The 271,275-nt window shown below is 54.7% G+C and overlaps 12 protein-coding genes across 15 annotated transcripts; 3 read left to right on the forward strand and 9 right to left on the reverse strand.

Annotated features, from left to right (window-relative positions):
- Window positions 1–871: 871 nt before the first annotated feature.
- Window positions 872–9,243, reverse strand: MICAL1 (microtubule associated monooxygenase, calponin and LIM domain containing 1). The gene is made up of 25 exons (XM_054395969.1): window positions 8,983–9,243; window positions 7,968–8,175; window positions 7,747–7,854; window positions 7,504–7,602; window positions 7,269–7,424; window positions 6,962–7,062; window positions 6,458–6,715; window positions 5,553–5,668; window positions 5,349–5,475; window positions 5,046–5,118; window positions 4,419–4,569; window positions 4,152–4,341; window positions 3,932–4,036; window positions 3,795–3,845; window positions 3,618–3,695; window positions 3,120–3,288; window positions 2,948–3,030; window positions 2,509–2,673; window positions 2,121–2,403; window positions 1,949–2,001; window positions 1,682–1,822; window positions 1,465–1,558; window positions 1,292–1,391; window positions 1,117–1,190; window positions 872–1,002 (listed from the first exon to the last, which is right to left on the reverse strand). The coding sequence occupies exons 1-25, from the start codon at window positions 9,241–9,243 to the stop codon at window positions 872–874; spliced, it is 3,375 nt and encodes a 1,124-aa protein (XP_054251944.1).
- Window positions 9,244–27,991: 18,748 nt separating this feature from the next.
- Window positions 27,992–31,733, reverse strand: FANCE (FA complementation group E). Its single transcript, XM_054395940.1, has 11 exons — window positions 31,519–31,733; window positions 30,630–31,260; window positions 30,503–30,547; window positions 30,162–30,221; window positions 29,930–30,073; window positions 29,726–29,849; window positions 29,099–29,174; window positions 28,912–28,978; window positions 28,693–28,813; window positions 28,472–28,566; window positions 27,992–28,298 (listed from the first exon to the last, which is right to left on the reverse strand). The coding sequence occupies exons 1-11, from the start codon at window positions 31,731–31,733 to the stop codon at window positions 28,242–28,244; spliced, it is 1,635 nt and encodes a 544-aa protein (XP_054251915.1). The 3' UTR covers window positions 27,992–28,241.
- Window positions 31,734–33,578: 1,845 nt separating this feature from the next.
- On the reverse strand, window positions 33,579–36,613 carry LOC128978053 (probable E3 ubiquitin-protein ligase makorin-1). Its single transcript, XM_054395800.1, has 8 exons — window positions 36,471–36,613; window positions 35,399–35,518; window positions 34,987–35,291; window positions 34,683–34,774; window positions 34,352–34,572; window positions 33,970–34,080; window positions 33,764–33,893; window positions 33,579–33,671 (listed from the first exon to the last, which is right to left on the reverse strand). Exons 1-8 carry the CDS (start codon window positions 36,611–36,613, stop codon window positions 33,579–33,581), a joined length of 1,215 nt encoding a protein of 404 aa, XP_054251775.1.
- Window positions 36,614–38,634: 2,021 nt separating this feature from the next.
- PPARD (peroxisome proliferator activated receptor delta) lies at window positions 38,635–43,134 on the reverse strand. Of its 2 annotated transcripts, XM_054395735.1 has the most exons (6): window positions 42,923–43,134; window positions 42,083–42,234; window positions 41,216–41,354; window positions 40,380–40,582; window positions 39,594–40,044; window positions 38,635–39,112 (listed from the first exon to the last, which is right to left on the reverse strand). In XM_054395735.1, exons 1-6 carry the CDS (start codon window positions 43,050–43,052, stop codon window positions 38,865–38,867), a joined length of 1,323 nt encoding a protein of 440 aa, XP_054251710.1. In that variant the 5' UTR covers window positions 43,053–43,134; the 3' UTR covers window positions 38,635–38,864. The 2 variants fall into 2 exon arrangements, with proteins under 2 accessions (XP_054251710.1, XP_054251711.1); XM_054395736.1 differs by lacking the exons at window positions 41,216–41,354; window positions 42,083–42,234.
- Window positions 43,135–60,029: 16,895 nt separating this feature from the next.
- Window positions 60,030–73,123, reverse strand: DEF6 (DEF6 guanine nucleotide exchange factor). The gene is made up of 11 exons (XM_054395872.1): window positions 73,028–73,123; window positions 67,244–67,384; window positions 65,227–65,412; window positions 63,108–63,335; window positions 62,842–62,988; window positions 62,588–62,696; window positions 62,209–62,507; window positions 61,536–61,702; window positions 61,153–61,351; window positions 60,596–60,686; window positions 60,030–60,238 (listed from the first exon to the last, which is right to left on the reverse strand). Exons 1-11 carry the CDS (start codon window positions 73,121–73,123, stop codon window positions 60,030–60,032), a joined length of 1,872 nt encoding a protein of 623 aa, XP_054251847.1.
- Window positions 73,124–78,652: 5,529 nt separating this feature from the next.
- RPL10A (ribosomal protein L10a) lies at window positions 78,653–81,957 on the forward strand. Its single transcript, XM_054395811.1, has 6 exons — window positions 78,653–78,676; window positions 78,898–78,972; window positions 79,076–79,156; window positions 79,481–79,629; window positions 80,204–80,376; window positions 81,762–81,957. The coding sequence occupies exons 1-6, from the start codon at window positions 78,672–78,674 to the stop codon at window positions 81,930–81,932; spliced, it is 654 nt and encodes a 217-aa protein (XP_054251786.1). The 5' UTR covers window positions 78,653–78,671; the 3' UTR covers window positions 81,933–81,957.
- A 3,757-nt stretch (window positions 81,958–85,714) lies between these two features.
- SCUBE3 (signal peptide, CUB domain and EGF like domain containing 3) lies at window positions 85,715–119,083 on the reverse strand. Its single transcript, XM_054395819.1, has 22 exons — window positions 118,999–119,083; window positions 109,076–109,198; window positions 108,826–108,951; window positions 105,786–105,920; window positions 103,231–103,356; window positions 102,764–102,880; window positions 94,549–94,665; window positions 93,029–93,151; window positions 91,670–91,786; window positions 90,544–90,666; window positions 89,900–90,016; window positions 89,515–89,607; window positions 89,324–89,440; window positions 89,087–89,248; window positions 88,507–88,710; window positions 88,252–88,413; window positions 87,517–87,684; window positions 87,268–87,429; window positions 86,857–87,054; window positions 86,276–86,428; window positions 86,020–86,099; window positions 85,715–85,864 (listed from the first exon to the last, which is right to left on the reverse strand). Exons 1-22 carry the CDS (start codon window positions 119,081–119,083, stop codon window positions 85,715–85,717), a joined length of 2,958 nt encoding a protein of 985 aa, XP_054251794.1.
- Window positions 119,084–134,641: 15,558 nt separating this feature from the next.
- ANKS1A (ankyrin repeat and sterile alpha motif domain containing 1A) lies at window positions 134,642–198,938 on the reverse strand. Its single transcript, XM_054395803.1, has 25 exons — window positions 198,733–198,938; window positions 186,688–186,768; window positions 185,499–185,655; window positions 180,008–180,304; window positions 179,286–179,361; window positions 178,901–179,002; window positions 177,636–177,731; window positions 177,347–177,543; window positions 175,851–175,935; window positions 173,403–173,515; window positions 172,317–172,434; window positions 165,825–166,393; window positions 158,005–158,071; window positions 154,376–154,482; window positions 145,478–145,576; window positions 144,973–145,125; window positions 144,697–144,804; window positions 143,125–143,289; window positions 142,629–142,754; window positions 142,443–142,514; window positions 141,413–141,499; window positions 141,071–141,208; window positions 140,245–140,415; window positions 138,421–138,518; window positions 134,642–135,854 (listed from the first exon to the last, which is right to left on the reverse strand). Exons 1-25 carry the CDS (start codon window positions 198,936–198,938, stop codon window positions 135,818–135,820), a joined length of 3,525 nt encoding a protein of 1,174 aa, XP_054251778.1. The 3' UTR covers window positions 134,642–135,817.
- A 1,318-nt stretch (window positions 198,939–200,256) lies between these two features.
- Window positions 200,257–202,507, forward strand: TAF11 (TATA-box binding protein associated factor 11). Its single transcript, XM_054395869.1, has 5 exons — window positions 200,257–200,469; window positions 200,557–200,696; window positions 200,954–201,041; window positions 201,433–201,529; window positions 202,109–202,507. Exons 1-5 carry the CDS (start codon window positions 200,257–200,259, stop codon window positions 202,237–202,239), a joined length of 669 nt encoding a protein of 222 aa, XP_054251844.1. The 3' UTR covers window positions 202,240–202,507.
- Window positions 202,508–203,295: 788 nt separating this feature from the next.
- BLTP3A (bridge-like lipid transfer protein family member 3A) lies at window positions 203,296–225,808 on the reverse strand. Of its 2 annotated transcripts, none has more exons than XM_054395998.1 (21): window positions 225,765–225,808; window positions 218,828–218,990; window positions 217,318–217,356; window positions 216,815–216,906; window positions 216,433–216,622; window positions 215,750–215,890; window positions 215,031–215,201; window positions 214,703–214,874; window positions 213,550–213,636; window positions 212,816–212,980; window positions 212,156–212,298; window positions 211,305–211,446; window positions 210,705–210,901; window positions 208,491–210,025; window positions 207,854–208,047; window positions 207,046–207,197; window positions 206,796–206,943; window positions 205,522–205,793; window positions 204,938–205,046; window positions 204,320–204,417; window positions 203,296–203,863 (listed from the first exon to the last, which is right to left on the reverse strand). In XM_054395998.1, exons 1-21 carry the CDS (start codon window positions 225,806–225,808, stop codon window positions 203,738–203,740), a joined length of 4,380 nt encoding a protein of 1,459 aa, XP_054251973.1. In that variant the 3' UTR covers window positions 203,296–203,737. The 2 variants fall into 2 exon arrangements, with proteins under 2 accessions (XP_054251973.1, XP_054251974.1); XM_054395999.1 differs by having other exon boundaries at window positions 205,522–205,783; window positions 206,792–206,943.
- Window positions 225,809–227,103: 1,295 nt separating this feature from the next.
- SNRPC (small nuclear ribonucleoprotein polypeptide C) lies at window positions 227,104–231,711 on the reverse strand. The gene is made up of 6 exons (XM_054395806.1): window positions 230,900–231,711; window positions 230,500–230,542; window positions 230,079–230,187; window positions 228,461–228,550; window positions 227,958–228,062; window positions 227,104–227,474 (listed from the first exon to the last, which is right to left on the reverse strand). The coding sequence occupies exons 1-6, from the start codon at window positions 230,944–230,946 to the stop codon at window positions 227,350–227,352; spliced, it is 519 nt and encodes a 172-aa protein (XP_054251781.1). The 5' UTR covers window positions 230,947–231,711; the 3' UTR covers window positions 227,104–227,349.
- A 520-nt stretch (window positions 231,712–232,231) lies between these two features.
- ILRUN (inflammation and lipid regulator with UBA-like and NBR1-like domains) lies at window positions 232,232–258,192 on the forward strand. Of its 2 annotated transcripts, XM_054395981.1 has the most exons (5): window positions 232,232–232,426; window positions 245,463–245,617; window positions 248,931–249,128; window positions 251,806–252,134; window positions 258,114–258,192. In XM_054395981.1, the coding sequence occupies exons 1-5, from the start codon at window positions 232,269–232,271 to the stop codon at window positions 258,147–258,149; spliced, it is 876 nt and encodes a 291-aa protein (XP_054251956.1). In that variant the 5' UTR covers window positions 232,232–232,268; the 3' UTR covers window positions 258,150–258,192. The 2 variants fall into 2 exon arrangements, with proteins under 2 accessions (XP_054251956.1, XP_054251957.1); XM_054395982.1 differs by lacking the exon at window positions 248,931–249,128.
- Window positions 258,193–271,275: the final 13,083 nt, after the last annotated feature.

The following is a 271,275-nucleotide window of genomic DNA, read 5'->3' on the forward strand; positions in this document are numbered from 1 at the left end:
TACAACTCCAGCATCCCTTGTCCTTGGTGTCACACAGAGCCAGACCTGGACACAATAGCCTGCTGGACAAAAAGCCCCTTTCCTGCTCTTGGGACTTCACAGAATTTTCTGACTCTGGTTTCCTGCAGTGGCCAGGGACAGCATAGTTGTGGCACTCAAAAGCAGCAATGCAAAGTGATGTCATCAGCCCTGGCTGGGATAGATGTCCACGGTTGGGCTAGGGGTCGTGAGTTAGGATGATGGGTGGGATGTCCTGGGGTGGCTTGCAGGGGCCACTCCTGATGCTCTGTATTTGGCATCTCCACTGTGACCTGCACAGTGGTGGCTGTGGTCACATCCTTGCTGCTGTGAGCAAAGCCCTTTGATGCATGGGGCTGGACAGGTAATGATGGAGCCACTGCTCCTGCTGGAGCCTGTCCTGAAGCATCCATCCATGCAGCTCAAGCATGAGGGGCTCTGATGGACAAAGCCTTCAAAGAGGTGATGGCTGAGGGATTTCCAGGGCTGGGGGAGACCCTGTAGGACTTCCTCCTGCAGCAAACCCTGGGCAGAGCTGCCACAACCCCATGTTTTGTAGCCCCCTGCAAATCTTGTTTTCAAGCAAGCACAAGGAAAAGGCAATCCAGCCAGTCCTGGGGGACAGTCTCTCTGCACCCCAAAGCTGGGGTGGTTCCAAGGTGTCTCTCCACAGGGGTCCCCACCAGCAGGTCCAGACCCTCCCTGGCAGGCTTTGGCAAGCTGGGGCCTGGATTCACCACAGCAGCTGCCTGCAGATGGCTCAGGCATCCCCACCTTCAGAGGCAGCTCAGGGTGATGCCAGGGCAGGGGAAATGGTTTGTGCCCCTGCAGGGAGGTTCTGGGGCCATGTGGCTCAGGCCTGCAGCTCGCTGAGCCGCTTCTCTTCCTGCCTGAGGATGAGGGCGTCACGCTTCCTCACCACCTCCAGCAGCTGTGCCAGGGTCTCCTGAGCAGCCATGCGATCCTCGGATGTCTTCAGGGATTCTGCGGAAGCAGGGGGCTGGAGTGGGGCTGCATGGCCCACAAGCTCTCATCCTGCTCCCCCACTGGTGTGCAGAGGGACCCACACAGGCAGATGCACACCCACACAGCACTCACCCTCCTTGCTCTCATAATACCGGAGCTTCTGGTCAAGCTGCCACTGCTCCTCCTCCAACTTCAGCTCCTGCACCCTGCAGGGAGGGAAAGGGGGTGCTGGGTGCTGGGCTTGGGGTGACTGGGGTGAGTTGAGTCCCGACACTGACCAGGGAGCATCCCCGCCCAAGCGTCTTACACAATCATAAGGTCCGACTCCTCAGACAGCAGGTTGTTCTTCTTCTGGACCAGGTACAGCAGTTGGTTCATCCACTGTGTCTTCTGCTTTTCCGGGGTGCCTGTGGGGCAGCAGGGGCATGAGTGGGGTGCAGATCACCTGGTCATGGGAGTCGTGGTCCACCATGGCCTTACCTCCCTCATCCCGGAGTAACTTCTCTAGCTTGATGCCCTGTTGCTCCAGCTCCCGAAATGTCACCTCGATCTCTTCCAGCCGCCTTTGGATGGCCTGTGAGGGAAGGGCAGTGCTTGTCCGTGTGCTGGCACCTCCTGGCACCTGGCCACCAGCAGCAGATGGAGGGGACAGGGGTTGGCCCTGGGCTGGGGACCCAACTCTCCCCTATGGAGCTACCTGGGCTTGGCGGAAGCGCTTGGTCTGGGCATCCCGGGCCCGGCAGGTGAGGGTGCACTCCGGCATGGTTGGCTTCCCCTCTGGCCCAAGGTTCAGAAACTGAGGCACAGACACAAGGTCAATCCCTGTGCCAGGCACCTCCTGCCCGGGCAGCCACAGCAGAGCCAGACCCAATGCCTCTCTGAGAGGAGGTGCTGGCAAGAGCCCCAGGCACTGCCCAAGGTGGGGCCACCACCGCTCAGGGAAAGCGCTCACCGACTGTGTCACGGTGCCAAGGACTGTGTCCTCCTCCTCTTCCTCACTGTCACTCTCCTCCAAAGCTGCCCCAGAGAAGAGCCATTATGGGTCAGTGCCTCATAAGCAAAACATCGGGCACAGCAGGATAGCAGAAGTACACAGAGCCCTGCCCAATCAGAGACTCCAGCTTGTAGCCACCTACCTCCTTCCACGGCTATGTCCTCCTCCTCCCCCCAGGCATCTTGTCCCCTGCACAGGACAGGGACAGCCTCAGGCAGTGCTTGGAGCCGCAGACGAGCTGGCTTCAGTGGTGGCTCAGGCTCTGCTTCACTGGTGAGGTTCAGTGTGGACAGCTTGAATTTCTCCAGTGGTGTGAGGACTATCTTCCTCCTGCCTCCACTCTCCTCAGGCTCCTCCACCACCCCTTGGGGCTCCAATCTGAGATCCTCCTTCTCCCTTGTGTCTCCCCTGGGCTGTGCCAGCAGCTCCTGCTTCTCCATGACATCAGCATCCTGCTCTTCCTTGGCACCAGCATCTTCTTGCTCCTCCCTATCACCTGCATCCTCCTGCTCCACCATGTCAACAGTAACTTCTTGCTCCTTCATGTCACCAGCATCCTCTGCATCTTCTGCTGTTCCAGGCTCTCTCCCCAGCTGTGGGTCTGCTGTCATGGGCTGCACGGGACTGGGTATCCCCTCCTTGGGGGACACACATGGGCTCCCAGCATCCAAGGGCAGGTCAGTGGCAGTGGCATCCTAAGGTAGAGTCAGCAGCAGAGGGTGATGCAGCACAGGGCCATGCCTGACCATCCCCCTCCATAAGGAAATTTTTTACACTGAGGGTGGTGAGACCCTGTCCCAGGGTCAGGTTGTTTGGGGCTCTGAGCAGCCTGCTCTAGTTGCAGATGTGCTTGCTGATCACAGAGGGTCAGACTGGATGAGCTTGAAAGGTCTCTTCCCAGACAAACCATTCCACAATTCCATGATGATGCCTTTCCTGCACCACCTATGGGGATTTACAGTGACTTACCCCACTGGGCAGCACCAGGGGCTCATCGTGGGGCAGGTCCATGCTGGGTGGAGTGGGGTAGTGAAGCGAGCAGTAAAAATGACCTGGAGGTGGAGAGGGGTGTCCAAAGCCATGTAACTGCAAGGCAGAGAAGCCCTGCCCCTGAGCAGCCCCCTCTCCAACGCCCGCTCACCGTGCTGCTCGTCGAAGCTGTAGTCGCCCACACGCAGGGTGGCTCTGCAGCACTGGCACTGGAAGCAGCCGCGGTGGAAGAAGTGTCCCTCGGCACTGGCTCGCTCCAGGATGTAGACGTGGAGGCCGCAGAAGCAGCAGGCGTCACTGCTGTGCCTGTGGGCTGGCGGCTGCAGTGGGGACAGGGCAGGTTGGAGTGACACCAGGGTGCTGGCACCCACACTGCCCCGGGGCTCTACTGGCAGCCCAGGGCGTTCAGAGGGTGCTTTGCAGAGGTGGGTTTGGGTGCTTGGGTTTGTTGGCACCGGCGAGGGAGCGGCAAGTCCTGGCTCCGGAAAACCAGTTGGGTCAGGAAGCAGGCAGGGAGGAGCTGGCAACCTGTGGGTGTTCTCTTGCACAGCCCTGTTCCCAGCCCTTGACTCGGTCTCACCGGTCCCCAGTGCCCCCCCCCACCAGCCAGGAGCTGGGTCCCCCACTCCAGGGCAACACAAAGACCGACCTGCCCTGGGTGCATCATGGTGGGTTGCAGCAGCTTGTGGGCAGCATCTGGAGTGTCTCCATCCAGCCCCACATCCACCTAACAAGCAAGCCAAGAGCAGGGTCAGCCCCCTGCTCTCTCCCTGGTTCAGCTGCACCCCAACAGAGCATCCCTTGAAGTGCCCAGGGCAGGACCCACCTTGGTGTCCCTGCAGATCCTCTTGGTCTCACCATCCTTCTGGGCATTGTCCTGTGAATGCAAAGAGGGTATTTAGGATAGGGAGGGGACTACAGTTCTGGCTTACAGTCATAAGTGTCTGGGTGGGGGTCCTTCACCTGTGTACGTTTGTGTGTCAGGTTCCGGCTCTTCTGGAGCTTGCTGAGGAAGAGGATGGCCCCTCGTGTGCCACGGGGAGTCAGTGGCTTCTGACTGACCTCCTCCTCCTCTGCACAGAGGGCACACAGCCATGTTGGTGGGACCTGCCCTAACAAGCAGGGAGCATCCAGCCAGCCCCAGTGGGGCACAGGATAGGATAAGCACCCCCCAAAATCTCACACCTGAAGAGGTCTTGAAAGCTTCATAAAACTGGCTGAGGTAGGTGATGAGCCCCAGGCGGTTGGGCTCTGCCATGGCAGCCATCTCTGTGCTGGAGAGGACAGGCTGGATGCCCAGCTCCTGCTCTGCCTTGTCCAGCATCATCTGGTGGATCTGGATGGGATCCCGGGGGTCTATAGAGTCAAAGTCCCTGAGAGGGGACAGGTGCTGTCAGGGTGGGATCTGCAGGGTAGGGGGTCCCAGAGTGGAGGGGTCCCAGGCACTCACACCAGGTTGGGGTGGAAGTGATGGATGAGGGCACAGAGGGCCAAGCCACTGGTCCAGGAGGTGGTGAAGTTGGTGACAGCCACACCACGGTACCCGGCTGTGCTGGCCTGGCACCAGCTCAGCAGCTCTTCATAGGCATCTCCAGAGACCACTGGGGAAGCAACATGTGTCCCCATCCCAAAGAGGCAGGGGATACCCCCTCACCCCACTGCCCCCCACCTCCATTATCAGTATTATAGTGGGGAAGGGTCCCCAGGGAGTGATGCAAGAGCCCACCATGCAACCACCTCCCACCACAGGCTCAATAAACATTGCTAAAGCATCTGTCATGACTTTACAGCTGAGCACCACTGCAGGCCAGAAGGGGGACAAACCCCACCCCTGCAAAGGCAGCTGGGGGCAGGGGGCTGTGTCCCCATAGAGCCATGGGCAGAGGGAACAGAAACCAATGGTGCCACTGGGACGGAAACACAACTGCTGCTGGGAGGAGTGTGGCGGCCAGCTGGACACCAGCCAGGGCTCAAGAAAAATAGGATGGGGAGGAAAATCAGGGCAGGAGCTGCTGCGGCCAGGAGGAATTGGGGGTTCTGGTGCTGGGGGGACCAGCACAGGGCTGGCTGCTCCTACCAGTGGTGAGCTGGTTGTCACTTTTCCTCTTGTGGTCCACCTCCACCATGCCCACAAGGTAGAGGTCCCGGACCTGCCAATGGGGACATGCCAGTGGCAGGTCACCACCTTCACAGAGCCAGTAGCACCACACAGGGACTCTCAGAAACCCTTCAAGACCTCCCCAGATCCAAAATCCACAACAATGTCCAGGGGACCAACAGTTTCAGCCTCACACCCTCTGGGGTCAGGGGACTGTGTAAATTGATCTCAGCCTGACTGCCAGGGAGGCTGGGCTGGGCGGCTGCCCCATGGTCTGGGTACCTGGCTGGCTTTGATGGCCTGCAGGTTGATGTTGGGGTAGCGTGTGGCCGGGTCAATGCTGTACTGGCTGATGTTCTTGTTGGTGTTGTCTGGGGAGGTCTGCGAGAGGTGCTGATAGATGCTCTCCCTGGAAGGACAGGACTGGGCTCAGTGTCACCAACCTTGCCCAGTCCAGGACTGGCCCAGTGGAATGGGGACACCTACCTCTCAGCCAGCACCTCCAGGGGGGGTGTCCCAGCTGCCCAGCGCCGCACCATCCACGCCGCATCGAAGGCAGCAAGGAAGCCCCTGGCCACACCAGTGCCCAGTGGCCAGAAGGGCTGTGAGGGGAAAAGCAGAGAGAAGTGGAGTTAGAGTCGTGTGGATGGCTGGGAGGAAACTAGGAGCTGCTGGGCTTGGCTGGGGATGAAAGCAGGGAGCGGCAGCAGGCTGCACAGGGAGAGGAGAGGATGGGTGGCTGTGTGCTGCCTGGCTGGTACGGCTGTGTCTGGGGAGGAGCTGGGCTGCTGCCCTACCCTGAACCCACCCCCGATCTCCAGTGAGGCCACCGGCAGGGACCTGTCCTCAGCTATGAGGCCAGGCTGAGAGAGTTGGGGTTGTTCAGCCTGGAGAAAAGAAGACTCGAGGGAGACCTGAGTATGGTAAGAAAGCTGGGGACAGACTTTTGAGCAGGGCCAGTTGTGACAGGACAAGGGGTGAGGGTTTGAACTAAAAGAGGCAGATTCAGGCTGGAGAGAAGGCAGAAATGTTTTATGCTGAGGGTTGTAAGACCCTGTCCCAGGTGGCCCAGGGAAATGGGAGATGCCCCAATCCCTGGTACCATTCCAGGTCAGGTTTTTAGGGCTCTAAACTGTAGTTCCAGATGTCCCTGGTGACTGCAGGGGATTGGACTAGATGACCTTTGAAGGTCCCTTCCCACCCAAGCTGGTTTCTGACTCTGATTCTATAACCTCCCCAAAACATGCCACTGCTGGGCCTTGGGGAGTCTATGCCCAGGGATGGGGTGCACCAGACAGTTGGAGTGAGAAGCTCTATAGTAGGCAACCAACACACCTTGCAAAGAGAGGGGAAACTGAGGCCCACAGAGATGCTGCAAGGGGGACCCTCACCTCCACCAAGCAGTCGCCCACCAGCCCAAGGAGCAGACGGGCTCCGTTGTGCTCCCGCACCAGTGCCGCATTCTCCGAGCGCATCATGCAGGTGAAGTCAAACATGTCGACGTCTGGCAGCGCCCGGTGGTTGAGGGCAAACTCCAGCATGGGCAGGCAGTAGTTGGTGGCGAAGTTGGCAGCTTCTTTGGCATAGCTGAGGAGGGCATCATGGTTGACGTTCTCAGGGGCAAGAAGGCTCTCAATGTCCACTTTATCCTGCAGGGATCGGGGAAAGCTGGCTGGGATGCAGGAGCTGGTGGTTGCCCCTCAGCCTAGAGGTAGTCGGCTCTGGGGTGAAGCCACCCCACTGGCCTTGGGGCTGAGTCTCCCTGAAAGATTTTTCCCCTGAACAGGCCACAGCTGCTGAAGCCTCACTATCCCAGGGGTGCATGGTCATGCACGCATGATTTGCATCCCATCCTGTTGCCAAAGGATCCCAGAGCTGGATCCTGCCCTCCTCACCTGGAGGATGACGCCCTTCTTAAGGAGGCTCTGCTTCTTGGCCGTCATGACGAAGTAGTGAGTGTCATCCTTGTAGTAGACGATGTTTTCCAGGTCAATGCCTGGTGAGGGGGAAGGGCCTGAGCTGAGTCAGGGCCACAGGGAGCCCACACACTGTGCTCAGCCCTGAGATGTCCCCTACAGTGGGGTACCATGCAGGGACATGTATCCCATCACACAGGGCATGTGGGGGGGTCACACAGCAGTGCCTTCAGTTGCACCAGGTGGGGACAGGGAGTATCAGCACCCCCAGGCCAGGCCCACTGACCTGTTCTGTTGTAGAGGTTTTGGAAGAAGCTCTGGTTGTAGATTCTGGCCACGCCACTGATCTCAGCCACCTCCACCTCAGCCCGGCTGTGGTGGTTGATGAAGTTGGTGGTGATGCCAATGGCCAGCTTGCCCCTCGTCTCCTTCCTCTTGAACCCTGTGGGATGGGACAGATGTGAGCCCCCACCAACCCTCCCAATACCAGTCCCAGGGGTGCAGGAACCTGCTGCTGTCACCTTCAGGGACAAATTTGCCACCGCCAGCTGAGATGAGGACATCGAACTCATAGTGGCTGAGGGAAGAGGAGCTGGGCTGCAGCACAGCCCTCCAGCCGCCTGCGGGGACAGGGACACTCACCAGCATGCTGGGGCTCAGCTGCGACCTGCTTCAGGATGGGGAGAGCAGAGCAGCCACCGGCAGGGACCTGTCCTTGTCCCTGGGGATGCCACTCCCCCGTGTTGGTACCTTACCTTGTCCACCCACCGTGCCTGAGGGGGGCACGAGGCCACTGAACCTCACATTGATGTGCACCTCCACGCCCAGCAGCAGAGCCACTTTCAATAGGATCAGCTGGAGCTGCCGGATACCTGTGGGGGTAGAGGGGAGCACTCAGGACTGCACCCTGCAGTCCCTAGGCTCCCCACAGTGGGGGCACCTTAGGGGTTCAGAGCTTGCTCCCTCCTGCCCCCAGAAAGCTCACTGATGTGGTCCAGTGTGCCAGTGCAGAAGCGTCCATAGAACTTCTTGGCGCCCAGTGCCCGCAGGTCGTGGATGGTGAAGGGCCAGAGGTGCAGGACATTGTTGCGGGAGAAGGAGCTGCGCTTCTCCAGCAGCACCACGCGGGCACCCAACAGTGCCAGCTCGATGGCCACCCGCAGCCCGCAGGGACCAGCCCCCACCACCAGGCACTGCAAAGGGAATGGGAGGCATGAAGAGGATGGGTGGCATGAAGGGGACAGGCACCTGAGAGCAAACGTTGAGGTAAATCCCCGTGGAGCTCAGCACCACCGTGGGCAGTGGGAGCTCCCCTGGGTCAGGATCTGGCCCTTACCACTCTTCCCCATTTCCCCAGGGTTCAAGCTCTGCTTCTCCTTGTGAAGTGGAGCCCTGTGGGGTGTTGCCCCCTCCCTGGCTGCCTGAACCTTGCCTCTGCACAGGGCCATGGCAGCAATTAAAGCGCTCGGTCAGATAAGCTGCACATCTGCTGCCTGCCACAGCCCAGAAACGGGGAGGCTTCACCAGCAACAGGCTCAAAACCAGGATTTGGGTTTGATCTCCTGCACAGGGGTTGGGGGACAGGGGGGGCACCAGTAGTGGGGACAAAAGCTCTGGGATACGGGGACAGAAATAGCGTCCCTCAGCCCCATGGGGACATCCTAACTTCCTCTCAGTGGGGACAAGTTAAGCCAACATGCTCCTGTCCCTCAGAAAGGGCACAGCAGTTCCCTCTGCCCCTTCACAGCCCACCACGGGATGTCCCCAGCAAAGAGTAGCCAGAAGGATGAAAGACACCACTGGTGAGGGACACCAAGGCGGCATCACACCATGAGGAGGGGATTGGCAGTAATTAACACCTTGTCCCATTAAACCCCATCAGCTTCCCACCTGGCATATCCTGCATCCTCCTGGGGTGGGGACCAAGGGATACTCTCACTCCAAGAACAAGGACACAGGGCACAGAAGGACCCAAACCCCACACTTCGTGCCCATGGTACCTTGGTGTTGGCACAGGCTGTGCCCTGGTCATAGTCCTTGTGATCAGCTTTCTTATCCAGCTTGCTCCACAGGGCCTTGGCATTCCAGTAGTTGAGGGCAGCCTTGAGGCCGTGGTAGAGCTGCAGCCCACTGCCCTGCAGCCCCAGCTGCTGGCATAGCTTCGTAAAGCAGCCCAGCACCTCCTGGCACTCCCCAGCATGCAGGAACCTCTCAAAGGTGGCATGGGCCGGGTTGCCTGGCTCGTCAGCTGGCACATTCATCCTGCTTCACCCAGCAGCCTGGAAAAGGACCATAGAGATAAGCAGGGAGGGGGACCCTTCTGGACCCCACCCTCAAACCCACCAATACCAGACCTGGTGTCTTGGTGCAAGGTTTCCCAGCCAGGGGCCTCGCTGGGTGGGGGTGCTGCCAAAATGGGGACCCTTCCCAGCAGCAGCAGCTGGTGGAGCCTTCCTGGGGTGCTGCACCCAGCAAGCCACGGTGTCACCCTGCTGCAGTGACGTCAGGGGAGGGGACGGGGAAGGCTGCGGTAGCAGCAAGCAGCTTCTTCTATAGCTTGTGTACCTGCAGAAGTGAGAGCAGAGCGAGGTGACACTTCCTTCTTCTTCACCCTCAGCCTCACTGTGGGAGGGATGGGGCAAGGGGGCCCAGCTGCAGGGACAAACCACAGTTGCCCCAGAAACCAGTAGGATCTGCCCCTGGGGCAGGAGGGACCAGAACTGGACCCATCCCACCAGCCTGGCTTTTGCAGTTGGACCTGAGAGACTTTCCCCAGCACCACTTCTGCCTCTACCACCCCCAGCATGGGCGGAAGCAGATTGGCACAGAGGAAGCCCATCTGGGGAAACCAAACAAAGCCAAACCATTGTACAAACAGCCCCACTGTGCCAAGGAACACACAGCAGGAGGGGAGCAGCACACCCCCCCCCCAAACCCTGCTAACCCCTGACATTTCCCAGAGGATCAGCACTCCTTGCATCTGTCCCCCCAGCACTGTCCCTGCCACCCTCTATCTTGCCAGCTAAGCACAAAGCTTTGCCCTTTCCAGCCATTGTCACCAAAGCCCGAGACTGGGAAAGCCTCCCCCAGCCCAGCAAAGCAGGTGGTGGAGATGTGGCACTGCCAGGGAGGAACTGGTGGTAAAAGAGTCAGGAAACTGGAGCGCTGCTACCTTTGAACCATTACTCTTTGCCCTCTCACTGCTTGGCATTACCAGTGGGCATGTGATGGCACCCTGAAGGTGTCAGCCAGCTCCAGCCCAGCAGCAGGACACCAGAGGGGGAAGGATGCCATGTCTGAGCCAAGCTGCTCTCAGTGGGGTGTGGGAAAGGAGCTGTTTAAACCTGGGATTAAATTTGGGCTGAAAAGGCTAAATTCTAGCAGGGTTTCAAGTTCAGTCTTGCTCCAGCAGTTTCCTAATGCCGCAGGCACTTTGCAAGGTCAGCTGGAGCCATGGAGGATGCAAAAGCATTCCTGTAGGTCACCTTTCCTCCCTAGCACCACAGCCAGGAAATGCCATCATTTTAACTTCTTCTTTCCTGGGCAGACACAAGGATTAAAATATCCATCTGGGGACCAGAGCAGGAGCTGGCACTCACTGGTCCCCAAGGCAGCAGCATGGAAACAGAGGACACAAGCATTGCATTCATGGCAGGGCTGCAAGGCCTGGGGACAGATTTCTGCCCTTGGCCCAAATGGTATACCAGCCTTCTAGCTCTGTCAGCAGAACAGGATGAGCCTGGAGAAACTGAGGCAGAGCTGCAAACTTCATCCAAGTGTGCAGGCATGTCATCGGCCACCCACCCTTCTCTACCATAGGCTGGTCAGGCTCCAGTGTCCCATGCTGCCTGGGCACAAGGGGTTTTCCCCCAGGAGCTCATGTTACTGCACCACTGCCTTCCAGGCTACCACATAGCAGCCCCATGGGAATGGGGTGAAGGCAGCTGCCTGGCTTGGGAGCACCACTCCAGCATCACCAGCACCTGGCTCTGAAAAAAACCCAAAACATCTCAAGGCCTCAATTCCCACCAGACACAATGCCAGGAGGAGCATGGTGCCTGGGAAAGCTTTGGCAGGGCAGCTCTGAGGGGGCAGAACAACAAGCCTTGTGTTTCACCAAGTCTCTTATGGAAGTGCTACTCATGCCAGCACGCTGCGTCCACTCTGGTACTCTTAAATCACCCCCAGCAACTGCACACAAAGACAGAACCCCCCAGGATACTCAGCTCCTGAAAGTTTGGTGCAGATAAACAACTTTCGGCCCCCATAGGCCAGTGCCAGCACAGGAGGCTGCCTCCAACTCTGCTCTCCCCATGAATGCCTTTTGCCCTTCTTCCCTTAAAACTGCTCCTGGAAGTCAGAGGGAAGAGGTGGGGGGGGGGGTGTTGTAGCAAGCTCTGACTCAGCTCATGATGGTTCTGATTGGGGTGGCTGCAGACATGCAGCCTATGGGGATATTACCAGGGACTGGTACATGTAGAGCATCCCTGGAGCAAGGATATCCCATCGCTCTTTGCAGGTCAGGGTCTCCCCCCTATCCCTGAATGGAGAGGAGCAACCCCTTGGGAGATGGTGAGGGGAACCACCCTGGTGGTGCTGGGCTGCTGGTGAGCTCACTGTCTTCCAGGCACGTGGCAATGGAGTGGGAAAGGACACAGAGCTAATGAAAACTGGGAGGATTTCCAGCAGCAGCAGATCCCCTTTCAGATGAGCATCTTTCCTCATCTCTGCACTGGCTCCCAGCATGGACTAGGCTGCTCCGGGTTTGGTTCCAGCTTGGAGCCCCCTGGGCCGGGCTGCTGAGACAGACTGGATCCCAAAAAATTCCTCCAGCAAATTCTGGGATGGCCCCAAGGCTGTTGGGGAGGATAGAGGTTTTCTTGTGGCCACTCAAAAGCTTGGCCAAAGACCCTGCTTTCAACCTTGGGCTGAGTGGAACTGGTGCTGGGGCTGCAATTGCTCTCGCCACCATTGCTGTGCTCAGAAGAAGCATCTCAGGTGCGGGACTACATGGGGATATTGCCCTGGCTGATGCCATGGAAACCTGCCTTAATTTGGCTGGGTTTTGATCCTTGGAAGGAGGGGAAGAACCCCTGTTAGTTCTTCTGGTTTGAGCTGGGAATGGGGGTGCATGGGCACAACCCAGCTGAGATTCCTTAGCAAGTGGCCAGCATGGACCTGTGGCGAACAGGGGTAAGAAGAGGGAAATGGCAAGGGCAGAGACCGGCAGCTGCAGGGCTGTGGCGGTGGAAGTGATTCTGGTTCAAGAATGCATAACCCCCTGCCATGGAAACCACATGGCAAAATCCCCCCTTGGAGACACAGGATGCTGCAGCTGCTGCCAGCAGAAGTGGGCACCTGGGGAAACTCTGGAGTTACCCTTTGCAGGGGATCCACAGACCACAGCTCACCCATGTCCCAGGGAGCCCTGGGCTGAGACAAAACTTAGGAAAGGGAGCAAATCTGCCTCCCCTATTCTGGCTGTTCAGCTTTGCCCCCTTGCCCAGCACCAGCCCCATGGTGAGAGGTGCCTCTGGCAGCAGAATTTTGAGGGCTAGTCTGCTTCCAGCCAGGCTTCACACCCCACATCCCCTTCCTCCTCCTGCTTCTCTCTGTGGTCTGAGACACATCTTGGGGTATGGTGCTGAGCCCCAAGTCCAGTTACTCAAATGTACTGAGAACTTCATTCACCCGAGGCACAGGGGCTGCGGAATGTGTCCCCTACTCTCAGCCCCAGGATGGGGGCACAGACCCAAACCACCATCTAGGGCTCACTCCCTGGAGGGGGTCCATGGAGCATCTGTCCCCATGAACCGGGTGGAGTAGTCAGGATGGGGGAAAAGCACTTAGCAATGTTTTTCCTACCCTCTCACTCGGCACTGGGAGCACTGGTGGTACTGGGAATGGAGTCCAGGAGGAGTGGGTGTTGCTCTTTTTTGCCTTTGGCCAAGGGGGAGCACAGCCAGGAGGCTGGAGGGGAAAAACAGCAAGGACGGAATGGGGGGACCCCGCTGCCTGCCAGGAGAGGCTCAGGGGAGGGAGCTGCCACCCTGCCACCGAGCATCCCTGCTCGGCAACCCGGGGACACGCAGGACACAGCAGGGCTGAACGCACACACCTCCCCTCTCTTCCCCAGCAGCCCGACATTACCCCTCAGATTTGGCAACACTCCCACCTCCATTCCCACCTTGCACAGCCCGGAGCGGACTGGCCAGAGAGATGCTATCCCCTCCCGTGCCCACATCCTAGTGAGGGATGGGGACATGGGGATGGGGGGGGAGAGCAGCAGAGTCCTCAACCCCCTACCTCCCCAGGGATGCTCTGCCTGTGCCCACCCCCCCACTCACTTCCAGAGCCTTTCGGAGGGAGAAACTGAGGCAGAGCCCGGGGAGTAGGGAGGGGCCCAAGGCTGCTCGAAGGGCGAGGATGGGCAGGAAACGCGCTTCGGCTTCGCAAGCAGCTGCGGACTGGCGCTTCCCTCCCTCCCCGCCCCTCTGTCCCCTCCCATCCCATCCCATCCCCCAAGGCCAGGAGAATCCAGGCGTCCTGGCTGCTGGAAGGCGGTGGAGTAGAGGGTGGTTGTTCCTGCTTTCTGCCGCTGCAAATGGTGCTGCAATTGTGTTGTTTTTTTTTTTTTTTTCCTAATGGAGGCTGAACGCCCCCCCCCCCCGCCCCCAACTCCCCGCCCCACCCTGACCTGTAACAGCCCTGGCCTGCCCTCCACGCCGGGAGGTTGCACGGCGCGACCCCAGGTGAGTTGCTTTGAATTTTGGGGTGAGAAACTAGCCTTTATGTAAAGCAAACTAAAAAGATTTCGGATGATGAAACCAAATCACTTCGCTTTCCGCCCCGGCTCTGGCCACTTCTTTTCCCCCAGCCAGAAATAGGGGCCAGAAGGGAGCTGTAGGCATGAAGGGACCTGCTCGATGCCAGCCCTGATCCCTGACCTCTGTCCCAGACCACCACAGCTCTCCTGGAAACTTTTGGGATGCTGCTTCCAGGCGGGAATGACCCCAGTGGGGTGAAGATACCTTGGGGCAGAGGATGGAGCCGCAGGAGTTACCGCAGATCGCTCCTGGCCGGGTTTTCTATTGGTGATGTCCTCGGGATGCTGGTGGTCGCTGACCACATGCTGGGGTGGGCGTCACGGCGAAGGGGCTCGAGGGCCGGTAACACACGGGGACAATCTGTTACGGAGCTGGGGCCGCGGTGACTCAGGGACACAAGGGGCGGGGGTTCAGTCGGCGGCCGCACGTGAGTCACCCCTGGCCGCAGTGAGCGGGGCTGGGCAGCCCAGCACCTCCCATCGCTCCTTCCCACAGCCCCCTCAGGCCTCTTCCTGGGTGTCCTGGTGCAGAACGCCCTACCAAGAACCCAGCACCACAGCTCAGTCGGGGTGTTTTGAGTCCACCAGCCTCATGCAAAGCTGCCAGGTACGGGCACGGGGGAGCCCTCCCGCATTTTGGGGCTGCGAGAGGCTGGGGCGGACGCGGAAACGGGACGGGCGCGGCAGACCAGGCGATTTTCCCAGACGCCGGAGCGGACGGATATAGCTCCCTCTGTGAGCCCTCCGAGGTACCGTGGGGAAGTCTGAGCGCTGACCCGCACCTTCCAGCCCCAGCTTCGTGCCCGGAGCAGCAGCAAAGGAGCCTTAGATCTTCAATTACAGCAGGAGCCAAAGAGGTGCCATGGTGGAGGGCACCTGGCCAGCACAGTGGGATACAGCTTTGATGCAAACCTACTGGCCATGGGTAGCCTGGTCTCTGACCCCAGCCAAGAGTACAGGCAAACTCCCAGCATCAGTGAGGGCTCCTGCAGCTCCCTGAGCCCCTCGGACCAGATAGGAAGTGCCAACCAAACCTTAGGTCTGAGCACAGCATGTGTCCCTCTGCTTAATTATGCTGGTTTTCCTCCAATTTTATTATTCTAGCGTTTTGGTGTTTCACAGTGGGGCAGGAGCAGTGAGGGAGAGGGGACACCTCCCAGCCACCTCCCGCTCCCCACTCTGGCTAAGCTTTGGGTGGTACTACAGGCTGCAGCCGCTGCAGCTCCAGGATGCGGATGATGAGAAGGAAGGTGATGCTCAGGAGAAGCAGCCAGAAGAAAACCCAATAGTGCTGTGGGACGAACAACCATGGCCGGCAGAGCTCCACTGGAGACCCCTTGGACCTGGAGAGAAGGTGACCAGGGACACTTGTCCTCCAGGCAGGGAGAGCAAATCCCATCTCCACCCCAGATGGGGATGAAGAAGGAGTTTGACTCCATCCCAAACTTCACTGGCTCTTTTGCAAACCCAAATGAAACAGGCCTGAGGAGGGCTCAGGTGACTGCAATGCACTGGGGAAATTGAGGCACAGCAGGGCAGAGCCGGGGCAGCCAAGCAACATCCCTGCATCCATCAACAAATCCCCCAGGACATTTCCCATGTGCTGGCCAATATGGGACCACAGAGAGTCCACCAGCTGTGGGGGGGGATGCTGGGCACACACAGGGTGGTGCTCACATCAACTCAAGCTGCTCTGGCTCCTTGACCTCTGCACTTGAACCTCTGATGTCTGCCTCTGCTGCCAGCTCCTCAGTCACAGTGCTGCCCTGGCCCTGCGGCTCCAGCTCGCTCCTGTGGAGGGCAAGGATTAGGTGCTGTGTTCCATGGGCCAGCAGCAGCTGGTGCCATGGCCTTTGCCACCCAGCATGGTTACCTCTGGGTGCTGTGCTGGTACTGGGCCCTCTCCAGCTCACCAGCTGGGGCTGCTTGGCTCTCTGGGCTGGCACCTGGCTGGGCACCGAAGGTGGAAGCATGAGTGGGGACTCAGACCCCCAGTAGCACAGAGCTTGGTGACATGTCTGACAGTGGGGCACAGCTCCTGTCAAGCCCCCCTGCCCATGTCCTTACCAAGAGCTGCTTGGGGATGACAGCAATGCTGACTCTGCGGCGGGCAGACCCCTGCAATGGAGGAGCTCAGGGTAAGCACCATGCCAGCTGCCTCCCTCTGTTTCCCGTCCCTTCTGATCTCATTGCCTCCCCAGCATGGCAAGGGACACGAAGGAGAAGGGACACTGCCAGCCTCCCACCAGCCCTGGAGCTAAGGAGGAAAGCTGGAGAGCTGGTGAGATGAGGGGGGGTCAAAGCCAAGAGGTTTGCACTTGTCCTTACTGTTTCAAGCTGTGCTGGTAGGGCTCCCTAACCCCCTCCCCGAGCACTCCCCTACCTCTTGAGCTGTTGGGGAATCAGTGCTGAATTCAAGCTGGTGCTAGAGAACAGCCAAGCCTGCAGCTCTGGTGCTATGACCCTGCAATGCAGAGGGACCTGCCTGAGAACTCCTGGACAAGCAACCCCTAGCCCTGGGCACCCTGTCTCCCCACAGCCCTCTGAGGCTATCCCTACATTTTGCCTCCTCCCTGGCATTTCTAGAAGATCTTGCCTGCAGCAAGCAGCTGGCAGGAGTGGCATTGCCCAGGGACTTGCAGGAGTGTGGGGACCACTGGGTGAGGAAGAGCAGCAGGGCATAGGGAGAAGGGTACTCCAGGGCCACTGAACTGAGACCAGTTACCTGCTGGAAAGTTCGTATCAGAGGGTGAGGCCTCAGCCGTGGCTCCACGTCATCTGGAGGCAAAATGAAGCTGCTTTATGTCACGCCCCAAATTCAGAGGGGTCTGATGCACAGACAGTTGCAAACCTCCCTCCCATTGAAAGCTGTCCTGCCCATGTGCTCCGTGCTTGGTACAAGTTACCAGGGTGCCCCAGGGGGCCAGGGGGACCTCATTTGCATGCACAGCAATGTGGTGTGTAAGGATCGGCATCCAGGGACAGTGTCCTTTGTGTGCCCCTTGCCCCCCTGCCCCACATTCCCAGCTGGGCTGTGGGACAATGGCTCTGCAGCCTCCAGCAGCTGCTCCCACACTGCATCTGCTGTTACACTGGCCCCACACATTTGTCATCATCAGCCCCAGCTGTCCCAGCTGTCACCCACCCCCAACCCTGAGCTCACACAATCCACCAGCTCCATGGCTCCGTACACTGACCCTCTGGGGGATGCTGGGAATGAATCTCAACCCTGGTGCAGAGTCCACCTCACCCTGGGTCTCTGCCAGCTGCCGGTTGCGGGAGTTCTGCTGGATCAGGCGCTTCATCTCCTCCAGCTCTGTGTGCTCACGCATGTGGTGTCGTTTCAGGTTCTCCACGTGCTGGAGTATCACCTCTGTTGCTCGGCTCATCCGGGCCTCCTGCAGCCAGGCAGGATGGGAGATCAGGCCCCACACCTCCCAGTCCCAAAGGAGCTAGCCCCCTACCAGCCCCTCACTACGTATCTCACAGTTCCTCCAGCCGGGGGGTGCAAATGCATGCCCTGCCTGCAAGAGCAGGCAGATCCCTTGCAGCCTGGTACATGCAAACATGAGGTCAATACCAGCACTGGATCCCCAAGCCCAGCTGCAGCACCCTCCAGCCCTCCCAGCCCTGGTGGGGGTCTCCCAAGAGAGGCACAGACCTGATGTACAGCCCCCAGCTTCTCTGCAGCACTGGTTGCCCGGTCAACAGCAGCTGCCAGCACAGTCAGGCTGTGCTGTAGCTGCTCCAGCATCTCCTTGCAGCCCGTGTCAGTGCAGAATGGGCCCAATCTCTGTGGAAGGAGAGGATGGAGCTGTGAGAGGTGGGATTTTGAGTTGCCAGCAGATGCCATCACACTGCCCTGGTGCCCACCTACCTCCAGGGCAGCACAACACTGGCCCAGCTCCTCCTGGATATTTTCCTCTGCTGTGTCCCGTGCCCGTTTCTCCACCTGCACCCTTTGCTGCAGGGTGAACATGTCACAGCGAAAAGCCAGAGCAAGGTGGGCAAAGGCTGCCTGCAGGGTGGGAGGGCAAGAGGTGGGACACAGGGCAAAGGGGAAGCCACCAGGGCCATGCATTGCTGTCTCCAAGGCACAGACAGACCAGCAAGCAGGGCAGTGCTAAGGATAATTAGGACTTGCACTTATTACGTTGCTGCATGCTGGGTATGGACCCCATGAGCTGCCAGCCTGACCAAGACACAGCTGATAACGCATGGAAATCCCAAGTCCTTCTGGCAAGAGCAGGAACCAGGCAGATGCCAGCGCTCACTGCAGGTCCCAGCTGACAACGGAGCCTGACTCAGTGCTGGCACTTGCAGGAAAATGATTTTTATTAGTGCAGCTTCCACCACCTCCCCAGCTAAGCGACCCTCTGGGCAGTTCGTAGGACACGGATATGTAGCTGCCTCTAAATGCCAATGACGTCACCAGGAAAGGGATTTGTAGGGCAGCTGCCAAGGGACTGCAGTGCCTGGAGGGTGGCCAGGAGCAGAGCACAGCCTTGGGACTGTGAGCCATCAAAGTGCCTGACTGTCCCCCTTCCCCAGCCCACCTGTGGTCCCTAGCAATCCTCACCTCCACATCCTGCTCTGTCAAAGCTGCCCTGCAGAAAGAGAAGTGCCCTCAGGGGTGGAGGCACCATGGGGATCACACACTGAAATGCTCCCTGGGGTTGCCAGCCACCAACAGAAGTGGGGACCCAAAATGCCCCTTGCCTAGAGAGCAGGTCTTGTGCAGTGAAAAAAAGAGGAAAGTCCAATCCCTGGACCACATGTACCCCTTGTCCCATAGGCCCAGGGTACAAGGTCTTACCTGTGCAAGCCTAGTCTCTCCAGCACTGAGAGCTCACTGGGGAAACTCAGCAGTGGCTCCTCCAGGGTTTCTACATCTGCAGGGAGGCAGCAAAGCCATGGGAGGGACTACACGTGAAAGCTTTTCCTCAGCATTTTCTCCTCCCTCTGCTCTTGACCCAGCAGGGAGCAGATGCCCACAGTGTGGGACTGTCCCAATCCTTCCCGCACTGTCAGGGGGCTTTCAAGTCCTCCCAGGCCAGTCCCCGGTCTGCATATCCCCTCCAAAGGAGCCCACCAAAGCCATTAGGCCATGCTGTTTCCACGCTCATCCCCAACTACTTCAAGCTTTCTCCTAAAAGGACTCAGCTAAGGTGTGGGCTGGGAACTCACCCACCTGCCTCGGCCCCATCATTGTCCCCAGTATGCACAGCCAACTCCTGCTTGTCCATGCCTGGTGCCTGAGGGGCACAAGGACACTGTCAAATCAACCCCCTCCTTTGTGCTGGACACATCCCAAAAAGAGCAGAATCAAGCAGCTGGGGGTCCAGCCAAGCCCAAGGGGCCAGGGAGAGAAGAGGCCCCCAATCCATCACCCTCCCCTTGCTCTCACCTCTTCCATGCACTCCACACTCTGATCACTCCTGGCCAGAGCCCCATCCGGCTGCCCCTGGGGACTGCTCATCCTCCCTGGAGACAGAAAGGGTGGTGGGAGCTGGGCAGCAGCGTGTTCCCTGCAGCGTGACAGTACTTCAAGGGACACATCTAAAAGCACCACTGGCATTTCTGCAGGCTCCCAAGAGGCATAGGCTCGCAACTGCTCCGCAAAATACCCCTTCAGGGTTAAGGGGGCTGCAGCTAGCCTGGGCCAGGGCGGGTGGAGGAGAGGGGATGGGTTGGGGTGACAGGCCTGGAAGGGGAATGGGGTTACAGGGAGGTGCTGCCAGGCTGTGGGACAGCCTCCTGCTGGACGCATGCAATGGTGCTCACAGAGGGAGGGTGCAAAACCCACCCCTTTGCCCCATTCCCAGCCTGGGCTGCCCTTACCTTTGTCTGGGGACATGGAGAGTCTGGGCAGTTCTGCCTGCTGCTCTCTGCAGAGAGAAGCCTGGGTAAGGCTCAAAGAAACTCCAGCAGCAGAGGCAGCATTCCAATCCCTCTGCCATCCCTTGACAGGATGCTGCTCTGGACCTGGGTCCTTTCTGAGCATTCTCTGCAGCCTTCTCTGTCCTCATGCCTGTCTGTCCCTGCTGTCCTTGGCACGGGCACAGCAGCCCCCTCCACTCCCATGGCTGTCACAGAGCTGCCACTGAGCAGCCCACTGAGGCCATCTCCAGCCAGCAATGAGTCACCAGCCCACAGCCAGGCTTCCCCTGAGCACATTAGGGTTTTTTTGGCGCTGGCTGCCAAGTCGACCTCACTGCGAGCCAGCCTCATCGCAGGCGCCACAACAAACCTGGCTGCCAGCAGAGCCCAGGCACCATCTCACACCACCACAGGGACTCCAGGCCTTGGCCCATGCTCTTGCCCCCTAAAAGTGCATCAGGATGGCCTTGCCACCCCAAAATCTTGTCCTGGGTGCAAAGAAGTCTGGCAGATCTGGAGCAGCCCTGGAGCAGTCTTGCTTGCTGGGGCTGGGTGTGCTGGAGCACGCTGGGGATGGCAAGTCAGGTGAGACAGAGGCACAAGGAGCTGCTGTGCTAACAGCCATCTGCAGCCTCACGCAGGAGATCAGCACCCACCCAGGAAAGGGTTTGAACTCCAAACTTTGTTCCTGGCTCTGGCACTACAACAGGTTCTTCCCTCTCCTCCCTGCAAGGCTGGGGATCACTCCCTGAGAGCAGTGGCCACAGGAGAAGGGGCTGCTGTGCCAAAATGCTACTCAGTGCCCTGGAGTTGGGTGACGTTCCCATCAGCATCCCCCTTTGCCTGGCACCGTCATCTCCATCCTTGTTGGCGCCCTGAGAACACAGTGGGAGCCTTTCATGTGCATACCTCCGAGGCAAGGGGCTGGGTTGGCAGCTTGCCCTCTGTCGCTGCCGCTGCCGGCATCCCTGGGTCTCCTCTTCCCCTTCTCCCAGCGACGTCCCTGTGACTGGCTTCATTTGCAGAGCGTAGAAGGCTCCAGGACCAGCACACCTAGCATGAGAGGCACACATTAGCTGAGCACAGATGGGAGAATGCCTCTAAATGTTATATTTTTTAAGCATTTTTCTCACCCAGCAGGAGGTCCTAGCTCCTCTACTTAGCGGGGCGGAATCTGAGAAAAGAGGTGGGGAGCCCTGCCACGGTCCAGGGGGATGCTGCTGGGATTCGGGTGGGCACAGAGCAAGGCAAGTGAGGAGCTGAACAAAAGCCCCATTTTTGTGCAACCCTGAGGGCGGACCTGCCTGCTGGCTATCCCCCAGCCCTGTTTCCCTCCCACGGGGAAAGCCTCACCTGGGGCTCCTGATGTGGTCAGAGGTGTTTGCCCCCACCCCCAGGTGTGAGCACCCAGTGCAGAGCAGGAACAGCTGGCAGTACCCCAAGCAGTGCACAGTCTGATTCCTGAGCCAGGCCTGCTTCCAGATAGACAAATACAAGAGATTCCTGAGTCCAAGAAAGCTTGGACATCTCATTTAAGCTGTTTTGAAATTTTTAAAACTCAGAGAAAACTAGCAGAAAGTCCACGGAGTCCCTCTCCCAGCCCATGAGAAAGTGGCTCTGCAGCAGGGAGAGTCACCTTGGAAGGTGTGCCCATGGGCTTGCAGATATGGGCAGAGGAGATTTTTATTAATTCTTTTTTTTAGCTGGGATTCAGAATGCAAAAGAATTTGAAGGGGACAAAGAGCAGGGACTGGGTGAAGCCCCACATGCCTGTGCAAAGCCTTGACCAAGCTCAGTTGCCCCACTACCAAGTGAGGCCATCGCCCATCTTGCCCCCATGCCAAGTAGGGCCATCACCCATCTCTCAGAGCCTGCTCAGTACTGATGGAGGTGACAAAGCCAGCAGCACTTGGCATCTGTCAGAGCAAGTCCATTTCATGCCTATACCCTGGAAATTGTCCCTGACACCTCCACCCAGGGCCTGGAAGCCCACCGAGGACCAGTCAAACTCATTCATTTTCCTGAGGGCTGGTCCCTGCTGCAGGGCTCCATGGCAGCCCCCAGGGGAGCTGCAGCTCAGGCAGCCTTGCAGCTGCTCCTTGTCTCTTTTACAGGTGGCAGGCACACACACATGCAGCTCATTTGCCCAGCATGGCACCCAGAGCCCCCCAGAAGCCAGCCCCAGCACTGTGCCTTGCTTCAGTGGCTTCACCAAACACTCCCCAGGGTCGTTACCTGCCTGAACGTGTCTCAAGCAGCTGAAGGCAGATGTGGGGGCACCTGGCTCAGACCTGGCACTCAACGCTCTGGGGTCCCCAGCGGACCCAGGAGGAGGTCAAGGAAGGCTGGCAGATGGTGGGTCAAGGGGTGCAGGGCCCTGCACAGTGCAAGCTGCTGGCGGCAGATTTTGCCTGGAGGGGAAAGCGATGGCATCTGAGGCAGAAGGATCTGCCAGGGAAGAGCTGGAGGCGAGAAGGCCTTTAAAGGACATGCATGAGAGCAGCTAGGAGCTCCCTGTGTTGGGGCCAGGGAGAGCTGAGCGGTTTTACAGGTAGCCAAGAGGCCTCTGCTTTTGGTGTGGAGTCAGATCCTGCACACACACTTTGGAGGTGACCCTGAGCTGGGAGAGCCCAAGCCTGCTGCCTCTGTGCCCAGTGTCTGCAGAGTGGAGCAGAGATGAGTCTCAGCATCTCCCCAGCTGGAGACTCAGGGCAGGGTGGTGGCACTCAGCATCTCCAGAGATGGGGGATTCCCTCATGACTTCATGGGGGACACAGCACCAAGTCAAACCAGAATGGCTGATGAGGAGCTCCTGTAGCATCACATTTGATGATCTGGAGAGACCCCTCATCTCTCCTACCCTCTTAGCATCCCCACTTTTCCCCCGAGCCACCACCTCCACTGCCCGACACCTTTGCTTAAATCGGTCACATCCTCCAAAGCTGCTTTCTTCCCCTAATGAGCTTACATGGAGTCAGACTCAATGTTCAGCACTACAGAGGGCCAGGCTGCAGGCAGGAGCTGCTGTTAGTCCTCCCATGCCTGGGGATCCTGATGTATCATGAGGAACAAGGCAAGCCTTCGGGATCTGCAAACTGCATAATCCCTGAGAGGTCAGCCAGCAAAAGGCACCTCCCAGTCCTACAACAGGGGTGGCCCAGCCTCATGTCCATCTACTGAGAGGGCACGATGTGGCCCCAGGGTCAGGAAGCAGCCAGGGAGGGCTGAGAGACCCCATTTGCAGCTTTGAAGCAGGAGCTGTGCCACAGTGGAATGAGGCACGTCCATACAGAGGCAGCCAAGCCTGGGTGCTGTGCAGCAGTGACAACCCTGAGCTGCAGAGCTTTCCACTTGCTCCTTCCCCCAGAGGTTTCCCAGCTGGTTGGTGTCTCGAAATGCAGATGAATTCTGGTGTGAAGTCAGGTTTGCATTAACATCACCAGTCCTGTCACCACTCTTTCTAGATACCTTCATTTGGAAAAGGAAGACCCAGGCAGATGAGAAGGACGTTCCTTTGGGTTGAGAGCAGATGGAGCCCAGCACCCCATCATCTCAATGCTGTTGCCTTCCTTGAGGACCTCCCCATGCCTGCAGGCTCTGCTTGGGCACGTGGGTCTAACAGAAATACTTTATTGTCAAGAGCTTTTTCTAGCCAATCACAAGGTCTCTCCCCAACAGAGCCTGCAGCCAAGACTCCTGTAGCAGGGCAAGGAATTAAAAGCATCCTCAGAGAATGATGCTAGGCAGACAGAGCTTACAAAACCAAGAGGATGTTGGATAGGCACCTTTGCATCTACCAGTGCCTTGTGATCAACACAGCCCGATCCCGCTCTCCCCATCCCCACAAAGACCCTGCTTCCTCCCCAAGAGCCACAGCCTGGCACTGGGCAGGCAGCAGATCAGTTTCCATAGCCTCTGCTCATGTGTCCTGGCAGCCCCACAGCTGCAGCAAGTTGCTCCAGGGGTGATACAGACCGAAAGACACCATTGTGTGGGTTCCCCACACCAGAACAGAGCTTTGCTCAAAATCTCCTCAATTCCCTCCCACACACAGGTGCTGAGGGGGTCAGTAAGAGGCTATGCCCCTCTTTGCAAACTCTCCCAATCAGGGGTTTTTCTGTGTCCTTATTTTTAACCTAGGAACACCCCGATTGCAATACAGGTGTTGTAGTACCTCAGATAAACAAAAGCAGCCCAGCTCCCCAGGCACAGACCTGTTCAGTGAGGATGAGCAAGATCCTGCTGGAAAATCTCCAACCCTGAGAGGTGAGCAGCAGCAGGGGGCTGCAGGCTCTGGTTTTGTCCCTTGTATCTCCTTCCAGCAAGGCCCAAACAGCCATGTGGCAGCCTACTGCCACGGTGTCTTCCAGGGCTCCTCCTGAAGCTGAGATGAACTTGCAGCTCAGATCACAGGGCCTGAGGTGACCTGGATTATCCACTTCTCAGAGGAAAGCTGCTCAGTCTGACACTGGTTGCTCCTGCTGATGTGGCAAACGTGATTTATTAGGTCTGTGCAGGGGGCCCAACCAGACAGCAACACCCTGGTCCTCCAGCAAATTAATCTTCACATGGCCCTGGTCTCCCCAGCTGGCAGGAAGCTGGCAGCCACAAGTCTAACCAAGGGAGAACACCCTTCTCTTATCATGATTAAAAGGCTGGCAAAAAAAACCCCAAACAAACAAACAAACAAGAGACAAGAAGGAGGGGCCTTGCTGCTTTTGATTCAGTTCTAAATTCTGGATTGAAGAAAGAAGGCTGCTGAGCCTCCTCCTGGGCAGTTCAGCTTCACATCTCAGTGTCACAGCCACCAGACTCCAATGCAGAACTGCATCAGTGTGCTGGGGATTATATGCAGGCGACTAACTGGTTGTCACTGCAGCACAGTTACCTCCAGTGAGAAGCAGGATGATTTCATCAGCTCCCAGCACGGCTGCAGCAGCGGACACACCAACTACCTGGACATGCCTGCAGCTCTGGTTTGGAGAGGCAGCCTCTCAGTGGGTGGGTATGAACCATTTCCAGGAAAGCAGCTGAGTTTCAGCCCTTTCCAACAAGGTGTTGCATGGACCAAGGTTGTCTGATTCCTATGCGGCTCTGACATCTGGTGTTTAACATTTGTGGAGCATTCGCACCCACCTGGGTGCAGAGACAGCATCTTGGCATGAAACTGGCTCAGAAATCACCACAGAAGGATGAAGAGGCAGCAGGGTGGGTAGATAACCCCTGCAAGTGCACGATATTAATTTCATTTAAAAACAGACCCCAAATCAGTCAAAAAGGGAGTTCCCCTCTATGCCGTGAAGGACATAAATCTCTACAAACAGAAGAGGAAGCACTGTCGAATAACCCAAGTAACCTGGCTAAAAGTGAGACACTGCCTTCTACACCCAGACTAGCACAGGGCTAAGACCAAGCTTCAGACCTTTCCCTTCACCAGTGCTGCTAATAAATCACGCCAAGGACAAACCCAGTCCTGCTTCTCCCTCCTCTCCTGGATAAGGCTCAGCTGATCTATATAACCTGACATGTTTTATGCTGCATCCAGCCCTTGGCACTGCTCAGGATGAATTTTAAATTTCTTGAGAAGGTCAAGAGGAGTCAAAAGGAAAGTTTTCCATGTGGGTGCTACCGAGCACCACTTAAACAAGCAGTGTTCCCTCAGCATGTCTGGTGTCTCCAGGATTTGCTTCCAGTTCTCCCGACTGGTATCTTGCACATACACCCCACAGGAATCCATGGTATGTGATAAGCTGCAGCCAAGAGCAAAAGCAAGGCTGGGAAGGCTCTTTCCACAAGCCAGCATAATGCTTCCCAGCACAACAGGAACCCCCAATGCAGTTTGCAAAGCCAATCCCCATTTGACTACTGCTTCTTGCAAGAACCATGAAGGCCGACCCCAAATGCAGCTCCCAGCATCTCCAGAGGAGCTGAAAGTGCAGGCTGCAGCTGAGAACAGCCTGTCAAAATGAAACTGTTGCCTCAGTCAGAAACCAGTGAGCAGTTACAAAACAAAGTAACCCATTAGGGAGCAAACGCAGGCCATAGCCAGGAGATTTCAGATTTATTGCTGCCCAGCCCACAGAGATGCCAGGGCTTCCCCATGGTGCTGTATACACAGCAGGCTTGTGCACCCAGTTCATCAAAGACACCAGGAAGCTGACAACCAGGTGAATTCTGGAGATGAATTTGCACCTTCGCCATCTTCATGTGACTGTTAGCCGCAGCACTGCGGACAATGACACAGAGGAGGTCACTGCTACCAAGTGTTGCAGGGAAAATGCTACCTAATAAAGCCAGAAAAGCAGGCTCAGACCTTGATGATCAGGGCCCAGTCTATTTATGTCATCTTTTGGGCAGCCTTACAATAGCTTCAATATACTCAGCCTCTAACTCACTGGTATGCAAATAAATCAACAATTTGGCTCCCTGAAGGCTTCGTCCCTCCAGCCAGTACAGAGTTTGAAGCCTCATCAGTCCATTGTCACCTAAAATAGCCTAAAATATTCTTATTATAAAAGACATCTTCACTCTCAGCGTTAAGAGCATCACTTAATGCTTCAGTTTCATTCCTCTGGCTGGATCCAAGCCTTAATGAGCAAACAAAGCAGCACCTTCACACCTAGATGTTTTAAAGCCTCTCCTCCCTTTGTAGATGGAAATGTTTATGAGTTTTAAATAGCTCCTGATGTATGCAGTACTTCAAAACCTCCACTAAAACTCCAGCACTACTTCCCTCAGTCCATCCATTCTCTCCCATCCTATTTTCCCAGTCCTCACCAGAAGGTGCCCAGGTAAGGTTTTCAGTGGGGTTTTTCAAGGATAGAGGACAGATAATTGGCAACAGTCACACTATAGAATAATTTTTAATTAGTGTACCACTGAACACCTTGCAATGGGAAATATCATCGCCACACTGAGAACCAGAAATGTGACATACACAGCAGGGCCTCTCGCAGGACTCAGCAAGAGTGAAGAGCAGGCACATGTAAAGCAGAAAATTCCAAGTCACCAGCTCTTGATCCAAATCCCTCTCCTGCATATTGAGAGCTGTAAATCCCAGCAGACCAGATAAATGGCCCAGTAATCACTGCCGCACCATCCAGACATCAGCCTCACACTGGAGAGAAAAGGCTGATGTACACAGAACATGCCAGCCATGTCCTGGCTCCTTCGAGCCACGACAAAAATCACAACAGCTAATTAAGCCTGGGGCAAAATTGGCATCGTCAAACAGCCTCAAATCAATGCCTGCCTTGATTCAGGGATGTATTAAGGGCATTAAGAACTAAGGTCCTGCTTGCCAGGTGCTCTGTGCACCACAACACTGGAAAACCACTTGAAATACAAAGGTTTTGAATCAGATGACTCTTTGCCTTGGCTACCAGGCTGCCCCTGTGAGTGAGGACAAAGGAAGGTCTACCAGCGTTGTGCAGACCTGGAGGCAGGCTGGCCCAGCCTGCTTCATGCAGGGCTGATGTTGGAAAAGCATCGTACTCCTCAGCCAAGAGGAGCAAGAGTGCAGGCACAGACAGGAAATGTGTGTCACTCCATTTTCAACCAGGAAGTAGTTTGAGGTTGGTTAAAACAAGCGGAGACACTTCCAAACCAGACTGATGAGGCTCATGAATGCTCAGACAAGTTCTTCAGCTTTGCAAGTCACCAAGAGATGCTGATGCAAGACAGCAGACATCACGTCACCCAGTGCACTCATCATGCCAAAGGGCAGCTGAAGCAGAGAAGGGCTTCTGCTTCTTCTGCAGCTCCTTGCTGCCTGGTTGGGCAACACAGGACCAGCTCGAGAGAAACCTTTTTATAAAGGATCATGCAGGGGCAACAGGCAGTGGCTCCTCCGAAGAGAAGCACCAGCTGGCCTCAGCCCAGAACCAGGGCAGCCAACCATTACATGCTCCTCAGCTCCTCGTGTGTCAGCTTACTCCAGTGCTAATGCAAAAATAACAGATTTTTATGTTTTCCTGAGTTACAAAGCAGCTACCTTTTGGGCACAAACCATCTCCAGAAGCTTTATGCAACCACCCCACTGCAGGCGATGCTCAGACTAGCCACCCCTCATGCCCATGGGCCTGGTACTGATGTGGGGCATTCCAGGGCTTTGAGGTGCCCACCCTGCTGGAGGCTGAGAGACGACAGCTGCTGCCAGGATCCATCCTACAGCCCAGCCTAGCATAGCTCCTCCTCTGGGAGCTGCCATCTTGGCAGAGGTGGGGTGGGAGCCATCATCTTGAGTTGTGGCAGGGCAGGAAGGCAAGAAAGGAAAGACACCATCTTGAGTATGGCAAGGATGACACTGAGACAGCCTAGAGAGAGCTCAGACAGAGATGCATTGAATATGTTCACTGTTTAACCAAGACAAGCCTCCTCTGGCCTTGGGGTGTGTGTGGGGCTGCGATGGTATCGCCCAGCGACAGTGACCTCAAAGCAGGCAGCTGAGTGCAAGAGCCCAGACAGAGCACAGGCACTCCGTGTGCCACTGCCCATGCTCAGGAGTCTCCATCATGCTTGTGATGTCCCCAGCTAAGGACTGGGTTGCAGCCATCACCACGTAATGAGCATTCTCTGCCCAAGAACACCATCACATTGTGGTTCCCTCACCTGGGAGGAGGAGAGACAAAGAGAGAAATCAAGAGAAAGGAAACCCACACCGACGACACTCTGCCAGCACCTGTTGGTTTCCCACCACCTAGGCCAGACAAGGAGCATCAAGCCTGCCATCCCCCATGAAAGACCTCCCAGCCCCATGCCAGAGAGTACAGCATCCATTTTACCTGGCTCCTTCCAGCACAGCCTGCAGTGATTTCTTGAGCACTGCATTGCTCCAGTCCAGAGCAGCAGTCAGACTGCTCCGGTGGGCTGGGGTGACCTGGGATGAAGAGGTGCAAGGAGCTCAGAGAGCTGCACTGCCAGGAGCCCACCTGAGACCCCCTGGGCCAGGTGATGAGTCAGCTGCAGCCTCAACAGTCCCAAAGCCTGGTCTTCCTCACCTGGCTTTGGTACACGGAGAGCACAGCTGTCACCAGTTTGGTGTAATTCAGCGATGTGGCAAAGGCTGGGGCTTGGCGGCACAGAGTCAGCACCAGGAGATCGAAGAGCTTGGGTGGCAGCACCTCCTGGAAGAGAGTCATGAGCAGGGAGGAGAGCTGGTTCTTGCTCCACCACTGCTGGAGCTGGCAAGGAAACACAGTGGGGACAAGGAGGATCCCCTCACCTGCCGCCCCAGCACAGCCTGCACGACTGGCAGGAGTTTCTCTGACAAAGGCACCTCCAGGACTTGGCTGCAAAGGACAATGAAGAGATGTGACACCCAGAGGGCCCCTCTGATGCTCCTGAGCAGCTGGACCCATCCAGGCAGGCACAAGAGCTGAGGCAGAACTGTGGCTCCTGTAATCCTTTACCTTAGCACCAGCTGCACACAGTCTTGCTCCAGGTACTCCTCCACAAGTTCACATACCACCTTGATCTGCTCAATGCCTGCAAGGGCAAAATAGGATGAGAGTCTCCAGAGGCTGCCAAATCCATGTGTCCAACCCTCCCTGGCACACCTTCACACAGAAGTGCATCCCAGTTGGGACACCCAGAAACAATATTGGGGTCTCTTCTACTGTTCAGAATAATCCATCTCCGTTTGCCCATCGGCACTGGGGTTTAATTAGCATCAGTCCCTAGGAAAAGGGGATGCTGCTAAGGCAGGGATTCATGCAGCCTGCAGAGCCACCCTGGAGCAGTTTTGTCCCCAGCATTAGGAGCTGTCTGAAACCCTCCAGCCCATGCAGGGGTGGAAGCTATCCCTTGGGATGACTGCTGCTGGAAAACAGCCCAGCCTCCCCCTGAGGTATCTGTAAACCCATCTCACATCCTAATTCCCAAGTGTTCACCTGCCCAGATAAAACCAGCACCATTCCTCCATGGTCCCTAACACATTTTGGGTGATAAATGCCTCCCACAAAACAGCTGTACTGTCCTTTCCTTCTGGTCCTTCTCCAGCTCCTCAAGCAGCTGTGCCTGATGTGAGCTCATTGTACCTTGCCCTGGCTTCCGCAGGACTGCAGCCATCAGGACCCTGCAGAAGGGCTGGGAATACTTGGAGCAAAACGAAGCAAGGGCAGCCATGAGGTGGCGAGAGGGTGGCTGGCTGAGGGACAGGACCTACAGACAGAGAAGACAGATGATGGGAATGGCAGTGAGGGCAGTGGGGTGCAGGAAACCTCTGCTGCCCTCACACTTACTCGCTTGAGGAAGAGCTGCTCTGCCAGGATGGCTGCATTGGTGTAGCTGAGGTCAGGACTGAGAGCCAGCAGCCAGCTGCAGAACTGCACCAGGAGGTGCTCTGGGCACGTGGAGAGCTGGAGGACGGCGCACAGCCCCTCGAGCTGGGGACAGCAGAGGGGACTGGGACATTAGGGACAGCAGGAGGCTCTCCATGGCACCGACAGTTGCAGCAAGGATGCTGAGGCTCACCTGGCCAGGAGAGCAGCTGGTCAAGGTGTGCAGCTCAGGGGGGATGCTCAGCTCCAAGTGCTAAAGGAAGTGTGGTCCTTGAGTAACAGATGAGACAACACAATCCAAACAGCATAGCTCCAGGCCTTTTCTCTTCCCCACCACCCACCCTGCTTCAGCCAGTGCTGACCCCACAGGTTACCCATCACAGAATCCCTGCAAGCTGGGGGAAGGTTTTACTACCTGAGCCCAGCAGTGGTCTTTTTATCCCACTCCAGTCATCCCTGGGAAACCCACCTCCTCTCCTTCCCTTCCAGAGGCCCTGGCAGAGCTCCAGGAGAGAGGCAGCAGCAACCACTTACATTGGACTCTCTCTGCAGCAGCATTTTCAGCCTCTGTCCATGCGTCTGAGGAAAACGGGATGAAGGAACAGAAATCAGAACATAAAAAGCTTACTGGCTCAGAGGAGAAACAAACCCTGCCCAGTACCTGGAGAAAGGACTGGACTTCCACTGCCAGCTCTGCCTGGGAAGTCTTCTTGGGCTCCCTGGCCACTTCCTGTTGGGAGCTTTCTGGAGCAGACTCATCCAGATTCTGAGCAGATCCGTCCCCTGAAATCTCCTCAGGAATCCCTTCTTCCACCCCTACCACATCTCCACCCTCCTGGGTTCCTGGGGGTTCAAAGGCTGCCTCCTGCACCAGTGACCTCTTCTCCTCTCTCTCATCCAACTCCAGGCTCTCCTCCAACACTTTCTTGCGCTTCCCACCTTGAGGCACAGAGCTAGGCCCCTTCCCAGCAGCACTGGTCTCCCTGCTGAAGCACCAGTTCAGTTTTCTTTGCCCCTCTGATTTGTTCTGGGCGATTTTTTGGCACAGGCACTTCAGCTGCTGCTGGCATGTGGAAGACAAGGGACCAGGAGGTGGGGAGTGCTCCCCTCCCCTTGGTCCCTGCCAGAGCAGATCCCTCAGCACTCGCACCCAGGGATCCAGATGGGAATCCTGCTCCACAGCCTGGAGCAGTTGGCTGAGGCATACTGCTGGCACCATAGCTTGAACCACAAGGAGAAGGGAGAAGAGGTTCCTCTGGCACAGGACAGGGAGCAGCAGCAGCCGTGGTTTGCTGGAGAAAGGGAGAAGCAACAGATCAGAGCAAACCCCCTGGTCCTTACTGCCCAGCCTGCCTCACAGAGCTGGCTCTGGTGGGAACTGGAAGTGAGAGGAGGCAGCAAACACCTTTGCCAGTTTCCAGACACAGGCTGGAAGACCAGCAGGTCCCTGATGTGATCCTTCACCCCCAGGCCACTGCAGGGGTGAGGCTGAGGCTGCATGGTGCCAAAGCTCCCCAAAGACAACGAGCTGTGGGAACGCAGCCACTCACACAGCCAAGGTCCCCTCCAATCCCTCCAGTGTGGGCTCCTTGGCACACAGGGCCTTGGTGAAGGTCTGCCAGGGAAATGCCTGTCCAGGTTCCTTGCCAGCCTGGACCCGCTGCAGCAATCGGAGGGCAGCCAGGGTCCCAAGGGAGCTGGAGACGAGTGCGTGAAGCAGGAGGCGACAGGGCTTGTCGAGGGTCTGCAGCCAGGGGGCTTGCATTGCTGCTGGGAGGCTTCACAGCCACCTGAAAGGAATTATAGAATTGTTTAGGTTGAAGAAGACCTTTTGGATCATCGAGTCCAACCTTTAACCCAGCACTGCCAGGTCACCACTAACCCATGGCCCTCAGCACCACATCTCCATGGCTTTGAAACTCCTCTAGGGACTCCACCACTGCCCTCAGCAGTCTGGTCCAGGACTTGACAGCCCTCAAGGGAAAGAAACTGTTCCTCCTGTCCAGCCTAAACCTCCCCTGACATAATGTGAGGCTGTTTCCTCTCGTCCCATTACTTGTTTCTTAGCAGAAGACACTGCAGTTTTGGGGGGGGTCTCCTTACCTGCATGCAGGAAGAATCTGTGGTTCTCTCATCATTGAGGACACAGACGAATTATCAAGGATCATGGTTGGGCCAGAGGACTAGGAGCTACTCTGAGCCTTCTAAACCCCCATTTTATTCACAGCTCCTCCATCACAGAATCCCAGCATGGTGAGGGTTGGAAGAGACTACTGAAGATTACCCAGTCCAAACCCCTGCTCCAGCAGGGCACCCACAGCAGCTTTGCCAGGATCACAATGGCCAAGGGGTGTTGGAAGCTCTCCAGAGAAGGACACTCCACAGCCTCTCTGGGCAGCCTGCTCCAGGGCTCTGCACCCTCACACCAAATAAGTTTTTCCTCCTGTTCAGGTGGAACCTCCTGGGTTCCAGTTTGTGGCCACTGCCCCTTGTCCTGTCGCTGGGCAGCACTGAGAAGAGTCTCGCCCCAGCCTCTTGCCCCCCACCCTTTAGCTATTGATCGGCATCGACAATGCAACTCCCTGCTGCTCTCCCGGGGGTGGCAAGAGAGAGAAGACCGAAGTGCTGCTGGCAGAGGTCCCCACACCCAACGGTGGCTCTCTCCTCCGGGAACAGACCGACTAGACACCCTCCGGAGCCCTAGTGCTGGCCGCACCGTGCCCCGGTTCCCGCCGTTCCCCCGGTTTCCAGCTCCCGGCAAACCACGTCGGGCAGACACTTACCGCGGAGAGATGGAGGCAAGCGCGGCCTCTGCCTGCCCCCGGAGGATCTGTCTTCCCGGACCAGCAGCACGCGCCACTTCCGGGCCCGCCCGGGAAAGCGCGCCACGTATGCAAATGAGCCCGTGTGCAAATATCCTCATGATGTAAATGAATCCCAAAGACAAACCCTCACAGGCCCCCGGAGATCGGGGTTGCATCCCTCCAGAAAAACCTGCAGGCAGCGTTACTTTCAGCAGCCCATTTTGGTTTATTTCATCCTTTCCAGGTCTGGTTAAAAGCAGGTTAAAACAGTGCCCTGTGGCCCCCTCCCCGGCGCCCTCTCCCGTCCGCCCCAGCCCCATGTGCATTAACACCTATGCCCCCCAGCATCCAGCTCACCCCTGTGCATTAAACACCCCAACCCTGCCCACCAGCACCCAGCCCACCCTTGTGCATTAAACACCCCAACCCTGCCCCCCAGCACCCAGCCCACCCTTGTGCGTTGAACCCCCCACACCTGCCCGTCAGAACCCAGCCACACCCCACCCCAGCGTCTCCCATGTGTGCACAATCATGGAGACCGTAGCTGTGCCCCACCGCCCTGAGCCCCGTGCAGCTCTGTCACCTCTCCCCAGTCTCCTGCTGAGGGTTCAGCCATCGACACGGGGAGCTGATAACCACCAGCCTATTGCCTCATCCCACCCAATCCCTGCAGCACCCTTTACGCCCGGAGCCACCCCAAACCCACACTGTGAGCAGTCGCCTCCCCCCGCCTGAAGAGATTTCCTTGGTGTCAGCCGCACCCAGGCCTAGGGGGCCACCCCATGGCGCAGTCGGAGAAGAGGGCATCAGAAGCCTGTCTCCGCCAGGCTGAAAGCCCATTCGAGCACGCAGAGCTCCTCGTCTTCCTCATCAGAGCTCTCCACGACAAAGGCGCTCTCCTGCAGCAAGGGGGAAGAATATGAGCCCCGTCCCTGTGTCGCACTGCACAGCTCTGCCGTGCCCCAGCCCCCCGGACGTGCCCCCCGCTTACGACGGGCACAGGAGGGCCCTGCCGCCTGTGCTGCGGCGGCCGGCCGGCGGGCAGCTCGTGCAGGTAGATGCAGTCCGACTTGAACGGGCAGCGGCCGCGGTTCTGCACGAAGAACTTGCACCGGATCTTCCTGCGGGATCCGAAGCCAAGCTGTGAGAGGAGCTCCGCAGCAGCACACAGCCCACCGCCCGGTGCCATCCACTCACCCCATCTGCGCCTTGAAGGTCTGTATGAGCTTCTCCTTATCGCGCACATCCGAGATCCAGTACTTGTGAGGGATGTAGTAGCTGGAAGTGATCCGGCATTCTGGGCAGGCCCTGGGTGAGGGGCGTGGGTGCAGGTGGATGTCCCGGAAAGGGTGGAGGAAGCATGGGTGGTCCTACCACCATGGCCTCATCCGGCTGCCCTGACCCCATCACAACTTCTCACAAAGAAATCATAGAATCGTTTGGGTTGGAAAAAACACTCTGGGCTGTCAGGTGGGGAAGATCACTCCAATCCCAAAGCCAGATCATCAGACCCAAGGAGGGATTTCAGGGTGCAAAGGGATTTTGGTGACCACCCTGCCATGTCCCCATCTCCACTCACTTGATGACTGCACTCTGGAAGTCGCGGCTCCGCCGCCACTTGCGGATACAGCCCACACAGTATGTGTGGCTGCAGTTTGGGAGGATCCCAAAGAGCCTCTCTTCTGGCAGTGGCTTCTCATACACCCGATCCATGCAGATGCCGCACACTAAGGCCTCGCTCTGAGCCCTCAGCGCTGCGATGGTGAGGGCTGCTGCTGCGGTGCCTGGCTCCAGGGGCACCTGCAAGCACAGCAGCACAGCCTTGCAGCTCCGGGCTGCACCACTGCCCCACTGCAGAAATGAAGCAGGGTGACAGGGCCTGCCTGGCAGCAGGAGACTTCCAAGCCCACCTCTGCAGAGTCAGTCCAAGTTGCTGCCTCCATCACAGCCTTTCCAGGGTCAGAGGAATTTGTATCCAGTTCTGACTGCTGCAGCTGGGAGCCTGCAGGCAGCGGAGCTGTTAGAGGATTGAAGCACATCCTGCCCCACCACCGGGGAGGCAGAAAGGCTGCTCGGAGAGCAGTGGCTTAGCAGCTAAGGTCCCCACACAAAAGAAAGCTGCTGGGAGAGCTTTCCACAGCCCCAGATGTGTGGGGAGAAGGGGCTTGGATCACAGGATGACCCTGCTGGTCCCCTGAACAGCCTAGCACCTACCTGAGGCACCCTGAGCTTGTGTGGTGGCAAATTCTTCACTGATGGCCCAATGGGTGATGTTATCAGGTGCTGGGGTGTTCTCCTTGCCTTTCTTTTCCTTCTTAACCTCCATGCTTGCAAACTTTAAGGCCAGGTGTGTCATACTGGGGCCAGGGTGGGCTGTGCCATGCTGGGCTCCCCCCTGGGCCCGAGCCACTGCCACAGGCACGTGGCTGCACTCCAAGCCCCAGCGGGCGGGGAGCACAGTGGGCATGGAGCCATAGTGGGTCCCCACAGACACAAGCTGCTCTTGGAGGTGGTCATAGCTGGAGAAGCCCAGGGACAGACAGACAGAGTCCCGTCAGCCTGGCATGCCACCTCCTGGCTTCCAGCCCATCCTTGTGGCATCAGCCCATCCCTTGCTGCTCCTTACCTGCACTGTTCTCCATGGCTGCAGAACCCCCTCTGGAAGTACCTGCAGACCTGGGATGACTTTCTGTCATGTGAGAAGCGGCAGCTCTGGCCCCAGTGACAAAATCCACGGGCAAAATTCCTGACAGCCATAAAAGCCACATGGCCAGGGTCAGCCCCTGCTCCATCTGTGCTCCACTAGCCACCCCAAATCCTCCCTGGGTACCAGCTTTGCCTTGGTGGGGCTCTAGTTTTGGATCCCCCAGGCTGGTGCCTGGGCTCAGTGGCCTCACCATGCGCTCTGCCTGCCCTATCCAGTCTCATGTCCTGGCTAATTCCAGAGCAAAGGAAACCTAGGGCTGGGCTGGCCAAGGGGGCTTGATCAGACACTGCACAAGCCTGGCCAGGCTTTTGCTGTGGCTGGGGGATCATGGAGAAAAGATGGCGGGGAGGAAAGGCTGAAACAGCCCTGGTCTCTCCTTAGGGGAAAAGGGCAGGAGCCCTCAGCTTGGGGCTGGCAAGGAGGGGGTGCCTGGCCAGGGACTCCTAGCTCTGGAGAGGGGGCAGCTAGATGGACAGACTGTCCCCTCCAGGCTCTCACCTTCCAGGGAAAATGAGTGGGTGTGGGATGGCTTCAAGGGCATCACAAATCACTTTCTCTCCCCATAGTGATGTGGCTCACAGCCCCATCTCCGGCCACTCTCCCCCAAAAGCTGCTCCCAGTTCCCCTCACCCCCCAGAGGCCTACCTGCACAGGGGCCTCACACAGCCCCCCCGGGCCCTTGAAGCCCCAGGTGCCACCAGCGAGCCTGATTCCATCTCCTCCTTGGCGAGTAAGTGGGCTGGGCCACCTCCTAGGGCTGTTTATGGCTGTGGCTGGTGCCCAGGTTTTGGCAGGGATGGGGTTAATCTCCATCCCAGTAGCTGTGTTTTGGATTTGAGATGAGAGTGCCCTGATAACAGCTGAGGTTTAGCAGTTGCCAAGCAGAGTTTACACTGAGTCAAGGACTTTTCAGCTTTTCATGCCCTGCCAGTGAGGAGGCTGAGGGGGCCACAAGCTGTGAGAGAACACAGCAGGGATGGCTGATCCAAACCGGACAAGAGCTATCCCCAGCAGTTCCCTGTGTCTCATGAACTGGGCCCAGTGCTCCAAAGGTGGCTTCACTAGGGCAGAGTAGAGGGAAAGAAGAATCACTTCATGCTCCTCAGGAGACCCTTGGTCTTCTTGCGGGCACATTGCTAGTTCATGGAGAACTTGTCTGCCAGGATCTTCTCCCCAGAGTTGCTTCCCAGCTGGTCCCCCCTCACCTGTACTGCTGCAGGAGGTTGTTCCTCCCCAGGGGCAGGACCCTGCACTTGTCCTGGCAGAACTTCATGAGGTTCCTTCTGCCCAACTCTTCAGCCTGGCCAGGTCTCACTGAACAGCAGCACAGCCTGACAGGGTCTCAGCCACTCCTCCCAGTTGTAGTTCCTCAAGCCCCTAGAGATCACAGCAACTCCCATCACCTTTGCTGGAAACCCCTCCAGGGACAGCCCCCCATGGTCCAAGAGCAATCCCATGGAGAAATGCTGGATGCAAGAAGATCCTTAAATATTTAGTTTGGATTTATTTAAGTCAAGTCAGTCTGTGGACACTGTTTATATTATTAAAAACACTTGGAGGTTTGTCCTTCTAGCAAAAATAGACATTTCAGTTTGAGGGTTGTTACACTGTTGAGGAGGGAAGAGCAAAAAGTTCCCCAGGTGCTGAGCACATGAATGCCACATGCTGGCCACGTCAGGGCTGCCAGCAGGGCCTTCGGGCTCCATCTGGCGCACATCCAGCACATGCAGCCCCTAGTGCCCCCAGAGAGCTTCAAAGTGCTTTAGAAATGGTAATTCATGAGACCCCTGCGAGGTAAGGAGGGGAAGGGGCTGGGGGGGGGGCAGTGAGCAGGGAAACTGAGGCATGGCAAGGAGCTGGAGGGTGGCAGCAGGGTGGGTTTGGGACCAGCCAGCCTTGTGACAGGAAGCGAATGCCCAGAGCAATCCCCTTGGGCTTTTAAAGAAATTATTGCACCAGGGAAATCTCCTGGAGAGGAGGGAGAGAAACCAAACCAAACCCATTTGCTCCCACCACCCCTCCTTGGGCATGTCAATATTTTAATAAGGCTGCTGCTTGATGGGGACCACGACTAAGTGCCACTTCTTAGGTCAGATACCATTGTCCCAAGAGGGCACCGAGCCCTTCCCACGTCCATCTGCTCTCCTGGAGTGCCCCTCCCCCAGCAAGCGTGCTAGGCATAGGTAGCACTGGGGCCTTTCACTGTAGCTGCGAGGGGACGTAAGGTAAAGTCCCAGAAAGGCTCTGGGTTTAGGTAGTCCCCAAAGCCTGGAGCTGTCCCTTATTCAGGGTGGTGACACCAGAGGACAGGGAAGCTTCTCTGAGCCATGTGCACTTGCCAGGACCTCCTGCTCAGTGAGCATCCCACCTTCTCCCTGCCCTTTCATAACCATTGGCACCTGTACTGTGCTTTGCAGCTGCAAAGCTCTTTGCAACCAGTGCACCACTAAACCCTTGTGCTTCCAATCCCAGGAGGTGACAACCCAGCTCCTTTTCCCAGAGGGGAAACTGAGACAGGGCAGTTGACAGGCAGGTCAAAGCCCTCTCAGCATCAGGAGCACCATGGCCTGGCCGTGCCTTTGTTCTTCTTGGTGTCCCTGCCACCCAAACCCTAACCTGAGCCTGCCCCCAGCCCTGCAGACTTTCTTTCTAGTGACTCACACCTGCACAGGACAGCCTGGGAGGGAAGCACACAGACAGGGAATTTTTTAGTCAACTCTTTTCCTTCCCACCTCCCCATCCCTCCCTCTCTCATACTGAGGCACTGAGGGGCAGTCTCCCTCTGAAACTGGGGGAGGCAGAGATCACACAATACCCTCTGGGAGACAGGAAGCAGGGGCTGAACCCAAGTGTCTGTGCTAGGACAGCCCTACCCATCTCTGTCTTGTCTTCGGGAAAGAGCGGAGCATCCTTTCACCACAAGTCCTGCACTGAGCAGCTCAGGACCCTGCATTTGGAGTGCAATAAGAGAAAGAAAATAAAGACAAGCTCTAAGTGCTGCTGCTGGCCCTGCCAGATGCCTCTGCTGTGCTCAGGTCTCCTAAGGACCAGAGCTTCCCCCACTGCCCCCAGGCTGTGACAGGAACCCTCCGTCCAGGTCACATGAACCCTTCCAGAGGCCCTAGGGAGCAGCTGAAGGGCTGTGGCCACAGTAACAGAAATAGTAGCTTATGGTTTGCCTTTGTGGAGGTGCCAGGGTGGGTAACGAAAGGCCTGACCCAGCAGCTGGTGGCTGCCTCACAGCATCTCAGCCCTGCGTACCATACATCAGGATCAGGGACAGAAGTTTCCAGAAGGAAATGGAAGACATAGGGGAAGGTTTTCTTTGTTTCTGTACAAAGTCTTGGTGGGAATCCATGGCTTTGTTCTCATAAATAACAGGTTCTTAGTACATGTCCTTGTAGATCTCCTGCAGAAGAGGGTGCAGAGATGTCTCTGTCTCTGTCTTCTTGATCTTCTGCACCAGCTGAGCGTGCTCTGTCACCAGCTGCCGCAGGTCAGCCATCTTCTGCAGCAGCTTGGGGAAGAGGTACTGGGCATCGGGGTGGTTAGACTGCAGGTGAAACTCCAGTGCCTGCAGGATGTTTTCTTGGATCTCCTCCACCTGCTTCACGTTCATCAGGCCAGGACGATCTGTGCAGGGGAAGCATGGTAGCTGTAGTGCTAGGGTACAGCCCTCCAAAGCACATGCTCCCCACTGGGGAACTGCAGCCCACCCACCATGACTTTGATCTCATCTAGGCAAGGGGAGACAACACAGCCCACAGCAGCATATAAGGAGGAGATGCCACTTGGAGAATCATGGAATCCCAGGCTGCTTTGGGTTGGAAGGGACATTAAGATCATTTAATTCCAATCCCCCTGCCATGGGCAGGGATACCTCCTACTAGACCAGGCTGCTCAAGGCCCTGTCCAACCTGGCGTTGAACACTTCCGCTTCTGCACTCCTTAGTAGAAGGTGCAAGCTGGTCAGGCATCACCACCACGGAGAAGCTTTGGTTTCACTTCTCTCACCCAAGACACCCATGGCTGACCTCAAGGCCAGCTGCAGCTCAGCCCACCCCAAACCACCCCAAGGAGGCCCCTTGCTGCCCAGACAAGCCTGCGCACTCACCTCCGCAGAGGATGATGGCAGCCACGAAGAGGGACAGGTCGCTGTCATCCAGCTCCAGCGCGTTGAACTTGACAGCGAATTCGAACTTGGGCTCCATGATCTCGCTGAAGGGCTTGCGCAGGCTGCGCAGGAACTCGCGGGTCACGAAGCCATTCCCATTGGCCACCAGCAGCCCGTCCTTGTTCATGATGGAGGCCAGCATGGCGAAGATGGCCTCGTGCACCCCGTACTTCAGCAGCGTCACCTGGTCGTTCAGGTACAGGCCTATGAAGCTGGGGATGCTCTTGGCGAACTCAGTGAGCTCCCGCACAGTCTCCACTGTGGTGCACTGGCAGCGGTAGAAGACATGCACCCCAATCTCCTTGTAGGGGGGAATGCCATTCACCAGCTGCTTCCACACCAGTCCCTTTTCTGCCTGCCACAAGGTGTCCATGTCGTGGATCACAAAAGGCTGCTTGAGAAAGAAGCAAGTGGTCAGGACCCTGCTGCAGGCACTTGAGACACCAGCTCTGCCAATGCCACTGGCATCTGCCAGCCCTGTGTGTTGTGTCCCTGTCCTGGGACTGGCAGTGCCAGGCAATCTGCACCTGCCCACCACAGCCCAAGTGTGCATAGCAATGGGAACGTTCCCAGCGAGGGGCAGGACGTAAGGGACCTGCACTTGGCTGCAGCTGGGAACTGCTGCATGTGGAACAGCTACAGGAGGAGACCTGCAGCACCTCCCAGAGAACAGCCCCCACACACTTGGGCATGGCCAACCCCACCTGCCCCAGGGAAGGAACTCACTGGGGTGCTGCTGGCCTTCCCAGTCAGGATGCCTCTCGCCTTCTTTTTGGTCATGTTGAAGTTTTTCAGGTAGGCATTGTAGATGTGCTTGGAGAAAGCTCTCAGGTCGGCCACCTGTGGGTTCTGGCAGCTGACCTCACTGGCCGTCAGCCCTGCCACCAGCTTCCTCTTCTCTGCCTCTGGCATGCGGCCGAAGCGGATTGCTGCCGGGGGAGCAAAAGTGGGGGTCAGGACCCTGGGGGTGACCCCAAGAGACACATCCAGGGAGGCAGCAGCCTGCTCTGCCACTACAGACAGAGGTCTGCAGGTGAACATCTCCAGCATGATATATCTCCAGGGCTGCAGACCCTCCTGCATCAACACCTTCATAAACCAGCCCCATTACTGTCACCCTCACCACCACAGCCCTTAGGCTTCAGGCCCTTTCCCAAACCCTGTTTCCCACATAAACACCTTGGTTTGGCCAGGAACATGATGGTTACACCTGAAGATTAATAATCCCAGCACAGAAGAGCAATCTGTGTATCCAGTTCCCTCTGGGTCAACCCATAAAGCACAGCCATGTGCCAGCAGACAGCTTGCACAGTGGGAACCACAGAAGGGTTTGGGTTGGGAGAGACCTCAAAGATCATCCAGTTCCAATCCCACTGCCATGGGCAGGGACACCTCCTATTAGACCAGCTTGCTCAAGGCCCCATCTGACTTGACCTGAATGAGCACCCCCTTTTCATACAGAAGGGGATGAAGAGATAAAGGCCCAAAGCACTGTTTGAAAGACAATCTCCTCCTGGCAGAGCTGTGGGATGAAACAAACCCGTGGCAGCAGTGCCACGCACCATTGTGTGACATGCCCAGTGAGAGGCACTTCTGGAAGCGGCAGTACTGGCACTTGTTCCTGTTCTTCTTCTGGATCTTGCAGCTCCTCTCACACTTCTCGTACTCCAGCTTCATGCGGATCGTCCGGCGGAAGAAGCCCTGTGGGCAGGTTGTACAGAAGGGTACACAGAGAAGGAGCAGCAGGGGGACAAGAGAACAGCAGAATTAGCACCCGAAGGTTGGGACCTGGCTGGTTTTTTGTCCCCAGGAGCCTCGTGGAGGGTCAGCTGAGTGAGGAGGGGGAGCTCTGAGTCCTTCTGTCTCAAGGAGAGGTGGTGGGATGGTAGAAAGGGTCTGCATGAGGGAACCCATGGTCCACTGGACTGGTGCCAGCCCCATGTGTGCCATACTGGAGGTGGCCAGCAGGGAGGGACAGAGGAAAAAGAATGTCTGGCAGGCCCCGGGCCACTATTGCAGCCCCACTAGCATCTGCTGTGGGAGAAAGGATTTCAGAGGCACGTCCAGACTGCAGCCAGTGATCTTGGTGGGAACAAAGGCAACTCACTGCTCATCTGCAGTACTGAGAACATCCTTAACAGCAAAGCTGGGGTTCCCGGATGGGCATAGGATTTGCCTGACAAAGTGAAAATGATGGGGCAAGACCTGGGCTGTGTGCAACGTTGGTGTCTCCCACAGGACAGCATTTCCATGCCTGCCTGTACTCCCCACACCCTCTGGACCAGTTGCAAATGAGGTTTTTTTTACAATCCCTTAATCCCACACCCCTGTTTTGCTGGAAATCTGCTTGTCTGAAGAGACAGCATGGTCCCTGGGGTCTGACCTCTGCCTGGCACTGCTGAGCCCAGTCCCACCCAGGCCATCCGTACCTTGCAGCCCTCACAGGCGTGGACACCGTAGTGGAACCCTGAGGCCTTGTCCCCACACACCCTGCACTCCACGTTCAGTGCTCCCAAGGCTGCCTCCTCGCAGCCCATCTGCAGCTGGTCTGACAGGGAGGGAGAGGAGCTCTGTGAGAGGTCTGCAGGCACACAGAGAAGGGTGTCCTTTGCTGTGGCAGCCACAAGCCTGACATCATGTTTAATTCCACCAGCTATGGGGCTGGCGAGGGACATCCAGCACTGAGGTTGCATCTGGACAGTTAACTTCCAAGATCAGGTACTGACTGCAAGCAGATGCCACGCACAGAGCCAAGAGTGCCCCAGGCAGCTGAGAGACTCCACCTCAATGCTGCTTTCTTCCCTTCAGCACTCATGTCTAGGCAAGGAAACCCAAACAGCAAATTTTATTCCTACTTGGCAGGCAACTGGCACAGGGCTGCCCAGCTGGTGCAGCCAGAGCTCTAGAAGAGCCTCTTCAGCAGAAACAAACCCTCTTCCCCGGCTCCTACAATCAGTTTGCACTGAGGACTTCAAGCAGTGACCAGGGACACAATGCCAGGCACCCCAGAGCCCCCTTGCTCTGGAGCACAATGGCACTGGCTTGTCCTTCAATTTACATCTCCCAACTCACTGCCAAGGGCTGGGCTGTGACCACAGAGGGAGGAACAAGCCTCTCCAGAACTTTGCTCTTGATGCATTATCTCACAAAGGGAAGAGATTAAAAGAAGCAAAACTCCTCTCCCAGGTAAGTCATCTGCCCTTGCAAGCTGAGCACACTGCTGCAGGCCTGGCTGTTCTCAGGACAGAGGAGCTCCCCTGGCCCCTCACCTGTGTAACTGCTCGATGGCAGTGAGCTGTCTGGTCCTCCACTTGGGTCTGAGGCTCCGCTTGTCGCTATCACTGCCTCTTCCTCCTCCTCTTCCTTGACCTCAGGTACTTCCTCCTGTAGTTGTTCCATAATTGATCACCCCTCAGTGCCAAGACTGCAGTCCCTGTCATAGCTCTGGCATCATCCACATCTAGCCGAGATGGACCCTACCAGGCTGTTCCTGCTAGCCTGTGGGACAGGAGAAATGAGCCAGGTCAGCTGGCAATGGGATCCACGCTGAGCACCTCAGCAGCAGAGCTGTAACCACACTGAGGGAACTGAGTTGTTTGGAAAAAAGGAAGCTGGGGGAAGACCTTCTGGCTCTCTACAACTTCCTGAAAGGAGGTTGGAGCCAGATGGGGGTTGGTCTCTTCTGCCAAAGAACAAGCGACAGAATGAGAGGAAACAGCCTCAAGTTGTGCCAGGCAAGACTCAGGTTGGACATGTGGAATAATTTCTTCCCCAAAAGGGTTGTCAGGGCGTGGCCCAGGCTGCCCAGGCAGTCCCCATCCCTGGAAGGGTTTCAAAGCCTTGTAGATGTGGTGCTGAGGGACATGGTTTTCTGGTGACCTGGCAGCTCTTGTTTAAGGGTTGGAGATGATGATCTTAAAAGTCTCTTCCAACCAAAATGATTCTGTGGTTCTAGTCCTGCTCAGCTTTCCTTCCTCATCCAGGGGCATGGAGCATTTACAGGTCATTTTGGTATAAACACTCTGTAGGACTCAAGGAAGCAAAACTCCACCAGAATCTTATTTAAAGCCCAGCAGACAAAGCTCAGACACCACTGAGGGCTCCCCAGCTTCCAAAGTCCCAAAGCAAAAACTGGTCCAGACAACATCCCCCAGAGTTGCTGGCATCCCAGGATGTCACTGGTAGCCAAGGCCAGGGTTTGACAGAACCAACATCACCAGAGAAGTTCGGGCAGAGGGGCAGAGCTCCTTTGAGGGCTCTGTCCCTCTGGGTGGGAGATGCTGGGGGAGCAGGGCATGGTGCAGTGGCTGAAAGCGCCCAAACTGTCCAAACCCTCTGCAAACCGATAGCTTCCTGCCGGTCCCCGTGCTCCTGCTGCTTCCCATCGCAGTGCTGCAGTTGCAGCCTTTGTGTTTATTTGCACTGGTTGTGTCATAACTGCTTCCAGCTCCCCTGCCAAGAGCCGCTGGGCCAGACGCATTGCTGCTGCTCTGCGCGCAGCTGCGGGGCCGAGCTCAGCCCCGGGGTCCGGCAGTGTCACTGCGGGACCGCACAGCCCAGCCCCGTCCTAATCCCAGGCTTCCTGTGCCAGGAACGGCTGCGGCTTCCCCCCGCGCTTCCGCCACTTGTTTGCGTGAGTCCATCCCAAACAGCCCATGAAAACCTCCAGCTGTGTGCCAGCACCACGGCAGAGTCCTTCTCACCTCCCTCCTCACCATGACAGATCTCACCTGAGCAACCAGCTCACACTGTAGCATCCCAGCACTCATTTAACTCCAGAGCTTGATTTCTAAAGCAACTCTTGCTGGAGTAATTAAGAATCTGAAGCCTGGTTTATGCAGAATTGCATCCACTTCCTTGAAGGAGGGATTTTTAAATGGAGAATATCCATCAGAAAAGCCACTGGCACCCAGCTTCCACCAGGAAAAGCTCCATTTCCAGGCACGTGTTCAACTGATGCAGCATCTTCCAGCCTGCATCAGAGTGAAGCGAACAAACATCTCACACAAGGATGACCCTAAGCCTAGGATCCCTAGCTAGGATGGTCTGTGACCCGCACCCAAGGCCACAGCACTGCACAGGGCTTGCTGGGGAGGGCAGGAGTGACCCAGGACTTCTGAGTTAGTTTTCCCTCCCACAGCAGTCCCTTCTGCCTGGCACTTCAAGCCTGAGCTGCAGCTAGCTACTTGGATTCCCAGGCAAGGCGTCAGCACCCAGCAGGGTCAGAGCTCCCTACAACAGCAAGCAAGAAGCCAAGGGAGGGGACAAAAGCTGCCAGCAGGAGGCTGAATGCAAACACATCACAGAGCCAGCACACAAGTCACCTCCTGGAGCTAGGCTTTGGGTTTTCCCTCCACGCTGGGAATTCAGACTCCAGGAAATGGCACTGCATCAAGGAGGGGTGCTGGAGGCAGGAGGAGGTAGAGGGGTGCTCAGACAAGAGCAGAGTTTTGCTCCCTTCCTGTGCCTCTGAGGAACACTAAGGGACCATTTGAAGGGATATGTTATCCTTGGCCTCCTCTCACACATCCTGCATGGTGGGACATGGCAGGATGGGCAGGAAACCTCTTCATGGGACCTGGAGGGTAGTGAGGTGGATCGTTCCGAACCTATATAGAGATGAGTGCACAAAGAGCAGGGACAGGCTTTTGCCTGGAACAGCAGCTAGTGGGGGGAAGCTTGTGGCAGGAGAAACCAGTCTACAGCATAAAATACATTCAGCAGCAGCTTAATGAGCTTCTCATTATCTCTCCTTTGTCTCTGGCATCCAGCACAGGCCAATTCCTTTAAACCCACTGCAGACAGAGGCCTCTCTTTCACCCCAGATGCCTTGTGGCACATTCCTGTTGGGATAACATGGGCACATTCCTTCTGCTGCACCCCTGGCACGCTGTCATCCACCCACTGGGTCCACTCAGGCCTGTGCACTCCCACGGTGGCAGCAAATTTGTGACATGCAGCTTGCTTCCCAAACCCCAGTCCCAGCACTGGGCTTGGAGTTGGTCAAGCCAGAGAAGCAGGAAAGCAGAGGACGAGATGCATGCAGGCTCCAGCTAAGGCTCTCCAGGTGCGTTCAGAAATTACAGGAAGGATTTGGATCCCACCCTTCAAGAGCAGCTGGAGAGCCCAAGAGAGAAAAGCTTTCAGCAGAAGGCTAATAATTGTTTTAATATCTCCCTGCAGGTCAAGAGTACAGGGGCTTGGACAGAGGGAAGCTGCGAGAGCTGTTTGCACACCTGCCTTCCCCTTGGCTGTTCCCCTGCTCTCCAAACAACAGAGACAGGCAGAGGAGGAGGACAAATAGGACTGATTTCAGCCACTGCCCTCAGTAGATAAAAGGCCATGGCAGCCACCACCTGGGTGAAAGGCAGGGTATCGGCTGGACCTGGCAGGACCCCCAAGAGAATGTGGACACCCAAGTCTTACCCAAGTCCTACCCTCCAAGCCTCCTCTGTTCCCTCATGAGCCCTGAGGTATCCTGGGAAGCTGCAACTCCCCAGAGGCTTGTCCAAGTGAAAGCATGGACCTACCCTGGCAATGTGGCCATGGGCAGGGTTTTCACAGCACTGGGGATTGCAGGGCTCACCTTAACCCCAGAACTTCTTCATCTATTTTGTACCTCCACAGCCAGCTGCCAGCAGGCAGAGGCTGATCTCCTCCCCTTGGTTCAAAGGCCTCATGTCATAGCCTGGCACACCAGCTTCAAGCTGCAGAAGGGCAGATTCCTGCCTGGCACAAGCCACCCCCTTTTTCCATCGGTGGCTGTCACAGGGCAGGGATGGAAAGAGAGGATGGAAACAAGCACGGGGACTGTGAATTCCTTCCTCAGCCTCTCCAGAGGATCTGGCTAAGCTGTTTCCCTTCCTCTTCCCACAGGATGGGAACAAGCAGGAGGGCAAGGATCTCCTGGCTTGCTCTGTCTTTGCATCACTCCCTGCTCCACGAAGCTTTGGCAAAACCCTGGCTGAGCCAGAAGCCTCCTCCTGAGAGCCTGCAGCTGGCCGCAGGTGGATTTGTTTGCTGGCTCTGGGCTTGGACAGATCCTGCTAGCTGCCCTGCTCCCACACTGGAAGCAGCATGGGCAACAGGTTGGCCTTTGCTAGAAGTAGAGACTGGCATCTACGCCAAGCAAACCATATGTCAGACAAGGCAGGAGAGTTATGGCACAACAGGAGGAGGTGAAAGCCCTAACAAACTGCAGTGAAAGTTAAAAAGCGACAAATCTTCAGTGCCGCAAGAAGGCAGCACTGTCAGCCACATGCAGAGGCAAGGTCTCTTGGAAGGGTGAGGTGAGAACTCAGCCTCTGTGTACAGAGTTTGGGAATGTGGATGTTTATAAACAAAACCTGAACATAAAAAAAAATGTTGCTTGTCACTTATTGGCTATCATTTGCAGACACCCCTTGGGTTATGTCACTGCTTCTGCTGATCAAGCACCAGTTTCTGTTCCTTCTCCTCCTACACATCAGCTACTACTAGGAAAAGCCAAGTAAGAGCTGAGCAGATGCTGCAATACAGGAAAGGTAACTAAGTGCACAAACCAGGAGGGACAAACATTGAAATCATGTTTGGTTTAGTTCCTGAAAGATCAACAACTGCCCTCATTAGCTAACGAGACTTACTACCCAAGTGCTTCCTCCCTTACTCAAAGTCCTGGCCATACAGGTCTTCCCACTACATGGGGGAAAAAAACTACTAGAGCCAGCAAGGAGGAGCCCTTCCCACAGCCCTGGCCAGCACTGACACTCAGGGGCATATTGTCACCTTGGAAGCACCTGCCCCAGCCCTGTGATCTTCCCTCCGGCACTGCTCTGCATGGGTTCTCTGCATTTCACCCAGGACAAGCCCAGCTGAGGAGGCAGCAGGGTGCTGCCAGAGCTGCTATTGCCCTGCTGCTGCTAATTACTCAGGAACATGTGACAGAGGGTACAGGAGATTCCCAGATTGTCTTGAGCAGCCATGCTTGCCAAAACGAATCACACATCTACCAGATGGTTTAACTCCCTCCCTTCCTGGACACTGAGGAGGGGAAAAATAACAGAAAGAATTTAAAAACGTTACAAAACTCGATGTTTTCTTCTCCTTTTTTACCACCACTGACACTGGCCCCCAGACCAGGGCATGGAGTTTTGCTCCCAAAGCACCTTCCTGTGTTCTTGCCTGGGCTGGGTCTCCAGAGAGCTATCACAGAACCAGAGGCACATCAGACTTAGGGCTGCTACCCTTTATCCAAACTCCTACTTTCAGCAAATCTTAGCAACCCCCACACCTCCATTTCCTTCATCATCAAAAAAAAATCCACTAAAAAATCCACCCCCAGGCCTCTTAGAATGCTTCCTTCCTGATCCACTCCTTGCTGCATGAGCTCAGAGCTGTGCTTTGGGAGCACAGAGGAACACCTCAGTGCCAGGCACCTTTGTTTGCTCCTGAGGGATGGATCCTGACACCTGTTTGCAATCACGCTCCCGAGCCTGGCTCCCTGTGCCTGCTCGTGACCTTCTTCTCCCATTGTACATTCCTGGAGCAAGTATTTCCAGGATTGCTTTCAACAAATAAACCTGGCAGATCATGGAATGATGGAATGGCTCAGGTTGGAAAGGACCTCAGAGACCATCCACTCCAACCTCCATGGGCAGGGACACCTCTCAACTAGACTTGGCTGCTCAAGGCTGCTCATCCAGTCTGGCCTTGAACACCCCCAGGTAGGAAGCATCCACAGCCTCCCTGGGCAGCCTATTCCAGAGTCTCATCTGTTCCTGAGGAACTTTTTCCTCAGCTCCAGTCTAACCCTGCTCTCCCTCGGCTTCAAACCATTCCCCCTTGTCCTGTCTCTAGACACTCTCATGAAAGGTCCCTCTGCAGCCTTCCCGGATGATCCCTTCAGGTGTTATGTGGTGCTGTCAACTACCACAACAAGCAGATATTGTGTTGTGCTGTCAGCTCAGGGCAGCCCAGAGCACCCAGGGACAGGAGGGGCACATGGCTCTGACATACTGGAACAGGGACCACAGCCAGGAAACAAGCGGTTACTAGAAAGGTGACACCACCAGGGCTTCTCAGAGCTGGAAGCTGTGGAGAAGTGGTGCTATGTGAGAAGATCATTAAGTCTGGTAAGGAGAGAGGATCACTCCCAGGGCACAGCAGAGGTAGTGGTGACGCGTGGCAATGGCAACAGGGCTGCTGAGAGAACACAGAGTGGCTTGCGCACAGCTGCTGGGATGGTTAAGTGTCCACAGGGACTCTGAATCCATGGGCTTGCTCCCACCTCCTGGTAGGGATTTGCCACCCAGCCCTGTATCTCCTATCGGTGCTCCTTCAGCTGCCTCCACTGCAGCTCCTTAAGTGCCAGTGCCAGCTTTCACATCTCTGTTTCACTGGAAGTGCCAGAGAGGCTGTCTGGGATACAATCCCCTTTCTCTTCCTGTCCCAGAGGAGGTTGGTGGCTCAGAGAAGCACTGAACCACTTTAAGCTGCTGCTTCCCAAACTCCTGAAGCCCTCCTGGTGCTTTACTGCAGGGTTGGCTGAGGGAACCCTCGTCCTCCTGAACCAGAGCAGGCCACGTGGAAGGATCTGGTTTTCAAGAACATCAGTAACTCTAGAACAGGGCTGGGGAGGGAGCAGTGCACAGGAACAGCAGACAGACTGTCCAAGGCAAACAGTGGGCACAGGGTGTTCAACCAGGAAAGCACCAACTGGAACAAGATGCCACCACACACAGGAGCACTGCTGGAAGCCAGCATGGCTGGTGCTCGGCATTGCTGCACTCAATGGGACTCAGCTTACCTTTCCTCAAAGCCTCAGTGTCACTGGGACACCAGCAAGTGTCACCCCTGCTTTGGATGTGGGGCCAGAAGCTCCTCAGAAAAGCAGGGAGGTGTAGGACAGCAGCAGAAGGCCAGATTGCAGGCCCATGCATGCAGCCTGCTGACAGGAGCCGAGCACCCAGAAGCCAGGAAATTTATTGCTAGGCTGCCACTGCTCCCAGGCCCCACAGAATGCACAGAATGCCCACAGAACCAGCAGCCAGCCTTTGCCTCTTGGCAGTGCCAGAGACTGAGATCCCACAGACTTAAATCCCATGGGCTAACCAGAAGAAACAATAAAGCCCACCAGGCTGTGAGCTTTATGGGCTCCCAGGAGTGCTGCTGGGTTTGTAGACCTTAGCAAAATATCCCGGGCAGCAGCCACACTGTGCTGATCCCGGGATGCAGCTCAGAAGCAGTGATTATGCCCAGGCACAAAAACAGATGATTCAGCAGGGCCTGGGAACCACCAGCATGGTCAGAACAAATCAGCATTGTCACTGCAACTCCATTCCAACCACCGAGCAGGAAAAAGAGGGAGTGTGAGTCTGGCTGCAGATGTCTCTGTATGGAAAACTCTAGAGAACATCAGGATAACCTCCTTATACAAAACTAATTCAACACCCTCTTCAACAGCCAGAAAGGACTGATGTCTCCTCACTGTTTTTGGCCACATGGACACAGCCAGAGCCAACTGCAGGGACAAAGTTTTCCCTGCATTTTCAGCAGGAGCAGTGCTCATGTCAGCACCATCCTGCCAAGATTCCTCTGCCAATCAGAGGACCCTGTGGTGCTCTGACTATTTGGATTTCCTCTGTCCCTAGAAAATAAAATGCTTGAGCAAAGCTTTAGCACCTTTCTTTAACCTCCTTGTGCCCCTGGCACCATCTCAGGAGCAGAGGTATGCAGATGGCAAGGACAACAGATGTAGGCAGAGAGTCGACCACCACATCCCAACACAGCTACCGGGAGCTCCACCAAACTCCATCCCCCAGCTTCCACTCATCAACAAGCTTTTTTCAGGGATCCTTCTGTTCCTGATCCCCACAACATGACACTCACCCTGTGGATACCCGAACTCATGGATTACAGTCAGGGTGGTGAGACACTGAAACAGGCTGCCCAGGGAGGTTCTGGATGCCCCCCCCCCCGGGAGGTGTTCAAGGCCAGGCTGGATGAGGCCTTTAGCAACCTGAGCTGATGAGAGGTGTCTTTGCCCATGGCATGGGATTGGAACTGGGCGATCTTTTAGGTCCTTTCGAACCCAACCCATTCTATGCATCTATGAATTATTTTCAGAGATGTGGGTCTCTGACCACCAGCCTTTATGAGGTTAAGAGCTTTCAACGTCCAGCAGCTCTAGCAGAGTCCAGGTAATCAACTTAAAGGTGAAAAGCAGATTTGGGCATTTTCAGGGATATTCCAAATTTGCATGAAGATGCAATCAACAGCTGCATTGAAAATAATGTCTCCATAAAGTGGGACAGGACAGGGATCTGAGCTCAGGTTCCCATCACCAAGGTGGCTGCACAACACTTTGTATTTTGAAGCCACCTCACCTGTCCTCCCCTCAGCCTAGCACAGCCTTCCCCAGCGAGGCACTCATCAGGCAGCCAGATGGTTCAAAGTCTCTGAAGAGACCATCAAAGAAACACTTCAGGTAGGAAAGTTCATCTGCCCTTTTCAAGCACCAAAGTGCTCCCTGTCTCCCTCCCACATCTCTCCTGGGGCTAAATGTGCACATTCTGGTTTTTTGCTATTCCAAGTTCCAGTTCCCAGTCCAAGGCAAACCAAAAAATGCAGCACAAGGGCAATGGTTCTGATGAGCACAGACATTCTGTGGCTGCTGCTACCCACAAGCCCCAAAGATGTACTCTGGTTTGACCCAGCACCACATTTCTGACTGGCGCTTTCAACCTGTCACCTCCACCCCAGCCAGGATTCCCCAGCAAGCCACAGCCTCCACGAGCCCCACATTTTCCAGGAGAACCTGTCCATGGGGATCCCTAGGGAAGCTCCCTCTGACACACACATCAGAGCCCTTTGCAAAGCCAGTCTGAAAGACTTGACCCAAATGATCTCTGATGTTCACAAGCTCCTGGCTAAGCCCTGGAGAAGACAGACATTTCCCAGATGCTGTAATCATAGCAGTGAATAACATTTCAAGAAGTCATCCTGAAACTATGATCTACTTCAAGTAAGCTCTACTCTGAACCCTTCTAGCAACCATGTGAACAATGAACTATCCCAGGTGAACATCATCCCCCAACATTTATTTTGGGAAAGATGCATTTCACCATTTCGTTGGCCAAAAGGCTTCCTATTGGCATCAATCCTTCCCACTCTAAACCCTGCTTTGGGAAAATAATTTCCTAGGCAATCTGCCAGCATGAGCACATTTCAGAGTAAATATTAAAAACCATTGGCTCTACAGAAGATTCTTATTTGTACCCACCATGAAATCACTTCTGCTTGTCTAGACCTCCCCAGACTCCAGAGTTAGGCTGTGCACAGCGACACTCCAGAAGAGCAGAGCAGGTTCTGCAGCACCTGACGAGAATGCAGCAACACAGCCTGACAAACCCATAGGCATCAGCAAGGGAATCAACCAAATCTCAAAATCAACCAAGATCTCCAGAAGTTCAGAGTCAGGGCCAGCCAGGCTGGGTGCTGGCAGCAAACTACCTTCCAGGCACGAGCATTCTAACATCATCTCATCCGATAAAAAAAAATCATTTGCCTGTTGGGTCCCTGCTGCAGGGAGGAACCCAAGGGGCTCTTGCTGGGCTAATTCCTCAGTCTAGGAACATTTGCAAATTTTCAGCTCATAATTCAATAGCTGCAGATAAAGTATTCCCCAAAAGGCACCGGGAGGTATTGCACAAGAACACACACTGGTCAACCCGCAACACACTGGAGAGAAACCCACCAGCAAAGCCTCATCTGGCTCATCACAAAACCCTCTCCACACACTCTGAGGATCCTTGGAAGTCCACATCCCAAATGCCAGAGCAGAGACAGCACAACACAATCATAGGATCATTTAAGCTGGAAAAGACCTTTAAGACTGAGTGCCCAGGAGATCCCCACACGTCTCACATCTGCAACCATAAAGATCATCTTCAGGGACTGAACAAAATTAAGACACAGTTGAAATTTAGAAAGAAATTTAAGCAAGTTTTAGCTCATGGATGAAAGTGAAGCTTGTGGAAAGCAATCCCAGAACCTCCTCCATGCCAGACTCACAAACAGACAGCAGGGAAGGGTTACCTCTGCAGGGCAGCTGTCCCCATCCGCGTGTCCCCCACGGCCGCGCAGTCACCATCTCAGCAGGGCCTACTGCAGACACCAGGATCTGCAAAAGAGCACAATGCCAGCTCCCAGGGCTGTGCTGAAGGCCAGATATTTATGCTGCTAGGAGAGCTGGGCTGGATCCAGCAGCACCTCTGAAATTTAAACACACACTCCCTCTGCTGCACACCAAAACCACAGGCTGGGGTGAGCCTCATTGCACGGCAGGGAGCAGCTGCTGCATGCGATCATAGCTGTCCCCCTTCCCTGTGCTCTGGCAGCTTCTGCCAACTGGGAGGTAGAGCAACCCCAGCAGACAGCACCAACCTCTCACCAGGCTCTGAGCATCAGGATGTCACCTTTGCCTCACGTGGGCCACAGCCAGCGGCTGAGCTTTTCTGACAATGCATGAAGCTGATGCCAGAGAAAGGTCTATGGTGGCTCTAAGGTGGCTTCTGGACTCAGCTCCCTCAATGCACCTCCAGGAGGCTTCCAGAAACTTACTGCAGCTTTAATGAAATTCCCTCTTGAGTGGCTGAAACTTAAGGACTTGACAGAGTTCATTCACTCCTCTTGGTTTTCCTGATAACTTTGAAAACAGCCCTCTATGAATTTCAGAGTCTGGCACTGGAGAAAAAAAAACCACAAACCCTGGCTTCTGAGGCTTTGAACGAGAGGACTCGGAGAAAATTTGCTCTATTTTTAGCCACAGCTATGCAGACTGACTGGACTCACACATCAGAGATGTTGTGAACATGATGCTACTTGAACCCAAGTTCCCCCCCTGACATTACCCAGGCTTAGCTGCTCCTCCAATCCCAGTGGAACATGTTTGTTAGGCATTGCTGCCTGCAGCATGGGATGACTCTGCCAGGCCGCTCTGGCAGTGATCCTGGCATTGCCAGCCCCACGCTGAGAGGGGCAAGGTCAGGGCAGAGGGAGAATCTCACCCTGTGCTGCACACCCCCAGGATCTAACACAGCACCAGGAGCTGGAGCTGCTCAGAAGAGGTTAAAAACAGAAAGAAAAACCCCTGCCCCAAAAGCCAAGGGTCCTGGTGCACCAGCATGGATGTGCCCAGAACACGCAGGGCAGAGCACAGGTGTGAGATCCACAGAGTCACCCCAGCCCCTTGCCCTGCACCATCACTTGCATCAGGATCACTCCTAGAGAGCAGGAGGCTTTGCAGAGGCACCAGGCCAGGCTGAGGCAGACTGCATGAAGTTCAACAAGGCCAAGAGCTGGGTCCTGCACTAGGGTCACAACAACCCCTTGCAACACTCCAGGCTTGGGGCAGAGTGGCTCGTGAGCTGCCCAGCAGAGGAAGACCTGGAGGTGTTGGCCAACAGGAAATGAAGATGATTTGGCAGCATGTTCAGGTGGCCAAAAAGGCCACCAGCATCCCGACCTGGATCACCAACGACGTGGCCAGCAGGAATAGAGCAGGGATCATGCCCCTGTACTGGGCACAATTCTGTGATTCTTGTGGTCAGTGATATAAAAATCACACCCCCTGAGGAAAGGTTTGCCCTCAGTTTACAGATGAGGGGAGCTGAGGAGCTGAGATGAGCCGGCGAGGAAAGCACCAGGGTCCTGCATCCAGGATATGAATGCAGGTTTCTCATCCCAAACTGAAGGGAGCTTTGCTAAACAGCCCAGACCAAGCTTTTATTTGGCCTTCCTGATGAGCAGCAATAACAAAGACTTTCTTCATCTCCACCAGCAATAAAGCCTGTCCCTGGTTCAGTAACCAAGGGTAAGGCTGACACTGTCAACGAGGGCACAAATCACACACAGATCACACCCTGAGCTCTCTCCTGTCGTAGACCAGGGCACTGCTGCTGCCAGAGATCTGAGCAGTAGAACTGAGTTACTGACTCACCCTGTGCTGCTCACAGCTCAGTGCCAGGACATGCCCCAAAGCCAGCACACACAACACTGCCACCAGCTCAGGGCAAGGAGGGAACCTGTCTGCACATCCCTCCTGAGAGCCTCCTCTTGCATCCCTGGCTGACACATGGCAAAGTCATGGAGAACTCTTCCACTTCAGCAGTGCCTGGGGCATGCCTGAACCAGGAGAAAGGGATTCCCTGTTAAAGGCAGAAAGGGAGTTTCTATGAAAAGAGAAGGCAGAAGGGCCAAGCAGAGGAGAAACAGGGCATGCCCTGTTTCAACCAGCAGCTCACTGATTCAGGAGATCAACATTGCTACCAACCAGCCTTGGGACTTCGGTTTACAAGGTAGCCGCTGCTATGTCCTCTTTCCACACTGAGATCCCTCTGCATCCCCACACTGCCCAGAGCCTTCAGCCATGTCCAAAGCCTCTCCACCTGCTCACTGAGGCCTTTCCAACATGTGAGGACTCAGCAGACCAATTCCTTCCCGCAAGCACAGTTGTCACTCATGTGCAAGAGCCTTCTGCAGCTGCAGAAGGGGAAGGTGGCCATGGCTCAGTTACACTGAGACACTGCGTGAAGCCACACAGATGTAATACAGTTGATGGCAGACTGGGAAAAGCACAGATGGGATGCTCACAGGGACTGTTTTCTCTCCTGCTCCACTGACAAGCCATGTCCTCAGCTGCTTTTCTTCTCTGTGTCCCAATTTTCTATCCAGGGACACTAAAACACCTACCTTGTACATGGGTTTTGAACCTTAATTCACTAGCTTTGGTAAATAGTTTGGAAATTCTTGGATCATAAACAAACAGGGCTGCTAAACACCACTTGAGCTGCAGTCAGCACACACACATTGCTGGAAGCATGGCAAGGCCAGGAGGCCTTCTGATTACATGAGAAAGGGAAGGTCAAACCTTCTCTAGGAAGGAAGATTTCAGTGTAACAACAGAATCCTCACCAGTTTTAACAACAGGGCTTGGAGCTAGCCAACAAGGAAGGAAAAAACACAACAGGTTGGTCAAACAAAACAAAGGAGGGAAGCAGGAGGTGAAAGAAAATTAGGTCTCTTGCTTCAAGGTCCTGCCACCTGCTTCTGCATGCTCCTTTACGTCCCACCTAGGACTTTTTACAAGTGCTTTTAAAGCTGATGAAGAGTCACACTGAAGCCAGCCTGCATGCAGGCACCACCTTCCTGCATGGCGAAGTGTGAGGCAAGTGCCTGGTACAGAACCCTTGAGTGCTTCAGAACTACTGTTGAATAAAGGCTCTTTATTAAATGAAGGTACTTTATAGATGGACAAAGCACTGCACAGACAGTAAACATCATGTATGTGGGATCTTATGGGAGCAGAACATGGAAACATGAGGGATGGGAAAAAGACTCAGATCCTTTTCTCCTCAAGCAACTGCTCACCTGATGCGCCCACTGACGAACCACCCTCTCACTTCTTCCAGCCCCAGACCCCAGCAGTACCCCTCCATCAGTACCCTAAAACCACAGGTTAATTAATTCCCCCTCTGCCACCCCATCCCTGGGAAAGAAGAAAGGCAGATTGTCCCCCTGCCCCATGCCCCCTTGTTTGGGTCATGTGCCATTCTCCGTTCTCCCTGATTTCCCAAGCAAGAAGAAGAGCCTGAACCCTAAAGTCACCGATGTGTCCCTGCTCTCCCAGCTCCAAATCACTGTCCCTCCCTGCTTCCTTGATGCTCATACCCATGCGCCTGAGCAAACTGTCCCTCCCACCCCACACCCTCAGAAAGCCCCCATGTGCCATCTTCTCAAACCCACACCCAGGGAGACCCTGTCCCCAGCCTCATGCCCCGCTTCTCGTTATCGCCTATTGCACGGCACAGCCCCTCCCTCCATCCCGTACTCTGCATCCTCCCCTCTGTCCTCAGTACGTTCAGGGGCCCATACCCCATGTCCTTAGCCCCAATATATCTCTATCCCCACCGCCTCATAACCCTGTGCCCGTATGCCCCCACATCGCATATCCCTGTCCCACACACATGCCCATCGCTGCTGCCCCACACTCCATGTCCCTGCCGCCCCTATACATCCCCATCGCTGTTCCCCCCCGCGCCATGACCCCCACAAACCTTCGCTCTGCCCCACAACTTTATGCCATTTCCCCACATGTCCCTATCCTCGCTGCGCCCCCACGTCCGTGTCCGTCCCCACCCCGTGCCCGCCGGGTGCCCCCCGACTTCCCCCCAGGCCTTGCCCCACTCACCTCCCGCCGCGGCACCGCCAGTCCCCGCCGCGGCACCACCACCCACCTCCACACGTCACCGCGCCCGCCCTGACGCCACCGCACACCCGGCGAGCCGCAGCCAATGAGCACCGCGCCCCCATCACCACGGCAACGCACCGAGCCCGCCCCGCCGAGGGGCGCCCCCTGGCGGGCGCTGACAAACACTCTCTCTCCACCCCTGGTGGGCGCGAGGCTTCATGGGAAGAGTAGGTGTTGCCTGTGGGGCATGCTGGGTAGGCGGCGCGGAGTGGAGGTGCGGAATAGTTAACGCCTGGGTGGTTCTCCACCCTGGTGTCTCTCACCTGGTATCCCAAAACCTGCGAGCTGCCCCCTACTGTAGCTACATGAAGCTGCCATGGGTGACTGGGACCCTCCACTGGGCTTAAGACTTCCTCTTGGGCCCTCACAACCGTGGAGAGTGGAGGCCATGTCCATGCAGCATGGGTTGGGGTGCACTTGTATCGTGCCATTAGGTGGCGCCACCTGCTCCTGCAGCCACAACCTCTGCCTTTCGTTTTGTAAATCACACAGCACAGCAGGACGGGGGAGCCGGGGCAGATTGTGGGTTCGGGGCTGTGAAATGTTTATGCTGAAAGCAGCAAAGTTTGTGTCTGACTGCCAACGCTCACACGTGGGATGTTATTCCACAGCGAGCTCCAGGTTTCCCACAGAGACGCCCCTGGCGCATGCAGATGCCACTGGCACGCAGCTGGCGCAGGGATGGTGGGAGCAGGGCTGTGCCTCTTCCGTGAGCTCTGGAATTCCTGCTGCAGCTTCTTCCCGGGGGTGTTGGGGCACGCGCTGCTGCTGGTGATCAGCTGCTGACTTCGGAAAGCTCCAGCTCTCGGCCGGCTGCTCCGGGAGGATGAGGCAGATCTAGGTGCAGCCAGACCTGGCCGCAGATCAAAGGCAGGCGCTGGCACTGCCTCCGGCTCTTCTCTCCGCGCCTGCCCTTGCCTGCAGCAGTCCATGGCACAGCTTTGTGCCGTGTGGGAACTGGACTCTGGGGAGCTGCCTTGAGGAGGGACGACGCAGTCCCAGGACTGGTGACAAGCAGCGACACTGTCAGTGGCAGGGACACAGCCCCGTGAAGAGGGTCTGCAGACGTCGCTCTGCGCGTGATGAGCGCCCTTGTGACAAGGCTGTGGCACAGAGCCATGGGACATGCGGAGGTGACACTTTTCCTCCTTGCCTAGGTGTGGTGTGACACGGACCTATCCTGATGCCCGATCGGGGTGAGATGAAGCTGACAAGGGACAGTGCCATCTTCTGTCGGTGCGTTTCCACCCAGTCCATTTCCTCCCCAGCAGTGGTGCTCAGCACGCCACCTCCTTGCGCTGCCCGCGGATCCACACAGCGAGGAGCAGCTTTGCCAGGAGCCCCAGGGCCCCTGCGTGCCTCCAGGAAAGACACAGCCCTGGTCTCTGCTGCAGGATGTTGAGGTCCCACTCCACCAGAAAAGCTCTGCAGGGATCCTGTGTCACGAGGACCAACTGGGATGTCACAGAGCTGGGCAGGCACACCAAATCTGCATGGGGATTGCATGGGGCTGGAGGGACCATGCTGCTGCTCAGGACCACACCACTGCACCCCAGAGCAGTCAGAAAGAGGAGGAAAGGTGATGAACTTGACCTGCAGCCCCTGCAGAGCCAGGTCCACCATAGCTGTCAGCATGAGGGCTGAAGCCACCCATGCCCTCCCTGTGCGTCAGCAAGGCTGTGTGGGAGCAGGGCACAGGGCCACCCTGTCACCCTCATGGCCATACAGAGCCACTTTGTTCCCGGGGAACCACATCACTATGCTGGCAGCCACAGAAAGACCTCTGTCAGGCAGTGAGAAACGTGAAAAAGAAACACTTTGTGTGGGGGGAGAGCTGTGAGAGCAAAGGCTGGGAGCTCAGGGTAGCAGTTTGCAAGCAGCAGCTGAGCCCTGTGCTTTCATGCCTGCTGCCAGTGCCTGTTTGCAGAAGGGACCCCTATGTGACTGGGGGCTTTGTACCCTATACAGTAAAGACCCCAAATCCCAGGTAACTGGGTCTGGATTTAAACAGAGCTGCTGGGAAATCTCACCCTGGTGTCGGTGTCAAGGGGTGGTTTTGTGCAGGGGTTCACCAGCACACTTGGGTTTTGGTCTTAGTTTTCTGGGGAGCAAATCAGGTGGAGGAGAAAGGCCAGGCCAGGATTACTGGAGAGCTGCCACATCCCCTGGCTCCCAGTTCACATGGCCCTGGGAGTCTTTCCTCTTGCCTTCTACAAGTCTTGACCCCGGATCCTGAGCCAAGACTCCCTGAAGCAGGGAGTCCTGCAGCCCAAGGGCACAGAACTACCTGGAGCCCAGAGCATCACTAAATGCCCAAGAACACTTAATTAATTAATTAATCATACAGAGGTGTTGGCCCACCCAGATGTCACCCCTGTGCCAGCCTGGCCACCCAGAGGGGTCTTAATGATCTATGGACAGTTCACCAGCATCTGTGTCCCTTTTGGTCTTCCACAGCCCAAAATCCACTGGTGGAGCCTCTTCCCATGGCTGGGGTCTGAGTTATTTCCATGGCTCTTTTCCACAGCTGGAATCACACCCCTGCACTGGTTCGTTCAGGACCGTGGATGTGCAGGGAAGGAGGTCTGCAGGCCAGGGGCTCCAAAAGTTTATGGCTTGTTGGTTTCTGCTAACATCAGGGTGACCTCGGTGACCAACCACCACCTTCAGGGAGGCAGTCAAGGACACCCTGGTCTTTCTTGGGCACTGCTCAGTCTGTTAGGACACCCCTGGCAGCACTCAGGGCACATCAGGTGATGCAGAAGTGTTGCTGCTGGAAACCAAGGGGGGACTGAAGCCCTGGGCCATGCTGTCCAGACCCACAAGTGGCATTCTTTTTAGGCAGTGTGGAAACCAGAGAATGTGGAGTGGAGTCCTTGTCCCACAGCTACGCAGCCAAAAGGAGGAGGCCCTGCTGCCTTCAACCCAGGGCTGGGCTCTCTGAGCCTCCAGGCACATCATGGCTGCAGCCCTTCCCCGAAGGAACAGGAGCATCTCTGCTTTGCATGTAGTCACCTTTGGGCTCTGTGCTGGTGCCCACTTGTCTCCATCCAGAGGGGACTGTGTGTGTCCAGCTGGGTCCTGCCAGGCTAGTTAGTCAGCTCTGCAGCCTTGGTGTCCACATCTGGAGATGGTGGCACGCTGCTGTCCCCACCATTGCTCACATTCTCCTTGCTGCTGTCCCTCTTGGGGTTGCTGTCTTTATCCTCCACCTTCTGCTTGAGTCTGAGGGAGGAATCTTGTTGGGAGAGGAGAGGCTGGTAGCCAGCGAAGCCTCCTCCGCTCACTGTGCGCTTGTCTGGGAACAGACAGAGAAGAAAGTTGTTTCTCTGGGGTCCCAGCTGAGTCTGGGTCTCCTTGTCAGAGGCCCTGGGGTATCTCTTCTGAAAGATGGGGGGCCTTCCAGTGCCTGGGTACCCCCACAGCAGGGAAGATGGGTGGGAGAGGTACATAAGAGATGTCTCCTCTGGAGAGCTTCCAATCCCCCTTGGCTATTGTGATCCTGGGCAAGCTATGGGTGCCCTGATTTAGCAGGGTGGTGGAACTGGGTGACTTCCAGAAGTCCCTTCCAACCCCTCCATGCTGGGATTCTGTGAGCCCAGGCCCCAGTATGAGCATGCTGCAGAGGGGCAGGGAGGGTGTGGTGGAGCCTTACCTCCCGGCCCGATGGGGTGCATCAGGCGGTTCATCTGCACGTTCCAGTGCTTGACATTGGTGCTGGCCTGGCGCAGCTTCCGCTGGGCTGCCTGTGAGGGGCAGAGGGGTGAGCTGGCTGCCCCACAGCCCCTGGCCCGGGGCTGCAGGCAGGAGCCTCCCTCCCTGCACTGGAGGCTTCACCTGTGATAGAGACTCAGCTCATCCTCCTCTAGGTCTTCTACTCCTCCTCCAGTCCTCCCCCTGCACACACTGCCACTGCTGACACTGCTCTGCACACTGGCACTGTTCCCCCAGGGCAGGACATCCCTGTCCCATCCCCCCAGGGCAGGACACCCTTGTCCCATCCCTTCAGGACAGGACATCCTTGAACCACCCCCTCTCACCCAGGGCAGGACACCCTTGTCCCACCCCACGTCTGTGAATGGCACAGCTCAGAAAACCCCCAAGACAAGGCCGTCTTGGTCCACAAGCTGCTGGGTCCTCCCCAATATGGAGGTGACAGAGAGGGCTGGGAAGTCCCCAGGGTGAGGGATGTGGCACCACCATGAGGCTCACCATGACATCTTGGTCCACCCTCTGCCTGTTCACTCTCACTTCTTCCAGCTGCTTCTGTGCCTCTTCCAGACACTTGTTCTTGTTCTCCATCTCCTGCTTGAGGACTTGCTTCTCCTGCTGAGTTTTGATGATATATTCCTCTTGCTCCTCCTTCAGCTTCATCAGCTGCTTCAGCTTCTCCTCTTCCTCAGCCAGTAGCCTGTCCACAAGAGGTGAGGATGTCCCCCTGCCACTCCATTCACCAGCTTCACCCATCCCTACCAGCACGCTCCAGTCCAACCTAGGGAGCACTGCACTGCCTTTGGGGGCATATCCCCATGCCCCACCACTGCCTTGGGCATGGGGCTGCCCACAGAGGAGCAGCAGGGATGCCCTGATCCTACCTCGCCTGGGCATATCTCACGGCCTCCTCGTCCTGCCGTGCCTTCACCTCCTGCTGCAGGGCCTCCTGCAGCCGCTGCTGCATGGCCTCCAGCTCCAGGATGCGCCTGCGCTGCCGCTCAGCCTCTGCTTCCTTCAGGACCATCTCTGCCTGCATGGAGGCACGAGCCTGTGCCGGGGAGAGGACCCAGCAGCATGGGTGCCTGGTAGGGTCACCACCACCATCCCCAGGACCCCCTTGCCCCCTCATGCCTGAGTGTACAGGGCCAGACGTCTCCCACAGCAGAGAGAGCTCCAGAAGAGGCTGTTTCCCACCTCAGAAATGGGCTCCCTGGTCACCCCAGCACCAGCACTCACCTCTCACCTGGCCCCCGCTTCTTAGACCCCAGGGCAGGTTGTCCTCATCTCCTGCTCCTCAAGTACCTCACACATGTCTGCGGTGAACCCCCCATCCCTCATCCTCAGGTCACTTACAGCCCCCAGGAGCCCAGAGGTGATGGGTAGCAGCAGCATGGTTACAAGAGCAGGACATGCTTCTAAAAGCTTCTCCAAACCCATGGGCTGCCATGGGCAAGGGAAGGGCTTCCCCATGAGTCCTGTAGTTACCCAGCCCAGGGCACCCACCCCGTGAGGACAGCAGCCCTGCAGCAGGACATATGGCAAGGATGCTCCCACCTGCTCAGCCTCCCGCAGCTGGATCTCCAGGGTCCTCTGCATCTCCTCATGCTGCTGCCTGCGCTGCTGCTCCTCCTCCTGCAGGAGTATCTCTGCCTGCCGTTGGGCCTCCTTGAGCAGCTCCAGCTCCTGCAGCTTCCTCTCCTTCTCCTCCTGCAGCTGCTTGAGCCGCTGTGTCTCCTCCTCCTTGGCTGCCTTGCGCTGCTCCCGCTGCTCCCGCAGCTCCCGGCGCTTCTGCTTCAGGTCTTTGTGCAGGGACCTCTTGCCCTCGGCCTGCAGCCGGATGGCCGTCTGGATGGCTGGGGAGGGAGGGGGCCGGTCAGTGGGACACGGTGTGGGGCACGGGGGAGCTGGGAGGGGGCACAAGGTGGGCACAGACCGAGCGTCCACTCCTGGCGCTGCCGCGTGTCGGAGGCACTCATCTCGTAGGTGCGGGCCGGGGTCCGCACGCAGAACAGGCACCGCTTGCTGTCGCGGTCGGGCAGCACCTGCGGGGACAGGTCAGCAACGGCGTCACCGCCGTGTCCCGCCTTGCCCCCCCGCCCGCAGGCGTCCCCCATGCCCATGGATGTAAGGAGCTCTGTTGTTGGGTTCTCCTCCCTGTCCCTGAGCTAGGCGTGGCCCAGGCCGCACCTCCACGCAGCAGTGCTTGTCCAAGGCGATGCTGCCCTTCTTCTCCCTCCGCTCCTCACTCATGTAGTAGGACAAGACACTGGGCTTCAGCATGAACCACCGCTCCGACCAGTTCCTCCTCAGCTGGCCCTTCTTCCAGAGGTAGCCCTGTGCCCAAGAGACATGGGGATCAGAACTGGTATGGGGACAGGATGGGGTTCGTGTCCAAGGACACCTGTGCTCCTTGTGCCCCAGGGTTTGTGTCCCAGGACTTGTGGGCTCCTTGCCTGTTTGAGCACATCCTCGATGACCTCCTGGTACACCTCCTCCACAGCCATGCTGACAGCCTCCTGCTCAATGCCCCGCAGGAACCGCCCTGAGTTCACCATGTCCAGGAGCTGCCAGACCGTCAGCCCTCCCTGCCCCTGTGGCTCCTGGCACAGGTAATCTTCCAGCTCACAGGAGTTCAGCTCCACATTCATGGCCATGCAGATCTTCTTCAGAAGGTATTCCACCTGTGGGGATGAGGAACTGAGCTGAGAGCCACCTCCCCCCACTGACCTTTCTGAAGAGTCCAAGACCAGACCTCTTTCCAGCCTGGAGGTGCAGGACTCTTATCCCAGAGGTATCACCCCTTGTGCCGGTTGATGATGGCCAAGGTGTTCAAAGGAGCAGGAAGGCTCAGGAGGTTGACAATGATTTAGAGCTTGACCACTTCTGAGAGGTTTTTCCTTTAAACCACAGGGCTGAGATGGTTTTGGCTTGTTTGTCTGCAGGAGTCAAGTGCCTGAGGGAGGGCAGAGCAGCACTGCTGTCCTCCACACCCAGCCCATCAGACAGGTATCTCCAACCATGGTCCTGACCTCTGTACCACAGCTTTCCAGCTGATGTCAGAAAAAAACGGGGGAAAGCAGAGGGAGAGAGAGGTCCCTATAGAGTAGATGAAACTGTCAATAAATGGCTTTTTAAAAGAGCTGGAGTGGTTGGCAGGGTGTCAGGAAGACTTCCTTCAGCTTAGGTTTTGCTGCCACCTCTCCTCTACCCATGAAGTGGGGACCACATTGGGTGGGTGGCTGCAGAGAGGAGAACCACAGCAGTGTCCCCACACCCAGCTGGATTTTTTAAACAGGCAAAGGGCAGGAATTTCCGGGCAGAAATTATTTCAGGGCAGGAATTATTTCAGGGTATTTCTTTTTTTGTTGTTTTTTTCTAAGCTCAGCCTCGTGAGCCCAAAGCTGATTCAGTCTGTCATGGGCTGGGGAACAGGAAGCACCTCTCTGGGGAGCAGGAAGTGTGGTCACCCTCCTCGAGATGCAGCCCTGGGCTGCTGCTCTGGCTCTGCCTTTTTTGTTTTTTTTTTTCTTTGGCTTTTCTGCTGATCTCAGGAGGTTTGGTAGGGCAGAAGGAGGCAGCAGCTGCCCCCCTAGATGAGCAATTCCTGGTGAGGCTGCTCGTGGCTGCTGAGCTTGTCCCTCCTCCCCAGATCTGCTCACCTTCTCCTGGAGGTTTGAGATGAGAACCTCCCCCTCCAAATGCAGGGTGGAATGTAGGGATTTAGAGATTACTGCCAGAGGCTTTGCTGGGCAGCTGGGGCAGCCTGGCTCTTGACTCTCTGGGTCACAGAATCCCAGGCCGGTTTGGGTTGGGAGGGACATCCTCAACTAGAGCAGGTTGCACAGAGACCCAAACCTGACCTGGAATGGTGCCAGGGGTGCTGAGCAGTAGGTGAGCGTCTGCTAGGAGTGGGCAGAGAGGGACAGCTGGATCTGCTCTGCCACTGCCTTTATGGTGACATGGGCTGAGAGACAGAGGGGGACAGCCCTGTCCAGCCTGCAGAGCAGCCTCCCATTGTGCCAGACTTTCGGGGGGGTGTCACCTCTCTCCCTGATGGAAATCAGGAGTCCTCCAACACCATGCTTGACTCAGCCCTTGGGTGTGGGGTGTGAGGTGAAAGGGCTTCAGGCAAATGACCAGCCCCAGGAGGAGCTGAGCCACAGCTGCTCCTTGGTTGGAGCTCTGAGAACTGGCACATTCATTTCACAGCAGGCAAGAGCTTGTTGGCATCATCTTGAGGCACAGAAGGGCACCATGGACCAGCCCAAACCTCATCCTCTGAGACACCTCTGTGTGAGAGTCATCAGCATTTTGGAGGGGCCCAACCCAGCTGCCCGCACCTCTCTCTGGGCAGCAGGGGTAGCTATGGGCATAGTGAGGAGTGCCCAGGGCAGACAGGCCCCTATGCCACTCCCAGACTGCTCTCTGTCACACCCCGGAGGCACTGCATCTTGCAGGATGTGGTGGGACCTGCCAGGAAGTGATAGCAGAATGTCTCATCCCCAAGTGGGGCTCTGCCAGCACAAGAGCCCTGGAAAGAAGGGGATGATGGGAGGCAGAGGCAGGTCCTACCTCATCTGGCACCATGACCAGAGGGTATTTGTCTTCAGACAGAAAGTTGAAGAGACACCAGAGCTTGAAGGCATCTTGGTGGGACACGACACTGTTGCCATTCCGGTCAGCCTTGTAATTCTTCTTGGCTGTCAGGGTCCAGCAGAGCTCATCGAAGTGCTCCTTGACAAAAGCTCCTTCCTCCACCTGTGGGCAGGAGTCGGGAGTGAGCCTGGTGCTGCAGGGCTATGGAGGGGAGGTCAGGGGAAAAAAACCCTCACAGCTGAAATCTCCTGTCCTAGCTGGTGAGAAGCATGAGGTCCTCGACCCACGATGCCAGAGCATGTGTCCCCAGCACAGGTCCCTTAGCAAGGTGTCCTGGCCATCAGAAAAGATGCTACAGGATCACTGCAGCATTCAGCACTGTGGCATGGGCATGGTGGCCCAGCCATGTCCTACCAGAGTCTGCAGCACCAGCAGGAGCCTCATGGTGAAGCACACACAGCACTGCATGATGCTCTCCCAAGTGCCTCCATGGCTCTGGGTTGTTCTTGTTATCCCAGCCCCCTAGGAGCTGGGGCTCAGTGAGGAGAAACCATGGCCCATAGGCAGGCAGCGATAGGAGGGAAGGAGGAAGGTCACTTCCATCACCCTCAGCCCTGCTGTCTGTCCATGAGTTTCTGTGACCACTTACTGGGCATGCAATTTTAGTGTGACATTGGTGAACTGTGATGGGAACCAAGGGAGCCTGGCTACATCTGACTGCTCCATCCCAGCTATGTGAGCAAGCATGAGGGCAAATCACAGCCTGCAGCAGCACATCTGGAGCAGAACCTCTGGGTGGTAGAAAGCTGAGTGCCACTCTTACTAGGAAAAGCCACTTCCCGTTTCAGGCTGCCTCCGGGATTTTATTAGCCATGGTGAAACCAGAAGGAGGAGGTTTAAAAGTAATTTTTGACCCAGCTTTTCCCAACAGAGGTTGGACCAGATGATCTTTGAGGTCCTCTCCAACTTGCTGTTCTGTGATTAACCACATGGGAAACTGGAAGGGTTTTGGCTGCTCTGTGATGGAGAGGTTGGGCTGGGCTGACCTTGGGCAGCTGCCTGACCTAGGCAGAGGGAGCTGGGCAAGGCTCTGCCCTCTCTTGCTGTGGACCAGACCCTGGCAGCTGAGATCGGCATCCCTGGGCCAGGCTGGGCACCTCAGGGCAAGGCAAGATCAACACTGAGACTATCAGAGAACACAATATGCTGTGGGGAGCATGGCTGAGCCCTGGAGAAGCAGCAGGGGAGGAAAGAGTTACTGCAGCCAGCTCCAGGCCCTTCTCCTTCCAGCACACAGTGGAGGAAAGCTCTCAGCCAGTTTTCTTCTCCTCACTGCCTGGAGGAAACGAGCACCCAGCTGCCAAGCCTCACTGTGACCAACAAAAGTGCTCTGAGCCATGTGGAAAGTAGGAAGAAGGCTCCTGTGCACCCCAGCCTCTGCTCCTGCCCCAGCACCTCATCCTCTTGCCTCCTGCTCTTTGCCAGATGAGGTCACACCTCCGATTTGAGCAGAGGTGGTGAGGTAAAGGGGCTGGTTTCTCTCCCTGAGCCCTTTAGGACATGTGGGCTGAGATGTTCCCCCATGCCCAGCCCTGATAGCAAGGGCTGCTGTCAACCCTGCCATGGAGATGCTGAGTGTGGAACGTCCTCACCTGTTCTGCATTCACAGAATCACAGAACCTCAGCTGGGTTGCCTTGGAAGAGACCTTCAAAGTTTGTCCAGTCCAACGCCCTGCAACCAACTAAGCAGGTTGCTCAGTCCCAAACAACCTGCCCTGAATAGTTCTAGGGATGGGACATCCACCACTTCTCTGAGCAACGTGGGCCAGGGTCTCACCACCCTCAGTACTCCCCAACTCCCTCTACCCTCTTACAACCCATCGAGGCACAGGATCTCCAGAAGCAGAGGGGAGTGAGCTGTGGTGCTCCCATGGGATGCTGTGGTGTCTCCACCTGAGACACAGCAGGTCTGGGTGGACATCCCAGGGCTCACCTTGTCCAGGATGTACTTGTTGAGGTAAGGCATGTAGCCCTGGCTGGACACCGGCCCGTCATCGTCGTCACGGAAATGCTCCTCCAGCGCTACGGGGTCGTGGGGGATGCACAGCACTGTGTACAGGTTGTGGGACAGCACCTGGCCAAGTACGAGGTGTGAGGAGAAGGTGAATGACTGAGCTCCAACTCTGTCCCAACACATCCCTATGGTGCCACCCACCCACCTCAGGATTGTGCCCCCCTGCCTGGCACCACCTCCCTGCAGCCACAGTGCTGAGGTGTAGTTTGGGTTTGGCAGGGGGATGGCAGAATCCTCCTGGGTGTGAATTTCAACATCATTTAGAAATGGGCAGAAATTTGGTTTTTTTTTTAATTTTCTTTGCTTTATTGGCATGTGGGGAACTTTTTGTTGTTGCTTTTCCAAAGGGCTGGTTCAAACATTCCAGTTTTGATCTAGAGAAGATGCTGAGACACCCCAAGCTATGCTGTTGGGCAGCTGTCCTCAGCAATCTCTTGAGCTAACGACAGCTCCCAGCCTGGACACAGTCATTTTGGGCCAGAGGGGCACAGCAATATGCAAAGATGAAAAAATAAAAGATTCATAGGAAAAGAAGTTTCGTCTGGAATAGCAGACAATGCAGATCTGTTGCCACCATCTCCAGAAGCAGGTTGTGAGCAGCTTGCCAAGGGTTCAAGAGAAGATCATAGAATCATAGAATCAGTCAGGGTTGGAAGGGACCACAAGGATCATCTAGTTCCAATCCCCCTGCCATGGGCAGGGACACCTCACACTGGATCAGGCTGGCCAGAGCCTCATCCAGCCTGGCCTTAAATACCTCCAGGGATGGTGCCTCAACCACCTCCTTGGACAACCCATTCCAGGCTCTCACAACTCTCATGGGGAAGAACTTCTTCCTTACCAGATTCCAGCCTGAATCTCCCCACTTCCAGCTTTGTTCCATTCCCCCTCGTCACTACCTGATATCCCAAAAAGTCCCTCTCCAGCTTTCTTGTAGGCCCCCTTCAGATACTGGAAGGCCACAATAAGGTCACCTCGGAGCCTTCTCCTCTCCAGACTGAACAGCACCAACTCTTCAAGTCTGTCCTCACAGGAGAGGAGCTCCTGCCCTCTGATCATCCTTGTGGCCCTTCTCTGGACACCTTCCAGCATGTCCACATCCCTCTTGCAATAGGGGCTCCAGAACTGGATCCAGTACTCCAGGTGGGGTCTCACCAGAGCGGAGGAGAGGGAGAGAATCACCTCCCTCGATCTACTGGCCACAATTCTCTGGATGCAGCCCAAGATCTGGTTGGGCTGCAAGTGCTCACTGGTGGCTCATGTTGAGCTTCTCATCCCCCAGCACCCCCAAGTCCCTCTCCTCAGGGCTGCTCTCCAGCCAGTCCCTGCCCAGCCTGGATTTGTGCTTGGGATTGCCTCGACCCAGATGCAGGACCCTGCACTTGGTCTTGTTGAACCTCATGAGGTTGTCATGTGCCCAGCTCTGCAGCCTGTCCAGGTCCCTCTGGATGGATCCCTTCCCTCCAGCCTGTCAGCCACACCACACAGCTTGGTGTCATCAGCAAACTTCCTGAGGGTGCACTCAATGCCTCTGTCCATGTCACCGACAAAGCTATTGAAGACTATTAAGACTGGTCCCAGCACTGATCCCTGAGGGACTCCATTTGTCCCTGGCCTCCACTGGGACATGGAGCCATTGACTGCCACTCTTTGGGTGCGGCCATCAAGCCAGTTCTTTATCCATCTTGTGGTCCACCCACCAAACCCAGACTGCATCAGCTTGGAGACCAGGATGTGGTGTGGGACAGTGTGGAAGGCTTTGCTCAGGTCCAGGTAAATGACGTCAGTTGCTCGCCCCTCATCTATTAATGTTGTCACCTGTTCATAGAAGACCACCAGGTTTGTCAGGCAGGATTTGCCCTTGGTGAAGCCATCACCTCTTCACTATTCTTCTGTCTCAGCAGTGCCTCTAGGAGGATCTGCTCCATGACCTAACTGGGCACAGAGGTGTGACTGCCTGGCCTGTAGTTCCCTGGGTCATCTTTCTTACCCTTTTTGAAAACGGGAGTAATGTTTCCCCTTTTCCAGTCAGTGGGGACTTTACCAGACTGCCAGGACTTTTGGAATATAATAGTGAGAGGTTTAGCAACCTCATCTGCCAGTTCCCTCAGCACCCATGGGTGTATCCCATCAGGTCCCATGGACTTGAACACTTTCAGATTCTTCAGGTGATCATGAACCTGATCTTCACTTATGATGGGCAGTTCTTCCTTCCATTCCCTGCCATTATCTTCCATGACTCCAGGAGTGTGGCTGGAGGCCTTTGCAGTGAGGACTGAGGTAAAGAAGTCATTGAGAACTTCAGCCTTCTCCATGTCACTTGTGACCATTTCACCTGTTTCCTTTCTGAGGGGGGCCACACCTTCCCTAGGCTTCTTTTTATCATTAATATACCTGTAGAAAATCTTGGTGTTCCCTTTGACCTCTAGATTCAATTCAAACTGTGCCTTGGTGTGCAGCACTCCTGCTCCTCTCTGTGCAGGGCTAGAAATTTCCTCCCAGCAGGAGAAGAGCTGCTGGAGGCCACACAACTGAAGAAAGTTCTTGCTCAACCAGATTTTCTTTCTCTTTTCCACCTTCTGGACCGATGTTATCAGCAGGGCTCCACCCTGTGCACCAGCACCCAGCAGCTGTGGCCTGGAGCACTGCTGCAATGGCTGCACCTTTTGGGAGCCGTACTGGAGCAGAGAGGGATGGGAACACCCTGGGTATCCTGCAGGGCAGCCAACAAACCTGTCAGGATGGATTAAAAGTTTGGGAATCGCTCGCTGTTTCCAACATGGAGCTTTGTCCTCATCCCTTGCAGCTGCTCTCACAGCACCCCAAAAAGCCCTGGAAGGTCTTGTGTGTGCCCTATGGACAGCACTCTGAGCCCCTCCATATTCCTGGAGTGGTCACCTAAAAAATGGAAGTAGGGCAAGATGGGGAGCAAAGCCCTGGGCAGGCTGAGGGTGGGTGCATGGAGCTGGGGCTGCCCCAGCTCCATGGGAGAGGAGAGGTGGGAAAGCCCCTGCCAGGCTCTGAAAGGAGGGAAAAGTGATGGGGGAGAAGAGAAGGGACACTTGGAGAGTGGTTTGGTGACACAACCGCTCTCCTGCAGCATGCAGGAAATGGCTGGGTGGGGGGGGGCAGAGGTGTGCCTGACACCCCCAAGGACCCCAAATCCTTCCTAGCACCAGCCCTGATGCTGTTCTCCACCCTCTGCTCTCCTGCTCCATATCACTCCTCACTGCCACCCCTGCTGACATAGTCAGAGCCAGGGGTGGAATTTTTAAGCTGCCTGGAGAATGGCAGCTCCTCTTCTTCTGGGGTGATGCCAGGGCTGGGGGTGCGCTTTTGGGATGGAGCCTGGCTCCCTGCATTAAGCACAAACCCCTCTGGCCTCGGGGGGCAAGAGCAGGAGGCTGAAGCTTCTAGAAGCATGCAGGGAGTGTTGCTGCTGCCTTGGTTTCCCTGTGTACAAGCAGACCTGTCCTGCTGAGACAATCAAAGCTTCTGTGGAGCTGGGGGTGCAAGGAATCCTTTCCCAGGGAATCCCCAGCACCAGAAGCCTTTGCCAGCAGTGAGGGTGCCTTGAACTGCCCACACAGCTGCCTCACCATCCATCAGGCTGCATCTGTGGAGCTGGGGAGTCGCTCCCTGAGCCTGGCCAGGGAAGCTGTGATGGCATGGAGAGGACAAACACTCCTCCAGGAGCAGGGCTGCTGTGTAGGACAGACCTCCCCGTTATCTCTCCATGTAGCACTCAACCACCAGTTTGTCCTTCCTTCCTGTGCAGCTCTACATCTACACTAACATGCTCAGAACTCAACTGCTTCAACCCAACAGCTTCCCACAGCTTCCCCACCATGCTCTGAAGTGCTGCTGAATCTACCTGTGCAGCTGCCTAGAGAGAGCCTGGGGGAGTGAAGCACCCAGCAAAGTCCCTCCCAGCTCTTGTTTCTGTAGGTGCAAATGCTGTGAACATCAACATTTCTCCCACCCTTCTTCAAGACCCTTCTTGCAGCAACATGTCTGGGAGAGCAGAGCACAACCCAGGAGGAGTATGGAGAGGGGAAGGCCACCGTGGCTTTAACACTTCACTGCTCAAGGTGGTGAGACCCTGGATCTCTTCTCTGTGGACCAGCAGAATTGGCTTGCACAGGCTGGGGCAAACCTGAGCCACAGTCCAGCAGCAATGAGTGACGGAAATGAGCTGGCCCCAGCCTCAAGCCATCCAGAGCTGGGCTGCAGCACACAACAGCGCAACCCAACCCATCCCCACCCATCCCCTTGCCCATGGTGGGTGGCAAAGCAGCAAGGGCTGAATCTCCTTTCCCCTCCAAAATATCACCATGGGCAAAGCCACTGCAGAGTCTCTGTCCCAAGCAGCCCCACAGCCCCTGCAAGGGGGGTTGCAGGTCCTGATCCCCCCTGCACACTCTCTAGGAAATTGCTGCAGCCTCAGTGCTGAGTGCTGCACTGCTCACAGCAGCACTGCTGGGGCTGGGCTCCAGACACAGAGCTTGGGTGCAGGAGGTGCTGTGAGGGGAGCACAGCACCTCCCTGGGGATTAGTGAGGGGAATGAGGCCCTGGTCTGCTTTGGGATTTTCCTTAATCCTGAGGGCTGAGCAGGAAATGTGGCTCATGGGGCACTAGTGCAGAGACTTCCTGGGCCAGGCTGTTGGCTGCAAGGGCAGCAGCTGTGCAGAAGGAACCCGGCTCCCACTGCTTCTCCTCTGGATCTCTGCCAACAACCCCCTTCATTTTGGGACAAAGCATCCCCCTCTGCCAAGCCCAGCTCCATCCCTGCAGGCTGTCCTGGGAGAATCCCTACAAAACAGAGGCAATAAAGAGGTTTCTGCAGGGCATTTCACAACCCCTCTTGCAGCCTGGCAGCAGCTGTCAAGTTCTGACGCAACCCCTCCCTATGCTTTGCATGTTTCTAGCTCAGGTCTTGCAGCGCCTTGCTCCAGCAAGCATTTTCAACCCCAGCAGCAGCCAAAGAACCAAAACAAGACAACAAAAGAGGAGTCTCATAGTTTGCAAAGAGGAAAAAAAAATTAAAAAAACACCTCAAGTCAATAATTATTGGCAAAGCTGAGGAAGAACCTCGTGGAGTCCATCTGACCCAATCCTGGAGACAAACAGAAAGGTTTTCAAGCCACGAAGGTTCTGACAAAGGCTGAAGGTTCTGAAGGCTGAAGCCTGCTGCAGAAGCGCTCACCAGGTGGGGGAGAGGGGAGAGCAGAGATTTGTGAGGCTCTCTGTTATTTCTGCCCAGACCACTGAGGAATTTTGTTGAAAACTGGTCAGCCCCTACCTCGCAACCTGCTGGCTGAGCTGGAAGCACCAAGGTGAGCGCTCTGAGAAGCAAGTGCATAGGAAGCTGAGTTTGGGCTGCTGGTTGGGTATAAAAAGCGTAAGAGACTGAAAACAACCAAAAATCAGGATTCTCCTAATTATCAGCTAGAAAATATGCTTCAGCATGAACTGTCCTGACCTGTCTTTAAGAGGGAGATGAGGCAGAGCTGGAGAACCTCACCAAAAGCAGCATGGAGGTGAGAGCAGGGTCTCATTAATCCTAACATTTAACAGTTCCTCCGTGGAAACCCAGGGGGGATGAGAAGCATCCCTGGAGCCACTCTGCACACCTCCCTCTCCCCTACGCGCCAACCTGCCAGCCCCAGGCTGGGGTGACCCCAACCCGCCTGAGGACTCACCTTGAGCTGGGATTTGGAGACCTTGCCGCTCTTCTCCACGTCCAGGGCGGTGAACGCATACCAGATGGACTTGAGCAGCTCCGCTCGCAGGTCCATGGCGACAGGCGGCGGCGGCAAAGGCGGCTCCGTCGAGGCCGAGGATCCGGTTCCAGGAAGCCGCCTGCCCCGGAGGCCCCGGGCGGCGGGGTACGCGCGAAGCAGCAGCGCCATCTGCTTGGGCACATCTCGGCCCCACGGGACACAGCCCTGGGCTTCTCCCTCCCCACGGACAGAGCGTGGAGGAGAATGCAGGGCTCACAGAGAGGGATTTGGAAGCCTCTCACTCAGCCCAGAAATCAAAAGCTCTCTTCTGCAGAGAAAAATCCCCTCCCTGCCTCAAGCTCCAGCTTCCTCTTCTGAGATTTAAATGATGGGAACTCAAGTTGTGCCTCTCGGGAAGGCTCCAGCCCAGCTGGGTTTGGGATCAGTCACACCAAGGCAGGTGAGCAGACATCCAGCCCCCTGCAGCCCTCCTGGGTTCTGCCTATTCCTTTCTTGCACAAACCCCTTTCTGTGCCAGCTCTGCAGGTACAGCCAAAAAATAACCCCTCTGCTGCTGAGAGCCTGCACTGGTGTTGGGTTAACAGCTGGGCTCAATGATCTAAAGGCCTTTCCCAGCCAGAATGACTCCATGGTGCTCTCTGTGCTAGCTTTGCTCAGAAGCTGTCCCAGGGCAGTGGTCAGGCTGAGGCAGCCAGCTCAGGGCTCTCTTCCCAGCTCAGAGGGTTGTTGGATGTGTTCACAGACACCTTTTCTTCTGTTCACACTTCCCTAACACCAGGCTTGCAGGAGTCCTTGGAGGAGCCAAGGCCTGGAGGGAGGTTGGAGCCAGGTACAGGTAGGCCTCTTCTCCCAAGGAAAAGTGCTGGAATATGAAGAAACAGCCACAGGCTGCACCAGGGGGGCTTTAGGTTATAAAATACTTCTCCACTGAAAGGGTTCTCAAAACCTGGCACAGGCTGCCCAGGGAGGTGGCTGAATCCCCATCCCTGGAGGGGTTTCAGAGGGGCAGAGATGTGGTACTGAGGGCCATGGTTGAGCACCAGCTGTGTAGAGTTAGAGAATGGTTGGACTCCAGGATCTTGAAGGGCTTATCCAACCAAAACCATTCTGTGAGACCCAGGAGACAGCTTTTAGCCCCTCTAAACCAAAGGCTGAGAGCTCAGAGGCTACAGTTTGTCTTGCTCACACTTCTCAGTGCTGGTTTTGGACAATCACAGACCCTGGTTTGGTCAGTTCAGCAAATCTCCACAACTTCTGCAATTCTTTCATCCGCAGGACAGCAACAGCCACCCCAGCCACCAGCCCCAGGGACTGACAGAGGGAAGGAGGCTTCCTTTGTTGAACAGAACATTTTTAAGTTGGTTTTATTTATTTTTATTTTTACCAGTACTTACACCCAAGCCTAACTCAGCCCCCAACAAGGGATGCCTGGCTTTGGTAGAGGGAGATCTTTGCTCTGCTCCACAGCCTGTCAAGAAGTTTGCTGGAGAGTGGGGTGTGAAGAGATTGAGAACTGCTGTGGGAGCTGCCTGGGCCCTCACTCCAGCATCAGGGGCTGGTCACCCCTCCAGGCACTGTGCTCAGGACAGCCTGATGTGGCTTTACTGCTTCTGTGCATACGCTGCCCACTTGTCCCTTTCTAGGAGAGGTGGAGAGGGGAGCTGCTGGACCATTCCTGGAGGGAAAGCACAGGAAGTGTCTTCCCAAAAAGAGACCGAGTCTCTGTGGCTCCATCTCTACTGCAGAAGACTATCAGGTCTTGGAGATTTTAGCCATCAAGAAACAAATACCAGAAGATACAATATGTGTCCAAGGCAAGGAGCAGGAAGTGCCTGCTTTGAGCCCAGGAGAACAGCAGAACCTCCAAGAGAAGGCAGCAGCCACCATCTCCAGCGTCCCTGGGAGAAGAGAGCCCTGTGGAGAAGGGGCTGGAGCTGCCATCTGTGCCCTATCGGGAGGGCTCAGTGCCCATTCTCAGACATGGCTGCCCTGGGTGGGCCACGCTGGTGCTGCACTGCTGCTGCTCCTCTTCCTCATCAGGCACCTGCAGGTGAAGAAGCACAGGCACTGTTCATGCCTCCCTGTGCAGCGTGGGGCAGGTCAGCAACCTGAGCGGGAAGGATTCATATCAGCTTCTCCAGGGGGCTAAGAGGAGACTGGTCCCACCAGTGGCAAACCTTAGTGCTGAACAGAGCAGAAAAGGGAGATGGCATACAAGGAGCTTTGCAGGGTGAGGGAAGGACTGCCAAAAGGAAAGGAGCAATTCCCACCTGCCCTTTTAACTCTCAGTGTGCTCAGGGAGGACTCCTCTGTGCCACTCTCATGCCTGCCACAAGAAATGAATTCCCATCACCTCTCAGTTTAATGTCACCTCATTTTGGAGGTGGCTATTGGGTCATGGTGGCATTGTTCTCAACAATCCCCACCCTCCTCTGCCAAACATCTCCAGAAGCACTGTCTCATAGTTCAAAGGAAAATCCTGTCCAAGTGCTCCCACAGGAAACAGGTTCTGCTTGGGCTTCATGGTTGGCACAAACACAGCATGCAGCTTACTGGCCTTGTCTGAAGGCTTCTCATCTCTCAGACAACTGTGAGAGAGCCCACAGGTGAGACAACACTTCCAGCATCTGCCTACACCACCAGCAGATTTGCCTTCTTGTCAGATTGCTAAAATCTTGACAGGAGATCACATGTTCTGTGTCCTTGGTCACCTGTCCTTGGTCCCTCTGCACCTAGTGGACTTGTTAAGGCTCAGGCTGAGAGGAGCGTGACAGGTGGAACACAGACAGTTGTAGCTACATCTAAAAACAAAGAGGTCCTCACCTTTCTGAACTGTCACCTTATGGACATAAGCTGTGGACCCATCTTCAGGTTCAATGACTTGCCCTTCAATCAGCTTTTCACCTGACAGGGTTAATAAAAAGCAATGAACGCTGCCTGCAGAGGCCAGCTTCTCTGCTCCCAGGAGCTGTCCCCTTTGCTGCATCTTCTCAAGGAAACCAATCCCACAGAAGACAGCAAAACTGTTGCATAGAAACTGTTATTTATCAAGCTTCCCTCTGAATAGCCATGGAGGCACTTCCCAGAAATGCTGGAGCCTCCCCTCCCAGACAGGAGGATACAGGACAAAGAACCCCAGTGAGGGCTTGTTTAGCAGCTGCCATGCACAGCCCTGTAAGCCAAGAAGCAGAAAGGATAATGAGTGCTAAGTGGTTTGGATGTAAAGTAGAAAGCAATGAGATGAACTCAGCTGGGAGCTTTTCATGGTGTCAGCAAGTGCCTGAAGATTTATTTTCTTCTACTCTTTTGGAGGATCAACACTTGGAAAAAAAATGCAAGACCTAAAGTGTTGCTGTTGCCTTTGATGGGCTGTGAAGACACTTGACATAGCTCTAGGTAGCCTTGTGATAGTGCTTCAGTGACCAAATTATTTGATGCAAAGAGGACATTGCTCTATCCCCCCTGAAGGTGAGGATTCCAAGGTACATGTCTGGAGAGTCACAGAATGCAGTGTGTTTCAACAGTCCCACTCCACACATGATAAACTTGGAATCACAGAATTATTACAGTTGGAAAAGATCTCCAAGATCATGCAGTCCAACCCTTAACCCAGCACTGCCAGGTCACCATCAAACCATGTCTCTCAGCACCACATCTACAAAGCTTCGAAACCCCTCCAGGGACAGAGACCTCCACCTATGCCCTGGGCAGCCTGGGCCAGGCTAAACCACTCTTTCTGTGCACCATTCCCACACCCAGGGCTGGCAGAGCTGGCAATCTGTTCCACAGCCACAGAGAACATAAAAGCTTCTCAGGCCTTCTGACAGCCTTATTTTAGAGATAGCCCAAATGACACTATCAAGCCTTTCCCATCCTCTAGATGACCTGCAGGAAAAGTTTATGACTACTTCAAAGTCTGAAGCTACAGGTGGAGAGTGTCCTGTGCTGAAAGAGTCAGGAGCAGGATGATAAGCTTTATCCCTGGAAGCATCCTCATTCCCTCCTCCCTTTCCTAATTCTCAGCCTTCTGAAGAACAGAATTGCAAACTACAACCGGACCCTCATAAAAATATTTCACTAGAGGCACGCTGCTCATAGATTATCTTTAAAAGCATCTGCAGTGGATTCTTCATGAGTCATCTTTGAGATAGCCTTGTATTTTATCATTTTAATTTCCAGGAACAAGTCTGACCACTCTCCATCCCTTCAGCATCCAGGGGTGCAGGCATACTTTGTGCCGTGCTTATTGCCCTCTAACCTAAATGCTTCCAACACCTGACAGACAGCTGCTGCAAATTCTGGCTGCTTTTAGGGCTGACACCTCCTGGGAAGCACTGCAGCTCATTTCCCAGCAAACGCTCCATCCCAGCAAGGTCGCTTGGAAATACAGGTCCATTTGAGCTGCTACGGCTGCCATGCAAACCGCTATCAGCGCTGCTGGTGGAGCCGCAACCCTCTGCGAGGGATGGGGCAGGCGGTGCCCCAGGAAAGGTAAATGTAGGTGCGATGTGGAGCCACTCCAGGGATGACAGGGCGGGCCGGGGACTGGACAGGACAGGACAGGGCAAGGCAAGGCAAGGCAAGGCAAGGCAAGGCCTGGCACCATGGCAAGCCCTGCGGGGGAGCAGCGAGACGAGGCTGGCCCAGATACCCTGAGGATGGCAGAGAGAGATGGCGGCTGCTGGCTATAGGGGGTGATGGCAGCAACTCGCTGGGGCCCGGCTGCCCCTCGGCCGCCATCTCCTCCTCCTCCCGCACCGACCTGAGGAAACCCGAAAGGACCGAATCCGCCGCCTGAACGTCATGCACCAAGACCCGACCCCTGCCCGTTCCGCCCCGCAACCCGCATAGCACCGGAGCTCACCGACGCGCCGCAGCCGTCCGCATGCTATCATCCAGGTTCCGGGGCTCGGCGCACCGCTCCTCGGGACTGGGCTGTCAGGGCCGATTTAGGACACGCGAGCCAATGCGCGGGGGAGAGCGGCTAGCGCATGCGTACTGCAGACAGTGAGGCCGGAGGTACGGCTTGTCCGTAGCGGTCTGGCGCTGTAAGCCCTTCCGCAACCGGAGTGAGCTTAACAAGGAGTGCTTATATCACCGAAATCCAAGAGCAGGAACCTGCCCCAGCGCAAAGCGTTGTGTTCTGGCAGCCTCTCACGCATGGGCCGCGTCCCATATCCTTCTTGGTGGCTGCTGAGGTGTGGCCTAGGGCTCTTGGGGTGTGTACCCTCGTCACTGCGCTGCGAAGCTATTGAGGGGCTCGTGGTCTGGTAGGCTGAGACAGTAGGCAAAAAGACCAGAGCTGGTCATTTACCAGCAAAGGAGATGCAGACGTTAGGGGAGCCGAGAGGCGGGGAAGCCGGTAGGGCCCTCCAGCCTTGTTCCGCCATGCCCAATAATGGTGTCCACCGTGCCACAGACCATTACTCCCAACGTGGCAACCGCACAGTGCTACACTGCGCCGCTCTCAACATGGCGGCCACACGGTGCTTGTACACTGCCGCTTTCAACATGGCACCATCGCCAAGTCTCGCGAGATTTCACATCTATTTATAGGGCACGAGGAAGTAGCACAGTCTTTCTGTCTCGGCGAGCCGCCGCCATGAGGTGGGTGAACATGCTGCGGGTTATCCGCCACCATCCTTGCCTATCCGGCAACTACGGGGCGATTCGGGCGGCTGGCAGGGTGCGGGCAGCGGAGGCCGATCTTTGGGGCTGCCGAGGGGGAGCTCGGATGGGCCGGGCGGGCTGAGGGGCTTTGTCTCCGCGGCCCGCAGGAGGCCCGGTCCTGGTCAGCCCTGAGCCCGCCTTGTCTTTCCTCCCCGCAGCAGCAAGGTCTCCCGCGACACACTGTACGAGGCAGTGAAGGAGGTGCTGCAGGGCAGCAAGACCAAGAAGCGCAAGTACGATCCTGTGCCATGACAAGCCGCGGCGCTTGGCCGGTGTCTCGCTGACCCCCAGCCTGGCTGAGCCCTCACCTGCTCCGCTTCCCTCTCTAATTCTTAGGTTCGTGGAGACGGTGGAGCTGCAGATCAGCCTGAAGAACTATGACCCGCAAAAGGATAAGCGCTTCTCCGGCACCGTCAGGTTCGCCATGTTCTAGCTCCCACCCAGCCTTCGGCCCGCGCCCCCGCCGGCTGTCACAGCACGGGGGCCCGGCGCGGAACCGCTCGGGTAGTTCAGACCACCCCGGCTGAGCGGGTGTGACTGGACGGACCCCTACCCTGGGTCTTAAAACATTAGGGGAGGTGGGGGAAGCTTCTCTGCTGACCCCACCGACCTGCTGGAGAAAGCAGGTTAGAAGCTGTGGAGGAAAATACCCAGGTGCTGCGGTAAGGTATCTCTGTGATGGTTTCCGTTGGAAGCATGTGGTGCTGGTGGTCCATAGTCATTTGAATCTTCTGTCCCCAGGCTGAAGTCAACTCCACGGCCCAAGTTCTCAGTCTGCTTGCTGGGGGACCAGCAGCACTGCGATGAGGCCAAAGCAGTCGACATCCCTCACATGGACATAGAGGCTCTGAAGAAACTCAACAAAAACAAGAAACTGGTGAAGAAGCTGGGTGAGTGGTGACGTAGGTCACCCTGGATGACTCGGGAGGGATGGTTTTCCCTGCACTTGTATTTCCATGTCCTGGTTAACTGTAGGAATAAAAAGCTGGACAAAGTCGGCCTGAATCTGTCTAGAAACTGTCCAGAAGAGCAAATAAGCTGTTAAGAGTGGAAGGTCTGACAGATCAGTCCTCCAGGAGTGGGGTTGATGTTCTTCTCCAGAAGAAAAGTACACAGCAAAATTGTCTCCCTTAAAGTTTCATTCTTAGTTATTCCTAACTTTCCTGGTTGGGGAGCTGGATAGCAGCTAAAGCTGAGGTGAGGCTTGGACTTCACCTTCAGGATTGAAATTTGGAGTGTCAGAGTATGGAGCTGGGGGTGGGGGGGTTGGTACAGTAACAGGAATGATTTCTGATAGAATTGAGTGAAAACACCTTCAGGTCAGCCTGGCAGGGCTCTGGGAATATCAAAACACTTGAGGGAAGTGGAGCAGCTCAGTCTTGGATGAGCTGATGGTTCTGGTCTTGGTGTAGGAGCCGAGTCTGTTCTCACTCTGATGGTTCCTCACCCCCATGCTTCTTGCAGCCAAGAAGTACGACGCTTTCCTGGCTTCTGAGTCCTTGATCAAGCAAATTCCTCGAATCTTGGGTCCGGGTCTGAACAAAGCTGGCAAATTCCCTTCTCTGCTCACTCACAACGAGAACCTGGTGGCCAAGGTGGATGAGGTCAAATCTACCATCAAATTCCAGATGAAGAAGGTAAAGCTGTGCCTTTCCCTTCCAGAGCAGCTCCTCGTGGCTGCTGTCACTTGTCTGTGGCTGCGTTTTGCAGGCTGGGCTGTAGGTGTCTCTCGAGCATCTCCCCTGAAGTGCTGCTGGTTCCTTCTGCAGGGAAGAGAGCACTGAGCTGCCACCTGGAGAGGAGGAGGCCTTTATCTGGCTGAAAGATTTGGGAGCAGACTATTAGGAGATGATCTTGATGTGTCGGTGCTGAGCTCAATTGATGCTAATTAATGCTTTTTGTAGTAAGGGGGTGGCAGTGGCAGGGTGGGGCACAGGCAGGCATATCCCTGGCATGGGGGAGGGGGCTGTGCTCTGCCAGAGGAGAGCCCAGGACTTCACTCTGCAAATAAACTCTGGAGCAGCTCTTGAAAGCCCTAGGACTACAGCAGCCCCATTCAGTCTGGTGCCTGAATGGGACGTCAGGGTGTTACTGAGGCACTGACAGCTCTGACTTGCTGAGGTGTGGGCCTGGGTGAACAACTGGGAGGATGTGGCCAGTGTCACAGTTTGCAGAGGCTCCAGCAGCTGGAGTGCTGAGCTGAGGAGGCTGTCCTGATGCTTGGCCTGCCAGTTTGCCCTTTTGTCTTCAGCCTGTGGGGAGCAGCCCTCAGAAGCTCCTTGGCCTCTCCATGTCTTATGTATGGAGAGGAAGGGCTGGTGGCTGGTGCCCAGAATGAAAGTGAAGCTTGTGGCATGCTTAGGGGTGAAGTTTGGAGCTCAGGGTCTGTCCTGCAGCAGGTCAATGGGGTTAAAGCAGGGTCTGCTCCCATGTCAGCTCAGAACAGCTCCAAGCTCTCTATCCTGGTTTTCCAGGCTGCGGTGCTCCTGCTGCCCCGTGCCATCTGGTGCTTAAAGGAGCTGATAGGAAAGTTGGGGACAGGGTCTGTAGTGAGAGGACAAGGGGTGGTGGTTTGAAACTAAGAGACATTCAGACCTGGTGGGCAAAAAATTTTGTGGTAAAACCCTGTCCCAGATCACCCAGAGAGGTGGGAGATGTCCCACCATTCCAGGCCAGGTTGGTTGGGGCTCTAGCTGCAGATGTCCCTGCTGGCTGCAGAGGCTTGGACTGGATGGACTTTAAAGGTCCTCTCCAACCCCAACCAGTCTGGGGTAAGTCACCTTTGTGTTCTGAACAAGCTGGACCTTTCAAAGCTGTTGTTCAGAGCTGGCATTCAGGTGCCACCAGATACAGTCATGGGAGCCACATGCCAAACACCTTGAGCTCTGTGGCAACCCTGCTCCATGGCTGAGCTGGAGAAGTCCTGTCCAGCTGGCAAGAAGAGATCATTTGATGCCCTGAAGAGTTCTGTCAGTGAATGCTGTGTAATGGTGCCTGAGTGAACCCTGGTGTCTGTCTGTAGGTGCTGTGTCTGGCTGTGGCTGTTGGCCATGTGAAGATGACAGAGGATGAGCTGGTCTACAACATCCACCTGGCCATCAACTTCCTGGTGTCCTTGCTGAAGAAGAACTGGCAGAACGTTCGTGCTCTGTACATCAAGAGTACCATGGGCAAGCCCCAGCGCCTCTACTGAGGGGCAGCAATAAAGTTTTAGGACACCTGCAGCTCTGTGTTGGTTGTGTTCCTCCAAACTTTGTTGGGAAGGGTTTGCTGAAGAGCTGCTCCTCTCTGTGATAGGAAAGTTCTCAAATGCTATGTCAAGGTGGTGGGGATGTGAATGCAAGGGTTGGAGCTTTTGAGAGAGGATCCTGGTCAACAGGGGTTCAGGGCAGGGAGCAGGAATAGCTGCACTCACACCAGGAACAATTAACATCCAGGGCAGGATAGAGGTAGAACCTCTGCACTTGTCCTGTAGCCTCAAGATGCTCCAATTTAGGCCTTTGCTTTGTGCTATAGTCTCCTGAGGCCACCTTGCACCACCAGGTTCTGCTCCATGGCAGCAAGCTTCCCCAGTTTGGGAGGAAATCCCATTTACAGGCTTCTGCTGCTCTACCACAACCACTAATGGGCTGGGTGGGAGCTCTGCAAGGGGGCTGGGGCTGATGGAGCAGTTTCCATCCCTTCTGCTTCCTTCAGCCAGTCCTTGCCCCACTGCACGTTCTGGGCTAAAAAGGGCCATGTTGGCTCTACTGACTATACTGTATAAATAAGGGCATTGTGTCATGGCTGGCAAGTCCTGCAAGGGTGCAGGGTTTAAGCTGGGAAATAAAAAAAAAAAACAAATGCCCTGAGAAAGCATCTGAGGAAACAGAACAATGAGAGCAGCTCCAGCTCCTGCTGCTAGAAACCTTTACAAGAACTGTTTGGCGCCAGAGCGTTCTGAAAGATCAAGAAATTCCATTTAATCATAAAAAAGACAATACAAAATGCAAATAATTTCTTTTTCTTTTTTACAAAGTTCAGATAAATTTTTTCTTTTTAATCAAGTGCAAATAACTTCATGAACTACATCTTTCATTGCTTGAACCGTTCGCTGGAGGTGGCAAGTCGTGGCCTGCTTTGAAAGGTAGAGAGAAATATCCCAACGTGAAAAGAACCCCAAAATCCCCAAAGGACCAAATCCCAGCAACCCTCCTTCATGTTTCTCACGTCCAGACATTCAGTACATTGGGGGAGGGGGGCTGGTGCTGTGGTTTTCAGCCTTTCAAGCCCTTTCTGAGGGGCTGGGGGAAGAGGGCTTGAGCTGCAGTGGGGTGGCTCTGGAGCTCCACTGGGTGCTTTTTTGGGGGAGAGTATTTGAGCTATTTGGTGTCTTTTTGTCACCAAGGTGCTGCCCACCTCACCCTTCCAAACCTGCTTGAAGGGAGGGGAGGTAGTGGGTGCAGTGACAAGGGTGACAACCAGGACACAAGGCTCTGGGTGCCTTGGTCTCAGCAAGGTCAGCAACCCCGCAGCTAAATCACAGAGAATTAATTAACTCCTCTGAGCAAGGTGATGAAGGACAAAAACCCTTGGTTGCCTCATACCAGGGTTGGTCATTCCTGGGTGTTTTTATCGTCTAAATATGAAAGACCCTTACAAGAGCCACTGCTCTGCTATGACTGCCCCCAGGCAATAACCCCCAAAATCCCTATGACAGCTTTTGTGCATCAGAGCAGCTGCTCAGGCACTGTCTGAGTGACAAACAGCTCCACCTGCAGATGTGGAGTTTCCACAGGGGCTGGGAGCTGGGCGACAGGAGAGGTAAATCCACAGCCGGGATGGACCAGGACAAACTTTTCCAGCCATCCTGAGGACAAACCTCACCCCCCCTACCCCAGCTCACCCAGACCACAGCCCCCGACAGCACCCTGCAGCAGCTCTGGGGGCTGCTGGAGCAGCAGGGATTGAGGCGAGAGTACACAAGGGAGCAGCTGCCCCCTGCTTTCAGCAGGCACTGACTGGGGGCACAAGTGCGGAGCAGTCAATTAATTGGTTCATTAAGAGCAGGGTTTGCCCCAGATGTGGTCAAAGGGACAGCAAAAGATTGAGTGGGGATGGGAGGGGACCTGCCAAGAGGAACACTGTAGGCAAGGCCACCACATTTAGTCTTGGCAGCTCCAGGTCTTTGAGAGAATGGAGATGGGGATGAAGGTGAAGGTAGGTGACAGCTGAAAGCTGGTGGCAGAGCTAGAAAGGAAGCAAGACATGGGGAGGAGGACAAGGGATAACCAGTGGCAGCAGTTGCCTGTCCCCAGGGGGCCTGTCTGGCCACGTGAAGGGGATAAACCCCTTTCGTGACATCCAGCTGGCCATCATCCCCAGCCGTGTCAAACAATGATGCTAGGGGAAGGCAAGTGGCAGTGAAAAGGGGGGGGGGGGGTGTGGCATGATGGGGTCCCACCTGAGATCCACATCCTGCTCCCTATGGAGGGGCTACCACAGCATTCCAGTGGGACAGACACACATGGCAGGACATAGCCAAAAGCACCTGAAGAAACTTAGAGGCACAAAGCTTCCCCTGAGCCAGGGAGGGACTAGCCCAGGGAACTCCCCACCCAGGGGAGAGATTTTTGAGTGTGCCCCCAGAAGCAAAACCATTCACAACAAGCAGGTGATGGGGACAAAGTCAGGCATCCTACACACATCAGGGCTTGAACAACCTCCAGTCCAGGGTGGGTTGCCGCAAAAGCTCACACAGCCACCTCAGCTGTTCCATGTCCTCTGTGGATGGCCTGAGCCACGTCAAACCACCTGCACAAACCACCACTCACTGCTGAGCAGGAGAGGCATCATCTGCTCCCCACACAGGGGGCTCATCAGGGACAAACGTGGCAGGAAAGGTTGCAAGGCCTGAAAAGAGGCAGCACAGCGGGTAGCAGCGGCCCGGGGCGGGGTTTGCTTTGGGTGGATGGTTGCTGTGTTTGTTAGAAACACACATTCTCATCTCTCAGGCAGGTATAAATATTGCTGTTCTAGTAAAACAGACAGACAAACAAACAAACAACCGAACCAACCAAAAAAAAAAAAAAAAAAAAAGCCAACCAAACCCACAACTTCCCTCTAAATAATATAAAGAAGACTCAAATGATTGCACTTAATAGATATGAAGAAGGTAGAAAGGAGGATATCCTAGTGCACAAATATTTACTCCTGCTCTTCACAAAGCTGCTTTTCCAAGTTACTCTTTGGCAGAGCTTGTAAGAAGTCTGGTTTCTTGGCACAAGTGTCTGGGGACGGGGACGGGGAGGGGGGGAACAACACAAAACCCAAACGAACCCTGCTGAAAGTCCTTCTCCTTCGCTGCCTCTTTCCTCCCGTGCAGCCAGGCATTGTTCTTGCAGAACGTGGCTTGGCTGCGCTTCCCTCCAAGCGCCAGCGCGGCGGCCACCACGGCTGTTGCTGGCCGGTGGCTTTGCTGAGCTCTCTTCGTCTCCCTTCTCATCAGCTCTGCTTCTGCAAAATTCTTTTTCCCAAAATGTTCTTTTTCTGCAAAGTGATGCCGACACCACAGCCCAGACGCGACGTTACCTTCTTGCGCTCCTCTACCAAAGGGCTCAGCGGGGCTGCAGCCAGCACCAGGACGATGACCTCCCCGCATGTCCCAGGCTGGCAGTGGCACCGGGGAACTGGGACAGACCTGGCTCAAAGAAAGCCGAAGGGTGGGCACAGGTTGGTGACAGGACCAACACTTCAGGTTCCTACGGTGCAGAAGCTGTTTCATAAGAGAGAAGCGGCTTCGCCGGCGGCTGGATGAGACCGGAGCTTCCCCCCCCAGCCAGGGGTACGGCTTGTGGGGAGCAGCGGAGAAACGGTGCGGGGGCGTCTGCGGGGCGAGAGGTGCCAGTGCTGCCGGAGCCGAGGGGAGGGAGGAGAAAACCGGAAGGGAGGAGTAAGGGAGAAGAGGGCTGCCTTGGCTGCAGGGCGGCCCGGGGGCTATTTGTAAGGCCGGAGGAAGCTGGAGACTTTGGAGCGGAGGAGTTTGATGAAGGAGCGGGGCAGCATCTCCTTGTGCTTCTCCGTATACTTGAAGTAGTTCTGGGGGTGTGCCAGAACGTCGAAGAAAGCTTTGATCAGCTTCTTGTCCTGCGGGGAAGCCAAGCCAGAGGGAGCTGGGTCACCATCCCACTCTGTGCTCCCGCGCGGTGGTCACAAGCTTTGGGGCACACCCTAAGGATGCTCCTGCATGCTGCAAACCCCTGGAGCCCCAGGCAGCAAGGAGCCGGTGGGGACTCGCTCACCTTGAGGATCTCTTGGTGGTTTTCAGAGGCATAGAGCCTGCCGTCCCTCACAATGTCCTCCACCAGCTGCTCGTAGTCCTCTGCAAAGCCAGATGAAAACCACAGTCAGAGCATCAGTTGTCACTTGTCCCCAGACCTCTGGTCCCCATCCCCCCCACATACACGAAAGGTGTGGATTGGGGTGTGACCTGGGTCCCAAACAGGGCAACGGGGCACCAGCATGCCCGGATGGTGTCCCCTCCTGCCCCATGCTCACCATCGTAGGTGACGTAGGGAATCTGGAAGCCGCGGGCACTGTTGGCCTCGCTGGTTTTGAAGTTGATCCACAGTTTGCGGGAGCGAGCAGTGAAGGCGATCGGCCTCTCGTAGGTCTGGCAGGTCTCATAGGTGGTGATGGAGGACGGGGAAGCTGTGGGCAAGGGCCACCTGATTCTGGGTGCCCATCAGCAGAGCCACCCCCAGCCTTACTGTGCTGAAGTGCTCAGAGCAAAGGTGGGTATAAGGGTTGGGGGCTGCCCATGTCCACTGAGGCTGAGCTCCCCCTAACCTTATGTACCGGGGGTGCTGTTACTCCTTCCTTGCTCTTGAAAGCTCCAAATGGGGCTTTTTAACCCCAGGATGAGTGCTGAGACCCAGGCATGCAGCCCAGCCCATTCACATCACCCCAGCCCAGCAGGATTCCGAGGCAGCAGGATGAGGTAGATCCCTCTGGCTCACCCCATCCCCAAAAGTCTCCTCCTGCCTCCTGGGAACATGGCTTCCTTCCTCTGCACTGAGCAGACTCCCACCTTTTCCTACCCCAGCTTCCGCCAGCACCACAGCCGCTCGGTTACCTACAGTTTTTCCGCATGACCAAGACGTCGCCGCACTCATCCTCGGAGGGGAGGAAGATCTCGGGCACCACAATGAGGATCTTGCGCTTGGGTGGGGGGTTGATGTTCCAGGTGCACTCCACGTTGGCAGGGTAGTTGCCTGGGTAGTTGGGGGACTCGATGTAGCCTGTGTACTCACCCAGCTCCCCTCCACACTGACGGTCTGCAAGGCAGGGAGAACTGGTTCAGCTGGACACTGGTAGCATGGGCACTGGGGTGGGGCGGGATTACTAAGCAAGGTGGGCAGTACTCTATTAGCACTGCATCATGCACCCCCCATGCTTGAATGCAGAGAAACGACCCCAACTCCTATTTTAAGGGATTTTTAAACACTTTTGAGGAAGGGTCCTCCTGCAGCACAGCCCAGCTCCCCTACTTTTGCACTGGGACACAGAGGTGGAGCCATCAAAGTCGGTGGTGGTGTTGCCAGGACAGGCGATGCAAAAGTTCTGCCTGAAATCAGGCTGGTAGCTGCCCAGGGTGCAGCGGATGCAGCGGTGCACGGTGGTATTGTAGTAGTGCCCGGGGGAGCACTGCACTGGGGGCAGAGAGCAAAGGAGGCTGCGTCAGCCATCGGCATGGCCCTGCCAGGTGCTCCTCTCCTTGGGGGCCAGCTCTGACGTACCTTTCGTGTCACAGTCCTGGAAGGAGGTGGCTCCCTCGTGGCGGGTGCTCAACCCCCCACCGCAGGAGAAGCAGAGTGCTCGCCCCGCCTCGGGCTGGTAGGACCCACGGGGACATGGCTGGCAGGGCTTGAAGCCATCGGCCGAGTGCTGGCCGGGGGGACACTGACCTGCAGGCACAGGCATCGCTCAGTCACTGAATCATTGAACTGCTGAGGCTGGAAAAGACCTTTGAGATCATCAGATCCAACTGCTTGCCCAGAGCTCACAATCCCACTGCACCTGCTAAGCTGCTACCATCCTGGCATCCCAGGGCTCTCCTGCCCCATGCTTGGCTCTTCTCCCCACTAGCCTTGGCAGCATCATATATCCAGAGCAAGTGCTGCCCTTCCTGGGGTCCCCTCTAGATGACAAGTGCCCAAAAGTAGCATCACGTATAAAGCCCATCCAGTGCAAGCCCCTGCAACCAACTAGAGCAGGTTGCTCAGAGCCCCAAACAACCTGGCTTGGAATGGTTCTAGGGAAGGGGCATCTCCCCCCTCTCTGGGCCAGGGTCTCACCATCCTCAGTGCCAAAGATTTCTTCCTTCTCTTCAGTCTGAATCTCTCTCTTTTAGTTTCAAACCACCACCCCTCATCCTGTCCCAAGAGGACTTTCACCTCTTCTGGACAGGGGCTGATAGTTGAGGTTGCAGCCCTGGACCCGCCCCTTCCAGCCCCAACCCGTGCCCCCCTTACCCATGCAGCCAGTGATGTTGGTGGCTCCCACTGGTCCAAAAGCGTCACTGCGGGGACACAGGTCGCAGGAGAGCTGACCCTCCTTCTCCTGGAAGGTGCCGGCAGGGCAGGGGACACACTGCTCCATTTGTCCGTGGTAAAAGGTTCCCTGCAAGCAGCTAACTGAGAGACGGGGGGGAGACGTCAGTGCTGCGGCAGGGTGGAGTCACCGCCAGGGGAACGCAGTCTGTCCCCCCACCCCACGATGCTCCTTACCACACTTGCTGCCCAGGCGCTGCTGGCCAGGCCCGCAGCTCTCCTGGCGCTCTGGAGCCACACTCAGCTTCCTGGCCAGCTCATACTCCAGCCCCGCGAAGCGCAGCAAGAACCGCTCCTGGTTGATGGATTTCTTCAGGGCTTTGATGGCCGACTTCAGCTTCTTCTCCACTCTCTGTCGCAGGCAGTGCAGGTTGCAGCTGGCTGGGGGCACAGGTGGCAACGGGCATGCAGGAAGGAGGGAGAGATGTAGAGGGAAACCCAGTGGGATTAAAACCACCTCCCAAAAGCCACCCAGCACATCCCTCTGGTCCACTGTGGGATGAAGACTGGTTTGGTTCTCCCTGCTGCATGGACATGGCATGGGGATGGTCCCACCACCGTCCATTTTGGTACCACCACCATCCCCCCAGTCCAAGCACCATCCCCTCACTGGTCACACTACTGCCCCACTGGTCCTACCACCATTGCCAGGGTCCCACCACCAAGGCTTTGGTCTTACCACTGTTCTCCTGGTCCCACCATCATCCCTCTGGTCCTACCACTGTCCCCCTGGTCTCGTCACCAGTGCCACACCCACCTGTGATCTCATCTGGCTTGATCTCTGCCTCGAACTCCAGCGTGATGCGTGTCACCTCCTTGCTGGAGGAGTTGCGAGCCCGGCGACCCTTCCCCTTCTTGGATGAGTCGCACTTCAGGTTGACAAAGGCGACCTGGCAGTCGGAGCAAGGTGCCGAGCCGCCTGCACATGGCAGGGGACAAGTCAGCACCACAGGGATGGGCATCCCCACTGCTCCCCCCAGCCAGCACGCCCCACCTTGCATCCCAGCCTTCCCAGCTTCATCCTGCTTGCCCTTGGCCCGTGGGTGCAGGTGGCACTTGGCGTCTTTGATCTTGAAGGAAGCCTTTTGTTTGACTGGGGCAGTAGCAGTCTCTAAAAGAAAAAGTGGGTGCTCAACAACCCCAGCATGTTGCAGCCTAGCCCTGGGCACCCTGGAGCCCCCTTACCGAGGCACTGCTGGCTGCTGTTGGCAGGTCTCTGCTGGCCACCCTGCCGTAGGAGAGGGGTCCCACAGCTCACTGTGTAGCTGCTGTCAGACTCTGTGGGATGGAGGAGCAGGAGATGAAGGATGCTGGGGTTGCCACCCAGTCCATATGATGCTCTTCATTGCTGCATGTTAGGGCAATGATGGCCAGCACCCTGCCATGGGGATCCTGTCCTAGGAACCTATCCTGAGGATCTGCACCCAATGATGAACGCCCTGAGAAATCACCTCCCTCCTTCATCCCAGCCACTCCCTGGGTGCTCTGCACCTTTCCCATGCAGCTGCTCCTCTCCCCCTCCCAGTCTGGGCCATGCAGAGAAATGGGAACCCCCCACTGGTGCTGGTACCTGGCAGGAAGCGAGCCTTGGTGGCACAGGTGAGGGCACAGCTGTCCTTCTTGCCTGTCTTGTTGCAGGTGAGGGTGGCCCGTGGTGGCACTGACCCTGGCAGGCATTTCAGCAGCTCTGAGGGACACGTGCCAGCTGCTGATGACAAGTGGGGATGTCTGTGGCTGGCACACAGCAGATCCCTGCACCCTCCCAGGTCATGGCGAGATTCACCAGGGAGGAGAGAGTACCAACCTCCCCAGCTCCTCTTTAAGATGTGAGATGGCACTGCTGGGATTTTGGGGGTCAGCCTTTCCCCAGTGAAGGGGAGGCATTGAAACAGCTCTTGCAGGACATGTGCTGGCACAAAACCTCATGGCCAGCCCCAAACACAGCTGAGAAAACTAGATGACCACAGGCAAAGGGAGAAGAGGGGGCAGGGCAAGACCTTACAGCACTTCCCATCCAGACCCATCGAGATGGATGTGGGGCCCCAGCCAGAAGCATCCCCTCAAAACTCCCATGGTGTGGCCTCACCACTGCCCAGTACAGGAGACAAATCACCTTCCTGGTCCTCCTGCCCTGACCTTAATCCCAATATCCCCAAGTGCCAAAGGGCCATGGGGCTTCGGGATCATTTCCAGCCGTGGTGCCCTGCCCCCTACCTGTGCAGTCCTTCTTGTTCCAGTGCAGCTTGCAGCCTGCAGGGCAGGTGCACTGGTAGCTGCCGGGGGTGTTAATGCAGCCGAATTTGCAGCCCCCTTGGTTGATGCTGCATTCATTGACGTCTGTGGGGAAGAAGGGACAGGTGATGGGCGAGGGGCAGCAGGTCCTCTCTGGCACTGACACCAAATCCCTGCCTTATCTCCAGGCTCTCATTCTGGATGGATAAATTGCACTGCCCATGCCCAGCAGAGACGGGGGATGTGCACACCAGCGCTCTTCCAGCCATGCCTCAGCCGCATGGGCACATGGAAGCACTTAGCAGCCAAATTCAGACGGTAGCCCTCTCCTTACAGCAGGGGCCCTCTGTCCCAGCCTGAAACGGGGGAGTCGATCTCCCAGGTCTGGCATGGAGCAGGGCTGGAGGTGGGGAGCAGTCAGGGATGGAGCTGCCCCACAAACACCTTTCCTGCCTGGCTCCTTCCTTGGTAGCATCAGTGGGAGCTGGTAATCCCTCTGCAGGCTCACACGAGAGCACCTTGGGGACCACACTGGCTCACAATGGCTGCATACTGGGGATCATGAAAAGGGTCACCCCCCGACCCCTGCCAGCCAGGCGGTGTTGGAGCACTCAGCCTCACGGCTCTGTGTCCCCAGGGTGCCGGCATCGCTGCCGCCACACGCTCCGGCAAACACCACCCCCCTTAAACGGGTTTCATCTGCCTGCCCTCTTCCCAGAGCGCTTCACGCCCCCGCCCTTGGGAGCTATCTGCTTGTGAAACTGAAATCAAACCCTTTTGATGTTCCCCCTCCCATCCCATCCCAGCTCCCTGCCAAAAGCACCGGGGATTTCTCCCTCTCTCCCGACGCAGACAAGTCGCAAACTGTTCCTGTCGCTCTGTTTGAAGTTGCAGACACCAGAGGCTGGCTGTGAACCCCCTCCCTGCCTGGCCCTAGCTTGGGGTGCGTGGAAAACCCGCCCTTCTCCAGGGGCCCTTGCGGTGAGTGGGATCCCCAGGGGTCCTGCAACAGCCATGCCATGAGGCTGCCCCATCCCTGGGTGCTCCCTGTGCCTCCTCAGGACCCCAGCCCGGCGGGGCGGTGACGGCAGCCTCCCAGTAGCCCCACCTCCGCAGTGGGTCAGCCCGTAGAGCGTGTAGCCCTTGTTGCAGAGGCACTGGAAGCTGCCGGGGGTGTTGACGCAGAGGTGGTCGCAGGTCCGGTCGAAGGAGCACTCATCAATGTCTGGGGAAAAGGCAAGAGTGAAAGGTGAGGGCTGGCACGGTGGAGAGGCAGCTCCGGGCACAAGAACTCTCCCCAGCGGGTTTGAGCATCATTCCGTAGGCTTCATTAAGTTAATTGCTGCGCTCACGTCAGACTCCCGGCAGCGCAGAACCTGGACGGAGATGAAAGCAGCAGCCCCGCAGCGCAGCAGCCCTGCAGCGCAGCAGCCCCGTGCTCTGGGGAGGCAACCCTGCGGCTCACACACACCCCATATGCCAGCCTCGGGCATGGGGTGCAGAGCCCTGTGCTTCCCCTGGCATGGCTCAGAGACCTGCTGGGTCATTTAAGTCAGCTGGCTTTAGGTGGGGTATGCAGGAGGGTATTGGGAGAGGGAGAAAAAGGTGGGAAAAGCCATGTGTAACAGCCAGCTCCCTCCAGAGTAAGCAGGATGCATCTCCCCACTTTGTTCCTGCCCTCCAACAGATGGAGGAAGGAGGAATCCTTTTGCAAAAGCCACTGGAATCCTTGCTCTGCCTCCATGGCTTGCAAAAACTGCATGTCCCTGAGCAGGGCATGATCCAAACCCTGCCATGGGGCAGGGAGAGGCAAGACAGGCCATGTCCTGCTGCTCTTCCCAACACCTGGGAAGGATGGGAGGCAAGGAAGCCACCAGTGTCAGTGCTTCAGCAGGGAGCTAGGGCCATGCTGCTGTGGCATGGCCAGTAAAAGAATTGTACAATAAAGCAGAGCAGCTTGGGAGAAAGTCCAGAGGTGCCAGGGTGGGGTGCTGAGCTCAGGGTGCCCTCCCAGGACACATGAAGTGCTGCTGAGGTCCCTGGTCCCCTGGCACAGGTGTTCTGGAGCAGAACCTATGGTCCTGTGCTTGAGGTATGGTTGGTGCCAGGGATGCTGGTGGGATGTTCTCTGTGCCCAGGCAGAGCTGTGTCCCAGCCCATGGGGCTGCAGGGGACATCATGACTATCATCCTAGCCCTAAGGTGGGAGGACTTCACTTCTCTAGGTTGTAACTGCCGTGAGAAGAGCCCAGAAGTGCCCTGCTTAGGAGCAGGGCTGGGACAATAGCCCAGCACTGCAGACCAAAGGGCTAAGGCCCAGGCCAGAACCCAAATCCATCACTGATCCTCCAAACGATGAACGTGGTCCAGAGGGGAGCAAAGGGGAACAACAGGGACAGCAGCAGCTGTAAGAGGACAGGGAAAGGTGATGTGCCCAGTCAGGGTGACAGGTTCCCACAGCCCATTACCTTGGCAGTTCCTCTCATTGATGAGCAGCTTGTAGCCCTTCTTGCAGCTGCACTCGAAGCTGCCCACAGTGTTCCTGCAGATGTGGTCGCAGCCACCGTTGTTGAGCCGGCACTCGTCGATGTCTGGTGGGGACAGGGGACACATGTCACACCCTGGCCAGGATGCTCAGCTGGGGAGAGCAGGGTACTCCTCTCTAGATCCTGTTCCCACCAGGAACCAGCAAACAGAGGAAACTCCTTGGGCTCTGATGGTCACCAGGGGAATGTGGTTGCTGGTTTTATCTGGGTGCATTTGGGGAGCCAGTGCAGGACCATGGGGAAGGCTCCTGGTCTCCATTGCCCTTGGAAGCTGTGCAAAACATTTACCTCTGCAGGTCTCTGCACCCCTGGGAGCAAAACCCGGAGCCAGGATCTCCAAAAGGGCCTTGAGGTTGGGGGAAAGCACCAGGCCAGAGGGTGCAGAGTCCCAGGTTTGGGCTAGAGGCTACTTTTAGGGACCAGGAGCAAGCAGCAAGAAAGAGCAAGGCAGAAGGGGAAAGCTCCTCCTTCAAAACCAGCTGCTCAACTCAACAAAGACTTTCCAACTCTTCACTCTCTGTTGCCATCTCCTTCCTGCCAACAAAGCTAAACATGATGATGCACAAGAACTGCAAAGAGCCCCAACAACCTGGGAAGAGGCTGGGACTTGTTTTTTTTGGTTGGGTTGGGGCTTTCCCCCCTTTTTCCACTAATCAGAAAATTTATTGCTAGGAAATGACATGTAAAATGGAAAGAGAACAGGAAGAGGCAGTCTCCTTCCCTGCCACTCCATCCCCATTGCCAGGGAGGCAGCTCTACCTCTCTGGGGCTTTCTTTTTATGATTATGAGGGACCAAGTTGTAAACCAGGAGTAATAAAACTCCCAGACACAGGGGACTTGGCTCCAGGTTATTGCTCTTTCCTGGAAACTGCAGAATTGGAGAAGCTGAGGCAGGGGATGCTCTGATGAAATATGAGGGGCAAGGGGTTTCTGGAAGCAGTCAGCAGGTAGACAGGCAGCCAGCAGTGGGCTGGACTTTGCTTTCAACCAGGGTCAAGTTCCTGCAGCCACTGAAAGACACAGTGCAGGCACCAGCCAGCCCTGGGGTCATGGTGTCCTCTTGCCCATAGTGGGAGAAGGTTTGAGGTGTCTGGGGCAACCAGTCCGGTGTGCTCCCCCTTGCACAGGCAGGTGGATGGGGATCTTGGGGGCAAGGGGGTGTGCAGAGGCACCTTATGGTGTCCTCCCAAGGTGGGACACAGTACTTAGATCTGTCTGGACAAGGATCACAGAGAGCCTCCTGCACCTCAAATCCATAAATCATAGAATCACAGAGTGGATTGGGTTGGAAGGGACCTTCAAGATCATCCAGTTCCAACTCCCCCATCATGGGCCCCTGGGGACACCTCCCACTAGATCAAGTTGCTCAAGGCCTCATCCAACCTAGCCTCCAGGCAGGGGGCATCCATTGAAGACCCCAGCCCCCCTGGCACCCACCTACCTTTGCAGGTCTTCCTGTCAGGCTGGAGCATGAAGCCCATGGGGCAGCTGCAGTGAACGCCTGTGGCCGCGTCGTGACACTTGCTGTCACAGCCCCCATTGTTCACAGCACAGGTCTCTGCAGAGGGGACAGAGGGGTGAGGGAGCAGAGCCTCAAAGACTGGGCAGGGGTCACACCACCCAGATGTCCCCACACCATCCAGACATTCCCATGCAGCAGCCTAGGAGAGGCAGCTGGTGCCAACCTCCCTGCAGAGCCTCCAACACTGTTCTTGGCTTTTGGTGCAGCTATCACGAGGTCCCCCAGCACTCCCAGCTCCTTCTCCTCAGAGCTGCTTCCCAGCAGGTCCCTCTCACATGTACTACTGCAGGGGGATGTTCCTCCCCAGGGGCAGGGCACTACACTTGTCCTCGTTGAACTTCATGACTTGCCCTCTGCCCAGTCCTGCAGCCTGAACAGGTCTCACTGGATGGCAGCATAGCCTGAGGGGTGTCAACTACTCCTCCCAATTTGGTGTCATCAACAAACTGGCTGAGAGTCTACTCTGTCCCTGCATCCATGTCATTGATGAAGACGTTGAACAAGACGGAACCCAGTTCTGACCCCTGGGGAATACCATGAGTTGCAGGCCTCCAACTAGACCCTGCCCTACTGAGCTCTGCCCTTCATCCAGTTCTCAGCCCCCCTCACTGCCCACACATCTGACCCACGCTTCCTAAGCTTCTCTAGAAGGATATTATGGGAGACCACATCAACAGCCTGGCTGAAGCTGATGTAGACAATGTCCACTGATCTCCCCACATCTACCAAGCCAGTCACACCATTAACCTAGGGCTATCAGAGTGGTCAAGCAGCATTTGCCATTCATGAATCTGTGCTGGCTACTGATAACCTTATTTTTCTCCATGTGCTTCAAGATGACTTCCAGAATGAGCTGTTCCATCACCTTTCCAGGGATGGAATTGATCTCACAGCATCTCCTACGAGAGAACCCAGCACTCATTGCCTTTCCCATCACCCGGCTACACACCCAGGTGCTGCTCCCTGGAGATTAGAGAGGTGAAGTAAGGGCCTGTGTGATTTACCCAGATTGCAGCCAGCACTAAGGCAGGAAAAAGCATCCAGATTTCCCAGTCCAGCATCTAAACCCAGCACAACCCTGTCACCTTCCAACAACCTGCTCTGATATCCTGAGTATCTGCTTCTAAGGCAGAAAAGGGATAGGGCAACCCTGTTCCCTCATCGAAAGGTGTTCTATTAATTTCAGGCAGGGAGCAGAGCAGTACCCAATCATAGAAGCACAGAACTGTTTGGGTTGGAAAAGCCCTCTAAGGTCATCCATCCCAGTCATCAACCCAACAACCCCCTGGCCACCAAACCCTGTCCCCAAGTGCCAGGGCCACACCTTTCTGGAACACCTCCAGCAATGGTGACTCCACCATCTCCCTGGGCAGCCTGTTCCAATCCTTGACCACAGCACAGAAATTGTTCCTAATGCCCAGCCTAACCTTCCCCAGCACAATTTTTGGCCATTTCCTCTCCTTCTGTCACCTGATACAGGGTGACAAGACCAATCCCCACCTGGCTCCAGCCTCCTCACGGAGAGCTGTAGAGAGCAATGAGTTCTCCCCTCAGCCTCCTTTTCTCCAAGATGAACACCCCCAGGTCCCTCAGCTGCTCCTCACCCACCCTGTTTTCCAGACCCTTCCCCAGCTTCATTCCTCTTCTCTGGACCTGCTCCAGCCATCAATGTCATGCCAGGGAGGACAAGGTCAGGCTTACAGGCAGGGGTGTGCGGGCAGAGTCGCTGTCTGCTGCGCCACAGCTGCCACTCGGGGTGCTGGGAAAGGCGGAGGTGGCTGCAGGGAGGCTTTTTGTTCCCGAAACACTTTTCAGATGACAGAGGGAAAAGCAGCTCTGTGGAATTAGTCCTGCCATGTTCAGCCCCCACGCTGGCACTGAGACGTGTGTCCCCTGAAAACAAGTTCTGGTGGAGCCCAGCTTTGGCAGTTCCAGTGAGGAGGAATTTAATTACCAAGTGACAAAGTTACAGCCATTGCTGTGCAAAAGGCAGATAGAACTGAGTCCTGCAGGGGATGCAGCTCCCTGGGGATGCAGGTGCAAAGCCCTGGTACCCAGTGGGATTTTGGGGGGGTTCCAATCCCCTCACTGCCACCAAGCCTCAAAATCATGTGTGACCCCATGCCACAAGTCCCCAACAGTTGCCCACCACTCGGGCACCAGTGTCACAGCTAATTTGGAAAACACTTTGTCTAATCAGAACACACACACAGAGGCAGCATCAGTGGAAAAAGAAAAAAAGCAAACAGCCCAATGTAAAAAAAAAAAAAGCAGCTAATTATTGCAGGATTATCAAAGTCAGCTGTTGCTGGTAGGACTAGAAGGGACACTAATTTAAATGAAGCATTTTCAGCTTGACAGCTTCCCTGTGAGATCAATCCTCAATTTCAGCCCTAACCACCAGAACAATGGGTTGAAGTGCATTAAGTTGTTCACAAAGGATAATAAAATATTCCTTTCAGAAGGCTGGCTGCCTGGATAAATGAGGCAGTTGGGCTTCAAGGAACCCGAGATGAAAATGCCTTGAAGAAATTCCTTGGAAAGAGCAAATCCCAGGTTCTCCCACTCTTTGCAAGCGTCGCATGGGGTGGGAATGACTGAACCATCCAACCATTTGCCGCGGGGTGAGGGAGCTGGGATTGCTCTGTGCTCATCTTGCCGCTGCTATTTTTATGATGTCCCATAATAAGAGAACAAAAGGGAGCTTTTTATGCCATTAGTAGCCAGCACAATGACAAAACCGAACGGCAAGGGAGGGAGCTCTGCGTATATTCCTCCAGACAGGTCCTCGCTGGGGACGTCCCCTCCCCACAGCACTGGGGCAGAAAGCCGAAGGGAAACTTTCTGGAAGAGCCATGAATTATTTAACGCCGTCCTTTGTTCCCGCAGCTGATGCAGAAGCAGCCCAGGGAGCATTCACAGGGTCGCCATTGAGATGAGATGATGGGTTTGGCGTGGGTGCTGCTTTGGGTGGGATCATGGAGCCAGAGAAGCAGCTGTTCTCTCTGCTTCACTAAGCTCACAGCCTCCTCCAGCAGCACCCAGCTCCCCTCCCAGTCCCTTTGCACTGTCAGGAATTTCATCTGAGATGTAAAGCCAGCCCTACTTGTCAGGTACAGAATGCAGCCACTGCCTGGGGCATGCATGGAGTGGGAGATGAGCCAGCAGGGCTGGAGCCCCTTTGCCCACAAACCCCTTTGCAATCGAGGGACCACATCCTAAGCTTGCAAAGAGCTTGGAGGGGGCTGCTGAGGTACCTGTGAGGCAGCCGAGGTCGGGTGGCACAGGGCCAGGCGCTGGAGCAGGGCCTGGGTGAGCAGCATTGTTCATAGGTGCTGGCAGCCTGCGGCCTGCTCCCAGCCTGGCATGACTCACCCAAGCCACACAGGGCTTTGGAGAGGCCTCCGTCGTTTGGGGAGGGTGAAAACAAAGCAGCTTGCACACACAGACAGACACAAACAGACAGACAGACAGATGCACATGCACAGGGTCTTTCCCAGCCTCCTCTGTCCCAGCTCCGCTCTCATTTTCCAATCACCACACCATGGAAAACCTTACTCTGCTCGACACCCATCACCAGGGCAGGAATGGAGTCCATGCCCATGCCCATGCCCCCGCAACACCCTGCCCACGCACGCTCCGGCTTCGCCTCCAGCTGCTGGGAAGCAGCAATCACAGCAGGATCAGGATCCCACAAGCCTAAGGAGATAATTGCGCGGTAACTGGAGGGATTACAGCTGGGTTGGCTGGAGTTCGGCGACAACATGGAGCTGGGGGGTCCCCTCTTGTCCCACCCCTGGGAGAAAGGCTCTGCAGAGCCCCTCGAAAGCTGCTGGTGGTGCTCCCCTTCATGCACCCACAGATCCTCCTGGATGAGGCAGGAGTTTGCATGCGCCCAGCAGACTCATCAACAAGATTCCCACAGCAGACAAGTAGCTGCCACCTTCAGACTGCCTCAGCTTCCTTGTTAGTGGAGCAGAGGTGTCACCTTACCTTGATGAAAGGCTTAGACACCCGACAGAGGTTCAGCGAAATCCTTGGGGAAGCAGCTGAGGTGCTTACCCTGATGAAGGCTTTGCAATTTGCTGCAGCTCTGGGTGGGGAGCCTCTGAGCATGGTTTGCTGGGCCAGCCCTGGGACACCCTGAATGCTTCCACAGCCACAGAGGGGACCATCCCAGAGTGGGTGGGCTCCAGGGGTGGGGGTTAACTTTGGAAGCACACAGCACAGAGATGGGCATGAGCATCCCCCTCCCTATCACACAAGCCACTGGCTGCCCACCACTCACTCCTCTTGGGCTTGCTTGGCAGTGGTGAGGGAATAACCATTGCCACAGCTCCTAGAAAGAAGATCAGCACCCCCTGCACTGAACTGGGTGAATCAAAGCAACAAAAGAACCCCACCTCATGCAAGCACAGCCAGGGAGAGGTTATTTTTCTGTCACCAGAAGTAAGCTTAAGGCCAGGCTTGCTATGAGGGGGTTGGAAGTGGCAGCAGCAGGGCAGGGTTAATGAGGCATGCGGTTAGCAGCAGCTCAGCCCCCCGAGCCCAGTTATAGTCTCGAGCTGAGAGACCACCTAGGGTTAGACCCCTTCATAGAGATAGAGAGAATGAAGATATTTACCATTAGAAAACGTCTCAAGGATAACGTGTTGCTGGAAGTGTCTCTCCCCTGTTTGACATTATAAAAAAGCAATTTAGAAGCAGTGTCCAGCAAGGAGCTCGCCTGGTGCAACCCGGTAGCGAGCTCCACTCCTCTGCCTTGCCAGCCTGTTGCAGATTCTCCCTTTGGGTTTTTATTCCCCCCACCTCCCAAAAGAGCCAAACACTGAGATTTGGGGCCAGTGCTCTTGACTCCTCCGTCACCCTGTCTGCAGCATCCCGTGTCCCGCAGCTTCTCCAACGCCCTGCAGTTTCACGGAGCCCCGGGGGAGCAGCGGGAAGTGCGCAGAGGAACGTTAGTGCAGGGTTAGTCTGGGGAGCCGGGGCCGGTCCGAGCCCCCACCACGGCCAAGCCTGGCTGTGCCGGGGCAGTTTGCAGTCTCCAGGAGGGGCCCTGCATGGCCACAGGCCTCGGGAAGGTGACAGCACTTGCATCACTTGGATTTGGCCGGCAAGCCGGCGGTGAGCCCAAACTTTGGGTGCACTCGGGCTGCTCATCCTCAGATGTGTGTTGTGCAGGGAGCCCTGGTGAGGCATGGCACAGTGCCGGGGTGCTGAGCACCCGAGGGACAGTATGACAACCTGAGGGGGACAAATGGCCAAGAAGGGGATGAGGGCAGCCTGGGCAAAGGCGCAGACCCCAAAATCAGTGCTAAAACACCCAGGAACCACTTCTGGGGATCGCCTTAAAAAATTAACTTGAGCTTTGCCCTGCAATGGAACCTCTGCTTGTCAGCAGCCATGCATGCCTGGGAGATGTCCCTCCTTCGCCCTGGTCATTCTGGGGAGGCACAAGGGACCCCAGCACTTCTTTTTGTTCTCTTATGTGGCCTGAGCTCTATGGCAGTGCAGGACTGAAGCTGGAAAGCCCCCAGATGAGCATGGGTTTGGGGTGCTTGGGGCACATCGACCAAGTAGAGACGAGGGTATCCCCGAGAAACAGCGACGGGTCCATGCGGGGGAAGGAGAGCAGAAGGGGAAAAGAGGGGAACCGGCCCCTGGTTGTGCCTGTGCTGTCCTGGGAGGCTCAAGCTGAGGGCATAGACCCAGCAGCCAGGACATGAGGTGCTGGGCTCTGCAGGGACCATGTCCTCCTCAGGGAGGTCGATGTGTGTGGAGGAGCTTGCATGGCATGCTCATGGCCACCCATGGCGTGTCCTTGAGCCCTGCTTTTCCATTCCCAGAACCCTCCTACGCTGTGGTCCCTTCAACGTCCCCAGCATTAACCCAGCAGCAGGGTCCAGCACATCCCCCACTGCCTGCCACGCTCCCAGCGCCACTGGCTTCACAGAGCTGGGGAGCATCGGCGGAGACACCAAAGAAACACCCGGGCACAGGTCAGGAAATCGTCTATAAAACTTGGGATGGGTTTAGTTTCCCTCTCATCTGATCACATTTCCTCCCTAGCCACCACCTCCTGGGGGCTCGGCGCAAGCAGGGGGACAGCAATGGCCTCGCTGCATCCCAAATGTTGGTGAGTAAGGCAGCTGCAATGGTGCCCTGGCTTGCAAATCTTCCCAGAAAGCCAAAATCTGCATGGCCCGTGACAGACCAGTTTGCATCTCCTCATGGGCGCTGCACCCTGGGCTGCTCGGGGAGGGCTGGGCGGGTGGGGGTGTTTATGTGCTTTTTTTAAAAGCAAAAGCAATTTAAGAGGCTGCTTTCAGAGCATAAATATAAATATCGAAGGTCATCGGCCTCCCCTCCCGGCTCCCCATCCCCCCCGAGCCTGCAGACATGTTGGGAGCCATTAGGGCTGCCCTGCCTCACTCAGAGGGGTGTTATTCATTATCCACATTTTTAAAAGCAGCAATAAAAAGCGGAAAAATGAAAACCAGCGGCCGTGGCCTTATGAAGCTGTCACTCAGAGGGGCTGCCTGCGCTTCCTGCCGCGTGGTGTGATCTGAAGAGAACCTGGACCGGGGGCCTGTCCCGGCAGCCATCAAACGCACCGCGTACAATTTCAAAGCCCATGGCCCGGGGAGCGAGTTTGGCTTTTCCCTTGCTGGAAACTTTATTCCCCTTGAAATGATGAAATATTTCAGAGGAAATGGGGAAGGGGCGGCGGAGGGAGCACCGGGGAGGGCTGTTTGCTGAGCCCGGGCCGTAAAACAAGAAAGGATGGCTATAAATACCCGAGCAGGTACCTCAGCCGTAAATCTGCCGTCCGGGCATCCCTGCGGGGCGGCCGCCTGCTCCCAGTGGCCTGAGCACAATCCCACAGTGTTCCCGTAGCGGGGCTGGAGGCCGGGAACCCCCCAGGGGACACGGGAGCTGGGCGTGCCCCTTCCTGCAGAGATGAGGCTGCAGGTCCAAAGGGATACGGAAGACACTGGCAGTGGGTTTGGGACTGGTGCTGTTCCCAAAATCCTCCATCATGCTGTTTGGTTCCTCTCAGCAAGATGGGTGAGTGGAGAGCTCAGGGGAATCTACCAGCTCTGGAGGGGAGATGCCTTGCCAGCAGACACAGTGCACAGTATCAGGATGAAGTGGGAAATTTTGGCCAAGGCTCTGAGGATGGGCAGCTTTGGAGCCGCCTAGATCCTACTGTCACACCTGCAGTGCCAAGACCCTCCAACATATGGACCCCTCTCAGCATGCCCCAAATCATGATGTGCTTCCCAGACCTGCTATCCCACCTTCTGCACCCAGCCAGCTAGGAACATCATTATGGTGCCAAACCTCCCCAGATCTTCGCCCCAGCACTGTCAGCAGACACCCAGGGACCTCTGTGCACAAGGAACATGCAGCCTGACACACCCCAGGCTCCCATTCCCCTTTGCAGGAGTGCTCCCTGCCTAGGCACGACAGCAACCCCATGGGTGGCCTTAATCACTCTCAGAGTGTAACATTTTCTTAAATCGAATCAGCTGCACAGCAGCACAAGGCTCATGAAACCAGCAAATCCTCCACCTCCACCTGATGTTTTGCAACTTGAAAACACACAGGACAGGGCAGCTGGGGGTGGGTGCCTTGTCAGGTTGCTTGGGGTTGTGGTTTTTTTCCCCATAAGACAACAGTTCCTGAGCCCGAGCCCCAGCCCTGTGAGGCCAAATCCAAACAACCACCATGGCCAAATCTGGCCCCTCCACATCCCTCCTCAAGTGCTGACAGTGACAAATTTAGCATGGGGCTATCTTCACCCCTCTCCCTCCAGCAGCATGGAAGGAGGCAGGGACCCCTGTCCACACCTTGACACAACCCACCAGTCCCCAGATGTCCCCATAAGCATGCCCGTGGCCACTTCTGCTCTTAGCAGTTGAGCAGTGACACATCTCCATACCATGCAGGTCCCTGCAGCATCCCTCACACACACACTGAGTGTGTGACTGAGTTTCTCCAGTCTCAGCAAAAGGACATGCCTCATCCCCAAAACCTGATAAAAGCCTTCCTCTGTCTGCCAAGATCAAAGTGCCCAGGGAGCAAGCCGAGCCACCCTATGCTCCAAGCCCTGTGTCAGGCTCACGCCTACCGATGCAGGTGACGCCGTCTGAGTGCAGCAGGAACTTGACATGGCAGCCACACTTGGGCCCCTGCTCGGTGTCATCGCAGGTGTGCTGGCAGCCCCCATTCCCGTAGTTGCAGGTCACTGTGAGAGGCAAAGCACCAACTGTCACCCAGAGTCCCAGGCCCCTCTTGCCCACCTGTGGGGAAGTGATTTGGTGGCAGTGGCTTAGCAGCAGTAGGGGGGTCCTGCGCTCTGGGTGAGTGGTTGGACTGCATGAGCTCAGAGATCTGTTCCAAGCTCAACAGTTCTGTGAATCTGTGAAGGGCAACACATGCAGAGCCAGGCATGCCAGGGGGAAATGAAGCCAGAGAGCTTCAGGCTCAATAAACCAAGGGGTTAGGGCTTTGCAGCAGGGCCAGGAAGTGTCTACCATGAGGACAAGGTTAGGGGTCCCTGGGAAGCAGTGTCCCCATCCCTGGAGTGCTCCTTACGTTTGCAGTCACGTTGGTTTTTGGTGAGCTCGAAGCCAGGGCGGCACTCACAGGCGATGCCCCCCTTGGGGGTCTCCCGGCAGATGTGGGCGCAGCCGTGATTCTTATTCATGCAGTTCATTCCTTCTGATGGAGACAAGGAAGCAAAGTAAAGATCTCAAAGCTCCCAAGGCAGGGGCAGGATGTGTGGGGTGAGATGGGGATGGGAAGATGGGGAAATGGGGAGAGGATAACCCCAGGCAGCACCGCAAAAGGAGCACCTCCTGGCACAGAGCAGCTCAGGAAGGTGGACAAAGCCACCCTGGAGCTCTGAACCTTTGATTTCACTCCCACTGGATTGGGTGAGACCCTGCTGCCACACCTTGGGGCAAGCATAGGGTAAAAAAGCTGCTGCTGCCCACCATCCCTGCCTGGTACTGACAGGAAGGAACGATGCAGCCCCTTTTTGACAGACGAAGAGGACAGGGTGAGCATGGTTGTGAATGCAGAGCCCCGGGCTGGCAGCCATGGCATTGTCCAAGGAAGAGTTTTGGGGAGCCAGAGCTGGCTGCTAGTGGGGACAGCTCTGGAGCTGCTCTGCTGGGAAGAGCCCCAGGGCTCTGTAGGGCTATGGAGAAATTAACAACTCCAGAAGGGTTCACATGCTGGCAGTCCCTGGGCAGTGATGGTTTGGGGAGCTGCCATTTCTCTCTTGCTGACCTGTCCACAGCCTCCTCCTGCCTTAGCCTCTCTTGGGGCATGGGGACACCCAGCTGCAGAAAGCTGGCTTCAGCAGATGCCAAGCAGGGTATTGTCAGGAGTTTATGAGGCATTTAACAAAACCCACAGCAAGCCAGGGATGGCTTCCAGGAGATGCAAATGCCTGCTCAGGGCCTTTTTCTGGTAGAGGGAGGGAGTCAGCTCCTTTCCAGGCACTCAGTGCTGAGCCCGCCATGGGGTGAGTGATGCCAGTGTCAGGTTGGGGAACTGGACAGAGCTGCAAGCCAATGGGCTGCTAAGATCCTGGGGCAGGAGAATGAGGAAAGATTCTAATGGGGTCAGGGCTCTTGAAGGAAAATGTTGGGAAACACCAAGCATTCACAGGAAGGGGTTTCAAAGCCTTGTAGATGTGGTGCTGAGGGACATGGGTTAGTGGTGACCTGGCAGTGCTGGCTTAATGGTTGGACTCGATGACCTTATGAGTCTTGTCCAACCAAAATGATTCTGAGATGCCACCTAGGCACAGCATCCACCTCTGCTGCACAATGCTGGGCACAGCAACCCCTTGGTGCCTACAACTGTTCCCCAGGAAGGGAGTCCTTGAGCTTTGCACCTCCTTTAATCTTTCCTCTCTCTACAATGTCATCATTGGCTCTTGCACCATGTCAAGACTCTGCTTGTCATAGAATCATAGAACTGTTTTGGTTGGAAAAGACCTCTAAGATCATCCAGTGCAACCATCATCCTAAAACCACCGTTTTGCTTTTGGTGACTCTGCTGTCATCTTCAGGCTAAGTGTGACAATACGCAGTGAGTCCTAACCCTTGGCCTCTCCTTACTAGGAGGGACTGGTGAGAGAGAGCGGCAGTGCCATGGTGCTGCAGGAAGGGGCTCCTGGGATCCATCCCACAGCCCAGCAGCTTTTCATCCCCTCTGCTGAGGAGGGAAAGATGAAAACAAGAGGGACACTGAGAAATAGAGAAAGGGCAGAGGGAAAGAAGAAAGTATCCTGCCAGGGTAGGAGAAGACAGAAGGAGCTGGCAAGAATCCCAGATAGAAGGAAGCAGCCATGGCATTGAAGTTTAGCTCTCTCACATTGAATGCTTCTACCTTGGCAGGGCCTGGGAGCCAGGAGTAAGTCAGAATGAGCTTGAACATTTGACCTCAGGTTGTTCAGCTCTCTGCCTTTTCCAGGCTCACTGGGGACCAGCTGCAACCCTTCCACATGTCATCCTTAGCAGCTGATCCTGAGCCCAAGCTTGGGGACCACAGAGCAGTTCTGAGATCTGTGTCAGTGTGCAGAAGTAACACAGACATCCCTGGACCAGTGACACTCTGCAACCTTCAGCTCAAACCCCAGCACCTGCATCCATGCCCCTAGCAGGAGCCACCCACTGCATCACCAAGGGAGCTCCACCCCTCCTGGGCATACATGGGATGAAGATGGGAGATGCCACCATGGCCGAGCCATCCTGGCCTGGGCAATGTTGCCCCAGAAGCTCGAGGGACCAATGCAGCTGGGAAGGAGGAAAGGAAAGCAGAACCCACTCAGCTGGCTTTACCAAGCAGTGAAGATAAAAATCAGCAGACACAAAAATCTCTCCCTCCCGTTTTTGCAAAAAAAAATTCTCCAGACAGCAGCAATTTAGAGTTTTGCAGGGTGCTGTAGGCTCTCTGGGTAACTTTCACTTAACAAACCACTTTGGATACAGGACGCACATCCTCCCTTCAGTGATGCTGTGTGCTGACTGAGGGGCCTGTGAGGGCTTTTTATTACCCTGCAGCACAGGGAGAGACCTGCCCAATAACCACAGATGACAGTGGGTGCTCCAGGGTGGGGGGCAGCAGGCACTGACCTTCAGGGCGCTGGATGCAGGTGTGTTGATTGTCACTGAGGAAGAAGCCCTCCCGGCAGAAGCACTCATAGCTGCCCATCATATTGACACAGGTCTGCTGGCAGCCGCCGTTGCCCTCTGAGCACTCATCCAGGTCTGCAAAGGGAAGGTGACGTGGGGTGAGTGTGGCTCTGTGGCATGCTGAGGGGATGGGGAATGGGGTGTGACAGTTTTGCAAAGTGGCAAATCAGTTTTGCTTTACATCTGTGATCCCCCAGGTCTCCCTAGAAAAAAAAAAAAAGGGGGGGGATGTCTTAAGTCTGCAGGGGTCGAAGGCAAAGCCCATCAAGGGGTGGGTCTCAGAGGCTGTGCATCTTCTCTGGCTGATGGCAAAAAAAGGTTTCATTGTGCGGGTGGGAATGCCAAACCACAAAGAAAGGGATTCTCCTTGTCCCAGGACCCTCGAAGTACCCAGGATGCTTGGCTGGGATGCTGGCTGTAGCCATCCCTCTCTTCCAGCCCCTCTGAGTCTCCTGCTGGCTGGGGATGCCTGCATTTCATTAGGGGGAGCTGGGAAACCTTAGCCCAGAGCAGGGATAATTGCTTTAACAAACCAAGGCTGGAAGGGGCTAGAGATGTGCATCTGTGACAGCAGCAATGCCTTTGTCCTGGGCTGCTCCTGCTCCACCCCTGAAAATCCCTCACTCAGTGAAGAGCAACAGCTCATCGCTCTCTCCAGAGGGGTATTGGGGACAACGGTCCAGGATCAACCCCCTGCTGCCCTGAGGTTCCAGAGCAGCTGAAATGCCAGGCTCAGGCAGAGACAAACCTCTGCTGCAGCCACCCCTGCCCCCTCCACCCACAGTCTGGGGTGGGGGAGTGAAGGGCCCCGTGCCAGAGAAAACCTCCCCTGACCTCAAGCATTGCAGAGCTGGGGGCTGAGGGGAAAGCTGAGCCTGACAGAAACACTGGAATTGAGTTGGGCACGTGCTTGGGGGTTTCAGTCAGGGTCCCCCCAGGACCAACCTTCTTCCTGAGCTGCACGCACCCAAACCCTTTGCTTCTGGGAGATGGGTGGATGCCCTGCCCCAGACAAGCCCTTGTGGATGCTGCAAGCCTGGAGATACTCAGAAATCAAACCAGAGGCTGCAGCTCTGACTGGAAAATGCTATGGAAACACAGCAGAGGAGCACCGTGGAAACCTGCTACCTTGGAAGGGAGGTGTTGAAAACATCATCTTACAGTTAGGCACCCACAGGACAGGCTTGGGCTGACAGCCAGGCTGCAGCCAGGGAAAAAAAAGACATCCTCTGTTGTGGCAGGAGGCTTGCAGCTTCCTCCAGGGCTCACCCCAGCCAAGCTATGTCCTGCAGATGCCAATAACACTCTTCAAATCCCCCCACTTATAACAAGGGCTTAACGTCCTGCAGCTTCTTCTTGGAGCTCCACACTAGAACAAGGAGGCAGCCGTTCAAACCCACTGGCTGAAACGATACCCTGCTGCTCTAATACCTATCTTATTAAATACAACAGAGATGAGCAGAAGGCAGCAGGGCCCATGTCAGGACAGGGGCTTGAATTCCTGTCCTGGTTCAAAAGGTCGTCTGGAATGGGTAATGTGGGAGCTGGTGAGCTCCGACCAGCACCCTGACCCATGTTTGGCTCAGCCGTTGTCCGTGGCATCGGCGAGCTCAGGCAAGTGCCTCTGCTTCTGTTTCATCTGGCTTAGACGGGATGCTCGCAGGCAAAGCACAGTCAGGATGAGGAGGAAGGAGAAAGGGGGAAACCTGCCCGTGTTCATCCTTGCTGCCTCCCGAGAGTAGCCACTAAGCGAACCCAGCTGGACCCGTGAGGATGTCTGCATCCTCATCGGTAAAATGGGCTCCAGGGGCTAAGCCTTCACCATTCCTATGGTAAAACAACGCAGCTGAAATGCGGGATGAGCCCCGCAAAGGCTTAAGGGGGAACCTGGGGTTGCTGTCTCCCAGGTTCCCCGCTCACCCGGCTGCTCCCCAACCACCTCCATCCCCTCCCACTCTGCTCTCTAAACGCACGACGTCTGCGGCTCGCCGAGCCCGGCTTTTCTTTCTTCTCCTCCGGCTCATCCTCCCCCGAGAGAGGAAGGCAGAGCCGCCCGCGTCTCCTCCCAGCTGTGTAAATCTCCCCCCTCCTCGAGAAGGCTGTGAAGGTCCCGGTGATGGTGGTTAATGCAAAGCGTATGTGGCCCAAATCCCTTCCCCCACCCCTCCTCCTCTTCCCAGTGATGAGCTCATTAATGACCCTTCCGCAGACACTAGTTACCACATAGCACGAGCTGCGGGCGGGGAGAAGGTAGGCGGCTTTGTACGCTGCTGATCCCACCCGTGAGTACCATGGGAGGAAGCGGGCGCCGGGGCGCGGCCGGACCCGGGGCTCTGCCGGGAGCTTTGGCTTGGCCGCGGCCGGATGGAGTTTGGGACGGTGGGAAGCGGCGGGGAGGATGCGCGGCTGCTCCGTAGGCAGATGCTGGGTTTGTCTTGGCCCAGAGATTATTTACCCAGTCCTTTCGTCGGTTCCCATCCCCACCGTATTTGGTATGAACTCATCTATTTTGGCAGGTGCAGGGCTGACCTCAAGCACGAGCGGAGAGGGCGGCAGGGCTCGGGTGAGCATCGCTGGCCGCACAGCAGAGCCGCCGGCCCGGCCACTCGCTGCAGCAGGATGCGGCTGCAGGGAGGCTGTGGCTTGCGACCAGCATCCCCGAACCCAACCCTCCCTGCTCTGCCCTACCTCAGCATCCTCTAGTCTATCAATGGACCATGGAGCAATTTTTTCCCCAGCACAGAGCATCCTCCTTCGGTGTCACACCCATGTCCCCTGTGAGCCAGCGCAGCATGACACATGCCTGCAGCTGACTTGCTCCTTTGGGAGTGCCACCACTGTCCCCTGGCTCTGCAATGGGTCTGGGTGGGCAGTCAGAGCTCAGGAAAGAAAGCCAGTAGGCTGGTCCCAAGGTGGCAGAGCCGCGTGGCCGTGACACATCGGTGTCCCACCCTGGTGAGTGCCAGGGGCCTCTCCTTACCCAGGCAGTTGTGGCCATCGTGTGACAGGCGGAAGCCATCATAGCAGGTGCAGCGATAGTTGCCAGGGATGTTGACGCACTCGTGGACACAGCCTGCATTGTCTTCCCTCTCACACTCATCCACGTCTGTGGGCAGAGGAGAGCAGGATAGCTATGGGGCTGCCCCAGCTGAGGATGGACACAACTCACTGCATGGGTGCTGCTCTCCATCTCCAGCACGTTTGTGACGCAGCTGATATTGTGCCCCTACCTTTGCAGTGCTTCCCATCACCAGTGTAGCCAGACTTGCAGATGCACTTGTAGGACTTGGGGGTATTCTGGCAGATGGCATCGATGTGGCAGTTGTCAGTGCCTTCCACACACTCGTCAACATCTGCAAGAGAGGTGAGGGAAGCAATGGGGAGAGCCTTGGGTGGAAATGATGGGGAAAACTGAGGGAGTGATGGGGAGTGACAAAGGAGTGATGGAGAAAGACCAGGGAGAGATAAGGAGACCCGGGGGTGCAATGCAGAAAGATGGTGGAGCACTGGGGAGAGGTGGGACAGCGATGGGCAGAGCCCAGGGAGTTCTTCTCCCCACTGGAGCCATCCCCACCTGAGACAATGAAAGAGCAGCCTCCAGTTTTTCAACCAGCCCATGAACCAGCAAAGCCAGAGAGAGCGACACTGCCTTGCTCCTCAGTGGTTGTCACACTCAGCCCTGACACCACGGGCTCACTGAGCTGCACATGCTGAACTGCTGGCTCTGCTCCCGAACAGCACCACCTGTGTCCCCTCTCTCATAGGAGCCACCTGAGGACTCCTCGACCCTTTTCCCATGTCTGATGATAGGAAATGCCACTCAGGTGCCCGCAGTGCAGGCTGGAGCCAGCCCAGGCAGAGGTGAAAGTCTCTGTCTCCAATTAGCTGCTTCCTGAGCTCAGCAGTCACCCAAACAGTCATCATCGCTGCTATTCTTAGGCTCAGGAATGTGCACGAATTAGTGGGGACTGCACTAAATAAACCTGGGAGCTGGGAGCGGGAAACAAGAGGGAGAACCAGGAAAAACATCAAGGCTTCCTCAGGGTCACAGCCAAAATCCGTGTTGCCCTCATCCCCTTTTGCCTCTCAACCCATTTATCTGGGATGCAGCATCATGGTACCCAGGACATTGTATCCAGAGCACCAATTGTACACCAGCAGTGGCCTCAAGGGGTGGTGCCCAAGAGTTTGCCGTATCAGGCGGCCACAGAGTGGAGGTTTTAATTATTTTGGAAGCAGATAAGTCTGCAGCATGTGGGGTGGAGGTTTGTGAACAAGAGGCTGCTCATCTGGCTGCTCTCTGCCTTCTCTGCACAGGCAATAAGGGGGATGTGGTGCCCTGGAGTGGGCACATCCCTCACTGGCTGGCAGTGGTGCACAGCAGCTGGGTACAGGTCGGGGCTGAGCATAGCCTGCGGCCCCTTGAATACGAGCAGGTCTCCCAGAGCACCCCAGGCTCCCCACTCTGGCTCCACAGGCATGTGGGGAGTGTCAGTGCTGCTTGTGAGGGGGTTCTCTTACATTCTCCATCGGGATGGTCCCACCAGGGAAGGGGGATATGAGAGTCCTCCAGCTTCCCTGTACTCAATGAAGAAGAGCCTGAGGCTGTGATGCTCTCAAATGCTTTTAAACAGCTGTTTTTCAGCAGCCCCAAGAACAGAATTGCTCCAGGATGTCATGAAAATTCTCTGTCAGTCCCAATGGGATGGTGGCCATGGCCATAGGACTGCTGTCCTGAGCCTTGTTCCGGCCACCCCGGGAGCTGTGAGTCACAGGGAGGAGAGCTTTGCCTCCACGGTGGGAGGCAGCACGCGCCTGCCTTTGTCTAAATATTTACAGCCTGCATCATATTTGTTGTTTGACATTGGCTGTGGCCCATGGCCACCATGGCCTCCCCTGGGCCATTAATCACTGGCTGGAGTGACCCACCACAGTGGGGATGCTGGAGGGGATTGCATGGGGGACCACCACCATCGCCACCAGCACCCGCAGCACCCACCACCACCCATCCTGTGCTGTGACATTCCCAGCACCCAGTGGCATCCCAGGCCAGAGGCTCTCAGCCCATCCTGCACTGGGGGTGCCACAGAGGCTCGTGGGGGCTACTGTCCCTTTGGGCAGCTGAGCGTGCTTCAAGTTTGGTTCCTTCCCAGCCAAACTTCACACGTGGCTGCAAACTCCATCCCTACTCAGGGGCATAGCCACCCCATCACATCCCTGACCCACCAGTGAAGGCTCCATCCTACAAACCCAAGAGTGTGCAAATAATCATTGGTGAAAAACCCTGCAGGGCCACATGAGTGCAGAGCTTGCTCCTTCCCAAGCATTTTCATGCTTAAAGAGCCTTGTGGCACTGGATGAAGAGCCTCCATCACCATTTGGCATTACAACACCTACCCCTCCCATATCTGGCATCTCTCATAGGGCTCTGGGGTGGGTGATGTACTCAACACTGGTGAGGCCACACCTTGAATACTGGGTTCTGATTTGGGACCCTGACTCCAAGAAGGACATTGATGTGCTGGAGTGTTTTCAGAGAAGCTGTTGAAGGGTCCAGAGAACAGGTGTAGTGCACCTTGGGCACCCACCCTCATGCACAGGTGGGTGCCAGCACCTGAACAGCTCAGTCCATCCACCATTCCCCTTTTTCCCTCCCCTGAAAACCAGGGAAAACACGAAACATTGATCAGACATCACATCTTTGACATTTTCCCAGCCTTTTGCCAGAAATCTCTCTTTTTGAGAGGCTATTTTCTATTTATTTTTCTTCCTAAACCCTCAGACTCCAGACAATGACCCAAGTCTATGCAGCACTGCATGCAGTGTGGAGCATTTCCCACTCACACCCCTGTGTTATTGTTTTATCCCAGAATGGCAGAGGCTGGAAAGGACCTCTGGAGATCATCCAGCCCAACCCCCAGCCAAGGCAGGGTCATCACAGTGTCCAGGTGGGTTTGGAATGTGTCCAGAGATGGAGACTCTGGGGCAGCCTGCTCCAGGGCTCCACCACCCTTAAATGAAAGAAGTTCCTCCTCATGTTCAGATGAACTTCTGATGTCCCAATGCCCATCACCCCTTGTTCTGGCACTGGGCACCACTGAACAAAGCCTGATCTGAAGCTCCTGATATCCACCCTTGAAATATTGATCAGCACTGATGAGATCAACCCTCAGTCTTCTCTTCTCCAGGCTAAAGCCCCAAGTCCCTCAGCCCTTCCTCATCACAGAGATGTTCCAAGTCCCTCAGCATCTCTGGAGCCCTATTTTTTTTCTCTCTCTCTTCCCCCTCCCCACCCCCCCCCACCCCCCCCACCTCCCCCATCCCTCACCCCTTTCCATTCTGTTTCTCCAAGATGCCTCTAACTTTGGAATGGTGACACAGTGGCAAAAGCACAAAAGAAAACATTACACATTTACCACTCTGTCATTTTTCCAAAGCTGGAGACATTGTAAAGGTTACAGGATTGGGGGGGGGTGGGAGGGGGGGGGAAAGGGGAGAAAAAACTTTGTGTGTGTGGGAAGCATGAATAAATACCCTCTTCAGCATCCCAAGAACCATCCTGAAACTGGCAAAGATCCAAAAATCCTAATTTCAGACTGCTGAAATTCTGGCTTCTCAGAGGTCTTCTTCAGGAATGATGTAGTGAAAGAAAAACAAACAAACAAACAAATCCAAATCAAAAAGTCCTCTGAAAACTGAAGGTTTTGCATTTTCTGTCCACACAAGCAGTGTTTTCCCATGCAGGGCAGCCATCTGTTCCCACAGGAGAGCCCTCTTCATCCAAAGGAACGCAGGCAGCCATGCTGCAGGTGCCCCCAGCCTGAGGGATTTCATTTAAAGCCAAGCAAAGAGCTTTTTACCACAACCCCCTTTGCTGACATTCCCAGCCCTGTTTGCTCTCCCAAATGCCTTGCTAGAGTGTGCCCTGCTCATCTCCCTGCTGGGGGGGGTCCTTCCGACTGCAAGATCCCAAATGCAGGAGGGTATTTTTTTTTGGGGGGGGGGGGAGTTCACCAGCCAGGATGCCCCATAGAGCTCCATGAATAATACAAGATGTCCATCTTCAGCCAAAGTTCATAGAATGGATTCACAGAATGGTAGAGGTGGAAAGGACCTCCAGAGAATCACTGAGTTCAAACCCCCTCCAAAGCAGAGTAACCAAATATTTCATAGAATCACAGAATGGTTTAGCTTGGAAGGGACCTTGAATTCATCCAGTTCCAACCCCCTGCCATGGGCAGGGACACCTCTCACCAGTGCAGACTGCTCAAGGCCTCATCCAGCTTGACTCTGAACACCTACAGGGAAGGGGTATCCACAACCACCATGCTGCCCTTCACCAAAAGTTGCCCAAGTGGGCCCAAAGCAGATGGCAGGGATGGGCACATCATGCCCCAGACCCCAGGGGTTTTGCACCAGGCAGGGAATTACACCTCAGGGAAGATGTTGAGTCCTGCTGGGGTCCAGGGTTTTCACTAACCTCCAGTGGCGCCTGCTCCCCACCCTGCCCCATCTCCTCACCCAGCCACACATTGGGACCAGTGAGGGCTGGTCAGAGGGCGAAGAGCACTCTGGGCATGGCTGCCAGGCCGCGCAGGGGGTTGTGGTGAGGGGCAGGAGCTGTGCTCGCCCCAGGCCATGCTCTGGATTCCGTTGTGGGTGGGATTTTCCAGGCTGGCTGCTGGGCCCCGTTCCGCTCCAGCTGCAGCTTTCTTCTCCATTTCAAAGGCAGCACAGGCAGCCGGCTGCTCTGCCACTGCCATTTGGAGCTGCTGAAGAGCAGGGTGAGATCACCCAGCACCCCCAGTCCCAGCACCCAGCACACCCAGCGGGCAGGTAAAGGGTGAAACTGAGGCTGGCAGGGCAGATGGCGGCAGTGCCCACAGGAACCCCAGGTGCCAGGCTTGTGCCTGTGGATTTGTAGAGTCTGGGCTGAGGCTCTCCCCTCACTCTCTTATTCTGTTGTAGATGACAAATAACACACAATAAAAGATGGTTTTATACGAAGGCTGAAAGTCCCAACAGATTCATGGAACAGTTTGGGTTGGAAGGGACCTTAAAGATCATCCAGTTCGAACCCCCCTGCCATGGACAGGGTCACCTTCACTAGTCTGGGTTGCTCAAGGCCCCAAGTCTGAAGAGGGGGCTGAGATGGAGCAGTGAAAACCAGCCAGAAACCCCCTAAAAGAACAAACCCACCATGGCATTTATCTATTCTTCAAGCCCTTCAGCTCCTCCCTTCAAATCAATTTAATTCCTGATTTTTATATAGGCACAGATAGACATTAACAGCCTGCCTGTGAGGGGCTGTGTGTAGCTGTTGGCAGACATGGGGAGTTTCCATTCAGCCTTAAAGCCAAATTAAAGCTTTATAACTTCAGTAGCTCCTTTTAGCAGGGCATTAATAACCACCTCAGACACTCTGCTGCACTTTATTAATCATTTGTTCACCTGGGTGATGCACACAGGACAGGCTCAGGGCACAGCCAGGGGCTGGCCACAGAGGAGGAGGATGTTCTGTGGGTGGCTTAGTGCCAAACTGGCCAAAGATCATAGGATCACAGAATCATCAAGGTTGGAAAAGACCTCGAAGAGCATCAAGCCCAAACACTGAAAAAAACAAAGGAAAAAGAAAAAAAAGCCACAGCATCTTCCCAGGGGAAGGGTTGATGGAGTTGAAGGGGGCTTCATTTGGGCTTCCTTGAGCCACCACATATGAATGGACCAACAAACCACCATGCCCATCATGCATACAGGCTGCTCCCAAGTGAGCAGCTCCTTGGGCTCACTGAGCACCAAGTCCCTACCACAGCTCTTAGCCATGCAGAGTGATGGAGCATGGATGAAGGACAAGGAACCACAAGCTGCAGGGAGGACCTGAGGGGGTTTCCAGCCTTGTGACCACTTTATTCTGTGCCCACACCCCACTATGCCCCCCCTCACCCAGATTTTGCTTCTCCAAAGATGACAGCACCCCAAAAAGGGTTTTTTTTCCTTTCTTCTTTTTTTTTTTAAACTGCCATTGACAGATCCCACTCCTGCAAGGACAGAGCTGAGTTGAGCTCCTCATCCCCTGCATTCATCCTGATGAAGCCCAGATCTGGCATTGCCTGGGTTGAAAACATTCTCTCCATCCCCATCATACCTCCTTGTGCCAATCGTGGTTGCTTCAGCTTCATCCATAGAATCACAGAATCGTTTTGGTTGGAAAAGCTCATCCAGCCCACCCCTTCTCTAACTCTACCAAGGCTGGGGCTAAACCATGGCATTCAGCACCACACCTCTGCAAACACCTCCAAGGATGGGGATTCAGCCACCTCCCTGGGCAGACTGTGCCAGGCTTTGAGAACCCTTTCAGTGAAGAACTTACTTCTAATGTGCAACCTAAACCTGCCCTGGTGCAACTTGAGAACATTTCCTCTTATTCTATCACTTGTTACTAGGGAGAAGAGACCAATACTCAGCATCATGGAATGGTTTGGGTTGGAAGGGTCCTTTCAAGCACCTTTAGGTCATGCAGCTCAGCCATGGTTTCCCCAAGGAAGGTCTGATGCCCCACACCAGCAGCGTGGTCATCTCCCAGGGGCATTGTTGTTGCTCCTTTGGCTTATTGGCCTGACCCAGCTTTGCCTCACAAAAACCCAAACCCAGGCTGTGTTTGTTTTCAGCTGGGGGAGCAACAATCACAAGATCTCATTGAGCAAGGCTGAAGCACGGCCGGCTGGGTGTCTCTCAGTGCCGCGAGACAGAGCAAACTTTATTTGCCATCCCAGGCTTCTCCTAAAGCCTCCCAGGAGACTTATAAATTTGTAAGTGAAGGTTAAGGTTATTCATGCAGATTTTTTTTCCTAAATGGATTGCTCTGGTGTGACCCTCTGCGAAGGCAAAAATCCCTGTAAAGCTGAGAGCACTGGAAATAAAACCTGGGCAGTTTGGAGACAGCAGCACCCCTCAGCGCTGGAAGACTCGAGGTGTCTGAATATTTATCCTCCTGTTGGCAGTTATAAAAAATCCTCTTCTTGCCTCCTTCCTACCTCCCCCCAGCTCCCCTTTTTAATCTCAGCACAGGCATGTTGGAGCCCTCAGTCAAAGCTCTCCTTTGAACTGCTGCATGCTGCAGTGTTTACAGTTTTACATTTCATATTTCAGAGGGGTGGAGGGGACAGGCACAACAGTCACACACTGTGAGTGCACGAGAGGGGAGGAAAGTGGAGGCCAAGGGGGAGGAGGTTTGGTGGAGAGATGAGGGAAATCCAACAGCATCTCCGGGCTGCAATTGGAAAATTTTAGACTCCTAAAAAAAATTAAATATATTTTCATAAACCCCCTGATAGCTGGCAGCGTAGGCTGTGCAGGTGCATCCCCACCAATCCCTGTCCCATGGGATGGAGGCTCCCTCCCTGGCTGGCACTGGCCAAAAGGCCTGCTTTTACTCATGGGTGACTATTGAGCTGGGCTGGGGCTGTGGTCCACTCAGGACCCCTCACTGGGTAGGTGGATGGGGCTGTGGCAGTGCCAGGGGTTGCCAACTGGAGCACCAGGGTCCCCCAGTTTGCTGCTGCATCTCCCTCCCAGTCCCATTTCCCTGGTCCCATCCAAGGGGACGTTCAGCCCAGCTGCAGGAAAAGGTGCTGAATCCTGTGATATGGCTCCACTTATGGGGGTGCTGCCAGAGGAGTGTGGCAAGGACAGATTCAGGCACTCCCTGGTACAAAACGTGGTGCAAATCTGCCAGTCCTGTGGCTCCATCCTCTCCAAGGCACTGATGCCAACAGATAATGGGCAAAGGCTCTGCTCCACTGAGAGTAGGAGCTCAGGACAGGCTCTTCTGCCTGGCAAGCTGTGAGATGGACTGATGGGTGAGAGGATAGGACTGGGGGTGGCATTATCTGTCCAAAACCAGGAGAGCTGTGGGCACAGCAGCTTCTTGGGGCTCTTCAGGCAGCTAAGCATGGGGACCACAGGGAGACTTCATCCCAGCTGAGTGTGTCAGGAGCCTCCTTAGGGTTATTTGGATTTGTATAGTCAGTTCTCCTCTTGAAAGCTTTCCTAGCACTAAAGTGACCCAATAAACCCGGCAGGGTCCTCTGGCAGACACCCTGCAGGTCTGGTGGACAGCTCTGCTAAATCCTTCCTTCCCTACAGACTAAACTTTCTGGGGTAATTCAGTATGAGAAATGAGCCAGCGAGTCCTACCACGGCGTGATGTTATCACAGCAAAAGCAGCCCGCCCCAAGCAGATAGGAGCAGTCCCCAGCCATGACAGCCACTTGGTGAGAATGGCTGGCCCCTGGAAGGGCCAAGGCTTTGGTGAGGGCAGAGAGGTGATGTGTAGCCCACTCTTGGCTCATCTCCCTTGCAGTTTCAAAACCAACCGGGTCCAGTCCTGCCCAGAGCCCTCGCGTCTCCACAGACACCAACCTTCACCTCTCCATAGCTGCCTCTCTCTCAGCAGCCCACAGAGTCCCCCCACCAGCAGCATCTGGGTTAACTCTCCTCCACAAAGCCCCCAGGTGCAGAGCGTGCAGAACCCCCCCCTAGGGTCTACTCGGTGCCTTCACCAGGAGGAGCCAGCCCTGTCCCAGGCGTACGGCGATTACCCGGTGCAGGATTGAGCACCTCTCTCCACCCCCCACTCCACCCCTCTCTCTTTCCCTGAAGGGATCTGTCAAGTCTCTGCACGATGGAATTTTACTTTGCTATTTTAATGCAATTCTGGCTCAGGCTTAAATGGAACTGGAAACCAAAAGGCCTTAATAAATAAATATTATGATAAGAAATGAAAGCAATGCATACACTCGAGATAATTTGGGGGAGGGGGGGGGGGTGGGGTGTGGTAAAAACCTAAGCATTCCTTTCTGAGCCTACATCATAAAGCTTTGCAAGAAGCTGGACGCTTCCTTACCAAACCTTTGCCCTGGAAAATCTCCCTTGTGCTTGCCCAGGCTGCCCTCCTGAAAAGTCTCCTATTGTTTTAAAAACACTTGAAGCAGATGAGACAATAGCCTTGAAATTCCTTCTGACTTGGTCGGTGACAAGGGCTCGGGGCGCCCATGTGCGGGTCTGAAATGTGCCTCCAGGAAGAGCCTCGGGGCTGCCCTGTGCTCCGATGTTCCTTCACACCTTATTTCATCTCACCCTCTGCAGAAACAGGCAGCTCCTACAACGGCAAGAGCCGAGGCTGGGCTGGGAGAAGCCTTACACACTGCTAAGTGCCATGGAGAAAAGAGGAGCAGAAGAAAAACCAAGAGGTTGTACAGTAAGTGGTGAACGAAGGATAAAACCCCCCTCGGAAACAGGCAGCAGGACCATGCACACAGGGCTGCATGTGTGTGGAGAGAGACCCGAGCTAAATATAGAGGTGCTACAGAATACCTGTAGGGATGGATGGGACGATATAGAAAGCTCCCCGTGGACCTTTGTGGAGGAGAATTCCAGGCTTGATACTGGAAGCGGTGAACCAGCAAAGCCTGGAGCTGATAGTGATGGGACATTGCTCTTTTTTTTTTCTAGAGATAGGGGAAAATCTTCCCTATTTATTCAGGTTTTCTGTGCTCAGCTCCCTGAAGTTTTCTGCAGCCCAAACCCTTCCTGCCCAGCACTGGAGGTTCACCCCCCCATCTGTGTAACCCACACAAGCGCAGATGCAGCCTCCCAGCACCAGACACCCGCTCTGCTGTCCCTTCACTCTCAGCCAGACTGAAAGCAGCCCTCCTAGCCCACACTGCTCTGGGTGTTATCCCCATCCTACTGACAGCTGAAAACCAGAAAAGCCCCCCAGAGCCTTCACAAGCCCTGTGATGGGTGCAGGCTTTGCCTACCCTCATTTTCTACACCCTTTGCCTCAAGATAAAGAGTCCGAACCAAACAAACACAGTGTGAGAAATGCAGTTTCAGCAGGAGTTTACAAAACCCAGCCCCAGGCAGAGGCAGAGGCAGAAGCAGAGGCAGAGGCAGAGGCAGAGGCAGAGGCAGAAAGGCAGAGGCAGGAATCTCTGTGAGCCAGGTTTAAAATCCCCTTCACTGTTTGTTGTTATTGCTGCTAATTTCTGCAGCCTGCTGCACAGAAAGCCCCATCGTTAAAGAGGGAGGTCCGGCTGCCCAACACAACATCAAACAGCAAACCTTTGAGCTGGGAAGAATTTTCTCTTACCTTGACTGGCTTTATTTGCCAGCGTGTTTCCAGAGTGGTGGAGAAAGAGAAGGATGGAAAATCCAGCAATCTGCAAAGCTCCCATGGCAATCCCAGCCTGCATGGAGGAGTGGGGGCAAGACGGGGGTGGGGGGTGGGGGGTGGATTTCTAGTGCTTTAAAGGAAACGAGGGGCTGAGCATGCGAAGGGAAATCAAGAGGAGGAAGGGGCTCACTCCTTGCCGTGTGTGAGACAGAGGGAGGGAAGGGAACTGAACTGATGGGAAAAGCTGCTCAGGGTTCAGTTTGGGGTTCTTGGTGTTGCTAAAGAAGAGAGAGGGAAGGAGACCCAGGGCAGTTGGAGGAAAGTGGACTCTATCGCCCTCTCTCTGGCGTCTGCTCTGATCCCTTCTCTTTTTTTTTTCCCCCTTAAATAATCCCAGCCAATTCCAGTTTTGCAAGAGAGCAGCAGCAGGAGCAGCAAGCGCTGGAGGGGGGAAGCAGGCGCCTTGCCCTGGTGCTGGGGACCTGAGAAAGGGGAGTGGAAAGGAGATCCCCATCCAAGCAACGCCCTTTTTCTCCCAGCCCTTTCTTTCTTTCTATTTGGCTTTGGTTACTCCTTCCCGGCTCCCCCCCTCGCACCCCCAAGGCTGGGCTTTGCCTGCAGGAATTTACAGTCTGCGCTGGAGGAGAAGGGCCAGTAGCCATGGAGACTGCTTCCCTGGGAGCAGGGAGGTCAGGCGGAGACCATGGGCGATCAATGCATCAATGCAAAGCCCCCCGCAACCCCCAGACCCAGCCCGCACCTCGCAGCCCCTTGGCCAGCCAAGGGCTTGGGGTGGTGGTGAGGGGGGGTGGGGGGAGCAAGGGGGGTGGGCAGGGGAAGGCAATGGGTGGGAAAGAAAAGGGGAAGGAAAAATGTATCCATAAGGAAGAAACAAAAAGAGTTTGCAGATGGCACCACCTGGCTGGGCTCGGCGGCTGTCGGAGTGTCTTGGGGTGTTGGGTTGGCAGAAAGTGGGACTGGAGAACAGCTCTGCTGTTTGCAAGGCAGGAGTGGGGAGGGGGAGTGGGAAATAAGGGTGGAAGGGACAAGAAAAAGACCTTTCTGAACCATTCAAGGCAGGTTTTGTTTCTTTGCAGGAGCCTGTCGCAGCCTGGCCCCCTGCAGCCAGCATCCTAGAGCACAGGGAGACCCTCTGCCACAACCTGTGGCTGTCCATGCACTGAGCTTGCTGCCACCATCTCTTTCCTGGGGTGTTGCTGCTCCCTGAGTCATGTGAGGCATCACCAGCCAGAAAAATGCAGCAGGAGATAAGTCTGGGAGCTGGGAATGTGGCTGGGGGGAAGGTCTGTGGTAATCTCACCTGTCCAGGGGTGTGGGGTGCCATGGCCCCAGCAGTCATCCTGCCTATGACGTTCCCCATGGTCCTTCAGCCCACCACGCTGCTTCTCCATCCTCTCCTATCCCCTTTTGTCCTAATAACCCCTGAGGATACAATGAAGGAGGCTGGAGGCAATGGAAAACATCCAGCTAAGCCAAGGCACCCACATGGAGACGAGGGGAGGGACTGCAGCTGGGAGGATGCTGAAGAGTCCCTGAGTCCAGTGATGCTTTCCCTACAAAAACACAACCCTTGGGCTGCCCTCATGAGACAGGGACCTTCCCTGAGCAGGGGACCTGAAAGAGTAGATCTGCTTTAGACAGGAAGATGCTGGACAACTGGACTGGGAGAGCAGCACCTGTGAAAACCAGGAGCTCATCTGCACGCTGGATCTTCCCAAAGACAGAGGCCAAGGGCAAGACTCCCTCCTGTATCTGTGGAGCCATCCTACACCCATGGAGCTCTGCCTGCTGCCAGTGAGTCCCCCAGTCAAAGCACTGAGGTCAAAAACCCATGTGGGAACCAAATCCAGGGCAGCAGGAGACCAGCATCAGCTGGAGGGCAGATCCACAGACAGGCCCCTTATACCCAGTGCAGATCTCCAGGGTTCAAATCCACATTTGCATGGTGAATCCAGAGCCAGGGGAGTCTAAGTGGCCCTTATCTTACCTGCTCCTGCACCAAGAGCTCTTGGGGATGAAGGCTGCTCCTCTTTGCATGCCGTGCCAAACAGGAAGGGGCTCTGAACCTTGCTGCCTGTGTCCAAGAACATTGCTAGTGTGATGTCCAGCACCCTCCTGCGAGCATCAGCTGAGCACCCATGGCAGCACTTTTCTTTCAGGCTGGGATTTGCTGTGCAAACACAAAGCTCTCTTAGGGCTGTTGTAAGAGCAGAGTCAAAATGCCCTCAAAATGCACTTAGAGTCTCAAAATGCACTTAGAGTCTCAAAATGCAGAGGCTCTGCTCACCTGCTCTGGTGGATATCTGTGCGTCACCACCACACCTTGGAGCAGGACATGTTCACATTCCATCCTATGGTCCTTTATTATCATAACCAGAGGCAGAACTCCACAGGCCTCCTTTTTTTTGTTCACTTCTCTAACCTGTCTTCTAAATCTGGAGGCTGATCTCAAGGCACGAGGGACAGGACCTTCAGCAGTGTTGGTTTATAACTGAGCTGCTAAATTACAGGTTTACACATCAGTATAAGCATCCATAAACCAGCCCTGAATACACAGCCCCATGTGTAGTCACAGCACTGAGCACCAGCAGCCGCATGGCGGCAGGGAGAGACCCGTCAGAGACCTGGCAGGGAATTGGCAGAGACCCGGCAGGGACCTGGCAGGGACCCAGCAGGGTCTTGGCAGGGACTCAGCAGGGCCTTGGCAAAGCCTCGCTTCGGCCCAGACTGCTGGACTGGGGCTCTGGCCAAGTGCTCCCCATTAAACCTGTGCCTTGCTTTTGAAGGCAGGTTGATGGCAGCATTGGAGAGTGAAGGGGTTGACCCCCATGACACAGAAACACTGTGGCTGAAAAAGATCTTCAGGATCATAGAATCATGGAATTGTTTGAGTTGGAAAAGGCCTCCAAGACCATCCAGTCCAACCATCAACCCAATACCACCATGGCCACTAAACCCTGTCCCAGAATGCCATGTCCACGTTCTTGAACACCTCCCAGGGATGAGGACTCCACCATCTCCCTGAGCAGCCTGTTCCAATCCCTGACCACTCTTGCAGCAAAGACATTTTTTGTAATCTCAAACCTGAACCTCCTCTGGCACAATTTCAGGCCATTTTCTCTCTTTCTAACACCTGAGACTAGGACATAGAGACCAACCCCCACCTGGCTCCAGCCAGGCTCCTTTCAAGGGAGTTGTAGAGAGCAACCAGGTTTCCCCTCAGCCTCCTCTTCTCCAGACTAAACAACCCCAGCTCCTTCTTGTGAGCCTTGTTCTCAAGACCAACCATTATCTGCCATTATCTACACCATATCCCTGAGCACCATATCCAGATAGCTTTTAAATACATCCAGGGATGGAGATTAAACCACTTCAGCCATTGCTCCTCCAGCAGGGTTGCAAAGCACCACAGCAAAGCAGCAGGGCTGGGGTGAGCTGCTGATGTTCAGAAAGGCTTTAAAGAATTAAATATAGTCGCGTTTGCTGTGCCTCATTGAGCAGAAGGGGGGCTGAGGGAGGTCCTGGGGAAACACACACCATGGTGCCCCTCCGAGCACAGGGTCATCCCCCTGCCCAGCACGCAGATGGGGAAAGTCAGGCAGCTGGAGATTCACGAGATCTTAGAGGGAGTCTGGAGCAAGGGCCACAAATCACACTGAAATCGCCGGCAGGACAGCCTGGTGCTTCGGCCCCAGTGGCTCCGTACCAGCTCCTGCTTCTGCGGCCCTGGGAGCCCTCTCTGGAGCTATCAAAGGCATCAGGACAACACTGCCAGCCCTTGCCAGGTGTGCAAAAGTGCGTGTGTGCACACGTGTGTGCATGTGTGCCTCGGGCAGGGCAGGAGGTGGCAGGACTCTCCTCCCTGCTGCCTCCACTCCCCATTGTGCACCTCTGGGCACAATCCATTTGCTGTTGGCTCCATGGAGGGCCAGGAGGTTTGGTCCATTGTGCTGTGGCACTGAAGAGCTGGCGAGGAATTGTCAACCATGCTGAAACGGTTACATGGGGAGCAATGAAAATTTACTGCACCCTGCCCTGCTCCCTAGCCAAGGAATAAAGGCAAAAAGATCACAACAGGCATTTTTTTAATTTGCAGCAAAATTAAAAGAAGAAGGGATCTGCACTGGCAAACAGCAACCACAGCTCCAGATCAAAGCCGCTGCCTCCTCTCGGCCGGGGCTTTAAGAGGCTTCTGCAGCTACAGGGATGTTTACACAGGGAGGGAGATCCATACATTGTGCTGTCTTGATGCTGCCTCTCCCTCCCTTCATCTGGCAAAACATTCCCTGGGAGGCGATGTGAGGTCATTCCTAGCCCCTGCCTTGTTTTCCTCAAGCTGCAGAGGCACCGGGGCAAGAGGCAATTCATTTCCCATTAGCACACACACACATTTGCACTTGGAACTCTCCCATCTACAGTTTGCCAGGGGACTTTGGGAAAGATGGGGTGGGGGGGTGAGGGGGGTAGGGGGGTGGTGGACACCAGCCCTTGCCAGCTTGTTATTGCATTCCCAGAGGGAATTCCAGCAGCTGGGGCTGCCAGAAGGGTCAGTGGCTCTGGAGGAAACACTGGGAAAGAACATGGAGGCAGGCTGGCATCTTCTGCAGTCCAGCCATGATGTTCCTATGGCTTCCACCACTTTTATGACGGGTGGCCTCCAGCTCAGAAGAGAATAGACTATTTTTAAAAGCAGAGAGGAAAACTTTGTATTCCCAAGACAGGAGAACACTCCAGCCCCAGTCCCACACCAATGGCCCAGGCTTGAGCACCTCAGCCAGTCCCCATCACCAGCTCCTGGCTGCATCTCTCATTTCCCCACCCTACAATTTTATCAGGATGCCTCCAAGGTGGGTAAAAATGCACCAGCTCCCACTAAATGACTGCCTGTCACCTTGTGACACCTTTTTTCCAGTGTCACAGAGCTTCCCAAACAGCTGCCTGAGGAGAAAGCTCTTGTTTGTAGTGCCCAGGCTGCAGCAGGAGGTGACACAGGCTGAGGTGACTGGCCCAGCGTCACCGGGAAGGTCAATGGCAGCGCCAGGAATAGCTCTGCTGGCAGCTAACCACTAACCACACTGATCCCAGAATAAGGGTCCCTTTTTCCAGCTGGATTTATAAGAGCTTTCCAGGCGACATCAGCTCTTACAGAAATAGGCAGGCTCTTATTCCAGAAGTGTTCCTGGGTACTCAGCTGGAGTGGGTACAGCCACTCCAGGGTGGCTGCTGTGGCAGACTCGCTGCATGCTCCCTGGAGCTTTTACCTCCTCCTGCTCTGCCACCAGCATGGGTGCCTCAACTGGCAGGTCCTCGTCAGCATATGGGTGGAGAAGGAAGGGGTTTTGGGTAGAATTTCACCAGGACAGGTTTATTGTCAAGCCCTGGCCCAGGCTGCCCAGGAAGGTGGTGAAACCATCATCCCTGGAGGTGTTTCAGAGCTGTGGAGATGTGAGGGCCATGGTTTGGTGGTGAGCTGTCAGTGCTGGGTTTATGGTTCGACTTTCAGGGGTCTTTTCCAGCCTAAAGGCTTCTGTGAACCCATGAATGCATTTTATGTCCCACACAGGTGAAAGGAAGCTCAGAGCTGAGGCCTGCAGCATGTTACCAGCACAAGCTGCTGGGTCACATCGCACCCACTGCCCACACAAAGCAAACCCACGGCCTCTGCCAGGGCTGCCACTGGCATTGTGTTGGGCTGTACTGGGTGGAAACAGCTGCGTGCTGCACCCCCTGGAGATCCTGGGGCCAGCACTCATAGCAAGGGTTAACTCAGCACTTGTGACACCAGCCTCGTGTTCAGAGGTGGCAGTTCTCTCCTTAAAATAGTTTAGGAATCTTGCTGGGGACAAACCCAGTCCTCCCAGGCAGAAGGAGCCCCATTAACCTCTGGGTGTTTCCATGCTGCAGTGAGGCAGGGGTTATTTGCCTGCCTATGTAAGATGTCAGCCCCTTTGCCCCTTGCATTTCCATTGACAGCTTAACAAGGCTGCAGTTTGTTTCCAGAAGCGCAGCCAGGCCCTGGCCAACTGTGGCAATATTTTGTTGCTTACACAAATGCCACTGATGGAGCCAACACCACATATTTTTTGGGGGGCAGAAGGGGAGAAAGGGGGGAGAGGCTTTTCCACCCCGCCCTTTTGTTTTCCAAAGGGCTCCTCCAGGATGCTGGAGGCACAGCTCTCAAAACTCTTGGGGTAGCAGGAGCCTTCCGCAGCGTGCAGCCAGGCACACAGGAGCCGCTTTAAAGCACGAAGCCCTGCTCCAGGGCACTGACCTGACCAAAGGCATTCACTAATTAATTCATTCTTTCAAGAGACTTAACTGCCTCTTGCCTTCAGAAACCAAGGCGAGCCCGAGCCAAATCCAAAGCCTGCTGGAAAATATGGAGAGACCCTGACCGAGTGCAGGAAGCTGCAGAGCTGGGAGCGGGCTCCTGTCTGGCCGTTGCCAGCTGCCAAGAGCCAGCACAAGGCAGCCGGCCAGTGCCAGCTGCGTGCTTTGCTGTCCCCTGCACGGTTCCTTGGTGCTGCTTTTGGGACAGAGGAGAGACAGCAGAGCCTGAGTGAGACAAGGGGCTCCCACCTCCCTCAGCTTTCTGCTCACATGCTGGTTTGGGGTCTCTCCTGTACTGCAGCAGCAGGCCACAGGCTCACCCCAGCTGTTGGCATGACGGTCCGCCAGTCCTCACTATTCTGTTGTCCTTGGCACGCTCTCCAGAAAATCCTCAGAGGGTTCCTGGTCCAGTGTGATCTCAGCACAGCTCATCCCCCCTCAGCAGTCCCCTGAGCATGGCTCCCAATTTCCCCCAAGCACATCCCAGCATCCTCCCCCACCGGCACCCCCAAAGGCTGGGTGATTTAACCCCACACATAGCTAAAAGCTCTGATAAAACCCCAAGCCCATCACCAGCAGAACAAGGAGACCCCAAAGAATGAGGGTCTCTCAGCACCACCAGCTGAGAAAGACCCGCAGGATCTCCTCCACGATCCTGCACCAGAGCAGTTTAGCAGGAGAACAGAGCAGCCTTAGTGTGCCAACAAGCCCCTAACCACCCAAGAGCAGCTGGAAGTAAGATGCCATTATTACGTTTTTTAATTTAAAATGAACTTCTTCACCTAGAGGAAAGCAAACCTTCTTCTGGGAAGGCCAAGGAAACCACGCTGGGATTTTCCAGCTGGGTAGGACTGACTGTTTATGGGCAGAGGCTTCCAGAGGCAGAAATAAATGGCTTGCTCTCAGCAGGTTTTCCTTTCTATATTTACCTTCCCCTGAAATGAACATTATTGCACACTGCCACATTTATTCCCTCTGATCAGGGGGCAGGCAAAGGAACTACCCAGCCACAGCACGTCACAGAAATTGCTACTCTGCTGTTTGGCTGGGGCCAGGGCAGAAGGGAGTCCCCTGGTTTTCTTTGGGCAGTGCCCAGGTCCTGCTTACAACTTCCACTGCAGCTCAGCATTCCTGCTTGTGGCTGCTGAGAGCTGGAGCCTTCCTGGAGCTGCTCTGCCACTGCCTGATGAGTCTCCAACCCCCTCCCCATGGCACCTGAGCATCCTGGGCCACAGAATCATAGAATTGTTTAGGCAGGAAAAGGCCTCTAAGAATGCAAAAGCAATTCTTTAGAGTGAGGGTGGGGAGACACTGGAACAGGTTGCCCAAGGAGGTTGTGGTGCCTCCTCCCTGGAGGTGTTCAAGGCCTTGAGCAATATGGGCTGGTTGGAGGTGTCCCTGCCCACAGCAGGGACCTGGATGATCCTTAGTGTCCCTTCCAAGCTAAACCATTCTGTGAATCCATGAAAGGGTGGAAAGTGTTCCCCTTCCCACTGCACAGGGGGAACTGAGCTCCACTGAGGCTGCACAAGAAGGTTTTTGCAGGGCAAGAAGGCACACCCAGGACCCAGGTGAATGCACAAACATAAGACATTCCTCTCCAAACCCTCCCAGGTTCCAGTTTCCAGTCTGGGTGTTTCCCTGCCTATTCTCAAGGTGGGAATTCCCTGAAGATGCAAAGGGTGATCTCTCCCAGGGACCCAGCAGGCATGAACCGCCCTGCTGATGTGCAACATGGCTATGAAAAACCTGACAAGTCCTTCCTGTCAAGGAGCCAGAGGGGCTGAGCCACTGCAAACCAAATCTTAACATGAGACTGGCCACTCAACTGTAAAATCTCTCCTAATCCCAGCCCTGGGGAGATGAGAGGAGGTCACCTGCCTCTCCAGGACGTGGCCCACATCACATGGCTCCTTGGGTCACGCTCGTGCCCACCACCACCTTCAAATCTGGGCTTGACCTCCAATTTACCTTGAAGTTCACTAACTAATGGTGCCAACTGCTTTGGCACACCAGCCAAAAAAGGGGTTCACAGCACCCCAGAGAGAACAGGAGGATTAATCCTCTGCTGGCAGCAGGGAAAAGTCAGTCAGGAATGGACTTGTTTTTGGTGGAAAAGCCCTTTAAGATCCTTCAGTCCAATCATTCTCTAACTCTAGCAAGGCTGGGGCTAACCCATGGCCCTCAGCACCACATCTCTGTGGCTTTGAAACCCCTCCAGGGATGGGGATTCAACCACCTCCATGGGCAGCCTGTGCCAGGGTTTGAGAACCCTTTCAGTGGATAAGTTTCTTCTAATGTCCAACCTAAACCTGCCCTGGTGCAACTTGAAGCCATTTCCTCTTGTCCTATCACTTGGGAGAAGAGCCCAACCTCCACCTGGCTCCAACCTCCTTTCAGAGAGGCTGTAGAGACCAATGAGGTCTCCCCTCAGCCTTCTCTTCTCCAGGCTGAACACCCCCAGGTCCCTCAGCTGCTCCTCATAAGGGTCATTATGTGCCAAGCACAACCCTCAAAACGATTCCTTGGACCTGGGCAGCAGGAATAATTTGCTCACCTGGGGCAGGACCTGATGTGTTTTGTTTTCCCAGCTCAAGCTTTTTCCTTTTGGAAAAGCCTGTCCTGGTCATAGCAGCAGAGCAAACCCTTCCACAGTCAGTATTTCTAAGAGCATTTGTGTTAATCCAGATTAATGAAAGAAAGCAATTTAGATAAACCACATTAAGCCAAAAACACCTTTGAACTTCTTTTTGCTTTGGATCAGGATCCCTCCCCGAGCCCTGTGTGTGGTTTGGGCCTCCCTGTACTGCAGCCTCACCAGAGCCAAGCTCTCCACCAAGTCAGAATTAGGTCAAGGCAGCAAGTGTGAAGATTCTCCAGAGCCAAGGTACCAGCAGGGAACCAGCGCTTTGCACATGGAACCCAAAACCAGCTCTGGGCCTGGGGATGTCTGATGGGGCAAGGATCGTTTCCTCAGCTCTGTGTATCTCTTTCAGCCCTGTCTGGGCTCCAGCCAGGTTGCCTACATGACCATGAGCCAAACCTCTCCAAGCCTCAGTTTACCCAGCACCAACCCATCCCCTGAGTCTGAAATGCCCCAAGAGCAGGCACTGGACACAGGAGGCTGGGCACGACAGGGGATGGTCCTCACAGCTCAGACACGTGCACTGTGCCCAAGGTGGCAGGAGCCAACTCATGCATGTGGGATGCCTCGTGGAAAGGTCAGGCACCACCTCAGGAGAGGAAACTCACAGCTGCTGCAGCTGCTGGTGGAGAGTGCTATGTGCCACAGACACCTTGTGCCCCCACGCCAGAGCCATCACCACAGCAGGCACTTTCTTCTCTGAAATAGTCAAAAATCCCAACAGACCCAACCCCAAGGCTTCCTCTCATTTGGACAGGGTGAACAACATCACTTCATTGCCCTGCAGGGAAGCTGAGAGCTCCTCAGGATCCAGCTGCCTGCCCAGCACATTCTCACAGCATCCAGCACAGGAACAATTCCAACTCTGTCTGCTGGCCAGGAGCTCCTGCAGAAACAGCTTTGTTGGCTGACGGGGCAGAGGAAAACTGCCTTCCCCTCCAGACCCTCCTGCAACACCTGCTAACACTTTTTGCCCTGATTTTCTTCCTCTGAGGAGGAGACTTTCTAACAGAGCCAAAGCTGTAGCTTGTAAGCTCCAAATTCCCTCCGTGTTGGAAGCAGGGAGCTGTGACACCAGCTGGGATAGAGTTTGGTTTTGGGCACAGAGAACCCTTGGTGGCTTGTCCCAGCTCATCTCCCATCCGGATACTCTGTGCTCACCAAGCTTCACTCCCAGGAGATTTGGAGCAGGGCACAGTGGGAAGTTTGCTCTCAGCTGCCTGCGCTGGCACAGGGCTGTGCAAACACCACCCGGCTCCATGGCCGGGGCAGCTCTGCTCAATGAGGACTTTCAGGTTCAGGAGGCTTGGACAAACATCTCAGCTCCCACACAAAGCCTCCATCCTCCCTCCAGCTGTTTCTGTTGGAACCAGCAGGCACTTCCCACCCACTGCCAGTGGGGCTGCAGGAGCTCATCCGTCCTACCGGTGAGGATACTGCAGCCATGGAGCAGCCCTGCTCCTGCTGGCACAATGGGAGCCTTGGAGCCTTTCCGGAAAGCTGAGCCCTCCCCATCAAGCTGCTCTGGTTACCTAGGGGAGCTGCTTGAGACACAGCAGGGACACAGGGGCTCTCCACCCCAGCCCTGGGGGTGTTGGTCAACAGCTGGCTGAAGATGAGCCAAGTGTGTGCCCCTGGTGGGCAAGAAGGCCACCAGCACCCTGGCCTGGATCAGCACCTTGAGCACCAGGTTCAGTTTTGGGGCCCTTGCTCCAGAAGGACATTGAGGTGCTGGAGCAGGTCCAGAGAGGGCAATGAAGCCTGAAGGTCTAGAGGGGCAGCTGAGGGCTGCTCAGTCTGGAGAACAGGAGGCTGAGGGGAGGCCTTCTGGCTCTCTACAGCTCCCTGAAAGGCTGGAGTGAGGTGGGAGTTGGGCTCTTCTCCCAAGGAACAGGTGATAGGATGAGAGGAAATGGCCTCAAGCTGCACCGAGGGAGGTTTAGGTTGGACATGAGAAACAATTTCTTTATGGAAAGAGCAGTCAGGCATTGACCCAGGCTGCCCAGGGCAGTGGTGGAGTCACCATCCCTGGAGGGGCTTCAAAGCCACAGAGCTGTGGTGCTGAGTGCCATGGTTTAGCACCAGACTCGTCAGAGTTAGAAAAGGGTTGGATTGGAGGATCTTAGAAGTCTTTTCCAACCAAAACCATTCTATGGCTCTCTCCATGGGACACTGGGGTAGCAGACAGGTTCACAGGCGACAGCTCCTCTGGTCCCCTCCCAATGTGATCATAAGGGTTAGAAATTTCCAAGGTGATAAAAGGGCAAACTGGAAATGCCCCTGTGGAGTTGGCTGCCTGACTCAAGTACTCACCCTGAAAGACTCAAAATCCCAATTTCCTCTGTGGGGATTTCAGCTTGGCTAAAATAAATGAGATTAATCTAATCAGAGATGGTTGAAGCTCATTAAAACAGTAGATTAAAAAAAACCCACCCTGCCTATTACCCCTGCTCCTGGGGTCATCTGCATTTGTGGCAAGTTAAAGCCACACAGGAATTGGATTCCCTCACAGAAATCTGCAAGAAATGCGTTAAAATTCCATTCTGCTGCTACAGTCCTTCATGACACCAGTCCCTTGGGAAAGGAAACTAATGCAGAGCAAACGGGTATGGATGTAAACACAGAGAGCTGCCTCCTCTGGGGTCAAGAGCTGGAGGCTGGGAGTAGCCAGACCTGCTCTGACATGGGACAGCACCAAACTGCAGTCACCTCCGGGGCACTGCTGCTTTGTTCTCTGTAAATACTGTTCCCTCATCCTCAGATTCCTCACACAACGCTGAAGATCAGAAGCCAAGTCTGGTATTGCACAAAGCCAAACAGGGAGCACCAGGGGCATTCCTGGACAGAATTTGGACCAGATTTGCCTCATGATGAGTTTTAGTGGTTTTATTTCTCATGATCTTTATTTCTCATGAGCTGCTTTCTGCACACAAGCTGTTGCCAGCTCCTTCCTCTGGCTCTGAGCAGGGCAGCTATCCCTCAAAGCCCCTTTATGCCCTGGTGTGTGGGTGTGCAAGGTTTGGGTGAATGATCCCTCTGCATGGATGCTCCTCACATGCAAACACGACCTGCACACCACAGGCACAGGGCCTCATTGCCTTCGCTTCCCATGCCTTGTCCTGGTGGTGTTTTCCACTCAGGAGCCAGCAGAAGCAGCTTTCATTGTGCCTCTGAGGCATCACACATTGGAAAGGCACTTTCGCAGTGTTTCGTACGGCACCGTCGAACCATTTCAGCTGGAAGAGACCTTTAAGATCGTCGAGTCCAACTATTAACCCAGCACGGCCAGGTCCGCACCGAGCCGCGTCCCTCAGCACCGCACCCGCCCGGTTCACCGTTAACGGCTGCGCGCTGGGGTCCTATCCCCGCGCGGGCCCGGCTGCCACTAGAGGGCAGCAGCGCCCCGCGGGACCAGCCGCGGGGAGAGCAGGAGGCGGCTGAGCGGGTCCGTGTGCGGGGACAGGCGGCGAGGTGCAGGAACAGCTACTTTGTCACTTAATCCCTCGTGTTTTCCTAAGCCCTCTCCTCTCAGGCTGCGGTCATCATCCCTTTGCTTACTTTTATTCTGGTTTTCTGCAGCCAGCTCTGCCCGAGTTCCCTACATGAACTGGCAACAGGAAAGAACTGAGGGCACCCAAACTGCCCGCTGAGCATGGAACGGTACCCAGCAGTGCCTCCAAACTGGGGCAGCTCCTTCCCAGACAGGTGCGTGTGTATAAATACTATAAACATAAACAACGTAAGTAGAACTATGAACAGATATCCAGGCTTGGTCTCTCTCTGTCACGTTACAGAAAAAATCCAGAGCCTCCACAGCCATTTGCATGACCACATCGTCCAGAGTGAGTGAAAGAAATTCCAGGAACTCTTGGGTAAGCTGCCCAGAAAGTGAGAGGAGAAATGGCACTTCTGCAGGAGCCATCGAACGTTACCAGGGATCCTGAGTATTCCAAGTGGATGCTTTAATCTTGTGCTCAGTAAGAGATGCAAGAAATGCCTCTGAAAGCTGGAGGACTCCTGGATGCCTTCCTCAAGGCTCTCCACTGCTGTACCTCGAAGAAGAGGTTATTTAACATGCTTCACTTTCTACATGCACAGAGCTAAGAGCTTTCTCCTGAGGAACTGTCAGTTTTCACCACCGACCAAAGGCTGCTGCCTGAGGGTGGGAGTCTGGCCCCTCCACAGCTCAGGGGAGCTGGGTTAGGAGCTGCCTTGATGTTCCTCTTCCACCCTGAAACGCTCCCAAGCAGCAATTTCCTTGACAAATCTCTTCAGTCCTCCCACCCTCCCTGCAAGCTGAGCAGCTCCAGGTGGGTTCCTGGCAGCGGCACTGTTTCAAGACTAGGATGCAGAGGGAGAGCTTCACCCTCTGGCTGTGGGGAAGCACTATGCTAAGGACTTTAAATGATACTGATCCCTGGAGAATACCCTGCCTGGTATCCAGCTAACCAACGGCCCTAGAATGCTGCTCCAGCAAATATTTATTCAAATGGTTTGGGCAAGAGCTGCTTATTTTGACCTTTCATTGGTCCTCTGAAGGCTGCCCCGCAGCAGGCTGTGGTGCCACAGGCACCTTGTGTGCTCCAGGAGCTGATTTCCACGTGGAGGACCAGCTTTGATCAGCTATAGAAACAAGATGAGGCCCTTCCTGCCCACTGCTGCATCTAGCTGAGGATCCTTCCCAGCCCCCAGGGACTCCACCACACTGTTTATGTAGGTTTCTTTGTTCCATGTCAGAGCAGGTTGCTCAGTTTTGATGCAATACAGAAGGCTCAGTTAAGAGCCCAAACCAAACCTCCACAAACTGCAGGCTGGACAGTACCTGATGGCCGTGAGTCAGCCATGGGGTGGCACTGGAGCTGCAGAACCAGATAGCCTTCCCCCTCCATGTCTACAGCTCACACCCCTGTCTCACCTGCACTCCTGGCCACTGCCAGCATTTTCCATGTACTCATTTTAAGTGCAGTTGTTCCTCAGAGATAGCTTCCTGCTGCTGTGGCAGGCAAGATAAATCCCTAACACTTGCCTTGACTGAGCTTCCTTCTGCCCGGCTCTGCAGCCTGGCCAGGTCTCACTGGATGACCACACAGCCTGAGGGGCGTCAGCCACTTCTCCCAGTTTTGGATCATCAGCAAACTGGCTGAGGGTCCCCTCTGCCCCTTCATGCAGGTGATTGATGAAGATGCTGCACAAAGTGCAGGTACAGACTGAGCTAACTGAACATCACCAAGCTGCCTGCCCTCACCCTACTCCTCTTACCTTCTCAGGTCAAGTTGCTGGAGAAGGCCCAGAGAAGGGCAATGAAGGTGGGGAAGGGTCTGGAGAACAGGGATGGGGAGGAACAGCTGAGGGAGCTGGGGGTGTCCAGCCTGGAGAAGAGGAGGCTGAGGGAGACCTCATTATGCTCTACAGCTCTCTGAAAGGAGGCTGGAGCCAGGTGGGGATTTTGATCTCTTCTCCCAAGTCTCAGGCGATAGGAGGAGTGAAATTGTGCCAGGGGAGGGTTAGGTTGGAGATGAGGAAAAATGTCTTTGCTGCAAGAGTGGTCAGGGATTGGCAGAGTCTGCCCAGGGAAGTGGTGGAGTCCCCATCCCTGGAGGTGTTCCAGAAAGGCACGGCCATGGCACCTGAGAACAGGGCTTAATGGCCATTCCCAGCCTTGCTGCAACACAGAGGAAGAGAGAAGCAGGGAGGCAGGGAGGTGACAGTGCCAGCGAGGCCAGGGTATGTCTAAGCTGTTTATTAATTCAGCCTGCTCTAAGTTGTACAGTCATGAGAACAACAAAACGACTGCTGGAAGCCCAGGAGTATTTACAGTCTCGCCTTGTTGTCGTGAGGTCAGTTGATGCCTTGCACAGGTCGGTCACGTTTGGTACCACAAATGTTTAAGATTCAGACATGTTTTCAACAGATTAACAATCGTATGTACAGGAAATAAAAGGAAATTCAAGTATCAAAATACAGACAGATTAAATAACATTTGTATTACAAATCAGTCCCACTGCCAGACATCACAACTAGCAAAAAGTGTCCACGTTGCAAACTGAACTCGGCTGCTCTCCACCCTGCGCGGGGATCTCGGTGATTCTTCCGGGGGTAAGAAAAGGTTTGAGCTACATCAACTCTGCCAGGGCAGCACAGCTACCTCCTCTTGAAACAAACAGATCAACCAGGAATGCCAAAATCAGAGCTAAAAGGGGACCTCTGAAACGAGAGCAAAGTGAAGACCTTGCTCTTCAGGGAAGGTCTGCAGAGGGAAGCTGAGGGAATTCTGCTACTGGAACCTGCTCAGGTGAGGCAGAGAGAGCCTTAAAGCGACTGCCCCCACTGCAGCTGCACCCAGAATGTGTTTGGAGGGACTATTTGGCATCTGGTCTGCGGCTCAGCAGCCTCCTGAAGGTCCTAACTTGTCATGAGAGGTCCCAGTAGTTGCCACGTCTTGGGGGAGGGGAACAGGTGTGCACCCCACACCAGTTGCATAATTTCTTCTAAAAAAAGAGAACTTCTTCTAAGAAAAACAACCCCAAAGCAAGTTCAGAGGCAGTTGAAGAACTAAGATTGGTTAACTAAGCTGGTGTGGGTTTTTTTTGTTGTTTTTTTGGTTTTTTTTTTTTTTTTTTTTTTTGTAAATACAAAAGGATAAAGCAGCTTCAATTTGGGAAAAAAAAAATCATCCCCTGCTGTACAAAAACGACAAAACTCTGCATCTTGGGTTACCTGTCCTGGGCTCTCAGCCTGGGCTCAGGCCATGCACAAAGCAGAGCCTGTCCCTAAAGAAGGGAGTCAGGCCTAGGGCAGCAGAGCAGATGCCCTTTGACTCAAAGTGATGTTCAGCACCAAACACTGAGGGCACTTCCCTTCAGAGGCTACAGCACCCAGGCAGGAGAAAGAGCCACAACACCCCACAGTGGCTGTGAGCCAGTGGCTGGCAGGGCCCAGGGCCAGGCTCCAGCACACAAAGTACCTTAAGAAAAACCATGGAGTGAGAGGGAGGCACTGCCCAAACCGCTTTGTACGAGGTGAAAAGCTCTGGCTAAAGAACTGTTGGGTCACTAAAGACAACCATAGGATTACACTCAGGACTGGGAAGGACCACCAGGGTCACCAAGCCAGTCCTTTGAAGACTGGAGTCTCCATCACCACATGACCCCCAAGCCAATCTTCAAAAGCTCATGCATCAAAAAAAACCCAAACCACCACCCAGAGAGGGATGTCCTCCTCTCAAGCAGAGGTTCAATTTGCAATCTCTCCAAGATTTGTTACCAGCACATCAAATATTTACACTTATACCAGCATGAATTGCAACATTTGCAGGATAAGGAATGTCAGCTTTCCAAATTCATCAGCGTGCAGCAACCTCCACTGCCCCCCAGGCACAGCTTCCTGCCCTGGGGATTCTGCTTCACTCATCTCCCAGCCTTGCTGGCTTGAGAGGCATGCATGAAATCCTGACATACAGCAGCAAGTGGAGTCAAACAGGAATTCTTGGGGCATTTCAGAACAGTAAAGCAGCAGGGAACCACCATGGCGCCCCCACCATGGTAGTACCTCAACCATCACAATGTCTGTTGAGATTTTTTGCATCTGAAGAATTAAAATCAGAACCAGTTTGACATCTCTCCCTTGAGGGAAACGGTGTTGCGAGAACATGAGTCACAGCCAGACACCTCCCGTGGCTCGCTCTGGTCATTCCACAGAAGGGGCAGCACACAGCACCTTTGGGGATAAGGGACTCAGACCTTGCTCAGGTTGAGAGGCTCCCTCCTCAGCTAGGGAGTGCTTCAGGATAATGCCCAACATTTAACTCCTCTTTTGTTCATCTTCTGAAGCTGTTGCACTGATTAAATAATGAGCTAGTATCAAAAAGTGCTAAGTCATAATGGAATACACTTTAAAAACCAAAGGCCCCCAGCCTTGCAGAGCATAACTGGGTTTGAAAAGGAGCTGGGAGCAGAGGGGGCTGGGGAAGCGACTCAGTACATAACAGGAAGCAGTTGTGTCCTTGCCATGGAAACATCAAGAACTGCAGGGCAGCAGCTCTCTGGAGGGGCAGCAAGCTTTGTACCACAGGGAATGCTTGGCCACAGCCACTCTGGCTGAAGGATACTTTGCAGACTCTTCCTTTGGTAATTTCCATTTGCAAGGAAAGCCGGGAGCAGCTCTGGGAGCAAAGGCTGCTGCCCCCCTGCAGGCTTCTCCTGCTGCAGGAAGCTATTGCCAAGAATTTGGCCTCCTCTACTCTTCACCCAGAACTGAAGCCACTTGAAGTACCATTAGAGATGCACACACCACTCCCACTGCTAAGCCTTCTCTGCACTCCTTGCTGGACTGCATGGATTCTCAGTCAATAAGGATCAATATTGATGCTCCTCACCCCAAACCTGCAGTGCTACATTTAAAGCCAGGAACTGGATTTGCTCTGTGTCATTTCATATGTGAAAATAAAAAGGAAATGGGTCAAAAGACGTTTGTCTCAGGTAGCAAAGGTGATATCACACTCAGAAGGCTCAGCTGTCCTCTGCTAGACATGGAGGCAGCTGCTTGTCTCAGCTGGGGGCTGGGATCCCTCTTCCCCCTCTGCTTTGGGAGCCCTCACTGAGCAGCCATGCACCCACTCCAAGGTGGCTGCCAGTGCCAGGTGGAGATGATCTTCCTGTCAGCAGGACTCTGCTTCTTAGGTCTCTGCCCCGTTACTACATCTCCATGGTCGGAACCAGCTGCCTGCAGATCAGCTTCCCAGAGGCAAACAGAAAGGAAGAGAATGGAATGAATGAATGCTGAGGCACAGGGAAACAAGGGCTGGGGAAGATGACGCAGAGATAGGACACAGCTGTGAGGGTTATGGACACGCAGCAGCAGCTCTGCAGATTAGGCAGGGCTGTCTGTGATGCCAACAAGCTCTGGATGGTCACCTTACAAAGGCACATGCTGGAAGGGAACCCCTTCAGGAGGTGCTGAGGATCCTGCCCCTCCCAGCTGAAAGCAGGATGAAAGCAGGGGAGCTCAGACCCTCTGCAGTCAGCATGGGCAGCTGCATGCTTCCAGCCAGGCACTGTGCTCTCAGTGCTGCTGTTAGCTCAGGTCCTCTCTGAAGGACACATTGCGGCTTTCAGGGGCTGTGAAGCACCACATGGCATCCTGTACATGCTCCAACCTGTGCCAAGTGCCCTGTGGTCTCCTGCAGACAATTCCCAGTCACATTCTGGAACTAAAAGCTGCTTCCACTGAGGCAGAGAGCCATGGGGAGATTTTCCCAGAGGAAAAGCAAGTGCAGGAGGAGCAGCCATAGAGGCAGGAGGTGCCCACTGCGGGGCCATCCCTCGCTCTCCTGCATGGAAGGTGACAGATGTTTCATGATCCCTGTAGCCCTTATTGTGCACTGGTTTGGAGATGGCAAACAAGCTGTGGGGCAGGCAGCAGAGCGATTTCAGTCTCGCTTCTCCCTTGGGCAGAAGGAGCTCCGTCTGTTCCCAGCGCAGTGCCCAGCCCCTCTCCAGCACGGGGCTCACATGTGCCTCCCCCAGAGCTTAACCTTCTCACACTCTGTCAAGTGAGAGCTGGGCCCACAGCTTGTGGGAAGTTTGCTGATGACAAACAGGACTAAGAGGGGGGAAAAAAACCTCCTGGAGGGACTGAAATGCATGCATTGAAAAGTGCAGCTGCCCTCGGAGAGGGGCAGGAGCTCACAGTGGGAACAATCACAGCCAGCCCAAACCAGCACTCCCCTCGGGGCAGGATTCCTGCTTCAGGCTTTGAGGGGAGAGATTATGGGCAAGGGTCCCCGTGACGAGATCTGGTGAAGTTGTTATTTGCAAACAGCATCACAGTGGTTAGTGTCGATTCCAGCGGCAGGCAGGAGGAGAGGTGAGGTCACCGCAACAGTATGCAGCTGTGGCTTGGTTGGGAGGAAGAGGATGGAGGAGGAGGGAGCGTGTGCACCGCAGAGACAAGAGGTCTCCCCATCAGTCCAAGGATAAGAAGGTGAGAGAGGAAAAAAAAAAAAAAAAAAAAAAAAAAAGCCTGGGGAGTGTCACATTGCCCCAGGAATTCACAGTGCCAGAGTGAGGGGACAGATATGGGAACGGCCGACGGCTTCCTGCATCCACATCTCCGACTGCCCCAGCCTGCACGCCTCTGCTCCCCCCTCGCCCCCACGCCTGGCAGCCTGTCACCCTGTCACCCTTCTTCCCGAGTCAGGAGGATTCACAGTGCTCAGTGGTGCTCAGGTACAAAAGCTGGTTAAGGTCCTACAGTCTCCAGTGTGCTGCTGCCTTGAGCGGCACCTAGGCGGGGCCCAGCAAGCAGCCGGAGCAGGAAGGAGCTTAGAAGAGCAGAGATCAGCTGGCAAAGGCACAGTTAGACAGGGTGGGCACAGGGTGCTTTAGAAGATAGTGGTCTCATACTTAGTGCTGAGGGTCCGCTTGGAGTCCTGTTTGGGGTCCACGACCCAGGAGACACTGGCATGGGACTGGGAATCTTGGTCCACTTCAGGGGGCTCCAGCTGGAAAAGGAGGAGAGCAAAGGGCAGGTCACCAGCTGTGCTGCTGGGGGGCTGGAAGCAGGGAGAGGCTGCTGCGCTGCCTGCTGCCCAGCCCAAAGCTGCACTGGGGTTCCTCATAGCTACAATGTCTCTGACCACACCAGGCTCTACCCAGCACTCAGAGATGGCTCCCAGGCCCCTGTCACTGAGCTTCACTTCAGCTCACAAAGCACAGAAAACTGAGTGCTGTACAGAGAGGACCATAAAGTACAAGTGGCAGAAGGAGGGTGGCAGCTCCTGGCAGGTGAGCTCCTGCATGATTTACTCTCCTGCCTAAGCACAGCTCTTTTGTCTTGTCCTCCTGGATCAGGCTCCTACAGGAAGGTTAACAGCACCTGAAAGAGCATCCTAGCTAGCTGAGGGCTGCCACTCTGCATCAGCTGCAGGTGAGTGACTGGTCTCTGGGGCTCAGCTGAGCCCATGGCACAGCCCTGGCAGGAGCAGGGAGGGGCAGACAGCAGTGAGGAGCACAGGGGAGTGGAGCAGGAGGCATGGGAAGCAGGGAGGCAGGCAGCTGGCACTGGCTGGGGCAGCCTGGGGTTGGTTGGCAATGGAAGGTGGCAGGAAGGAGGGCAAAGACCTTGGCTCCAGGGCTAAGAGACTGCAGCAGCAGGTAGGAGGGGTGGTGAGCTGTGCAGGTGTGACACAGACAACAGCCAGAGGCCAGGGGGAGCGGCACCTGGGCGGGGGGAGCAAGCACAACACAGACAAGAGGAGAGGTTAGGCAGGCAGAGGGGCTGTGCCCTGCTCCTCAGCAGCTCCAGTCCCAGCTGCCTTTGGCTGCAGGGCCTCTCCTGTACTGCAAACCTCAGGTACTTCCAAGCCCCACCTGGATGTGTTCCTGTGTGCCCTGTGCTGGGTGACCCTGCTCTGGCAGTGGGGTTGGACTGGATGATCTCTGGAGGTCCCTTCCAACCCCTACATTCTGCGACTCCAGGAAACCACAGGTTCCCTCCTGACCCTGCTGCAGCTCTGCAGGGTTTGCACATGGAAGCTGTGGTGGACCCAGGCCCTTCCCACCCAGGCTGTCAAGTTAATGGCTGTACTTGATGATCTTAAAGGTCATTCCCAGCCTAAACAATTCTATCATTCTGTGATTCCCACCTCTGTTTGCCATTATCCCACTAGGGGAAGCCCTAATATGGTAGAAGGGCTGCTAGCAGAGCCACAGACACTGCAATATCAGTGGTGCCTGAAGCTACAGGGAAAACTTGGGAAAGCCCTCCAAGATCATCCAGTCCAACAGCAACCCAACCCCACCATGGCCACTAAACCATGGCCACAGGTGCCATGGCCACACCTTTCCTGAACACCTCCAGGGACAGTGACTCCACCACCTCCCTGGGCAGCCTATTCCAGTTCCTGACCACTCTTGCAGTGAAGAAATTTTTCCTCATCCCGATCCTAACCCTTCCCTGGAACAATTTCAGGCCATTTCCTCTCATCCTGTCACCTGATACAAGGAGAAGAGCCCAACCCCCACCCGGCTCCGACCTCCTTTCAGGGAGCTGTAGAGAGCCCAAAGGTCTCCCCTCAGCCTCCTCTTCTCCAGACTAAATGCCTCCAGTTCCCTCAGCTCTTCCTCCCCAGCCCTGTTCTCCAGACCCTTCCCCAGCCTGTGCAGGTCTGGGCTCCCCAGGCCCCGGGGGTGTTTGTGCCAGCTCAGGCTGTGTCCCTGGGTACGTACTGCAGCCTTCCTCACGCCAGCTCGGGGCTTAGGCACCGGTTTGGAAGATTTTATTTCAAGCACTTCTCCTGCTGCAGCACCCAGAGGTTTTGCTCTCTGGGCTTGGAGGGCCAGCTGGTAGGCAACCTCGAATGCCTGCCCCAGTGTGAGGATGATCTCATAGGTCAGGTTCTGGGGAGAGAATATAGAGAAACGGAGCCCTCAGGAGTGGGCCAGCAGAGCTCCTGTGCTCTGTAGCCTGCTCTGGAGACACAGACCTTGACAGAGCCATCAGGTCTCCATTACAGGGCATATCCTGCTGTCCCCCTGGCAAAGCTGCTGAGCTCCTGCCCTGTGGAGGAGCCAGCAGTGAGCTGCCTCTGCGCTCAGACAGCCCTGACCAGGGGCACCAGCGGCAGCCCTGCTAGCATCGTTCAGCAGCGTTGTGTGTTGTGAAGAGACAAAGGCACAAAACATCTCCCAGGGTGGTTTAGCCCCAGGACAACAGCAGGCTCTGCTTCCACTCCGCAGTCAGCTCAGAGGCTGCTAAATCAGCACAGTGCACTCCACCCAGCTGAGGAGGTCTCGAGGTTTGTTCCTGGCATACTCCCCAGCAGGGAAAAGCTCCTGCCCTGCTTTATTCAGCACTGGGCACTGCAGCAGTGAAGCCAGAGAGACACTGTCCACAGTGCTGCCAGGTGCCAGCACTGGCAGCCAGGATTCAGAGATATGTAATAGTGGGACCAGGTGAAAGAGAGCCCCAGCACAAACCAGTGCCAGTCTGTGACTGCCCAGCAGAGCTGTGAGGGCTGCAGTACTGCAACGAGAGGCAGTGACTCTGACTCACCACATCCACAGTGCTGAAGACGTGGCAGTAGTGGTGGTTGGTCTGCAGGTCCTTGGTGATGTAGGCGAAGGTGCAGAGGTCCTCGGGGTCCTGAGCAGCGCAGGAAATGTTCCGGATCTCGTGCTCAGCAATGACATTCTGCAGAGTCACCCACAGAGCCCCTCTCACCCTTCTGGGCATGGCAACGGGCCCTCCCAGCCAGGCCAGTCCCAGCTCCCTGCCCTGGCACCATGCTCCACCACATCCAGCCTGCCATCACCACCTCCCTGGCAGCTCCTCAGCACCAGCTGTGGCTTCTGCAGCCCCCTCCCAGACAGCAGCTTGGAGCCTCCTGAAGCTCACCTTGTTGGAGGCATCGATGAACTTCACCCCCTTGTAGGTGATGGACAGGATTATGGTAGGGATCTTCTTCATATGCTCTGTGGATTTCTTCAGAAACAAGGACATCCAAATGACCACTTGTGAATGAATGCTCCCTTCTTCACCACCACCCAACCCAGCTCAGAGACCACCAGCCCACTGTCCCACAAAGGGGTCTTGGACCTGAAGGAAAGCTGCTTCCTGGTGGAAGCAGAGGGTACTGGTGGATGAGAAGCTGGACAGGAGCCAGCAATGGGCACTTGTAGCCCAGAAGGGCTGTAACAAAACAGCCTGGCCAGCAGGTCATGAGAGGTGATTCTGCTCCTCTGCTCTGGTGAGAAACCTCCCCTGGAGTGCTGTGCCCAGCTGTGGGGCCCTTAGCACAGGAGAGACATGGACTTGCTGGAGAGAGGTCCAGAGGAGGATCACAAAGATGATCAGAGGGATGGAGAACCTCCACTATGGGGACACGCTGAAAGAATTTGTGCTGTTCAGCCTGGAGAAGGCTCCAGGGAGACCTTAGAGCTGCATTTTAATATTTGAAGAGGACCTACAAGAATGGTGGGGAGGGACTGTTCAGAAGGTGGTAAGACACTGGAAGAGGCTGCCCAGAGATCTGGTTGAGGCCCCAACCCTGGAGACATTCAAGATCAGACTTGATGTGTTCCTGTGCAGCCTACTCTAGTTGGAGGTGTCCCTGTGACTGCAGGGGAGTTGGACAAGAGGCCCTTTGAGAGTCCCTTCCAACCCAATACAATCTGTGGCTCTCTGGAAAGGCACCAGAAGCGACCCCAGCATCCCTTTCCCCACTGCACAGACCTCCCAGCTATGGGACAAGGTACTAGGGAGGTCACCAGTGACATGGCACAGCCTGGTGGTGGCCTGGGCCCCTGCTTGGCACATAGACATCCTGAAGGGTTTGGGGAACCACAGCTTCACCGAGCTCCCCACAGTCCCCTCTCCACAGCATCCACCACAGGCTGTGAGTGCCCCATGCCTGTGGTCCCCATACCCTCATCTTGGCACAGGCGTCCTGCGTGGACTCGGTCCCTCGGAGATCTTTGATCAGCATGGAGCCCAGGTACTGCTTGGGAGAGGGTGAAATGTTCAAGGCCTCAGGCAGGACACCCTGACAGCCCTGAGCAGGCTGGGCAGGGAGGGAGTGTGGCACACACAACACCTGCCCAGAGCTACTCACGTTGGCCTCATAGCCACAGGACTCGAAGATGAGCTTCTCCGGCTGGTGCTGCCAGCTCTGCACTGGGGTGTAAGGGGCAGCCAGGCTCGGGGGGCGCAGCATCAGCTTGGACTCCCGACGCTCCTCCTGGAAGGGTTGGAGCATGAAAGTGAAGTCACAGCAGGTCACACCTGGCTTGAAACACAGACCTCAGGGAGCTCTCTGGGATGATGCAATCGAGGTTGGTGGTGGCCAGAGCCTGCAGGGGCTGGCAGGAAGCAGCAGGGCAAGGTGCCAGGGCTGCTGGGAGCCTGAGGCACCTGGGTTTAAGGTGAGACTGAAGCACAAAGGAGCTGCTGTCTCCAGTACCTCAGGCAAGCTGTGCCTGAGCACCTCCCTGGCTCTCCACGCATTGCCCTGGCTCCTTGCTGGCTCCAGAGATGCGAGAAGTTGCACTGAGAGGCCCCAGGGCACACAGAGGGGCCCCAAGGGCACACAGAGAGGCCCCATGACTGACCTGAGCTCTGTAGCGCTCAGCTTTGCAGTAGGGAGCAGCCTTGGTGCCATGCTCGTGCTGCCTCCTGGCAGTGTCCCCTGAGGGCAGCAGCAGATCCCCAGACCTCCCTGTGAAGGAGTCACTCTGGCTTAGGGGTGACGATGTCTGGGAGATCAGATCCTGGCACTGAAAGCAGGAGACACCATGAACCATCACAGTAAGTTTGTGCCCACACCTTGCTCCTCTTTACAGTGACCCATACAAAGGGGGCAACGAGCAGAGGTCAGCTCCTGCTCTGCAGGCTCCTGCCTCGGTGCCATCCATCACATTTCTGCTCATAGATCCAGTGTCTGTGAAAAATTTCTTGCCCATCTCCACTTTCAATCTCCCCTCTCCCAGTTCAAAGCCATTGTCCCTCGTCCTGTCACTCCCAGCCCTTTGTCCAAAGTCCCTCCTCAGCTCTCCTGGAGCTCCTTTAGGTACTGGAAGGCTGCTTTAAGGTCTCCCTGGAGCCTTCTCTTCTCCAGAGCAGCCCCAACTCGCTCAGCCTGTCCCCAGAGCAGAGGTGATCCAATCCTCTGTCCATCTCTTCCCTGCTGCTCACACTGCTTTTGCTGTGCATTTCCCACATGACAGCCCTGGCTTGCTGCAGGATGCTCTCAAGCAGTTCACAGCCTCCCATGAGCCCATCCTGGGAGGGCAGAGCCAGCTGAGCTGCGGGTAGGGTGTTTGTAGAGGAACAAACTCCACTAAAGCACTAAGCAAAGTACTCTAAAGCTGCTGACAATCAGTCACCCCAGGAGAAAAGCCCTGGGAGCCCAGAAAGAGAGTAGCCCAGCTGCCTGACAGCCTGGCTCTTCCCCATGGCAAGATTCACTGCCCGGCCACACCAAGCACCTGGCAGACAGTGCCAAGGCAAGGAGCTTGCAGCTGTGGCAGGCAGCAGCCCCATTCAAAGGCCCTGCTCAATTTGCCATTGACATCCTTCCACTGCCAGCCAGTGCTGCAGCACACCAGCTGCAGCACCAGGAGATGCTGCAAATGGGCACCTCCTCCCCTCCACCCCGCCTCCTCCAGCACAGCAAGCAGCGAAAGCTGCACCAAAGGGCTTCTCTCCTGCACTGCCACAACCCTGCTCATGGGCTCAAGAGGAAGCTCCAGAGAGCAGCAGATCCTCAGCTGGATGCTGCCCGCCCTGGGTTGTTGAACAGTGGGGTGGAGGTGCAGGCTCTGTGCATGGCACCCTCCCAGCTCCTGGAGCAGTACCAGCATGAACCCCTCTTCCTTTTAACACCTGAAACCCAGTTCCAAAACAATGAAGAGGGAGCAAGGCACAGCAGCCCAGCTCGCCTCTCCTGAGGCTATTTTAGCCTTGGGAACCCCAAGAGGTGCTGAACACTGCACTGGAGGGGCTACACCCAACTGATCTCCCTCCCCAGGGTGGCAGCTGAAAGGGACAACTACTCCTGGCAGACACAGGCTTAGCTCTGTGAAAGAAAAGGGAGGAAGGTGAAGAAGAAGCAGGGCAGAAGCAAGCACCCTGAGCAGACCCCACAGGGCCCTGTCAGGCAGGCAGGAGCACCCAAGACTCACTCTGAGCTGCGAGAAGCGTGGTGGCTTTGCTGGTGGCTCCTCGTAGGGTCTGTCTGCCAGGGAGGCAATGATCCTCTTGCGATGGCCCAGAAGGTTCACCTTAAGCACCTGCAGGGAGAGCCCAGGGTCACTGCTGGCTTCCTGCTCTGGGCACAGAGCGAAGCCTCCCGTCCTGGGGCAGCCCTGTGCCCACCTGACACCACCCCCTGCCAGTCGCAGCCCCGCAGGGCCGTGGGCAGGGCCCAATTGCCACAGCAGCAGAAGGGCAACACTCACGTTGACTATTTCCAGCTCCCAGAGGTTTTTCACAGTGTCAATGGAGCTGTAGCCACTCGAGAGGAAGGACTGAACATAGTCCTGCAGCCCCAAGGAGTCGAGCCAGGCAGGCACCGAGGGCTGACTGTTCCCATCACAGCCCAAGGGCTTCAACTGCAACAGCACAAGAGAGGTGTTAAAAGCCCCAAGGGGCTGGGATCCCAAGGCCTCAGTGAAAATCTTTAGGTCAGCATCATCTTCACTAACAGCTTAAGAGTAAAAAAATCCATGGGCAAGCAGGGAATGCCCTTGGGGTTGAGACCGGCAAAAGTGACAGTCCCCCTGTCCCCGGCATGGAGTCATCCCAGACACACAACTCAGCCGAGCAAGGAGTACCTCCTACTCCCCCCTGCTATTGCCAATACCCTGCCCACAGCCCCTGCGGCCCCTCTGTGGGTCCCAGGGACTGGTTTGCTTCCTCTGCTTGCAGAGCTGTGCTGGACAATGCCCTGCAGTGGGGGCTGACCTTGGGCAGGGAGCGAGCAGCCTGGAGCAGCTTCCGGCGGTGCTGCGGATCCCCGATGCCGATGTCCCGCAGGTCCTGGTCCTCCATGACGTTACAGCCCTGTGGGGACAGCAACGAGTAGCGTGGCAGCAGCAGGCAACAGCATCCTCGCCAGCTGTTGGAGTGGAGATCTGACCTCACCTCCCAGGAGGAGGAAGGCTCCAAGGATGATCTTGGGCACTGAGAGGGCTAACCTGAGAGGGGCTGTGGCTCATGTGGCATCAGAGGGGCAGAGCACTGCTGTCCCCTCCCGCTCCCTACTCTGATGCATCCTCTTTGGGCTAGCACTTACAGCCTGGGACATGGGCACTGGGCTCTGCTCAGCCTCCCTCCATGGCCACACAGAACCCCTCACGATTGTATCCTGAGAGCTCAGGACACCAGGGGAAGGTCAAATTTATCCTCCACCCCCAGGCATGGAGACAGCGCAAGCAGCTCCAGCAGCGATGCGCCTGTCACCCCACATGCCTTGCTGACACCCACTGCTGCCCTGGTGAAGCTCATTGCTGCCCCTTGCAGCGCAGAACAGATGCATGCAGAACACCCTGGCCCTCTCCCTCTCAACCTGCTTCCTTGCCCTTCCTACCTGGACAGAGCTCAGCAGGAGCCTCAGGCAGGTCTCCCCGTGGTTGTAAATGCCATGCTGCTGTGTGACCTAGCACTTCAGCTGAGCCTGGACACCCCCTCCCTGGCCCTGCCTCCCCTGCTCTCAGGAGAGGCACAGCTGAAGGAGGAGCTGCCAGAGCTCCCCTGCTCCACATTTTGGTTTTAGAAGCACAGGCCTGATTAAATTGGCTGTGGGGCAGCAGGCTGCTGCAGGGCCATGTGGACTGTGGGCACAGCGGCCAAGGGACATGGCAGTGCTGGGTTAACATTTGGACTTGATGACCTTAAAGATCTCCCAGCAAATCCTTCAGCACTGAGCCTGTTTGCTGCTAATCCAACCGAAACGCTTGGCAGCGGGCTGGCAGCTGACACTGCCCCAGGGTGCCTGTTTGATACCAGCATGGGAAGTGCCAGGCTAAAGGCAAGGCACCTATTGGTGCTCTCCCACTTCTAGCATCTCAAATTGAAGGCAAATTCCTTGCTGTGGAGCAAGGATCCAAGTGAGTTAAACACTGCAAAGTCTGCAGCTTCCTCCAACACTCCTGATTTCTACGTGTCAGATTAAATTCCCTCAGTGCCAGTCCCTATTCTTCAGGTACTTAACAAGGATAGACAAAGCAGAGCAGCTCCAAATAAATCACCATAGTCTGCTGTGCATCAGCCTCTGCTTGCAGCACTCTCCTTTAAAGCCTCCTGTGACAAACAGGAATCTGTTCCCGAAACGGCTGATGAGCTGCAAACACCCTGCAGAGCCTTTAACCTCTGCCAGGCAGCATAGGAGCTCTTTGAAGCAGACTTTGCACCTATCTGTCTTTAACATCCTGCTCAGACAAAGGCCATGGGGTAGAGATGCTCCCTCCCAGGCACCACTGCCACCAGCCAGGCACCTCCTGATCACTGCTGGGTCCTGTGCCTGCCAAGCCAGCAACAAGCAGAGGCCAGGGAAGAGGCCACCATCAGCAGGTGAAAACAAGCCTTGGAAGGACTGAAAAACTGCAGAAAAGCTGCTTTCAGGGTTCGGGAGGGGTCCTGGGGTTGAACTCAAAAACATCCCAGTGCAAGGATGTGTCTGCTCAGTTTAAGGGGGTTTTCCCCTTGGTTTTTTGTGTTTTGTTTTTTTAACCAAAGGTTGCCTTTGGGGCTGACACAGGTCAGCAACCAGACCATGAGATGCCACCTCCCAGGCACTCAGTGGAAGCTGCAGAACCTGACCCCCTGGCTCATGGCCAGCCCTACTCTGGGTCCCCTGAGGACAGGCTCAGCCAGCATCAGAAGCAGGGGAGAGGAGAGCTCCTGGGGACATGCTGTGCTCTTAGCCCAGACCTCCATGGTCCTGCAGCAGCAGACTCAGAAATGCCAATTGCAATCAAAAAGACCTTCCAAAGATGTGCTGCAGACTTGATTTGCTCTGACAAGTGGGTTTCACCTTGCTCATCCCTCCTTGGCTGAGCAGAGTGAGCACAGCTCAGAGATGCACCCCAGGCCAGAGCTCTTGCTTTCGGCCATGCTAGAGGAGTGGCAGACACCTCAAAGCCCTGCTCATGCCAGCACCTCACTTCCATCAGGACCTGGCTCTCAGCTCTTCCTGAAAGCAGGTGGCTTGGTCAGGCTCTGTTATCAGAACACCCACCCTGGGCTTTGTTCCCAGGCACCCACCCCTGTGTTATTCCAGGTTTCCAGTGCAGCACTGCATTGATCAGAGCTGGGATGAATCCCACCCCATGGGTCCAAACTGGCAGAGACACTCTGGAGGGATTGTTATCCCCCAGCCTGGCCTTCAGCTTCCTCAAAGCTGACTAGAGCTCCCTCCATGAAAAGGCACAAATACACAGGACCACGACGGGCACCTCCGAAGCCCATCTCTGCCCTCAACATTGCCCTGAGAGAGGGCAGAGATCTGCTGGTGATGGATTTGCCCCAGGCAGCCCTGAGGGATGCTTGTGTGGGCAACCGGCCTGCAGACACAAGCGTTTAGAGAAGGGCTCTCTTCAGTCACACTTCACATCTTGTACTGTAATTAAACAGCCTGCAAGGCTCCAGGTTTCTCATTAAAGGAAGCAAAAGCCCAGTCAGAGGTGATGCTGCCGGGAGGTTGTGTCCCCTCCTGCAAGCTAGGTGACCCCAAGGCAAGTCAGCCAAACACAGGGCTGCAGCCAGTTGCCAGCACTGCTCCTCCAGCTGGGCGCTCTGCAGGCTCTTAACTACCCAATTTTGAGATGCTGCTTCTTTCACAGAGCCTGGCTCCAGTCCATGCTCTCTTTCCAGCTAAGGAAGGGCGTGAGGCAGAGAAAGTCTGGGACAGGAGGTGGAGCCTGACCCAGCCAGCAGCACAGCTTATTGAACCCTGACCTCCTGGCCAGGCCAATGCCAGCTCCAGCCCTGCTGCTACCAACCCTGGGAGATGGGGACCAGGATCTGCTTGCTATTAACATCAACAGCTGCAAAAACCAAACACAGCCTCCCCAGACTACAAAGGCTTCTGCAAATATCTACAGCAGAGTGCCCTCAGCTGCAGGAGCCAAAGCATCCATTTGTTGCTCAAAGGAATGCACACAGAGCACTTTTCTCTCTCCCCTCAGCACATGAGACAACTTGCATCTGGTCGAGGGTTCTGCTGCTGCTCTGCTCTTGGCAGCTAAAACCTGGATGTAGGAAAAGGAGAAGGACCCAGCTCATCACAGACCCAGCCTAAACAGGGACAATATAAAGAAAGTCCTGAAAAGAGAGAACCACAGAATCATTAAGGTTGAAAAGGGCCTCTAAGGTCAGCAGATCCAACCGTCAGCCCAACACCACCACACTATCTCCAGCCTAAACCTCCCCTGGTTCAACTTGAGGCCATTTCCTCTTGTCCTATCACCTGATATTAGGGAGAAGAGACCAACCACACCTGGCTCCAACCTCCTTTCAGGAGAGGTTTCTCCCTCCTTGGCATCAACACCACTTTAGTTTCTCATTTTCAGGTGAAAAAAGGATCAAGAATGCTTTTTGGTCACTTTGGTAGCTGCTAACTGCAGCTTTCAGGAAGTCTGGGCAGGCAGGCAGTTCATGGCTTGCATCCAGGAGATGGTGGCTCAGTTACGGGCCCAGCAAGGGGATCTAGGCAGTCCTACAAGGCTGTGCCTGAGCTGCCAGACGTGAAGAGCCATCAGGTTTCAAGGCCCCACAGCCTCGGGAAGCATCTCAAGGCTAAGGGAAGGCAGAGAAAGATGAGCTTTGTCTTGGAGCTGACAAAGCCACCGTGGCTGGAAACAAGCTCCCTGGCCCCAACCTATTAGTGGTGAATGACACAGAGCTTTCCTGGCAGGGCTGAGAGGCTGTGGAGTCTCTTTCCCTGGAAATTTCAAAACCTGCCTGGATGGGCTCCCATGCAATCTGACCTAGGCTTGGCTGTGTTAGCAGTGGGGTTGGACTAAAGGATCTCCAGAGCTCCCTTCCACCCCCCTCATTCTGTCATTCTATGCAACCAGGGGAAGAGAAGGATTTGTTTAGCTAAGAGCACAACAGCACAGCCCCCGCTCTTCCAGCACCTGTGGAAACGGTCCCAACACCATCTCCCAGTAAAGCCCAGACCAGCACCCAACCACTTCCTTGCTGGTCCATTCTCTGCCCCCTGGCAGTGTGACAATGGCAGCAGAAGGGAACAGTCATGGCTGTCGAGCTGAGGCAGCTTTATGGACAGGAAAAGAAAATTAACTGCTACTTTAATGGCTTTTTTAATGTTTATTGGGCCTGCAGCTACGCATGAATCAAATGTAAGTATCTTCTAAACTGCCAGTTCTGGTCCACCCACTTTGCTCCTCAAAAGCCCAGTTGGAACTGGCTGCTCTCCATGGTCCATGTCCATCCCTCAGGGAGCTCCGGAGCAGCTCCCTCAGACCCTGGCTCACTGCATGCCTCCACTTTCACCATTTCTCTCCAGAGGAAACTCAAACCCCCACAGCACCATGGACAAAGCACAGTCCTTGAGAACCACCCAAGCAGCATCCAAAACCCACCAGGGAGCTGTCAAAGTCTTTCCATGTCTTTGTGTGAGCTGAATCCTGCTCAGATGCTTTGCTCAAACCGTCCGACATGGGCCCAGTTCCACTCTTACAGGGTGTCCATCCTGGGCAGCAGCATCAGTCTGGGGACCAAGGAAGAAAGGCAGCTCCAGGAGGCTGGCAGCCATGCTTGAACAGCAGCCAATGCCCCAGGATGTGGCTGATGCACTCTCTGCCATCTCCAAGAAACAAATGAAAGCTGCTGCTGGGGCTTTGCTGTTGTGCCCTTAGCTAAACAAATCCCAGGGCTTACCTGAGTCTGTGCTCAAACTCTCCAACAGCTGCACTCACACCAAGTTTTGTCTCCATTTCACCAAGTGCAGAAGCAGCAAAACCTTCTCTGGGGGCTCTCTGATGGGTCCCTGTTCTTCACAGACCATTACTGGGTGCAAGCCATGACTGGAATATGTCAGTTAAGTTTTCCCCAGACTGCTATAAGATGACAAATTTTATATGAAAATAGAAAGAAGCTCTGGGGCAGGCACATTCTCAGAGCATGCTAAAAGCCTGACTGCTGTCCAGGGGACCAGCATCTGTGAGCCAGGCTGGGGACTTATGAAGCAGATCATGCAAAGCAGAGCTGCAATTCACTGAGGACCCCAGGAGTTGCCCTCTGCTCACTCCAGCCCTGCAGGCAGGGGGTGCAAAGGAAGCTGATGTGGAAGTGTAAACAGGCAGACATCAGCCAGCACCCAACACCTGAGGGTTTGCAGGATGCAGACCCAGCTCTGTGGACATCTCATCCCTCGGAGGTGGGAGGGCTTTCCTCAGACTCAGCCTGGCAGCCTCTTGCTGAGCTGCTGCTTAGCTCTGCTCACACCAAGCCAATGCCTCAGCTCCACAGTTTTATCAACCCTTTGCCTTTCCATATGCAGGGAGGAGGGAAGAGGAAGGCTCTTTTGTAACAAAGAGCACTGCAGTCTGATCCAAGGTGGCACTGAATTACATTTAATCCAGTTAATGCCAGTGCTCTAAATTATTCGTGGGCACCCTGCTCCTCCTGTGCCATCATTTTCCTACCAATTCTCCCCAATTACAAAAAAAAAGAAAAATGTCAATAGCCCAGTGGAGCCCAGGGCACTCCACAGAACAGATTTCCACTCCTGACGCTCTCTCATTGAATCAGCATTAGCTGCTTTCCGCACACTCTACAGGAGTCCAGGCTACAACAATAAAATGAGAAAAGAGCCATTAAAGTGGTTTATGTCTTCTTTTACCTGCTCATTTGTGAATCAAAATATCATTGGACTGAATAAAAAGTTCAGCTAGAGAATAATGGTGCAGTTGCCAGAGTGTGAGAGGTTTGCCCTTCTCAGATGTCAGCCTGAGGAGCTGTCTGGGGGGCAGCAAACATTCAGCCCTCCAAGGGAAGGGAAAAGCTTTGGCAAGCATCTCAGACACCATTATGGGATCTGTGGGATCACAAAATGCTGTAGGGAGGGTGCAGGCCATGGTACTTTCTTTCCCACTTCGGGGGGGGGGGAAATTCCACCACCAGTCCCTGAAATCCCTTCCTATTGCACTGCCCCTGTCCCTGCTTCCCCAGAACACAGCAGAGCCCAGCCTGGCTTTTCTCCCTTGGCCATTCCTGTGTTTGCAGCAGGGCACCGGGATGCACTGTGCATGTCCCAGTGCAAAACCAGTTCCCATGGACCTCCTGAAGGGAGCATCTGCTGCAGGGGCACTGATGATCACAGCAGACACAATGGGACCAGACTCCAGGAGCAGCAGAAGCCCCTTTGGTCCATATTCCTGTGACATTTTCCTGTTCTTCCAGCTCCCCCAGCTTGTTACCAGTCAGGGACCATTAAGTGGATTTATGATGCATGTTTCTGACTGTCTCTGCTCATCACTGCTGCACTTCAGTGATGTGACCTTTCCTCCTCCTCTGGTAGAGGATGAGGCCATGTCTCTCCTGAAGCCCCTCAGCACTCCCAAGGCTGCATTCCTCCGCATGGGAGGTGGCAGGGCTGGCTTCTCCTGGGTGGTGGGGTGCCCTTGGTCCCCCAGCACTGCCAGGGCTCGGCAGGCAGCTTTGCTGAGGGTTCTCCTCCACTTGCAAAGCTGAGCTTTTGCTAAATCAAGCACAGCACAGCCCACTTAGTTTGAAATATTCGTTAGTGACTGAAGGTGCTTGTTAGTGAAAAAACTGTGATGTAAGAGAAGAGAAGGAAAGGGCAGCTGCCATGCCTGGAGCTCAACATCCAGCTCCTTGCTGCACAGCTCAGCTTCAGCGTTTCCAGTGATAATTCATCTGAGAACTTCAAAACCACCTCTAGACCCAAATTATCCACTTGCTCCTTGTTTGTATTACAAAGTTTTAGCCCCACAACAGTAGAAGCTGAAGGTGAGCAACACCACAGAGTTTAAAATTCGCAATAATTTGATTTTCATACTGGGCTCATTGTATTAGCTTCAGCTTCCCTGGTCTTGGATGGAGGATTTAAAGCCAGGCTCGGCATGGCTGCCAGTGACAACTTCCCAGCAAAAGGGATAAGCAGCAAAGTTGAGATCAGCCAGGGGCTGCAAGAGATCTTCCGTCAGTTATTTGGCCTTTTAAATTTGAGAGCAATGAGTGAGGACAGCATCCCCTTGCCTAAAGCCAGATCTCCTTCCCTGGGAGCAGCTACCAGCACTGGGTGGGGAAAAAAACCTTCAGCTGTGGACAACAGCAAGAAGTCCTCCTAAGTACCCCAGGAAACTACAGCCAGACACATCCAAGGAACTTTCCCTTCCCTCCCGAAGGGCAGAGTTCTGCAGCAGTCTGCAGCCGAGTGTTGCTGGGTCCTGCCTAGTCACCACCAATTCCTGCTCACCAGGCGCCAGCTCCCAGCTCTCTGGGGACAAGTGGAAAGTGAATTTCCTTCACCACTGGAGTCCTGTGCTGGCAGGGCTAGCACCACACCTGCCAGGCAGGGCCAGGCACTGGGTCACTTCTGAATGGTGCCACTACACCCTGCCTTAGAGCACCCTACAGACACCGCTCCCATGTCCCTTCCCTTGCCCCTCATCCACACCCCATCCATTCTTCCCGCTCCACTGCTGGGGTTTCCAGGACCCCTTCAACTCTCGAGCACACATCCTCCTGGGCACCACCTCTCCATCACCACCTGAAGCAGCAAAGTGATGCTGCCTCTCTCTTTCCAGGTTACCTCAGCCCAAGGGACTGCTCCCAAGGTTTGCCTCCATTCTTAGGAATTCTTTCATTGCAAAACTTGGGAGTTCACACTCAATGACTCTTTTTTTTAAGCTGTGCATGAAGAACCCTCCTGCACCACCAAGATTTTCTGTCTTCGCAGTTCATGGTTCCTTACGACCCCTCAGATTTTGATGCTGAGAAGCTCTAAGTTTCCAGACACTGGTTACTGACAGCCCCTCAGGCTTCCTGCATGGCTATTGCCAGGGTTCAGAGCCAGCAGCGCCCATGTGGTTAGGTGCAGCTCATGAACCAGCTGCCTGTATGCTTAGAGTCCACTCCCAACAAGATGTCCACCACCTCCTTCACAGCCCACAGGCAGCCCTGGGCTGGCTTCACAACACTAATGAAGTTCAGTTCCCATTTCTGGAATAAAGTGGTTAACAAGGACATAGGAGTAAACAAAATTATAGTGGAAAAAACAAACACCTGAATTAAAGCTGAGGGTGAATGACCCTGGCCCATCACAGCCCTCAAGTCTTCCCTTTGTCTAACCTTCTGCACTGCCCCTGGACCAGCCACAGTCACAGATTGTGTTGGGTTGGAAAGGACCCTCTTAGGTCATCTGGTCCAAGATCGTTGCACTCAGCAGGGACACCCCTAACTAGAGCAGGCTGCCCAGGGCCACATCAAGGCTATCTTGGATGTCTCCATGGATGGGGCCTCAAGCACATCCCTGGGCAGCCTGTTCCAGTGTCTCACCACCCTCACTGTGCAGAACTTCCTCCTGATGTCCAACCTAACTCTGCCCTGCTCCAGTTTCAAACCATTGCTGCTGGTCCTATCCCCACAGGCCTTTCTGAACAGTCCCTCCCCAGCCTTCCTGTAGGTCCCCTTCATATACTGAAGCGCTGCTCTAAGGTCTCCCCAGAGCCTTCTCCAGGCTGAGCAGCCCCAACTCTCCCAGCCTGTCCCTGTAGCAGAGCTGCTCCTGCTGGACTGGCACAGCCCAGCCATGCCCGGCAGCGGTGCCGAGTGGCTGTGCCCAGCCAGGTGTGGCCGGCAGTGACTCACCAGGAAGCGGAGGTCGTCAAAGCCATTGAGTAGCAGCTTGCTCTCGTACTGCTGCAGGCCCAGGGTCTCCAGCCACTCCCCAACACTCTGCTCCAGCATCCGCGAACCTGATGAGAGAGGGAGCGGCAGGCGCTTGAGCAGCGAGAAGTCGTTCAGGCGGTAGCAGTGGCACTCGGAGGAGGACAGATGGCACTGCCACATCATGGTCATTACCAGCAGGAAACCCAAAAAACTCTGCTCAGAGAACAACAAGCCCAATGGGCAGATGGCTCCTGGGGCGAGCACAGACCATGGGCAGGCGGCGGTGCCCCGGTGCTGCACTCTGCTTCCAGCCCAGTCAACGCTCAGCAAGAGGCACACCTTGCCTGGGCCAGCTGCTCACAAGTGCTCCGGGGACCATGGCATCACATGCACTGCTTTCAGGGCTCAGACCAGTTCCTTGCCAGGCAACCATCCAAAGCCCAACCCCATGGGGATGAGGATCCACTCCTTGGCTCGTCAGAAGTGGGCGGGAGGAGGGCAGCAAATTTCCAGCCCTGGCACTCCCAGCCAGCCGTAGGTGCGAGGGAACCAGCCAGTGAGCACAGGGACCTGGGCTCCTCTCATCCATGCAACTTGGGATGCAGCACCCTGCTCAGCAGACCAACTGCTCGGAGGGCTGGGAGCATCGGAGGGCAAAGCAGCTAGAGAGAAAATGCATCCTCATGCAGCCCAGACACAGAACAGACAAGACAGACTTGGAGGACAGCAGCAGAAGCCAGCCCAGAGCAACTGTCCACAGCAGACATGCAAGACAAAGGAAGCACACAGACTGCAGCAGAGGAAAGAAGGGCTTGATACTTTTTCTCCCCAAGCAGTCCTGAAAGAGGCAAACCATGGTAAGGGCTTTTCTCTGGCAGTTAAGGTGTTAGGAGGAGCAGAGGTGAGAGTGAGCCTGAGCGTGAGGCTGAGAACCTTGGCACTGTCCTTGCATCAGCTCCCTCCCACTGTGAGCAGAGGTGAACTGCACTGCTGCATTGCACTGCTGCTCCAGCACTGACTGCACCCAATGCATCTAGTCCCACCAGGTGTTTGCTGCATGCTTCTCTGTGCCCTTCCTTCATTGGCTTTGGCTACTGCACCTCAGCTCCTGCTTGAGCAGGGAGCAGCTCTGGAGAAGGTGTTCAGCTCCTTGCATGTCAGAACAAAGCAACCCAAACGCCAGACTCTGACTTGTCTTCTGCAGCAGCCATGCCCTGGCAGCTCCTCTCAGCATCTGATGAGTGAGATTCTTCCCAGCACCCTACAGATGCCATGCAGATGAGCTCTCCCTTCCCTCACCCCTGGGAAAAGGGTCCAGTAACTTGTTATCTCCTCTGAAAAAGCTTGAGACTTTAAACAGGACCAAAAAGTTCAGAGAGCTTCTTTTCCTTGGAGAATTTGCTACGCACGACAGAATTGTTCAGGCTCCTCAGCACCTCTCTGCCAAGGGTCTGTGCAAACAGAAGGATGAGCAGCAAAAGCAAGTTTGCTTTCTTTGAGCCTCCAGGTCAGCTGAAGCCATCCTCCCCACCCCCGCCCGCTGCAATGGCTGCACAAGGCAGAGCTCACGCTGCGATCTGGCAATTCTCGGGGTGGGAGCTCCTGCTGCTCTGGTCCCCAGGAGAGCTCCTCTGCCAGGCGAGTCGGGCAGCGCTGGCCGATCCCTCTAGCGCACGCTGCAGCAGGAGAAACGCGGGCATCACAAAAGGCTTCCTTCTCCCTCCCCTAAGGCAGCCTGGGCAGGAGAGCAGCATCTGAAGATGGGGCGGACTCTCCATCCTTCCCTTCCTCGCTGCTCCAGCGGCCGCCGCCTCCCCGCCCGTCCTTGCCGGGCGCTGCAGCAGCACTGGCTTTGTCTGCAGGCAGAGAGCTCCACGCTTGCCGTTCCACTCTCGGTCCTGTCTCCTGCTCTCGCACTGCCTGTCCCTCCCTTCTCTTCATCCTCCTACCCCCCCCAGCTCTTCCATCCTCTGTGCAAGCCGTGAGGCTGCAGGAGACGGGAGGGAGACAGCAGCTCTCTAAGTCTCCGGTGGAAATTCCTGGCTGCCCAGGATTCACTGACTGATGGAGTCGGCAGCCTGGGCTTTCAAAAACAATGATGGTCCAGGTCTGCTCTGCCAGCTCCCGGTGATTAGTGGCTGGCTCATGGTTAATTTATATAGAGAGAGGTGAGGAAACTGCTTGCTGCCTACTACAGCAATTCTGGGAGGGGAATGAAACCGCGGCAGGTCCTGAGCTCCTGAATTCCCTCACAAAAATGGATTTATTCTGCTCAGCCTTTTGTGCTCTGGTGACTGCATTTCTGCTTTGAATGGGGAAACCTGCAGTGACACCAAGGGCAGGTTTGTGTCTGTAAAAATCACTTCAACACAAAATGAGGGTGGAGAGCAAGAGCATGAAGCAACTCTAAATACAATCCCATCCCATCCTGCCAGGGCTGAAAGGATTTTCTGAGCCTTAAAGAACAGAACACCAGAGTGTGGAGGGCTGCAGAGCAGGTCTGCTCATTTTCACAGGGACAGACCCACACTGACATAACAACACCCAGCCTCTTGCTACTGCCTCATGCACCTGCAACAGAAGTGAGGTCGTGGTGGTTACTGAGAGCAGCCAGCAGACAGACAGGCAGCAGCTCTGGGTCAGAATGGCTGCTGCGAGAAAATACTGTTGCTGCCCACCAAAGGAAACAGAAACCTGATACAAACATTCTGCAAGGCAGGAGAGAACTGTGAGCCCTCAGCTGGACTTTCCCAGAGGCTATGTTGAGAATAACAGCAACCGCAGGAGCCAGGAGATCAGCACAACCTCCTTCCCCTAGGACACTGGCTGGAGTCCTCACACCATCCTTCAGCTGCAAATTAGATTCTCATTCTGTAGGTGCAGAAAACCTGATCCTGCTCCTGCTCCTGCACACTGAGCAAGGACCAGTTGTGGGTCTGAAGCACCAGGATGCAGCTGCCACTGGGCTGTGTGAGCAGGGGCAAGGAGTCAGGCACCATGGAGCTGATTTTGCTGCCATGAGCTTGAGGAAGAGCAGGAGAAACACCTCAGAGCACTCACACCAGCCAGCAACTCTCACCACCTAAAGGCAAGGACTGTAAGGAGTCCCTTCAGGCATCAGAAGCCATCAGTAACAACTCCACAATCCTCAGCCATGAGCTTTTGTTTAAAGCTGTTCAAAGGTGCAAGACATTGCCTCAGCAATCCCCACATTGTTAGCAGCAAGCCCCCGCATTTAGAAACAGGCAGAGAAACAAAGCCCTACACACTGCTGTCACCAGGTGAGTATTAACCAGCACTGGGTAGTCAGGGGCCCCCCACTTCCCACCAGGTAAGGGGGACCAGCTGTGCTGCTCTTCACCCAGTGCATCCCTCCCCAGAGCAGGCTGGGGTGGGGGACAGCTGAACTATATCCAGCTCAATCCATCCACCAGAGCAGTAGGGAGCTGGGATTGCTGGGAGCAATATGCTGTGAGGCCAAGGTCTGCTCCTGCTGTGCAGAGCCCTCCTCTCCTCCCCCTTCTGGGAGCCAAAGTACAGTAAAAAAACCTCTGCAGGCAGAATGCAGAGCCCAACCAAGATAGACAGACAGAAGCTGGGTACACTACCTGAGATCCTCTGCTGCTCCTGAGAGAAGTCGATGCCCTCGCCGATGGAGCTCATGATCTTCTCAATCTGGAAGCAGATAAAGCAGCAGATGCTGCATTATTCATAAAGCCTGAGGAAAAGTTCAAGGCAGCCCCAGGATTTTACTTGCCATGTGACTGCTGAAGGCATCCAGGGAAGGACATTAAGGTACCTCTGACCCAGAAAAGCCCTCGGCCCCTTGCCTGGAAAAGCCTTCATGAGGGTGGGGGAATTGGAAGGGATGTGCAGAGGCTGGGACTCCACAGAGCCTTCCTTTCCACAGCCTCCCAGTGTCTGAAAATAAACAACTCCAACAAAACCATCCCTCCAGAGCACAAAACTAGGGTAAAGGAACCCCACACTCTTTGGCGCACCCCGTGCAGCAGGTGAGCTGGGCTGTGCCTCAGCAGGAGGTCTGGGGGGGACAGTTTGGGGTTGGTTTGCTTTGAAACCATCACATTTCCCAGCTCCTCAACACTGCCAGCAAGAAAGAGCTGGGAAAGAGCTGAAGTTTGCAAAAGCAGCAGCATGAGGGCGGGTGCCTGGAAGACCCAGGAGAGGGAGCTGGAGACAGCTCCACACCTGGAGCTAAGCCTGGCACTGCCAGGAGCTCAAGGCAAACCCCATGCAATTAAGAAGGAAAGGTGCAAGCTGCTGCCCAAGATGTTGCCTTTTCAAGTTCACTTAAGAGCTGCACAGAAAGGACTGCATTTGCCACAAACAGATTGATGCAAGCTGTCATTTTCATACAGCCTCCAGGATCTTTCCTGCAAGGAGAACAGAAACTTTCCAAACCCAGCCCCTGAGCAGAACTTGCAAGCTGAGGCTCTAATGGCCACACAGAGGGAACAGTGATGGTAAGCAGGGGAATTCCTATGGTGAAAGGCCCAAGAAATTGCATCTCAGGTATCTCAGAATTTTCAATAACCTAAAGGCACTGCAAGGAGCAAGCAGACCCTGCAGAGGCCCAGAGCTGGCTGCTTGCCCCTGGCTTCAGCCTGAGCAGAAAACAAACCCAAGAGTCCAAAAAGCCCCTGAGAGGGAGATTCCTGCACAGAGACACCCCCCCCCCACAAGGAAACACCCCTGCGAGGCACCTCCCAGCAGCTGCTGCTGAAGGCAAAGCTGGTGCAGGACTGGCAATGGGGAGTAGGAGAAGGTAAATTCCATCTCTTGTTTTTGTTGGTTTTTAAGGACAGATGTGGGGAAAGAGGCCAAGTTCTACTGCATCATCCCTGAGCTGCCTCTCTCTTCTCCAGAGAAGGAGACTCCACAACCTCTCTGCGCAGCCTGATCCAGGGCCATGGGCTGACACCATGACAAATTCACTTCCTTCCGTTTGCCAGGGCTGGATCCAAGCTCACATTAACTGGGAGTGCCAGGCCCAGCTCCCTTGTTTCCATCCTGCTGCCCTCCGCTAACACCAGAGGACTTGATCCTTTTCCAGTTCAGACCCCAGCATCACCAGCTCCAAGTCAAAACCCTCGGGTGAGGACTTGCAGGTGGCTTCCTCAGCACTCAGCTACCCACAAACCTTTCCTGAAAAGCAGGAAAGCCTGTCCCATGCCACACAAACTTGAGCTGAGCTGTGCACCCACAGCTGCATCACAGTGAGCAGAGGGAATCCTGCTCCATGCCCCTGGCTCTCCATGGCAGGAAAACTCTCTCTGACCACACACCAACCCAAGATGCCTTACTGCTGATCAACTTCACTGCATTAGGAGGCTGCAAAGACAAGAAGACACCACAAGGACATAAACCTGAGCACTTTAAAGCATCCCTGAACTCAGAATGCTTTGAGTTGGAGATGCCCTCTGAGATCCAGTCCAACATCAACTCAGCACCCCTGTAGCCACTGAACCCTGTCCTCAAGTGCCACGGCCACAGGTTTCTGGAACACCTCCAGGGACGGGGACTCCACCTCCCTGGGCAGCCTGTTCCAGTCCCTGACCACTCTTGCAGCAAAGAAAATTTTCCTCATCTCCAACATAACCCTCCCCTGGCACAATTTCAGGCTATTTCCTCTCCTTCTATCACCTGATACAGGGAGAAGAGCCTAACCCCCACCTGGCTGCACCCAGGATGGGGCTGGAAGGGAAGACACCCTGAGCACTGCTGATGCTGTGGGGCTCAGGCTGCTCTTTCCCAATGGTTAATTATTCAAATACAAAAATATCCTGGATAAATATAGCACAGCAGGCCTGGCTGCAGCCTGAACACTCAGCTCTGGTTTGCTTTGGCTTCACCTGGCTTTTTCCACTGAAGCACCAAGTGCCCCCCATGGCACAGGCTGTGGGGTGGGCTTGGGAGGGCTTAATTTATTATAGGGACAGAAATAAAACTGCAAAATACCTTTGCCTCCTAAATCCATACAACCATAGCTGTTACTCCTCATCTGGAGGGGCAGCTGGCTCCATGCTAGAGAGGATTTTTGGTCAAACAAACTATTGGAGAGGTGAAATAGAATCCCAGCATGGTGAGGGCTGGAAGGGACCTATGGAGATCACCCAGTCCAAGCTCTCTGCTCCAGCAGGACACCCACAGCAGCTTGCCCAGGAGCACAATGACTGGGGGGGTTGGAAGCTCTCCAGAGAAGGAGACTCCACAACCTCTCTGAGCAGCCTGCTGCAGGCAGCAAATGATGCTGGGGATGCAGAGAGGCTCCAGCACACTGCTTTCTGTTCACGTTTCTCTGTGTTTTACCGAAAAACAACACCACCACCCAAAAAAAGCAGCTAGGTGTGGCTGTCACGGAGGGCTGGGGCAGTGCTGAGCTGCTCCACAGGGCAGGCAGCCATGAAAACAGCAGCAGGCAGCAGAGTCCAAAGCAGGATCTGTCTGCAAACAAACTGCCCTGGGCCAGCAGGGGGAAAGGGAGCGGAAGAGGTTTGTTTGCAGACAGCCACCAGGAGCCAGGCCAGCCTGGAGGGCAGGCTGGACACTGAGGGCTGTTCTGCTGGTAGGACAGAGTATATTGCAACATCAGAGTCCTGCAAAGCCACTCCCCACCTCACAGAGAGCTCCAGGCAGAAGCATCTAAAGACTTTCTACACGAGCAGGATAGAGAGTGTCTCTTTGACACCACCCTGGGGGACCAGCAGAAGACCCAGAGATGAACAGGTCCCACATCTGTGCAGACAAAGGTGCCAGGGACAGGGCATCACAGCCTGCAAGAACCTTTCCTCCCAGAGCATGGCCCCACAGGCAGCCCTGACTGAACACAAGTCCTCTGAGGAGCAGCTGAGGGACCTGGGGCTGTTCAGCCTGGAGAAGAGAAGGCTGAGAAGAGACCTCATTGCTCTGCACAGCTCCCTGAGAGCAGGCTGGAGCCAGGTGGGGATTGGTCTCTTCTCCCTAGGAAGAAGCAACAAGATGAGAGGAAATGGCCTCAAGTCACACCAGGGGAGGTTCAGGTTGGATATTAGGAACAATTTCTTCCCTGCAAGGGCGAAGGTGCATGGAAGAGGCTGCCCAGGGAGGTGGTAGAGTCCCCATCCCTTGAGGGGTTTCAAAGGTGTCTGGAGAGGAGCTGAGGGATGTGGTCTGACAGCTGTGTACAGGAGATGTTAGATCACGCCTGGACTCAGTTATCTTATGATCTTTTCCCACCAGGTGATTGTGGAGAGCCTCACTCCCACTGCCTGCCCTCAGCAAGCTGTGGGGTCCATCCTGATTTCCCCAGCTTTGCCTCCTCCCCAGAGCCAAGGCTGAAGTTTGGAGCCAGCAAATCCACTGAGAGAGACAGGTGAGGACTAAACAGTCCTGAGGTCTTTTGTCACCAAACTGAGACAGCTCCTGCAGCAGCTCATTGGCATGCAGGGAGAGGAAGCCTCATCCAGAAAGCACCAAATTGAGCAGCAGCCCATGAGTGTGACACCTACCCAGCTTTGGGGGCATCTTGATACTGTTGGAGCTCTCTGGAAGGAGCTTCAAACCTCTCCCACAGCTGCAAAGCCCTCACAGTGGCCACCAGCATGCATGCAGGGGGTTGTGCTGCATCTGTGTGCTGCACCAGTGCCTCCCAAGGACACAGCAAGGTCATTCTGAGACAAGGAAAAGGATAAATATCAGCTGTGTGCATGCCCAGATCCCAGACTGACAGCATGGAGGGGCTGGGAGGGACCTCAGGAGATTACCCAGATCTGCTCCAGCATGGCACCCACAGCAGCTTGCCTGGCATCACAATGACCAGCAGTGGCTGGAAGCTCTCCAGAGGAGACTCCACAGCCTCTCCAGGCAGCCTGCTCCAGGGCTACAGCACCATCACACCAATTTGTGCCCACTGCCCCTTGTTCTGTCACTGGGCACCACCGAGCAGAGTCTGGCCCCAGCCTCTTGGCCCCCACCCTTTAGCTCTTGATGAGCTTTCACCTCCCAAAGTTCATCAGGACAGAGGAAATCTCACTGGGGGCAAAGGGAAAAGAATGATGTAAGAATTCCTGACAGGAACAGCAAGAGGAAATGTTGGGATCTGGAGATAACAGAATAATGAGCCCAATAATTAATCTGATTAAGATCCTGATGGCCACACTTGTTTAGCACAGCAGAAAGAAGACCAACTCCCTGCCTGCAGCACTGCCTCTAGCCTCCACAAGATGAGTTCTAAAACCTTTCCAACAGGCAAAGGGGAGCTAGAAGGAGAGCTCTGAGAGGAGGCCAGCCCAGGGCAAGGGGCACTGCCCAAGGAGTGTGGAGAACAGGCTCTGCTGCTCCCACCAGCCAGCCCCAGGGCAGGAAGTGTGACCCCTGCACCTCCTGGAGCAAGAGAGTCCATCAAGGAAACACTTCAAGAGGCTGCTGGGGAGCAAGGGGGGAGTCCTGTGACCCACCTGGTGGTGACAGAACCACAGAACCTGAGAATGGTAGGGTGGGAAGGGACCCTGAAAGCCCATCCAGTCCAGCCCCCTGCAGCCATCAGAGCACAGCACCTGGGCACCCACAGGAGGCAGATATATGGTGGGCAGCAGCAGCATAGAGGGGCTGAAGGTTCTGCATTTCTCACTTGAAACCCCAGGGTCTGATCTGCAGGAGCTTGTCAGAGCTGAGCTTTCACCAGCAGCTGCCCCCTCAAGCACAAGGCACATATTTGCATTTTCTTTCAAGTCCAGCTCCCAGTTCTGAACTGCCACTTCTGGCAGGTTTGGCATCAAAGAGCTTTCCTGGAAGTTTCACATTTCCATGCAAATGTTCTTAATCCCCATCTGTGAGCCTCTAATTGCAGCATTAATGACACAGGGGACTCAAGCACCCAGGCAGGCCTGGGGGGCTGAATGGAGATCATCACTTAAAGGCACCCCGCAGGCAGCAGCTGTGGTGGAAGCCACCACTAACTCCTGGCATCTGCCCCTATGTGACAGCCAGACCCCCAAAAGAGGCCAGCAGCAGGTGAAATCCCACTCCCAGGGCGCCTGCAGAGGAGAAAGAATTCCTTGTGCTGTGGCAGCAGGGCACAGATTAGCACTGCAGTGTCCACAGGAGCTGATGTCTGTCCAGGGCCATGATCAGCTCCAGAACATTAATTAACTCTTTCACTAATCCACCCCCTGTGCACTGAGGCTCCCAGGACAGAGCTGCTGGCTCAGGAGGCAGCTGGGACCCCAGCTGAGCAGACTCCCTTGCAACTGGAGCTGCTGGCAACTGTTACTGGGCCAGGACCCTGGAAGCAGGGGAGCTGCACCGGGCAGCAGGGACCAGCTCTGCCAAGTGAGTCACTTCTTCCCTAGCCCACCCCCGCTGGCAGAGCCAGCACCACCTCCACGTCCAGCTAAGGCCACTGGCAGTGCTGGGGATGTGGCCCTTGGCTTCCCAGCAGCTGATTCTCCTGCTCCCTGCTCAGCACAGTCACCCATGGCCCAGGGCAGAGCCAGCTCAGCCCCCATCATGGCTCCCACCTGTCCATGGGCAGGAACAGGGCCCTCCCCAAGTGCCCAGTGTCCCAGAGCTGGGGGTGCCAGTGAGCAACCCTTCAGCCTGTCTGCTACAGCTGCCTGCTGCACAGAGCTGCCCATGGCTGCCTTCCCCCTCCTCTGCCTGCACAAAGGCTGCTAACGTTCCAAGCACTGCACACAAACCTGCTCCCGGCTGCCCTCAGCAGCAGCCCAAGCATCACTGGCAGGGGCAGCTCACCAGGTTCTCTGTCAGCCTGCCGAGTTCAGAGGCTGCAAGTTGCATCTAATTGAGAGCAGCTGCATGATCCTGTTCAGGGCACTAATTAAACCTCCAGCAGCCTGCACAGCTCTCTGTTTAATCCTCATTGCTGTCATTACAACCAGCTCCACCAGCCTCTGTCTGCTCACAAATCACTGCACAAACCTCCCCAGCCTCCCTGTGGGCACATCTCCATCATCTGCTAACAGCCACAGGACTCTGCTTTAGGCTCTTTTAAAACAAGAGGCAGCTTGGCCAGATCAGCTCTGGGCTCCCAGCAGCTCCATTTGATGCTGCTGCCAGAGGAAGCTGCTCATTCCTGTGTCCCTGCTGCTGGGATGAGGGACCCAGGTCTCTGACAGCAAAGCCTCTGCAACCAGAAGAGCTGCAGAGGAAGTGGGGTTGTGGCAGCCCAAAGAAGTGCAGGGGGTGCTGACACTTCAGCAGGGTCCTTCTTCTGTCTCCCTTTATAGGTTTTAAACCCAGAGCAAAGTGCTAACAGAAGATTCAGGTACCACACACGGTAGGTCTGGGGGTGGATTGCTTCAGGAATGGCTGCATGGAATACACTGACCATGACCTAAACCTTCACTTCAGTGTACCAAGAGGAATTCCAGCTCAAGCTCTGCCCTGCAGCTGTCCCTGCTGACTGCAGGTGGGTTGGACTGCAGCTTTAGGTCTCTTCCAACCCAAAGCAATCTGTAGTGCTAGGAACCAAAGGATGAGCTCGTACTGGGAAGGGGTTCTCACTTTGCTTTTAGCATCTCAGAGCACCCCCAACAGGGGTTGATTTCAGCTGCAGGACAGGATCAGTCAGCACAGAGGGTGGGTGAGCAGGGCACAAGGGTCCCAGGACCTCATACCCAGCTCCCCACCCCAGAACCATGCCAGGGATTGGTTTCCTTTCAGTGTACAAAGAGTGGCTGATGGGAGCTTATCTTAAGTTCTGCAGTGCTGCTTCCCTACCAGCACAGAATCATCTCCAAAGAATGTTTCAGTAATGCTGTGGTGCTGGATTGCAGAGGGACACTTAATCTTGCCTTAGAGCTTCACCAGGGCCAACTTTCTGAGCATGAAATATTTAACTGTCCACAGGTCTGCTCTTCTGTAATGAACTGACTTCTAAAAAGCCTGTGAAATGAGCTCATGAGCAGGAAAGCAGGAGCCATTAAATACACAAACCACAACCTAACTACTCCCTTTCTTCTGTGCCCGGGGCACTGCTTACTCCCCACCAGCAGCAGGCACCCAGAAGCAAAACGTTCTCCAGATGCTGGGACAGTCCAGAGGGGCAGAACTGGGCAGAGGAGGTCACCACAAGGATCTGTGAGGACCTCTGTTAGCAGCTCTCAGTTTGGACACAAAAGCTTCTGTGGCTCATCTAGACTCAGTCAAGCTCTGTATCTGAGCAACTTCAACTTTGGAAAGCCCTCAACCTCTCACAGTTCTGCTGCTCTCCACCTCCAGGGAAGTCAATCTTTGGGCATTCAACACCTTGAAGACTTCCAGGTGAGCATTTGCCTGTTAGTATGATGTGAGAGTTTATAAAGCACTGAGAAGCATCCAGGACCCCTCTGCAGGCCAGCGTGGCAGGGAGAAGCTCCTGCTGTATGGATTCATTGCTGGCCCAGCTCTGAAGCAAGCTCAGCCTTACCTCATCCCACTCAGAAGCGAAGGATGGAGACTTCTCCAGCCGCTTCTTGCCTGCACTGCAGTTGGAGAGCGATTCGCTGCGGCTGCCCATGGCATCCTCCTCTGTCGGGGAGCAGGTCAGCAAGTCCGAGTCCGACTTGGACAGGCTGCGGCTGAGCTTCAGCTCGGCCTTGGGCTTGTTCCCCGCGTGGGCTCTGCCCACAGCCCTGTCCCCCTCTTCCTCAGCTCTGCTGGGGTGCTGCTGCCCATGGGGGATGCCTACAGCGGGAGGCGGCCGGCTGCCAGGTGCATGCTGCACGGTGGCGTAGACGGCTCTGTGTTCCGGGTCTGGAGAGCTGGTCCGTGGTGGAGCAGGGGCAGGCAGCTCAGCATCCTCTAGCTGCATAGCAGGTGGGTGGCTGGTAGCTTCGGTGCCTCCTTTCTCCGCAGAGGCAGCGAGCCTGAAAGGGTCCTCACTGATCTCGCAGATCGGGGAGGAGCCGTGCAGCAAGCCCGAGAACTGCTCCGGCACCTGGATGTCCTGGCTCTCTGCAGAGTCCTGGCTGTGGCTGCCACTGCTCCTCCTGTGCTCTTCAAGGGGACAAGAATGGGGGAGAAATTAGAAACATGGAAGAAGCAGCACAATTCCAGCTGTCCCCCTGCCCTCTGTCAGGGAGGAAGGGAGATGGAGAGCAGAGTTCAGCATCGTTTGGTGTGCTCAGCATGGACCCAAAGTGTTTACAAAATCCCAAACGCTGCCTGATTTGTGCAGCCTGGCAGCCCTCCCTGCTTTTATTCCTGTTAACACTATCAGGCCTTGCTATATAAGGCTAAGAGAAGTGCTAACTATATCCTGCAGAGAGAGCAAGTGTGGTGGGAGAAGCCGGCTGGAGGCTGCTGGAACATCTGATCCCTTTCCACAGAGGCCAAAATTCAGAGCTGTGCTCCCTGCTGTTGGCACAGGATGCAGGGTGGGGAAACTTCTGGACTGCAGTCAACCTGTGAGCTCCAAACTCTGTTCCCCAAAACAAGCTCTGCTTCCCTCCCCCGTGGTTTCCGAGTTTAACCTCTCCTCCTGACTCAGGGGAGAGAAATGAACAGTTTGTGCAAGGGGAGAGGCAGCAAAGCAGAGCAGAGTCTGACCTACCCTGGAGCCACATGCTGGCTAGCCCAGAAACACCGCCCTGCTGCTCAGCTGCTCCTGAACTCCCGCACCTGCATCTTCAGCATCAGCTAGCAGAGTACTGCACACACCATGAGTAACAGACTGGTCCCACTGCCAGGCATGTGCACAGCACACATCCACTCACCTTGGCCACACCTGAACCTATGTTTGATCTGTGCAAGCAAAGCTCTGCAAACGCTCAGAGGCGTAACTTCTGCTCACCACATTTTGTCCTATACCTGCCCATAAACTGCTTGGCAGCTGTCACCACTTCCACTTAGTGCTGGAGAAACAGCCTCATTCCAAGGACCCTAAAGTTGATGCTTTGAACGAACAATAAAGCAAAGGAACAACAAAGCCAAGCACCCCGATAATGTAGCTCTGAAAGGCAGAGAGGATGTTTGGATGTGGACAGGAAATTGCTTGCTTAGCAAGTCAGCAGCCAAGGGAAGCTGAGGCAAACGAATCCTCATCTCAGGGGCCAAAATACACTCAGGAATTTTACTTATCTTGAGCTGAAAGCAGCCTGTTAGCAAGAGCAGAGATCAGCTCCTTCCCCCAGCATCCTTCCCAGCACAAAGACTGGCAGGGCACTTTGAGCACCATTGCCCATCTGGGTTTGTGGTCTGTCCTCACACCACAAATGAGGCAGGAAAGGTCTGAATTAGTCATTTGCCTGCAAACTGCTTCAGATCCCAGGAAACCACACACCCTGGGCTCCATGAGCATAACTGGCACCCCCTGCCCCAGACAAGGCTGAGAGCCTTCTGCTCAGCTGGCAGCTGAGTCAGGAACAGCCAAAGCCCGAACGGAGCTGAGCTGCCAGGGCAGTGTGCCCGTGGCCCTCGCTGGGATCCAGGGATGTCAGGGCTTATCTCACTCTGGATCCTACGAGGTAAAGATTCCAGGACAATGAAGTAGTTGTTGATTATCTTGCACAGGCACAGAAAGCACAACTTCTGCAGCTGAAGCTGCCAGGGGAGGCACATGGGCTGTGGGCAGGTGGTGGCACCAGCACCAGCCTACCACTGACTCGGGGGTGCCAAGAGCAGCTTCCATCAGAAGATCTCAGGAACAGACTGCTTGGTCACTCTGCATAAAGTTGTGAAGCTGGAATGCTGGAAAGAAACCTCAGCAGAGCTCAGCCATGCTGCATCCATTGGATTGGTACTGGGAAGCAAAACTCTGGACCTGACAGAGGGACAGAGGGCAGTCACATGAACCTGGCCGGGGGGGTTGAAACTTGTGCAAAACCAAGAGCCTCTCCTCAGCCTCTTTCCTTTCTTGGCAATAACTTCTTCTATGTCCCAACTTAACCTTCTCTGACATTTCTGCTGAAGGCAGAGGCGGCTGCTGAAAGTTTCTGCCATTTGCTGGAGCCCTTGGGTCCAGCCAGCACAGAGTGCTCCAGACCCAGCTCCCACAGCTCACAAAAGCGCTCCTGTTGACCAGAAATCACAACCAGGCATTCATGGAGCTGAGGAGGAGGACTTCAAAACACAAGGAATCTGTGCCAGGGAAGGAAGGGATGAAGCAAAGGCAAGAACACTTGGCTCAAAGGATGAGGAACATCTCGAAGGAAACTTTTCAGAGCACGCAGAACCATTCTGGCTGGAAAAGCTCTTTAAGATCCTCCACTCCAACCACTAACTCTGCAGGTCTGGTGCTAAGCCCCTGCCCTCAGCACCACATTTCTGCAGCTTTGAAACCCCTCCAGGGATGGGGATTCAACCACCTCCCTGGGGAATCTGTTCCAGTGTTTGAGAAGTCTTTCAGTGGAGAATTTTCTCCTAATGTCCAACCTAAACCTCCGCTGAGGCAGCTTGAGGCCATTTCCTCTTATCCTGTCACTTGTTCCTAGGGAGCAGAGCCCAACCCCCACCTGGCTCCAGCCTCCTCTCAGGGAGCTGTAGAGAGCAATAAGGTATCCCCTTAGCCTCCTCTTCTCCAGGCTGAACTACCCCAGCTCCCTCAGCTGCTCCTCTCCAGCCCTTTCCTCCAGATCCTTCCCCAGCCCTGTTCTCCAGACCCTTCCCCAGCTTTGTTGCCCTTCTCTGGACCTGCTCCAGTCCCTCAATGTCCTTGGACTGAGGGGCCCAAAGCTGAGCCCAGGGAGGACTCAATTAAGAGCTTCCCTGCCAGCAACCTGATGATTCCAGACATGAGGCACTTCCCTAAGCTCTTAACGCTAAGCTGCAACCACCCTGCCTCGATCGAATTTCTTCCCCTGTATATCATCAGCAGGATTTGGTTCATGCCCTGGATTAGGAGGCTGAAGCTGCTTTTGGTCAGCTCAAACTTAGAGCAGCCTCTACCCTGCCTCTAGAGAAGGCTGCCCAGATGGCGACAAGAGAGGAGAATGCAAACACAGCTCCTGTGGCACACAAGGACAGAGAAGGAAACTGGATGGGGGGGGGAGGTGCAGCTTTCAGGGTGCCAAAATAACCTCCAGCTGCAGTAAAAGGCAAGCAGTGGGGCAGTGCCTGTGGCACCCAGACAGGCTCAGCACCCTCTAGAGTTGGTCTCAGCAAGCTCATCCTGTTTGGAGCAGTTTCTCCTCCTAAAGCTACCAGACCTGGTGCTCTTTTGTACTCCCCTCCTGCCCGTGTCCCCTGTTAGCAGAGGACAATAAACTACTGCCCTGACCGCTTACAGAGTGCTGAGGCTCTGCACAGAAGCCTCCAAACACACCACAGGAGCAGAAATGCAGGCTTGGGGCAGGGGAAATGGGGCTGGCCTGCAGCTGTGATGAAAGGCAGGGAGGGCAGCAGCTCTGGCTCTGCACATTCACCTCACCGCAGGTTTCTGCCCCTTCCAATGCCTGCTTGCAGTACCCACGTGTGCCCCACACTGACATCCACACAGGCACAACCTGGCTCTCCAGAGATGCTTTCCTTAAACCTCTCTGCAGCATGGCTTGGCTCATGTCAGAGCTCTGGTTCAGGGCACAAGTCACACTGTGTAGGGCAAAGCAGGGGCTTCAATGTCCCTGCTCAAAGATGACCTTTAAAGGTCCCTTCCAATCCAGAGCATTCTGTGATTCCAGCTGGGCTTCCTCTGGCAGCAGCACAGCAGAAGCTCAACACACACCAGTTTTTACCAACTATCAGAAAGAACCAAGTTAGTCCTACCTGCTGCTGGGTACTACTGACAGCACTTGTGGATGGCTCTCCTGAGAAGCAGGACAGACATCAGAACTCAGGAGTATTTTCCAGATGCATCTTCCAGCAGGTCTCTCAGAGCACAGCAGGAGCTGGGCAGTCTGCTCCTGGTCAGCTCAGCACCCCTGGCTTATCCACAAGTTCCACTGCGAGCTCTGAGTGCCCCTGACCTCATGCACAGAGTTTCCTCACCGAAAGGATGGGAAAACATTTGGCTCAGGCCACTCCTGATCCTCTGCCCAAAGCATGAGGCCAAGTTTTCCTACTGCTCCAGCATGTGACAGCGAAGTGCTGTGAGATACACAAAGGCACCCAAGCCAGGGATAATGTCACATTCAGCCAGCCACTGGGTACAGGACAGCTCGCAGCAAGAGGAACAAAGCAGCTATCAAAGGCTCCATTAAGCCCAGCTTGCCTGCAGCCCAACCTTCCAGCTGCCTTCTCAATAGCCTGCAGGAATCTGAGTCCTCCTCTTCTGACCAAAGGCTTCTCCAGACCTCAGCAAGCAACATCTAGAAGCCCAGCCTCTGAGCACCAGGGCCAAGAAGCAATTCTAAGCTATGCTTCAGCCTGCTCCTTGTCTTCTGATTCAGCTGCTGCCTTTGATGCTCCAGGACCCTTCTGATCCAGAGGTGGGAAAATTCCCCAACACCCCAATTAAGGCTCCAGTCCCTGCTCAGCCTTTAACTTTTTGCCAAAAAGGCCACTTCTGTGGCGCACTTCTGTGTGTTTCTCTCCTCTGCAGCAGCCCTGTTTCATCCTCAGCCATGTCTGCTCCCACTTTCTGCAGGCTCCCCTGGCACCTGACCCCCACGGGGGCCAGAAGCATTCCCCCTGTTCACAGCACAGGGAGCAGGTTTCAAAGCTGATCTTTAATAGTCTAAAGATGCTTCCTGCAGCCTCTGCATGAACTGGGGCTGAGGGCCTTAGGCTCCAGGTGTTCAGGAGAGCAGTCCTGCATCAGGAACAGGCAAATGCATTACTCAGAGTTGGTTTCAGTCAGACACACAACTGCAGCTCACCTTCACTCCTAGTGATCACGCCCAGACATGGGAGCCAGAGGAAGGAGCAGAGCACACAAGAATAGCTCACACTGCACTACCCAGCAATGGCTGCACACAAAGATGGCCTGAGAGCTTCTGCTCCAATGGCTGGTGCTCAAGGACTACTCCTGGCTGAGAATGCAAAGCACCAACCTGAAAAGCATCTTCCCTTTGCCTTGGGCAGCAAGTGGCTTGGGCAAGTGCTGATGGGAAAGCAATGACCTCTTGTGCCCCTCTGAAGGAGCTGGGAGTGTGGCAGGGCACAAGCAATGAAAGTTACCATGCTGCAAGGAGTGGGGGAAAGAAAGCTGCAAGTCTCACAGGGCAGTCACTGAGGCATCCCATCAAGCCCTCGCCATCTTCTCTTCATCCTCAGAGTGAGAAGGTTTTGGGTTTAGAGCCCAAACAAAATCCTTCCAAATTCCTGCTCAGGGCTTTTGCATAAAGCAAGAGAAGTTCCTCCTCCAAACAAATCTTCTGTTGTTGTTGAAGGAAGGCCAAGAAGCCCAGCCACAGCCAAACACAAGGGACAAGGTGTTCCCAGCTCCTCTCTGAAGCAGATAAGTCCCTCTGGGAGGGGGACTTGGGTGGGTAACCTGAGCTGGCCACAGGCTGGATTGTCTGAGGAGGAGGCTTGCTCTGCACATCTTTGTTTTCCTCCTCTGTTAGTTAACATCTCCAATGAGTGAGTACACAACAAGATACTGATTTGAAGAGCAGGCCAACAGGGCAAATCATCTGCTGATCTAAATATTCAACACCACCAGGTCTGCAGTAAGATGGATGCAGGATGTGGCCCATAAGGATGCCTGCCCTGGCTCAGCTCACTGCAACAGCACAGCTCCCACCCTCTTGCTCACTGTGCTCAGGTCTGGGTCATTTGCTAACAGACAAGGCCCTCACAGGCCCTTTGCTGTCTAAATAGCAGAGCTGCCCTTCCGCCATGTACATGTACATTCTGTACAAGAACACTCAGATCTCTCCTTTAGAGAAGTGAAGATCACCAGGAAACAAAACAATTGCAACCCAGACCTCAGCACCCCACCCAGCAGCCACTTGCATTGTTCCAGATGCTCTCTGCCCTCCAGATCTTCCTTCAAAGCATCTCAAGCCAGCAGCTCTGCTTGTTTGGGTGGTCCACTTACCTTTTGTTTTCCTGTCCACTGCAACTGGCTTTTTAGTTTCTGCTGTAAGCAACAGCTCATAGGGGTGTTCCTTTTCCCCAGCTCCACTTCCTTTGCTCTTTCCTCGTGCAACAGAGCCCTGAGAAAAACAGCTTCATGTAGAGCTCTGGAGAGCAGAGCTGTTTACCCCAGCAATAAAGCACAGCCCCCTTTCTGCCACAGCTTAAAGCAAGGAACTGGCAGAAGTAAGAGCTTCACTGTGGACCCTTCCCTCCCACCTCCCTCAAAAACCCACCCAAACCCCCTTGACTTTCTGGTGTTCCAGGTTGCTGACCAACTGATGCACTGCACAGGGCTTCAGGCAGCCTGGAGAGGGGAAAAGAGCTGAGGCCACTACTCTTGCTCATCCCAGCACAGATTCTGTTGCTGGAATCTGCATTGTCATTCACTATTTAGTTGCTGACCCTATTAGGACATGGCTGAAAAGAGACCCAACACAGCCCAGATCCCTGCCAGCTTCCCAGCAGGCTCTGACCCAGCACTTGGAACCTTGGGACACAAAGCATATTCAGGACTAAGGGCCCTCAGGCAGCACTGTGTGCACTCAGTTTAACCTCAGAATGTGATGGTGCTCATTGAAATCCCCCAAAGCCTCTGATCAGAGCTTGTTTGGAATCTTGGCAGAGCCTCCTGCAAGCTGCTCTGCAAAGCCACCCTCCCTGTGCAGGGAGAGGCTTGCTGCAGAGTCAAACTCTCCCTCAGAGAGCCACCCCAGAGCCAATGGGGCTAAACCAGGCACCCTGCCGGCACGGTCACTGCCTGCCAGCTGCCTTCCAGTTGCCTTCCAGCACCATCTCCTGGCCAGACCATGGCAGCTTGTTGGAGCCTTGTCCCAAGAGCCAAGCATGCCTACAGCCAACCATAGTGGGCTCAACCCCAAGCTAGGCAGCAAGTGATCTCTCCCTACTGCCATGAAAGGCAAGAACAGGTCTGAGCAGACATCCCCAAGGAGGGTTCTGAATAGAAACTCCTGGGACTGCCACCATGGAGACCGCAGGCTCAGCACCACCCCCAGTTTCTTCCCCAAAGCATCTTCAAGTTACCTACCCAGCAGCAAATGAGCCAGGACCTCTGGAAGCCTGGGGAGTCTTGGAGAGACCCAGGAGTCAGCAGCACAGGCAGGATTCTGCACTGCTGCAGCCCAGCTGGCTTTAAGTCAGCTGCCCTCAATGGCAGGAAGCAGCCACGTCCGGCAGGGAAAGTGCTGCTGTGCCTGCCCTGAGCTGAGGCTGCAGGGCTGCTCCTGCTCAGCTGAAGGAGCTCCTGACCAGCAAACTAAGGCAAAAAGCACTTCTGACCAGGTAGGGGCACGAAACCATCAAACCACAGCAGCAGGCCCTGGCCAGACACCCTAGAACCATTCTGCACAGCAGCTGCTTGCTGGCAGTTGTGGCCCTGGAGCCCTGCAGATGACGGTGGCTGAGGTGTCCTCTGTCACCCACTGAGCACAGGGCACCGGAAGGCAGCTGGCAGTCCCCAGCCCTTGCTCTGTAAGCTCTGTGCATGCCCTGCTGGGCTTGGCTCTGCCTTCCTTCCTCAGCTCCCACCTGCCCAGCTTTGAACTGAGGTTCAGGTCCAGATGGGCTGCAAACAAAACTCACTGATGGAGCTGAGCTTGCTTTGCAGGCAGCCAGGAGGGATGAAATCAAATCAAATTGTTCCAATTCCTCTGACTTTTTATAGGATCATTAAGGATGGAAAAGCCCTCTGAAATCAAGTCCAATCACTGGGGGTGCTCAGCCTGGAGAAAAGGAGGCTGAGGGGAGACCTCATTGTTCTCTACAGCTCCCTGAAAGAAGGCTGGAACCAGGTGGGGCTTGGGCTCTTCTGCCCAGAGAACTGGCCTGAAATTGTGCTGGGGAGGGTTAGGTTGGAGATGAGGAACAATTTATTTGCTGCAAGAGTGGCGGTCAGGGACTGGAACAGGCTGCCCAGGGAGGTGGTGGAGTCCCCATCCCTGGAGGTATTCCAGAAACCTGTGGCCATGACACTCTAGGACATGGTTTAGTGGCCATGGTAGTGTGGGGTTGATGTTGGACTGGATGCTCTTGAAGGTCCTTTCCAGCCCAAACAATTCCATGGTTCTGTGAGCTCGAAGGTCATTTCCAGGCAGCGACACACTGCCTGTGGGCTCCATCAATTTTGTTGGTTGCAGACCAAGACCTCCCCAGTGAGTCACTTGTCCCAATCCCTCTGGCAGCCAGAGCTCCTTCACTGGCTCCTGCTTCCCAAGCTGTTAATGGCAGCACAACACAGCAGGTGTTTGGTAATTAACTGTGGCCAGATAGCTCTGCAGGAGCAGTCCAAGCACATTTCCCTCCCTTGTGTTTATCATCAGGAACAATTTCTGCTGCCCGTTTGTGCCCTGCCCTGCTACCCAGCTCTCCACTGCCCAGAGCTGGCCATGGGACTGCTTCTCAGACTCTGCCAAACTTGTGGGGTTTGAGAGCAGTGGGGACATCAGGTCACAATGTCCCAGCTCAGCTTTACTGTTCCTGTACTGTCTGGAGCTTTACTCATAGCAACACAGAATCCTTTTGGCTGGAAGAGACCTCTAAGATCCTGGAGTCCTGACTGCCAGGTCACCACCAAACCCTGTCCCTCTGTACCACATCTTCACATCTATTCAACCTCTCCAGGGCTGGGGACGCTGTAAAAAGCCATTTTGCTCGTGTCTCATGTAGATGTGAACCAAATCACAGAACACAACTCAAGTCTGTGCCCTGCAGGAGTTTCAGCAGATGAAGCTGCTCAGAGCAAAGCACCTGGTGAGCTGGAGGCTGCTGCAGCAGCCAGAGGCAGGACATGGCTCCTGCATCTGGGAAAGCCACATGGGCTAAGGATGCTGTAAAGGTTTGCCTGGGTGTCAGCAGAAGCTGCCAAGACAGATTTGTGGCTTCCCAGCCCCTCACAGCTGGGTCTCCTCCAGAGCCCTCAGCTCTGAGTGAGGCAGGTGAATAAAAATGAGGAACAAGAAGCCCAGGAGCAACAATGCAGAACAGGGAAGCTTTGGTGTCCTCAGAAAGCAGCTCACACACATGGACCTCTGCAGAAGACAGCTTCCACATGTGCTGGGCCAGGCTGCTGGCTGAATCCAAGACCCTGCTCCCTGTTCACATCCGTGGGACACACAAGCCCACGCATCCCTTCCACAGCTGGGAGCTCAGAGCAAGCAGGAACTAAAGGGTCCTCTGGGTCTCAGTCTCAAGCAAAGATACATTTGGTGGGATCATAATGAGTGGGCAACAATGATTCAGGAAAGTCTCTTCCTGAGGGAATTCTCAGCCAAGAATAGGAGAGCATGGCTGGAGGTCACCGCAGAGGTGCCCTGGAAGAACAGCACAGAGGAAGTTCCCATGGCAAGTGACAGCAGCAACGCCTCAGAGCCACAGCCCAGCCTGCGAGAAGCTGTCAGCACAGTGGCTCCTCCCCGATGGAGACTCTGCTCCAAGCCACAGTCCTGCAGAAGCCCCGGCACGACCCCGCATACCTCACAGGTGGCACCGTGGCTCATCTTCTCCACCTGCAGCTCCTCCTCCTCGTCGGGCGGCGGCTTGGCGGGCGGGGGTGGCCGCTCCCTCTGTGGGAAGAGGATCCCCATCAGCTGCGGGCAGATCACGGCCATCTGCGGGCCATCAGCCCTGCAACAGCTCCATCTGACGGCAACAGGAACCGGAGCACGGAGCACTCCCAGCTCCAGCCCGGGGAGATCCTGCAGCCAGCTCCTGCAGCTCATCCCTCCTCCTCCTCCTCCCTCTGCACTGCAGCTCAGTCTTCTCTTTTTGGATCTGTGACAGAGCTGAGCTCCTTTCACACCAGACACCACCACCGGGGGACAGTTCAGGGATGGATCTAAGCCGCCAAGCACTGGACAGTGCCTCTCCTGCTGTGCACCCCAAGGGCAGAGCTGCTTGGAGGGTCAACCTCCAAGGCTTTGGTCTCATTGCTGCTCTATTTGTAGAGGGGAATGGATGCACCAGAGAGAGAGGAGCAAGGGTTCCACTCCCAGCAGCAGTTCCATTGCTCTCTGCTGCATTGTGCCCAGAAATACTTCAATGGAGCAGGCATTGAAAACCAACCAGGAACCAAGCCCTGAAGCTGCCCCAGCAAGCTGCAAGACCAGCGTCCCACCTGACCTACAGCAGCTAAGAGGGCAAAAGATGCAACTAACAGAAGGTGGAGAAGACTCCCCTGGTGACAGTTCCAGGGGCTTTGCATGGCCTTTCAAAGCTTTGAGTACCCTCTACAGATTCCTGCAAGTAATGCACAAAAACTCTTTCAGCAGCCAACCAGTTTCCAACAGGATGTTCTTAAAGGCAATTTGAGAACCTTCTCTAGGGCAGAGAGCAAGAGAGATGAGAAAAATGCTCCAGGCAAGTTTCCAAAGCTTTTTTCTAGACAAAAGTCAGCCCCTAGCTTAGGACAAGGTCCTGAGGAGCCAGGACTTAGAGAGAGCAGTGCTGACCTGTCAGAAACAGGAGCTGCAGCACTAGGTGAGCAGCAGACCTGCATAACTGGCTGCTCCTGGGCAGTGATCAGGTGGAGCAGGACAGTGCAAAAGGAGAGGACCCTGTGTGCTCCAACCCATGTCAGGGGTGGGCTTAAAGCTCTCCTCAGATAGGGGCACTTGCAGCCCGCTGCAGCACCATGAGGATGGAGCTGAGTTCTGTATGGCAGAGACAAGCACAGATGGAACAGAACCACAGAATGGTTTGGCTTGGAAAAGTCCTTTAAGATCCTCCAGTCCAAACATTCTCTAACTCTGCCAAGTCTTATACTAAACCATGGCCCTCAGCACCACATCTCTGCCTTTTTGCACCCCTTCCAGGGATGGGGATTCAGCCACCTCCCTGGGCAGCCTGTGCCAGGTTTTGAGAACCCTTTTAGTGGGGAAGTTGCTTCTAATGTTCAACCTAAACCTGCCCTGGGGCAACTGGAGGCCATCTCTTCTTGTCCTGTCACCTGTTCCTGGGAAGAAGAGAGCTACATACAGGCCTGACTGCTGCTGCCTTCAGCCCAGCTGATTCTGCTTCCTTAGTGCAGGACTCCCTGTCTGAGGACCTGCCGCTGGCCAGGCTGTCCAGGGAGTGGCAGGAGGTGGCATTGTACAAGGCCTCGTAGGGGCTCTCCTCTTCTGGGGGCACATCAAAGTCTATGATCAGCTCTGTCACTGCTTTCTCCACGTCACCTGTGAGGGGAAGAGAGAGACAAGGACATCACTGGGGGCACCTGCAATGGGAAGCCAGAGTGCTGTGGCTGCTGGACTATGTGGAAGCCTACCGTGGGCTATGTGGCACAGGGAGTCAGAAGCCGGAGCCAGAGGTGCTTGAGGAGTCTTCTCTGCAGCTTTGACACTCTTCTTCCCCACAGTGTAATCTGCAATGAGAAGGGTGACAGGGTCAGGCCATGGCAGTCTGGTGTCCTGTCCCAGGTGGCATCTGGCACTTCCTCCCTTGTGGACAGAAAGCCAACTGCCAGCTTGTTAAGTCTCCAACACAGTAACCCAAGAACGTCATCAACACTGCAGCTCAGACCCCAGACCAGAAGCAGGCAGCCTAAGTAAGCACAGCACAAGGTTCAGGAGGGCTCCTTCAGCTCCTACAGAGGCTTTGACCAGAAGGCTGCACAGTTCCTGCAGGGGCATAAGGCCATGGAGCAGGTGACATCATGGTGTAGGCACACACTGAGCAGAGATGTAGCCTTGTCCTCTGCAGGCACAGGACAGAGACCCAGTGGTAGCCGTCATCCCCTAACCACAGCCAGGAACAGGAAGCTTGCAGGAATGGAGTCAGCCAGCAGCACCTCGAGCAGGCAGCTTGCTCACAGGAGCAAACCAATAGCAAACCAACCTGCAAGAACTTCAAATCTGAAGCCCATCCTTGGCTTCAGTTTCAGAGATAACCCAGCAGCCTCCCAGGCAAAGTTTAATTAAAGTCTGCAAAGTGCTTTTAACCTGCAAAGCTCTCAAAGGCTGCAGATGAATAATGCACAGCAGTTGCACAGCCTTCTGATCTCCCCACAGCTGAGAGGAAATGGAGACAGCGTAATTACAGGGGCTGGCTGGAGCTGATGCCACATTTCACTCCCTGACTTGGACAGGCACAATGGGCCAAGCTCCTTCATAAACCACAAGCAATCAAGGCCTTTTCTGTAAATCTCAGCTGCAAAATCCATGCCCAAGCTCTCCAGTGAAGTGAGGAGCAGGACGTAAGCTCCATGGATGACTGCCTGCCTGCACAGACACATGAAGGAGTTCATCCACACCCACTGCTAGAGCTATCACTTTGCATTCTGCAGGCAGATTCAGGCCATCCTTCATTTTAATTCACTTCTGGGGCTAAACAAAGCCCCAGCCTGGGCCCTTTTAAACTGCAAAGGCTGTGCCCCACTCCTTCAGCAAAGGAGGCAATTCCCGTAAGTGTCCCCCCTCCAAGCCCCCTCCAGGCACTGGGTCTGGAGACACTTCAGCACCATGCAGAACTGGGGAGCAATATCCTGTCTGATCAGCACCCCAGACACTTCCCTCCTGCCCACACCTCACTGACCTTCTATGAGAGCTGCTATGTGCTGGCTCTTCTGAGAGGGGAGCTCCCTCACGATCTCCAGGGCTGTCAGGCCTCGGTTGTCCTTGATGTTCACATCAATACCTGTGGCAGCAGTGGCAGAGAAGGCAAAACCAAGGACATTTTCCATGTGTAAATTCATCTCTTCGCTTGCATTTGAGATCCTCACTGAAGAGAGCTAAGAAAATGCTCTGGAGAGGCAGAGCTAAAGCCAAACACCAAGAGACAGTCTCTCCTATAACCCTCTCTGAGGAGCTTTGAGAGCTGCTTGGAGGAACATGGAACATGCTGCCACCATAAAGGAGTCTCCCTGAGCTCTGGGTGAGGGGGGCACAGGTCATTGCTTCCAAGGGGATCATTCTCTCACCTGCTGCCAGCAATATTTGTACCACATCTGTCTTGCCAAACAAAGCAGCTTCGTGCAAAGCGCTGCCCTTCTCAGTCTGCAAATCAAATGGAGAGACAGCATGAAGCCAGGGGTGGGATGGGATGGAGGCAGGTGGGAGAGGGTTACAGAAGCAGGACAGCATCATACACAGTGTGTGGGCACCAAGGTCTGCAGCTGAGAACAGGCCCTCAGCCTTCCTATAACTGGAATGGAACATGGAGATGGTCTCCTCAGAGACATGCAGGACCAGGATAGAGACCCAAGGAAGGACTGGCTGCAGTTTAGCCAGAGCTCATGTCCTGAGCAGGCAAGACAAGGCTTCACAGCCAAGCTGCTGCTGTGGAGACTGCAGATTCCCAAGGGCTTGATAGAAGGAGGCTCTGTCTGCCTCCCTCTCTCTCAAGGACTCACAGTACTGGGGGCAGAGAAGCTCAGGCAAAAGGGCTTCTCCCCCTCCCTCTCTACATGTCTGGGGCTCTGTGCCCAGCCAACAAGCAGGTATGAAACATGCACAGCACCAGAATCCCTTTGAGCAGTCTCTCAGAGCAACCAAGAGCTGAACAAACAGCCCAGAGGAACCTGAAGCTGCTGCTGATCTCTCACCAGGGACTCCTCTGGGGCAGGGGCAGGCAGAGCACTGCAGGCCAGGACTGCACAGGTACGCAGCACGCAGAACAGCCCTCCCCAGACACAGCAGGTACCTGGTAGTTGCTGTCCATGCCAGCATCCAGGAGCACATGGACCACAGCCTTGTGGCCGTTCCTGGCTGCCAGGTGCAGGGGGGTGTGCTTCTTGGTGTTGCAGCTCAGCAGGTTGGGATGGGCGTTCAGCAGCATCTTCACCACCTCCAGCCTCCCATAGAGCGCCGCCAGGTCCAGGGGAGTCTCAAACTTGTTGTTGCGCATGGTGGGGTCTGTCAGCTCCTCCAGCAGCACCTTCACCACCTCGGTGTGGCCATACTGGGCTGCACAGTGCAGGGCTGTCTCGTTGTCATTGTTCTGTGGGGGGCACAAGAAGCAGAGTGTCAGAACGGGGAGCACGGAGCTGCTCCAGGCCAAGCTCCAACCATTGAAGTTTAAATGCAAAAACAAGACCAAAAAAACCCAGAACAAAGCAGTTGGGAAGCAGAAAGCCCAGTGTGAAACACAGCCTGGAGGGTTGGCACCATCGCACTGGCCAGTTACCAGGCACAGACATCCCCTCATGGCCCCCACCCCCAAGAGCTCCAAACCCACTCAGAATCAGCTGTACCCAGGTATGGGAAATCTGCTCCATGGGCCACAGCTGCCACGTAGGGAGAGCCTGCCTTGAGCGCACTGAGGTCACAATCAAGGGACCATGCTAATGGGTAAGGGACTTTTGAGGTGTATCTGGATCCCCACAAACTCTGCTAGCACTTGGCCAAGGCACTCTGATACCTGCTGGCAGCATCCCCTGCTTCAGGGATGCCTCAAAAAGAAAAGGCTGCAATACATGGCAGGCAAACTGCAGCAGGAATTCCACCTGCTGGAGCTTCATCATCCTCATTTCAGATTTAAACTTCACTTGTTTCAAACCCTGCTGGTCCTGCCTACAGCAGCCATCCCACCTCTGTAGCCCCACAGCTTGTGAGCAGGCATGCAGGGCAAGGGTGAGCTCAGGTACATGCAGCCTGTGAATCAGAGAGCAGCATCATGCCAGGGTGTCAGCTGAGGGAAGAGAGGGCCAAGGAACAGAACAACTCCACAGTGAGAGCCAGATCCAGGTAATGCCTCTGCCAGCTTCACCATCAGCAATGCAGAGCACTGGAAGGCAAGCAGCCCAGCACGCTGCACTTGCAGGTGCAAAGCAGGATCATGGCCAGATGTGACAGAGCCTCTTCCCTAGCTAAATTCAGCTCCAGTTCCCAGGTTCACTGCTCTATGTTCTACAGAGAGAAGTTCTGGTTAAGGACTTCAGAAACAAACACTGATCTGACCCCAAAATCTTCAGTGCAAACAGTCACAGACCTGACCCTTGCTGGAAGGGTCACTCTGGAATGTGGTGTTTTAACAATAGCTCCCATTACAAAAACCCCAAAGAGCACATTGCACAGAATCCCAGAGTCCCAGACTGGTGTCGCTGGGAAGGACCTCTGGACTGGCTCTGCTGTCCAGCAGTTCAATAGTTCAATGCTCCCCACGTGTTCAGCCCTTCTAAGGATTCCAGCAGCCCCAGATGCAGGTCCCAGCTGCTTTTGTCTGGTACTTGCAGCACTTTTCAGTGCAGGGAGAAGCAGGAGGGGGGTGAGAGGCTCTGGAGAGGCTCTCTGCAGCTGGTCTAAAAGCAGAGGCTAAGGAGGCAGGAGGCAGCAACAGGCACATGCAAAGGAGGTACTGAAGAAGGTGAGCAGGCATGGCATCACTCACAGCACACAAATGCAAAGTCACACAGGCTCTGTCTGAGGCAGGGTAGAGGCAGCCATGGTGAGGGAAGGGACAAACAAGGGGACAGAAGCTACTGGAGGACAGAGAAGTCTGCAGAGAGGAGTGAGAAGGGGAGAGAGAAGCACAGAGATCACACCCAGGCCACCAACTGAGGCTGCTGGTCCCAGGGCATTCAAGGGTCAATCACATCCTTAGCTGACACAAAGGGACCCCAGGCATGGGTGAGCCCATGGCATAGCCAGCCCCAGGCATCCAGTCTGCCTCCAGTCTGCCCAGTTTTGCCCTCTGGAGCAGCAGGTCTCTGCCCAAGGGGCCATGGGGGCCAGGCACTGCTCACACCAGTGACACTCCAGAGCTGTCCCTCTGTCAGGTTTCTGAGAAGCTGCTAGACGAAGACTGGTCAGGAATGGTTTAGGTAGACCTGATCCTGTCTTAGGACTGGGAAGAGGCTCCCTGACCCTTTGGTGCCATCCACGCCCTTCCCGAGGCTCCCCTGTAGGGCTCTGGGCAGTGAGCGCACATCTGGCCAAGGCCTGTCCTGCCCAACCCTGCTGCTTCCTGCTGCAGGTATATGGAACAGCCCTGCCCTGCTGCCAGGCTCTCCTGGCAGGCAGAAATGAGAAAGGGAAGCAAACCAGGAAGCAAAACCCAGGCTTCACCAGGAGGTGCCACCTGAGACCCATCGGAGCCTCAGACACCAAGGAGTGAGATAATGAAGTGTGGTGAAGCCTCACAGAAATGTTCCACATCATCTCTGGGCAGCCTGTTCCAGCCTCATCACCCTCCTGGGAAGAATTTCTTCCTCATGTCTCATCTAACTTTAATGCTGGAGTGTGAGAGACTTCACTCTGGTATTCACAAAGCTGCTCCCAAGCACCTGAACTGCTCCCCAAGGATGCTTCCACAGCAGACATTCAGCAATGCTGTAAAATTCCCACCCGGACTTTCGTTCAAATCACCAGCAGGGATGGGGTCCCTGTGAGCAGGTCCGTGCCTGCACTGGGGGCTGCAAACCAAACCTCATTCCCAACGAGCTCAGGGATGCTGGATTGGTGTTTCCAAGGCACTGCAGATCAGGCAGTGGAAGTTCCACCTGCACTCTGAGGGAGCAATCTGCCCTGCATGGCTGGGCCCAAACTGCAAGCAGCTGTGGCCTACTGGGTGATAGCTGCAGTGCCTCCTGACAAAGCAGCACTGGCCTGCAGCTCCACCACAAACAACAATGATAACCACCACCAGGAACCTTCTCAGGGCTTCCTCAGTGGCTCAGCCTCAGCACATCCTAGTGCTGAGGTCCTGACTTTTTGAAGCTTGAGAGCAACTTAGAGCAAGAGAGGAGCAAAAAAGCAGGAAAACAGGAAGAGAGTGAGGGCTGCAGGGTCAGATGACACAGAGTGGACATCAGGAAAGAGAGACTGATGCAACCAGCAGGACATGAGGGACTTGGGAAGGGAGGCAGGGATGTTCCTGCCTCCCCTCTCCCACCACCACCACCAGAGCCTCAAGTGTCCATTCACACAAACACATCTGGTAGGAGAGAAGGCATCCAAAGTCCCTGCAAACAGCCCCCAGGGAAGCTGCATCCATGTTTTAAGCACGAAAAACCCAAACTCCTCTCTGCATTTCTCAGCACCATGAACACAAGAACCAAACCTGCAGCACTTAAACTGCAGGAACATTACCTGTTGGGAGCCATCCAGCTAAGAGAGCCAACTGCCAGCACCACCAGCCCTACAAGGCTAAGCAATGGAGGAGCCCCAGGAGGGTAAGGAAAAGCATTCCTTAACTTGTGTGTCTAGAACTGCTTTGAAGAAAGAAACCCCCAGTAGGTAACTGGTTCTGTTTTACTCTTCCCCCAAGCAGCTGCAGAGTAACCTGGAACCATTGCAGCTGGCTGAGATTGCAGCTGGCAGCCGGCGAGTGCAGCTGGCAGTGAGGATGCAGCGAGAGGCTGAGGGCACAGTACACACCTTGGCATTGATATATGGGTCAAAGGGGCCGTGCTTTTTGAGTTCTTTGATCTCAAGAGCATTCTACAAAAAGGAAGAGGAAACAAGAAAAAAAACGTGGTCATGAGATGGGTGAGAAATGGCAACAAAGCAATGGGTGACCCCCGAGGGGTGTAGAGGACACAGCACCTTGGGCCAGTCCAAGCCATCAACAGCAGAAGCCACTCCAGCTGCTGAGTCCTGCAGCCTGAGCTGCTCTGCACTGCATGCACAGGACTGCAGACAGCAGCAGCACAGCCTGCTGGCCTGACTCTTTTCATTTGAAAAGCTCCCCAGCACACAGCCATTAATGAATCATCACCTGGAGGTGATGCTCAGATTTTAACCTGCTCTTGAGGTCTCCCCTGGCCCTGTCCTGCTGGGAGCAGGGTGCTCAGTCAGCTCTTATCAGGTAGCTGTTTACAACCTAACTGAGCTGCTCAGCTGCAGCTCAACAGCTTGCATGCCTGCAGCAGTGCCTGACCACAGCCCTGAAGTGGTGAACTGTCAGAGACACTGAGACAACTTGAGCTGTTCTTGCAGGATGCAGGAGCTGTAGGAGCAGCGCTTGCACCAGGAGTGCTTTAGCAGCCTGGAGAATCCTGATGCAGCATCAGCTGAGTGGTACTGAGGAGCAGAAAACATAGGCAGGGCACTTTGGTACCCATGAAGTATGGCTGGAAGAGACTCTTAAACCCAACTTCAAAGGGAGTTTGCTCCTCAGCTTCTGAAAAGTTCCCAGAGCAGATCAAAATGAAAGAGCAGGAAGTGCCAGTTCCCAGCTGCTCCTCCTGACTGCAATGGCTTTGGCTAAACCAGAGCCGAAGTACCTTGGGAATTCACTTCTGAAGGAATGGACACTTCCAGCCTGGTGGGAGTAAGGCAGGGAAACTTATTTTGGTTTACTCCTGTGCTCCTGAATGTAAACCTGAGTGTTTAGGAGCTGATTCCCATGGACATTGGATGTTCCGGCCCCAGGGACAGGACCACCAATGGCCACTGTAGCTCTAACCATCTGTCACTCAGTGGCTCACTCAGCCATTCAGTGGCACTGCTCAGCTGGCCTCATCCAGTGAGCCCTCACCCAAAACTTTTTAACAAAAGAAATGTTTGGGTCTGCCAGCAGCAGCATTTCAGAAGTGCCATGGAACTAGAGCTGACTTCCATGGGCAAGTTCCACAGAAGGCAGCTGCTCCAAAGAGCACAGTACAGAGAGCTCTCAGTCCCTCTGCATCCAGCTCCAAGCCATCAGCTTGGCCAGGGCAAGGAGCCCACCAGATGACTTCTGTCTTGCATGGTTGAGAAAATGATTCCTTCAGGTTAAGCCGGGGATTAATCTGAAGACAAGGAGGGTTAAAATGATCTTCCAGCTTACAAATGAGTTACTGGAGCAAGTGCTAGAGACAAGCCAGGAGAGGAGCCAGGAGAGCATGGCCAAACAAAGCTGCTTTGAGTGGTTCCCAGCAGAGGGAACCAACAGGACTAGAGCCCCTCTCAGCTGTCCAGGAACTGAAAGGAAAAGCTGTGGGTTAGTCTCAGAAGCTCAGTTTGAAAGCAGGAGACCAGTTCCTAGTTGTGGGCTGGTTTTGTATCTCTATCTCTGTGTAAACATCTCCACCTTACTCATTGCACCCCCAGCTCTGCACTGGGTGTTTGCTTTAGGCAGTGACCCTCTTGTCCCCTCAAGCAAGGACTTCATAGCGCTGCTCCTAGCTTGGGAAGGGTCAGGAGCCAGCTGAAGGAGCCTCTCTCCATCAAGGGAAGCAATTCAACAGGATACTGGAGAAAAAGGCACAGACCTGCTCGTTCACTTTAGTGTGTGAAGGTCCTTGGTGGATGAGGAGCTTTACTATGTCTGCATCTCCTTTCCAAGCTGCCAGGTGAAGGGGGTAGCAGCCCTTGCAGTCTGCTACATTGGTCAGGGCATCATTCCGCAGCAGAACTTCCACCACATCCCTGCAGGAGAGGAAATGTGAGGCCATCAAACACCCAGGCCTGCATCACAGCCCAGGCTCTGCAGCAGCTATGTCACAAGAAGTTAATCTGAACAGGAGCAGAGATCCTTTTGACATGTGATTTTAAAGTGTTTCTCTGACATGCTGCCCAGGCTAGGGGAAATAAAGACAGGAGCTGCTGCAGTGAGCTCAGGATGGCTCTGTGCTACCTTCACTTTGAGGGCTGAACAGGGACTGAAGTGATCCACAAGCTGTTCTGGGGAAAAGTGAATTGCAGCAGGATATTGATCACAGAACCATGGAATGGGTAGGGGTGGAGGGGACCTTAAAGATCATCCATTTCCAAACCCCTGCCATGGGCAGGGACACCTCCCACTAGTCCAGCCTGGCCCTGAACACCTCCGGGCTTGGAGCTTTCACAATTTCTCTGGGCAGCCTGTCCCAGTGCCTCATCACCCTCATGGGCAAGAGTTATTTCCTATAGTCTGATCTCAGTATAGCTTCTTCCCACCTGAAGCTGTCACCTCTCAACCTGTCCCTCCATGCCTCTGTAAAAAGTCCCTCCCCAGCTCTCCTGCAGCCCCTTTCAAACCCTGGAATGAGTGAAGATTTTCACTCTGTTCAGTTTGTCAGCATCTCAGGTAGCAATGAGCAGTCCAAGGTTTTCCACGCTGCAGACTGGAGTCACTTCAAAACTGGACAGCACAAAAGCAGATTGCAGTGGTGCAGGCACAGAACACACTGGACAGCAGACAGACTGCAGAGGACTGTTACTGGAGAAGCAACTTTGAGATGATTTGTGTCTCACCCAAATTGCTCCTGCACAAAAGGGTCGTTGAAAGCCTCTGTTTTGGGAATTTTCTAGGGGCTGTCTGAGGACACTGTGCAGCAGCCACAGCCTCACCGCACTGCTGCTCTCCAGCCTGGAGGTGCAGTGCAGGCAGCACAGCACTGGTGACAATGACACAGAAGTTGTGGCTTGTACAGCACAAAGCACCATTCCCTGGGAACAAAGGCATTAGAAGTGACTCACTTATGACCATTCAAAGCAGCATGGTGCAGTGGAGTGTATCCAGTACTGTCCACGCAGTTCACATTTGGCCCTCTCCAGATGCTGCAAGACAGAAACGGACAGGGAACACTTAGGCACAGAGCAAACAGACACAGCTGGCAGGGCCCAGGCTCAACAGAGCTCACACCAAGCTGCTCAGCTGGAGGCAGAACAGTGGCTGGGAGCTGGGGTTAGGAGCAGTGACACAGAGCAGGTGGCACAGTGCCCGACACAGGGATTAGGGGCACCCAGCACACAACTGCTGCAGGGGGCACCACCATGCCAGGCTCCCTCACACCACCCCACTTCCAAAGTACAGCTCCCATGGCCATAGGTGTGCTTGCCAGAAAGCACCTTCAGAGACACACATCTGCTGGGGTGAGCCAGGAGGCAGCAAACCATCAACCTGCTGCCAATTCCCACCCCTCTGGGGGCTCTGGGAAAGCCTCTGCCCTCTATGGCAAGGGTCACTTCAGATTGAAGTCAGAGATTGTGGCACACAGCTCCTGCTCTTGGCCACCAGGGTGATTCCAGGCTGACTTCTCACTGCCCAACATCATTCCCACCTGGCATCTGCTGGCATCTCTCTGAAAGGGCAGGTGGTCCCCAAGCCCTTGAGAACATTTCTCACTCCCCTCCCATGTTCAAAATTCAAGCACCAAGGCTTTAGGGATTAACCCTGCGGAGGATTAATCTTCCCTCTACCCCCTGCAAGGTGTCCTATTTAAAACCCTGGAGAAAGGCCTGCGGAAGAAGCTGACACTGCTCCAGAGCTTGCTGGTAGAGGGGTCTGGTTTCTGCTGCCACCCCTTTCCAGTGCCACCAGCCTCTCCCAGCAAGGGCATGTGGCCCCCCCAAGTTAAGCAAACTGAAACCCTTCCCCTGTCCTGAAGGCAGCCAGCAGCCATCCTTCTCTGCTGGCCTGTGTTAAACTTAATACCGTGGGGAATTAGCCAGGATTTATGCTAAGCCTGGCCAACCAGGCTTGGCTGATACACTGCATCCTGCTGCATTGTTTTCTCTAACTAGGGGTAGAACTTCACAGCGCCCCTGAGCCCCAGCTTAAGTGGTTTAGACTCCACTCAGCTGCTGTTCTTTCTGCAGGGGACCTCTCCTGATCGTTTCACTCCCTCCCCAGTGTGGAATTGCTACGACTCACTGTGTGAGACAGAGGTAGCCTGAGCAGCACCAGGGATGAGCAGAGGGCTCCCAGCCAGAGACCCTGCAGCACAGTATGTGACAGCTGCAGGGAAGGCATCAAACCCACAGGAGCCCTGCACAGAGCAAGTGTGACCCAAGCAGCAGGCTCAGTGCCCAAGCAGCAGGCAGTGCCCAGCACATTGCACACCCTCCAAGGGCATCTTGTCCAAGCCCTTGCACTCAGCAGGGACACCTCCAGCTACAGCAGGTTGCTCAGGGCCACATCAAGTTTAACCTTTAATGTCTCCAGGAAGGGGGCCTCAACCACATCCCTGTTCCAGTCTCTCCCCACCCTCACTGTGCAGAACTTCCTCCTGATGTCCAGCCTAACTCTGCCCTGCTCCAGTTTCAAACCATTGCTGCTGGTCCTATCCCCACAGGCCCTTCTGAACAGTCCCTCCCCAGCCTGCCTGCAGGTCCCCTTCAGGTACTGAAATGCAGCTCTAAGATCTCCCCAGAGCCTTCTCCAGGCTGGGCAGCCCCAACTCTCCCAGCCTGTCCTTATGGGAGAGCTGCTCCAGCCCTCCAGTTCCTCGTGGGATCTAGAAGCAAGCTCTGAAATGGAAAGTCTCTGCTCTCCAGGCCACTGCTGATCCAGGAGGGCATTATAAAAGGCTTTGCAGTGCCCAGACAGACACAAGATCCACAGAGGACAGGCAGCTGAGGGGAAACTTTATCCAAGAGGGCAGGGAAGTCAGCCACAAAATCCAATTTGCAAAGGATCAGAGGCTTATCCAAACGCATTCCCCACACCACAGCATTCCACACTGCAGAAGCAAGCAGCAAATCCACACAGGCATGCAAAGCTCCTAACCACCCCCAGTGCTCCTAACAGCATTGGCAGGATGCTGGCTTGAATTACACCCAGAGATGGGAGAGACCAACACCCAACCAAACTGAGCCCAGGAGGGGCCCTGCTCCATCCAGCTGCAACAGCTCTGAAGTGTGGAGGGCTCCTACATAATTCTCAAGCTCTAGTTTATTTCTGACAGTGAGCTCATGTGGTGTGGTTGCCCAAATAATTTATAGCTGGATTTAAATCACCAATTAATGGTTAAAAGTAGGCCAGAAAGGCTGCTGTGCAGTCTGCAGCAGCTTGAAGCACTGCACCAATGCATCACCAATGCTTCAACCTGGCCTGAGCCAGAGTTTGGTAACACAGCAGAGAGCACTGGGGCCTAACACTGAGCTCAGGAAGCTTCGGGGTGCACAGGTGAAAAAGCAGCAGCACCTCAGACACAGCTCCCAGCTGCTGACCCTCTAAGCAGGGGGCTTGCACAGATGACCCTCAGAGATGCCTTCCAGCCCCCCACCATGCTGGCACTCTGGGTGACTCTCTGAAGTTAGGAAGCAGGGAACACCAAGGGAGGGCTGTGATGGGCAGCCCCATTAGAGCACCCCAGCTCCACACACCTCCTGAGGCACCAGCCAGGACAGAGCTCACTGCAGAGGAGAGCTGGGGCCCAGGAGGGAGCAAGTTCAGCAGTGAGTGCTGGGTGCTATGGAAAGCAGCTGCTGGGGTCTCAGATACGACATAAAAGGAAGAACAAAATCTGCTGTGTCCTTGCTTCCCCCTTGCCCTTTTACTCCTGAAAATAAAGGAAGCTTTTAGCAAAGAAAGGTCAAACCCCCCAGCAGTTCAGAGTGACACAAGCCAAGAAGAGAAGTGTTTATATTTAGATGTGAGGGCTGCACTGAAGGGCATCCATGTCTTCCCTCCTCTTCCTTCCCAGCTCTGCTCCAGATGCTCTGCAGTTCTGCTAAGCTGGCAAACCAAAGCCTTCATCCCACTGCTATTGAAGCAATGCAAGGCACTGAAGGGACAGACCAAGATGTGACCCTGAGTTTCTCATGGGAAAACCACAGCCTGGGGAAGCCAGGAGGTGGGAGGTCACTGGCATGGGAATGTCACTGCTGAGAGACACTGCAGGTCCCTCAGAGCACCTGAGCCGGATGGCATCTCAGAGTCCTCTGGAGAAGCTGTGCAGAACTACTGTGCTACAGGTGAGGACTCTGGAAGCCACCATGGTTTTATTCCCACGGTGCTACGCAGCCCTGGGAGCAGCTCTGCTTCCAGGCCTCAACTTTCCCAGCGGTGAAATGGAAACCAGCACCCAGAAAAGCAGAGCAGAGCCAGGAGCTGCCTCCACACAGTGGATCTGGAGCTGTTCCTGATTACCCACAGCAGCAGAGCCTGGGCAGGAAGGAGAATGCTGTAAAAACATCTCCAGCAAAGCTCAGAGCAGGGCTACAGCCACAGCCACTGCTCTTGGCTTTCTCTTCCCCCCCAGTCACCCAGCCCCCTCCCATCACAGCAGGGGGCTTGCTTTGGGCTCCCCCTCTGCTATGCAAAGCTCTCCAATGGTCACCTGGAGCTCACCTCCCTGTCACAGTCACTGCACTGTCTCCAGCCAGTGCCAGTGTCTGGCCCAGTCTCCTGGGCACACTCCCCAGGGCAGTCACTGCACCAGGCAATGCCCTAACAACATCTCACTGATCATCCAGGAGCTAAGCAAAGCTCTGATGGTGACATCTGCTCTGCCTGAGCTCACTCTGGTGCTCAGTTCTCTCTGCTCCATGACTCAGCAATTGCTGAAGCTCCTGAAATAAAGTTTCCTGTTTAGGAAAGCTGCTGCAGAGAGCACTGCTGGAGGTCACCACCAGCCCCACAGCTCCTTTAAACACAAGCAGATTTGTCTTCTTGCCTCTCCATTGATTTCTGCCTGACCCTTGGAACGTGACTCATGTGGTGACCTGAGCCAGAGGGCTGGAGCCAAGGCCAAGCCACCCAGGAGCAACTCCATGTTCCCAAGTCACAGATTCACAGGGTTGGGAAGGGAACCCTGAAGACCACCCCATTGAACCCCCTGCCAGAGCAGGGTCACCTAGAGCACAGGATGGTGCCCAGGGAGGTGGTAGAGTCCCTATCCCTGGAGGTGTTAAGAAACTGTGGCCATGTCACTTGGGGACATGAAACCATGAAGAGCTTCCCCAACCACAACCATTCCATGGCTCCATCCTTCCAACAGCTGCACCAAGCACAGCGATGGCCTGGGATCACAGGTGCCACCATGAGGGACGACAGGCAGGGCTCAGCACCCCCAGCAGGGCTGGCATCACTAATGGAGAAGCTGCCACCCAAGAGAAAATTGCCCACTAGGAAGAGGGCAGCCCTGCACTTACAGGTGTCCCCTGGCAGTGCCTTTCTCTCCACTGGGTGTGTGGCAGGGGGTGGCAGGGAGCTGTCACGTGCATTATGCAAGGGAGGGGTCACACCAGCACCTTGTGCTACATCCAGGAGCCCCTCAAGCAGTAGCAAAATAGCTGCAGGAGAGGGGAAAAAGCAGGTCGGGGCTGAGTGCATCTGCTGCCCTTTCTTCTTAAAAGCACTGCAAACACTGCCCTGCAGCCTGCTCTCATCAGGAGCACTTCCAGCTGACCGCATGCAGCAGAGCAGAGCTTACATCAGACAGGATCTGACACCAGGGGCCAGCCCTACACAAAGCTGCTGAGAGAAGTGCAGAAAACATCAGCCATTGTGACAGGGAGAGCCAGGTGAGGTCTGTCAGGGGAAGAGAGTTCAGGGGCTTTAGTTTCTGATGTGTGTGGTGTCAGGAGCCACACAGCTCCCAGAGCACTGGAGAAGGTGCAGCCAAGTGGGAGAGAACGGAGAATCTGAAAAGCAAATGAGGATCAGATGCAGAGAGCATCAGCAGGACACGTCTAGTGGTGCAGGCTCCCGGGTCTGCGGAACCACAATTCCTTAGGACCTTCCCTTTGCCTTCCCTCCATCCAGCACCTCCAGAGAAATGGAAGCAGCTGCCTGGGCAACCACAAACTCCTCATCAGGCAGCACCAGGCAGCTCCTCGGGCAGCTCCCCAAGGCCATGTTCTGCTTCAGGAGCATCTGTAAAATCTGGCCCCTGAAAGAGCAGGCACAAGAGGGATTAGCTGAGGCAGTAAATTGTCTCAAAACTTGAGATAGCTCCTCCAAAGCTGTCATCAGCTCCCTGGGCTATCTGCAGAGCAGAGATAAGTTAGAGCTGAAAAATGTCAGTAAGTCACCAGGCAAAGGGGACGGAGGAGATGCGAAGGGCCCTGCCCTGCTAACTGCTCCTGAAGAGCTGTGCCATGGCATAAGGGGCAGGTACCAGCCCTTGGGGAGTTGGCACAGACATCTGCAGCACCCCTGGCACTGATGAACCAAAGAAAGAGCAGAGCAGGCAGCAGAGAGCCCTTCCTCACACATTTCACTCTGCACCTTGGGCTTCCAGCTCTGTTTTTATCCACCTGCCAGATCTGATTTTGCCCAGGGTGGCCTCACACAGCTCTGCTGCTCCCCAGCAAGGAACACTTCCTGTGGGAACAAACTCCACCAGATGATACATCCCCAAACCTTCACCTATTCAGCCCACACATTTGAAAGCACAGAACCCCAGCCAGGAGCTGCTTTTGGTGGCAGAGCCCTTCCCAGCCCAGCACTGAGAGTGTCCAGGAGGGCTGGATGGGTGCAGGTCAGGCTGCTCAGCTACAAACTTCTGCAGGGATAAGCCTCTCCATTTCTTCAAACAATGTCAAGGTCACTGCAGGTCTGTCCCAGCAAATAATTCCACCTCAGCTGTACCAAGGATCACAATATGGGGGAGAGGGGAGGTTGGAAGCTCTCCAGAGAAGGAGACTCCCCAGCCTCTCTGGGCAGCCTGCTCCAGGCTTCCAGCACCCTCACAGGTGTTTAGGTGGAACCTTTCATTTCCCCACCCATCAGAGGGTGGCAGAGAAGCCCAGAAAGCAGTGCTTTGGGCAGTAGGATCTACCAGCTGAGGACACAGCCCAGGCCCTCCATGTTCTGCACTGAGGGCACCTTCACACTCCAGCACCAAGCATGGCACCCACCTCCCTGCACTCTGCTTTTAATGAAGACTTTACCCCTTCATCAGTCTCCCCAAGATCCTTCTCTTGCTGACAGCTGCTCCCATGTGGACTCACATGTCAATTGCTGATTTTCTCCCTTCTGCAGGGAGCAGCTGTAGGAGAGCTTCTCCAGTCTGTTGCTATAGAAACAAATCAATCCTCAACAGTTTTATTTTTACCACTTTCTGTGAAATAGGATTTCTCTCATCTCCATGACTAAGCTGTTGTCCAGAGCCAGCTCCCCAGGACAGGGACGGTGCCATCTTGGCACAGCTCTTCATACCTTATGCTAGGGGCAAGAGGCAATGCCCTCAGGCACCTCCTTCATCTCCAGAGGACTTTACCTTGAAAGGGTTCCTGGAGCCGGAGCCCTGCCCAGCTGCAGCTGCTCCCATGGAGCAGAGGAGGGCACAGCCTGGGAAACAGCCAACATCAGCTGGAGCAGCACAGGACCCAACTCACCCAGCCCTGCAGCTCCCCTTCCACACACCCCTGCTATGTGGGCAGGGACAGAGCTGCAGCAGGAGCACTGCTCTCCAAGGCAAAGGGGAGATCCTGCTCCTCTGTGCTGTTACCTGCAGGTTCCTGCCATCTCCCTCTCATTGGATTTCAGAGCTGTGCAGCCCCAGGAACAAAAGTTTTCTGTTAGATCAGCCAGCTGGAGAGATTCAGCCTGGCAGCTGTGGGAGAAGAGACAGCTCTGAGGTGCAGAGTGTGGGCAGTGACAGCACCAAGGAGAGAGACAGATCCAGACACGGTCTGCACCCTACGGCACCAGCAGCAGCTTCCTCTTACAGGGTTAGGGGAAGAGAGGGAAATGTTTTGTTTGCACCTTGACACACTCCTGGAAGCTTGGACCTTGGAACCAAGCTGCTGCTCACTGCCAGAGCTGCAGGACCTGAGGCTCAACCACAAGACGTGGCCACAACAGGAGGTGGCAGGGACAGCATACTGTGAGCCTGGTACCCACCATGCATGGGGCAAGCCCAGCCAGGGCAGGATCACCTTTCCCACAGGAAATCCCAGAATATAGCCATGGAATTGTCTGGCTGGGAAAGAGCTTAAGATCATACAACAGCAGGGGCTGGAAGGGACCTCTGGAGAGCATCCAATCCGACCCCCTGTCAGAGCAGGGCACCCAGGCCAGGGCACACAGGAACACATCCAGGTGGGGCTTGAAGTCTGCAGAGAAGGAGACTCCACAGCCTCTCTGTGCAGCTGGCTCCAGGCCTCCAGCTCCCCCACAGCAGAGAAGTGTCCCCTCACAATCATACCCTGACACCTCCTATACACAGCTTAGGCCATGCCTTAGCTCCTCATCCAAACACCTTTTAAACTGCTCCAGGGTTCCGGTGCCCCACGACCCCTGCAGTGAAGAAACTGTTCCTAATCCCCAACCTGAGCCTCCCCTAGTGCAACTTGAGGCCATTGGGCAGCAGAGAAGCTGCAGCTGGACTCAGCACCAAGAGGAGCAGCACTGACAAATCTTTAGATCACCCAGACAAGAGCAAATACCAAATCCCACTCTGTATTGAAATAGCCTCAGTTTCCCCTCTCCCCAACAAAGATGCAGCTTCTTCACATCAAGAGATGACAACAAAAAGCTTCTTCTGCAGATTTGCCTTTGACACAATTCAGCCTTTACTGCTGCTGGCAAAATGTACTGAATGCAGCTTGAGTTTTCAGGCCACAGATTGTTTTGTTCCTTCCTGCCCTTAACTTCCCAGGGAACCAATAAAAGAAAACACACACAAAAAAAACAACCAACCAAAAACCCAAACAAAAAACCAAACAACAAACCATACCATCAACATAAGAAAACAAACAAACAAACTCCCCCCAAAAACCCAACTCATTTTTTGCAGCCTCTCTGCAGCAGTGCCCTCTCATGGATTCAACAACGTTTGGGATTTCTGGACCTGCTTTTGCCCCTCAGCACTAAGCTGTGCCTACATTGAGTTGCTGTTGTCTTTAGCTGCCACTGCCCTACCAGCAATGCTTCTGTTGGTACCACAGGAGCAGTGTCCTGCAAATGCAGCAAGGGGCAGAGACCTGCACCAACCCTTCCTTGGGGCTGGCATTCAGCAGGTCTCCAGGTCCTGAAGGGATCCCAATGGTCACATTCAGCGAGCAGATCCCAGAGGCTGTGTGGATGGCAGCACAATGCCAAAGCCTTCCCCCAAACCCTGGCAGCCACCACCCCTTTGTAAGCCACCATCTGCCTTGGCAAAGCTAGACACCCACCTCCCTCTCCCCTCCTTCACTGCTCCTCATCCTCCCCACAACCTCCCCCTGCCCTCTGCCTTCTCTCCTTCACTTCAGCCTCCTGCTGGGGTTCATTTCCTGCCCAGCACTGTCAGTGTTCCAGCGGCACAGCCAGGCCCTGGGGGGAGGCTTTCATTTACCTCTGTTTCTGCCTTTCCTTCTCCCTTGGCTCATCAGGGTCCCTCACATCTCACTGCCTGCTGGCCTGCAGCAGTGGCTGACTCCATCTGGAGCTGGGGCAGCTGCTCACACCCAGAGCTCAGCTCCATGGTCACAGCAAGAAGCAGAAGAGCCTCAGCCCCTGACAAAGTTCACATGGCAATAGTAACAAGCAGCAGGCACTGACGTCTGTGTGATGAAACCACAGGATCCACAGCATGCCCAGCCCTTGCCAAAAGTCCCTCCTCAGATCTCCTGCAGCCCCTTCAGGTATGGCAAGGCTGCTCTGAGGTCTCCCTGGAGCCTTCTCCTCTCCAGGCTGAACAGCCCCAACTCTCCCAGCCTGTCCCCAGAGGGAGGTGCTCCAAGCGAGACTCAGCTTTAAAACACCAAACAAACAGAGGAGCTGAAGATGGGGCTGACAGCAGAGAGCCCTGAGAGGGAGGAAGGAGGGAGTGCTGCTGGTCCTGCTGAATGATTGTGACCCTGTTCCTGGGACGAGCTCCAGGAGGTGGAGGATTGCCCAGCAGCTCCCTTATCAGCAGACAGCTTCAGATAGGTGAGCAGCTTCAGCAGGATGGGGAAACAAAAGGAACTCACAGGAAGAAGCTGCTGCCCAAAGGTGTCTGGGGAAGACAGAACACCAAACATAGAGTAGTGGCCATGGACAGGCTCCTCCACCACAGCTGAGGGGTAAGGAACTCTTCATGAGGGCAGCTCCCATGTCCTGCCCCAGGGCAGTATTCTCATCCCCAGAGCTCATGTAGCCTGGCTTGCCCTTGCAGTCAGTGCAGCCCCCACCAGCCCATGCCACCCTCTCACCCCACAGCCTTGACAAGCAGACACCAAGCAGAGCACCACTGTGGCCCTCTCCACCAGCTCCCTGCTGCCATCACTGCTGACACGTCACTGGCACTGTGACCTGCTCTGGGCACCTGTCCAGCTGTACTTACTGGGCTTGGTTTAGAAAAGGAATCTAGTCACCACCAGGAAGATAAATCAAGATCTGAGTGAACACCCTCCAGACTGAGAGCTGCTCCCAAGGGGCTGCTGACCTGCTGCACACCTTGGGACACTGGACTCAGACGGGAGGGGCTGGAGGGGTGGACACCACTCAGCGTCTTCTCCATCCCTCCACAGCACCAGGGCCCTTTAATTTGCCAATCCCCAACTTTCCATGAAGTGTCAGGCAGACAAAATTTCACGCTCCCTGTTTCCAAACCCTTGAAGTTATTTTTACAAGGCTGCAGAAAGGCAAAGGGAGCTATAATTAAACACCATGCTGTGGAGAACACACTGCAACACTCTCCTTGCCCCTGGGAAGCAGGGAACCCACAGGGAAAGGTGCTGGGGAGGTCTCCTGCACCTCCAGAAGAGAGCAGAACACCCACAAAATGCCACAAATGGCACTGGGACAAGAGTCAACATCACACGCTGCAGGCTGAAAACAGATCACAACAGTCTGGCACATGGGCAGGACACAACCACCCCAATCCTTCCCTGGTGCACTTTCAAACTCAGCCTAGCAACTTTCTTTGGAAACTCGGTCCCAGAATCTCAGACTCCGTGGTTTTGGGTGAAGGGGACATGAAGGAGCATGTCTGCTGCTGCAAGAAACTCTCCAGCACAGCCTGCATGGCTCAGAGCCATCCCACAGCCACACCAGGACACTGAGCAGCCACCTGGATCCAGCCCAGGCTGCAGAAAAGCTTTGAACACTGCCCAGCTGCTCCCCACACCTCTGTGTCAGGTTCTTCTTGCAGGTGAACTCAGCAGCTGCTCCTCATAGACCCCTCCACTACAGCAGGAGCCAAAGTCTCCTCAGGTGGAGGCATTTAATCAAAGCTGAAGCTCCACAAGGTGAAAGAAGCCATCAGAAAGCCTCAGAATTATCCCAAGTCCATTCTCAGTATCTCACCTGTGCCACACCCTCAAACAGTCCCCAGCCACCTCTGGCACAGTGACCATGCTCACTGCAGCCCCTGAGCTACCACCCCAATGCCATATGCAGGAGGTAGCCACAGGTAAAAGCAGACTCTCCTCAGTCACTGCCTGGTATCTGCAACACTGAGCTGCAGGAGCTGCTCAGCAGAGATCACATCCACACTGCTTTACACAGGGAGGTGCTGGAGTCCCTGGAACATGTGGCCATGGCACCTGGGGACCTGCTTTTCCAACCCAAACAATTCTGTGACTCTGCTTGCTTTGGGATCAGCATCTCCGTGGGGTGGGCAAGGAAATTCCTGTAAGCCCAGAGGGCTGCAGATTTCACACATCAAGTCCAGGATGTGCTGACTTCCAACAAGCTGGGAACACCAAAATTCAGCCAGAAACATGCAAAGAGTCTGATAGGAGCTCAGTGGCCAGGAGCAAAAGGTTCAGGGGTTGGGAAGTTTGGTGGGAGGGAGGAAGGGATCCTTACAGGATCAGTTAAGGCAGTTAATGAACACAGCAGCTTCCAGTGAGAGCTGAGACATTCACCACCCCTCAGATGCACATCCACACATGAACCCATGCTCAGATGTGAAAGAGCAGACACCAAGCAGTCTGCCCTCTCTACAAAGCAGCTGGCACCATGAGCAGCTTCACCAGGGAAAAGGTCCTGTCAGCACCACTCTGCACTGGCACAAGGGCTGGCAGCACTCAGGGTGTGTGCTTAACTCCACTCAGCCTCTTCACCTTATCTGAACACCCTGCAGGTACATCCAGCTCCCCAGCCTCAAGTGGGCAGAGTGATTCCCACTCAAACAAGGGCCCAGAGTGGTTGATGTATTAAAAGAGAAGAATCCAGTTTGACCTGAGAGCAGATTTACAGCTCAGAGGAGCAAAAGCAGGGAGGCTCCAGGAGGTCTCTGCTGTTTGGCTCCATGAGCAGCAGCAGTTGTGGGAAGGGCAGGGGAAAGGAAAAATGGCTCAAATCTGGCCACGAATGGGCAGGTCGTAGCCTTGTGTACAGCCAGTCGTGCAGAGACTGTCACTAGACACGGGATGCAGACCTCTTCTCCCGCTGGTTCCACTGTGAACCAGTTCTCAGAGAGCAGAACAGCAGCACGGCCTGCAGTGACCCCGAGATGGCAAGAGAGCTACAGCCCCACAGACCTCCCCCTGGGCTTGACCTGCAGTCTCTGCACTTCTCCCACGCCATGGCCCTGCAGTTACTTTGTTCTTCTCCACTATATATGCCCCTCCTGCCCTACATATGCCTCCTTTACCCTATATGCCCCTCATGTCCTATGCTCGCCCCCTCCCACGTTGTACATGTCCCTCATACCCTGTAACTGCCCCTTTTGCCCAACGCATGCCTCCTCCTGCCCTATCCCGGCCCCTCCTACCTTACGTTTGCCCCTCCTGCCCCACAACCCCCCAGTCCCCCAAGCCTCCGCTTTGCCCTTAAGCTCACAGCCCCCTCCCCGTACCCTCCACCTCCTCCTCCCCCAAGCCCTTCCCCACTCCCCGCAGCCCCTCGCCCATATCCCGCCAAACCCTACTCACCTGAGGAGACTGGACAGGGGGTGTCCCACACCACCGCTCCCGCTGCCTCCGCCGCCGCCACCCCCACTGGAGCCGCCACTTCCTCCTCCTCTTTCTCCTCCAGAGCTACCGAAGCCAGAACTGAGGCGTTTCCCAGATAATAATTTCTCCACGGCGGGTAAGTTCCCGGTGCGGGCGGCCTCCAGCAACTCCTGTTCCTTCCCCATGGCCCGGCCCGGCCCGGCCGCCGCCGCCCGCCCGCCAGGCCACGCCCCCTTCCCGAGCGGGCTTCCGGGGCGGGGCCTAAGGGGAGGAGACAATGGGGGCGGATTCGGCGTGGGGGAGGAGCCTTCAAGAGACGTGGCCAATGAGAAGGCGGATTCCGCTTGAGGGCGGAGCCCGACGGTGGGAGGTGGGGTCTAAAAGCCCGTCCTCAGATCGTAGGCTCCGCCCCCTCGCGGGGACGTTCCCTTCCTGGGGTCTTGGCTCCAGCTCCATTTTGGGCGGGCTTTAGGTTATTTTATTTGTTGTACAAGCGGATAGTTAAAAGTGTGGGATTCTGGCACGTGTGGCGAGGAGAAACGGGCGACTTTGGGTCAAATCCTGACTTCCCCGGGTTTATAATAGGCTGGAGTAGCTGGGTGTAAAGCTTACAGGGGTGGGAGTGCAGGGGGAGCGTGTAAAGGATGTGTGGGAAAGAGGGATGGAGGTAAGGGAGGAATGTGGGGGAAGGAAGAGGGATGTAAGGGATGTGCATAGAGGAGGAATGTGTCTAAGGAGGAGTGTGTAAAGGAGGGCGTAGTTACAGGAGAAATGTGTATAACAGGTGGTGTGTAACAGGAATGCAGTTGAAGGGTGAAGACATGCAAATGACGGTGTATGTGAAGAAGGAGGTATGCAGAGGAGGATTATTCATCAAGGAGGATCTATGCACAAGAGGAATGCGTCTAAAGGAGGAATGAGAGTCCACTGGCGAGGACTGGCCATGTCCCCTTTCTAACATCCTCTTGTTTCTCTGGTTTCCACACAAATGACTCTCACGGTGGGAGGGGACCTGCCTGGCTCCTGGCTTTGGTTCCATCCCCACTGCAGCGGCCAGACCGGCTCCCCACCGGGCCCTCTCTCATCCTGCACTCGCCTCACATCTCTGCAGGCCACCCTGAACAACAGTACCAGCCCTTCCCAGCCCAGTTCCCCCACTGCCTTCCCCCCTAGTTCCCGCAGTTTCCCCAGCGCCCTCAGCCCTGCCCAGCTGTTCCCCCACCTCCCGCAGTGCCCCCGGCCCTTCCCGCCCCAGTTCTTAGTTCCCCGTTCCCTGCAGTGTCCCCAGCCATTTCCCCCTCAGTCTTCCCACCCCTCACAGTCTCTCCGGTTCCCCCAGCGCGCGGCGGCCCCAGGCCCCCAGGGGCCCCCTCAGGGCCGTTGCCATGGGGACAGCCCCCGCCCCGCCGCGGCCCCTGCCGGCTGCCGGCGCTGCGTCATCAGCCGGCGCTGCGTCATCAGCCGGCGCTGCGTCATCAGCCGGCGCCGGCGCTGCGGGAGGCGATGGCGGATCCTGGCCAGGCGGGGCAGGAGGAGCTCGGGGCCACCGCCTCTGCCGACCAGGAGCCGCTTCCCGCCGCCTCGTCCCCCTTGGGGGACGGGGCGGCTGCGGCAGAGGAGGAGGAGGAGCCGGCGGCCGCCGACGTGGCAGGCGAAGGCGAGGCGGGAGAAGCCGGCGAGGGCGGCGAGCCCAAGGCGGAGGCGCTGGACGGAGAGGTGAGGCCGGGACGGGCCCCGCAACAAGCGGGGAGCGGGGCCCGCAGGGAGGGGGGTCACTGAGCCGAGCGCTGCGCTGTCGACTAGGTGAGGAGCGTGGAGGCCGAGGCAGTGGACGGAGACGACCCCAGCCTGCAGCCGTCTGCCGCCAAGAAGGTGAAGCTGGAGCTGAAGGAGAAGAAGGAGAAGAAGCAGAAAGTGGACGAGGACGAGATCCAGAAGATGCAGTGAGTGCCGGGGAGGCCGCTGCTGGCCAGGCCACCGCATGGGTAATAATTTAATCCATTCGTGGCCCGTGGGTAGCCATGGCCGTGGCTCTGTCCCAGGTCCCGAATGGGCACCCTGGGGGGGCCTTTCCTTTCCAGATCATTTGTGTTCTGTGGGAGGCTTGGGGTGGTTGAAGGGCTTTGTGGGACTGTTGCAGCAGCCTGAAGAGCTTCAGACTTTTCTTTTTGCCGTAAGGAATTAATTCTTTCTCCTGCAGGATCCTGGTCTCCTCTTTCTCTGAGGAGCAGCTGAACCGTTACGAGATGTATCGGCGCTCAGCCTTCCCCAAGGCTGCCATCAAAAGGGTATGGCTGAGAGCACCTCCCCTGGGGCAGGCTGAGCGTAGCCTGGCTGCCTTGCATGCAGCAAGGAGGCTGTGTGGTGCTCCCCCCTCTAGCTGCCTCAGCCCCAGTGTCTGAGGCCTTTATCAGATCAGCTGAGCCCATTATGGTCTAGCTTGGTGCCTTCACATGTCTTCTGCTGTGTAAATTGAAGCTCATCTTAAATAATGGTGGTCTGGGGGCCACGAGGCAAAGGGAGATGTGACTGCTACAGGGTCTACAGCTCAGCTGCAGCTGGTCTGCACATTTCAGTAGCCCTGGGTTGGTGCTTGAAAGGCTTCAACTGCTGAGTTTAAATGTTCCACTGCTGCTGTGTGCCCTGCACTCAGCTGCCTGCCCCTCTCCTCTTGTCCAGCTGATCCAGTCCATCACTGGCACCTCAGTCTCTCAGAACGTGGTGATTGCCATGTCAGGTATCTCCAAGGTCTTCGTGGGGGAGGTGGTTGAAGAAGGTGAGTGAAAAGTGAACTGCACAGGGCAAACAGCAGCAGAGCAGGCCACAGGGCAAGGCTGGACCTTTCTCTTGCTGTCCCTGGGGCCCTCAGAACCTCCAGTGCTGGGCTCAGCTTTGGGCCTTCACTCCAAAGACAGTGAGGGGCTGGAGCACTGCTCATTAAGTGTTCCATGTTGCTAATTGCTTCCTATCCAAGGCAGGAACAAGGCTTACTATAAGTGACAGACATGGGGGGGTGGAGTGTAGTTTCCTCTGCTGTGCACAACCACCCCAAACAACTCAGCCCAGGGGTGGCTCCAGAGCAGGTGGTTTCAGGTCCTGAGTTCTTGCATCACTCAACCCAGTACAGTTCATAGGAGCTGAGTGCCTTAAGAGCAGCATAATCTGCTCTGGCATCACTGCCCCAGAGCTGCCTTTCCTCTCAAGAGAATCACCCAGGACAGTTTCACTCCTGTTTATTAACTGAGTGGGAGCTGTGACTGCCAAATGCTGCCTGTTGCCTTCTGCCCTCAGAAGCAGACTGGGCTGGGCTGTGCTCAGCTGTCCTGCTCAACCAGGCCGTGGTTTGTGTTTTCAGCCCTGGATGTGTGTGAGAAGTGGGGGGAGCTGCCCCCCCTGCAGCCGAAGCACATGCGGGAGGCTGTCCGGAGGCTGAAGGCTCGAGGGCAGATCCCCAACTCCAAATACAAGAAGATCATCTTCCACTGACGGACCAGGGGCTGGAGGTGAGGACAGCTGCTGTGACCCTCAGGGCAGAGCTGCAGCTCCTGCAGGGCTGGGGCTGTGACAGAATTGACTGGAGGGAGGCTTCCTTGTGAGGTCTGCCCTGGGAACCCAGCACTGGCCAGGAGCCACATCCCTCAGGTTAGAGGCTTGGGTTCCTCTGGCTCAGCAGAGCAGGAGGAGGAGGGCTCAAGGCCTCCAGAGCTCACCTACCAGGTGCTTCCTACAGCAAAGTGTCTGGTTCTGTACATTAAATCTGTTCTGTTCTTAGCCTTGCTGGGAGGTGCTCATTGTGCAGGGGGTACTGGGGAGCAGAGCCTGCTGCTGTGTCTCAACCAACCCCAATGTGTTCCTGAAGCTTCCCCTTGCCTGGGGCCGTGCTGTTCCCTTACCATCATTTGCAGTCCCCTACTTCCCAGAGCCAGGTTTATGGAGCTGGCTAGAGAACAGGACAAGGAGGGAAGGGGGAGAAGAAATAGAGCCCGAGCCTGGAAGGAGGTTAAGAAGTTTAATTTCTTGTCAAGGTTCATAGAACCAATAACTGCAGGAGTGGAAACAACTGCAGCAGCTTCCACTGCTGCCTCCAGCTGCACACAGAGCAGGGCTCTGTCAGCATCCTTCCAGCCAGGAGCTGCTGAGGCAGGTGCTCTCCCCACGGCAAAGCTGTGCTGGGTGCACCAAGGTGAGGTTGGCTCTCATCACAACACAGAAAGTCCTTAAGTAAAAGGTTCTAAGGAGTAAACTTTGTTAAGGGCGAGGGGGGAGATGTGTGCCCTGCAGGAAGGCCCTGGGCTTTGTTTCACAGCACTTTGTCCTGGCACTTCAGAACAAAGCCCTGGAAGGCCTTCAACCCCCAACCCAAACCAGCTGGCTGCAGCTGCTGGAGCAAGAAACTGGCTGCAAACAACCTGGCCTCAGCCCTGCTCAGTCTGCAGCCCTGGGAGGGAGCAGGCAGGAGCTGACACGGCAAAGCAGCTCCACAGCCCAGCCCACTCCTGCCTTCTGCTCACTTCCCAAGGTGGCTGAGATGAAGCTGGACACCCACCCAGACCCCTGACACCCACACACTTCCAAGCCATGCAGTGACTTATAGGTGGAGGCCACCCCTGCACCCCACCTAAGGCAAGTAGCACTCCTGGCTGCACATGGGGAAGAGGAGCAGGCACAGGAGCACCCCTGGATCTCTGCCTCAATTCTGTCCTTGGCTGCAGGCTCACCACTGCCCTGGTTCAGGGACAGAGGCAGCACCACACTGCCAGGACAGAGGAAAGTGGCTGCAGACAGGCAGTTCCTCCTTGTTCCTCCCCTGCCACCCCTTCCCTTCTCCCTCTTGCAAACTCCATTCCCCTCCCAGCTGTCTCCATGCTGAGGTCAGCAGGCTCCAGGAGGCTGTTCATGTAGCAGCCATAGGATCAAACTGGCTGCTGTAGTACTGGTAATGGTCTCTAGTCCTCCTGAGCAGCTGCAGCCTGCCCCTGCAGTGTCAGAGCTGGAAGAGGGGATTGTACTTCCTGACCTCCTGCAGCAGGCGAGCCCTGTCCAAATTGGCTTCTGCAAGGGCCATCTTCAGGGTCTGCAGCTCCCTCTGCAGCTCTGGCGTTTCCTTCAACTACAACAAGAAAAAAGTCAGAGCAGGACTTCCCCAAGGGCAGCAGCAGGGCAGAGCCAGCCACTGATCTGCTCAGAGGGATGAGCTGCAGTCTGTGCCACAGCCTCACAGAGCTCACTGGCAACAAACTGCCCCCTGCTGCCTTGCAGTAGGCAAACTGTTCCAGTGTCTCTCCACCCTCACTCTGAAGAATTTCTTCCTCAGCTCCAGTCTCCATCTGCCCTTTTCTAACAAAGAAAAGGACACCTGGAGTGGGGGGATGGAGCCAATCATCAAAACCAACAGATCTCTGAAAGGGAACAAGAAAGCCTCCCCTGGACCAGGCAGCCCTGCTCCTCAGAGTGGCTGCAGAGGAGGTGCAGGCTGCTGTGTGCTCTGCCCCCTGCTGCACACCTCCCCTGCCAAGGACTGCAGACCAAGACAGTCTGCTGTGCAGAGCAGGCAGCAGTGACTCACCTGCAGTGCTGCTGCTGAGACTCTCTCCAGAGGGCCCTTCTGCTCCTGAAGCGCTGACACAGGTTCCTCCTGCTTTGGTAAGCCTTGCCCTTGGGGAGCTGCAAAGAAGCACAGAAAACACTCAGGAGGGGGCATTAACACAACAGGGCAAAAAAAACGACTTTAACTTTTCTCCTCCCCCCCCCCCCCCCTTTTTCCTCTTTTTAAAGAGGGTCAACCAGCTCCTCTCATTCCCACTGCCAATGGAGAAGCTAAAGGAAGGGCAGGAACAGCAATCTGTCCTGTGTGAACTGAAGGAAACATCAGGCATGCATTCAAGGTGCCAGCTCAGGTATTAACCAGTTCTGCCCCAGGTACCGAATGTGCTGTGCAAACAAAGCAACAGAAGCAGCAAGAACCAGGGAGGCAAGAACAAGAGCACCTAGAGAGCCCTAGGGCCTGGGTGCTGTGCTGCAGACAGATTCACTCCATGCCTGCAGCGCAGAGAGAGGCCTGGTCACAGCCCAGCCCAGCCCCCATCACAGCTCAGTTCCAGGCAGGAGCACAGCACTCAACCTCCAGCACAGCCTGGGGGGGTAGCAGGCAGAGGACCCCAAGTTGGCTGCTGCTGCTGCTGACCTGTCAGGTAGAAGACTCCATCGTCCCTGCGCCTCACCACGATGTGATCCACTGCTAGGGTGATAGGGACAGGGCCAGGGGAGGTTGGGTACAGCTGGGGGCTGTCATCCTGCAGAACAAACAGCAGAGCTGTGCTCAGTGCCAGCTCTGGCAGAGGCTTCTCCCTGCCCCAGCCTGCACAGCAGTGGTGTTAGCAGCTGGCCCCCTCCTAACCAGCCTGCTCTCACCTCATGACTTTCATCTAGAATTCCCTACAGAAAAGATCAAATATTTCCCACCCCACAGCAGCACCTGGAGGCAGAGGTGTTCAGCTCTTCCCCTTGACTCTGCAAAACAGCTCAGTAACAAAGCTGGGGAGAGAACCTGAACATCAGACTCCCCATTTCTCCACCACCTATCACTCAACACTTCCACTGAGACTCCTTCAGCCCTTTTTCAGAAGCAAAACAAAACAGCGTCAGGCAAACAAGACCTCTGCAGAAGCTTGCAGCAACCCCACGCACCCCTTCCAAAGAAGAACCTTGCAAGTGAGCTCTGCCTAGGCTGCCATTCTGGGGGGAGTCTCTGGTTCCCCACACACCAACCTTCAACGTGATTTTGGCATCCACAACTTCTATCTCCATGGGGATCACTTCTGGAATTATTTCATCCTCCAGGAAGGGGCCCAGGTTGGTGAGGAAGGACATGAGGAGCTCTGCAGTGTAGGTGTGGAGCAGCAGTTGCAGGAAGCCATTCTGGAGGGCGAGCGGCGAGCGTAGGGCAGCAGCAGGGCCCAGCTCGAAGCGTAGGCACAGAGCTGGCTGCCTCCTGCCGGCCTCCGGGCCTGCAGGCTGCTCCGGGACTGCAGGACAGAGAGCTCATTGCAGGAGGTGTCCTGAGTGCACAAACTCAGAACAGCACTGAGAGAAGGCTGTGCTGAGGTTTGCTGCAGAGAAAACCATTTCCTGAGCAGATGCAGGAGAGTCAGGCTGAGCAGAGCAGTCTGAAGCCATCCGTCAGGCAAAACGAGGCCACAGGAACTCACACCACAGCTGGGCTGCGGCAGCCACCAGACCCATCCCTCCCTCTCACCACCTCAGCACACTTCGGAACCAGCTCTCCTGCAGATACAGAAGCTGCCCACGGCGGGCTCCGCAGGGACCATTCCCCCCCAGGCCCTCCACACCTCATCCCACATCGCCCTCTCGTGGCCACATGCGGAACTGTAACCGGAGGGGGAGGGAGCGATCCCAGCGCAGCCCCAGCTCGCCCTGCAGCCTCTGGGCTGTTGTCACTTTCGGTTTCAGTTCCGTTTGGAGTCGGGTTGGCTTGTGGCTTGCTTGTTTTGGGTTTTTAGTTGCTTTTGTGGTTTGTTGTTTTCAGTTTGAACTCGATTTTAGCCCTGGGGAAGTACCCGAGCCCAGAATCACAGAATGGCTTGGCTTGGAAAAGACCTTAAAGCTCAGCCAGTTCCAACCCCCTGCCATGGGCAGGGACACCTCCCACCAGCCCAGGCTGCTCAGAGCTCATCCAGCCTGGCCTTGAACACCTCCAGGGAGGGGGAACTCTTCTCAGGGCAGGAACAGCTTCAGGGGTTTCCCAGATCACTTCATTCACTCTTTGTTCATTTCATGTCCCCCAGCAGCCATTCCAAACAGCCCAGCAAGGATCTCTGGACCCCACAGAGCTTGGCTGGGCAGGCACCTGGGAAACCCCTAACAGCAAGAGGGGCCCTTTACAGTCATGTTCCCCCCACAAGTCACAGTCCACCCTACCCACACTGCATGCCACCACTGCAGTACAAGTTGCAATGGACTATTCCCTGATGGTGACAAAGGCCATTTGTAGAAGTGGAGCCCAGCAGACTCCAGTGGCTCACCCAGGTAGCCATGCAGGTACTGCCACATGCCAATGTTACTCAGCTGCTCTGGAGTTACATCCATCACTTGCACAGCCACAGACAAATCATCACCTTGAGCCTCAATCCCACAGCTCACCTCCCTCATCTTCAGCACCAGGGCAGACACCTGGAACAGGCAGTGACAAGTCACTCAGTAAAACAAACATTCCCATGGAATTTGCTTCCAGATGCCCTGGGAGCCATCAGAGTGAGAAGAGACAGAACTGACCAGCTGAAGGCTGGGGTCTTCGCTCTGTGAAGTGGAGCTGCTCACTTCAGGAGACACTGCCTCCTCCTCCTCACCCAGCAAGCTTGCTCTGCTGCCTGTGCCACTGGGGACCTGGGGAAGATGCCCTGAGGGGAGAGGGTTGAGGCTGGGTTCTGAAATGGAAAGAACAACAACTTGAGCTTGTTCCTTTCCTGGTTTTCAGCAGGACTGTCTCAGAATCTGCCTGAGTCTCATGGCCAGCAGCCTACAGCAGCTCCTCAGGTAAGCCTGAGCCATGGAGAGCTGAAGCCAAGCTCAGTGCTCCTCAATTCCAACCAGCCAGAGAATCAGTAAGGATGGAAAAAACTTCCAAGGTCACTGAGTCCAACCATCAACCCAGCACTGCCAATCCCACCATTAAACCATGGCCTTTAGCACCACATCTACAACATTTGAAAGCCCTCCAGGGATGGGGACTCCACCACTTCCCTGGGCAGCCTGGGCCAGGGCTTAGCCACCTTCCAATGAAATCCCTCCTAAACCTTCCCTCCATGCACCCACCCTGCTGCAGGCAGTTACACAGTCCTTGCTCTAGTGCAGCCCAAGGACTTCACCCCCACTGTGAGGTGCAGGGATTCCCCCCTGCCCTGCTCCCCATCTCAAGGGGCAGGAATCTGTCAAAGCAGGGAGGGACACTGGAGATGGAACTGCTCCTGGCCTTCAAACAGCGACATGAGTGGACTGCACACCAACACAGCTCAGAGCAGCTGCCCACGGTGGGAGCCCGCCCTGCGTGAGCCTTGGCCAGGCCCCACCTGGCACCGCTCACCGGAGTCTGTCAGCAGCACGAAGCTGTCGCTGCCGTCGCTGTCCACCGAGAGCCTGTCCTCGGCCCCGCCCCCGTCCACCCAGGGCGTGTCGAAGGAGTGCTGGGATGAGGTCCTCCTCATGAAGAAATGCATGCGGCTGCCGCTACCCCCACCCGGGGTCACTGCTCCTTCCTCTCCTTTGGGCACAGAATCCCTGCGAGAATAGAGGCCAAGGCAAACAGCTTCACCTCCAGGCCAGCTACAGCAGGGGAGGTCTAGGCTGGGCATCAGCAGGGAGCTCTGCAGGGTGAGGGTGGGGAGACACTGGAACAGGCTGCCCAGGGAGGTGGTGGAGGCCACAGGCCTGGAGACATTCAAGGTCAGACTGGATGTGGCCTTGGGCAGCCTGCTCTAGCTGGGGGTGTCCCTGCTAGGGGAGTTGGACAGGGAGGGTCCCTTCCAGAATTCTGTGATTATACTGATTCTGGGCTGGACTCTTAGCACCTGCAAGACAGACTCTGGTGCACTTAGACCACCCCCAGGAGATAAAGATCTCTTATACCAATGACATGGAAGGAAGGGGAGCAGCTGGCCTACATTTCCCCCCTGTCCCAGAAGCTTCGCTGTAGCTGGAGGCACAGGAGGATGTTCACTCACTTGGCTGGGGGCAGGGAGAGCATTTTCTGCATGGTGGAGGTCATCTTCTCCTTGCTCAGGCTCAGAGCATCTTTTGTTATAGACATGGCCTCTTTGGTGAGGTCCATGGTCGCATGTAGAGCTTCCTTTGTGGCATCCTTGGTGATGTGCAGTGCACTGGACAAGTCCACCTCTATGTTCTTCAGAGGGATGAGCTCTGCCTGCCCATTGAGAGCAACACTTCCCCTGCCTGAGGGCTGCGTGTCTGAGCTGGGGCTAGAAGGGAGGGCAGGAGGGCTCTGAGGATGGCTGCTGGTCTCTGCTAGCTTCTCTGCAGCCAGGGCTTCCACAGCTTCATGTGCTTCCTCTATCAAACCTTTCTCCTCTATACGCTTACTGCGTGGAGCTGCACCCAGAGCTCCATCACTTGCAGATCTGGGGAGCCTCTCCAGAGGGACACTGCTCACACTGGTACCACTGTTCTCTGGGATCCCTGGGGGGCTGCACGGTCCCTTCTCTGAAATGGTCTCTGACTTCAGCTCCTTCTCTTCAGCTGCCAGCCCCTCCTTGCTGTCTGAAGGGGATAGCTCCGACTCGATCAGGCTGGTTGTGTCCGAGTCAAGGGACCTGGGCTCCAGTATAGACCCTGGTACTGGGTTCATGAGCAGGGCCACTTCAGCACTGTGGAACACCACACCCACACAAGCAGACATGGGGTCTAAAGGAGAGCCAGTCACCTCCTGGATATCCTGGGCCAGCTGCTCCTGAAGCGCCTGCAGAACTTCTTTCATCCTGAGCAGCACCAGGTACTGGTAGTGGTTGAGCCGCACTTTGACGTGAACAGCTGAGGACACAAGCACATGGATGTCAGCAGAGGCTTCCAACTCTTGCTTATCTACCCCATCATCAATTTCACACTCAGATTCTCCCAAGACATCCATTGTCTCAGGGACCTTGCAGATGTTCTTCAGATCCTGGTCAGTCTTTGATCTCTGACACCCCCCATGCTCTCTGGAAAGGTTCTTGCCCTGGGAGTGATTGCTGAAGCTGGCAGAAGGCTTCATTCTCAACTCGGAGGCAGCCAGCTCCTGTCGCTTGGCTATCTGAGCTTGCCCCCATCTCCTGGGAAGGCAGGCCCAAAGTGAAAGGGGAAAAGGATCAATGAAGCTCAGGGCTCTGCCTTTGGAGCTCTCAGCCCCCTCGAAGTCCAGGGAAAGCTCAGTGAAATTCACAGACCAGAGATCTGCAGAGGCAGAGGCTCTGTGAGGAGGTTGGGGAGAGCCTGCAGGCCTCCGAGGCCTCTCCTCCACCTCATAGGCATGGTGCAGGAACAGAGTGTGGAGCAGGCTGAAGGTGTCCTGAGCCCTTGGGAACTTGCTGTAGCTGGAGTGGAAGAACTCTGAGCTGGCAAATCTCCGGAAGAGGCTCTGGAGGTCGTGGCAGCCACAGCCGGGCGCATGGCGAGTGTTGGTGGCAGCCACCTCTGCCAGGCAGACACAGAGTGCCTGCGGCCGATCCCGGTGCTCAGCCACCTTCTTCTCCACAGGGATGCTGAGCTACAAAGGGAGAAAGACATTGCAGGTATAGCAATGAGGGTGGAACTTCACACAGAGCCCCTTCCTGGCCATTTGCAGGGGAGGTCACCGGTGGAACACAGAACCACCCGAGAACTCCTGGTCTGTTCTAAAAGCCCCAGGAGCCTGACTAGGCTCAGCTTATCCCTACCTGAAAACAATTCAGGAAGAGGGATCAGCCAGGAAGGCATTTACACTGCTTTTATTTTTGGCTCTTTTACCACCCATGGCTTCAGCAGCAGCTCAACTTCCAGCATTCACTTTGATCTTTCTCTGCAAGGTCTGGCTGTGTTTTCAGGCCTTTAAACCTCCCCATGAGTGCTAACGAGGACAGTCAATGACTAACACCACGAGACACCAGTGCAGCACACAGCACCACTGGGAACAGAACAGGTGTCAAAGGCAATGCCGAAGTCCAGAAAACAACTTGTGCCTCCTTGAAGCATCAATTTCATAAACATTGCCCTGCCCATCCTGGGCTAGGGCTCAAGCACTTCTTTTACTGCCCACAGATCAAAACAGAGCTAAACACAAGAGCTGGACAGAAGAAAGCCTGAGAAGGGGACAGGTGTTGTTTTCTCCTAGATCCCAGCTACACCCTGGTCTGGTGTTCCTTCCACAGCAGGGAGGGAGAGAAGCCTGGGAAGGGAAGCAGTAGTACCTTCAGCCGGAAGCCATCCAGCCGGACATCGATGTGCTCATCATGCTTGCCCGAGTCCTCCAGGTGTCTGTAGATGGCTTTGAACTGCTCCAAGCTGCGGTACAGATCCAGACAGAAGAGGTTTATCCAGAGCACACTTGGTGTATCCAAGGTGAGCATCAGGCCATTCAACTGTACATACAGGTTTGGGCATGGAACTAGAATGAAAAGGGGTTAAGACAGATCAGTAACAGCAGAAAAAGAATCTCAGATGGTCTGCAGCTCAGGGGGACAACACCAAGGTGTGCTGGGACCCACAGCAAGTCATCTGCACAGTACCCTGCAGCACTGCTCCAGTGCTAACCAGGAAGGCAAAACCCCAAGAGCTGAGCAGACACAGCAGCTCCCTTAGTATGTTCCTGTATCAGTTCTTTTGCAAGCACAGCTTTGCCTCCACATTTTGCACCACACCACCTCTGACCCCCTCCAAAACACAAAAGAGAGGCAAAGATCAGAAAATTAAACAAAAATGAAGAGGCAGAGAATGTGTAACAGGGCAACACTCCTAAGGAACTGGGGGCTGAGAAGCTCTGAGAAAAGCTGCTAACCTTGGTGTATTACCTGGTAAGTCCTGACTGTCTGGGAAGTAATACTCTGTGAACTCAATATGGATGGCAGAGACCTGATCAGGGAGCTTGAAGAGCTTTCTACTACATGAGAGCAAGGTGGAGGGTTTCTTGCTTTGCTGCCCAGCTGTAGAAACCTGAAAACAAGAGCATGTAGCTGTGCTGAACATGGATTGGGCCAAACCAAGTGTCCCAGTAACCCTGCAGTCTCCCCTGCTCGATGCATCTCCTTTACACATCAAACACTCCGATTCCAAGCAAAAACAAAACCTTCTTCTACCTGTTACAACTGTCAGCTCCTCTCCTTTGAGGGAATTTAGTTCCTTATGTCTCCTGTCACTGCTAGGAAGAGCCAGGACAACTAGAATTAGGTCACTGAACAAACACAGCTGAAAACTACTGCAGCTGCCTGCCAGACTAATAGATGCTGCCCAGCCCATTACAGGGCCTGGTGCTGGTCATGCCCCTGCAGTGCTTGCAGGGTACAAGGGCACACAGCCTGAGCCAGGCTGGTGATGCTTTCTGAGCCAGAGAATGGAGGAAGGCTTAGTGCTCCCCTGTCACGAGCCACATCCTCATTAACTTCTCAGATGCCTGCCTAACTCCTGATGCAAATTCAGAAGTGGACACAGGAACTCTGTGGTTAACCCTGCAGCTTCCCCTGGCCATGAACATCAGCAGCAGTTCAGGAGTGGCTGAGGAGTTTCCCAGGCAGCACAGCAGCATTGGCTGTTCTGGGCAACACTCTGACTGCCCTGGCTGACAGCAGATTTATCTGCATCAGATCAGAGGAGGTTTCTTTTCCAAAACGAAAGGCCCCTGCCCAGCCACAGCCCAGATCCCCACCTGGTGAACATCCAAGTCATCCACTCGAACCAGGAGGCAGCTGGAACGGAGGCGGCTCCAGGGAGGGTGCCGGAGCCGCGTCAAGCTGCTGGGGGGGGCACAGCCTCTCTCTGAGGCACCCTTTTGAGGGCTCAGCAAAGTATCTGTGGAGATGGAAAAGCAGAACCAGCAGGGGTTTACTGTCCTCTTCTGCAGTGAGCTTCACCATCCACACCAGCAGGGAGGTGCCTACAGCCCTGGCATTAGCAGCAGAGCGGCACAGCTAGGCAAGGAAAAGTCCCGAGGGAAGAGCCCTGGGGAAGCTGAGGCTGCTCTGCAGCTCAGGAAGGCTTCACCCAGGAGAACCTGCATCAGCAGGGGGGTGCATGAGATACCTCTGCAGCTCCCTTCAAGCCATTCTGTGACTCTGCAGCCAGACTTTCAGTATTTATCCCTTTGAAACTCAGTAAATAAGCCCAGAAAGGGCCCACAGCAGCCTGCCAATGCCTGCTGCAGCATTAGTCCAGCAGGATCACCACTTCCCTTTGCCATCATGTTGATGGCTTTTAGTGTGCTGTGGATTTCTGCACCAACAAACCAGCTGCTGGATCAGATAGTGCTGGATGGGACAAAATCCTTACCAGCTCCTGCTCTGTTAGGGGGCTGCTCAGACATTGTTACCTGGCTTCCTTCTGAAGGGGGAAGGTGGAGTCCTGGCAAATGCAGGGTCTGCTTCTTCATAAAGTTTCTCAATCTTGCTATGAAAGTCACTGACCAGCTTCTTTGCCCACTGTCCCCTTGTCTCCATTGCTTCACTGTACCTCACCCAATGTTTGCAGGCATCTCCTGTGTGAAAGCAAACATCCGGGCTTTGAAAACCAGGTTCCTGGATACACAGAACCCTCTTCTGCCCCTCAAAGGTGCCCAGACCTGTGCAGCTCTCTGGTATCATGCCTGGCACCTGCAATCTGCAGCACACTAAGTGCTTGTGGAATAAGTGCAGGCTTCCACACAACAGAGCTGGCCCTGCCAGCAAGTGTCCCACATCCAAGTGTTGGGAAGAAGCCAAGGTCACTTCTCCTTGAACCCTCAATTCACTACAGATTTTTCTCTTGTAAGGGTCCCTGCAGCCCCTCTGGACCAACCAGGCAGGTGCGAGAACCAGATCCAGATCTTAAGCAACTGGAAAGTTCCAGCTTTATTCTTTACACCAGACAGTAACTTACTCCTCTCTTTGTACTCTGCTCTGCCAGCAGCCTGTCAGACATCCACTGACAGCTGAATCAGAGTAACCCTTCCTGTGAGGCCCTTTGTGCAGCCTTCCTTCCAAGTCCTGCCTGCAGCCCTACAGCATCACTGTCCTTCAGATTCTTTTCTATCCCCTGGCTCATGCTGGGAGGCTACAGGTTGCCTACCTGCTCTGTGGAAGGGATAATAGTCAAAAGCCATCCTCCTGAAGGTCAGCTGAATGGCACCTCCTAGCATCCCATGCTTCAAAGTACCTGTGGAAAACAGAACAAAGGAAACCATGAACAGCTCTGCAATTCTAGTCTGGTCCAGAGTTCACAATGTGGCTTTGATTGCCACCTTGGCCAGGATCATTCAAGAGCTTGTCCTAGGCAAAAAAAAGAAGGACAACTCAAAGTGAGAGGCAAACAGTTCCTGGTGTGAGAACTAGAGCTAGAATCTCAAATACCAGAACACAGGATCCCATCACTTCCCAGGCCCCTATCAGCTACCTCTCCCCACAAGAGCCAGCACTGAGTTTCCAACACTTCCTGGCAGGGCCAGAGAAACCAAGCCAAAGAAATTGAGCTCAGGTCTTGGGAACAGCAGCACAGAAGAAAGTGACAGACTGGATGTGTGCAGAGGGGCCAGTTCCCTTTTTAAAGGGAAGAGGTCCAAGGACAAACAGTACAGCTTGGTTCAGAGCTGTCTGTGCTGGGGAGGGAGGTACATTTGCCTCAGAAGAGCAGAAAGCACTTGTTGCTGAGCAGGGGGGAAGCAGCAGTAACCCAGACACTAATGAGCAAAGCCTTGCTTCAGAAGAACAAGTAGGCAGGGAATGGTCTGTGCAAGGGGGCAAGCAATCACAGAATGGGATGGGCTAGAAGGGACCTTCAAGCTCATCCAGCTCCAACCCCCCTGCCACAGGCAAGGATACCTCCCACCAGCCCAGGTTGCTCAAGGCCTCATCCAGCCTGGACTTGAGCCTCCCTCCAGGGAGGGGGCATCCTGGCAGCCAGGCTGCTGTGTCCTGAGCCCTGTCAGAACAAGTGTGAACCACCACACCTTCCTGCCACTGCTCAGCACCAGACTCTTCCTACAGCATATCCTCTGTCATTGCAACTAGGCCACAGACAGCCACATCCCCTGAGGGACTTGCCCAGGACTGTCCTACAAGGACGAGAATGATCTCCTAGCACCAGTTCAGACACAGCACTGATCCCTGCATCAGCTGAGCAGCAGCTGCTGGTTCCCCAGGGGCCAGTGCCCTCTCCAGGGGCCAGTGCCCTCTCCAGGGGCCAGTGCCCTTCCCGGTGCTGGGTGTGAGGTGCTGGCCGGTACCAGGGCCGCGCACGTGGCTGTCGTCACAGAGGTGCAGGTCGAGGCGGGAGATGAGCAGGTGGTAGGAGGACTCCTTCATGTCATGCTGCTCAAAGTACTGCCCAATGCTGCTGGGGCTGGCCCCCAAGGGCTGTGACCAGGACTGCTGGGTGCTGGGGGCAGGTGGTGTGACCTGCAGAGACAGGAGGCAGCTGAAGAGAGCACCAAACAGGACACGATGCTGGCCTCACGCCAGCTCCCAGCCAGGAGATGCTCTGGGAGCCAAAACCTGGCTCTGTCACTCTGCCTTCCCCTTATTCCTGGCAGACCAACATCCAGACTTGCTCACCTGTACAGACTCTGGTGCCATACTTTTCCTCTGCTGGGCAGACTTTTCCATGGCTTCACTCAGAGACTCTGCATATTTCATCATTGCTTTCAGCTGAGAGTCTGTCAGCACCCAGAGCAGGTCATCAAGGAGAAACATTAGCTTAGAGGCCACCACATTGCAGTCTTTGGTCTGAAACAGCAAGGAGCCAGGGGCTTCAAGAACTGCAGTCAAATCCATGCCTTCTTCAGAACACACAGAGGCTGAAGCAGAAACAGCAGCTGCTGCTCTGACACTCCTCTGAGAAGCTAACTTAGGGGCTGGACATCCACAGAACCTCCTCTGAGAAGGAAAGCAGCCAGAGCCACTTCCTTGGTAGGAGGCAAATTGCTCACTGGTTAAAAATAAAAGGATGGTTTAAACTTTTTTTTTTACCACATTTCCCCTGACAGCTAAAAATAAGGCTCCCAGGCCTCCATTTGCCTGTAAAGAGGTGACAGCTTGGGACATTCGCATGGATTTAAAGACTTGCTCCACACGATACCCTCTCCTGGGAAATAAACTGCTCTGACATTTGGTAGGAACAGAGCTGCCTCCAACAGGCACCACAGTGAGAGAGAGCAGCTTGGGCTCAACACCTGTGCAGGAAATGAACGGCTGCTGAGGAACACAGGAGGAGATCTGCAGCAGTGCACCAGGCAGTGAGTCTGTCTCCTACAAAGTGAGGAGGAAACTCTCACCCTCCTCTTGAGAGAGATCTGGATCCTCCCCTGGTTGGTGATGAGTCTCAGGGGAGTAGTAACAGGATCCTGGTCACCATTGTCAGTGGCATCTGCTTCTATCCGCAGTGTCTGCCAGGTCAGCTCCTTGAACGTCAGAACCTAGCAGAGAGGCACAGCAAAGTGGAGAGCCCTCAGAAACTTCTCATCAGGGGTGCAGTGGAGCAAGGCTCCAGAACACTATTCAGGGAACTTCTGTAAACTTCAGTGCAAAGCCAAAATCATGTCTCAGGTTACATCTCACAGACAAGCCACAATGGCACTAGGGACAAGACCAGGAGGGAATGGTTTGAAGCTGAGGGAGAGGAGGTTTAGACTGGCTCTGAGGAAGAAGTTCTTCAGTACCAGGGTGGTGAGACTCTGGAACAGATTGGAGTAGATGATCTCTGAGGTCCCTTCCAACCCTAACCATTCTATTAAAGCTTCTCCAGCTGCATTCTCTCAGGCGAGAGGAGCTCAGAGAAAGCTCTGAGCACAAGTCAGCTCCCATAACTCTGTTCCAGCAAACAGCAGCAAGTTCACTGCTCCCTACCACCACTGTGAGAGCTCAGAAAGCAGCTGAACTGCTTCAGAGGGCCAGGGCAGCACACGGGCTGCTCTCCTGTGTGCACTAGGAGGGGAAAACACCCAAGGCAGGTCCTTACCTCTCCTCTCTGGGGGTCAGTAATGCGGGTGAGCCGCAGGTCACTCTGCTGCCAGTTGGGGTTGACACTGTAGCCTTGGAGCTGCCAGAGCTCAAAGGAAGCATGAAAGGCCTTGGAGTGAATCTTGATGGTGATGGAATTGATGACAATAAACATCCCCTCCACAACCTTTTCAGCAAAGCCATATTCACTGCAAAGAGAAGAGCCCTCCACATCAGCTCCTGCCACAACAGGAGGCCCAGCAGACAGAGGCCACAGACAGAGGGACTCTGAGCAGTGCGAGAGACCTCAGCCCCAAGTGCAGAGGGGTAGTGGTTAATCACTGAGAGCAGGCAGCCCCCAGCAGAGTGTCAGGAAGGAACCACATGGCTGTGGGGCTGACCTCTGGCCTGCTGCAAGAGCAATGGGAGACTGTCCATTGGGTGGCCGCGGCTCCTCGCACGTTCGCATCTCCACCTCCACCCTGTCCAGGTACTGCAGAGACAGGACACAGCAGCACTGACCCCACCAGCAGACCCCAGCTCAGCCCCAAGGCCCTGGGGCAGGGATAACCAAGCTCTGAATCTCATGTATTAGAGCTGTCACAGCAGCAGAGCCAAACCCCCAGCAGTGGGAGTCAGACAAAGCCAAGCACAAGGCTGCCCTGGACTTCCCTGGGAGCCCAGCCCAGCCCCATGCTGCAGCGAGATGTGGCTCTTGTGGGAGCTCACTCACCACCAAACTTTCCCCTCACAACTTTCCCCTTTCCCATGTGCTAAGGCCTCAGAGGATTTAGGTCAGTGCAACTCTGAACACACACTTCACAGCTTCCTTTGCAGAATTCCTCTCAATTAAGAGAGACTACAGCCAGTGAGGAAGACAGAGATGAAGGAGAGAGAGCATTACCAGGCAGATTGGATGTGTTTTCAGCTTTGTCCACTGGATCTGAAACAATAAAGCTGAGGTTACAAAGAGTTATCTCCACACTGTAGTTTGAGAAGCTGCAGAAAACCATTTGAGGGCAAAGTCTGAGCCCCAGCCCTCTGAGAAATGCCCACAGGGACAACCCAGCAGTCTCCTGGTGGCCAGCTGCAGCAGGCTCCCTCAGGCAAGTGCAGATATTCCAGCCACCAGTTCCAAGCCCTCTTTTGGATCTCAGGTGTCACCACCAGTAACAGACACCCTGCAGGTCAAGTTCCAGTTTGCCACATCCCTTTGTGGAGAACCTTCCCGTCCTCAAGGAATTTGCACTGAGCTGCTGCTGTTCCTGGCAATCAGGTGACTCCTCTGAAGCCTGTGCACAACCCCCAAAGATCCATTTTTGTATCCTCCCAGCAAGGCTTACTCTGCAGTTCTGGTAGCAGGGAGAGCACATGTTTGTTACTAAATTAAGCAGCTCGAGTCTAAAACCAGAGCATGGAGCAAACTTCCACTGGCACTTGGAAGGGCAGAACTGTGTTTGCCTCCTGGACATACTAAACACTTCTGCAGTCATGCAGTGCCATTGTGGGCAGCACCAAGCAAGATTAAGCAATCTGGCATTTCATACCAACTAAACAAAAACAAAAAAACATTTTTTTGCTCTAAAAAGCACAAAGAGGAAGAATTTGTCAGAGCTGAGTGTGTGGAAGTGCAAGGGCAGGCACAATGTCAGCAATGTTGTGTGGAAAGGGAGGATAAAGGCTGGGTGCAGAGAGCAGCTTCCATGTGTGCTACTCTCCTCCCCCTGCTGTGCTCTCAGCACTCAGACCACTCTAGCCTTGCTTTACAGCAGCTCACAGCAGAAGCAGGCCTGCAGGGAACTGCTCTCCACCTCTCTCTACTTCCTGACCCTCTTTCAGGGCTGTAAGTCTTCTGCAGCATTATCAAAAACTGAGTGAGGGATGAGGGAAGCCTCCAAAACTGCTCCAGTGTGACAGCAGCAGGGACTGGGGAGTGAGCAGAGAGCTCTGTAAAGCCTCAGGTGGCAGGGAGGTGATGAGCAGGGAATGACTGCTCTGTTCCATCCAGGAGGCTACCATCTAGAACCAGCACCCAGACTGGACACCAGCAGAAGCTGATGTGGATAAGCTGTGACATTCCCTGCCACAGCACACTCTGGATCTCCCTGGGTCCAGAAACAACCTGGGCAAGCCCCTGGGAACCCATCAGTGGCTGCTAAATGCAAAGACCTCACTGCTGGCTTCACAAGTCACCTGAAGGTGAGGATGCACCACAACAGGCTGCCCTTGGGCTCCTCTCAGCATCCTGACCACCTGCTGCTGGCCACCCTCAGGGGCAGAGTGCTTGACACTTGGTGCAACCTGCAGTGGCCACCTCAGTGAGTTCCACCAGCAAATCTCACACCCAGAGCAGTGGCTTGGAGATGCGTGGAGGGAACCACACCAAGCTGCCAGCAGAAGCCTCCTCTGCTCACCCTGATGGATGCCTTGTTGCAGAAGACTCGAGTGATGGCCAGCCAGGTGGGCAGCTCCAGCACATTCTGCAGCACCTCTTCATCCAGCTCCAGGTTGGTCAGCTGCCCCTGCCCCTTCAGCGTGCTCAGGTTGATTTTGTCTGGGGAGAGATTCTTGGTGAACCTACAAGAGAAGAGAGGGACTTGGAAAACACCAAACTCCAGAACTGTTTGGGCCTCCAGGATCATCCAGTCTAAGCATCAGCTCAGCACAACCACAGCTACCAAACCATGTCCCAGGAGAGGTGCTGAGACCAGAGGAACCTTGAAGAGAGTAACTAAGTATAAAAATCCGCTCGGTGCTTTGGCAAAGTCCTTCCAATGGCAGAAAATCAGCCTGGGCCTGAAGGCCTTTTGGGATCTCCTGCCATACAACGTCCCCAGGCCTGAGGCCAGGGCTTGTTCCACACCTTCACCCATGCTCCTGCTAATGCTGCACAGTGGTGCAGAGCAGGAAGAAAGCCCCAGGTCAGCAGAATCAGGCTCAGCTGGTCACACGCTGCCCATCTCTCTCCTTTGCCAGCAGCAGCAGCTCTTACTCTGTGAAAGGCACAAAGGGCAGCTCGAACAGAGCCACTGGCAGAGAGGGGAGGAGGAACCAGAGCAAAGCTGCCAGGGGTGGCAGCAGCTGTGGCTGCCACAGAAGCCGGAGGGAGAACAGAACACAGGCTGAGGCAGCAGGCAGCTGCTGCTCAGGCAGCCCTGAGCTCCCTGGGGCCAAAGAGCCTTTGCAGAGCCTTACTAGGAACAGGTCTGGTGGATGGTGAGGAGTCAATGATGTCAGCCCTGTGCTACTGATGCAGCAGCTCCTGGCAGATGAGGGTGGCACCAACAGCCGGGCATTTGCCTGCTACTGCTTTTTACCTTGATTCCTGCAACTCCACAGCCTGAGCCAGATGCTGGCTGTGCCGTTCTGTCACCTTCCTCCCCACGTACCCCCTGACAGCTGATTACAGACTGGCTTTATGGCACCCTTGCCAGCACCCCAGACTGACACATCCACTTTAAACCTGTCACTCCCTTGAACCAGAGGCCCTCCTGTTTAAACACACCCAGGAAGGCAGCCAAGTCCAACAGGGCACAAACCAAACATCCCAAAGTGTGCTGCAGCAGCTGCTTCTCTGGTGGGGAGATGCAGAGCTGGGTGTCTGTCAGGCTCAGCCCCTGCTGCTCATCAGCCCAGACACCCCTAGGATGTCAGCACTGCCTTCCACTACAGGACCAGCTCTGCTAGCTGTTGTCCACCTGGGACTGGACACTAAGAATAAACCAAACAAAACCTGAACAGGTAGGTAAGAGAAAAGCCCTTGGCACAGCGCAGGCTGCTGTGAATAGAGAGGCTGAGGCACAGAGCAGCTTTCTCACCCTTTCCAAGCAAGGATCAAAACTCTGCTCTCTCAAATCCTCATCCCAGGCTAAGCATGTTGAGACGGGGAAGCTGCTTTCAGCTGCTAATGCAGAAGAAACATATAGGGGCATAGGGAAAGCAGGGTCATCACCTGTGCATCCAGAGGCCACAAACCACTGTTGGCAAGAGGCTGTCTGGCCAGGTTTGACTGCTGGTGCAGGGCCAGGCTAGCACAGACAATAAACGTGTGCTCATGGCTGCCAGGCCACACTGCCTCCAAGGGAGCAGACAGACAGACAATGTCAGGAGATGCTGGAGCTCACAGCCACCCCTCTCCTTACCTCGCAGTCACGTGCTCCCGGAGCCCTTTCATCAGCAGCTTCCCAGCTCAGAGGAGATCTTGTGCCTCAGCTTCTCCTCCTGCAGCAATCACTGCCTATTGTCTGCCAGCACAATGAGCAGTCAGGCACAGCTATTGCTATTAATATCTTTGTTACTATGGTAATTAGATGCAAGAGCTAATTAGCAGCACAGCAGTGACCTTGAGTTACTTAATAGCCAACATCATCTGTTGGCAGAGGGTCAGCTGCAGATGGAAGAGTACTTGAGCCAAGTGGGCAGGAAGGGGGCAACTCCTCACCCACAGCCGGAAAGGAAGAGGGAATAGCAACAGCCCCAGGAAACTGCTGCAGGAGACAAGGCTCTTGGCTCCAGAGGGTGTAAGAACAAGGGAAGAGGTGAAGATTTTCTGCTTGGAACACAAATGTGTAATCTATAGACATCAGACATGAATCCCAAAACCCAGATCACAAAACTTTACTCTGGCTACTGCAGATTTGCTGCTTATCCAAAATCCTCCCCAGAACCCTGGCTGCTTTTGGACAGGATGATGAGATTTTCATCTTCCTAAACTGTGACCCAAAAGTTTCCCTGATAGGGCACTTCCCCTCATACCAAATCTTATCTCAGGAGCCAAAGAGCAATGTTTACTTGGAGAAAAGGCTCATGACTGCTGCAAGAAAAGGTCAGGGACTGTCACATACAGCAACACTTTCAAGGAAGACAGCAGCAGAAGCTGAACTGCAGGACACATGGCCAAGAACAAGCTGAAAATAATTTTGGAGGAAATAAAACTGAGCAAGTGACCAAAGCCTGGGAAAAAGGGGAAAAAATTGCTGCCTCGAAGACCCAGAAGCAGTCAAAGGCCTTTCAGAAAGAAAGGCTTATGGTGTGACTGTGAACGCTCTGTGTGCTGAGCACATACACTGCTCCAGACTGAGGCATTCCGAGCTGCAGACAAGGAAGAGAAACTCACTGAGCCAGCAGCAAAGGAGCCCAGCTCCCAAAGGAACTGTTAGACTATTTTCAGCTCATGTGCTGGAAGCTCAGCAGAGTTTAAATGCCAGCTGCCCCATGCTCTGAAATCTGGAATGCAAACCCCCTCAGCTGCCAGGGAATTTCCCACAACTAAGCCTCAAGCAAATGATATCATACAAAAGAAAACCTGAAAGATACATATGAAGAAACACTCAAGTGAGAAGGCTCAGCTTCCAGAAATGAGCTGCCCTGCAACCCCACCTGTTTGTGTTTGCAGCCTGCAGAAACAGCAGGTTGTGACATCACAGCCTCAGCTGAGCAGCTGCAGAGGAGCCAAGGGCTCCAGGAGTCCAGCAGAAGTAAGAGGGTGGAAGAAGAGCTCCTTTCCATCCTTTTGTGGTCCCCTTGGTGTGAAGAGACTCCACAGGGCCAGCAGAAGGCTCTGCAAAACCCAGCAGCTGAGGTGAAGAGACACCCAGCCTCCTCCTGAGCTGCTCAAGGGCAGTTCCTCTCTGCTGCAAGGACAGCCTTGTTAGCACTCCGGGAGCAGCAGACCACCCTCTCCAGCAGTGAGGGGCAGGAACACCTCACACCCAGCAAAACACACTCCAGAAACTGACACTTGGTGGTTGTGGTGAAGTGCAGCACAGCAGCCCTGGGTTTGGAGATCACCAATAGGAGAATGCCAGATCCTGTCAGGTGTGCACCCCCTGCCCTGCCCTGCACAAAGTGGGTCCCTAACAGCCTGGTCTCAGTATTTCCATCAGAACAGGGGCTGAGTGGCCATCCCTGGGGGTATTTAAAAGCCATCTAGATGTGGTGCTCAGGGAGATGGTGCAGTAGTGGCAGAGTTAGATAATGGTTGGACCTGATGACCTTAATAGTCTTTTCCTGGGCAAGCTGCTGTGGGTGCCCTGCTTTAGCAAGGGGTTGGACTGGATGACCTCCTGCTGAGATTCTATGAAATCCAGGAAGAGGTAAAGGCAGACCACTGGATTTATTCTGAAGCAAGGTGAGGCCCTTCCACAAATAATTCCAGGCTGGGAAACCCAACCAAGCACTGCTCTTGTTGTGCAGCTCAGAGAGCTCAAAGCAGCTTCAGGCTGAAGCCCAGAGCAAGCAGCTGATGCTTCCGACAGGGAGGAAGAGGCCTTTGTCCCAGCCAGCTCTGATGGGAGGCTGTAAACATCCTCTGCAGGATCTGCTGCTGCAGCAGAGTGCCAGTGCAGAAGCAGCAAAGCTGAACCCACCCAATCTGTTTTCTTTCCCAGCTAAATATAGGACAAAGGAGTGAAATGCACAGATGGTGAAAGTGCTGCAAGTCTTCAGGCTGTTCTGCTTGAGGAATTGAAGCTGCTCAAGCTCCCCACAGGCAGAGTCCTCTGAAATACCTTCAGAGCTCAGCTCTGCCAGTGGTGGCAAAGCTCAGCTGAACAGATCAGCACAAGTAACCACTCTCAGCCCTTTGGACCTCTGACTTGCTTCATCTGAACAGCTGGGGGGAACACCCCCTCACATAGCCCTGATCTCTGTCTCTCCTGGCCTTTCCTTACAAATTACCAACAGAAAAGGAACAAACCCACCCCCTCCTTGCAGAAATGGCTTCAAATGAAGACACAACAAAGGAACAAGGAATTATTTCATATGCAGACGGAAAGCAGGAAAGAAAAACAGATTAATGATTCAGCAGCAAAATTCTCGCAGGCAAATGAGCACAGTTGAAAGCAAGCCCCACGGGGAGTGTGAAGGTGAGGCACTTAGAGGAAAGGAAACCAGAATGAAAAACCATCTCTGAGCAACACTGTGTCCAGAATGCATCTCTGCAAACCATCCACAGCAGTTGTGTGAGAGAGGCCGGATCAGACCAACCACCTGAAATGATCAAGTCCAGCTGGTAGGAAGACAGCAACTGCTGTCCCTGACTCCCTCTTCTCCCTGGAACTTTGGGCAGGAACATGCTGCAACACTGCGAGATAAGAGAGCTCAACAAGCAACAGTAACTAAAAGCATCAGCAAGAAAAGTTACTCTAAGAGGGAGAATTATCCACAGTCTACATCCACAGCTACTGGGAGGTGTCCCTGCCCATGGCAGGGGGTTGGGACAAGATAAGCTTTAAGGTCCCTTCCAACCCAAACCCACCTGGGATTCAAGAATCAAGAAGGTTGGAAGAGTCCTCAAGGATCATCGAGTCCAACCTGTCACCCTACACCTCATGCCTATCTAAACCATGGCACCAAGTGCCACGTCCAATCCCCTCTTGAACACCTCCAGGGATGGTGACTCCACCACCTCCCTGGGCAGCACATTCCAATGGCCAACCACTCTCTCTGTGAAGAACTTTCTCCTCACCTCCAGCCTAAACCTCCCCTGGCGCAGCTTGAGACTGTGTCCTCTTGTTCTGGTGCTGGTTGCCTGGGAGAAGAGACCAAACCCCTCCTGGCTACAACCTCCCTTCAGGTAGTTGTAGACAGCAATGAGGTCTCCCCTGAGCCTTCTCTTCTCCAGGCTAAACAGTCCCAGCTCCCTCAGCCTCTCCTCATAGGGCTTGTGCTCAAGGCCTCTCACCAGCCTCATTGCCCTTCTCTGGACATGCTCCAGCAATTCAACATCTTTCCTAAACTGAGGGGCCCAGAACTGGACACAGTACTCAAGGTGTGGCCTAACCAGTGCTGTGTACAGGGGTACAATGACCTCCCTGCTCCTGCTGGCCAAACTATGCCTGATGCAGGCCAGGATGCCATTGGCTATCTTGGCCACCTGGGCACACAAAATCTTTCCTCCTAGGAGTGGTGGTACCCAGGAAGAGGAGCCAGCTCCACTCCAGCCTCCACCAAGAGCTGCTCTCTGTCACAAACACTTCAGTGCCTCCTGACAAGAAGGCTGAATCAGTGAGGAGCACGACGAGCTGGGCTGAAGCGGAATGGGACAGAAAGGCAGATCTGTGGTGTCAGACACTCACCTCAGTGAGTGCACCAAGCAGACCGAGCAGCAGGCTCTGGTACACTCTTTGCTTGGTGGAGTGCCCAGAAAGCTGAGTGGGGAGCCCTGCCACAGATACTTTATCGAGGAGGCTGCCTGAAGTCTGTAGGCATTCTTCTGAGGTTCCAGAATCTCTCAGCATTCACCACCAGGCTCAGGGAGGTTTCGCAGGTCTAAACCCCTTCCTGACCCCACACAGCTCCCTTCAAGCCCCTTGCCCTGTACCTGTACTTCAGCACCAGTAAGTATGGAAGGGTCTTGGTCATCCACAGCTCATAAAGCACCGTGCAGTGCTGTGCCCTCACCACCATCCTCAGTGTGCCACTGCTCAGTGCACATCACTCTGATCTTCCAGCGGTGCAGAGGGAAGCTATGCCCCTGGCCAGGAGATGCCACAAGAATTGCTAGTTCCAGGGTATCTTTTCTCTCAAGGCTGGGAAACCGAGGCACCACGACTGGCCCCAAGGTCAACCCCTAGGCAGTGGCAGAGCCACAGCTGAAGCTCTTTTCTGCCTCGCAGCCTCACACACAAAGCACCTGATGATGTCCTCAGCACATTTCGGTGCCCTTAAGGAGCTTCATTGACAACAACAAAACATAACCAGAACTACAACCAAGTTCCTGCGCTGGGTGTATCAGGTGTCAGCGCACTCCTCGCTCCTCCTCAGACCCTTCAGCCGTTTGTTTGTATTCTTCGGGGACACGCAGGCCCCCGGGGACCGGCCCCTCCCCGGCGCTGCCGGCACCCAGGCAGGACCGGCAGCAGCGCCAGGAGCCAGGCCGGGCTGGAGGCCTCCCCCGCTGCTCCGGCACACCGCGGGCACCGACCCGGGGCTCTAAGGGGCAGAGAGGCCGGCAGGGCCTGTTCGCGGCGGGCTGGGCTGGGCCCGTTCCCCACGGCCAGCACAAGCCGGAGGCTGTCAGACACCGCCAGGCCTCACGACCCCTCCGGGCACTGCAGCTCGAGGCCCTCTCTCCCTCCGAGCTCCCGCAGCCCCCTCGACTCTCAGACCTCCACCCCGGACCTGGCGGTTCCACAGCCACACATCCGGCAGCTTCTCGGTCCGCTCGGGCTGTCGGACCTCCCGCCGGGGCCCGACAGCTTCATAACCGCGGGATCCCAGACCCCCCTCGGCCCCAACGGGGCCGCCAGCTGCGCTCTGCCTCCCCAGGTCCCACGGCGGCCACAGGATCCTCGGCCCTGCCTTAGAAGGAAAGAAGGGGAGAAGGAGTACCGGGCGCCGTTGCCTTACCGGGAGAGGTGCTTCAGGATTTGCTTCTTGATGATGCCAGCCATGCCGCGGGGTCAGGGCCGCGGGCGCCGGGACCCCATCGCGACCGCCACCGCCTCCCGCCCCGCCCGCTCGCCCGCCCCTCCGTGCCGCGCCCCCTGGCGGCTCCGGTGCACATCGCCGCGAGTGGCCCCGGGAAGGCAGCAGCGGCGTCAGGCTGCTCTGTCCCTGCGATAAATGACAGTGAGTGAGGCTCTTGTGCGGGTGCCGAGCATTTCTGCTTCACCGACTGTGAAGTTCTCCTGCCTCTTGCTTTCAAGGGGCACAAACTGGAGCCCAGGAGGTTCCATCTGAACAGGACGAGAAACTTCTTCGGTGTGAGGGTGCTGGAGGCCTGGAGCAGGCTGCCCAGAGAGGTTGTGGAGCCTCCTTTCCAGAGCTTCCAGCGCCCCCGGCCATTGTGATCCTGGGCAAGCTGCTTTGGGTGCCCTGCTGGAACAGGGGGTTGGACTAGTTGAGCTCCAGAGGTCCCTTCCAACCACACCTGAATCAATGACACACATCCTTCATAGGAGGCTGTTGAAAACACAAAGATCTCTCCTCTGAGTGACTGAACTGTCTTGGCCAACAGCAGAGCACAGCTGAGGAGCTGTCGGTTCTGCTCACCAAACACTTCCTCCTAAGATGCAAATCACTCCCACAGCTTGACCTTAGATGCAAGCATGCCAGGAATGAGTTGGAGGGCTCTGCAGACTGAAACAGATGAAGCCAGACATTCACAGGGCAGCTGGTTGTGAAAACAGAACAAATTCTTTCAGTTCAACTGGAACTGGGCACCTGCATAGCTCATCAAGAGCCAAATCCTTTGAATAAACTGAAGGGCCTGGGAGAAGCCCTCAGCACCACCTGCCATGATGGTAAGAAGGAAGCTGAGCATTCAGGAGCACTGACTGAACTCTAACAACATAATTAGCTGTGTTCAAACACCCCTGTAACGATAGAAAAGCAGAAATATCTTCAGCATCATCAAAACAATGACTGTAAGGAGCCTTTGAAGACGCTGGAGAATCAGCATTTCATGAGGTTCATCCAGTTCTATGCTAATGAAGCCACTTGGCCCTGGTTGGAGGCACCCCTGCAGCCCTTCCTGGTGTCACCTGTTCTGGTTTTAATTATTTTCAATTCTTGTTTTGAAACAAGCACTCAAAATGTAGACAGTAAAACATCTCTCTAGGGGTACGACATGAACAAGCAGACTAAGGAGGATAAAAACCCTGAAACATTCTGTGCCAGAGAGGTCAGGGACCAAAGACAGCAAACAGCAGAACAAGCACAGAGGGAGGCTCAGATTCTCTGTAGGTAAACCAGCATCCACGGTTTATTGTTTTATTTTACAACTCAATGAGGGGATAAAAACCCCAGCAAACAAATAAAACCACCAAGAAAACCAGACCAGGTACAAAGGTATCAGTCCAGTGTGTGCCCAGGCTGATGGGGCAGCAGATCTCTGCACACTGAGTACAAAATCCTAAGGACAGGTGTCTAGGGGACTTTATCGTAGGGAGGATCAGAAGGTGAAAGAGAAAAGGCAGCTCCATGTCCATCTTTATCTGTCTGGACGAGTCATTCCTGGCCTGGTTGGCACCATCATGGGTCTGGAGGGTGGTCTCATCATTGGGGGCCCTGGCATCATTGGCATGTGTCCTCCCATTGGTGGCCTCATCCCTGGAGCTAATGGGGAAAGAAAAGAATTTTGGAGAAGAGCTCTTGGGAGTCCCAAGTCACATCTCCAGGGAGCTTCCATTCTACACCTGGGTAAGAACTGATCTGGAAGATGTTGAGCTGGATGACATTTCACTGAAGAACACTGACAATGAGTAGAGAAAGAACCAAGTTCCTGGGTTACGGACCCACTTTAGACTATGTTCATTGATAAATTATGTGGCCAAGGCCAACAGTGTCCTGGGATGCATTCAGAGGAGTGTGACCAGCAGATTGAGGGAGGTTCTCCTCCTCCTCTACTCTGCCCTAATGAGGTCACATCTGGAGTATTGTGTCCATTCCCAGGCTCCCCAGGTCACGAGACAAGAAGTGCTGGAGAGAGTCTAGCAACAGATCCAACATGCACAAACTGTGTGCACACTGAATCCTTTCCACAGCCTGACCCTGGGGCATGCAGCTCAGGGGTTACACATTGACCTATTCCAGACTTACCAGGTCCAACTGGCATCATTCCTGGTGGGGGAGGGCCCATCATTGGCATCATTGGTGGTCCACCCATGTGAGGGGCCGGCATCATGCCAGGCCGTGGGGGGCCAGCTGGAGACAGACACAGAGTGGTTAGGGAGCTGCCTGCTTCCACATTCACAGCATCACAGGAGGCCAGGAGTTGGAAGGGACCCTAAAGATCATCCAGTTCCAACCCCTGCCATGGGCAGGTACACCTCCACTAGCCCAGCTTGCTCAAGGTCCCACCCAGCTTGGCCCTGAACACCTCCAGGCTTGGAGCCTCCACAGCTTCTCTGGGCAACCTGTGCCAGTGCCTCACCACAGCCCTGGGGAAGAATTGCTTCTTAATGTCCCATCTGAGAAAAACAGCCTGAGTTCAGACTAAAAGGACCTTTCTCTGCAAGCCCAGGAAAGATGCAGCCCAGGCCAGGAGAGCTGCCAGCCCAGCCCAGTGGCACCCAGCCCAGCAGTGCCCAGCCCAGACTTACGGATGCTGGGAGGCGGAGGGATCATGGCTCCTGCGGGCGGTGGGGCCGAGAATGGAGTCGGGGGGATTTTCCCTTGCTGGAATGCAGCCGCTACATTGGGGGGGAAAAGAAAAAACAAACAAAAGGAAAGAAAGAATCCCAGGGGAAAAAAACAGTTACGAGGCTGAGGCAGCTCCTGTGCCACGGCTCCGCTCACACCACACGGTCAGAGCCACGCTCCACGCCATGCTGCCTGCTGCTCTCCTAGCTCTGGAACCAGGCTCTGCTTCATGCTGCTTGTCATGCTGTAGGCACCTTAGATCCTTGAGGACAATTTTTAATTACTCCAGCTGAGGCTAGAGAGCTCCTGGATGAACATCACACACCTAAGGGAGATGGTGGAGGAAATCCAGCACATGATGTGCATCTGCAGCTGTCATCTGGGATTGGTAGGTAAAGAGATGCCACCTTGAAAAGGGTGACAAAAAGCATGAAAAACACCTCATGAGAAAGGGGAAAAGAAGAAATTTAAAACTGGAAATGACCAAAAGGAAGATAAAAGATGTGGAAGTTGGAAGTACCTAAAGAAAGCTGCCATCAAGTTATCCGAGCACTATGGTTTTGTCTCCTTGCATAGAGGAAAGAACCATGACTGAGATGGCAAGTGAGGAAAAGAACCCTGAGCCAGGAAACACTCCACACTTTATTCAAACCTTTAATAGCAAGGTGAAGAAGAATCAATGTCCCTAGAGAACTGAGGGCAGGAAACTACAGCATTCAGGAAAAAAAGGAAGGACCCACACATTTTAATACTCATTTTCCTCTTTTGTTTTTCTTATTCCTGCTCTCTCCATAATGCATTCTGGTTTGGCTGGAATAAAATCCTGGGCAGGGTCTGTAGGCTGTGAGCCAGCCAGAAGCTTAAGCTGGGAAAGGGCAAAAGATAGGGCAGGTGCCCCAAGCTGGCTATGAAGCGTATCCCAGACCCTAACTGTCACAGTCAGTATAAAGGGAGAAGCCTGCTGAGGGAAGTGGCTCCTGCTCCTTCTCCTTTTCCTCCTCTCAAGGATCACGATCCAGGAGAAGCTCACACCTCTGCATTCCTGTTTATTGTGACTGCTATAGGTTCACTAGGCCGAGCACAACTTTGTCTGCTCTGCATTGCTGCTGGTATGAATTCTGCTGTTTCAGCAAATCCATTCTCATTTCAACCCAGGGTCTCCTCTCCCTTCCTTGATTCCTCTTCTCTGCTGGGGAAGAGTCATTTGGTGGTAGAACAACTGCTGCAGTTTAGCCCCAGATAGGGCCTACAAGTAGAAAACATGCTACTGCCAGAAGAAAAATGTGTTATGACCACTGCCAGTGCTAACGGTGCAGGGAGGTATCCACAAGCTCACAGCCAGGGTGAAGCACTAAATCCCTGCATGCAGTTATCCCTTGGGCAGAGCCGTTGGCCTCTTACACAGAAGCTCACACTCTAAGGAGGTCACGATTCAAAGTGAGTTTTTCCTCATTATTCACAGAGCAAAGACAAGGAAAGCGAGGAAGAATCAACATGGAAGAAGGGAAGAAAAGCAGCTAGGGGAAAGACAGAGGAAACAATGGGAGAGCAAGGCAGTCACAGAAGGAGTCACCTTACTTGTTTTATCAATCAGGCTCTGGGCTTGCTCCTCCATCCATTTCTGGTAGTAGTCTTTCACATTCTCTTTGTGTTTCCGGCCACTGCAATGCGTTTTCCTCACGGAAGGCTAACAAAGATCACATAAAGAGGTGGTGAAGTCTCCATCGCTGGAGTTATTTTAAACCCACCTGGATGCTGTCCAGTGCAATGTGCTCTGGGTGACCCTGTTCTGGCAGGGGGGTTTCCAACCCCACCACGATGGGATTCTGGGATCATCTGCCTGTCACTACTGAATGCTAGTGATACTGGATGCTCTTGTTCTGTTTTGCAATGAAGCAGGAGAGGCAACTAGTAGTTCAAGTAACCTGCTTTTAGCCTGTGCTTGGTTTTAATGCTCCTGGTACAAAAGAGACATTAATGCAAGAGGCTGGATTCTTACCGAATCATGGGTGAGGTACGTGTCACAGTAATCACAATAAAACCTGGAAAGGGAAAACTCTTATTATTAAGAAATTCCTTTGCACTGAGAGTGTTAAGAGACGATCTCTAACAGCGGCCAAAAGGCTGTGCCCCCAGGCGAATGGAGGAAGAGAGCCCAGGGCTCGGCCTGCCCGCACCCCAGCACACCCCATGCCCCCTCCTCTTATATCGCCGCACTTCTCGACGCCTTAACAGCCACCAACCGCCGCCGGTGTCATCAACCCCCACCTGGGGACCAAACAGCATCTCCCCGCCGGACCCACTGCCCTTGACCTTAGCTCCACCCACACATCCCAAGCCAAGGCCCTGCCTTCCGCGGCCGCCCACTCAGCGCCGGAGCGCACCGAAGCCGCACTCACTTAGGCATGGTTCTCCCCGCCACGAGCGCCTCTAGGAAGTGACGCATTCACGTAGCGACGCCTTCCGCTCCCTGACCTCCAGCGACTACTGTAGAACAGCGGCAGCGCAGAGCGGGAACGGCGCTGGACGGCGGCCCACGATGGACAAACAGAACGGCGGGCGGGCTTCGCGTATCCCGCCTCACAGGCCCAGCTTGCGCCCCTCCCTTTGGTTGACGCCATGAGTTTATCCGCTTCCACAGCTACGTCAGAGCTGGATGCCGAGGTCACCACTGCGCTTGGGATGGGAAAACCCTCCCGTGACGCAGCAGGATTGCGTTAAAAGCTACTAAAGAGTTTACGTTAAAAATATTAATGCAGGGCAGGCTGGTGAGCAGGGGTTCCCCGCGGTGCTGGCTGAGCTGACTCACATTTTTCAGCTTTTCTTATAGGAAATACTCGGTCCACGGACTCACGGGTCTGAAAATTGCGGGAAAAGCGTAATTCAGAGTGGGTAAAATCGTCCCTTAGTGAGTCTGTGGGGCTGGAACCAGGGGGGAAACGTTTCGGGGATAATCACTCCATAGCGAGGCTGTGAAGCTGAAAAATGGGGAGGGGAACATCATTTGGGGGGTAAAATCTCCAGTGAGGCTGCGAGATTGCAAATTGCGGGAAGAGCGCCATTTGAAGAATAAAATCTCCCCTCAGCGAGATTGAAAATTACGGGACAAGTGTTATTTGAGGGGTAAAATCTCCTTTCGGTGAGGCTGCGGGACTGAAAACTGCGGGGGAAAGCATCATTTAGGCAGAAAACAACAGTCCCGCAGCGCGACCCTGAGCCTGCGCCAGCACCGTATCCCGCTAGGCTTTGCGCCGCGTCGTTTGCATAGCGCCACGCGATGTCACGGGCGCCCACCCGCGGCTAATTTGCATACATAAACACGCGCGCTCAGTGCCCGCGCCGCCTCCATATATGGAACCGCGCGACTGGGGGGCTATGCAAAATAGCAGGCCCCGCCCAAAGCGCGTATGTAAATACATAATTTGCATGCCATGCGCCACCTCCCTCGCCCTTGCGGCTGCTTCCACTGGGGCATTGGGCGGGGCGTCAGCGACAGGAGCTGCCCAGCTCCGTTCACGCGCCGCGCGTGAGGTGACGCCACCGCGCCGGCGCCACGAGCAGCAGCGTCATAGGCTGCGTGCCCCCGGCGTGGGGCGGGGTCGCACTTGCGCAGTGCCGCCAGTGGCTGGCGTCGCCCTCGCCCCCTCCTCCTTCTCTCCCGCCCCCCGCCGTGCCCGCGCTTCCCCCCCCTTCTCGCCCCCATGCGGCGCTGAGGCGGCGGAGGCAGCGGGGCGGCCCCAGGGTGGCAGGGACCGCTGAGTAGCGGCCATGGAGGGTATGGACGTAGACCTGGACGCGGAGCTGATGCAGAAGTTCAGCTGCTTGGGCACCACCGACAAGGACGTGCTGATCGGCGAGTTCCAGCGGCTCCTCGGCTTCCAGCTCAGCCCCGCCGGCTGCGCCTTCTTCCTCGACATGACCAACTGGTGCGGGGGCTGAGGGGGGTGACGCCGGACATGAGGGGGCCGAGGCGGGCTGGGCTGGAGGAGAGGGCCGTGGGCCTCGGGGAGCGGCTGGGGCCGCCGGCCCTGAGGGGAAGGGTGGGAGGCCGCCAGCCCTGCCTAGGCTAAGCCCCTGAAGGGAGCCTCGGGAGGCCGCCGGCGCTGAAGCGCCGCGCAGCGAGCCGGGCCCCGCCGCCTCAGGGGGCCGCAGGCCTGTCCCGCCACCCGCGGCGCACCGCCGGCGGGAGGCGGGGGGAGAACTGCCGTGAGGAAGAGCAGGAAGAGAGGTGGAGGAAAAGGGCTCCCCTTTCCCTTGCCCGGAGTCGGCGATGTTGGGGCGAAGCGGCGGTGAGGGTGTGTGTAGCGGGGAGGGAGCTATCATGGAAGGGCTTCGGTTCGCCTCCCCTCTCCAGCTCGGGGCTGTAATTTTGCCAGTGCGTGGAGCTCTTCGGTCAAAGGGCTGCAAAGCTGTTAAAGAGTGACTAATTGATAGGAAGAGGGGCATGTGATCGGCGGACACCACAGCTCTTAAAGGGCTCTCTCAGTGGAACCGGAGGATGAGCTGGATCCGGGGATGGTTTGTGGTGCCCTGGACACGAAAGCAGGCATCAGGAGGAGGGAAAACTGTTGGAGAAGGGCTGCATGGATGTGTTGCAGCTACCGTGGTCTCCACGTGAAAGTTACCTGGGTGTTTGTTGAGAGTAGGGGTCTCTGTAAATGCTCTGGCGTCTGGAGTATGTTTTAGTTTTTTAAAGGCTCACAGTCGCTACCCTAGGAAGAAGAAAACGGTACAGGTTGTCAGGGAAGCTGCAGCTCAAAAAAAAACGTGGGAAATATGCAGTGTGATGGTGAAAAACTGAAACCACGAGGGTTAGTCCTGCAGCAAGCCAAGTGACTGTGAAATTGCTGCTGAGTTATAGGGTTTGACTCCTTGTTACCACTCACATCTTTTAAACCACTTCTGACAGTGTTTAGGCACCTACCAAATCCTGACCCTCTTGTTAGGTGTGCAGCTTTTCTCTGGGATGGATGCAGGAGAGCAAAGTGTTTTCTGGTTTGGATATCATAAACAGAGATTACTCAACTAAGTTGTAGTTAATGTTTCTTTCTTCGTGGTGTAACACCAAATCCATAAACCATGAAACTTGAAATCCCAAGCTGAGGTTGTGATACCAACAGTTGGGGAGAAACTTGCATGGAATAATTGAACTAAGAAGCAGGACTAAGACAGCTTTTCCACCTTTTTTCTTCCATCCTTCCATCCTTTTCCAGTTCTATATGGAATTATGTTGGCAAATCTGTGGAGGGAGTAAGGGAATAGTAAACGTGCCTGTGATTTGTGAGCTGCTACAAGGCAAAGGTTTTTCTCTCTGAGTTAAGGAGTTTGCCTTGCAGATGTGGCTCGCAGCAGGAGATGCTTTCCCACTTTATTTATGCATTGATAGTATCAACAAAACTTCTGAAACTGCAGCCTGGTGCTGTGGGTTTGTTCTGTGATCTTTGGGAGAGCAGAAAGTGTAGCAGTGCTGACCCTGGAGATTGCTGCTGCAGACACAATGTAGAACCTGCTGGTCCTGGGCTCTGATGAAGAATCCTTTTCTTTTTCAGGACTTGAATTTCTGGTTGAAGTAACAGTATCTCCAATACCGTCTTAGAAACAATGTCACTTTAAAAGCTAAAAACTTCTAATTACCGTTGAGAAGAAAATCTTAAGTGATGGAAGAAGCTTTAAGTTCACAACTTCAGTGGCTAGTTTGCTTCTCAAAACAGAAATTTTCACTTTTTTTTTTTTTTTTTAGGAATTAGTTGCTAAGCATGGGGCATGGGAAAGGGAGATGTTAGGTTGGTGTCGTATCTGCAGGAGTACACAGAGATCAGCACAGGCTCTCCTGTGGTTGCTCAGTGGGCTCAAGGCTGGTATGAGTTTAACCTTTGGCAGCAGGGAGCTGGGCTGGGTGTGCTGCCAGGTGCTGCTGGGCTCTCTCTGGTGTGCCTGCCAGGGCTCTGCTTCTCTGACTTGCCCTATCAGAGTCTGTGCCTGAGTCTGCACTTTGCAGTTTTCTCCTCTTCCAGCTCCCACCTCTTTTTCATGCGGCCTGGGATTATCAGCATGAGTAAGCCAACTCTGCTCTAAAAAAATGAATGAAGAATTTTTCTTCTCTGGAGAACACCTTTCTGTTGTTTGCTGAGGGGCCCTGAGCAATCCACCCTGCCCCAGGTGATGCCAGGCAATGGCCTGCGGGGTTTGTGTTTTGTGGCCTGGAATTAAGGCCAGAATCTTCCACCACCAGCCTAGCCTGCAAATAATTTGCCTCTGTGAGACTCTTGAGTTGCTTTTCCTTTGGTGCTGAGGGACGTGGCAGTGTTGGGTTAATGGTGGAACTGGATGAATTTAAAGGCCTTTTCCAGCCTGAAGGAGTCCATGGTTCCTCTTGTTGAAGGCAAGATGGCTCTTCATGCTACTTCAGGATCAACAATCACCTGCAAAAGTGATGAGGGAGCTCACAGCAAGGGCAGAGAAGTGTGCTTACCTGGTGGGCATGTTCATGGAGGGCTTCATTAACACAGACACAAATAATTTTCACTAGAAGTCTTTTTCCCAAGTGTGGCAAGCTTTAGGTCCTCTCCAGACCAGAAGTTTTGTCCCTGTTGTATGCCTTGCACACCTTGTAGTAAGGAATCAAGAGTAGGGCTGCAGTGTGATTTGAATGATTCTTTCTATTAGTATCATCAGTAGTCGTATTTAAAGTGAAGTTCCTCTGCTGTAACAGAGGAATTATTTTTAAATAGCTCGTTCAGCCAATTTTTGGGGAAAAATGGGCAGCTGGCAGCAGAGCAATATAGATAATTTAAAGCAGCCTTAGAAGGTCTGTCTGTGTGTGCAGCTGAGCTCAAGCTGTTACAGCTCTGGCAGACCTGGGACAGTCCTGACTCTGGCTTTATGAGAAGTATTGCAGAAGTGCTTCAGGTAGAACATCTGCATCCAAAGTTTTGAGCCTGTTCCTTGATCTTCAGGAAATACAGGTCAAGCACTTGGATCCTTCCCCTGTTATTTATTAAACACTTTCCTAGAGTTCTGCCTCTTTTTAATTACTCCTTCAGTTCTGTGGGTGTGATGGTTACAGTGGGGGTTCTTCTAGCTTCATGCTTTCCGCTGCGTAAATATGCAGACAGTTCTGAGCTGTAGGATCTTTAAGGGTAGGGCACACTGTCCTTCTTTACTCTTTGTGTATTTATTCACTGGAAGTCGTGAGGCTTCAGAGAGAGAGGCTGAGCCTTTGCTCCTGGCCTTGAGCCCAAAATCAGCCTCTCCAAAAGGTGTGTTTGCATTTCTTCCTCAGGAGGAGAACCCAGGCATTGTGGTTGCGAGTGTTTTGGTGCCATCTAGGATTAACACACACACACCCCCCAAGCCCACCAAACCCCTTTTCCCTGTCATGGCACACCCAACTCTGCTCCTTCCCCTCCAGAGCTGCAGTGTGGGCACCTGGCTGCCTGTGGACCAGGCACATCCCGAAGGCTTGAGGGAGGGGGCTCCTGGGAGTGGTTTTCGGTGGTGAAGTCAAGTTCCAGGTGCTGAGTGCGGTGCTGTGTGATAGTCTGGCCAGGAACATGTCTGAACTTGTCCTGACTCGGTCTACCTGCATAAGGAAGCTCCTCCTGAAAGCCTTTGTGCTGATGTTTTATAAACAGGAGTTGTTCAGGGCAGGCAGTGGGTGCTGAGCAGACCTGCCCCACAGTACCTGCCCACAGGCTTCTGCAGGGCTCTGCAGAGATAGTACCAGGGCAGCTTGGACTTACCCAAAACCCTTGCAGGACAAAAGCTGTGGAGTGTCAGCTGAGCCCTGGCTGGATCTCAGCAATGTGGCTTAGTGCAGGCATAGGAGCAGAGCAAGCTGTGCCGAGAATGTGCAGCGGAGTCCTTGTTGACAGTCAAGGTCTGTTTTGTGAAAGCCTCTGAAGCTGGTGTGGAAATGGTCCTGGGTTAATGAAGAGGAGTTACTGGGTTCAACTGGTGATTACAGCAACTCTGAGGGTGAGAGGCTGCAGTGTGAGGCTTAGAGCTTCTTTAATTTGGTGAGAAAAGGAGTTAATTGGATTTGAAGTAGTGCTGGATTTACAGTCTATATTTCAGCAGAGCTAGCTGTGAAGGGATTCTGAATTTGGAAGATTTCATGGAGGGATATTCCAGGCATGTACTTGTCAGATTTCTAGCTTTTGTTTAGAGAGGTGAATTTTGATCAGTCTGGTAGGTGTGATATTGAAATGTCAGATAATGATGGTTATAGTGTGTGAGGTGGAAAAAGGTGTTATTTTTTTCCAGCCTTAGCTTTTTTTTTGATCTCCCTTTCTGGTGAAAAAGGTCTTTTTAAGGTCATCATGTGTGAGGTGGTCAGATCTCTTCTGGAGGCTCTCCATTTTCTCCATAAGCTTAGGAGAATTTGTAGCTCTGTTGTGGTTTGAAGATGGGAGTTTGCATGAAAATATTTCAAGTTTTCATCTGAAAACACTCCAGAAGTCTGCTGCAGACCCTCTGTGTGCATTGTCAGCTGTAGGGCATTGCTGCCTGGGGGAGCAGAGCCCAGGTGAGGTAGGGATTAGCTGGTGGTGATTTTTTACATCACGAATCTGGGATTTTTTTGAGCATAGCAGTGCAAATGTCTCTAACATTTCTGTGCAATAACAAATTATTGGTCTTGGAGCACAGACAGAATGTTGGTTTTTAGCAACATGAAAACTGCTTTGTAAGTGCTAGTTTGTATCCCTGTGGATGGGCTGATCGCATTCTTTCTCTGCAGTGAGCCACCTGTATTGCAAGGTGTGATCTGCTTGGTTGGGAGTCTGAAAACTTGGATTAGCTAAGAGAGGAGGGGGGTACTACTTTTATTCTGACTTTAATTGTTGCTCTCTATCAAGGATCATAGGATGCTGCTTCACCGCTCAGCTCTGTGGATGAAAGCATAGCTGTTTACACTTGGTATTAGTGATGAGGATAGGTACTGTTCAGGGAAATACTTAAAGTCTATTTAGATAAGAAACCAGGACCCAGAGAACTGAACGCAGCAGGCTCAAATCAGGAGGATTCACTCAGGTGGCCAATACCTCTGCTCCTGGTCCTAACTTTTCACCTTGCAGACATTTGCAGAAATGCCCTTTAAAACCCAAAGACCTTGCAGGTGTCCTCTGATAACAGCATTTTGAACTGCTTTTTCAAAGCAGCTATCCAAGTGCATTTCAGGGAGGAGCTTGGGCTCCTTCTCAGGGGGCACTCAGCCAGGTTGCCTCATGTTGGCTGCAGCATGTGTGGGTGGCCCTTCATCTGTGTCTTCTGCTCACCTGCACTTGGAAGGGGTTGCAGGCACCATGTTCCTGGTCATCCTGTGGTGCAGTGTTTTCCCAGGCTGCAATAGTTGTGTGCTAGGGTTCAGAGATCCATGGCAAAGCTGATCTAGGAGGCAGATGGAAGGACATGCAAGGTCAGACTGTGCAGCTGTGATGTTTTTAGGCATTACCTGCCAGGATGTGAATGCTGAGATGGAATGTGGGGCCTTAGCTGCACCATCAAACCTTTGGCCCTGTGGTTAGATCCAAAGGCAGTTCCTGGTTAAAGCTGTGGCTCTGAGGGGTTCACTGCCACCACCTGCTGCCATGTGTTTTATTCCAACCCTTACCTAAACACCAGCAGCCCCACAAGAATTTAGTTGATCTCCTAAGTCAAGCCCCTGTTTCTTACCCTTCTTTAGATGCAGATGTGCATCTGTCCTGTTGCTGATCAAATACTTGTGGTTATAACCTGATCTGGTGTTAGACTGGCATTTGTCTGTGTGGGGGAAAAGTCTAATCTCGGCTGGTCTTCTGCCCAGATCTGTGCTCTGGTTTTTGTTTGGGAGTCCTGGCTGAAGTGCAAACAAATTAGCTTGGTTTCCTCAGCTGTTTGAGGGCCACATTTTTGTTGATGTCCAGTAAATTAATTAGCTGCTATCACAGAACTTATCTGATTTTTCAGTAGATGTTCTGTCCTGCTACATCTACTGTTTTCCTTGTTTTTCTTCACATGTGAGAAGTCAAAGGGAAGGGAAGATAAAACCACAAACAGTTGGATTTTCTTTCCCTTCTTTCACATTCGTACTGTTGGTGTTCAAAAAGTGTAGACATGGTTTACTGGCCATGGTGGGACTCGATGGTCTTAGAGGTCGTTTCCAGCCAAAACCATTCCATGATTCTGTGATTCAGCACAAAGATGATTGCAGCACTGTGAGCAAGGATTTGTGGAGCCTGTGCTTTACTCGGGAGGAGTTCGGGGTCCCTGCTGTCCGTGTTCGGCCAGGGGACTCCAGAACCTCCCTTTTGCTAATTCACATTCTGAGAAAGCCAAGGGAAACGTCTCTGCTGCTCTGCGGAAGTCTCTAAGGCTTACTTTTGATAGCCCTTTCCTTTGGAGAGGGCATTGGGGGGAAATCCCTGCTTTGAGGAGGAGGCAGAAACCTGAGACCTGCTCTTTGGAGTCAGCCCTCCTCCTCCCCTGGAAACTCCTCCGGGTTACTCCAGCGCTGTTTCAGGCAGTGGGTGGGGAGTCGAGTTGCTTTGCTTCTTTTCTTCCTACATCGGGTGATAAAAACAAACCAATCTCATGTCTCAGGAGGTAAGAAGTTCAAGTCGTCTGGGTCTGAATGTTACTCCAGTCATACTGATGTTTGTAGGTGGTGACCAGGTGGACTCTGGAGGCTGAGAACAGTGAAGCACTCGGCGTAAAACATCGTTTGGGGGTTGCTAATGTGAAGCCGTTTGGAAGCTGAGGATTTAAATCCAAAGGCATTCTTGCTCCAAACCGCTCGATGAATTGCTGTCCTTACAGGCAGAAAGACACCCAAGAAACAGCTCTGGTGGGTCTTGGTGGTGTTTTTAAACTTCTCAATCTGTTGTGGCAAACTTAAAGCATAGTGGATGTCCTCTGTGTATGCATGAACCATAGCAGGCTGCTGCCTCTGTGGTGTCCACAACTATCCCTGATGCTACTAAAAATCACAAAACCATAGACTCAAAAGCTGCCCAAGAGCATCTTATTTAATTCTCTAGTGCATTAAAACCCCCCAAACACAGCCCTTTCTCCAGAATAATTCAGGTATTTGACCTGCTTATTTTGAATGAAGCCTGGACTTTTAAGTACGTTGGTGTATGAACTATGGAGCTGCAGTTGTGCTGTGTTCCAGGTCACAAAACGTTTAAGAACTGTCTGCATGTGCAGTGGAAATGCAAGCAGACAACTGCAGCAGACAGAATTGGGTACGATATAATTTTAGTCCCTGCACTGCCTTGCATGCCTGAACTTGTTCTCTGACAGTTTCCATAGCTTAATCCCCCTTTGCTTTAATATAGACAATTATAGATTGGTGACATAGTTTACAGTGAGGAATTGACAGTTACAGAATCTTCCCTCTCCTGGCGGTTCTTGATTGCTTTCCCCTGGGAAGAGCAGTTGCCTGTTTTCGGTGACAGCAAGCAGAGAGCAGCTCCTGTGGTGACATTCTCAAAATATCTTGCCCCACACTTAAAGCTCTTGACCAGCTGCTCTGGGAAGGCTCAGCTGCTGGGGTGTGGACTTGTGCTTGTAGCAGCGTGGCAGCACCGGGGCTTGTGTGGCTGGAAAGCCCTGCTAGAGGAAATCGATGTCCTTGGGGGTGTGGAGTGTGCTGCAGATGCTGTGCCTCTTCTGCTGCCCCTGCGGAGAGCACAGTATTGCTTCTGCTTGCCTCAGCTCTGCTGTCTGCCTGGAACATCCCATTGGTGTTTGGAACTAGCTGCTTTCAGCCCAGACAGTGAAATGCTCTTCTTTGGCTTCTTCACGTGTGAGAAAATGTGAGCTTCAAATGAAGCAATTCCTGTACTTCTTCGGTGTTGTGGGTTCAGCTTCAAGCTTTCAGCTCCCTGCACAGTCCTTTAGATCATCTAATGTCCTGGGAGGTAGTTTCCCAGCCTCATGGTTTAGTGGAACAGAGGTCAAGAATGAAGAGAACTGATACCTACATTTTGCTTTCTGAAATTGCTTCTATTGAAAGTTATTCACTGATGGAAATTCCAGTCCTTCACAGCATCTTAAGACTTTCCACTTAATTGCCATGTGTCATCCCTGGTAAAAATGTTTGAATTGAAAACTCCAGGTAGAAGTGCTTCCCTGTGGTGGAACAAGTACCTCTCTTCCTCCACCTCCTCCAGCATTCTCTCAGGCCTCGAGTGATGAGACTCCCAATTCAGGTGCTGTAGATGCCTGTAGCATTATCAATCCAGTTCCCCCATAGCTGGGGCAAATACAATCCAAATAAGATACTAAAGTCAGAGAGGGAAGCAGGGTTAGGGTTGCCTCATTGGGGTAACTTCCATGCACATTTTTAGCCTTTCCCACCTGTAGCATGCAGAGATGTTCCATTATTTGGGAGTGAGAAATGATCCATCTGCTGCAGTTTCTTTTACACATTTTTGTCTGTTACTGACACCTTATGCATGCTGGTGCCATGCTGCGTTTGGGGAGCAAGAGAAAGGTTAAGTTGGTTATGGGAAGGGTACAGGGTGTTCACAATCCCACATGGTGGGGTCAGAAGGGACCTCTGGAGATCATCTAGTCCAAGCCCCCTGCTACAGGAGGGTCACCTAGATAGGGTTGCACAGGAGCATGTCCAGGCAGGTTTGGAATCTCTCCAGAGAAAGATACTCCGCAACCTCTCTGGGCAGCCTGTTCCAGGGCTCCAGCACCCTCACAGCAGAGGAGAGAAATGCAGATGGGCATTGGTGCTATTGGAGCTGCTCTGCACAGTAGTGACCCAGTCTGTCTGTCTGACTGCTTGCTTTCTGCATGTCCTCTGCGTGCTGTCAGCGTGTGACCCGAGGGCTGTGTCCTGTGTGAAACCCCAAGCTGAAGGCCAGCTCTGAGGAATCTTCTAGTTTTGCTTTTTCTGATGGCTCAGGAGAATCTGAACCCTGGAAACTCAGTCCTTGGCTGGGGATAGGAGCTGTGGCTGTAGTAACAGGCAGGAGCTAGTGAGAGCAGAACTTGCATGCTGCATTTTGAGCTGAAGCTGTGATTTGATTGGAGTTTTTACCCCCCAAAAGATTTTTTTTTTTCCATAAACAAATATCCTTTTATTTGAATCTTTCACCAAATAATTTACCAAAAATTAAAACTTTGCATCAGGCTGCCGGGAGTAAGCCTCAGTGCTTTGCTTTCTTCGTTCTCCTATTAAAAGAATCTTATTAATAACAAAAAAAATCCTTCCAATTACCTGTATATTGCTTTTTGTTTGCACAACAGTTGTGATACAGAAGGAGGCATCTGGGTTGTGGAAGGGTTTCTTTTCGTTTTGAATACTGCAGGGTGACCTAGTTAATTGGGAGTAATTACTGTCTAAATATATTGATTTAACATAACAAAAGGCTGGCTGGAAAAAAACTGGGAAGGGGAAGAGTGGCTCAAGATAAACCACCTCTTTGCAAACACTTAAGAGTTGTTAAGGGGCATCTCCGGAGCTATTAGCAAAGAAGGCTTTAACTTCGCTGTTGTAATTTAGTTCCTGAGGCTTGAAGCAAAGCAGCAGAGCTAAAGGATTGATCTGCAGAGGAAGACTTTCTCTGGCTCTGTCCGTAGCAGCTTGTTGGAGGAGCACTTGACACCTACCAGTCCTGGGATGCCCATAGTTAGAATGGATTTGCTTGACAGTATGGAGCCATAACCTTTGCTTTCTGCTTTCTCCCCTCCCTCTGCCCAGGATCTTGCTCTCAGGACTAGCCCTGAACCCCGTGTTGGTTCTAGACAGGCTCAGCTTGTCAGTGGAGTGACAGCAGATTGCAGGCATCTAATCCTGTCAGACCTGCTCTGGGAGTATGGCAGAGCTGCAAACTGCTACAGTCCAGGATGGCTCTAAAAAGGGGGGAATTGCTTAATTTAGGAAAGGTGAGGATGGGCTGGCACCCCAAGGGCTGAGTGAAGATGTGTGGCCACCCCTGTAATTACAAGAGCTCAGTCATGTAAATTACCCTGGCAGGATTTGGCTCCTCTTTGCTTCAAAGTTGTTTTCTTTATAGTAGTAACTTATCTGGTACGGCAGAGAGCAAGGGGGTACTGCAGTGAAAGTCACACCTAGGTGTAAAACCCAGCAGGCAGGGCTGTGTGAGCAGGATAATAACCTCCTCCCGCAAAGGTGCTGTGCAGTCACAGCTGGATCACGAGGGTGAAGATACCCAGAAATTATCCATGTATTTGCAAAGAGAAGACACGTTTCAGGGCCTTGAGTGTGTTTGACCTTGAAGCCATGCTTGTAAACTCCACAAATATGCGTGTGGTGGAGAGGCAGAGCAGCAGGAGGTACTGCTTAGCCTCAAGAACCTGCAAGTAATCAGGTTGCAAATGGTTTGCCTCTGCAAATGGCATTGGGTTTTCCCCAGAGTGCTGCATTCACACTGCTCTTGGGGGGCCGGGGAGGAGGGGAGCACTGTCTGGAGCAGTGGTGTGTTGGTTGTGTAAGCAGGGAGCAGGAGTGCACTGTGGGTGTATCTCACAGCAGAGCCCTGCTCAGTGGCTATCTCTTGGGGTTGGCTGTGTCAAAGAACTTGAACTTCAGTCAGATTTGCTTTGTCATCCTGACTTTTACTCTTGCCACTTTCAATTTCTCTTTAATTTCCGGAAACTTCTTTAGAATTCTCTGGTGGAATCCTTTAAGGTGTATCCCAATACACAAAAGGGCTCCCCCCAGACAGAACCCACACACACTGATCAAAACGCTGCGGGGCAGGAAGGTGAGGCTGTGGCTACCTGATCACAAAACGGGGGAATCTGTCCGGGTTTTGTGTTGTGTTTTTTCAGCATGCGTTGTTCTTTAGTTAGTTTTTAAACTAAGTGCTGCAGAGGGCTGGAGCTGTTTCCTGATGGCAAAGCCAGCAATGAAATCTGACCCAGGGAGGGGAAAGGGGCTGGCAGAGGGCCTGTGTGCACAAACAGCCCCCACCACCTTCTGAAGCCTGTTTACAGCCAAGGAAACAACAAACGGTGCAGGCTGCTTCACAGAGAGGTACAGCAGAAACCTTCCTCTTGGGACTCTCATTTTTTTTCCCTCTCAAGGTCAATGAAACCTAATTGTCCTGCTCCCTGAGTCCTAACGCGTGGGATGTCACAGCACAGCTGAAAACTGATTTATGTTGTGGTGATCTGGGAGGGCTGCACTGCTGACTGCTGGACCACTTAGGGTACCTTTTGCCTCAGATTGCTGTCACACAGGAGGAAATCCCAGTGCAAACTAAACTCCAGCTCATAGTGTTAGCTGGCTGAGCGAGCAGGAGTCTCTTGGCACAGCCCTGGTGTGAGTTATGTAAATCTTGTGCAGTGTATAAGCAACAGGCGGCTGGTGACCTAAAACTGAGCATTTGTCTCTATTTATTGGATAATGTGACATGCACCCTTCCTGCAGCATTTGACTGAGCTGCCTGTATTAAATATAGCCCTGACACTCCTTGGGAGAAAATGCCTGGAGATGAAGAATGGTTTCTGGTCTGAAATTTGTTGTTCTGAATGTGGAGACCTTGCCTGCTGGCTCCTTTGCCTGCAGCTGCTGGTGGTGGTGCAAGGGAAGGCTCAGCCTGGCTCTGTCTGGGGGTGGCTGTGGCCATGTGCAGAGCGCTCCTGCAGTGCCTCCTGCAAACAAGGCTGTGTGCAGGGTGCCAGTCTCTCCTGCAGCTAACAGTGATTATCTGCTGCCAGCCTGGTGGATTACCAAACCCTACATCTGTTGTTGAGGGCCTCTTCCAGCCACCCCCATTGCCCATACCAGGCAGATCTGCCTGAGATTACCACTGCCCTTGCTGATCCAAGCCCCAGTGCTGCTGGCTGCTACCCTCTGGGTCTCCAATGTTTCCTCCAAGGAGTAAGCAGTGAGTCTTCTGCCATGCAGTTCTGATTTGACCCAGTGTCTGATCTGATTTTGTTTTCCCTTTGGCGGAGTAGGGTTGGAACAGGAGGCAGTTCCCTTGCTTACTGTTTGGAGTCTTTTTCCAGCTGGCAAGCATCCGGCCAGCCCCATGTTTGCTCTTTCTCAGGGTCATGCTGCAAATGTTTCTTGTGCTTTCACCTTGGCTTTGCTTTAGACACATGGCGCTGCACCACACAATGCAAGCCCTCCACATATCACTGCCTCCACATACTGTAGGTTCTGACCACCCTGCTGCATGGCTTTGCTTTGGGTGGTGGCTCCTGTTTCTTGAAGGTTGTGTTGGTTTGTTGGTGTGGGGTTTTTTTCTATCCTGCTCAAAAAAGCAACACAGATCTGTTTGTCACCATGAGTAAGAGGCAGCTGTCATGCTCATTGCATCCGGGGAGATTTTACTCACCTCCATTCCCTCTGCACCAACTCAGCAGATGTAAATGAGGGTCACAACCTCGCAGAGTGTAAACAGAGGAATTTCCTGACTTGCCAAACACTTACATAATGACTTAATGGTGTTCAGGGCAATGGCAGTGAGGAGTTGGGAATCCTCTTCCTGTTTGACTCTTCCCCCTTCCAAATGACTTATCATAAAGAGTTGCAGCTCCCTGTGGCAATTGATGGCATTTGTGGCTTTCTGAGTGTCTCCCTAACCTCAGGCTCCCACTGTTGTCTGTCTTGATTCAGTGAGAACTTTTGACTGGGGTTGGTAAGTTCCTTTGAGGTGTGACTGTCCAGAGCTGAGCAGGCACTTCAGTCATTGACAGATAGAGGTAAGGGGGGATTGGTCCTTCAAGACTTGTGAGTTCCACAAGAATTCAGTGAAAATAAGAAGCAAAGCAGAGAAGTGGTATCAAATGTTGTCCCTGGCAAGTAAAATGCTGTGTTTCGAGTTCTGTTGTCTTGGAGAATCCCTGGGTGATTGATAGAAGCTTTCAGAAGCCATGAGCAGCAGAGCAGATGCACTCTGAACTGCTCAGGATGAGATGTGGAACCCAGTGGCAAGGGCCTGAGTCACCTCTTCTGTAGGTTGTAATCTCCTCCTTTTTGCTTTCCAGGAATCTCCAGGCTGCCATCGGGGCCTACTATGACTTTGAGAGCCCAAATATCAACGTCCCCTCCATGTCCTTTGTTGAAGATGTCACCATAGGTGAAGGAGAGTCCATCCCTCCTGACACCCAGTTTACAAAAACATGGAGGATACAAAACACAGGTAAGGCTTTTGGGCTGGAGAGGGTGGCAGGTCTCTTGCAAGAGGTGCTGGCTGGAGGCAGGAGGCTTCATTGCACTCAACTTGGAGTAGAGCCACCTGTGCCTGTCCCCCTTCTGGAGCTGGCACAAACACTGTGGTGAGATGTGCAGCTCAGTCTGGTCACCAGTCCTGTTCCTTGTGCTACCACTCAAACACCAGCTCTAGGAGACTTCTAGGTTAAATAAATTGAAGTGCAAGTTGTGTTTTGTTTTGTTTGTTGGGCTTTATTTTAATGGAAGAGGAATCACAAAATCATTTTGATTGGAAAAGACCTTTAGTATTCAACCATTCTCTAATTCTGCCAAGGCTGCTGCTAAATCATGGCCCTCAGCACCACATCTCTGTGGCTTTGAAATGCCTCTGGGGTTGAGGATTCAACCACCTCCATGGGCAGCCTGTGCCAGGCTTTGAGAATCCTTTCAGTGAAGATACTTCTTGTAACCTCCAACCTAAACCTCCCCTGCTGAACTCTGAGGCCTTTTCCTCTGATCCTGGCACTTGGTATCTTGGAAAAAGAGACCAACCTCCACCTGGCTTCAGGCAGTGAGCTACCTGAGAAAAGCTCTGTTGCAGGTGCCCTTTACCTTTTAATACATTTTTTGACAGAATTACTTCTTCATGCTCTGAAAGGATGTGAGGCTGGAGAGACCATGTTCCAGAATGAAATAAGTCAAAAGTGTGACTGGAATCCAGGAAGTGAGGCCAGGCAAAATCCATTATAAGTGACTGATGCTGGGATGTAGCCAGGGGAGCCTGAGATGGGGATGCCTTGTCTCTGAGTGTGGCAATGACAGGAAGTTGCCTGAACCTTTGAGCTCTGTCTGCTTGCACCTGTGTGAGGCGGGATGCTAGCACAGCAAGGGTGAAGGTCATGAATCACCATCAGTAAAGCTCAGCTGCTGTTAGTGAGGCTGCTTGTAAATAACTGCAGCATTCAGGGCTGTGCAGGTTTGTGCTGAGGATCAAAGTACAGCAGAGACTGAAACCAGGCTATAAATGTGGGAGTGTTTCATCAGGACATGATGAGAGGAGGGTGTGTGAGTGTCTGAGAAGATCATTTCTTGAGACTTGTTTTAGAGAAAGGGCTTCATTGCTTCAGTTTACTTGGAGTTAGCACAATGGGCAAGTGACACAGAGCAAGTATGAAACACTGGCTGGCAGCTTTGGAGCTGTCTCAAACAGTTCTCACAAATGGAGTAAGCTGGACAGGTCCTGTCTCTGCTGTTAGTGTCTTAATCACTCCTACCTTGCTCCCTTCAGGCTCCTTCCTCTCTTGTTCTTCTGAAGTACTCTTTCCTGCATGCAAATTCAGCCTGAATTTGCCATCCCAGTTCAAGTAGTGTTTCATTGTTCTGGCAAGGCTTGACCTGAAATCCATGGACCTTCTGAAACGGGGAAGGGAGTTCCTGCCAAGGCCAGCATTTGCTTTGGCTTCTGGGTGGGTTATAGCCTGACTTCTTAAAATGTACATCTGTACTCTAACAGTGGTGCTGGAGGCCAGATCTCGTTAAAACCATGCTGCTGAGGCATGTTTCAGTTCAGTGCAGCCTCACATCTTGCATTGTGACTGCAGTTTGAGGAGGACTATAGCATTTTAAAGCAATTTTGTGGTTTAATTAATGTACAATATCAAACGGCTGTAGTGTTTCCAGATAATGTCTGCTTGTTAGGTTGGTAACTGAGTGAAGCCAAGGTTTTAACAGCTCTGCAGGAAGCTTTGATTAAATGACTTCAGTTCTGGAACATGAAATACCTGAGGCATGTGTCACCACAGCATTTAGTGTCTGACAAGTGTGACAAGCAGAGCCTGGAGAGGTTGTCACGTTTAGTGTGAGCCGTAAGCTGGGCTCAGTCACCTTCCTTATCTGTTATTAAAAACTATTGCCCTGCTCTGCTGCCTTGCAGGACAGTTGCTGCAGCTTAGCATGCCCTGAGTGCCCTGACAGTGACATCAGCATCGTTTCATTTGGGGCTTATCAGTTGCAACGTGGTAGGCACCTTGGAAGCCTGAAGCCATTAAATCTGATAAAAATCACATAAATTATTTAAACTGAAGCATGTTGCTGGGCTGCCAACCTTTGCAGAGGAGACTTCATGCTCAACTCCCACATGCCACAGTCTGAGGTCACCTCTCACTCAGCTGCTCTCAGGCCTCCCTATCAGCACTGCTTCCAGCTGCAGTGTCACATCCCCCACTTCACTCACCTTCTGCCTTCCCTGCTAGAATGTGAATTCCATAAACAAGGACTTGAGCAGGAAACCAGGCCCTGCCATGCCTTCACTGAGGTGCCCACAGGGATTCAATTAGCAGGCAAGCTGCTGCAAAGGATGCCCTGGGGTGAGTGACATAGGGCAGCATCCACCACTCTCACCTCAGACCAGACATGGCTCTGCCTTTCCTTAAGGGTTTCCCATTGGCCTCAGCCAAGCAGAAAGGATTCTCAAAGCCCTTGGCTTAGTCAAGTCACCTAATGGGGAAGAAGCAGAAGCAAATTGTGCTCAGCTGATGTTTCCTGAGCCTCTGAAGCACTTTGGTTTTTGTCTGCCCCAGCCCTTGTTGTCTTTGCTGGGGATGGCTGTGCCTGCATGCAGCAGCTGCTCTGTATCTCTGCAGACTGCCAGGTCACACTGCCAGTCCCACTGCCTGCAGTCTGAACACTGATCTCCACGGCTGCATCATATAGCCACAACCCCTCCCACCTTTGTACAAGGCTGAGAGAAGGCTTGGTGCAAGAAGAGAAATAAATCCATTTAGAAAGTAGTCCTTAGCTCTTCAATTACAGCTCAAACTCTTAGTTCCTCCTGAGACTAACAGGCTTAAAATAGAACAGGGCTGAAAGAAAATGTTTGCAGCACTTGGTATTAATGTAAGGCTCAGGAGCTGCTGCAGGGAGGCAGGAAGAAATGAGTGTGGGGGCAAAAAACCCATCTTGGTCTGACCTCATCTTTGTCTCCAGCATTGGTGAAATATTTTTGCCTGTCAGGTTGATTCATGTTTTTCAGTCATTGCACTGGGACTGTGGGGGGTTTTCTGGGTAAGGACCTAGAGGTTATCCAGATACAGATACAAATTGTGCTGCTGGGCTCAAGAATGAACCAGTTGAGGCTTCTCTGAAAACTGTTCTTCAGCATCCAGTGCTGTGGCGTGTCTGTTCCCTGGCTGCTCCACAATTGCACAGCTGTGTTTCCAAGCAAGTCTCATCCAGTCCTGCACAAGCATTCACAAAGCTGCTCCTGCTGCCCTGCACTAATTCTTCCTTCTATTTAATCCCAGGGACAGAGGCGTGGCCCCCAGGGGTCTGTCTGAAGTATGTTGGGGGAGACCAGTTTGGCCATGTGAACATGGTGATGGTCAGGTCCCTGGAGCCTCAGGAGATGGCAGATGTCAGTGTCCAGATGTGCAGCCCCAGCACGGCAGGGATGTACCAGGGACAGTGGCGGATGTGCACTGCCACCGGACTCTACTATGGAGGTGAGTGACGCTCTGCTGCTGCAGGCTGCTCCTGGGACACCAAATGGGCTCTGCTGCTGCCCTGCAGCTATGCTGCTGAGAGTGGGATGGGGAAGGTAGAGAATAGAGAAGACATCAGCGGAGCTGCCTTCTTGTCTTGGTCAGCACAGAGCTGTGTTCTGAGCACTGGGACCAATTGCAGATTGCACAAAGCTCTGGAAAACAAAGGCACTTGCAGTCTCCTACTAGAGACTCTTTCTCAGCCCATCCTGCTCAGGATTCTTTCCCAGTTTTCCAGTGCTGAGCATTGTGAACTATGTGGGAACATAAAATCTGTTTAAGTGATGAAAACCACAGCTGAGAAGTTTAATTAAGGGTCAGGTTTAATGGTGTTACTTGGTGCATCCACTGTGAACCATTTCTCTGTGCTTAAAACCCACTTTTTGGTATTTTTCCTTGTGCCTCAGCCTGTGCCACCAAACATCCTGGATCATGTGAAGCCTTTCAGTCCCTTTTAGCCAGCTTTAGTTGATACTGAGAACATCTTTGTGTCTGTGTTGGCAGTAGGGAGTATCCCAAGTTGTATGAGTTTGAGTGAAAGATGTTACACTTGGAATCAAAAATACCTCCTTGCTCAGTACAGGCTCTTGGCACAGCTGCCAGGGAAGGTGCCACCCATCGGTATCAGCACTGGATGCAACTTGTCCCTGAATTCCTCCACAAAGGCTGGAAGGCTTGAAGGGCTGTTCCACTGGTAGTTGCCACAACTACAGATAGACACTACAGAATTCAAGTGTGGTGGGGTCAGAAGGCATCTCTGGTGACCATCTAGATCTGCTAAAGCAGGGTCACACAGAGCAGGAGGCCCAGGATCACAATGGCTAGGGAGGGTTGGAAGCTCTCCAGAGAAGGAGACTCTACAACCTCTCTGGGCAGCCTGCTCCAGGCCTCCAGCACCCTCACACCGAAGAATTTTCTGCTTCTGTTCAGGTGGAACCTCCTGGGTTCCAGTCTGTGCCCATTGACCCTTGTGCTGTCACTGGGCAGTGCTGAGTGGAGTCTGGCCCCATTCTCTTGTGCCCCACCCTTTAGCTCCTGTTGAGCATTGATCAGATCCCCTCTGAGGCTGCTCTTATCCAGCCATCCCATAGCGGTCAGGCCCAGCAGCTCTGTGCGGGACGGGCCCGCCGGCCCCGGCCATCCGCCCTATCGAGGGCCCAAGGGCAAGCAGCGGGGCCGGGTCGCGTGTGTGGTCGCGGGCGGACAGCAGGGGGCGCCATGATGCTGCTGCGCTGCGGGCGGCGCGGCCGGGCTGGGGCTGATGCGGAGCCTTCATGGCCTTAAGGAAGCCGCGGTTTGGTAAGGGCAAATCCCACCCTCAGGAAAGCGGTGAAATACATCATTGGGTCGTAAAAGGCAAGCTAATGAGGCCAGGGTGCTTAAACCTGGGGAGGGACTGGAAGGAACCAATTCATCATAAAATGGTTTGGGTTGGAAGGGGCCTTAAAGCCCACCCAGTCCAACCCCCTGCAGCCAGCAGGGACACCTGAAGCTAGAGCAGGGTGCTCAGAGCTGTAGGGAACCTGGCCTTGAACACTTCCAGCATCCCTGGAAGCCACTGGAGTTCTCCAGGGGGCTACTTTTCATCCCTTCATTCCCCAGCCTAGATTTATGTTTGGGGCTGCCCCTACCCAGGTGCAGGACCTTTCTGCTTGAGAAGCTTGAGAATCAGACGAGAAGTATAACCTGCTGTCTGCTGCCCCAGGCCATGCTGGCAGCAGGAAAGCAGCCCTTCCTGTGTTCATACTTGCAGAAAACCTGGAAACAATTACATGTGACATAAGCTGCTGTTATGAGATCTGAGAGCAGGAGAGGAGGTGTTGCTGCTCTTTTCAGTTCTCTTTCTCTGCAGCAAAACAAAGCTGGGGCACTTTAGCGAAGAGGTGGGAAAACTTAACAGAAAGAAAGGCAATAAAACTTCATTTGGATACATAGCAAGAGATGTGTTTATGTAAACAAGGCAGAAAGTTTGCATGAGGTGTTCAGTGAAATGGAAGCTAAATAATAACCTTATCTGTGTACAGGAGGCAGACATGCAGTGGGCAGGAGCTGGGAATGTGGCTCTTACTCTAACCAGCATTTTGTGACTTCATCTAACAGCCTGCTAAGGCTGAGTGTCTGATCCACCTGCTGGGAGTGTTTCGGAGCCTGAATGGAGACTTCTGCAGTGAATTGCCATAAACATAATTACCTCCTAAGTCACCCTGGTGTTGTTTTAGTAGTCAGGCCTTTCACAGCTAAACAAAAGCCTTACCTGTTCTTTACTGGCAGGAGAGAGGACTGGCAGTGATAGCTCCTGGTCCTGCTTCAGTCTGGCTGTGTGCAGTCACTACAGCTCCTCTGTCAGTGCATCTTGCTCGTAATCTGCAGTGTGAAGCCTCAGGCTGTCATGTCTCTTGGGGTTTTGTATATTCTTAGCTGGTTCCTGTAAGTCAAAGAGTGAACCTTGCCTGGCTTTCTTGAAAGCTTGGAACACTAAATGAATGTTGAATCCTTATTTCTCCTGCTTCCTTCACATGGACTGTAAACAGTCTCTGCCTGCTGTTGTAAGGGATGCAATACTTGTGCTGCTTTTCTCCTCATCCCTCCTTCATAAACGCCATCTAGTGACAGCTCAAGTGTCTCTGTCTTTCCACAGATGTCATCTGGGTGATCCTCAGTGTGGAAGCTGGAGGACTTCTGGGTGTAACACAGCAGCTGTCATCCTTTGAAACAGAGTTCAACACACAGCCTCACCGCAAGGTAGAAGGAAACTTTAACCCCTTCGCCTCCCCACAGAAGAACAGGCAACCAGATGAAAACAACCTAAAAGACCCAGGGGGTTCTGAGCTAGGCACAATCAGCAAAAACACATGGGGGCCTGCTCCTGACCAAATCGAACAAGACCAGAATGGACTCTCACAAAACTCTGTAAACCTCTCCCCCAGCAGTCACTCGAACAACTTGTCGGTAGTGACGTACAGTAAGGTAGGTGCCCTGGGAGAGCAGGAGAATGGCTAGGAGGAGCCTCGCATGCCTGTAACAGCTCCTCCCTACAAACTGCAAACCCTTCCCTTCTGCTTCTGCCAGACCTGCTAAGGAAGGTTTTGAATTTGACTGTCTGATTCTGCCAATTCCTCATGTTATATTAAAATATTTTTGCCTCTGATAGACTCTACCAGATCTACCTTTTTGGTTTGGGTTTTCTTTTTTCTTTTTTTTCTTTTTTTGCTTCAAGTCCTTCTTAAAACTTCTATAATCTTGTCTGGGTGCTGTAACTATTAGTGGCTGGGGCCTTCTCCAGCTGCATGTGCAAATAAGTCAAAATATCTCTCTAGATGTGCTCCTGAGTTTTACAGAACTTTGAAAAGAGCAAAACTGACCCCACCCCCAAAGCCTAAGATTAACCAGATACCTTCTTTGTAGTTGGTGTGGGAAGGCTACAGAGCTCAACATTTTGATCCCAGCAGCTACCTGTCAGGAACAGTCGATCAAAGGACTGTTCCTGTCTGTGTCCTTGTCTTGTTTATAACTGTAGGTGACTTTTAAATTATCTTTACTTTAAATCTCTCTCCAAAGCTTGCTTGATGGATGCTATATGAGTCTGAGTGATATTTTGACTGTTTTTATTTGCTTGTGTGTGGAAAAATGACTTGCAGGATTATTTACAGTTCAGAATCCACCTGTTAATGCAGCCAGTATGTGTAGGTGTGTACTGTCGTATGTCAAACTAGTTTTGATTTGGAAACTCCTTTTTACATGCTTTACTGTACTTTAAGCAGGCTGTGTAGGACAATAACACTTGGTTGCTGAATGACTTAATAAAGCCCTAATGTTAGTTCACCTACAGCACTTTAGTTCCTAACTGGATGAATTGCCTCTCCTCTCCCAGTGGATCGTATTTTAATCACCTGCTTTGCTCAAGGGATGTGCAGTTGTATTCTTTTACTGATGGTATGCATGGGGTTAACACTGCCAGACTGCCAACAACCCTTGTGTTTCACACCCCAAACAGAAATTGCTGTAAGCTCTATCTGCTCCTGCTTTGAGGTTCTGGTTCACTGAAAGTGAGATGTGGGTGGCCTAGGGCATGATTCAAAGATGAAGCCTTTCACTTCTCGGGTCAGATACAGCCTGAGTGAGCAGTGACAAAGCTGCTGCCCCTGCCTGACTGCTTGGGGAGGTGTTCCCTGGGCTGGCTGCAGAGGTGGCTGTGTTCAGCCACAGCTTCTCTGCACCATCCTCTCCTTGGGTGCTTCAGAGGGGAGTGCTGCTCTGCAGCCGCTGCTGCACACCTGCAGCAGGTTGGTGAGAGCTCCCTGTATTGGGTGATACAAACAGGAGTCAGCTGCCAGGGGCAGCTCTGGGAGGTGGTGCACTCCTCTAAGCCTTCCCTAGCTAAAATACCAGCTTTAACATTGGATTTAGGGTGCAGGTGGATTCTTTCTTCCCCTTCTCTATTTTCTGAGTGCAGAGCTTGGCAATCACTACGTAGTAGATCTGCACTTGCAGGTGGAACTGCTGATCGGTGTCCTTGTGAGGAGTTCCGGTGTGGCACCTCAGAATGGGGGTTGGCACTAAAGTGGCCTTTCAACTAGGTCTCCCTGTGGTACTTTCCCTTCTAGTGAGAGGAAAGTGGTGTGAGCACCAGCAAGTAAAGGATACCAACAGGCTTTTAAGAACCTGGGTGTGAGAAAGTGATACCGCTGAGAGGTGCAAGGCTCAGCTGTAATGTGGCAAAAGCAAAAAGGAGAGGGAAGCATCAGCAGAGAGGATTTCACTGCGCTTCAGTAAGCTGCTTTAGCTGCTAACCCAGAGTTCCCCAGCAGTGCTCAGATGTGAGCTGCTACAATCCAGCCTCAGGTGGAGGGCAGGTGGCCTTTCTATTTTTTTGTTTTATTTGTTTATTTTTCTATTTACTGAATATTCTTAAGTGGATTATCTGAGCTGAAAGCAGAAATTGTTATCCTGATGGCTTCAGGAAGGCTAACTTGGTCCTTTTTGGAGATGGGTAGAGGAGATGCCATTGGTTGTTGAGGGGCTTTGCTGCACTGCAGGCTTTCTATTTGTGACATGGAATGAGAGAGCTTTTCTTTTGGAGGCCATTAAGGGAGGTTTGAAGATCAGAGACCTATTCCAGCCTTGTACCCTCTGCCCAAGACAGGAGGCTTGCTGCCACAGACTTGATTCTCACATGGATACAGGTGTGACCTGGCCCCTGAAAATCCCCAGCCAGAATCTCGGTGACTCTGGAGGCCATCTGCTGCTGGATGGGATCAATGTGTCAGTGTCTCAATGTGGAGATGTTCACAGTGCTCTTCTGCAGCAGCCCAGAGTAGAAGGCTTGCATGCCTTGCCCAGGGAAATGTTTGCCTCAGAGAAAGGAACCCAAACAAGATGATGAATTCCCTCTGAGCAGGCCAGATGAAACCCGTGGCATGGTTGGAACAAGCTGAGTGCGGTTCCTGCTGTAGTGTTGCCTTCCCTGGGTCTTCCCTGCTGACCTTCTCCAGTACAGTGCTGGGAGGCTGCAGGTCAGGGGCTGTGCTCAGGGCATTGCTTTCAGCTTGTTGTTCTGTCTGTTCCCAGTGAAGTGCTTTGCATGTTCTCAGAACTCAAGCTGTGCTTAAGTACAGGCTGGGTGCTTATCTTGGGCTAGGGATGAGCTGCATTAGAGCCCAGCTATACCCAGGCATGGGGATTTTACTTTCCTCTTTGGCAGTGACTTTCTCTCTGGATTCTCAGGAGAGATCAGGCTAATACAGCTTCCTTCTGTTTACTCACTGCTGTCTCATAGCAACACTGCCAAGGTCACTGCTGCTCCCTTGTGCCAGGCTCACAAGATGTAGTCCTACAGTGCCTGGGGAATCAGAGTGAGATTTCTGAACTGAAGAGAGAAACTTAGAGGTTGAAATGTCTCCAGAGCTCTGGAGAGCCATATGCTGACATTCAGATTGTACTTGTCACCGGGACAGCAACCAAATATCTCTGTGGATCTGTCTATATCCCCAAACCTGTGGCGCAGACAAGTGAGGAGTTGCTGCTGTCTGTGCAGTGCAGCACAGTGCACGTCAGTGTTCTGGTTCTGCAGAGCTTTGCCCATGCAGAGCAGTTTGCATGGTCACTGCCACAGCACGGAGTGTGCCACAAGCTCATCTGGTGTCAGTCTGTCCTGTTCATTACTTGCCCTGCTCTGAGAAGCCTAATGAATTAGAAGCGTATTTAGAGTAGACAAGACTCAAACTTAAACAGCTGTGGTTTGCCTGCTGTGTTGTTGCTTCCCACCTTGCTTCACTCTGCGTGGAGCTGAAGGCTGAGCTGTGCTGTGGACAGCTTTGTACACCTGAGGGGAAGCCAAGCCCCTCTCTGTCCTTACAGCCTGTAAGTGGCTTCCCCTCTCTTGAGTTTCTGAGTTGCTGCTGCTTCTAGCTGTGTGCTTCTTCCAAACCAGGGCACCGTAGTTTGCAGATTTGTTTAGAGTCACTCTAAACTTTCACTGGAAACTGTTTGGGTACCACCTTGTGCTTGTGGGTAAGGAAGAAAGCTCAGAAACATTTGCTTCTGTGTGAGAGAGAAGCTCCTTCCACCCTGGTGTCTGGCTTCACACTGGGTTAGTTACCACATTCGATTCAGAGCAAGGTGGGAGAGCAGTGGAGTCAACTAGCACAGCTCCTCTGCCAGCCAGGCTGCTGCTCACATCTGCAGGCTGAACTGATGCTGCATGAGCTGGTTTGCTTCTCTCTGTGTTTGGATGCTGCATGTTAGCTCATCCAGCAGCACTAGCAGTCCTTCTGCCTCTAGGACTGTGGGAAATGTGATTTCAGCTGATTTTAGCTTAACTTTGCTCCTGTGCAGGCCAGCAGCTCCCCTGTGTTACCTCTGCAGACTAACTGACACTGCTGCATGAGTCACAAGAGCTCAGCTGTTGCAGGGTGACTTAGGTACCTGAGCCCTGCTCTGCCCCAGCAGCTCTCTGCAGCTAAACCCCACCAGTGGCTACATGCCAAGAAGGTTCTTAACCTCCTGGTGGTCTTAACTGCCAGGCCCTGTCTGCACAGCCTGCATGGAATTTAGACGCAAAGCAGTGCTGCAGCCTCTGCTCTGTCTGTGCCCAGCTTACCCCAGTCAGGTGAGGGCACCGCACGTCCTTCGCAGGAGCTCTGGCTGGGAGCAGCCCAGGGGTGATGAGGAAATGGGGACTTGTAGCCTGGTCTGATGCTGCTGCCCCCTGTATTGCTTTTGCAGCTGTGCACCAGCAGCTCCTGTCTCTGGAACTGTACCTGTTACTGCTCTGGACTCAGTCCCAAAGGAGAAATAAAGTCAGCTGCTTAAAGCCTGTGTGGTGATGCTTTGTGAAGGAGTCACTCAGCCTTCCTGTCCCTCCTGGCACAGGGGCCTGTGTTTTACAGAGGCCTCTCACTGCCCAAAGCATCTCAATTCCCTGCTAGATATAGAAGCCACATGATGACTGAGACCAATAATACTCCTGTAGAGCCTTTCCTTGCCAAGACACAGCCCTGCTCTCAGTGCTTACAGGATGAACAACCAGTGTGCAGGTTAGCAATGGCTGGTGTGGAAGGTACTGGAAGAGCTGCAAGTCAGCTTGCAAGGCTGTAGCTGAGCTTTTAAGCAAGACAGCTCAGAAGGGAGTTCACCAAAAATAGGATTCAGCCGAGGTGACATTATGTGCAGAATTATTTTTGCAGGTTTATGATGTAAAATATTGCAAACAGGATAATTGCTGCTGGAGCTGTCAGCTGCTGCAGGCTGCTGTTTGCCCTGCAGCAGTACCAACAGGACTGGCTCAGTGTGCTGAGGCACAGCTGCTCTGCAGAGCTTGCACCTTGCTGAGGAAGGAGATGGTCTTCTCTTTACTGCGGGGAGAAAGAGCCTCTTGCTCAGGGTTTGATGTTAAATTGAGTCTGCAGTTGGGCTTCAAGTTCAATCTCTCGCATTTACAGTGGGGTTTGATTGCTTCAGTTCTCATGTCCACTGATGAAGCTCATGGGTAAGTGCAATGCAGTGAGGATCCCGGAAGCTAAGATTTGAGGCCTTTTCTTCTTTGTGAAACTCAATGACATCAGAAGAAGCTGATCTTGGTTGTGGGTTCTGGGGCTGCTCCTGGCATTCTCCTGAGAAGCTCCTCTAGGGCTGGCAGCCTGTGAGGTGCAGTGTAGCAAGTGATACAGAGCTTAGTAACCTGACACTGGAGCTGACCTGCATTCTGGCTGTAATTAACACCTGGTCACTGTAATTGTGCAGCTTTCAGTTGGATGCAGGGGCAAAGAGTATCTGAAAATACAGAGGCTTTCCCTAACTCGAGGTTTGTGGGGTCTGCACATGGGCTCTGCCCAGGAAAATGCCAGTGAAGTGTTCTCATCTCTGGCCTGAGCTACAGGCTCTGGGCTCTCTACCCAGCCCTGGTGTTCACTGTGCCCTGTGGTGCTACAGGTGTCCTGGTTTGGGGCACACAAATCAAACCAGGGAGATGCAGGAGTGGGACCAGGCAGGCAGCTGGCAGCAGCTGGAGTTAAACAGCTCTGGGCACTGCTTGTAGGCAGGTGAAGCAGGTTCTGGCAAATGTCTATGCAGGTAATGGGCAACAAATGCTGGATTTGGAGCTTAACCCCTGTGGTGAGGCTGCCTCAGGGCTGGATGCTGTTCCTTTTGCCTTCGTTTTCCTGGCTCGCAAGCTGCTGTAGTAGGAGTGTTGTGCTCTGGTGTAGAGCCACAGGAGTTACTCTGTGGCTCAGTAGCACCTGGCTGGTACCCAGCCTGGAGAACACCTGCAGGAGGTAAGTAGCAAGCAGCTGCCAGCACGGCAGCCTGATGAGGAGCTTTGCAGGGCTGGACTGCAGAGGTGCTGCTGGTGGGGCTGGAACTGGGCTGGGTGCTGGTCATAGCTGTGCACTGCTCACTCTCGTCCCGTGCCTGTTGACATTGATGATGTCTCCAACTTTCTTGCAGGGTTTCCACGGTCCTTACCCCTTCGGACAGTCTTAAAACACAAACACACAAAACGGGTATCGGCAAGAGGAAGCTGTGTAAGGAGAGCGGGCAGGGCAGGGGGCTCCACCTGCAGACAGACCCTACGTGGCCCCCCCTTCTCTGCCTCCGTGTTCGGGATAAAGAAGATAAACCCAAAAGCTCAGAAACCTAAGACTTAGCTGTTTCCAGAGGAAAATACACCACCTGAATGCATGTGTGAGTGCTGGGCTGCAAGAGTGCTGCTGAATGCTGCAGGAAAGCAAATCCCCCACAGCCTGGGCATCTGCTCAGCTTGGCATCCCCTGGGCTCTGTGCAGTCACTGCTTTGGGGCAGATCTTTTCTGAATGCCAGCTTGGGTCTGCTCCCAGCTCTCTGTTTTTAATATCATCTGGGTTTAGTTACTGACTTTTTAATCCTTCCTTTCTTTTTTTCCTTCTCTCCTATTTGGTTTGGGTGGTGTTTGCCCTGCATGTGCTGAAAACCAGGTCCTGGTGTCATAGGTGAAGAGAGAGGCTCTGGGACTTGCAGGATAAGGTGGAGGGCTCATTTCCCTTCCCCTTGTACGTGAAGTACCCAGAGACACACGCCCAGGTTAATAACAAAGGGATCTGTGAGGTTCTAGCTGTCCTGTGCGCTTAGCACTCTCAGGTGCCTGGTTGTTAATCCAACCCTTGCTGTGCAGTAGCTGTGCCTGGAGCAGCCAAGCAAGCCTCTGGTCCTGTGCCAAGAGCAAACTCTTTCTGTGGCTCTGATGCACGTGGTTGTAGTTGCAAAGCTTTGCAGAAGTTGTTTTAATTTTAAGTCTCTCACCCCTTTCTTACAGAGCACAAGGTTGCATTCATTTTTCTGACAGCAGTTGGCTCCCAGGCTGATTGTCTGCAGCTGGGGATGCAGAGCAGGCAGCAGCAGCAGCAGCTGGGCTCCACTCTCACCTGGTCCTCATTTGCCTTTCTTTCCCTGGCTTGTAGCTCTGGTGAGGCCCTTACCTTCTGAAGGAGCTCTCCAGGGCTTGAGGTTAGGAGGAATCACCTCTTTAAAGACTTGGGATGCTCTGCTGTTCCTCCAGTTGTGGACTGGGAAGTGCAGTGTGAGGGGTGGGAGAGTGACCCCCAGTGCTGTGGTGGTTTTCTGCAGTGCCTTGTCAGCAGCAATGCCTCTGCTGGGGAGCAAGGTGACAGCCTCTGTCTTACTGAGCTGTGAACAGGGCTGAGCAGCCACTGCCAAAGAGAGGAACATGCAAAGCTCTCACGGCCTTCTTCCAGATCTTGCAGTGAAGACTCAGGTTCTCCTTGTTGGAGCAGAGTGCAGCTCACTTTGTGGCTTTTGCTGCCTGTTCTTAACTGGTTGAGTTTTCTTGGTTGGTTTTGAATGGGGAATTCATTTTCAGTGCAGTTGCCAAGGACTCTTAGTGCATGGGGTGGATCTGGTGGGGATAGGGGCAGTTCCTCATATTCAGCAGAGGCAGGACTGGAACGCAGGGACTGGTTTGTGTTTCAGAAGGTCAGTTGGTAAAGGTTGCTGTTATCTGAAGCCTGCCTTCAAGAATCAGTTTGCTGGAAGAAGCAAGCACAGAGTGAGAGATGGTGGGCACAAAAGAGACCCTGCAGCCATTTACACTTAGAGCTGGGTGAGGGCCTGGCTCTGGCTCACCCGGAAGGTGGTACTGCACCTCTCAGTGCAGTTGTGGGGGCTCCTCCTTGTCCTGTGTCATTGGTTAGCCTTGGGTTAGTTGTCTCTTCTCATCCAGTCTGCATGGCTGTGGTGGAGCTTGGTAGGTGGCTTCCCTCTCTGCTCCCTCCTTTCCAAGCAGGCAGCTTGTGACCAGCCCTGAAGGCATGAGCAGTACCTGAGCTCTGGCAGCACTGCCACTTTCCCTCCGGAGGTACCTCAACAGCTGGAGACTGCCCTGTCCAAGGGACAAGGTGATGACATATCTTCATTAGCTATGTAGTGGAGAGAGGCTGTGAGTCCTTGTGTCTGTCTGGTGCTGCAGGCTTTGCCTGGTGTCAGCTAAGGCATCTGGGAGACCCTTGAGCCTTCATCCCCCCAGGCTGGCTTCTGCTGTCAGCCACATGTGCTGCTCCCCTGTGCAGTGGCTGCTGCCCTGTGTGGCTGTGCTGCTCCTAAGGCTGAGCTGTGCTCTGGAGCAAACCCCTGCAGGCTCCACAGGCATCGTCTGCTTGTCCTCTCAGAAGGCAGAACTTGTTCTGCACAGGCTTCAGTTCTCTCTGCTCTGGAGTGTTTTCAGTCCGTGGTGCCCTTGTGACAAGGTCTGAGGAAGGGCAGGACCAGCCCTGAATCGCTGCTGACCCCACAGTCCCCTGCTGCTCCCACCCCGGCTCCAGGCTGTGGGAGTGCTCTCTGGAAGGATGGTACAGGGCTCTGGGAGTGGTGAGGGTTGAGGATGTGGCACTGGGGGAATGTTTAAATTGGTGGTTGCTCTGTCTCTGGGTTTTTCTCGAGCATCTCTCAGAGGCCAGAAGTGGTTTTATCTCCTCTGGGTCTGTGGAGCTCTGAGGTGCAGCCAGCCCTCAAATTGCTCTTGTTGACAGGTTTCCAGCCTTTAAATTAGGGGATCTGAGATGCATTCAGCACAGCTCTTTCCAGGTGACTTCAGGGCACTGTGATCTGGTTTCCACGGGCCTGAAGCCTGTCAGGAAACAAACAGCCTTGGTTCTGCAGAGCACTGCCAGCCCAGTGCCTGGGTGAGCCTGGAGCCCTGCAGCTGCTCAGACAACTCAGGCCTCTGAGTCACACAGCTCAGGCCTCTGAGAGATCCTTAGCAGGCTGAGGCTGGGGAGCCTGGGGGAGGGGTTAGGCTGCTGCCCACTGGTACCAGAGGGTGCAAGTGACAGGCTGTAGCTGGCTCCATTTTGAACCCCACCAATCTTGAAGTCCCCAGAAGGAGGGAAAGGGAGAAGAGCAAGGCCAGAACATCTTGGGTGGTCTCTGAACAGGCTTCTGCATCAGTGTGAGCCACCTAGGACCTGTCCTGTCCTGCCATGAGCCCAGCAGGCAGCCCAGGCCTCCTCTCAGCCCAGGCAAACCACCCCACCATGTTCCTTGGGGCCACCCCACAACTGGCAGTGCCATGTGAGGAGGTGAGGGGGGGGCTCAGTGGGGTTGGGAGATGCCAGCGCCCCCTGCCAGCTTCCTCATGCAGCTGCCCTGTGCCCACTGCTTGCGTGCTGTTCGCTTGCTGCTGTCTGAGTGTGTGGGTGGCTGCAGCCTATGCCCTCCCCAGGGCAGTGCATGTGTAGAGCAGTCTGATGATGTTGCCTCCTTGAGTCTGGGAGAAGTCCTGTGATAGCACATCGGGGGTGGAAATGAGAGGTAGCTTCCTTCTTGATGTGTAAATGAATATTTGTATGATTAAATTAACACAGAGAAACCAAATACAGTTGGGAGCTGCTGAGAGTTTTATTGAAACTGCCAAACCTCCTGAGCCTGTAGCTGACACACACCCAAGCCTGCCTCTGTCTCTAGGGCCTTGCCAGACATTAAGGCAGTGTCCTAAACCCCATCTTTAACCCTGTCCTTACCCAAAACAAAGGACAAATTCCTTCTGCATTGGGTTCAGCAAAGCCCCCCCTGCAGGCTAGGCAGATGTGTGCAGGACTGGCTGAGAGGTTCCCCTGGCCTGGGCTTGAGGAGAGCCTGGGAAGAAATGGATCCACTTCAGGGGGAGGATTCCCACCAGGGCTGCCTGGTGCCTGTACAGCTCCTTGGTACACCTGGTTACACCTGGGCACCAGTGGCCCTCCTTACAAGGTCACTTCACCATCATTCTCTGCCTCCTGCTGCACCGGTCCTCAGCCAGTGACTGTGAGGGGATGGAGCTCAGCACCATAACTGCCAACACCTTCCAGCTGTCATTGGGGCCAAAGCAGGAGGGGAGCAGCACTGAGGGGTTGGGGTGCAGGTGTGAGGAGTGGAAATCTGGATTGGGTCATTCGCATCCAGGGGTCACCAGCACAAAGCCAGCTGCAGCCACAGCCTTAACCTTAAATGTTCCTGGAATGGCTAATTTACATCTTGTTTGCTCAGCCTCAGCAATGCCTCAGACATCAAACAGCAGCAGCTCAGCCCTGGCCTTCTGTGAGCTCAGGGAGTCAGAAGAGGAATTCTGGATGAAGGAAGTTTACATTTTCCCCATTCCCCCCTTTTTCATTTCCCCTTTCTTCCCTCCCCCCCCTTTCTTCCCCCCCCCCCCCACCCCCCCCCTCTGCTCTCCCTTTCCCTTATCACTCTGGCAAACTCCAGGGCTCCTGAATGCCAGGGTGGGAGCAGAGAAGGGTCTCTGGTGAGCACTCTCCTGGTCAGCTTGAGCTGATGCCATTTCCCAAGCCAGGCCTTGCTGCTCGGGACACCCAGCCCAAAGGTTTGCCTGCATACACTGTGGAGCAGCTCAGTTGGGGCTGTTCCTTTGCTCACCTCTGACTTTGTGCTAATCCGTGCAAGAAGCCTCCCTCTGCGTGTGCTGGGTTTGCTTTGGAGCATTTCAGTCAATGCCTGGAGCTTTCAGCTGTCCTTTAAGCCTGTGTGGGGACAGACATCCTGCTCCTTGTGCCTGCAGCTGTTTGTTTTATGCCTTGACAAGAACTCAGCCCTTGAGCTCTGGCTGCCCAGGGCTGTGCTGGAGACTGATCTGTTTGGGGAGGTTGGGGTTGCCTCCCCACACGCTGCCCAGCTTCTCATTTACTGTTGTTTGTTTGAAGGATCTGTTTGTCTTTAGGGCTGCAACCTGTCACAGTTTGCCAGGACAGGACAATACCATCACACCTCCCAGTGCTGTCTCCTGAGCAGGGCAAATAACTCAAGGGATTGCTGGGATGGAGGTGGTCTCATGGCCCTGATCCTTGTGCAGAGCCTGGGTGTGGTGCAGGGTGGCAAGGCTGCAGGCCAAGGCAAAGGGCAGCTGCAGGCCGCTCTGAACTGTTGCTTGCTTGCCTGCTTGCTTGTGCTGCAGGGAAACCTTTCAAAGCTGTAGAAGCCTCTCTGCTTTGGAGTACCTGTAGTGTTTCTGTGGTCCCTGAAGTGCTGCTGGAGTAGGTGGGAGGATGCCCTCTGCTCTCAGAGGGCTGTGAGGGAGGTGTGCTGGGTAGTGCCCAGGACCAAACAACACAGGGTTGGACCAGATGATCCTTGAGGTCTCTTCCAGCCTAGCATTCTGTGAACGTTGTGCCCCATGGGCAGCTGCTGTGCACAGCCTCCCAGGCTGGGAGCAGAGCAGGGGCATGGGGGGGGGGGGATGTCCATGGGGAGGTCTTCCAGAGCCCCTGGTGCTGATGGCTGTGGTGCCTCCATAGCAACCTCCTTTTATTGACTTAAGGCTCCTGCTTCCCGGCTGCTGCTCCAGAGCTACCCTGGGCCAAGCAGGGTGGTTTCAGGGCTGAGTGCTGTGCCCCTGCCCCTTCCCCTCCCTGCCAGAGCACAGTCAGTGCCAGTGCTGTTGGGGATGGCCACAGCCAGGGATAGTGATCCCCCAGATCTGGTGCTTCAGCCCCAGCTGCTGACAGTGCCTGGCCAGGAGGCTGAGCTGCTCCATCCCCAGTGAGATTGGAGCTCTGTGGCTTGTGGGTGAGAGGGGCTGAGGCAGGAGGTCCTAAGTCCCCAACCAGCTCTGCAGCTATAAGACTGTTCCCCCAGGAGTTATGAGCTGCTGAGGGACCTGGGGTTGTTCAGCGTGGAGAAAAGGAGGCTGAAAAGAGACCTTCTGGCTCTCTACAACTGCCTGAAAGGAGACTGGAGCCAGGTGGGGTCTCCCAAGGAACAAACACTAGGACCAGAGGAAATAGCCTTAAGCTATGCCAGGGGAGGTTTAGGCTGGATATGAGGAACAATTTCTTCCCCAAAAGGGTTGTCAAGGCCTGGCCCAGGCTGCCCAGGTGGAGTGCTCATGCCTGCAGGGGTTTCAAAGCTGTACTGAGGGCCATGGCTCGTGGTGACCTGGCAGTGCTGGGTTGGTGCTGGTGTTGATGGATTTATAGGTCTCTTCCACAGCAGGAGAGCTGCTGAGCCTCTTTGCTCCCTAGCTGTGTGACTCATCTCCACTGTCAGCACCAAGCGGTTTCCTCACCTGTGAGATAGGAACAAATGCCCTGAGCAGGCTGGAGGGAGGAGCTGTGTCCTGTGACAGGCTGCTTGGCCACAGTGTGTGGCAGGAGCTGAAGGGCATCTCCCCGGCTCTGGGCTGGGCAGGTGGCACCGTGTCCCGTGGGCAGCTGAGCTGAAGGCACCTGGCAGTGTTCTTCCTGAGCAAGCTTTGCCCAGGCAGGGCCTGGCCTGGAGCGGGGACCAGCAGAGGGAGCTGCGTTTGCTCCTGGTTTGCAGAGCTGTCCTGATCTGCTGGATGTGGCTTTTGGAGGCCTGGGGACCTGCTGGTGACAGCAGCTGACCCTCCAGGGGCAAAGCCCAGCAAGAAGCTCAGGCTCATTATCTAATTTGCCCCTGTTCCCCTCCTGCCTGTTTACCATCCTGGGCTTCCTCAATTAATTCTGGCAGCTGCTGGCTGGGCCCTAATGTCAGCTGTGCTGCAGAGCCCAAACTCAGCCTGGTACTGGATGGGACCCTGCCAGGTGACCCAGCCCCTTGTCCCCCAGATGAGCCTGGTGGGGCCTTGAACATCTCTTGTAGGTGACAGCGAAAGGTGCTCCTGGAGCAGCACTCCTGAGCTGGCAGCAGAGAGGATCTCAGTCCCCAGCAAGGCTCCAGGGATGTCCCTGTCCATGCTCCTGGGGCTCCTGCACCCATCCCCCTGGGTGCTACTCTGATGGGTGCCTCCTCATCAGCAGCCAGGAGCAGTATTGGGCAGCTGTGGCCAGCTGCTGCTGCTGCCTTTCCAGCCACCTGGGCAGCAAGCAGAGGGGGCTTGGGCAGTGCCAGGCTCATCCTTGCTCCCTCCTGTCCCTGGCAAAGGTTTCATGCAGCAACTCCAAGACCTCTTCATGGTGGGCAGTCAATGTGTGGTGTCCTCTTCCTCCTCACTGCTGTCCCTCCTCTGCTCCCCCAAGCTTGGCAGCAGCCCCAAAGCATCCCTGAGGGTGGAGAGAGGAGGACAAACTCCTCAAAACACAGCTGTGGAGCATCACAGTTTGTCCCTCTCGGGAAGGGGCTCAGAACTCCACACTCCAGAGGGGACCTGGGCCGAGGCTGGCTGCTGTGCCTTGCCTGCAGGGAGCAGGCTGGGAGGAAGAAGCAGCAGTGCCCGAGGAGCAGGTTTGTCAGAATTTTAAAAGGATCTGAATCAATAGTGATAAGGAAATGATTATTTAAAGAGCAAACAAAGGGAAACTGCTAAATGCACTTTTTTTTATGTGCAGGTGAAGGGTGCAGGGCTGGTGCTGAGTCCTGGGAGTGGGTCCCTGCAGGGCCTGGATCTTGGGGCCAGAGCTGGCTGGGGTTGGTGGCCGGGCTGGGCTGGAGGAGCCAGCCCTGAGGTGGGCAGCAAGGGGAAGCCCAAAGCATCCTGGAAATGAGCCTCATCGCAGCAGCTTCATTTCATCCCACCAGGAAAAAAGTTTTATGAGGGTCGTCTGAAAATGCCAACCCTCAGGTAAGCCTCGTGATGGGCTCAGGGTGTCACAGCCAGGTGCTCTCCCAGGCCTGCTTCACTGCATGGATGCTGCACAGTGTTGCCTGCACCTGCTGGCTTTGATTAGAGGGAGAAAGCAGCTTGACTTGCTGCTGGTGCCAGACAACCCCTTCAGAGCAGGGATGTGTTTCTTGCTCCTCCACTGCGGTGCTCAGGGTCCTGCTCCAGTTTCAGAAGGTGCATTGGTGGCACAGCCAGCCTGCATCTGGAGGCTATCCTTGCTCTGACTGAGAGCTGTTCCCCATTCCCTGCCCTGTGCTGGGGCTGTGGGGCGCTGGTGGGGGATCCCCATCCTCCTCTCCAGGGCCTGGAGCTGCCCTCCCTGCCTTTGGGGCTGTGGCTGTCACCGCTGGGCCTTTGTTTCAAAGGGCAGCAGATTCCCATCCTTCCCCCCATGGCTTTTTCATCAGCTTTTGGTTGGGGATTAGGCAGCTGTTGACAGAACAAACATTTTGCTGCCCTCAAAATCCACCACTGAGGAGAGGAGCAGCGTCCTTGCTCTGCCAGTGCCCCAAGCCAGCCAGGGATGGGCAGAGCTGGGCTTGGGGCTGGGACTCAACTCCAAGGGGAAGGCAGAGCCGCTCTGTTTCGCATCCTTTCAAGGCCTTGTGAAGGTTGGACACTCTGCTGCACCTCCCTGTCCCCAAGCATGGGTCCTTATTTGGGGTCCTGCCCTCTTCTTGCACCACTTCTTGCCTACCCCAGCAGAAGGGTGCCTGCCCTGCGTGATGCTCCCTGGGAGCACCACATCCCCTTGGAGCTGGGTGACTCAGTGCTGTCACTGCTGGCTCCCTGCATCCTCAGCCCTGCATCCCCAGCCTACCCCCAGCCCTGCAGCTTGTTTCCTGTTCCCACCAGGAGCATGGCACCATCACCCCAGACTCACAGCTCCATGAGATGCTGTGGGATGTGGAGCAGCTCTGTCCTTCATGGGGTCTTGCCCTCTGCATCTGCAGGACCCAGAGGCCTCTCCCTGCTCTGTTCCCCTGGGAGCTGCAAACCCAGCTCAGCAGGGTTGGGACTTCCTGATGCCAACAGGAATGGGAAGAGGGTGGCTCTGGTCCCTGCAGCTCCTGCTGCCTTCCCTTCTCCATCTTCCAGCTCCTGCTTTGAGCTGAGCCTGTGCCTGAGGTCTGGGGTTAGTTTTTAGAGGTTTTCCTGCTGGGACAAACCCTTCTGCAGGTGCTCCTGGGATGGAGGGCACAAGACCAAAGGGGAGAGCACAGCCAAGAGCCTCTCCTGCTCTCCAGGGCATCCTGTGCTGCCCTGGCCCTCCTTGCCCTTGAGACCATTGGAACTGCTCGTGCCACCTGGTCCCACCCAGGAGGGGTTTCCCTGCCCCAGCAGCTCCCACACTCTCCAAGGCCACTGCTCCTTGGGGCCGTTATGCCCAAGGATCACTTTGCATGTGGGGAGAACCCAGCAGCAGCAGAAGAATGAATTTGCATTTCTCAATGGCAGGCAGTGTGGGAAAACAAAGCCAGAGAGGGCTCCCTGCCGCTCGGCCCGCGGCAGGGCTGTGTGAAAAGACAACATCCCGTGGGCTGGCACAGGGCTGTGCCCGTCTCACCTGGCTGCCTGTGAGTGCCTGGGAACTGCCACCGCCAAACGGCCCCGAGCCCTCTCCATGGGGAGGGGGTGCTGGCTCTGCCACGCCAGGGCCTGCCCCTGCCGGTGGTGATGGTGAGGAACAGGAGGTACAGTGCCTGGGGGGTTACTCTGAGGGGGTTCTCTTGCCCTGGGTGGCGTTTGGGGGTTGCATGGCATTGTGGCAGTTGCATGGCATTGTGGCATTTGCAGGGCTGGTGAATGGAGAGCCCAGGCCAGGAGCTATCCCCAGGGGTGGAGGTGCCCCTTCTACACCCCAAATCTCCAGCAACAGGGACAGGGGTGACTTCTCCTCATGCTCCCTCTGACAGAGCTCACCAGGCACAGCCAGGCCACCCTGAGCCCTCTCTTCCTGGCACCGCTGGGCAACCCATTTCCAGGCTTTTAATCCCGACAGACAAAAGCAGGAGTGGAGCAGGAGGAAGGATCAGGGCTTTGAGCAGGGAACAGCAAACACACCACTGGGTCCCACTGCTGCCTGCCCAGGCGGGCACCCGGAGCCCTTCCTGCCTGCGTCACTCAGCGTTTGCACTGGCATAGCTCAGCCTGGTGTGGGAGAGCCACCCCCATGGAGTGCTGGGGGCAATAGGGAAGGCAGATGGGTGGGAAGGGTGCTGCAGGGCAGTGAGGTTGGGCAGGGAGTTGGTGGTCCAGGGGCTGGGTTCAGGGCAAAAGGGCAGGGCTGTGCCAGCATCACTCTGGTGTCTTTATCCCCCACCGGCCTGGCCAGCCCCAGACACCCTCCCAGGCATGGCTGGACAGAGGAATCACAGACTTATTTGGGTGGAAAAAGCCCTCTGAGATCATGCAGCAACCTAACCCCACCATGGGCATTAAGCCATGTCCCCAGGTGCCATGGCCACGTGCAGAAGCAGGGCTGTGCCACCCTGGAGCCAGACTCAGCACTTCCTGCCACGGAGGAGTGTGAAGGAGCCTTTGAGTGGGGGCAGGTGAGCACCAGCCTCTCTGTGCTCACCCAGGGGATGGCTCTCGGAGCTCCTGTGCCACCAGCACAGAGCAGATGCTCCCCCCTGCACCCTCAGATGAAGCTGAATTCTCCAGCACCCCCATCTGCACTGCCAGGGCTGCCCGGAAAGCACAGGACCACAGAACCAGGCTGCTTTGGGCGGGACCTGCAAAGTTCATCGAGACCAAGCTCCCGCGGCCAGCAGGGACATCCCCACACAGAGGAAGTTGCTCAGAGCTCCAACAAACCCCGCCTGGAATGGTGCCAGGGATGGGACGTCTCCCACCTCTCTGGGCAGACTCTGGGTCCTGCTGCCATTAACTCTTTCTTTGTTCACTCAGGTGCCCCAGCAGAGCGCAGAGCCGCCGGGAGCCTCCTGGCGCAGCAGGCACCGAGCAGCCGCGCGGCTGGCAGCCACAGCTCTGTGCCCAGGGTGAGCCCTCAGCAGGTGCCAGCTGCGGTACCCGCGGCTGTTTGCCCGCAGCTCTGTAAATGGAGTTTATGGCAACATCTGGCAGATGGCACAGGCTGGCAGAGGAAGCCCCAGGAGGTCATAAAGAGGAGTGGCCCTGCTTGGCCCTGGGGCTGCTTGGAAAAGGAGGGTGTGGGAGAGGGGTGAGGAGAGGTTTGGGGGCATTCTGTTCGGCTCTGCTCTGGAGTGATCTGAGTGGTCAGAGAGCCCTGAAGATGCTACCTGGTGGAGCTGCACAGGATCACTGCACAAATAAACCCACGCTGTCTTCTCCATGCCAGTTGTTTCTTCTGCACCCTTTGGTTAACTCTGGAGGTGCCCCTCCCAGATTGCCTCCAGGGATGGGGACTCCACCACCTCCCTGGGCAGACTGTTGCAATCCCTGACCACTCCTGAAGTCAAGAAATTGTTCCTAATATCCAACCTAAACCTCCCCAGCTGCATCTCAGCTCAGAGCATTGCACAGAGGATGGGATGTCCCAGAGGTACCCAGCCTCGTGGGTTTGCTTTGCACAGGCACCAGCACTGTCCCTGGATGCTGTGCAGGGACCAAAGCAGAGGAAACGTAGCTGCTGTGGGGGACCAGGAAACATGGCTCAGTTCAGGGACAAATCGTGTTCGGTGGCCTCTGTGATTTCCTCAATGACACCAAGTGAGCTCAATGGTTTTATTATGCATTATAGGGCTGCTTATCTATTATTCTTGTGATGGAGCCAGAGATTAGCTGCAGGCAGGTGGGCAGAGGGATTCTTTCAGGCTGATTCACGACTCCTTTCCCCATCCCTCCCCTCCGGCTGCGTTCCCAAGGCTTGAGGTTTCAGCCCCGGCGAACGGCGCCGGAATTGGAGCTGAGAGGCTGCCAGAGAGGACAAGGAAAAGGCACAGAAACCTGCGCACGGGGCAGAAACCTCAGGCTTGGTTTCCCCTCTTTTGTAGTCCCCCAGGTGTTGCAACCTCTCCTTTTCCTGGTTGGTGTCTGTAAGCTGAGCTGTGCTTTAATGCTGGTTGCGAAAGGCGGCAGCAAGAGTACGACATGGCTGCGGGGGCCAGCCCTCCTCTGGAGACAAGAGCAGAGCTCTCGTTTTGAGGCTTTGCACACCCTCCCTGTGCTGCCCAGCAGCCCAGCTCTGCTCCAGCACAGCCAGACCAATGTTTTCTTTTTTAATCTCCTCTGCTTATCAAAATCTCCAGTGCTGCTGATAAGAGGACCCGGGAAAACTTTGCCAGACCCAGATGTGAGTTGGGTGCTGGTTCCCAGACAGATTGAGATGGTCTTCAGCCTGGGTCTGGAGAACAGGGCTTGTGAGAAGCTGCTGAGGGAACTGGGAAACTGAGGGGAGACCTTCTGGCTCTCTGCAACTGCCTGGAAGAAGGCTGGAGCCAAGCGGTGGTTGGTCTCTTCTCCTTGTATCAGGTGATAAAGGAGAGGAAATGGCCTGAAATTCTGCCAGGTGAGGGTTAGGTTGGAGGTTAGGAAAAATTTCTTTGCTACAAGAGTGGTCAGGGACTGGAACAGACTCCCTGGGAGGTGCTGGAGTCCCCATCCCTGGAGGTGTTCAAAAATGCGTGGCCATGACACTTGAGGCCAGGGTGCTGTTGGGTTGATGTTGAACTGGATGATCTTGGAAGTCCTTTCCTCCAAGACCCAGGTCTGGAATGCTCCAGAGCAAGGATCCAGCATCCCTAATCCTGTCTCTGCCGCCGCATTGCTGGCTGCCTCAGGTGTAGCCTTGGATGTTTGCTCTGGTAACGAGCGGCAATTAAACCAAATAACCAAGGGGGACCCGCGGGTGCCGGCAGAGTGGGACCGTGCAAATCCGGCGTGCACAGCCCGTGCTAACCGCGACTGGCTCGGCAAACCTCCCCCAGCCAGCAGCCCGGCCCCAGGGCAGCGGCCAGGAGCTGCTTCAGCACTGCCCAGCGTGGCCTCCATGTGCCTGGAGGGTTTACAGAGTCATGGAATCATGGAATTGTTGTGGCCTTCAGCGTCATCCAGTCCAACCATACTCTAACTCTACCACGGCTGGGGCTAACCCATGGCCCTCAGCACGACATCTCTGCAGCTTTGAAACACCTCCAGAGACGGGGATTCAGCCACCACCACGGGCAGCCTGTGCCAGGCTTTGAGAACCCTTTCGGGGAAGAAATTTCCTCTAATCTCCAACCTAAACCTCCCCTTCCCCGGAGGTCCGCACAGGATTTACTCCATATCTTCAGTTCTCACAGTCGAGACACCAGCACGTCTGTGCTGTGGTAATGGTGTCTGTGCCTGGAGAGCTATGGCCCCAGCTCCAGGGCTGTGCTGGGATGCTGCTGCCTCGGGTTCCAGATGTCAACGCTGATGTGGGAACACAGGAGCAGCTTTGGGTGCTGTGCACCAACCCCTGACCAGGCAGAGCCCCCATCCCAGTGCCCTCTGTTCCAATGGTGACTCTGGCCAGGACATTGCAGATGCTAACCAGGCAGCTGGGGGCTGCACCCTGACAGCCCAACCTGCTG

Source organism: Indicator indicator, chromosome 35 (genome assembly GCF_027791375.1).
Source record: "Indicator indicator isolate 239-I01 chromosome 35, UM_Iind_1.1, whole genome shotgun sequence".
Lineage (NCBI taxonomy): Eukaryota > Metazoa > Chordata > Aves > Piciformes > Indicatoridae > Indicator > Indicator indicator.

Bases quoted from the DNA above. Each gene is read 5' to 3' on its own strand.
- SCUBE3 (XM_054395819.1), bottom strand. From the start codon at position 119,083: ATGGGAGCTTTGCAGATTGCTGGATTTTCCATCCTTCTCTTTCTCCAC. The intron at 89,249-89,323 runs GTGGGGCGTGCT...TGCCATGTGCAG, and splicing joins TGGGAAGGCTGGGATGCAAG to GCGGCTCGGCACCTTGCTCC. The intron at 88,414-88,506 runs GTAAGGAGCATC...CCCGTCTCTCAG, and splicing joins GCGCCTGGGCAGCAAGTGTG to TTAGCTGCTTGCAGGGAACC.
- FANCE (XM_054395940.1), bottom strand. From the start codon at position 31,733: ATGCAAGCCCCCTGGCTGCAGACCCTCGACAAGCCCTGTCGCCTCCTG. The intron at 28,979-29,098 runs GTAAAGGATTAC...TGTCCTTTGCAG, and splicing joins TGTGTGCAGCTGGTGCTAAG to CCAAGTCCTGGAGGTGCCTT. The intron at 28,299-28,471 runs GTAAAATGGATG...TCCTCCTCCCAG, and splicing joins GCTGTGCTGGAAGGAGCCAG to GTGAGGGAACCACAATGTGA.
- PPARD (XM_054395735.1), bottom strand. From the start codon at position 43,052: ATGGAACAACTACAGGAGGAAGTACCTGAGGTCAAGGAAGAGGAGGAG. The intron at 41,355-42,082 runs GTACGGATGGCC...ACCTGCCCACAG, and splicing joins ACGCCTGTGAGGGCTGCAAG to GGCTTCTTCCGCCGGACGAT. The intron at 39,113-39,593 runs GTGAGTGCGCAG...TCCCCTGCACAG, and splicing joins TGCCATCATCCTCTGCGGAG to ATCGTCCTGGCCTGATGAAC.
- LOC128978053 (XM_054395800.1), bottom strand. From the start codon at position 36,613: ATGTGCCCGCAAGAAGACCAAGGGTCTCCTGAGGAGCATGAAGTGATT. The intron at 34,573-34,682 runs GTGGGCTTGGAA...CTGTGCTTGCAG, and splicing joins CTTGGACTGACTCTGCAGAG to GTGCCCCTGGAGCCAGGCAC. The intron at 33,672-33,763 runs GTAAGCGGGGGG...CCCTTGCTGCAG, and splicing joins AGGGCCCTCCTGTGCCCGTC to GAGAGCGCCTTTGTCGTGGA.
- ANKS1A (XM_054395803.1), bottom strand. From the start codon at position 198,938: ATGGGGAAGGAACAGGAGTTGCTGGAGGCCGCCCGCACCGGGAACTTA. The intron at 186,769-198,732 runs GTGAGTAGGGTT...TCTGTCTTGCAG, and splicing joins CCCCTGTCCAGTCTCCTCAG to CATCTGGAGAGGGCCAAATG. The intron at 158,072-165,824 runs GTAAGGCTGAGC...ATCTGCTTCCAG, and splicing joins TCGCTTCTGAGTGGGATGAG to ATTGAGAAGATCATGAGCTC.
- RPL10A (XM_054395811.1), top strand. The intron at 79,157-79,480 runs GTTCGCCATGTT...TTCTGTCCCCAG, and splicing joins CGCTTCTCCGGCACCGTCAG to GCTGAAGTCAACTCCACGGC. The intron at 79,630-80,203 runs GTGAGTGGTGAC...TGCTTCTTGCAG, and splicing joins GAAACTGGTGAAGAAGCTGG to CCAAGAAGTACGACGCTTTC.
- BLTP3A (XM_054395998.1), bottom strand. From the start codon at position 225,808: ATGGCTGGCATCATCAAGAAGCAAATCCTGAAGCACCTCTCCCG. The intron at 213,637-214,702 runs GTACCGGCCAGC...TGTTTTCCACAG, and splicing joins CAGCCACGTGCGCGGCCCTG to GTACTTTGAAGCATGGGATG. The intron at 210,026-210,704 runs GTACTACTGCTT...CTCCCTTTGTAG, and splicing joins TGGATGGCTTCCGGCTGAAG to CTCAGCATCCCTGTGGAGAA.
- DEF6 (XM_054395872.1), bottom strand. From the start codon at position 73,123: ATGGACCTGCGAGCGGAGCTGCTCAAGTCCATCTGGTATGCGTTCACC. The intron at 62,697-62,841 runs GTGCGGCCTGGG...CTGTCCCCGCAG, and splicing joins ACAAGCACTGCTGCGTGGAG to GTGCTGCCCGACCGCGACAG. The intron at 60,687-61,152 runs GTGAGCCTCATG...TGCCCCTCACAG, and splicing joins GGGTGGACCAAGATGTCATG to GCAGCCCAGCGGAAGCTGCG.
- TAF11 (XM_054395869.1), top strand. From the start codon at position 200,257: ATGGCGGATCCTGGCCAGGCGGGGCAGGAGGAGCTCGGGGCCACCGCC. The intron at 200,470-200,556 runs GTGAGGCCGGGA...GCTGTCGACTAG, and splicing joins CGGAGGCGCTGGACGGAGAG to GTGAGGAGCGTGGAGGCCGA. The intron at 201,530-202,108 runs GTGAGTGAAAAG...TTGTGTTTTCAG, and splicing joins GGGGGAGGTGGTTGAAGAAG to CCCTGGATGTGTGTGAGAAG.
- ILRUN (XM_054395981.1), top strand. From the start codon at position 232,269: ATGGAGGGTATGGACGTAGACCTGGACGCGGAGCTGATGCAGAAGTTC. The intron at 245,618-248,930 runs GTAAGGCTTTTG...ATTTAATCCCAG, and splicing joins ATGGAGGATACAAAACACAG to GGACAGAGGCGTGGCCCCCA. The intron at 252,135-258,113 runs GTAGGTGCCCTG...ACTTTCTTGCAG, and splicing joins CGGTAGTGACGTACAGTAAG to GGTTTCCACGGTCCTTACCC.
- MICAL1 (XM_054395969.1), bottom strand. From the start codon at position 9,243: ATGAATGTGCCAGCTGACGAGCCAGGCAACCCGGCCCATGCCACCTTT. The intron at 8,176-8,982 runs GTACCATGGGCA...TTCCCTTTGCAG, and splicing joins CAGCCTGTGCCAACACCAAG to TGCCTGGTGGTGGGGGCTGG. The intron at 7,603-7,746 runs GTGGACAAGGTA...CTGTCCCCGCAG, and splicing joins GCCCCCCTCAGGCACGGTGG to GCGGCTGGAGGGCTGTGCTG.
- SNRPC (XM_054395806.1), bottom strand. From the start codon at position 230,946: ATGCGTCACTTCCTAGAGGCGCTCGTGGCGGGGAGAACCATGCCTAA. The intron at 230,188-230,499 runs GTAAGAATCCAG...GATCTTTGTTAG, and splicing joins CGTACCTCACCCATGATTCG to CCTTCCGTGAGGAAAACGCA. The intron at 228,063-228,460 runs GTAAGTCTGGGC...GTCTGTCTCCAG, and splicing joins CCCTCCGCCTCCCAGCATCC to CTGGCCCCCCACGGCCTGGC.